The sequence below is a fragment of the Siphateles boraxobius genome, unplaced genomic scaffold (assembly GCF_051911475.1).
Source record: "Siphateles boraxobius isolate OS27281-9 unplaced genomic scaffold, OSU_SipBor_1 2, whole genome shotgun sequence".
In the NCBI taxonomy this organism is placed as follows: domain Eukaryota; kingdom Metazoa; phylum Chordata; class Actinopteri; order Cypriniformes; family Leuciscidae; genus Siphateles; species Siphateles boraxobius.
In genome coordinates, this window is record NW_027508810.1 from 16871153 (window position 1) to 17078038 (window position 206886).

Genomic DNA, 206886 nt, shown 5'->3' on the forward strand with positions numbered 1-206886 from the left:
TAGTGTCGCGCGGTGTTGCGTTGCTGCTGTTTGCGTTGCAGCGCGAGAGCAGCTCCTCGGCTATCATGGCAGCGGATGAGCTCCTCTGTTGTGCGAAGGCGGGTAAAGCCATCGCGACTCTAAACAACACGCCATTCTTCTCAAAACACGATACGAATAAAGGATAAACATTCGTGCCAGCGAAATCTCTATATTTTTTTCAGTTTTGGGTGAAACTGACGAGTTAGGCGTCTCGCGCTGGGGCTGTTTTGGGACTCGGTCAGAGCTGCCTATTGGCAATGCAGTGTTTCGAATACGCCACCCATGTACTTTTCCTACATTATTGTAATGACAATAAAATGGTGTAGTCAACACACGGTTGCATTAAAATGGTGTAGTCAACACAAGGTTGCATTAACAGGTTTTGTGTGTTGTATGCTCGGTTTGTCTTTCATAGATAGATTTGTTTTCCACAAGGGATAAACTTGTTGAAATATGTACTTAAACCATACAGTTTATACTACACCATTTTTTATAGTAAGATCTCAGTTCATTGGGTTTTGAGTAGTTAAATAAGGGGGTTTCAAACTTTTTGGACCCCCAAATACAATTATCCCCATTGCGAGGGGACCCCTCCTAAAATATAAAGGCAACTGTCCTCATAAACAAATGTATTTAACACAATTTTAAGCATAGCATTATATAGACATGTTGTTTTATATTTCCAATAATATGAAAATGTATTAATGTGAGCTTTGATATTCACTTTTAAAACAGATTTGCTTTTTGTTTTGTTTAGAAGTGACTTTTACCAGTAATTTCTGTAGAAAGCAGAATGAAACAATTATATACATTTTGCTAAATGTGTGAAATTCTTAAACGTTTAATTAGTACAGCACTAAAAATACGTTTTGTGTGTATTTTTTTCTTTTCTTTTATACTTTCTATTTAAAGTTCTAAATTGAATTTTTTTTGGAAAACTGTTTTATTTCTTCAAGTGTTTTTTGATGTAGAAGTGATATTTAAATGAGTATTCGTGAGAATATTAGCAACATACCTTTTTATATTATCAAACATTTTCATACTAGACTGTTGCAATAAAGACATTTGGAGGAAATTTAAGTCATTCTGGTGATGTATTTCCATTTTGGGGAAATTTCAAACCAAACAAATTAGTTTAATTACCGAGTTGCATAAGCAAACTAACTACAACCATCTGTGTAAACTATATTTTTCTCTCATATAGTGTGATTCAGTAAACGATGTAGGAGTTTCAAAAATCACCAAAAAAACAAACAACCAACCAAACATGCATTTTAACCATCTGTTGCTCTATATACTTACATTAAGCATAGAAAGTTATTTCTTCAGATCTGAACCACAAAAATGATATTTTGCTCTTCCTACCTGTACACTGTACACAATTGCAATGTTGTTTTTTGTCTTCAAAACAGAGGAGAGGTGGAGTGTGTGAAAACTGGTCATGTCAGGACAGAGAAAAGGAGCTTCAGCACGTCTTCGAAAATGTGCCTTCTGCAGAACCAACCGAGACAAAGAGTGTGGACAGTTACTGGTGTCAGAGAACCACAGGGTGGCAGCTCACCACAAGTGCATGGTATGTTAGCTGTCCACTAGCTTAGCTTTCTTCTATATTTGTAAAAAGGGATGGAAACAGGTCTTATTCATATTCATCTCAGAGATTATGAATATTGAGCATCACATGTGTTGTGACAATAACATTTGTTATATATATACAAAGAAATATAAAAAGTATATATTTTGACACATTGTATGTCTAACATTTGACTTGTGATTGTTTTGCTCAGCTTTTCTCATCGGCATTGGTCACATCTCACTCGGAGAGTGAAAACATTGGAGGCTTTTCTGTTGAAGATGTGAAGAAGGAGATAAAAAGAGGAAATAAACTAGTAAGCTCTTGTAAAATTCAGTTGTTCCTTTAGGCTGAAAGTAGAAAATAAACTTGCAGCTTTTCTATCTCACCTGCTGATTTCCTGTTCAGATGTGCACTTCCTGTCATCGGCCCGGGGCGACCATCGGCTGTGATGTAAAGACATGTAGACGGACGTACCACTATTATTGCGCTCTATGGGACAAGGCACAGACCAAGGAGAATCCCTCTCAAGGCATCTACCTGTAAGCATATTGATGATGCTGCTTATCGCAGAACTGCATATGTTTTATAACTATGTGAGACTAAATTTTTTTTTTTTTTTTTTCCTCAAAAATTAGTGTTTACTGTCGCAAACACAGAGATGCCTCTCAAGATGGCAGTGATGGTAACTAGTTGTCTCCACGTCCTTTAATGTTGGGCACTAACCTGCTTGTGGACTATTGCGTTTATCAGTGATTTTGCTCTAATTCCAGATGAACAGGAAGTTCCAGCCAATGACTCGGATTCATCTCCACCGAGGAGCAGGGGAAGGGGGCGTTTTGAGAAAAGCAGAATCAGAGGTGTGTCGCGCGGACAGTCAGATGACACTCGATCCACCTCGTCACAAGGCAATGATGATACAGAGAGCTCCTCGCATGTAAGCCACTTGATCTACTTTTTTTTTTCCTTAAATAACCCATATTTATTCCAAAAGTGATTACAGGTGACTTAATACAAGCTTCAGAATATCAATGGTTAGCATATGTTAATTGTGTGTGTGTGTGTGTGTGTGTGTGGCACAGCGAGACCGGTCCCCTCTGAGAGGCAGCCCCAGTGAATCAGGCTTTCGCTGTGGCTTCTGTCATGCCGGTGAAGAAGAGAACGAAACGCGGGGTGTGCTCCACTCGGACAATGCCAAGAAGGTGGCTGCCCACTACAAATGCATGGTGAGGCTTCTTCAATCCTGAAAAACAATGGATCATATTTAAATTGCTCCTTTTATGCTTTTTCGAATATTAACTTTCATGCAGTGTGTAATATAGCTGCTTGTGAATGTAAAAGATCTGCAAAGATTTAAAGATCAAAGTACACAGCAAATAAAGTTATTGCTAGGGTTGTGCCGATAGTCGCTCGTATCGTGTATTGACAATAGTCAGAGATATTGCCGATGCCTTTGACGATATCAAGGCGATAATTGGCTGGTTTTCCCATTAATGTATTAAATTATTATTATCAATAGTAGAAGTAATATTAGTGTTGTTATTATTATTATCATCAGGCTAGTATTATCAAATTAATATTAGGATGTACAATTCATTCCCTAAGTTCATAACGACATCAGCACATAACCATATTGCGAAACCGACAGGCGCATATGAGGATTAAGGACTCCTCAATGAACGTTCACAAATTGTCAAGAGTACTTGTTATAAAAGAAGACGCATCATATGTATAAAGTCGTTGTTTGAGCCAAAGCAAAAAAGGCATCGTTGTTCATCAGCATTTTGTTTTGTTTCCATAGGACATTAACAAATATTTTAATGCCACAAATTACAATACAAATTATTATTACTAATAATAAAATTATTATTACTAAAATTATATAGGCCTAATAACAGTCTTTATGTCCAAACACAGAACAATAATCAGTCATCGATGAAAATAAAAAGCAGCTTCAAACACAGACTTAAAACAAAAATATTCAGCCAGTAAATTAAGATAATTAATGTACCGTTATCAGCACTGAGGAAGATTCAGCTTTCGGCGTGACTGTGAGAATTAATGCGACGTGCTGCATCAGATGCCAAAACCTCGGTTTTGCTTTCACTTTAACTTTCAGGGAAAAATTGACTGGTTAGACTACATGACTCTCGTGCGATGTATGCAAATTGCATGCGTGATATCCACGGGCTCGCCTTTTGGGTGAAAATTTAACGCGACGTGAGAAAGATGACCATTTCACGCAATAATAAAACGATGTAAATAATTAAATAAATGAGTGAATGATCAAATAAGTAAAGTATTGCACCCCGGTCAAACAAACCATTTTCAGACTCAAATGAGGGGATGTGCAATGTATATTCTAAGAAAAAGGTTTGTGTTTTTTTTAGCTTTGATGCATGTAAACCTGTTGTAGGAGAGCTCAAAAACAAAATTAGAAACCTTTAAACAACACCTTTTTTTTTATAAAAAATTTATCTTTGTGTTTTTAAACAAAAAATACTCAAGATATTTAGTTTTTGAAAAAGTATTTTACTCCATGTTATTTTTAGATTCATTCTAGGTTTTGAAAAGTTTGATTCAGCCTGTTCCGTTAAAACGTCTTTTATTTTCTCTGTTTTTGTCACAGCTTTTTTCTTCGGGTACCGTCCAGCTAACTACCACCTCGCGTGCCGAATTTGGGAACTTTGACATTAAAACGGTTATCCAGGAAATCAAAAGAGGAAAAAGAATGGTGAAATTTTCTAAATATAATTCAATATAGAATTGCTAAACTATATTGCTGACATAAGAATGTGAACTAAATATAGGTTTACTCCATGGTCAGAAGAAAATATACCCTTTTTTTTAATTTGGTTATTATATTAATTCAAAGTCACCTAATGTATTTTTGGTCATTTCAGAAATGCACACTTTGTACCCAGCTTGGAGCCACCATTGGATGTGAGATAAAAGCCTGCGTCAAAACCTACCATTATCACTGTGGCCTGGAAGACAAGGCCAAATACATAGAGAATATGGCTAGAGGAATTTACAAGTATGTTCTAACTATCGACTGCTTGTTTTCCTTATTATACAAATTTAAATAGCCTGATAAGATAATTTTGGTCAGAATACGATTTGACTCTTGTTCCAAATGGTTCTTACATTCTGTATACACAATGAAACCATCAGGACAGTGAACAAAGGCTGGGTGTTATGGGAAAAAAAATCATATCTTTGTATTTTTTGTTGTTGTTGTTGAATGTCTATTTACAATATACTATATCTTCTACTTTTTTTCACTTCTTTTTGGGTTTAATTTTATTTTTTATTTTTTATATTTATTTTAAGAAATGCTGTTTCACATCCTGCCCAATGTTGTCCTACAAACAATATTCATATTGAAGTCTATGAAAACAAATCTAGTGAATGTAACTATGTAGGCTATGCTATATGTATTATGTGCCAAAAGGGTTTAAATCACAATACATTGTAACAACATTAAAATCTTAAAACAAAAATTAATGCTCTTTAAAACAGATATTAAAATCACTAAATTAAAAATGAAAATAAAATCAAAAGCACAGACTAAATGCAATGCTCATCTGAGCTTTTTAATTATATTAGCCTACATTTGATTACCCCATTGATTACAGTTACAGTACTGCTATCATAAAAAATACACTTGTAGGTTTAAAATTCTACATATGGCACATTTAATGTCCAATAACAAATATTTGAGCAAAATGCACATTTTAGTCAGAATCATTGTGCTCCATCTGTTAGGTGAGCATTCGTGCGGCGGCTTTATTTCACTGAAGTCTGTGAAGTTTAGCAGAGACTTGCTTGCATAACACCAGTCCACTTCCGACAGCAAAAAAGAGAAATTTGCTTGTCATTCTAGCATTTACAGATGGAGAATATACCTGTGAAATGTAAGTTATGCACTGAGGAAAACGCCCCATCTCGAACGCAATAAACAGCAGAGGTATATGTCAAAGCATCAAGCCGATTTAAACTATACGTGTTAACTATAGTTCATTTAAAGCCCTTGATATAAGCATTTCACGTTTAGGACAAATTGGATTATGCACTTTCCCCACATCAGCTCCCTCTGTTGTCTGCTATTTTTTCAATACGCTCTTAATATCAAACTACTGTATGTCGATATAAACTGAATTGCCTCCGTCTATATAATTTCTTAAAAATATATTAATATACCACCCAGCCCTAAAGTGATCACGTGTGCTGTTGTATGGCAGTATAACAGGAACTTATGTTGTTTTCACCAGGCTTTATTGTAAGAATCACAGTGGAAATGAGGAAAGGGATGAGGAAGATGAAGAGAGGGAGAGTCGCAGTAGAGAGAAAGCTGCTATTGACAACAGAGCAGATCCTCCATCACAGGTTAATGGCAACTAGGTGAGACTCTTTGTTTTGTTACAGTGTGATTTGTTCAGTCTGACATGACAGAATTTGTGTTCGATAATTATTCAGGACTGGCAATGTAGTATTTTAAAATCATAGAACATGTGATCGGTGGACATGACAAAGATTGAAGTACTGTCTTTTTTCAGGAGGTGAATGAAGATGGAAGACATGATACGATGGGGGATAAAAGAAAATATTTTTGTATAATGCTCAATTAGAAACTAGGGGCCAGCTCACAATAGTTTTCGTCTCTTTGACAGTATTTCATGGACATTGAGAATGTAAGTTCAATATCAAATGATATCGATATGTTACTGCAGTGTAAAGCATACCTTAGCTATCTTTATTTAAACATGGTATATTAATGCTTAAAACCATATGATTGGATGGCTGGAACAGTGTCATCTGTTTGTGCTTGCACCTCCAGTTTCCTCTTTGGACCCACTCTGAAAACGACTCCCCCTGTCGACTGTTTATAGTGCATCTCCAAACCATGATGTTTAATAAGCCTTTCAAAGTAATTTTCCTTCATGAAACTGTCTTTACCTCTTTTTTCTCTCTTGCAACATGTATTATATTTTATTACTGTATTATACTCATGAGTAATATTGGATATCTGTGGTTTCTTTATAGTATAGGTCAGGATTAAAGAACATTGACTAGCATGCACTTTTCTTTACTCCGTCTCACATGGTGGTCTTTCTTTTTTCTGTATATGCACACATTCCACATGTATCTCTAAATAATTAGGCACTGAATGCTTTGCGTTTTCTGTTGTCTATTTGGTGGCAACAATTCAAAATAAGAGTCCTTCTGAAAGGCAGATGCTTTCAAGCACACTTGAAGATATTGTTTGGAGGTTGAAATGTGAATCCTGAAAATTAAATGTTTATACTTTTATTTAATACAAAATGTATTATATATTATAAAAATTAGTTTTAGGTGCTTTAATGAGTTGGATGGATGCAGTAGTCACACGTATTACTCCAGTGTGTGTGTGGCCTGGTAAACCCTACATTATGGAGATTAAATGTCCCCACAAAGATAGCAATATCCAAAATCCTTGTCCTTGTGGGGACATTTTTTTGGTCCCCTTGAGGAAGAGAGTTTATAAGTCATACAAAGTGATGTTTTTTGAACATGTAAAACTGCATAAAGTTTTCTGTGATGGGAAGGTTTAGGGGATGGACTACAGTTTTTACATATATATATATATATATATATATATACAATATCATTGTCTATGGAAAGTCGTGTGTGTGTGTGCGTGTAAGAGAGAGAGAGAGAGAGGAAGTGAGAGAGAAGGTCTTCTGTGATGCAAAGTCTTTACAACATAATTAAACTATTCAGCATTTCCACTGCTAATGATCAGAAAGAAAACACAGTTCATTGAACAGTCATTAAACAGCCCATGGATATATATTTTTTGTTTACTTTATTTTGAGAAATCCCTGTTAAAGCGTTATTACATTTAAGTACTGAGTACTGTTAATTACCATGTACTAACTATAGGGTTAGGATTAGGGTTTGGATTATGGTTAGTTGGGAATTAGGGAATACTTACTGTTTACTACCAATTATACTTGCTTTTTTTCGTCACACTTAACTACACTTTCGGCCCAATAATACTATTAAATGAACGATCACGTGTTAGGCGGCCTATGCGGATCAATGTAATGTATTTATAGCTGGATAATAAATAAATTAATAAAATAAACATTTACATAGTTGTAATCATCCCACCCTGCAAAAACTCATTTCCGGACGAAATGCCATCGCCCGTAAATGAGTTTTTGCATGTTTACAACTATGTTAATGTTTATTTCACTGTATTATCCAGGTATTCATTTTGACCATGATTTTGACGCACAAAAGTCATTTGGTGGTTCTGTCACTTTAAGGTGTTCTGTGCGCGTTCTCACTGCTGAACGCTGATTGGTCGACAGGCTCCATTCCCCCTCTAATGTTAGGTTAAAACACCCACAGTGTGCGGAAGATAGAAATTGTGTTCTTTCAGTCCTTTAAAGGCGAAAGTGAGAATAGGAAGATAAACAATTACTCCCGCCATTTATCATCGGAATCGAGGACGTTTACTACTTCTCAGTCGGGACGGACATGGCGTCTGCCAGCTCCTGTATCGTGGTAAGTGTTACTGTACACAAGTGTCTTCAATCATTTACACCGTAAGTTAGCGCAACGCTTGATTAGTCACTGTAGACAAGTAAATAATTCAGAAGTGTGTTTTGGCGATAAAACTATATTCTACTCCAAGAAATTATCCTGATTGCATACACAAAAGTATTTCGTGATTTATAAATATTTCCCTTAGGTCTAAGGTTAGGGGCCTGGGAGGAAAGCACGCGTTTCACGCATGGCACATGTGATGCAGCCATATAGGATGCAGTCATTTGTGCACGTATGACCAGTTAACGTTAAATGAACAGGAATTTTGCTCGATAAAACGCTGCATGTGCTCGGTTGTAGTTTGGTTTCAGGGTTTATCAAATGCCTTGATAATGATTAAATCTGTTAATGTAGCCTACGTTCAGCGCGTTGTGTGTCAAAATGTCAAAATCTTTGAGATATAAGTACAAAATAAGTACCTAACGTTACTCATGTATATGATTCTTTACGCAGCCAAGGAGACTGAATGAAAATGCACATCTCTCTGACACTTGATGGCACTTATGGCAAAGACGCGTATGCTTATGGAACAGCATAAATTCAGCCGTTACCCCGGTAACTCCGTAAACAAAGCAGCCGTGATACTTTCTTTTTCTGAACATTTAAATATTTCAAACAGCCATTCAGTTTCTTGTATTTGCTTCAGTGTTCATCACAACACCAAATACTTAAAGTATAGGCTACTCAAAGACTTAATCGACTATTTATTTTTAAACATTTGATTACACTTAAAACATTTTTACTTTTGGACCAAACCATGCTCCTGATATTGATTTGAAAATGTTCTTGGTTGATTGAAAATGTTCTAACATTAACTAATGAGACCTTATTGTAAAGTGTTACTAATTGGTCCTGTTACGACTGTTACCAATTGCCCCTGAATGTTGCTTTGGTCTTTGGGTGCAGTGGGCTGATTTGTGACATAGTGTAATAATAGGAATGACCCAGGGGAATTATTCATCCTCTGCCCTAAATTAAGATATTATCTTGAGGATATAATTTTAGACAGACCCATCCTGTGCTTTGTAAATTGTGACTGGGTTTTATTAATTAGACAAAAGGTGTGGTTAAACTCATAAAGGGACAGTTCACAGACTTTTATTTTTTATCTCGGTCAGTTTTGACATCACGCTTATGTCGTTTCAATCCCCGTACACCTTTCCATTCTTGTGCAGAACACAATGACAATTTAAGACGGTCCTGGTCTGTCATTTCCATGAAATGACAATGAAAGGGGAGTGAAGGTGTCAAGCCTAAAAAAGGACACAACGTCACCAAAACTGTTGAAAGACTTGTTCTTTATTACAGGTCTTCTGAAACCGTATGAGGAACACACCAAAGCCGATGTCATTATTTGCTGAAAAGTGGCACCCGAAGGTTAGCGTTTAACAACTGCGAATGAGTTGAACATTAGAACCGAACCAGACCAGACTCTGGCAAATTTCGTTTAGAGCTACTTTTCCTAAAGTATTGTAAGCTTAAGGTCATGGAAAACATCGCCACAAAAGGTCTCTACCATTAGCTTTTAGGAAACATAACCCAGATCAGTTTTGTGAACTGGAGCAATGCTTTAGTTAAAATATCCAACGAACTGTTATGATAAGGGCTTTGCTTTTCTTGCATACTGTCATGAATGCTAAGGTGAGCTTGGGTGGATTTCAGGATTTTCAGTGAATAATGATTTCAATTTCGCTCTTTTCCTCATAGAATCACTGTTGTATGACATCAGAAGGCATGTACTATAGTGCACAAGTCATGTGGACCATATTTATGATTAGTTTGATAGTCAGTACCCAAGATGTTAGATAAATATACCCAGGGAATTCTGTCACCTGAAGGGCTGAAATAATTTTTGCCAATTTTTTTGCCCTAGGCAGCATTTCTTAATTGGGCTCAATATTCTGATAGAGCTGAGGAAAGACATGTGACATGCATGTGAGTCTAAAGCAGGAATTTTACTGGTGTGAAATATGGCTCACTAGATCTGATAGCACACCGACTTACATAATGTGCGCTACTGCAGCAGCAGCATGAGAAACTAAACTTTGGCTTGCAGCCATTGCATACTAGGCTTTAAAATCCATGTTTTATTATGGCTGTCTATTGATGTGGATTGTGGTTTGGGGTTTAAATCTCAAGGTATACTGGCACCAGCAGTAAGCAGAGACGGGGAAGCTCCCAGAGGAGCCTCTGCTGACAGCTGCACATTGTTTGTCTCAACCTCCTTCAAGGACAGTGTGATAACACTTATTGGAAAAACAAACAAAGAACAGGCTAATCTACTTCTGCTTCTCTGGAATTCTCGAATGGATACATTTTTTTCATTGGTTTTTGCGTTAAATCTTACCCAGATACAATAGTGCCATTTTCTGATTGGCTATTGTGTAGCTCGACGAACAACACCAGAGGGGACGCGCTTGATTCCTAGTGGTTCCACAGTGAGAGCGGCGCGGCCAGAGTTTTGGGCGCTGCGGCATATTAAATATATTACAAATAGTTTTTCAGCGTGAGAAACATTTTTTCAATGCGTGACACTTGAGAGCTGTCTTCTTTTATATAAACATATGCACAAAAAGCAGTAGATGGGAGATTAGTCGTATGATCTTAGCTTGTCTATCGGTATGAAATGGGATTCTGTGCATGCTAGTTCTGACATATTGAGTAAAATCTGCCCCCGGTTTAACAGACCAGGCTTAATCTAGTCCCAGACTAAAAAGCATGTTTGAGCTGTTTTAACTGAAAGCAACTTGCAGTGACATATCTTAATGTTTAAGTTAATATTTTTGTAAACTGCAACTCCACACACACGATTGAACAACATACTAGAGTTACAATTACATGTGCTTTCGTATGTTAGAGAACATGAAAATAAGTGTATTTAAGAGTTTATAACATGTTTTGACTATTACGTTTAGTCTAGGAACGTCACTTGGGTATCTGCTTAACTTTTAAAATCACTCTGCTGAGAACATAATCTCAAATGTTACAGACAAATGCCATCATGTTATCGCCAGATCTCTTGAGAGGAGGCGAGTTAGGCAATGACTAACCTACTAACTTATTTAAGGTTTGTCCTGCTGTCTGCTAGATAAAGATGTTATCTATCAAACAGACTGCTCACTGTTCTTTGCCCTATCAGGTATATGATATGATCGAATGATGTAATTTGTGTATTTTAGATCAGTGATGAAGAGCAAGGTTATGACCTGGACCTCTTCTGTATACCAAAACATTATGCTTCTGACCTGGAGCGAGTGTATATTCCACATGGACTCATCATGGACAGGTACGAGGCACATCAAACAAAGTTACTTCTTAGCCAGGAAGTCTTGCCTAATGAACCTGCAAATTACAAATAATATGCAACCTGAAGACTGTTAACATTGCATGTTGGCGGAGCTGACTAGTCACTCTGGACTCCTACAGAACTGAACGTCTGGCCAGAGATATCTTGAAGGACATGGGTGGCCACCATATCGTTGCTCTGTGTGTGCTCAAAGGGGGCTACAAGTTTTTTGCTGACCTGCTAGATTACATCAAAGCCCTCAATCGCAACAGCGATCGTTCCATTCCGATGACAGTGGACTTCATCCGCCTCAAGAGTTACCAAGTACGGCTTTTAATCATTCATCCTTCTTATTGAATGCAGATTCAACCAGGCCTGTCTATGTTACTTACTCCCTTTTGTTTAATGACAACATGAATGAAATTTGACCCTTTGCAATACAAACTTGTTTCAAAGTTGAGTGTTTATGTTACTTTAGAAACTAGAACACATACATGACTTGACTGAACTCTGCTTTCCCCTTTTTCAAATATTACAGAATGACCAATCTACAGGTGACATCAAAGTAATTGGCGGCGATGATCTGTCCACACTCACAGGAAAGGCAAGCATCTTCCTGTGAATAAAAATAATCCTCGCAATATCAAGATAATTGTTATGATAATGTCTAAAATCTTATCCTGTGACTTTCTGGTGATATTTCTCTATACCAGGAAAACATTTTGACCTCAGTTTGTAAAAACTAAAATTTAACTACATCACTGTCAACATTTTATTTGTTACGTTTCTAAATTAATTTCTGTGGTGACCGGCAGCATGCTACAGATGCTGTCCATAAAATACATAAATATGTTTATTCAGAAAGGATGCATTAAATTGATTAAGTGACATTTATAATATTACAAAAGATGTTTCCTCAAAAATGTTAAGCAGCAAAACTGTTTCCAACACTTATGATTATAAGAAATGTTTCTTGAGCACTAAATCAGCATATTAGAATGATTTCTGAAGGATCATGTGACACTGAAGACTGGAGTAAAGATGCTGAAAATTCAGCTTTGCTATCACAGGAATAAATGAAATTTTAAAACATATTTACAGTGATGGTCAGAATTAATGGCACCCCTGGTAAATATGATCAAAAATGCTTGTAAAAATAAATCTGCAGAATTGAAAGTGGGGGGTAAATCACATTATGAAATGAATGCTCTTCTCCAAAACACGCTGGCCATAATTATTGGCTCCCTGTTATTAAATGCTTTATGCAATCTTTTGCCAAGATAAGAGCTCTGAGTTTTCTTCTATAATGCCTAATGAGTTTGGAGAACACCGGACAAGAGATCAGAGACCATTCGTCCACATAGAATCTCTCCAGATCCTTCAGATTCACAAGTTCATGTCGGTGCTTCTTCTCTTCAGTTCACCCCACTCATTTTCTATAGGGTTCAGTTTAGGGGACTGGGACGGTCACGGCAGAAGCTTCATTTTGTGCTTAGTTACCCATTTTTGTGTTGATTTTGATGTTTGTTTTGGACCACTGTCCTGATGGAAGATCAAACCACGGCCCATTATAAGATTTCTAGCAGTCAGGTTTAGATTTTTAGGCTTTGCTGCCAAAAAGCCCTTTTTATGTTTCTTCTGACCACACAATCAGGTCCCTTTTGAAGTTTCAGTCCTGTCTGACAACTGAATATGCTGGAGTTTATTTTTGGAGGAGCGAGGAGTATTTTTCTTGAAACCCTCCCAAATGTGGTGATGTAGGGGTTGTTTGATATATTTTTTTGTTTTCTGACCCCCAAGACTCAAGTAATCTCTGCAATTCTCCATCTTTGATCCCTTGAGTCTTTAGCCACTCAAACTTTCCTCCTCACCGTGCATTAAGACAATATAGACACACGTCCTCGTCCTGGCAGATTCGTTAAATCTTTCGTTGATTGGAACTTCTTAATTATTGCCCTGATGGTCAAACTGGGGATTTTCAATTCTTTAGCTATTTTTTACAGTCACTTTCTATTTTGTGAAGCTCAACAATCTTTTGATGCACATCAGAATATTCTTTGGTTTTGCTCATTGTGATGGATGACTAAGGGAATTTGGCCTTTGTGTTTCCTCATATTTAAACTCCTGTGAAACAAGAAGTCATAGCTAGACAATTTCATGTTTCTAGTCACCCTGGTGTGCTAAAAAAAAGGTAATATTAATGGGAATATACTTCAGAGATATTTTACCTGTAAAAAATTCTAGGGGTTACTTCAATGGAAGGTTAGATTTTTGCAAAAAAAATTAATGAAAGATCAAAAGGATAAACAATGCAGATTTATTTTTTACAGGCATTTTTGATCATGTTTACCATGGGTGCCATTAATTCTGACCACCACTATATATACATTTTATTATTTTAAATTGTAATTATATTTCAAAATATTACTGTATTTTGATGAAGGAAATGCAGCCTTGGTGATCATCAGACACTTCTTTCAAAAACATAAATTCTTACCGGCCCGTTGGTGTATGATCAATAAACAAAAAATGCATGTCTTTGACAGAGGCAAAATACATGAGTTACTGTCAGTGGGTGATGAAATTGTTTTTGCAGTCTTAAACATCAAAATTAAAACTCTTTCTCCTTTTCTCTTGACATTCTTTTTGACACCAAAAGAACGTCTTGATTGTAGAGGTATTTGTGAATTTTTTTTTTAACATATATATTTAAATAGCTTGTATTATCTAGCAAATGTTAAAAGTGTTTGTTGTAATCTTTACTCCGTTCATCAGGACATCATTGATACTGGGAAGACGATGAAGACCCTGCTCGAACTTCTCAAGCAGTATAATCCAAAAATGGTCAAAGTGGCAAGGTACAAATGAATATAATGAATTAAAAATGCAATGAGTCTCAGATTGTTTGTCTTGTAGGTATGGATCTTATTCACAGCAGTGCCATCTTTGATTTTTAATAGGAATGAAAGCGAGGCTGTGAGGGATAGTCATACATCTCTTCAGTGGGTTGTACTATTATTTAATGTGTTTTTGGATTGTTTTTCTGACGAAACACTGCAAAAAAAATAATATCTTCAAGAAATTTCAGTAGACAAAAACATGAGCTGTGGAAAATTATAAGTGATCCAGGAGCTTTACACAGCCTCTTACAGCGGATGCCATTGAAAACACTGTTAAATCTATCCTTCACAGCCTTGCTTTCATACTTATTTCTTGGCGCTGCTCTGAATAAGATCTTTTTTTATCAGTCTTTGTTAGCTGTAGATAAATATTGCTGGGCTCTGTGTAGTAACTCACTCGTCTATTATTGATCACGAGTCCAACAAATGCCAGATACTACTACCTACTTTTGAGTTAATAAGCTTTACGGTCTCATATACTTCACATATTTCCATCATTCGTTTTCTTTGCAGTTTGCTGGTGAAGAGGACACCAAGGAGTGTTGGCTATAGACCAGACTGTGAGTGGATTACTGAAAAAGCTTTCCAGACTTTTTTGGCATGCAATTTTAAATGGCTTTGATATAGTTAGGACTCAGTTCACTTCTCACAAGTCATGTTTATATATGGATACATGCAAGGATATGGATACATGCATATTAGGCTTGCACAAATGGCCTCAAAAGACTAAAGTTCATTGATTTCAAGTCAATTATTTTGACTACTAAAATAATTCCTATTGATCCTTTAAAGCAGGGGTGTCAAACTCAGTTCCTGGAGGGCCACAACCCTGCAGAGTTTAGCTTCAACCCTAATTAAACACACCGGATCCAGCTAATCAAGGTCTTCAGGATTACTAGAAACTTCCAGGCAGGTGTTTTTGGAGCTGGTTGGAGATAAACTCTGCAGGACAGTGGCCCTCCAGGAACTGAGTTTGACACCCCTGCTTTAAAGGGATAGTTCACCCAAAAATGAAAATACTGTCACTTACTCACTCTCAAGTTGTTCCAAACCTGTATGAGTGTGTTTCCTCTGTTGAACACAAAAGAAGATATTTTGAAGAATGTGGGCAACCAAACAGGCTCAAGGCCCCATTGACTCCCATAGTATGAAAAAAAAATTACCAACATTTTTCAAAATATCTTTTGTTCAACAGAGGAAAGAAACTCGTACAGGTTTGGAACAACTTGAGAGTGAGTGAATGATGACAGAATTTAAATTTTTGGGTGAATTATCCCTTTAAAGGAACACGCCACCTTTTTTTGAAATGGGTAAAAAGCGAGTAAGAGTGATTAAAAAAAAACTACAACTAATTACTTCTTGAGGCCTGCGTATTCACAATGAGTACAAATAGCAATGCAGATTAAGACTAGGTGATTTCCTTGGCGGATATTGACTCGGGACTATATGGGGGCGAAGCACTGCTACTTAGGCGCAAAAAACTGTGGCGTGTTCCTTTAAGGTCATTATAGTGCAATGCTGTCTGTTGACCACAAGGATGCACACTTTTCTGCATCGAAGTACAAGTTGCCACTTCAACAGACTTTTTCATTAACCTCCAGTTTTTTTTCCCCCCCTTTATCCTCTAGTTGTAGGATTTGAGGTCCCTGACAAATTTGTGGTTGGATATGCACTTGACTACAATGAGTACTTTAGGGATTTAAATGTAAGTACCGTTAATTTAACCATAGTCTTTCTACATTCAGATTACATGCTTAATTCAATGTGTTACTCCCCGTTTCTTTGTAATTATTTGTGAAATTTACCAGCAATTTCTAATTTAAAATTGTGTCTACACCATTTTAGTCGATTTAGCATCATTTTGAATATCTTTATCATTTAAATTGCAAATAGTAGCCCATTATAACACGTCTGTTGCAATTCCTGCTAACTACTTCTCTCATTTTGACTTGCAGCACATCTGTGTCATCAGTGAAACAGGAAAGGAAAAGTACAAAGCATGAGAAGCCCTGAACTTCCCCCTTTAGCTGTGGATCATTTGGTTATTTTTTTAAATACGGTTTTCATTTTATATCCATTTTGTATTTTTTCAGCAGCGCAGCTCACCGCAGGTTAGCAGGTCCTGCACTCAGGGTCTCTGGTGAGGTGTGTGCTGTCAATGCACCTTACATTTAGTTTAGCTTATACCTCCACTGGCAGCCCCACACACATTATCAACCACAAACACTTGCAGTTCAGTCTCTGAGAATAGAGGTCCTTTAGACTGCTGCTCTTAGTTACAATGGTGGTTTTAAACAACCATTTGTGTAAGGATTCCCTTTAATTTATTATAATGACTTGTACAAGTTATTATAGGTAGGTTTTTATGTTTAAAGACTAGATAGATTAAACAGAATATTGATTTGCTATTCAATAATGAACATGCATTTGATTTGCTCAGATGGCAAAAGGAGAACATTCATGTTTCCCAAAGACTATTTGCAGTGTAAAACTGTAATTAAAAAAAAAATCAAGAGTATTGAGACTCCATAAAATGAATGCTTTTACATTTGGATGTACTTTGGAATCAAAGCAACCTGATTTCTCAATCACATTTTACATTTATTGACATTTTAAAGCCAAATATCACCTCCTTGTTATTTGTAACTGTTTAATGTTGCCTGTCAAGATATTTATTTGTCTACTTACTGTAGTCTTGCTTCTTAATTATAATAATGGGATTAAAATGAAATGTTGAAAAAAATCTTATGGTGCCTTAGATGGTAAATTTGTACGACCAGTTATGCTACCATATAAATACAGTATAAAAATGAAAACCTCACTATTGTTCAGCCACCTGTCAATCTTAAACTTTCTAATTAAATTATTCAAAGAGTTTTGAGTGTTCTCCTAACTTTACTTATCTCGCCAACATTGTTGAACAGGTCACATTATAATGTAGTACACTGTTGTTTTAGGAATAACTAGTAGCATAAAATTGTTCTGCATTTAATGAATGCCATCAAATAATATTAAAATGGTGTTCCACTGTGTTATAGTAATACTAGGCCTATTCCCTACTTTTCTATCTTGTTCTGGTCAAAACTCCATTTTAACATTTACATTTATGCCTTTCTAGATGCTTTTATCCAAAGCAACTTTCCACAGAGGAACATAAGCAATTCATCACAGAGCCAACAGTATTCATAGTATACAATGCAAGGTTTATTAGACAACTAGATTAAGAAACAAAAGCAGATATTACAGATCACAAAATCGAGACTACATAAATCTTGCTCTTAAAATATTTTCTGAATTAACAAGTGAATAACCAGGTACACATAAGGAAATGTATTTATTTTATTTAACAGCATTGTTTATCTACAGTACAGACATGTAGTGTTTTTCCATCACATAAATGCATGGGTATGTTGAGCTCTCGGGCAAGGATCTGCTGTGGCTCTTTGGAGTCTGTAAGTGCTGACAGGTCTTACTAAAGCAGAACAGTAATACTGGATAACACCACATTCACCTCCAGTATTTATGTGCTGCTATAGTACATTCTGCTGGTCTCTTGCGCTGGGTGGAGGGTGGAACCGAGAAACAGTCCTCAAGCAGCTCTTGATGATCACCAAAAAAAGACATGACGTACTGCTAGTGTTGTGACAGTCAGAGCATTTGACTTGTTCATTCTCTTCCTCTCAGTGTGGCTTCAACTTGCTATTCTGGTAATTAACCAGTGATGACCATGTTATTTCTAAAAGCAACTTCCAATTCTTGCATTTCATTAAACACTAATATTAAGATATATTTTTTATAATTAAATGTTCACCTATCCGTTATCATAATATATATGTCTGTATAATTATGGAATATTCTAACTAAGGAGATATTGGTGTTATCGATAGTTCCAAATCTCATTAAGAGGGATCGCCCCCTGGTGGGTCTGAGAGGAATAACAGGGTGGTAAAATAGGCCTCAAGTTTAAATCCAATGTTCTTTGAAAATAAATTCAAAATACTATTTTTGCGTAAGGTAATTACAAAAAAGAGATCTATACACCACGATAAATTTGAAAATGCAACTTGCAAATGCATACTAGATAAAATATTTTAGAGTTTATGTCAGTTGCGTATTAATATGGGTAAATCTGTATTTAAATGATAGGAAATTATAATTTTAAGAGCTGCTGTTTGTATACATGGCTGTTGATTAGCAACTAATAAAGTACAAAAATAAGAGCCCTCGCCAGGCAGACATGACCAGACATATCCTCAATACTGCATGTCACGGTCTGGTGTGCAGAGGGCCTTACTTGCTCTTAAAATAAAATATACATATATGTATATTAAAATGTAAAACAAAAAAACAAAAAAAAACATTACAACATGAAAGGGGATTTATAGAAAACCAATTAAATTAAAACGTCATTTGTTGCCTACATTAAAAAAAGGAAGAAGAAGCTGAATACATGCATGCTTAAACTGAATCATAAGCATATATAAGGCAAGTAAAAATAATAATATAATATGTACATATTATTTGTAGCTACAGGCCATGCTGGGGTTGTAAGAAAAGCTCCATACACGCACATTCAGCTGGATGCCACATACAGGGTGTAGTTCACTACTGCCTACTCAGCATTTTTACAATTGTATAAAACAACAGAAATAGCCTCATGTTGAAGTGAGCGGAATCAAACAATTAAAAAGTACAACTATATATTTCGTTTAGTTGCCAGCTATATTCAAAAACTGTATATCAACACACCGTGGGGTGTTTCCTCATCTTCCGATTACACAGGTTCCCTAAATAGGCAACTTCGTACTAATAATAAAAGAGGATGTTGGTTATAAAGCTATAGTGAGAAATAGTTAAATATTTACGACCGATAAAAAGGCGAACTTTTCATTGACACGCGTCAAAATGAAACAACTTTCCGATTATGATCGTGTAAGTTACTAGACAAAGTGACATTAAAGTGGACAGTTTTTCTCCGCGCGCGCACAACTACAGCACCGTTTTCAAACAAAGGCTCAAAAGTAGTGAAGGCGACTCAACGCCAGCAGGCGCGTTAAACACCCCCGTCTCTTTAGGAAGGTCAGACGCCTCAGGAATTAATGAACAGCACACAACTTGACAGCGTGAGAACGAGGAGGGAAAAATCCAGAAAATAATTCCCCCAAAAATCCAAACTTACCTCGGGTCCAATCGAAAATGGCGCCGAAATGTAAAAAAAACGCACCAAATTTCATTGTACGGTCTCCTGCAAAGCTTTGTGGGAGCGTGAGCTGTACAACATCCCCCGTAGAGTAACGGAGGAGGAGTGCAACTGCAGTGTCGTGGCACGTTTACTACTTAGGCAGCACACTATATCCCCTCAGGATGTTGTCATGCCTTTTGGAGTAGCCAACTTGTTCTCTCAACAAACAAAGTTTCTGGTTTTAATGGAGTATTCTAATAAAACACATTACAATCTTATAATTCAACCTCTTAATTGTTTCCATAAACGTTTGATACAGGCTTAAATCAACCATTATTGTCTCCTTCCTGCTTATTTGTTCTGTAAGCTCTTGATCAATCTAAATCTTGAAACAAATAACTATCTTCCTAATAGTTTTATTATTTTAATAGAGGTGATTTATTTCTACAAAAGTCAGCTGAAGTTACCATCACCTGACCTGCGTAATGACCTTGCAGTCACCTGGCTGAAAATCTTGTGTCTCTCATTAAAAGAAGAGAAAAGAAAGATTGTCTGCTGCCAGACAGAGGCCTTGCAGTGAGCTGTAAAGAGACATGTGACTCTGGTGTTGCTCATTCCTGGTGTGTTCTGTGTAAAGCTATTTTATGCAAAATTGGGTTTAGGGTGGAGAGTATGTCGTCACACGGTGAAGTGTAATGTGTAGGACATGTTTTGACAGAACTCAAAGTCATGTAGAAAATAATTAAGTAAAACCTTGGTAAAACAATGTCCTTAAAACTTCACTTAATGTTCTTTACCTTTAGCTTAAATTAAAGGACATTATTTTTTAGGATTTTTTTCTTGACAACTCATGTTATTCCATCTGTGCTATGTTTGTGGGTAAGATTAAGGCCTGGTTTCACAGACAGGGCTTAGATTAAGCTGTGATTAGGCCTTAGTTAAATTAGGGCATTTAAGTAGCTTTTTATAAATGTGCATTAGAAAAAGCATTACTGGTGAGACAAAACAATGGCACTGACATATTTTAAGATATGTCAGTGCAAGTTGCTTTCAGACAAACAGCTCAGACATGCATTTTAGTCTGGGGCTAGCTTAAACCTTGTCTGTGAAACCAGGGGTAAAAGTTTATTCTCTTGTTTATTCTCAGTATTTTGATGACATTCAAGAAAGTAAAAGTAACTCTTTTTCTCAGAAGCATCACATCTCTGAGAAATCCAATATAAACTTCTACAAAGGAGATAAAATGTTGGTAGTAATGGGTAACTATTTTGGTAGTAGGGGTACACAAACAATACACAAAGGGCAACAGCGATGCACTGGTGTAAATCATACTGAGGCAAGTATGGTGAGGAGTCAAGTCACTGCAATTTATTATTTTAAAAACGCCAAAGGCTATTTTGAAGCATTTTAGCTATAGCCTAGATAGTAAACAGAATTTGGCTGACAACCTGAAAGTAGTAGACACATTTTATACACTGCAATTAATGGCATATTTACTATATAATTGTACATTTGAAATATCCAATATGTTACATATTCATAATGTTAAACTGTGATATATAAGTATTTCACAAAATCTAAAGTAGCCTATCTCTCTTAATTTAAAAAAGTTTTTTAAAGCAACAAAGAGAATGCGCATGCGTTCAACAGCGTGCGCAGGGAAACGTTTCCAGGAAATGTGATTTCATTGGCTGTTTACCTGAACGGTTGCCATTCAAAAAGGCACGCCGGTGGCCATTGAGTTTCTGATTGGTTCACGATGCCGTCGGTCAGTCCGGTAGGCACAGAAGGGGCGGGACTCTTATCTGAGCTGTGGGTACACGGCGGCGTCCAGAAAATAGATAAACAGCATGCTAACCTATGATTGACGCAACTAAGTTACAAACTTATCCAACTAGAAACTGACACGCCAAATTGTCAAAGAGAAGATGTCAGAGAGGAGCAGCGCGCTTGTCTAGTGATTTACATGCGTTTGCCCAGCAACCCATCACGGACAGCAAGCTAGTTAGCAACATGATGATGGCCAGCTGAACATGGTTGTGCCTTCAACTTTTGGTATTATTGCGCTCACTGTTTAATGACTTAACCTTCATACTTTACTGCTTTGAATGTTGCTTTTTCGACATCCTTTCCACATGCACTCCAAAACTTGACTAGAGCTGTTTAGATTGTGGTGCTTGTCCGCCATCAAGCTAAGCTAACAGCACAGGAATAGTGTGCATGGGCCAACCCCCTTTCACACATTAGCTCGCAGCTAACCAGCCGCTGGATCTACAAGTTTGGACCAGAACGTGGAGAGTTTTCTAGGAAGATACTCGGTGCACGTCGAACAAGCAGAATGTTGGTTTGCCGAAATTCACGGATCATTTCCTTAGACATTGATCGAGACCTACATTGACCCTAACAACGACACGAACCCCAATCTTTCTAAATTGGCTATAAAATGCACATCGTAAACTGAGGCCTTGATCCGCTTTGTCCGTTTCAACGATGTAGCTTCGCAACCTATGTGCTTTTTTGTGGCATACGTACAAGGACAATAACGATGAACAATCAAGGAACCATGTCGCAAGAGAAGATGGAGCTCGACCTGGACATCCAATCGACACTTGTTCAGAGTGATGGCCAATTAAGACGATCTAACAGCGAACCCATGATAAACGGCCTAAGGTGAGGTTTGATTGCACTTCTCGTTGTGTTTAGAGCACAGTCTTATTTTGGTATGTTATGTTCATCTGGACCTTATGAACATTTCGGACGTTTCTCTCAACCTGGTGAGGGTTGACCGGCCTACTTAACCATGCTGAAAAATCCAGCTTACTGGCTTGGCTGGTTTTTAATTAGTCCAAACTGTTTATGCCAGTTTAAAGTGGTCAAGCTGGTTTTTGAAACCTGGTAGCTGGAAATCACAAGTTCCAGTTTAAGATGTGTTTGCAAACAGGGATGCACGTAATTTTGGGGCATTAAGGGTATGTTCCCAGCCTTGATGGGGATTTCCCACACAGTTAGTCAGAACTCTGTCCACCAATGTGAATATTCTCATTTGGCTTCACATATAAACACAATTATACACATACATAAAGTTATTCTCACAAAGAGTTGCTTACCCTTTTTTAACAGAGTTAAATATACCCCATTTTTAAGAAAAGTCGGCACCTTATAACTTCCATATTGTAGCATTACAAATGCCTAAAATGTTTTTGAGAGATGCCATGCATGGCTGTTGTGGCTGCTTTCTCACTGGTAGAGAGTAAAGACATGCATTCATGCTAGATGAACATGCTTTGAGTCATCAGGGCTGCCACTCTCTGGAGAAGACCATGTTGGTGGTATAAAACTCAAACAATAGTATTGTGATTAGTGTTAAAGTTGGCATGAAATAAATTTACAGTTTATATAAATGCATGTTTTAGATCTTAGCAATTCATCTGTGCATGACATTAAATCAGAATGGACCAATCTTTTTTATTTTTTTAATGGAATATTGCAGATTTATTAATATTTTTAATTTTAATTAATGTGCCCTCGTAATCCTAAGTCAAAATAACTTCTCCCTCTTGCAGCGTCTTCTCTTCTCCAATGACATGTTTACTGGCATGAGGAAAACCTGTTACTCGCATGACATCACTGCAATAATAAACCACAACGATCCAATCAATTCCCAATGGACAAAAAGTCCCACCCTACTTTTTGTTTTTCTTGTTTGAAAAGTTGTTTCACTCGGATGTCTTAATGGGGAAGAAAGGATGCAATTTCCTTTTCATGCTGACTTGATTAAACATTACAAGGTTAAAACCTTTTCAATTTCATAATTAGACCTTCCAGTGAAACAACAGACTTTTTTCTGGTGACCTATGCAGGACTCCTCCAATCATTTAGTGCGTCTAAATTCCGCCCCCCGCATTCATCTGCATCTGTTTTTGAGTGCAGAGCTTGCATCTCAATCCAGTCAACAGTTGATGCGTAGAACCAAGTCTCTGCCCTACATTTTCTTGATATTACACCGAAGTACGTTACTATATGGAAGAAAATCTTTTATTACTTTAATTTCATTGTGACTTCAATGTTTAAATATTTTTTTTAGTACATGAAAAGTTGAAAGTTCTTTCTCTTTCTCCAGTGATGCTTCACATGTGTTCCAGAGAGAGGTTCTCCGCAGCAGAAGAAACAGTACAACTGTTGTTCGACCTAATGTGGTACGTAGCAAGTTTCAGAATGCTGTGAATGTTTTGTTTAAGGCAACTTGCTTATTGGATGATTTATGCTTTTTAGGTTCCATCTTCGCCAGTACGTGTTCCTAGCACAAGACTACAGAGAATCAAACAGGTACAAAGTTTGCATCAACATACCATAAAAAATGACTTGAACATATTTCATAGTCTATGATCTTAATAGCATGTCAGACTCCCCACTCTTTATGTGCGCATATGGGAGTGTGTCTCTAAAAGTACATGCTAAAATTAGATTTTGGAGTTTTCGAAAACCACCAGTCTTTCAGAATTAGACTGGTTGGTAGTACTGCAGTCCTACATATAGGTTTATAGATGTGTAGAAAGTCACAGTAGCTACGTTTACATGGACACCTTTTGGTTCAATCAGAACGAAATCAATCCGATTGATGAATCCGAACACGGGTTTACATGAACGATAAAGTAATCTGGTTGATGTGTGCGTTTATGTCACAAGCTTCAAATTGGAATTTATTTTTTGACATGCGCACACTGCACGAATATACTGCCGCTGTTCGCGCATAACTATTCTCCTCTATTGGTTCTTTATTGTTTTAAAAAGCAGACTTAATTATCCGTCTCTGGTCATGATTTGGAGACTGAGCAAATGAACCGTTTTTCCGCCTGTGGATGAGAGTCTGAAACAAGGACTGGTGGGACGATGTCCTGTTCCACTTCACAGACGCTGAGTAAAATGAGAATTTAGGATAACGGGACACTCATTTAGATGACACTTTATTCAACTGGAAGAACAGCTCGTTCTGTGCGTCATACATCGTTACGCTATTTCAACGCCATTGCACATGCGCAATCCTTTTAGTTTCGGTTTTCAATCCGATCAGGTGTTTACATGTTCTCTCGGTCAGATTACAAAAGGAATAAACCACCCCTTTCAATCCGATCGAAATTCCAATCCGATCGAGCTCAATCAGATCAAGGTGTTTACATGAAGGTTCTTTAGTCTGATTGAGGCATCCATCCAATTATAAGGGTCCATGTAAACGCAGCTAGTGTTGGTGATGTTTCCTCATATGAGGTTTCTTATATACTTACTTGTTTGTAGGAAGAGGGTGTTGATGTGATGAACCGTGAAACTGCCCATGAACGGTAAGAGCTCACATGTGTTGAACCCCCAAGGCATTGGTTTCTCATTTATCAGTTGTTGACTGCAGGTTTTGTCGGTTTCTATAGTGTTCATAACATTCATTATCCTGTGTACAATCAAATAAGGGCTTTTATTAAACTGCTCGCTCTGCTCATTGGTTGGAGGGAAAATTGTCAGTATTCAGTGACAGCTCTTCATTCCTTCCTCTCTGTATTTCCCTCTATAATGTTGATTGATGTAGAGAGGTGCAGGCAGCCATGCAGATGAGCCAGTCTTGGGAGGAGAGTCTTAGTCTGGTAAGGTTTTTTTTTGCACCAAGGCTGCATTTAATGTTAAAAAAGTAATATTTTTAACTTCTATTTTAATGTTTTCAAATGTAGTTCATTCCTATGATGGCGCAACTGAATTTTCAGCAGTCATTAATCTTAAGGACTTCAAACTATTAAACGGTTGTGTGTATAGCAATGCTATTTTTGCAAAGTACATCAATTTAGGTTAAACATGAATCTACGTAAACCGTTACAACAATTTTGCTGAAAAATTGAGACTGCGTTATGCAGATAATATAGATGCATGCAGTAGCAATTGTTGCTACACTTCCTCTTTCCCTTATTGATGGGATTGTGGAAGAGAAAATGGAAGCATGCTAGAGAAAAGCTCATGGAGTCAACAGGGCCACCGGTCTCTCAAGATCAGACTGGATTGGTAGTATAAAACTCCAACACTGCATTAGTAACGAAGTGGTTAATTTGCAGTAATGCTGTCATGTCGTGTAAGTGTACTAAGTGATTTATATTGTGTTTTGATTCAATAGAGTGATAATGATCTTGAGAAATCTTCATCGTCATCTCCAAAGAGGATTGATTTTGTGCCCGTGTCTCCTGCTCCTTCACCCACCAGAGGGATTGGAAAGAAGGTATTTCTTTTCTTCTGAAAGATGCTAGTGTCTTAATTAAAGGCTATATGCTTTGATTTACTTCTCTCTCTCTTTCTCTCTCTCTCTCTCTCTCCCCAATGAGCAGCAGTGTTTCTCTCCATCTCTTCAAATTCTGGTGAGCAGTAACGGTCTGACGCCCAGCCCTGTTCCCAGCCCAACACGCCGCTTCAGGTGCGTTATGCTTCAATCAACCCGCTGATATTAGGCATAATATTATAGAATACTTAAAGCCGAGAAGCTGATATCACACTCATCAAAAAGTTTACCCAGCAGGAGGAGTCAGAGCCCGATCAACTGCATCAGGCCCAGCATTATGGGCAACCTCAAACGCAAAGGTAAGGGAGCGTTCACACCACATTTGTTTTTGTGATGTCATTAAACATGGTGGGAAACCTATAAACCTCACTTTCTCTGTATGCTCAGGTGAAATGGAGACAGAAAGCCAACCCAAGAGACTATTTCAGGGAACCACCAACATGCTGTCCACAGAGGTGTCCCACTTGCCTGAACTTAACACTTGGTGAGTTCTCTCAGTTGGATTTTATTTTAATTGAGTATCTTTATATAAGGAGTATGTGTATTTGGATGTTAAGTTGTGAACCAGGGTTTTTCCTGCATTAAAATTAAGCGGCCACCAGAATGAATCCTTTTTCCTGCCAAATATTTTTTATCATGTAATATGACCTGCTGTTCTGCAGTATCGGTACCAGCTAATAGCTCGCTGCTTTGAAACTCTCCCGTGAGTATTTGTTCAACCGATCTGAAGAGTGTCAAAGGATTCCATGTATGTGCTTTTGCAGCATTGAGCTTTGTAGCCAATTACAGACATATCTGTTGAACGTGTGAACAAAATGGCCAATTAGATGTTTTTGCAACAATGAGCTTTGTGGCAAAGTACAGACATGTTGTGTGTGAACAAAGTGGCCAATCAGATGTTTGTTAATCAGAATCCACTCAAAACTGCAAAGTTTGTTCAGTGCAATGCTTGAGAATCCTTTTTTTTTTTACCAACAAAGTATAAACGCTGTCGATATGAGATTCATTGCACAGCATTGACCGCTTCAGTGATTAAAATGCAGTGATCTTTGCTCGCTTTCTGTATATAACATATTTTTTTCATGCTGCTACCTACACATTGCAGAGTTTCTGGATTGACTACCATACAGGTGCTGGTCAACGAATTAGAATTATTTTAAATAGTGCAATCATGAAATTCTTTGAATGCATTTTTTGTGCAGAAAGCAAATCAGGTGTTCACCGCACCTGTCCTACTCGTTAGACTAATCACAGAACTCGTTATCTGGAAAAAAATTTGCTCAGCTGAGCTTTCCAAAAGGCCCATTTAGGCCATTTAACTGTGACACTGTTGTTTTATTGAATTAGAATAATGGTGAAAGCGTTTCATTGAATTAGAATAAATGCTCAAATTTTTGTTTTCTGTGAAGAGTGTTCACTGTGCAGTATAAAGTCAGGGTTGAGTAGAATTTCTAAGTTGTAAAATCAATCATGGGTAAGCAGCGCGACCTCTCAACCGGAATAGTGGCTCAAATTCAAGCCCTTCGCCAACAAGGCTTGACCCAAACTAAAATTGCTGAGCAGCTCGGCATCAGCCAGTCTTCCGTCTGCAAAGCTCTCAAGAAAAACTGCAGCAAGCGCACCAACTGTTCCGGCGTCCGAAAAACTTCTGCTCGCGACAACAAGCAGCTGAGAAAGATCGCAGTCAGCAACCGGTTCAAGTCCACTTCCGAGCTCACCGACTTGTGGAACAAGCAGACCGGCGCTGACGTCTCCAGATCAACCACTTACCGTCGTCTGCGCGAACTCGGCTTCAAATCTCGCGTTCCAGCAGTAAAACCGATGCTGAACAAGAAACAAATGGTGAAACGGCTGAAGTGGGCCAAAGAACACGGCGAGTGGACTGCTGAAGACTGGCAGAAAGTGGTCTTCAGTGACGAATCACGCTTCTGCATCTCCTTCGGTGACCAAGGTCCTCGTGTCTGGCGTCGTGGTGGCGAAACCTACAACCACGAGTGCGTGAAAAGATCCGTCAAGTTTCCCCAGAGCGTTATGGTCTGGGGATGCATGTCCGCTCGAGGTGTAGGGAAACTCTGCTTCCTCAAGAAGACTGTCAATGCTGCCGTATATCAAGATGTTCTGGAAACGTTCCTGATTCCGACTGTTGAGGAACAGTTCGGCGAAGAAGACTTCATATTTCAACAGGATCTTGCACCGGCTCATGCGGCAAAGTCGACCAAAGATTGGTTCACTAAAAAACAGCTTGAAGTTTTGGCATGGCCGGCCAACTCGCCTGACCTCAATGTCATTGAAAGCCTTTGGGCCATCGTCAAGCCGAAAATTCGCGACAGAAAGCCTACTACGCTGGACCAACTGAAGCAGAACATCGCCACTGCCTGGGAAGCTGTGAGTGCGGAAACTTGCGACAAGCTGGTCAAATCGATGCCGCGGAGACTTCAGGCAGTCATACAAGCCAAAGGGGCAGCCACAAAATACTGAGAAAGTGATGATTGTAATTATAATAAAAATTATTGCAATTCAATGAAACGCTTTCACCATTATTCTAATTCAATAAAACAACAGTGTCACAGTTAAATGGCCTAAATGGGCCTTTTGGAAAGCTCAGCTGAGCAAATTTTTTTCCAGATAACGAGTTCTGTGATTAGTCTAACGAGTAGGACAGGTGCGGTGAACACCTGATTTGCTTTCTGCACAAAAAATGCATTCAAAGAATTTCATGATTGCACTATTTAAAATAATTCTAATTCGTTGACCAGCACCTGTATTTAAATGCTCGATTTGAATCGACTGACAGTGATAACCAATAGCAATAGACGGAACAATCTGAGACTGTCAAATGATCTGTGCATAAAGTCTTGAAGTGTTAATGCAAAATAAAAGACCTGCCACCTTTTCCATGTAATGCTACTTTGTTGTTCATTTTATTACTAAATTAAATATAAAATAGTTCTAAGCACTTTGTTTTATGATCTGTCCTGACACAGATTAAATTTTTATTTCATGAATAAATAGTTTGTATATCGTTTTATTGTATATTAACTCATCCTGTTTATTTGCATTTATTTTTTGTCCATCCTGGCCTTACAGTTAAAGGAACACTCCACCATTTTTTGAAATAGGGCTTATTCACCGTCTCCCTTACATTAAGATGGGCAAAAGCATTTTTGTCTCAGTGCATGCATTGTCTTAGTTTGGCAGCGCCGACGCTAGCTTAGCTTTGCATAATGAAATGGAATCCTATGTTGTCAGGTAGCATGTCATGAGTAAAAGTGATTAAAAAAAACCCCAAAAAAACCTAAGTACTCATGTGGCCTGCGTATTCACAAGACTAGGCGATTTCCTAGGCAGATATTGACTTGTGGCTATATTAGGGTGAATCACAGGCGAAGCACTGCTACTTGGGCGTAGTCATATCACGCAACACCTGAAATCCCCCAACTTCTGTCAACATACCGGCGTGACCTGACCTGCACCGAGTATCTTCACTTTTGGATTGTTTAGTTTGAGAAGTTACAGCAAACATGGTAATTACCTGCATAGTAAAATGTTGTGAGAACGGGCAAAGGACATGCACGAATGTAATGTTTCACAGAATTCCACCGAATGTGGAACTGAGAAATCGATGGCTAGTTGCTCTGAATATTTGTACTTCAACACCTCACTACAAAATTAGCCAGTATCGTGTTTGCGAAGAGCATTTTGCACGAGAGGACTATGTTGGAAAAATGCTATATAGGACCAGAAAGACTGTACTACGTCTGAAGGATACGGCCGTTCCATCCATTTTCTAACTACAGGGAGAAAAAAGTGCACATGCAAGTCGTCTTTTATTACTCTTATTTACGTGAATCTATGTCTTTATTCAGTTGTAAGATAGATGATGAGAAGCTGTAGAGTATGGTTCAAATTACCTCATCTATTATAACCTCATGTTGAGCTCAACCTGTTTAGCATGAACAACATGATTGAAAAAATATTCGCTGTTATCGTTACCTGTGAAAAAATTAGCTCTCATCCTCACGTCCTCAGGCTGTTGAGCGATCGCAACCTCCTCCTGTAGTTCTATTCCCAAAGCACGCAGCTCCTCTTCTGAAAACTGTTTGTAGAGGTATGGTCCTGGATCTTGACTGTCTGAGAAGTCACCCTCTTCATCTCGCACAAAATCCCCCATGTCCATCGCCATTCACTGTCTAGTGTAGTAAAAATAGCCAGCTAATATTCACGCCGGTATGTTGACAGAAGTTGAGAGATTTCAGGTGTTGCGTGATATGACTGCGCCCAAGTAGCAGTGCTTCGCCTGTGATTCACCCCAATATAGCCCCAAGTCAATATCTGCATAGGAAATCGCCTAGTCTTAATCTGAATTGCTATTTGTACTCGTTGTGAATACGCAGACCACAAGAAGTAATAAGGTTGTTTATTTTGTTGTTTTTGTGGATCACTTTTACTCACAACATGCTACCCGACAACATAGGATTCCATTCATTATGCTAGCGTCGGCGCTGCCAAACTAAGACAATGCATGCACTGAGACAAAAATGCTTTTGCCCACCTATCTTAATGTAGGGGAGACGGTGAATAAGCCCTATTTCAAAAAACGGTGGAGTGTTCCTTTAACGTGTAGAATTTGTGTATGGCCAAGTTCGTCCATTTTTGACTCCGGAAAAATCCTGTAAACTCTCCATCTATCTATGAACTCTGCTGTCTACTATTTCGATCTATTAATGTATAGTAGTACTAGTATATTTGGATTCATTACTAGTTTTTACCTGTATGGATGCAACTATACCAGCTCCACTTTCTAGCTCTTTCTTTTCTCCTTGAAATGCACACTGCGGTGTCAATTCACTGAAGTATATTGTCCGTTGCGCATTTCAGAACGAAGCGCGGCACACTCATGATCCAGTGTTTTCAGCTTCTCGTAATTCACAGTAAATGCTTTTAACTCCATCCTGCATGTTTAACTTGCATTTGTAAATGCAACTGGTACCAGTTAGGGGTGGTAGAAAATTCTCTCTCCAACGACTCGGAATAGATTCTACAATTCCCAGAATCGATCCAGAGCTTAATTTTTAACCGCAGGTGCACGCCTTGCTTGATGTTACGCTTGCAGTGTGCAGTCTCGCCCACCGGTCTTCTCGTTACAAATGCTCTATGAAAGCATAATTTGTCATTTGGAATGCAGTGGGGTTATATATTAAAAATATGAAACTCACTGACAAAAGGCTGCTTTCAATTTCAAAGGCTCAAGTGTGCTTCGTGAAAAGTGCTCGTGCATGTGGCTGTGCGAGTCCAAGTGGTTAAATGTACTTTCATCTCTCTTTTATGACGTGAAATTAATGTAAACAGTCAGTTATCTCTTAAAGCTGCAGTAGGGAGTTTTGAGAAAATGTTGACTTAGCCTGAAAATTTGAACAAGCACAACTTACAGGTCCAACCCCCTTACTCTCTGCTGCGCTACAGCCCTCCCTCCACAGCTCCTCCCCCACAGCGGAGCCTGCCGTGAACGCGAATGGAACATTCACTAATAGGGACGAAACATTAACAATATGCTTTACATTGACTATGGGCCTGCTCATACTTTGACTACAAACTTGGTCCTCAAATCATTATGTATTTTGCAATACATGTAACTTTATAAGGTTGCACTCTTTCTATAAGTTATATATAGCTACTAAGATAACGTTAAAGGATTAGTTCACTTTTTAAAAAAACTTTTGCTGATAAATTACTCACCCCCATGTCATCCAAGATGTCCGTGTCTTTCTTTCTTCAGTCGAAAAGAAATTAAGGTTTTTGATAAACATTCCAGGCTTTTTCTCCAAATAATGGACTTCAATAGGACACAAACGTTTCAAGGACCAAATGACAGTTCCAGCGCAGCTTCAAAGGGCTTTAAACGATACCAGACGATGAATAAGGGTCTTATCTAGCAAAACAATCGGCCATTTAAAAAATAAATTAAAAAAAATGTAAGTTTAAGCACAAATGCTCGCCTTGCTCTGTTCTGTGATGCACGTTCGTGATCCTGTTCGAACTCGTTCATCCAAATGAACGAATCTTTTTTCGAGTCATTTCGTTCGTTGAATGAACGAAATGACCCGAAAAAAGATTTGTTCATTTGGATGAACAGGAGAGTCACGAACGACGGTACGCGCTCGCGCTGTGCAAGAGAGGGGTGATCAGCCCGTACACGAGCGTGATTGACACTGCTAAGGCATTCCTCCTGGCTCTGATTGGTTCTTTCTGACCGGGAGCGGTGTATTTCTGCAAATGGCGGTAGGACCACAGGGAGGAGCCAGAGGAGCTTGATTTTTTTTTCACAGATTATCTGTCTCATATTCTACTTTCAGGACATAATGACAGTTTTAACATATGTTTACAAAAGCTACCTACTGGAGCTTTAAGGAATTAGACAGGACAAAGAAATCTTGTATTTCAAAAGACATCTGTGCATTTGTGTGAATGCAGCTAATTAGATCATTTGTGTGAATGCAGCTTATTAGATCACCCGCTGTCTATGATGTCATCAGTAATAATCAAAACCGTAAAGCTGAGAGAGAATCACTCACCGCTCTTGAATGGAAACTGTTCAGGTACTTTTTTGTATCACTTTGCCTGTGTTAATGCTAACTGCATAAAATTTAAAAAAATTTATTGTAATTTTACTATTTCACCGCTATTTCCTAGCACTAGGTACACAAAATGCTCCCTCTCAGTGCCTTTTGGACAAAAATGGCCCCATTAAAACTGCAATTTTATTTTTTATCCCTGGGCCATTTAACTAAAATGATGCAATCTTTGACAAGAGGCTTTCATTATGTTGGCAAGGCTTCAAATATTTTTTTTTTTTTAACCAGATGGTGCCTTTTTTTCAGGTTTGGTCTATAAAGCAGATACTCGCTTTATTCCCGTTTTCTGCTTCGGCATATTATAGAGCCAATTGGATAAATTATGCCCCGATATTTGTGTGTGTGTTGGTATAGATGTCAGAGTGTGGTTGGTGTGTGATTTAAAAAAAAAAAAAAAAAATTTTTTTTTGTAATTGGGGGTGGCACTGATCGCCTTTTTTGCCACCGACACCTGGGACTCAGTATTGGCTGGAGTACCGATCCAATACTAAAATAATAATTAAAAAAACAGTGCCGAATTACCTAATAAACTATCTGTATGCCTCACTGTGGGGAAGAGACTGTGATTTTTTTTTTTTGTTAAAGGCATCAAAGCTTGACTTAAACATTATTTTCCTTACTTTGTAAAACAATATACAGACAAAATATATACTAAAAATTGTAAATGAAATGTCTTTTAATTATGAAGCGCAACTTTTTAATGAAGCAGCAACATATGATAGATTAGACAGAACAACTAAGGCTATCAATAAACAGCCATTGCGCAAAAGTTTTGTAATATGAAAGGCTCCAATTCAGAGCGGCACAAAACACTTATGCGCATCCCGTGCGCAGAATGATGTGTTTGAAGCAACATGGAGTCACGGCGCGCAGCACTTCGCATTGAAAAGTTCAAAGCACAAAAGTAAGATATATATTTATTTATTCAGAAGTTTGAGCCTTTTAACAGTTTTAAGTTTCAGTTAATGTGCGCGTGATGAACAATTATATCGCTCTCTACTCCAGTGTTATGTTACTTTCTACCGGGTGTCTGTTAGATCACGTGAAACTCCAAGTTAAAAGTCCTTTTATGCAAACCATAGACCTTTATATACAGTATAATAGTAGGAACATTGACTCGTCTTGGAGAGCGTTTCATGGTGTTGACTGTCCTACCAGAGCGTGATGCGCTGTTTGAATGCTGAATGGAGAATGACTGACAGCCGCCGCAGAGGGAAGCACTTAGGTGAACTTGAGTTTAACGACTTAAAGGGTTAGTTCACCCAAAAATGAAAATTAAGTCATTAATTACTCACCCCCATGCTGTACCAACCCCGTAAGACCTTCGTTCATCTTCGAAACACAAATGAAGATATTTTTGATTAAATCTGAGAGGTGGATCACTGCTACATAGGCTGCCAGAGGGAATGAAACTTGACGGCCCAGAAAGTCATTAAAGAACATGTTTAAATATTCCATGTGCCTACAGTGGCTCAACTATAAGTTTATCAAGCGACGAGAATACTTTTTTTCCGAAAAAAAACAACATAAATAACGACTTTATTCGACTACTCCTTTTCATTCCTTGTGGGCCTGAGACGAGAGTTCAAGAGATTTCCACGACGCATGCGCGAGAACTGAACAAGAAGTATTAGAAGAAGAACGTCCTCTTCTCAGTTCTCGCGCATGCGTCGTGGAAATCTCTTGAACTCTCGTCTCAGGCCCACAAGGAAGAAAAGGAATAGTCGAATAAAGTCGTTATTTATGGGTTTTTTTTTCGGGAAAAAAGTATTCTCGTCGCTTGATAAACTTATAGTTGAGCCACTGTAGGCACATGGAATATTTAAACATGTTCTTTAATGACTTTCTGGGCCGTCAAGTTTCATTCCCTCTGGCAGCCTATGTAGCAGTGATCCACCTCTCAGATTTAATCAAAAATATCTTCATTTGTGTTTCGAAGATGAACGAAGGTCTTACGGGGTTGGTACAGCATGGGGGTGAGTAATTAATGACTTAATTTTCATTTTTGGGTGAACTAACCCTTTAAATCTGTACCTCAAATTAAACTATATGTAATGGCTTCAGAAAACTTGTAATATAGCACACAAAAACATTATGGTGCTTTTATAATGTTTTTGTGCCTTGTGTGTTGTATAACAATAACATAATGGACAATATCGGATTTGGATGGTCTCGTCTGGTCGATACCCGATCCGGCAAATATTGGTAGTATCGGAGCATTACCGATACTGAGTATCGAATCGGCTCACCCCTATTTGTAATATTGAGAGAGAGAAAACTCAATTGCAAATCTAAAATCCAATCACTGTGCACCAGTGGAGTTTTGCTGGCAACCAATGGGGAAAATCTGTTACTGCGCCCAAACAAAATCTTACCGAAAGCTTTTTTTTTTTTTTTTTTTGTGATATCAACCTCAAATTTGGGACACAATTTATTAGATTATTTAGATTTATGGCTTTGATTATCTAGCCATTTTAGAGTTCAAATTGTTTTATAAAATATATATTTTATATAAAATAATGTTCATAAATTAATAAACCTAAACCTATATAACTTTTTTGGATTTACTTATTCTTTTTTTTTAATTAAATAATTTTTTCCACTTGAGAGCAGAAGATGAAGCTTGGGAGCACAGACTTAAGTGTGGTATCATTTTAATGACAGTTTTTTTTAGATTTTTGTCCTCTATGGACCTAATGTGTAACCTTTTTTTACAATAGGTTAAATACTGAAAGCATTCTTTATTGCTTGTAATGTTTCTTAATTATTATTAATTTATTCTTTATTACTATTATAGGCTACTACTTGCTTTTATGTTTTAAAGCTATATTAGTTTATACATTTTAAGATTCTTAACATACAATTAAAAATTAATTTTTAAAAAGTACATATTACTTAAGTAATTTTAAAGAATTGCTTTGGAATCGAATCTTGACTTACGATCTGATTCTGGGAGGTGCTTAAAGATTTCCACCTCTTGTACCAGTTAGGCTTTTTCGTATTGGACCGATGACTACAGCTTTTCCTTAGATTTGTAATAAGTGTTTAAGCTGTGGTCACAGAAACATAAAGGTCTCCCCCTACACTTTTCAGCCAAAAAGCTTGAGGGTTTAATAGTAATGTTTCTAAGTATAATAGTTTATTAGCAATAATAGTAAGTTGAACAAAGTAAATGCAATAATTTAGAAATAATTTAGATGCTGTTCAATTTTTATGCCCTTTATTTTTCCCAGTGGTATTGAAGATTCTTATTTTTCAAGGTTTTGTATCAGTTAAAACTTCCAGTGTTGTGACAAGACTAGTTAACTGTTAATTATTAAATTACAAGATAAAGAGAATACACACCATTTTCATTAGTTTCATTTCTTTAAAGGGACATTGTGTAGGAATTTCTCCCATCTAGCGGTGAAATTGTATTTTGCATTCAAACGAATTGTGCTCTCCAGCGCCTCGCTTTTTCAAATGCATGTTGCATTTACGGTAGCAGTTATGTACCAAAGAGCTATGACAGGATGTCTTCTAACAGCACTTTGTCGAGTTTTCCTTCGGGTGAACAGGGTTGTTATTTCAATCAAACTGCAACTTGACACAACGAACAAACTACTGTTACAGTATGAAATATAACAGTGCAATGCAGCCTTTTAAATTTGCTGGGGCAGTGACAAGCGCCTCTCACTGCTCCTCCGTTTCTGCTGCTTTCAGTTACGTGAAACTGGCTCTGAACGAAAACGCGTCGGCCTAGTACTTTTTGACCCTCTCTGCTATTATAGTTTTTCAAGATGGCGGAACGACATGGAAGCCTCCGTGGACCTACCAAACATGTGTATATAAAGATAATAAATTCTTCGTTTACGAGGATAAGTCAGATAATTAGCAGAGGTATTTGTACACCATTGAGGACATATTTATGAATAGAAATATTGATTTTAGATAATAAAATACCTAAAACTACACAGTCCCTTTAATACAGTCTGTTTTTGGAAACTTGAATTTACTTAAAATATTGTAAAATGTTATTGTTTTAATCATTGTTTATATTGCTAATTCTTCATTTAAATTATTCATTGAAATAACGGTCACATGTCAACTACTGTTAACCCTATCAGTGCTCAAATCAGTGTTATTTAACATTGTCACTGGAGTCATTTCAGACATTACCTTTAGTCTTTTCGTTTTCTGCTCTGTCTATTCACGTATTTGAGGCTTAAATGGAAAACACACAGAAGTGTCTGGTGTACAATTTACAGTAAATGTATTTTTGTACTGCTTGATTTTAAATGTGAATGGATTCCAGCTCTGAATAATGGGCCGTCTGTAACGCGCTCCATATCTGTGTTTCTCCACCAGTCTGTCTCCTGATCTTCTGGATGGGAGTCTCAGTAGCGTCGGCTCCTCCTCAGATTCGCCCGCCAAGATGGAAGGAGTGTCGCCCTCCTCCAGTAACTCTCCCCTCACACCCCTTCAGGACCTTTCCCCTAAGTGATCCGCCGAGCGTCACAGACATCAGAGAAGGATTGGGGCCGCTTATCTTCCACTTATTTTTTTCAATGCCTTCCCAAAATGGCTTTTCTTTCCCTGAATTGTCCTGTTACATTTAAAGGAAAGTGGCCCAGGAGTGTATTCGGTATGGGACAGACCCTGGAGAGGGCACGGAGAGACTGTGGATGCTTTTTGCATCAGCTGCTATAAGTAGATGTGAGACGTGGTGTATAGATCTGCATCAAAGCGAACAACATCACAGAGGAGGATCTCTGAATTTTTTTTTGCTTTTTTTTTTTCTCAATTTGGCAATTATCTTTTTGATAAGGCTTCGAAAAGAAAACCGCTGTAAACAGGAGAAAAACTATAGGTGTGTTTGATTTACAATCTGAGCTTGCCAGTTGCCAACAAGTATTGTGTGTGAGGATTTAATTTATTTTTTTGGCTTTTGTTTTATTTGTATGTAAGTATGTACATAAGATTTGTGGCAAAACGTGCAGAGGCAAAAAGCTTGACCGGCAAACTGACAGCCGCCTCTTCTGGAGTTTTAATAGCGGTGCAACTGCACTTTAAAGGGGCGGAATATCATTTTGGGCTTTGTTCTGAATCTGCATATTTAATTTTTCAGGAATTGCCTTTTATTGATTCTTCAAATAGGTGGAGGAAATGTATTTTTCAAAGAGCTTGGCACTTCGTTCTGTTAAAACGGTTTATGGTTGCTGTACATAATTAATGCAGAAGGGATTTAATATTGCATCTGTTAGTAACCACTATAAATCCTTGATTTGAACACTAGAGAACTAAAATGCCTGTTTGTCAACCTAAATATGTGCGTACAACTGTTGCTTTCAGAGAATGGAGCAAATCATCCAGGCTGGGTTGAGTGATTGTAATCAAGCAAATGGAAGCATTTGGAGAATGCAGGGTTTTTTTTTCCTCCAGTGTTTTGTACAATATTACTTTTTGAGGCTGTTAACAGTGACCCATTTGGCAGTTTAATAGTTCAGCAGAAGTGCACAAAGATGAAACCCTTCCCATCGAGAGTTATCTGTGGAATTTAAGTTTTAAATGTAATCTACTGATACTGAAATGGTGTGCCATTAAATTTGTATATAAGAGAAATTGTAGAAGTTATCATTTGGGGTTTTAGTTACTTTAGGAAATAGTATTTTCTTTTTGTAAATTTGTTTTTCAAAATTTCATTGAAAGAATGCTTTATTTCCTCAAGCATGAGATAATGTATCATAAATTAATTTTTGTGTGCAAGAAAGTGATTGTAAAATATTTTTCATTCAAGTGGATTGAAAGTTTTTCACATAAGAAAAGCTGAAACTGCAGTGTAAATCTTTTTTCTGAATGTCTTTGCAAACAAAAAGTGGGTCATGTAGATCCAGATTCTGTCCTGTAGTAATGGGTGAAATATATTTGTATTTTGGTTTGTTTTTGTCCTGTGGATATGTCAAATTCTTTATTTAATGATTTTACTCTGTCCTGTTGACTTGTACAGTACTTTTAAAGCCTGTGCATGTGAACCCTGTTTAGGAGGACCTGAGAGCTGTTGTGAGTGTGTAGTTCTCTACTCTTCCTAAACAATTCTTGTTCCCATCATATCAGAGACTTTCAGATCCCAGAAATAAATTATTTGTCCAGCTATTTTATTGCCTTGTCTCGTGATATCAAACTTGTTCAGTGTTTTCTGTGTGGTTATCTTGTCTTTAAAAACACAATTGTCATAACAGAGTTGTTGACTGGTATTATTCTTTTATAAAGAATTTTATAAAATTCTTTATTCTCCCTTCATTTTCATCCCTAATGAAATTATCTGCTTGACCATGATGACGATGGACCCTTTACTCAGACTGTGCTAATACATTTCCACAATTAACTTTGTAAATCTATCAACTATCCCTAAGGTTTCTGAAAGCTTTGATTTTATTTGATCAAATACAGTAAAAACAACCAAGTTTTACGATTTAAAACAACTATTTTCTGTTATTTTAAAATGGAACTTCCTGTGATCAAAGCTGAATTTTCAGCATCATTACTCCAGTCTTCAGTGTCGCATGATCCTTCAGAAATTATTCTAATATGCTGATTTGCTACTCAAGACATGTCTTATCAATGTTGAAAATAGTAGTTTGTGGAAATGATTTTTTCCCAACATTTTCTTTCAGGATTCTTTGAGTAGCAAGTACAAAATAACATTTATTTGGATGAGAATCTTTTGCAACATTGTGAATGTCTTTACTGTCACTTTTGATGCTTCCTTGCTGAATAAAATGACTAAATGCATTTTTTTTCCCTGAATGGTAGTATACATCATGTCTTGCATTATAGTACAGTGGGATTAAATTATATAAACTAATTAAAATTGCTGTAAAACTGTTTCTGATATGAGTCACTGATAATGTGAAAATGGTATAAAGAGGAATTCATGTTCTATCTTGTTGTTCAAACTGTTTTGTAGTAACTAACTGCCCAAAGTAAAACATTGCATTACTACCTGCCTACGGAGTTTCTAATCCTGTTTCCTCTACAGTCCGAACATTACACTAAATTAGTTGGAAGACAAGTCCGATTTCAGGAGTGCAGAAGTAAATGCTCTATTTCACCCATGTTATTAATCGGCTTATTTCTAAACAAACATTTTTACTGCAATTTTGCTTCTTAAGCTACAAGAACTATGATCCCGAAACTAGAGAATAATTGATGTTATTACAATTACTTTTCAATAAAACCTTCAAGTAAATGCCTTTAAAAATCACTTTATTTTATGTGGTATAAGGTTTTATGTGGTATAAGGTTTAAGCAGTGGACAAACACCATAACATTTTCAGTCTTGAAATAAACAACAGAAATCCACAGACACTGAATATGAATATGACGTATAACAAGACATTTCATTTCATGTTTTCATGTTCCTCAACGCCCCCTCCCATTTAACATAATAGTTAGCCGGATCTAATGCCAGCTCAGTCAGTGTTGGGCCTGTAAACACAGAACGCTCCCCTCCCCTTGCCCATGGATCTTTGCGTCTTCATTGTGTTTGTGACGATCATTTAAGAAGTTAGTTCCTGTTTATAGGAAGTTTCCCAGACGTACTCCCTCCATCCTCACAACCCTCCTGGCTGTTAATGTCCATATCTCGCCTCATCATCTTAATAGTTCCTTTCGGCAAGATTGTTTCCAAGAGCACTTCAAGTGCGCAGAATAACCATTGTAAGAAGACCTGTGCGACATGGAAAAGTACCATGAAAACATGCAGAATACAATCAAACTGGGAATATAATGCATCTTTGCGACTTACCTAAAACATAAGCAGCTACGAGTTTCTTGTTAACACTTAAGTGGAGGTAGACAGGCACTGTGGATTCCTGTTCTCCCAGAGTTGGGAGCATAAGGGCTGCCATACACACCAGGCCTAAAAGGACAGTAAGGAGGCTGGGACCCCCAGATGCTGTACGGCTCTCTGTGCAAATACAAGAAGGAAGAATCAGACGGTTATAAAATGAAAGAAAACCACCAAACAATAAAACATAATACATTTCTCTGACGCCACCCAGTGGGAAATGTTGTTAACAACTAGAGCTTTACGTTAAAACTGACTAGTAAGGCCCACTAGCCAGTCAGTGCTTTGCATTGTGTGCTACTGTTTTCAAGCAAAAGTGAATTTTGAATAATTGAGAAAATTATTTTGAAACCAGAAAAAGAAAAAAGTATGTAAAAACTTACCGTTTAATGAAAAAAGTTTAGCAAATATAAAAATAGATTGGTAAATTTCTTTAAGCAAAAGAGAAAACAATTATAAAGAAATTGTAATTCTGTGTAGAAGATTCTAAGACTTAAAAAATGTACATATAATTTCCAGCAAATATAAAAACCCACTGCTCAAAAAATATGAAAAAATAATAAAAAACTAGGACATGATTTCATTCTAATGCAGGGGCCACACCACAAGATATTCAGACATATTTCTCCCCTTCCGACAATCCTAAATGAAGTTCTTTTTATCTTGATGTTTCTTCAGATTATCTTATCAGATTTTCCTGTGGTGTGAGGCGTGTTAAGACTGTGTCCGAACCTGCTCGGAAGAACGCCGGAGCCGTCCCGATCTCGAATTGTAAATATTCAAGATGTTGAATATTTACGATCAGAAATCCTGATATGTGGGGGGAACCCCGAGGACAAACGCGCACGCACTCTGTTGATTGTCAGGTGGAACGAAACGATACCCAATCAGAAAGTGAGCTGACAGAAGGAGGAAGCATAACACCCGCATCACGGCGCAGCACAGAGTAAAATGGATTCAGACATCAGAGATGGAGGATCAGTTGTCGATTTGTGGCAATGTTCAGTCAAAAGCATTCCAAACACTATCATAGCAATTTCTTCCTTCCTATCGTACTAAACAGTTTATTTTGAAGTCTCAAAAAAAATTTAAAAAAATTGACGTCTCGAGGGATTTTGCGTTTTCACAGTCGTTGGTTGAAAATTTGTACGCGTGTTGTCTTCTTCCCATCGCAGCACACCACACACTATAGGTGCAAAACTGTTAAATCTAGGACTATTTGTCCTCATGTTTGTGGTCTCTCACATTTTGAAAATCTTATAAGATTTTAAATATCTTTTGGTGTGGCCCCAGCATTAGTGAATTGCTTGGATTTGGAAAATTGGTTGCTGGAAGGGTATGATTTTTAAATAATTGAGAGAGCTTAAAAGACGGGGAAAGTCACATTCCACATTGCCTTTTTCTTCGGAAATGCAAGCGCCTGTGAATCATTCACAGTAAGAACCAGTGATGTGTGTCAAGAACGTGAATTCATGTCGACTGTAAAATGCACCTGTCTGGAATGCAGTCTGCTCAAAGAACACTCTGTCGGCAAGCTGCTCCTTCATCCTGCGCTCCTCCTCCTGGGGCCGGACCTGAGGCTGCTCTTGAGCGGCGGAGGGCAGCAGAGTGGCCATTACTTCCTTCCTCCCCAGTGCCTTCCTCTGACTCTGCTCAGACACCTGCAGCCGGAACTTATCAATCACACCGTAATGACAGGCCCGCACGTCCCTATGGCGGATCACGCTGTTTGGTGAAAATCGAGAAATGAATGGTTGTGAAAGGCTCAGTGAAATCAGATTGATATTTTTCTGTTAAAATATTTAGTGTAAGACTCGGAAACGTACATATCCACGCAACATTGCGGTTTAACAGCACCGGTGGCATCCACCACGGCATACTTGTTTGGAGCTGTGCACAGAACTGGTGAAACAACAAGCAGTGAGAAAGGAACCACTACAGCACACTAAGGAAGGTTCTCGTGGGTACTACCGTCGCAAATGTACGACTTACCTTTGAATTTAAGAGCAAACTCATAAGGGTTGTAGAGGGTGAGCACCTGCTTATGTGAAGCCTGCTCATCTGCGTAGAACACCAACTCAGTGGGGAACACAAACACTGGAAGGCTTCCCTCCACTAGGTCAGGCTGCCGACTCTGCTTCTGCATTGGCTCAAACTGAGCTCACTTCCTCCGCCCTTTATCGTATTCCCACTCCCTCTCCGGGCTGTAGCGGTGCAGAGATCCAGATCTAAATGAAGCCAGTTCAGCTCTTTGGCAGCATGACGTTCACCTCTGAAATTACAGAAATTGGGCCATTTCATCATGAACAGCAGTAGAAGGCAGGATTACAATTCATTTGAATATAAATAACAAAGCGTGTCATAATAATAAAAAAAAGAATATGATACACACAAGAACTCAAGTTCAGTGTGAATTGAAAGGCTTGAGTCACTGACTCCGTGACTCCACTAAAGCCGTGGCCAAACGTTTTGGCAGTGAGAAATTTTACGTTTTGCAAAGTTTGCTACTTCAGTATTTGTAGATTTTTTGCAAGTTTCTATGATATACTGAAAAACAATGACACGTATTTCATAAGTTTAAAAGGCTTTTATCTTGCTAATATATTCAGCCAATGCAAAGAGTCAATATTTACAGCTTTGATCCTTCCTCTTCATAACAATTCGCTCTGGCATGCTGGATATCAGATTCTAGGTCAAATCCTGGCTGATGGCGATCCATTCTTGCATATAGGCCTGTTCAACCAAGAACGATAACTATAACGGTACGGCAACTATATTAGAGTCCACAACAGCGGTGTCCAAACTGTCCTGCAGAGTTTAGCTCCAACTTGCCTGGAAGTTTCTAGCATGCCTAGTAAGACCTTGGTTAGCTTGTTCAGGTTAAATTGGTGTTGGAGCTGAACTTTACAGGACAGTGGCCCTCCAGGAGCAGGATTGGACACCCCTGGTCCACAACAACGCACAACATCGTTGTTTATTCTAAGCAAGCGCTGCAGTTTTGTCATCTGCTACATTGAATGCTTGAGCTATTTAAAGCAGGATGGATTCTGATTGGCTCTGTGCTGTTCTCGTTATAGTTGTGGTGTGAAGTCTGCTATTCTTTTATATTTAGGATCACATCTTTATCGTTATAGTTATCATCCTTGGTGTGAGCGGGGCCTTTAGTAGTGCTCAGAGTTGATCACAATATGTGGGCTTCTGCTTGTCCACTCGCCTTTTGAGGACTGACCACAGGTTCTCTATGGGATTAAGATCCGGGGAGTAGTCTGGCCAAGGATCCAAAATTTCATTGTAAAGAATCTCAGAGCCACTTTATTATGACACTTGCCTTGTGACATGGTGCGCCATCATGCTGGAAAATGCACGGATCATCACCAAATTGCTCCTGGATCGTTGGCAGAAGTTGCTCCTGCAGGATGTTTGATACCATTCTTTATTCATGGCAGTGTTTTAGGGCAGAATTGAGAGAGCCACCCTTGGATGAAAAGCAACCCCACACATGGATGGTTTCAAGATGCTTCACTATTGGCACAACACAGAAATGATTCTAGGCGTTCACCTTTTCATCTCCAAACAATAGATTTTCCAGATGTCCCAAACAGTCAGAACATCAGACAAAATAACTTTGCACTAGTCTTCTGCTGTTCAATCCTTGCACATCCTGTCTTTGATGTTTTTCTTGAAGAGAAGTGGCTTCCCTTCTGCCCTTCTTGACACCAGGCCATTGTCCAAAAGTCCTGGCACTTGCTGGACATCATGAAGCCTTCTTCACTGCAGTTGAGCCTCTCTCCTTGAAGTTCTTGATGAACTGTTAAAATGATTCTTTCAGGTGCAATATCCTTTGCAGCAATTTCCTTGCGTGTGAGGCCATTTTGATACAAAGCGACGATGGCTGCACGTCTTTCTTTGGAGCTAACCGAGAATTATAGAGTGGTTTTAACTTGCTAGTACTCCTCACTTTCCCATGTGCTGATGATTTGTTTAGTGAAATGATTTCGGGGTCATTTCAAATGATGAAAGAAGCTTTAAATTGATCAAAAGTGACAGTAAAGACATTTATAATGTTAAAAAATATTTATTTTAAACTTTCATGTTCTTTTGAACTTTCTATTCATCAAAGAATCCTGACAAAAATGCATCACGGTTTCTACAAAAATAATATCAGCACAACTGTTTTCAACAGTGATTCTTTGTCATCTAAAGAGTAAATTACATTTTAAAATAGAAAACAGTAAATAAAATGGTAATAATATTTCACATTATTGCTGTTTTTACTGTATTTTTGATCAAATAAATGCATGCAGCCTTTGTGAGCAGAAGAGCCGTCTTTCAAAACATTAAATATATATATATATATATATATATATATATATATATATATATATATATTACTGACCCGGACTTTTGAACAGGACTGTAACCAACACAGTTGTCCTTGAATGGTGGATCGTGACCCAAAAATGAAGTTGTGGATGGCTAAATAATGAACCATAACTAACTACGTTAAGCTAACTAACTTAGCTATGCAAACTGCATAGCTAAGATAACAAAATCAACTTTCAATAGGAGAAACATCCTATATCAGCCTTGACGTCAAAAGCTGCACATTCCATCAAAATAAAAAGGTATTATGGCACAGATTCGTCTGTCACTCATGCCGAAAACCATAAAAAAAAACAAGACTACAGGGTGCAATCGCAAAAAGTATACACTTTTTTTTAACAGTGGATTATCAGCCTCTATTTTAATTATCAGAAAGTTCATATGCATTTACTAAACCAAAATAATAAACTTTCCTATTCAATGTGTCACGTTAATAATGTATCATATAGTTAGGCCTTTGTATTTCATAGTTATATTAGTAAATGTCAATATTTGATATGAAGGACATTTTTGTACAATAAAACAACCTTAGTACAGTGCTGAGCAACTTGACAAAATCTGTGTAATAAAACAAAATAAGCTGAAAACTACTGCAACAGGAGGTAGGCTAAAAATAAATGACAGATTACATGAATAAGTCTAATAGAAGTAACAACTTTTCCTCTCAGACTTATTTGTGGCATGAGGATAATCAAGGGATGCCTCAGAAAAGTGATGTAAATGCAATCATGAATTGATTAAATAAAATGAAGGCCAAACGAAACTGAAAGTCATGTGTCAATATAATCTGATAATAGTGTCAATGTAATAAAAGACTAATGGATCATGGCCATGATATCTGTACAAAAACAAGGTCCCGCCTCCACGTGGGTAGTCATGTGACCATGTTTACTGAATTCGTCTGAAACGCAAGGATTTCGCAATACGATCTACAGCAATAAATAAATAACGTCAAACTTAACCGACTAACATCATACCAATGAGGTCAAAAACACAGCAAGACAGCTGGCAGATTCAAGGATGTCTGCTCTCATATATCAGTTTAGAGCTCAATTTAACAGGGCTTTCCCAAAGACTATGGACTTTGGTTTTACTAATATCGAAATAAATACACCCATCAGACACGTAAGAAAATACTGCCCGACTAAATGCTAAAAATCCTCTTTAAATGTCTTCTGTATAATATTAAAATCCCCATCAAATGACTGACATATTGCTTAACGTTACAGAATGTGTCCAGGACATCGGATAACGACGTGACAGACCTTTTGTCCTCTTGAAGGCTAACTTATTGAGTTTTGCTGACTATTAGCAGATATATATGTAACAGGACATTCATATTTGATTAAACCTCTACATTAAAGCGTAGATTTCCGACCTCAAATGTGATGTTAAATATTTCTTAACTACAATACATTTGCATGTCTAAGTAAATGTTAAACTAAATACAAGAAAGATGTAACGTTAGAGTATCTGCCTAAATATGATTAGCAAACTCTGCCATTTAAATTCTTCAATAGTAATCAAGCACTTAAAAAGAGGTTCGTTTTGAAAGTTGTTACTGGTTAAAGTAATTTCACATAAAGTAAGACATAATATTCAGTATTGTTCACTGGATGTTGACGTATTGTTGGTATGGTTAACCTACAATCATGCTAGCATAACAATATTGCAACATCCAGATGACAGAATGTTTAATATTACGTTATTTAATGTAGCTATTGAAAGAGTAAATACACCGAAAACAATTAAAAAAACATATGTTTACCTCACTCCCGTTTACCGATATTTATTTCAAATCCCACCCCGTTTCCTTTATCTTTGTCAACAATACGCTGCAAGGGCGCGTTGAATGCTGGGATATTGGAGGTCTTCAGGAATTCCGCCAACGTCTTTTATGACGTCATTCACATTATAGTTTCACAAATGTACTGTCTGTTATTTATGGAGTTTTTCTCGATAAATTCATTCGCAGATAAATTACGTGTATCGGTCGTTGTATGCTTATAAAGCTACTACTCTCTGGTTTACCGTTTACCCGTTGGGAAAAGTCTTAAAGGGACAGTTCACCCTAAAATAAAAAGTCTATCATTAGCTCACGTACTCGTTCTGTGTCTTCATATCTCCAGCAGAACACTGAAATAGATGTTGAGCAGAATGACCCAGTCATCCTTCCCTTTCATTGCATCGTTTTTTTCATATAACTGAATGGTGACTAAAGCTGTCATTCTTCTGAATAGCATCTCGTTTTGTGTGACAGAATTTATTTAGTTTTGGTGAACTGTACCTTAAAGGTTTGGCAAAGCTCAAATTATGCATTTCGTTAACACACACAAAAAAAATCATGTTAACAAATTAAATTTGAAAACCGCCATAACAATTTCAGTTACAAAAATTTTCAATTTCAATTTTTTAATACCCCCAGAGTGAATTGATCTTGGCATTTGACAACACAACATACAGCATTTATGTCGTCTCTTTAGTTTATTAAAGTAAAAAGAAAAAAAGTAATTCTAAAGAAACCCACACGCCCTTTAAAATGAATGCTCATTCAGACGACAACTACCACCGCCTTCTTAGGGCACAAGTAGAACCAGACAGTAAAAAAGGGCACAACCCATAATCAAAACATTTGTGACCGCTTGGACACATTTGCACACTGAGCAAATTTAAAGATTTTTTTATTTTTGGTGCATTAACAGAATATCAGACTACAGAGAAATGAAACAGGAAGAAGAATAGGACGACCTTTATAAAGCCCCTCGCTGGAGACATAGGCTGCAGTTAATGAATGAACAACACTGACAGTTTCGCATTAAAAATATGTCCTTGTTGTGAATCAGGATACGAATATAACAAACAGAAACCGTGCACAATACAGCAGAATGTGCTCTAAAATAGGTGACATTATGTTAGTGATAGATCTCTCCAATGGGTTTTCCCCCTGAGCAAGCTACTGAATTGTAGTTATGTAAAAATGCGGCTGTACGATCATAAGGTAGCCTTAGCCTACTGTATCATCGACACTTGTTCACAGATTATTCCCTGCAGAGATTAAAGCATATTATATACTGCAGAGTAAATAAACCATCTTTGTGAACACCGCAAATGTATGTACATTTATGAGGTAACAGTTACCGCCGCACGATCAATGTCTGTGATTATGGTGAACAGATTGCCTAGCCTCCTTCCCTTTGTCACATTCACAAAATCAAATGGCATGTGCAGTGAGGCTCCACGGAAACAGAGGAGCACGATTTAGGAGGAGCCAGTCACTGACAACGCTGCTTTTCCTCCCGCTTCTGTGCCGCCGTTCGTTGTCACGGTCTAGGTCGGTTAGGTGTATTAATGGCGCTTGCCTATGTGCTCTCAAATGAGATAAATAAGAGGAGGGGAAAGCGGGCGAGGATGCATTTCTCGATAGTCAGGGGGAGGCACAATTATTATAGATATTGACGGAACCCAAGCTACTCCCCACCCCCAAGACAGCTAGACGAGATCAGAAAGGAGGGGGTTGGCCTTTCTATGAGACAAAATTACACTATATGTTTTAAGTGAACTTGTTAAATCTGTCAAACACACAATAGAATAGCAGTAATGCCCTTTAAAAGGAAACACTTAGATTGCAGATTACACAAATGACACACATCCCCGTCCTACCGCTCGAGCTCCGTCCGCACCAACGAGCGCGGAGAACTGAGGAGATATGAGGCATTCCACGACCTCATTGCATATTTATACTGGAGTGGGCGTGGCTTCGCGTCTCAGCTTAGCCAATGGCGTAGCAGCGGCGGGGCGAAGGCGTTTCGGTCTGTTCGGAAGAGAAGTTCTCTAACAGCGCGAGCCCAGCACTGCTCAGAAAAGACAGATAGAGAATCAGGCGGCTGCAAAGGGTGGCAGTACGACCCTCTTTTGGGGGGGTCTGATTATAACAAAATATATACACACATATATGCATGCCCAGGGCCGCAAGATCGGTCATATGCCGATTATAGATATTTTAGCAAACATCTAGACTTAAATCTATACATTTTAAAATGCCTATTTTACTTTTCTTGATAGACACGTCCGCTTCTATGAATCAGCGCACTTATTTGGGTACGACGTATCTGGACATTGCTAAAGGCGCGGTTGAGATCTTTATGAAGGTAAAGCATAATTTTACCCCGACTTTTTCAGCATACTGTTGTACCTTGTTAAAGTAAAGGATCCCTATGACAGGATCAGTTTGAATGAATGTTTATTGTTTCGTTTTCTTTAACAGCTGCGTGCCCGAGACCCGGCTAGTAGAGGCGACAGGTACATGCTAGTTACATTCGATGATCCACCATACGGCGTAAAGGTAAATAAATACTACTAAATTGTGCTTATATGTGGTTAAAGCGGAGATATTTTCTGACAGTGAGACTCTACTGTCCCTCTGGTTTGTAGCATCGGGTCGAGCGGCCTCCCGGTGACGAAAACGGCTAATTTTTGTTAAAATATCCGCAGACCCGGAGCAGCGCAGCCTCTGAACATGGCGGACATTTTGCTTTTGTGTTGGGAATGCTCTCGAGCGCTGAGATGGAGGCGGAGAGATTTATTATCCACTGTGACGTAGTGCATGACGCGTGCGTGGGCCAACTCGGCCCGGATTGGACAAGCATCCTGCCCTCTAGCACGTGTCCTCCTCTTGCATACTGATTGGTCGCTGTAGCCTGAACAAATCAACATGATTTGATTTGTGCAACAGCCATCAATAACCAAATGAGGCAGGAGATGCTTTGCAGTTTTACATTGCTCTTGACTAGAGAGACAAGTTTGTAAGTTACCTTTGAAAACAAGCATACACTTCCTTCCCTCTCCATTCGCAAGTACAATCACCTCCTTCCCATTCATATTTCAAATTCCCAAACACCAAACAGCCAGGTGAAAGGTGAAAGGAGATTAAGCATGCTGTCCTGTTACATTTGGTCACTGAAACTTTAAAGTTGAACATCAGATATTTCTATACAAGCATTTTTGCTAATTGCTCACTTTAAGACATCTTTTTCATATAAGGCATTAATAGTGACTTAAACTTGCATCACATATGAGACCATTTTGCACAACAGATGGCAAGCATGTAATCTAGAATACTAACAACTAGGAAATAAATGCTTCCTGTGGAAATACAAGCAATTTCTACTAGTACAATAAGCCTAATACTGACACAAAAAAACCCACTGTAGAGATAATGAGGCATTTTGCATTAGGAGGCATAGTTTCCATATGTACGGGAAGTTGATTCCAACATGTGAGGGTATGGACAGCATAGGTAATGGATGGTCTACAAGTTGTTGGTGGGGTGAACGGTCAGGCATCTGCGTTAATTGTACGCAAACAAATCTATTTATTCAGAATACTAACTAAATGTCATGGTCGTCATGAGAAGGTTATCTTGTAGTCGTACTTGCTTAGTGAATTACTTGATCATTCTAAGACACAAGGGCATGACTAGACTTGCATGTATTACATTCAGGGGCGTCATGCACCTAATTTTTTGAGAGGGCAACAGTGACAGTTTTGGCACTTCTTCCTAAGACTGTGAGTCGTGACAGTCTAGTGGTGTGATTTTGTAGTACGCAAGGGCCCAGGTTCAAATCCTTATATAATAACAAAAATCATAATGAGCTAAGCAAATGTGCAACTGAACTCCCTTGCCAGTGATGTTTCATGTGGAAAACAGCAGTACTGATCAGTTTGGGTTTCAAAATTATGATTATTATTAAATGATAATTATTATTTATGTATATAAAAACTTTATTTTAAGATGTCTTTGTTAAACTGTAATTATGCATTTAAGTACTGAGTAATATTAAGTAACTACATGTACTTGTAGGATCCCTAACCCTATAGTAAGTACATAGTTACTAGGATTAGGGTTTACTTTGATTTAGGGTTAGTAGCATGTAATTATCCATAATTTATAGTTATTACTACCATAACTACATGTAACATATGTAACAGTAACATTGTAAAATAAAGTGTTACCAAAACTTTATAATATACTATTATGTAATAAAACTTATGTTCTCACAGTATAATTACTGTGACCTAGTTATATACTTTTGATTTATGAACCAAAGCGAGAACATGCATTATTAACGCCTTTGCTGTCACATATCCAGAATATTAAAAACATTATAAGTCCTGCATTTATTCAGTCTTCCACGGATTCTGTATCTAATAGAAACAAATGATTTTAAACCAGTGCATTTTGTGAATTATAGGCTGTTCTCTGTAATCCTTCAGAGAAACACACCACACCTGCGACAAAGATTCTCTAACATACACTTCAGAGTTCAACCATTTCTCATGAGTTATTCTCATAAAAGCTGACATTTAAATGTACAGGCTATATAATACACGTCTCATTAAATGCTAACACTCTTAGGTTGTGATTGCAAATTAATATTTTGTCAACAAAATTTAAAAAAAAAAAAACAGCAAGTAAAAACTCCTTGGTTCTGCAAAATTCACCAAAATGTGACATAGAGTGCATAGTGTTTACCAGCGTGCTTAAAACCCACACACCCGTCAAAACCAGTCCAATAAGCAAAAAAAAAAAAAAAAAAACTCCTTAATCATTTTTCAGACCTTTCTCACCCCCACATTCAGCCATCATCCTCTGCTGTGCCAGTTCTCTTATATTGGATATGGGAATTGTGGTTATAGTCACTTTGCCCAGCCTAATTTCAAAGTATCGTCCACTCTTTCTCCCAGCATGTACTTGAATCGAGGTCTGCACTTTCTGACATGTACATGTGACATGGTGCTCCCTGGGTTCCTGTCTTCTTTGTTTGTGGTTTGACATTGACAATGAAAGTAGCTTTGCGCTTTAGCAGTTCATTAGTATGGACTATCTGGCAAGTAGCCAGACACTCTCTTGGGGGGTTTTCTTACTTCACTGCTTGTCATGCAGTTTTCCCGCCCTGTTTCAATTTATCCAAGATAATCTGAGGCTGTCTTCCAAGTGACACTTAACTCTTTAACTAAAGTACTACATTTCCTGCTTATAGCCAGGTAATATGCACTAATGATTCGTAGTAGATGATACGGCGTGTTTTAGCCGCGTTGTTGATGAAAATGTAAATGTGCATTGTTATCTTACTATGTCTTTGTTTGAGATGCTAAAGTGTAAAGAGATGTTATAACCACCCTCTTACATTAGCTCTTAGCCCTCTCTAAACTATTCGTAGCCAGCATCCTGTTTAAAAAAATACTTCTCAGCCAAGCAGTGCCTCTTCAGAATTAGCGTCCAGGCTTACCCAGTTCTCGACAAGAATACACTGGGCAAATACCAGCCTAGCAAGAATCTAGCCTCTGTGTCTGACAGAGTGCCTTTTTTATTTCCTGTCAATTATTCATGAGATTTTCAGCAGCTAAACAGTGAAGAGCTCCAGTGAGCCTCCAGTCTTCACAAAGCTCTCTTTTCCTGTTTGTGTGCCTTTCTTGTTGTCTGAGCCCTGGCCAAGCAGAACATTATTCTTAGCCATGTGTATTTTCTGAAGTTGACAAAGTTTTTGCCCTTTGCAATTTTCTTAATCAATTGTCCATTAGATTGCTTATCATTAAAGCAAAAGGTTGAAGAATGAAATGAATTTGTTTTGTTGTAAACTTTGTGTTGTTTCTGTCTTTGGTTAATGGAGGAAAAGTGCAAAATGCATACGACTGCATTTGTGGTTTACTTGACGAGGCCCTGGTCAACATGTTATTTTTGCTTGATACAAACAATGCAAAAACCGCCAAATTAAAGGGATAGTTCACCCAAAAATGAAAATTCTGTCGTTAATTACTCACCCTCATGTAGTTTCAAACCCGTAAGACATTCGGTCATCTTCAGAACACAAATGAAGATCTTTTTAATAAAATCTGAGCGCTTTCCCTCCATTGACAGCATACACAACTACCAATTTCAAGCACCAGAAAGATAGTAAAGAAATCATTAAAGTAATCCGTGTGACTCCAGTGGTTAAAACTCACTTTTATGAAGTGACTCGAGTCTTTGTTTGCGCATCCTCTATTTTTTTATATTTTCTCTCCATTTTTGTCCATCCATTTGAAAGTCCACACAACCAACACTTTCAAACCTCATTGACTTTTGATCGTCAAGCAAGTATATATTTTTACCGTATTTGATGGGCTCGTATGTACATCAATCAATGTTTATATGTTTTTAAAAGCCTAAATTAAATCTTGAGTTAAACTGCTTGATTTATAAGGATTACAATGTCTTTTTGTACTTTTTAAATTGTGAAAGTTTTGGTTGTGTAGACTTGCATGGACAAAAATGATGAGAGAATTTCAAAAATATCTTAATTTGTGTTGTGAAGATAAACAAAAGTCTAATGGGTTTGGAGCGACAGGATGGTGAGTAATTTTAGTTTTTAGGTGAACTATCCTTTTAAGACAAAGTGTATTTGGACATTAATGGTAAGTGGATCATGTTCATAGTTAATGTGATGAGCTACACCTGTTTCCGCCTGTGTAAACTTGAGCGGAATTGACTTAATGCGTCCACCAAAATGACCCAGTTGGTTAAAAGTAAATGCAAAAATGAGTACAAAGAAAATCATTTGTTTGCAGAACCCAGTTGATTTTTGAAAATTTGTAATTCAATGAAATTCATACATTTTTACATTACAATTCATACATTACAAATTCATACATTACAAGTGACTTAAATTTCCAAATAGTTTTCACAGTCATTGAACATTTCCATACATAATACATACATCAAATATTTTGGTGTAGCCCAGAAATATCTAGTCTGTGAGTCCGGTGACCTTATCATTCTGCCATGTTTATCCTGTACACTGCCTCATGCTTTATCTTGCTCTGAATCTTGTGAAGTGGGAGTGGTTGTTGTCCTTTCTTCATGACAGATAGGCAGGCCAAATATTTCTTCAGATATCCACAGTTGCTCCTCCTCCTTAAACCTTATTCACAACAGATACTGTAACTGAACATATAATCAAGCATTTCTTCACCATACATGTCGATGATAAAGGATGGTAATCACCAAGAAAAATCTTGTCCCGGGTTAGGATGTTGTTCGCTTAAATTCAAAATGGAGATCTATTTGAGCTTGTCATGAGCATGATGGTCCATCTGATCAGTTCTTTGCCTGGTTAACCAGCTCTCATTCCATTAGAGTGACAATTTTATTTCCTGCCTGGCCTTTATCATCACACATGACAAGCACCACCCTTCAGACGGCAGAAGTGTCCCTCCTGCAAAACTGGGTGGATGTGTGTAACCGAGCTCAATAGTTATCCTCGATCAGTTCAACCTTTAGGCAGTAGAAGAGATTAAAACCTGGGACAAGGGAACCTGATCCTGGAATAATACTCAAGCCATAAGGGCAGTCGCTTAACCCGTGTGAATCCACTCACGTCACATGCCCTTTCTGTTGTGATGATCCTCCTCAGATCACAAGAGCTGCATTTATATGACTGCCGGTTTCCTCAGAACATGAGCCTAACAAGAAATACGTCCTTATCTGTCAGTTTATGTAAAACTGCTCATTTGTCTTGTCATCTGTCCTGCTTTTGGAGAGGAAAAACAGTGCCAGGTTTGTTTTATGGTATGCTAATTCTGAAAGCAGAAAAAAGAAAACGCTTATGCTGTCTGTAACTGAACAACAGCTTTATGTTTATCTAATATTATCACTCTCTCCATTCTGCTCCGGAGGGACATATATGGGCGAATCGCACGGAACTTCTCAAGATGATACCTGGGCCATATTTCACCTCAAAATCAATATAAGAAATTATGTTTTTGCCTAAAGCAAAATGGGGACAACTGAGGTGTCTTTATTGTGACATAAGTTTTTTTGACAATAATCACATTTTCTTCCTAAAAGTATTTATACATTATGAAAGTATTTGTTGTACTGCCTTAATTTATGCATAATGTAGGTACATTATTACAGTAATAAAAATCTACTGAGAATCACAATTGTCAAAAGCAAAACATCTGATACATTGAAATAATGAGAACATTTGGGGCAGAGTGTGCTTAACTGACAAAAATGATGGCACAATGTAAAAAAAAAAACTAAAATTATTCCTAATTTTATTTATTTAAAACATAGCTAATTTTACTATATTTTCCCCTTATTAGTTTTGGGTTGAATATGATTTGTAATAATATATTATTTAAATTGTAAAGTAGTTATACATCATGGACATGGTATATTTGATGTAATGCCTTCAGTTCATTTTTATTTAAATAAAAAAAAGATTGTATTACAGTAATAAAAAAGGAAAATGAGTATCACCACTGAAAATAAATGAAAATCCCAAATATAAAAATGAAACATATGGTACATGCCTTTAATTCTTTAAATAAAATATAACTGCAATTTTTTTTCCGTTTAATTTTGGGATGAAATGTGGTCTGGATATGCTTCCGTGAGAATTACTCAAATGTGGATTACATTGTTTGTTCTTTCCTCCGTTGGATCGCCGTCAGGTTTTCACTCTCTAAAGAAGGGTTTGAGTTTACATTTCCTCTGTTAAAGCTACAATTAGGGTATTATCCTTTTCCCTGGCTTATTCAGTGTTCACATTCCTTATTCTCTCCCATCTTCTTCTGCCTAGCTGGACAAGCGTGTGATTAAAGGAGAGTCTGATTGCAGTCACACTTCTTCAGAGCCAATAAATTGTTAATGCAGAAGGAAAGAAAGACGGATGGGGAAAAAAAATAGAATTACTCTGTTGCTTGAATTATTGAGTGCCAGTTAGAAGAGCTACTGCTTGAACGGTTTCTTTTTTGTTCCTACTGACAAATCTCTGCCTGCTTTGTTTTTTTTAAATTATTATTAATGAATGATATTCTTTAATGTTCCCCAATGAACATAAATCTACACACATACACGCACACATCTGAAGCTCAACCACCTCGGGATCTGACCTGTTAAGTCTTCACTCCCTTGTGGGGATTTACAATGTATACAGGTTTATGTAATGTGTTGATTTATTCACACTGAGTAAATTTATGTGGAGCAGGAATCATTTTGTAAAAGCAGATTTAGTGAACTATTCAACTCGGTTCTTTTCTCAGCATCTAACATATTATATTGATATTGTTTTGTTTAGGTTTTGGGTGAGTAGTAAAGTAATGACTATTCTTCTACTGCCAGGGGTAATGTGAGTCAGGGACCGACACAATAATGTCTTTTAAAGATAGTAAAACAAGTCAAGCCTTATGTAGAGGATCTTTGTGGCTTCTCTTCTACATGCACACATGTACTAGAAGACACAAACATACTTGTTCATTCAGATACTCTGCAAAGCTTGTCATGTGGACTTTTTGGGTCCTGAGTGTCTGACTTTATTTCCACCCTTCTTTGGTGTCTCTCTCTGCTGACGTTTAGGTGTAGTTGTGCTTGGCTGATCATGGCTGTAATAGTAAGGTGTTTCATTTCGCTAGGCGAAAGAGTGAGAAAAGCTACCAGTGATTGACAGATACTAGGACGGAAACCTCCGTTTACTGTGTAATAGTTTGCATAAGATTTGATTATGTTTTTAATAATCCATACAGAGGCTTAAAAGGTATTTGGACATATAAGGAGAATTTAAAATATATGAATGTAGATTAAAAAAAATCTAAGTGGCATTTGCAAATAAATGATGCTTTTCACACACGTGTAGTTTGTCACATTACTATGAACATGTTCCAGTAACTTTTGACAACTTGAAAAAGAGTCCAATACTGTTTGGTCTTGATTTCAAACTGTAGATCTATATTCTTATATTCTCATCATTGAAAACCTTGCAAGCAGTTATTTTCAATTGTAATAATATTTTAAAATGTTAATGTTTTACTGTATTATTCATCAAATAAATGCAGCCTTGGTGAGCAGAAGAGACTTTAGAAAATCTTACTGACCCCAAACGTTTGAACAGTAGTGTACATTTTGGGTTCATTTTAGAAATGTCACTGTTGGAATGATTGATATTCCCAAGACTATTTTTCACATAATGTGTGTGTGTTTGTGTGTGTATGGTAGGCGGGTTGGAAAGAGAATCATGCCACATTCATGAGTGAGCTGAAGAACCTGCAGGCATCTGGACTGACTTCACTGGGACACGCTCTGCGCGCTGCCTTCGACCTGCTTAATCTCAACAGACTAGTCTCTGGCATCGACAACTATGGTCAGGTAAATGCGATCTCCCTTCAGTATTCAGAAGGCCAAAACAATCTTTATTCAATGAAGAACAAATTACTCCTGTGTATTCTGCATGCAGCATAATAAGAACTCTCTCCTCACGTAACGAGAATACTAACCACCACAGACACTGAGAAGAACACATCCTCACAGTAATCAGATCAATCAATATTTTAAGAAAATGTACCTTTAGTCCCATCCAGCCTTGAATGTTTTGTTACTTGTAAATGTAATTTAGCAGAACTCATTCAGTGTGTGTATCAACATGTTCCTTCTCTGGAAAGAAGCCATTACACAAAAAATAACCATTTCACAGCACATCTAAAGTTTTCCAGAAGGCATGAGAGTGACCCAGCTAACATATGGGAAAATGTTCTGTAGTCCAAAGCTTTAAAAGCTTCAAGCAGCACCATCCATTCAGCGAGGCTTTGTAGTGTAGATGCTTTCATCGGCAGTAACAGGAGGGCTCTTTACCCGGGAGGAGGAATGGATGTAGCAACATGCAGAGATTACAGAGACAGTTTTGTATCAGTATCACCTCACAGGAGTATCACCTTCATTTAGTTTGATTTGTGTGTGTTTTTTATACATCATGCAGTTGGATTATTTGTTATTCAGAATATTCAGATACATTATAGGCACACATTAAGACGCTGGATTAGCTAAAACAGAAGACATGCATTTTGAGAGGTAACCCTCAGGCAGTGTGCTAATCTACATGCTGAGTATGTACTGCGAGGGTGAGTAACTAAGTGCTGACCCCTGCAGTACGGACAGAGAGAATGCATCTTGTATTCACTCACCGACCGTTTACTGTATTAACTACAATTAGCAACATCTGTCAAGTTTTAATGTTACTACCTCATTTCATTGAACCGTGTAGGAAAGCAGCAAGTTTTAGTATTTTGTAACATTTTAAACAAAGATAAGTTCTGATTTTAACTTTCCGTTGAAATACCATTTTTTAGTTAATGGTTCACTTACACCACTGTTCAAAAAGTTGTGGTTAGTAAGATTTTTGTTTTTTAAGAAAGACTTTTATTTATCATGAATGCGTTAAATTGAGCAAAAGGGACAGTAAAGACATTTATACTCTTTACAGTGAGGTCTCATTTGTTAAGATTAATGCATAAACTAACAATGAGCAATATATTTTTACAGCATTTATTAACATTTGTGTCAGTAAATACATTTTTTTGTTAATAGTTCACAGAATGATTTCTGAAAGGACCATGTGACACTGAAGACTGGACTAATGATGCTGAAAATTCAGCTTTGCATCACAGGGATACTTTTTTAAAGTAAATTTAATTGGAAAACAGTTATTTTAAATTGTAATAATATTTCACAATATTACTGATGATCCCCACAAGCACAACCATATACTGTATAAGACAAGCAGTTTGGTAAATGTATGGAAGGAAAGATCAGATTTTTGGGCATCTTATAGAAGATCACAGAAATAAGAAAACAACAAAAATCTCTTTTTCTTTGCCTTTTGGGTTTTTTAAGAGATAATGTCCTCTCTTCTAGGGTCGGAACCCATTCTTTCTGGAGCCATCGGTCATTATTACGATTACAGATGGTAACAAACTGACGCACAGCTCTGGGGTGGCTGAGGAGGTGAGGGACAAATACTCTTAACCATTATTTGACTTGTTTGTCCATTTATATCATGTATAATGTTAAGTTTTTCAGGCTGTGTGTCTTTTCATTAACCCCGATTTCATCTCACTTCTCGTTTTATCTTCCTCCTTAAGCTACATCTGCCGCTGAATTCCCCGCTGCCGGGTAGTGAGCTGACAAAGGAGCCGTTCCGCTGGGACCAGCGACTCTTCGCCCTGGTCCTGCGTCTGCCAGGAATGGCCGTGCCCGATGGCGAGCAGCTAGGCAGTGTGCCCACTGATGAGTCTGCTATCACCCAGATGTGTGAGGTCACTGGAGGTACATCCATCGGCTTAACAATCTCACTTTTCAGTACCAAACTGTTTTAGAATTTAAACGTGTATATTTAAACCAGGTCTGATGAGAAAATACAGGTTCAAATATTTATCTAATCAACCGTTAAGTTTGATTTATGAGGCCTGGATTCCACGAAAGTGCTTTAAATGGTCCTTTTGATATAAGTGGTTCTAGACCCTATTTAAGGGGTCTTCAGCCCTGTTTTTCATCTCAGCCCCTGTAAAACTCTGCAATTAATCTGTCAGCCCCCTTACAAGTCTGTTATTATGTGATTTCTCTTCAATGCAGCGCTCAGATACAAGCATCTCGCCTCGATCTCACATGTGAACTGTACGCCCTTTCTTCCTGTGAAGACTTGATTGCTTGATTCAAAACCAATTGTCTGTCTTTTCAGAAAATGAAGCAACTTGTGATTTTTTTCCAACCTATGCACTGAAGTTCCCATAAGCACAGGGTTATTTCAGGTTGATTATGCAGATTTTGCTTGTTTAGCTCTTTTTTTTCCCTCTCTTTTTCTCACCCACTCTCTATAAGGGCGCTCTTACTGCGTGAAGACGCAAAGGATGCTGAACCAGTGTCTCGAGTCTCTCGTCCAAAAGGTTTGGAGTGGAGTTGTAATACACTTTGAGAAGAGCGGTCCAGATCCACCTGTGATAGGTGAAGGTCAGTGCTGATAATGTGATTACATGTTAGTTTTGTGCTTATTGGGAAAATAATTAAAGGAATAGTTCACCAAGAATGTTTTAATTCTGTGATCGTTTACTCACCCTCATGTCGTTCCAAACCCATGAGACTTTCATTCATCTTTGGAACACAAATTAAGATATTTTAGTCCAATTTAGTCTGATTTAGTCCACATTTTCTGAAGACACACCGTCGCTTTATATGATGAACAGATTTAATTTTGACTTTTAGTCACATATAAACATTCATCCACTCACACATAAGTTGTGGTTAATGGAAGCTCAAGCATGTTTGCTTGACGTGTGAGAACCAATGAGGTTCATTCTTGTGTTACGCAGCACGTTTGAGCTTCCACAAGAGGTTTGTTCTTGCGCGTCAAGCAGGTTTGGTGGAGCTTCTGATTATGTTTACTGATCAGTGTTTATATGTGAATAAAAGCCTAAATTAAATCTGTTAAGCGTCATATCAACCATCATATAAAGCGATCGAGTCTCTACAGACAATTTGGACTAAACCGCTCAATTCATATGGATTAGTTTTATGATCTTCTTGAAGCGTCAAAGTGGCAGTTGCTTAGACTGTCAAAGGAGGGACAGAAAGCTCTCAGATTTCATTAAAAAGATCTTCATTTGTGTTTCAAAGATGAACAAAAGTCTTACTGGTTTGGAACGACATGAGGGTGAGTAATTGATAATTTTTTTTTTAATTTTTGGGTTAACTTCTCCTTAAATAGACATTGATTGTCTTCTCTATGTGCAGATGGTCTTGTGGATCCAGCTCGTCCTTCGTTGTCCTTCAGTCCGCAGCCCTGGCACAGCTGCCACAAGCTCATTTACGTCCGGCCCAACCCCAAGACAGGCGTACCTGTGGGTCACTGGCCAATCCCAGAATCCTTCTGGCCTGACCAGAACTCCCCCACTTTGGTAAATTTTAAAACCTGCAAAATAGAGTTTATATGTGCAGAATTAAGAAATTACTTCTTTTATTTTTAATCTCTGACATATGCACATTTATTTTCATATTAATGAGCCCAGACCAGCGTTTTTGTTGTCAACTAAACCTATTAAAAACTTTTTTGTTAACTGAAATGAAACTGAAATTTTATTAAATATACTAGATTTCTAGATATACACTAGATATACACTTTCTCCATGTTACCTGCACCCAGATATCCCCGTTCACTTGTCAGCAAAAACTACAGATCGTACTTCAGCTTTTTTGTATTCCCTCTCATGGACAGTCAGATCGAACCCAGTGCATTATGGGTGTTGCATTTTTCCTACCTTTGGCATTAAGGGACATTTTTGGGCCACAGCGCTTTTTCTCCTATTTTCTCCAGTCATGTAGCACAAATTTTTTATTTTTTTATTTTATAATTTGCCTGCATAGGCAGCCATGTTTCATTAAAAGCAGAGTATTGCCCCTTTAAACTAAATTAAAACTAAAAATGTTCCCTAGGCTACAGACTGAACTATGTTTAAGCTTAAGCATAGTACAATTACTAAATGAAAACCAAAATAAAAAATAATGAAAAAAAAAACAAAATCACATAAAATGGAAACTGAAAATATAAAAATGAAAGCTAATTCAAAATATGAATAAAATCTATAAATAACACTCGCCCAGTCTGACTTTTCTCGCATTTTCTGCACTGATTTGGTGGAGAACATTGTAAAATGTGTTAAATCTTGCTGAAAACACTATAAATTTGGCTAAAACATTTAATGAGTGATCACAGAAGGGCTTTCTGCTGAGCTTTGGGACCTGACAGACAGTCAGCCATTTCTTTTTTCAGTCAGCTTCTTTCTGCTTATTAAAATGGAAACGTACTAGGTTTGCAAAAGGAGTTTTGATAGGTGTATAAGTATTGGCTCATCCAAGCCGAGTGGCTGACGCAATTTTCTAGCCAAAGGTAATGACCTCTGCAAACTAAAGGTTAGCTTTCATCTTGCTCAAACAGTGCTAATGAATGTGGATGAAGATAAGAGAGCTGAAAAGAGTGGTAACATGAGGAAAGGCTTCACTGTCCTGAGGTTTCCCACCCCCTCACTGTCTATTCTCTCTTAGACAGACAACAGCTGGTACCATGCCAAAGTGCCACAGCTCAGCTCTGACCGTGGGCACTGTGAAAGACATTGCCAGCAGAATAAGACTGCTGTTCAGTAGCTCACCAGAGATTTAGTGCTAGTTTAACTGCTAACTGCTAGCTTAACATGAGGTCATTTCCTTCCTGACATCTCAGCTGTCATGTCTGCAATATTGTGAATCAGTAGCACAATGGGTTTGGGTGCAGTTACTATCATTAGCCTCGAAAGATGCCAAATTAAGCTTTGTCTGAGTGATTAAAAGGCTCTTTTTTAATATTTCATTTTTTTCCAAAATGCTTCCTTTGGTTTATTAAGTGTTCAGTCAGGGTGTTGTGAGAGTATCTGCTCAGGGAATAAACAGCTAGTATTGTCACGTGCCTGTAAACCATGGGTCATTAGTACCCCATTACCCACTGGTGCTGTAATTACAGGATGAATTGGCCATCTAACAGACATATCTAATAAAAATAATAAAATTTTTGGAGAATGTTTTACAGAGGATTTCTGTTTAACAGTTGTTTTTTTTCTCTTTAGCCTCCTCGATCTTCCCATCCTATGGTGAGATTTTCATGTGTTGACTGTGAACCGATGGTTATTGAAAAGCTGCCTTTTGACAAATATGAGCTGGAGCCGTCCCCGCTCACCCAGTACATCTTGGAGAGGAAATCTCCGCACATGTGCTGGCAGGTGGGACATCTTTTCACACAAATATTTAATCTTTTTGCATTTCATCTTTCACAGCCCTCAGACTGCTGTATGGGTAGAGCTGAGTTTCATGGTGAATAGATATTATGGTGTTAAAAGAGCAGAAAGAAGTGGGTGTTTAGCTTTCCCATATTTACTGGAATGTATAAAGCACAACACAAATTACATGTCAAGTCCTGCATTTAATAACTGGTTTAGCAGCAGTTTGAATGAGATATTGTTGAGGAGTTTTTGGGGATTCAAAAGTTTTGGGTCCGTAAGATTTATTTTTTGTAAAGATATTAATTCCTTTTTTCAGCAAGGATGCATTAATTGATCATATGTGACAGTATTTATAATGTTACAAAATATTTCTATTTCGAATGTTTTCAACTTTGATAATAATAATAATAATATTAAATGTTTCTTGTGCATCAAATCAGCATATTAGAATGATTTCTGAAGGATCATGTGACACTGAAGACTGGAGTAATGATGCTGAAAATTCAGCTTTGCATCACAGGAATAAATTACATTTTAAAATATATTAAAATAGAAAACAGTAATTTTAAATTGTAATACAATTTCACAATATTACTGTTTGTATTGTATTTTTTATTAAATAAATGCAGCCTTGGTCAGCAAAAGAGATTTTAAAAATAATTTCAGACCCCAAACTTTTGAACAATACATTTATTGTCTGCCAACTTTTGAAGTAATCTTTGACATTAAACGGAATGCAATATTTCCTTCCTGATTTCCGTCCATTAATACAGATTGTGCAGGGTTTCTTACAATATTTCAGTCAGCAGATGCTTATCTAAAGTGACTTACACTAGAGGAAACCTGATTATAGAGGAGCAAAGAATATTATCAATACCACCATATGAGATTATTCCAAATACAGTGCAGTAGAGTAGAATTAAACCCTAATATAGATGGTTATGAGTTTGAAAGTGCTCACAGAAAAGTTCTCACTCAGCCATGCAGATTGTGAACATTTGTACGAGGTTGCTGATTCAGAGGCAGTTCTGAATGCAAACATCAGATGTAGCATTTTATTCATGATTGACTCGAGTCATATCAAGGAGCTAAAATATCATAGAGATTTAGAGGTGGGCTCTTTTGGCCTGCAGCAGTTCTCAACCACCGTTCAAAGCCATAGCAACTGCACTAAAAACACTCAGATTTTGCTCAGAAAATCTAAAAACCAGTTAATTTGTTTATTATTCAAACAAATCAGATTGCATTTATGTATGTAATTCTGAAATATTTTTGTTGTTTCTGTATTTGCTGTTAAATTATGAACAGTTGAATGGTTGTAATCTTTTTAACATAAAATCACATACATTTTTTTTTTACTTTTATTTTCTATTTGACTAATCAAAATGTTCTTACGGCCCAAACAATTTGAAAAATATGAACTTTGACGCTGGGCCATGAGAAGGGCATGATTACTTTTGGAGATGGAATAATGTTATACACTTGTTTTGGTTCATTTTGGTCTTCTATGAAATGATGATCAACGGTCTCTCAAGAGCTATTACCTCCTAGACCATTTAGTTTCTTGAAAGAACTTGCACAAAGGGAGGTGACTGTACAGTGGTAAAATTGAAGTGTTTTTCCATGCTTATTTATACACATTCTATAAATACCTAGGTCAATACCTGGAAAGGTTTTTTGTAAGTCCGTTCCTTTGATATGTTGCTCCTTCTTGCATCATACAGTGAGCACATCTAAAAAAAAAATATATAATGACCATTTGTGTTTGTCTTTTGGCATGGTTACAATGTTACATTATCACTTGCCTCACTATATAGCATATAAAGAAAACAAGGTAAATCGTAGATCAATTAGATAGAGCACATCCATTTATAAGCATATTTAGAGGCATTTATAGCACACTAGGCTCTAAGGAACCCTTTTAGCTAATGACCTGTTGATAAATGGGTTTTGTCTCTGAGAAACAGCTTCATGTGAGAGCTGAGCTCTCAGGAGACACTATACAATGCTAACTCCTCTCCCCCGTCACCCAGGTGTTTGTGAACTGCAGCGGCAAACACAGCGATCTAGCACACCCGTTCGGATACCTAAAGGCCAGCACTACACTCACCTGTGTCAACCTCTTCGTTATGCCTTACAACTATCCCGTCCTGTTGCCACTCCTCGGTACGTGTTTTCTCATTGACATTTTGTGCTATACATTACCTTATTCATACACTTTTTTTCTATAGCACATTTCATACACAGCAGTGGTGCTTTGTTTAGCCATGAAAAGAGACATAAAAATAAAAGACAATTCTCAATTATAAAATCATTTAACGAATAAAATAATAATAACTTAAAAATTAAAATAAATGAATGAATGACAAAAAAGAACACAGAAACACACACACACACATAATACACTTTAACATTTATACACTTTTAAGTGTCCACTTGGGGTTGCACAGACAAGTTGACTTTAAAAGGATAGTTCACCCAAAAATGAAAATTCTGTCATCACTTATTCACCCTCAAGTTGTTCCAAATCTGGAGGAGTTTCTTTCTTCTGTTGAACACAAAAGAAGATATTTTAAAGAATGTTGGTAACCAGACAGTCGACGGCAGCCATTGACTTCCATAGTGTTTTTCCTACTATGGAAGTTAATGGTTACAGTCAGCTGTTTGATTGTTACTTGCGTAACTAAAACCCACAGCTCCACTATTAGTAGAGAGACGTTGCCAGGTACAATTAATTAATTACACGCAATTGCTCTCTCATTAATGCATTCATATATCTGATAAGAACTGAGGAAAATAAGCTGTTATGTATGAACAATAGCCTTGTGGGCAGCGCTGTGTCGTTTTCCATAGTTGTGCTCAAGACCAGTTCGAGTCTCAGGCTTATTTGTCATCAGCGACAAGTCGACTACTTTAATCACATAAATGTCGTTCAACTCCGAGTGTCCACATGTTGTTGTTTTTTTGTATGTTGCTGCATAAATTGTGTAAAATTTCTGTGCCTCTTTCATTTCCTCCTGAGAATTACATAAAGGAAGCATTTCAGCTCTGTAATGTAATGTGATGGCTTTCTACAGCAAGCTTACCAACTCTTATTCTCCTTACAGATGATTTGTTTAAAGTACACAAACTTAAGCCAAACCTCAAGTGGCGTCAGGCCTTTGAAATGTACCTGAAGTCCATGCCTCCTTACTTTCTCTTGGTAAGATGCTCTTCTTTCCTACTTTGAAAAAAACCATCCCAATAGAGCACAGAAGTGTCCTGCTTAGAAAATAAGACACCTCCTTTGTGTATATAAATCTATGCAATGTTCAATTGATGGGCTGTTAGATGTTCTTAAGGGTCACTTGTAATCTGACCTCTTTCATGAGTTGTATTTGTTCTGTAGTCTGTTAACAGCTGTAATGAGGTCAAGGATATGTGCTCTGAGTGCAGTGTTCTCATTTTCACTTCCTTTGTATCTGCTTCTCCACTCTTCTCTCTTTTTTTACTGAATGCAGCCTCTCAAGAAGGCACTAAGGATGATGGGAATCCCAAATCTCATCTCTGACAACATGGATTGTGGCTTGAGCTACAGTGTCATTTCCTACCTAAAAAAACTCAGTCAGCAGGTGAGTGTGATTCGCAGTTTTTAGTTGAAATTATGTTCAATGGTATTCAAACTCATATCATTCCTTGGATTATTCTATATTACATGTCAACGTATTATATTAATTCAGTAATAAATCTTGTTTGTATGAGGTCTGAGTGATTCAGCTTTTTAAATCGAGTTGTACTTGATTTTGTAGGCAAAGATTGAGTCAGACCGTCTGATTGTGTCTGTCGGGAAGAAGCCTTCTCATGAGATGGGCATCAAGGTGAAGAACCACTCAAGCGCCCTGTCTTTGGCTCACCGCCGTGATTTCAAGCAGCTCCTGCAGGGCATCATGGGAGAGGTACCCCTCCGACTCATCGACATGAACTTCAAAGAGTTTGCTGGATTCCAGATCGCACTTCTCAACAAGGTACAGACAGTTTGAGTGGAGCTGAATTACATTACAGGGTCTATTCGAAATGAATCATGTCTCAGTTCATGTTCGGTGTTTAGAATGTAGTTATGCTAACATGGACAGATCTCTAAAATCGTATTTTCTTCCTGATGCTGGTTAATTCTGATGAATTCTTACGACTGGACATCTTAATATAAGTCTAAGTGACTTGAAAACTTATGCAATTTTTATTGGGTTAGAGACTAATATTTAACTTCTATAATCATTTACTAACCTTCTCTTCAAGGATTTGAAGCCCCAGGCCTATAGGAACGCTTATGATATTCCGCGACGGAACCTTCTAGATCAAGTGACTCGGATGCGTTCTAACCTTTTGAGGACAACGCAGAAGCTGATCAGAGGCCAGGATGATGGTAAATGTACCAAAGAGACAAAATCCATTTTGCTAAGTTTAGTGAACCTTTCGATTTTCACAGTCAAAAAAGATAATTGACTGTTGTCAGTAGTGTAGCAATGCATGAAGCCCAGCTCACACAGAAGTCACTTTCAAACCAAACAGCTTTCCGAAAAAGAAAGTAAGCCATAGTTTTTTTTGTTTGTTTTTTTGCCGTCCACGCAGAATGCGTTTTTCCACTTCACTGTTTTTTTCATTGTTTTTCTAGGTAAACAGGCGCTTGACAGATGCTGGCATTTCACATCTTTTGCAGTGTCTCACGCATGACACATGCATTCTAAAAACATGGCGCTCTGGTTCAACTTCAAGTTTAATTCAACTTAATCCGAATATTACTTTTTTTCCATTCCACTGACCTTTGTATCGCATTTTTCCACAAAAACGTGTCCTGTTGGAGCCGGCCCTAACAATGACCATATGCATTTAGCATAACAACAAGAGACACTGTTTCTTTTCACTACAAAAATTACATTTCTAATGCTGACATTCCATCAAAAATGTTCATGAATGGATAGTTAATTTTTTTTTCCATGATTCTGTAGACTCCTTGCACAGTATTCCAGTTGGGCAGATGGGAAATTATCAAGAGTTTCTTAAGATGATGCCATCTCCTCTGCGTGAGATTGATCCAGACCAGCCCAAACGACTGCACACATTCGGCAACCCATTCAAACAGGACAAGAAGGTGCTTGCACAGTTAAACCTATTGCTAAATAATCACAGGTCAAAACGGAAATTTTTACATACCAAGTTTTTTTGTTTTCCCTCTTCCTCCTCTCCCAACAACAGGGAATGATGATAGATGAAGCAGATGAGTTTGTGACAGGGCCACAAAATAAGAAGCGAAGTAACACGGGGGATCTAAACTCGGGCACTGCCCTGAAGAGGCGGAGGAGTATGTCCCCACTGTTGCGCCGGCCCCAAACCCCTCCAATAATAACCAATCATGTACTGGGCAAGGGCCCCGCAGGGACTCAAGGCCAGCAAGGAATCATTAAACCCATCCCACTACACAAAGGTAAAGTTCTCTGAGTCAAAGCTGACTGAATCTTAGCTTACTGTGTACCGTATACCGTTTTTATTTTATTTTAAGTGAAACAGTAGACATTAGGGGTGGGCGATATGACCAAAATCTTAAGTAATAACAAATCGAGTAATTTTTTTTCACGATAACTATATATATCAGAATATAGTTATTTTTGCTTTATATAAGCTCTATATGATATCAAAATATTTGATACGATTCTTTTCACAATTTTCAATATTGTTAAAAATCTAATACTATCCTAAAAAAAACCTCTCAAGCTTACTGAAGACAAGTAAACTGAAGAAAGAGCAAAGAAAACAAACTACAATTGAACAGACACAAATTAATTAGACCTACCTGAAAACTGAAGACTAAGTTATTCAGTTACTCAGGCGCCTCCTGAGTAAAACGCCCGTTACAATAATTTGTCAAAAAAAGATCAGAGTTGTAATTACTTCTGGTTGAGAGTGCATTGCATTGTGGGACTGTTTAGTGTGCAGTGTGCTTTGCTGAATACTTCATTTTTTGTTTGTGGTCAGTAAAATGTTTTAATGTTTAGAAAGCCATTTCTTATACTCATCAAGGCTGCATTTATTTAACTCATTTAAGTACAGTAAAAACAGTAATTTTTGGAAAAATGATTACCATTCATGATAACAGTTTTCTATTGTAATATACTTTAAAATGTAAATTATTTCCGTGATGGCAAATTATCATTACTCCAGTCTTCCATGTCACATGATCCTTCTATGGATCATTCTGGTGATTTACTGCTCAAGAAACATTTGTAATTACTGTCTTTACTGTCATTTAGATCAATTTAATGCATCCTTGCTGAGTAAAATTATAAACAAAGCTAAACAAAGTTAAAAAAAACTAAAAAACAAGTTTACCGTCCCCAAACTTTTGGTAGCATATATACTATATACTGCTATTCCACTGAAAAAGTAACTATGAATTAAAGCAATAATATGTCATCAACTGTTTTCTCCTACAGGAGCCGAAGAGAACAGTATAGGGGGCACAGAAAGCAATGGGGAGCGGGAGCCAGGCGATGATGCTGGAGACGAGTGGCCTGGAGGAGTGGATGGAGAGGGAGAAGGAGAAGGAGAAGGACCTGCACCTGCGGAGGACAGAGGAGAGGTGGAGGCACCAGATGGCGAGGAGGAGAGAATAGGACTGGAGAACTGTCTGGATGAAAGACTCTCTGATCACACACAGAACTGTGAGGACCTGAGTCCTCCAAGCCAGGAGGAGGCGATGGAGGGCAATGGAGAAGACACTCCAGACCAGGGCACAATCGTTATGATTCCCCTGGAAGGGAGTAACGCGGAGCTGCGCACTCGAGTCATCAAAGAGGTCCGCAAGCCTGGCCGTAGTGAGTATCTAATTATAATGCCAAATTAATTCTTTAAGCCCATTCATTTTTTTATTCGCTCTGAATTATTGTCTAGGTTTAATCAAGTGGACTTGCACTATTAAAGAGAGTGTATATTATAGAATTTAATAAAGCCATTGCTCATTCTTTTGTGCAGATTATGAGGCAGTATTCAGGTTACTGGAGGAGGTGAAGGGGCCAGTGTCGGTGCAGAGGTACTTTATTCATCATGCCATCAAAGAGGCAGCCAGGTAAGAGCTTTCTGTAAACCTCTCATGCCTTTCATGGTCCTCTCACCTATGACACCATAGAGGATGTCAGTATGTTGTACTTAATCATTTTTTATGTGCTTCTGTCATTTTTATTAATACAAAATTCTGTCATGAAACTCTAGATGGCACAGGCTTATAAGTCGTTTACTGAATCTGGTTGCAATTACATAATTCTCTGTACAGTACAGCTGACTTCTGCTGTATCAGTTGCCAATGAGCAACTATAAGCGTTCATCTATTATTTCAGTTTTATTTTTAGTAATCGTAGTAAATCCACAAACTTATTTTATTTCACTAATTTACTTTTTAAGTTTATTTTTTCATGTAATACTTTTATTTTATTTAGCTTTATTTCAATTAACAAAAAATATATTTTTTATAAGTTTAGTTAACAATAACAGCACTGATCCTCTGCCTCTTGCATGTTCACTTTATATCATTATAATTCAATTCTAATTATTATAATGATTTATTTTAATTTTTAGTCACAGACATGTACAATCGAATCAAAATCAAAAGCCCCAAAAATAAGACAAATAAAATAAATTTTGGATCACAAACATTTTTTGGATTAAGGCTATGGGTTTTATAACAAACAGTATAAGACGTTGAGCTCTGTTTAGTGTATCACAATTCATTGCATAAAATAACACAGCATTCTCTCCAAAGTTAGTGCAGAAGCTCACTGACAAACAAAACAAATTTACGTTAGAAGTAAAAATTCCATTTAAGCAAAATATTATTTATTGTTTTAAGCATAACCCCCCTAAATTCATTACTTTTTCTTATATTCATACTTCAAACAAGTACATGTATCAATGAAAAAAAAACGTATAGGATATATTCACTGAACGCTCGTCTTAATATGCACGTTTTTTTTCTTTATATTATTTAGATATTATCCTATTTTCAGTAAAGTAATATACATATATATTAATATAATGTAAATAAATGCAGCTAAATATCTCCGTCTCTTTCAGGTTTAAGAAGCGTGTGCTGATCCAGCAGCTGGAGACCGCTCTGGAGGAGATTGAAGACAAACAGATGCTGCCCGCACAACTCAACAATATCCACAGCAGATAGTGGGACGTCCCATCTCACCGCTGAGAGACACGCGAGACGATGGAGAAGTGGCAGAGCATGCCGACTGAGCACACGGGTTTGAGACTGACCCATCAGCCTCAGTACGTAGTGACGGAGAGAGAACATTAAGGAGGATGGAGGCCTGTCTGGCTCACGCTTTGGTCCAGGCGCTTCCAGTCACTGAATTGTGTCATAACTCTGAAAGAGTGCTCACAATGGAGAGAGGCGTTCCAGGTTTGACAGGGGCTTTCTGTCCACATGTAGGCTTTGCGGACCTGAAAATGATGTAATTTAACCATAAAGTAATGAATAATGAACAAGCACACTCCAGAAAAGCCAAGTCTCACCCACTATGTGATATTACAGGGTCATCTGAGGCAGAGGTCAGCGTCTGTCACGTGATTACTGTATGTCTATATATTATGTCTGTCCACTGGTATTTGACATCAATGGATTGTTCAAAGCAGATAATAGATGGATTTGTGTTTGCATGAAATGCCCACAAGTCAAACAACTCAGTTGGACCTTTAAAGCAGTCTGGATCAGGAACTACACTAATGTAGACCTCTCAAAAGCAATAACCCTACAATCATCAGTATGCCAAGCTCAATTTTACTCCCTATAACTGTGGAAAAATAATGAAGTTTTCAGAAGAATGTCCTTGAGACTTTCGAGATTTGGTAGCTGGGCTGTTGTTGTATTTGTGGTGATATGTAATGTCACATAGATTAGCATCATTCAGTGTCCTATAAGCAATAGCGTCCAATGAAAATATGAACACCTTGTCCACACTTGGGAAATGCCAACTATTGTGTGAAACACAGCAGAGTTTTGATTGTGTCCGGTATGTGGTCACCTGACATGTTTGGTCATCCTACGCTTCTCATCAGGGGAGAAGTCGCGGACTCCTAAGTTTCATTTCACAGATGCGAGTTACATTAGTGACCACATTCTTGTTGGTTCTGTTCATTTTTAAAAACAGAGGTGTACTACTTTTTAATGTTCATAAATACTAAAGATTATTTTTGGATGGTATTCCTACAAGAACATAAAAAATATTTTAAGAATTGTATAAAGCATTTTGTAAACTGATATTATATAGACAAAGTTTTATGATTTTTTTTATAAAAACAATGAAAATGGAAAATAAAAACAAACATTGCAAAGGAAAATGTGTGCATTATTGCATAATTTTATATATTCACTACCGTTCAAAAGTTTGGGGTCAATACGATTATTTTAAAGGAATTAACACTTTTGTTTAGCAAGGATGCATTAAATTGATCAAAAGTGACAGTAAAATATGTTTACAATGTTAAATGAATTATAATAGATGCTGTTTCTATTCCACAGAATTTCTATTCTATTCTTTCTATTCCACAGAAATATCAAGTGGTTTTCAAACTGTTTTTAACATTGATAATAATAATAAATGGTTCTTTCAGAAATATAAAAAAAATATTACTGAGCCTAAACTTTTGAACAGTAATGTACATATATATTATAAAGTGGTTGTCTTTTGCACAGAATCCACTGAATTTGAAATTATTAATGCATTGGTTGAAGTATATATAATCTGCTTTAACTTACAAAACTTACAAGATTTATACAGTTTTGAATTTTTGTATGCTTTTGTCTTTTAATCTTTTAATAGGCCTCTTAACCATTTATTTAACCCCACACTAGAAGCAGGGTTTTTGCAGATTTAATAAAGGTAGATTTAAGACCTTTTTGAGACCAAGTACAGAAAATTTAAGGAATAATTCATGATCATACTGCAAAAAATAACAAAAGAAAAGTTCTTGTTCCCTTTCGTTGTCACTCCGAGTTACGTCGGATGACGACGAATGGGGTTTCGCTTAGAAAGCCTATCAACTTCGAGTATTACAAAACGAGCCAATGGCAAAGAAATGCCATGGGTCTGCGGAATTTGCATGACGTAACTCCGCCCCACCTCGTGGGTATAAAAGGAGGACGCCAGCAACAGGCAGATATGTTTTCGCTTCGGAGCCAAGTGTAATTCTTCACTCCTTAAGCTATCTCTGATTGTCAGCTTCTTACGAGACGAGCAACTCTCCAGTGTTGGTGTGACGGCGATCTCCCGGCGAGTGCACACTTCCTGCTTATCTGAGCGTGGTTTGCCAGCGAGTGTGTTCTCCGCGGGCGCTTCAGCACTGAGTTTCTCTCACAAAAAGAGCTTGCACGCGGCACATCTTTTTAAAGATGCCTCGCCCGTGCACTTCTGGTTGCGGTCGACTGGTGTCTGACTCTGATGGGCACGAGCGCTGCTTGGTGTGTTTGGGCTTTGATCACGCTAAAGCAGCGCTCGTGGATGAGTCATGTTCTTTCTGTGGGAACATGACCATCGCAACACTTAGATCGAGACTCAAGGATCTCGCAAGAGTGAGAGTCCCCTCATCCACACCCCGATCTAGCGCCTCCTCGAGAGGCTCTACTTCGGCTGGTGGCCAGGGTGATCTGAGGGTGACTGTGTGGAACAAAGCGCCGACTATGTGTCCGTGCCCCGCAGCACCTTCTCCAGTGTTGCAACCCGCGAGTGTTCAGGGGATCATCGCGGGACCGTCCTTTGAGGTCCCGCGAGTGTCCTTTGGCGCTCCAGAGGAAGATGCGATGTCGATCGCAGCATCACTAGGCGGGTCTGATTCGTCTGGAAGTGACGACTCGTCACAGCTGCCACCCTCGGGTGTGAATACGGCTGTGGCTCAGTCTGATCCAGAGATGACGGCCATGCTTTCCCGGGCGGCCGCGAGCATTGGTTTGGAGTGGAACCCTCCACCCTGTCCTGAGCGCTCGCGGCTGGACGATTGGTTTTTGGGTGCAGCTGCGGCTTCCCGTCCTCAGCCTGCCCCAATACCTTTCTTCCCGGACGTGCATGATGAAATCTCGAAGTCCTGGAAGACTCCCATGTCTTCCCGCGACCGCTCGTTGATTTCATCCGCCTTTCCTCCCCTCGATGGGGCAGCTGCCCGTGGGTACACTGGGCTCCCCCCGGTTGAGCGTTCTGTTGCGATGCAGTTGTGTCCTCAGAGTGCCTCTTCTCGCGGCGAGCCTAAGCACCCATCCAAGGCCTGTAGGTTCTCGTCTACCCTAGTGGCGAAGTCCTACAGAGCGGCGGGACAGGCGGCTGCCTCTTTGCATGCCATGGCCACTCTGCAGGTCTATCAGGCGCAGATGCTAAGGGACATGCACGAGGGTAGGACGGACCCAGGGCTCTTCGATGAGCTGCGCGCCGCCACCGACCTCGCCCTCCGGGCGACGAAGGTGACCGCACGCTCCCTGGGTCTGGTGATGTCCACAGCTGTGGTCCAGGAGAGACACTTGTGGCTGAACCTGGCTGACATGCGGGACGCTGAGCGCTCTCGCCTGCTCGACTCCCCCATGTCCCAGGCCGGCCTATTCGGCGGTGCGGTGGAGGATTTCGCCCAACAGTTCTCCACCGCCCAGAAACAGACTGAGGCCATTAGGCACATTCTGCCCCGACGGCCCGCTGCTGCCTCCACCCAGCCGACCGGGCAGATCCCTCAGTCTGTTCGCCGCCGAGGGCGCCCTCCTGCGGCTCCCGCCCCTCCCGCCCGGCCAAAGCAGCAGCCTCCACCCAGGCCCGGTCGCGGAGGAAGCCGTAAGAAGGCGCCCCAGCCCTCTCCAGCCCCGCCCCCCGCTAAACGCCGGGCCAAGCGGCGCTCCTGAGACGGGCTGCTCAGGGATGTTGAAAATTACTTCTCAGGAGATGGTAGCAGGACCACTCCTTCCCCCGGTGGAGGGCCGGGGGAGAATCTTTTGTTCTCCACTCCCCGCTGCTCACCCACGGGTGGGCAGCACCCTAATGTGGTTAAAGAAAGAAGTAACATTTCCATCCCTGAGCACACAGAGTTCTCGGACGACACGGTGCGCCGCCTCCGAGCCGTGCACCCCTCGTCCCCCTCTGTCCCAGAGCCGGCTGGCAGTGCGCGCCGTCCCCGGACCGTGCCGCTCCCTTCCGCCTCTGTCGCCAGCCCCCTGGCAGAGCAGACCCCCGTGGAACGTTCTTCCTTCCCTGGTCTCCTCTGTCAGGGCGCGGTTAATGACTGTGCCCCCACACCGGGCCGCTATGCCGTCCACGTCCGGGCCAGTCATTCCGCCCTGCTGCACCATCGGTGGGAAGTCTGTGGTCCGTATGACCCCGCTGGTACAGTTTTTGGGAGCCTGGCTAGAGCTCCCCCTCCTGTCCCGCTGGGTCGCACGGACGATCAGGCTCGGCTACGCGATTCAGTTCGCGCGGTCTCCTCCCCGCTTCAGGGGAGTCCGCTCCACTTTGGTCGGTGGCAACGCCCCTATCATGAGAGCCGAGATCGCCACCCTGCTGGCGAAGGGTGCGATCGAGACCGTCCCTCCGGCCGAGATGAGGACCGGCTTCTACAGCCCGTACTTCATTGTCCCCAAGAAAACCGGTGGGTTACGACCAATCCTGGACCTGCGTGTGCTGAACCGTTCCCTTCACAGGCTGCCGTTCAAGATGCTCACTGCCAAACACATTCTCGGATGTGTGCGGCCCCAGGATTGGTTTGCAGCAATCGACCTGAAGGACGCCTACTTTCATGTCTCCATTCTCCCTCGACACAGACCGTTCCTTCGGTTTGCCTTCGAGGGGCAGGCATACCAGTACGCGGTTCTCCCTTTCGGGCTAGCCCTGTCTCCTCGCGTCTTCACGAAGGTCGTCGAGGCTGCCCTTGTTCCCCTTCGGGAACACGGGGTTCGTATCCTGAACTACATCGACGACTGGCTGATCCTAGCTCACTCTCGAGACCAGGTATGCGAACACAGGGACCTAGTGCTCCGGCACCTAGCTCGTCTGGGCCTTCGGGTCAACTGGGAAAAGAGCAAACTTTGCCCAGTGCAGAGGATCTCTTTTCTCGGTATGGACATCGACTCGGTCGCCATGTCCGCGCAGCTTACGAGCGAGCGCGCGCAGTCACTGCTGACTTGCCTGAGACAGTTCAAGGGCAAGAGTGCGGTTCCACTGAAACTCTTTCAGAGGCTCCTGGGGCATATGGCATCTGCAGCCGTGGCAACACCGCTCGGATTGCTTCATATGAGACCGCTTCAGCTTTGGCTTCGCGACCGAGTCCCGAGGTGGGCATGGCAACACGGCACCTTCCGAGTAACTGTTACTCCGTCCTGCCGTCAGACCTTCACCCCGTGGTCGGACCTCAGTTTTCTACGGGCCGGAGTGCCCCTGGAACGAGCTTCGCGGCATGTTGTTGTAACGACAGATGCCTCCTCCACGGGCTGGGGTGCCATGTGCAATGGACGTGCTGCCGCGGGCTCCTGGACAGGACCCCGCCGCCTCTGGCACATCAATTGCCTCGAGTTGCTGGCCGTACGTCTTGCTCTGCGCCGCTTCCGGGCCGTGCTCAAGAACCAACACGTACTAGTCCGTTCAGACAATACCGCCACTGTAGCGTACATCAACCATCAAGGTGGTCTACGCTCCCGCCGTATGTCGCAACTCGCCCGCCACCTCCTCATATGGAGTCAGAAGCATCTGAGGTCGCTTCATGCCATTTACATCCCCGGAGCCCTGAACTGTGCAGCCGACGAGCTCTCACGGCTTCAGCCCCTCCCGGGAGATTGGCGACTCCATCCCCAGTCGGTTCAGCTGATTTGGGACCAGTTCGGGGACGCACAGATAGATCTGTTTGCCTCTCACGACTCGACCCATCAGCTAAAATATGCGTTTCCCCCAGTGAGCCTTCTTGCGCAGACCCTGCGCAAGGTCAGGGAGGACGAGGAGCAGGTCATTCTGGTCGCGCCATACTGGCCCGCCCGGACCTGGTTCTCCGAACTAGTACTCCTCGCGACAGCACCTCCCTGGCCGATTCCCCTGAGGAAGGACCTCCTTTCTCAGGGACGGGGCACCCTATGGCACCCTCGTCCCGATCTTTGGAACCTCCACGTGTGGCTCCTGGACGGGACGAAGCAGGTTTGAGTACCCTTCCACCTACGGTGGCGGCTACCATCACTTCCGCTAGAGCGTCGTCCACGAGACACGTCTACGCGTTGAAGTGGAACCTCTTCGTCAACTGGTGCTCTTCTCTTCAAGAAGACCCCCGGAGATGTTCGATTAGTGTCGTGCTTTCCTTCCTTCAAGATAGGCTGGAGCGAAGGCTGTCTCCCTCCACCCTGAAAGTCTATGTTGCCGCCATTGCCGCACACCATGACCCAGTCGAAGGTAAGTCTGTTGGAAGGCACGACCTGATCATCAGGTTCCTGAGAGGAGCGAGGAGACTGAATCCTCCTCGTCCTCCTCTCGTTCCCTCTTGGGACCTCTCAGTGGTTCTAACTGCCCTGCGGAGTGCTCCCTTTGAGCCTTTGCAATCAGTGGAGCTTAAGTTCCTGTCTATGAAGACAGCGCTCCTGGTTGCATTGGCCTCCATCAAGAGGGTGGGGGACTTGCATGCATTCTCCGTTGACGAAGCGTGCCTGGAATTTGGGCCGGCTTACTCTCACGTGATCCTGAGACCCCGGCCTGGATATGTGCCCAAGGTTCCTACCACTCCCTTCCGGGACCAGGTGGTGAACCTGCAAGCGCTGCCCCCGGAGGAGGCAGACCCAGCCTTGGCACTGCTCTGTCCAGTACGCGCCCTCCGCGCCTATGTAGACAGGACGCAGTGTTTCAGGACCTCAGACCAGCTCTTTGTCTGTTATGGTGGGAAGCTGAAGGGAAAGGCTCTCTCCAAGCAAAGGTTGTCTCACTGGATAGTGGACGCCATTGCCTTGGCATACCAGCAGCAAGGTCGACCGTGCCCCCTTGGTGTGACCGCCCACTCCACCCGGAGTGTGGCATCCTCTTGGGCTCTAGCGCATGGCGCCTCGCTAACAGACATTTGCAGAGCTGCAGGCTGGGCGACACCTAACACATTCGCCAGATTCTACAATCTCCGAGTGGAGCCAGTGTCCTCTCATGTACTCGCTTCAACCAGCTAGTACTGGACCCGCTCAGGTGTCTTCGCTTGCTCGCCATTCCACTCCACGGACTGGATACGTGCGATATTCTCCTCAGGTGAGCTTCCCCAAAAAGCCCTGAGTTCCTCCAGCACTCCTGACGTTGGCGCCAGTGTCTATTGCCTGTGCGTCGGCTAGGTGCCTCCCGTGTGCATGGTCCCTCCTCTGAGCTACCCCCACATGTGTATTTCCACTGTAAGCCTCTCTGAGCGTGTGTCTTTCCCTTGGCAAGCCACCTTGCCACCCCTGGGGTTGAAATATTCCACCTGCGGCTGGACACCCCAGTGTTCTCCATATGTCTCCTTCGGGTCATATGTGTATTCTCTAAGTCCCCCCCCCCTCTGGGTTGGCAGTAATTGCATATTTCCCCTGAACTTTGGGATATGCTCCCCAGTGTACCTTGGTATTCCTGTGCTAAATAGGAGTCCTTCGTCCGTGCCAGTCTCACGACAGGGATCTCAGATTTACGCAGGGCACTGGAAGACAGCTGAGAAGGTGGCGTGATTAGACTGGTAACCCCATTCGTCGTCATCCGACGTAACTCGGAGTGACAACGAAAGGGAACGTCTCGGTTACGTATGTAACCCTCGTTCCCTGAGTAGGGAACGGAGACGTTACGTCTGCCTGCCACTTTCCGCTGTACCGCGGGGATCGCCTGAGCTCAGTCTTGGCTCCTCAGCGAAGAAACATATCTGCCTGTTGCTGGCGTCCTCCTTTTATACCCACGAGGTGGGGCGGAGTTACGTCATGCAAATTCCGCAGACCCATGGCATTTCTTTGCCATTGGCTCGTTTTGTAATACTCGAAGTTGATAGGCTTTCTAAGCGAAACCCCATTCGTCGTCATCCGACGTAACGTCTCCGTTCCCTACTCAGGGAACGAGGGTTACATACGTAACCGAGACGTTTTCCAGTGCAAATATCTAAAAGATTCATTTACTTGAGAAGCAAAATTATACTAAATAAAAAGTCATGTTTTCTGTGAAAATGATCAAAATGAAGTATGATCACAACAAGAAAAAATATCTGCCAATGGGCTCAATACCCAATGGGATATTTTTCTTCATTTCTCAGAAAACAATAATATATACCTTCATTTTGATTCTCCAAATTTTTTTGTTTTGTTTTTTGATTTCAGAATATTTAGATATTTGTACTGGAAAACAAGACAACAGACTGAACATTTAATGCCATGACTTTATGAATTTAACTCTTAAGGCCCAAATTTAGAAATTTTCATACCAGCAGAAACCCCCTGTACGTAGCTATAGTCATTTTGAAATGGTTTGATTTAAATCATGGCTTCTTATGCTACTTTCCTGCATTTGTTTTATTTTTCTCTTTCAACACCTGGGCCTGTTTCAATAAGGAGGTTCAACCAACTCTGAGTTAAAACTTGAACTCTGAGTTGACTTACCCTGAGATGGGAAACTCTGAGTTTTCGGTTTCAGAACAGCTGAAATGAGTAAGTTCAATCAACTCTAAGTTGACTGACTCTGAGTTAAGCGCGTGCACCACAACTATAAAAAGCCATTATCAATGGAACGCAGATATTATGAGTCACCATGGTAACAGCACCAGACAAAAAGAGGTCTGCATATTTCTCACCAGCAGTACACAAACATTTTTTTAAGCAACAGGGCAGCAGCGGCGATCGAGAGAGTTAGTTTGGGAGAAAATAATTGCTCGAGTCAATGCGTAAGTTTACATTTTAATTACTGTTATACAGTGTTCGGTGTAATTACCAAGTAATCTAAATACTGTAATTTAATTAAAGGGATTACTCTTAATTCTTCTGTAATATAAAGTAAAATATGATGTCATTGCATTAAATACTGCATAGATTATAGAACAATTCTGTATAAAACAATAGTGGATTTAACATTTTTAAAAGGTATATTTTTTATGTAACCTTCTCTCTCTACACACTTTGGTCAATTAAGAATAATTCATGTAACTGTATATTGTTCATTTGAAAGCATTAAATGTGCAGTTTATGGTCTCTTTTTGTATTGTTCAAGTGGTTGAGGTTGATATGGGATTTATAAAGTAATTAGTAATAAGTAGACCAATACTTTCTAGAGATAGTAATTGTTACATTAATCTAATTACACTGTTGAAGATGTCATTTGTAGTTAGTAATTAATAACTATTTTAGAGTAACTTCCCCAACTGTTATAATATCAGAGGTGAAACTGGAAGAACAGTATGTTATTCAACCTAATTTTAATTTTCATGTAGGTGCAATCTTGCAGGCATTAAAAGAACATGGCAGCAGCTGAAAATGAAATATAAAAACATAATTCAGTCAGGTAAGGCTTGAGCATATCATGGATGTAGGCTACTTGACTTTACCAACATTTGACATATTAAATAACTAAATAGCATCCAGTGTCTAGCAGTGCAGCAGCATTTTTGACATAGCTCTAATTAACACAATAAAATGTTCAATCTCATTTGACTTCTACTCAGCCAACAGAAAGAAGGAAGAGGCTCGCAAAGATGGAGATGGAAATGAAGATGCCGAGGAGATGGAGATGGAGAGGAGATGGAGATGCAGAGGAGATGCAGATGCAGAGGAGATAGAGATGCAGAGAAGATGGAGATGAAGATACAGAGGAGATGGAGATGCAGATGCAGAGGAGATGGAGATGCAGAGGAGATGGAGATGCAGAGGAGATGGAGATGCAGATGCAGAGGAGATGGAGATGCAGAGGAGATGGAGATGAAGATACAGAGGAGATGGAGATGCAGATACAGAGGAGATGGAGATGAAGATACAGAGGAGATGGAGATGGAGATACAGAGGAGATGGAGATGCAGAGGAGATGGAGATGCAGATACAGAGGAGATGGAGATGAAGATACAGAGGAGATGGAGATGCAGAGGAGATGGAGATGCAGAGGAGATGGAGATGCAGAGGAGATGGAGATGAAGATACAGAGGAGATGGAGATGCAGGGGAGATGAAGATACAGAGGAGATGGAGATGCAGATGCAGAGGAGATGGAGATGCAGAGGAGATGGAGATGAAGATACAGAGGAGATGGAGATGCAGATACAGAGGAGATGGAGATGAAGATACAGAGGAGATGGAGATGGAGAGGAGATGGAGATGAAGATACAGAGGAGATGGAGATGCAGAGGAGATGGAGATGCAGATACAGAGGAGATGGAGATGAAGATACAGAGGAGATGGAGATGCAGAGGAGATGGAGATGCAGAGGAGATGGAGATGAAGATACAGAGGAGATGGAGATGCAGGGGAGATGAAGATACAGAGGAGATGGAGATGCAGAGGAGATGGAGATGAAGATACAGAGGAGATGGAGATGGAGAGGAGATGGAGATGGAGATGCAGAGGAGATGGAGATGCAGATACAGAGGAGATGGAGATGCAGATGCAGAGGAGATGGAGATGCAGAGGAGATGGAGATGAAGATACAGAGGAGATGGAGATGCAGATACAGAGGAGATGGAGATGAAGATACAGAGGAGATGGAGATGAAGATACAGAGGAGATGGAGATGCAGAGGAGATGGAGATGCAGATACAGAGGAGATGGAGATGAAGATACAGAGGAGATGGAGATGCAGAGGAGATGGAGATGCAGAGGAGATGGAGATGCAGAGGAGATGGAGATGAAGATACAGAGGAGATGGAGATGCAGAGGAGATGGAGATGCAGAGGAGATGGAGATGCAGAGGAGATGGAGATGCAGAGGAGATGGAGATGCAGAGGAGATGGAGATGAAGATACAGAGGAGAAGGAGATGGAGATGCAGATGCAGAGGAGATGGAGATGCAGAGGAGATGGAGATGCAGATGCAGAGGAGATGGAGATGCAGAGGAGATGGAGATGCAGATGCAGAGGAGATGGAGATGCAGAGGAGATGGAGATGAAGATACAGAGGAGATGGAGATGCAGATACAGAGGAGATGGAGATGAAGATACAGAGGAGATGGAGATGGAGAGGAGATGGAAATGAAGATACAGAGGAGATGGAGATGCAGAGGAGATGCAGATACAGAGGAGATGGAGATGAAGATACAGAGGAGATGGAGATGCAGAGGAGATGGAGATGCAGAGGAGATGGAGATGAAGATACAGAGGAGATGGAGATGCAGGGGAGATGAAGATACAGAGGAGATGGAGATGCAGAGGAGATGGAGATGCAGAGGAGATGGAGATGGAGATGGAGAGGAGATGGAGATGAAGATACAGAGGAGATGGAGATGCAGAGGAGATGGAGATGCAGATACAGAGGAGATGGAGATGAAGATACAGAGGAGATGGAGATGAAGATACAGAGAAGATGGAGATGCAGATACAGAGGAGATGGAGATGCAGAGGAGATGGAGATGCAGATACAGAGGAGATGGAGATGCAGATACAGAGGAGATGGAGATGAAGATACAGAGAAGATGGAGATGCAGATACAGAGGAGATGGAGATGAAGATACAGAGGAGATGGAGATGAAGATACAGAGGAGATGAAGATGCAGATACAGAGGAGATGGAGATGAAGATACAGAGGAGATGAAGATGCAGATACAGAGGAGATGGAGATGCAGAGGAGATGGAGATGAAGATACAGAGGAGATGGAGATGCAGAGGAGATGGAGATGCAGATACAGAGGAGATGGAGATGCAGATACAGAGGAGATGGAGATGAAGATACAGAGAAGATGGAGATGCAGATACAGAGGAGATGGAGATGAAGATACAGAGGAGATGGAGATGAAGATACAGAGGAGATGAAGATGCAGAGGAGATGGAGATGCAGATACAGAGGAGATGGAGATGAAGATACAGAGGAGATGAAGATGCAGATACAGAGGAGATGGAGATGAAGATACAGAGGAGATGGAGATGAAGATACAGAGGAGATGGAGATGAAGATACAGAGGAGATGGAGATGCAGATACAGAGGAGATGGAGATGAAGATACAGAGGAGATGAAGATGCAGATACAGAGGAGATGGAGATGAAGATACAGAGGAGATGGAGATGAAGATACAGAGGAGATGAAGATGCAGATACAGAGGAGATGGAGATGAAGATACAGAGGAGAAGGAGATGGAGATGCAGATGCAGAGGAGATGGAGATGCAGAGGAGATGGAGATGCAGATGCAGATGCAGAGGAGATGGAGATGCAGAGGAGATGGAGATGAAGATACAGAGGAGATGGAGATGCAGATACAGAGGAGATGGAGATGAAGATACAGAGGAGATGGAGATGGAGAGGAGATGGAGATGAAGATACAGAGGAGATGGAGATGCAGAGGAGATGGAGATGCAGATACAGAGGAGATGGAGATGAAGATACAGAGGAGATGGAGATGCAGAGGAGATGGAGATGCAGAGGAGATGGAGATGAAGATACAGAGGAGATGGAGATGCAGGGGAGATGAAGATACAGAGGAGATGGAGATGCAGAGGAGATGGAGATGCAGATACAGAGGAGATGGCGATGAAGATACAGAGGAGATGGAGATGGAGAGGAGATGGAGATGAAGATACAGAGGAGATGGAGATGCAGAGGAGATGGAGATGCAGATACAGAGGAGATGGAGATGAAGATACAGAGGAGATGGAGATGAAGATACAGAGAAGATGGAGATGCAGATACAGAGGAGATGGAGATGCAGAGGAGATGGAGATGCAGATACAGAGGAGATGGAGATGCAGATACAGAGGAGATGGAGATGAAGATACAGAGAAGATGGAGATGCAGATACAGAGGAGATGGAGATGAAGATACAGAGGAGATGGAGATGAAGATACAGAGGAGATGAAGATGCAGATACAGAGGAGATGGAGATGAAGATACAGAGGAGATGAAGATGCAGATACAGAGGAGATGGAGATGCAGAGGAGATGGAGATGAAGATACAGAGGAGATGGAGATGCAGAGGAGATGGAGATGCAGATACAGAGGAGATGGAGATGCAGATACAGAGAAGATGGAGATGCAGATACAGAGGAGATGGAGATGAAGATACAGAGGAGATGGAGATGAAGATACAGAGGAGATGAAGATGCAGATACAGAGGAGATGGAGATGAAGATACAGAGGAGATGAAGATGCAGATATAGAGGAGATGGAGATGCAGAGGAGATGGAGATGAAGATACAGAGGAGATGGAGATGCAGAGGAGATGGAGATGCAGAGGAGATGGAGATGCAGAGGAGATGGAGATCCAGAGGAGATGGAGATGCAGAGGAGATGGAGATGCAGAGGAGATGGAGATGCAGAGGAGATGGAGATGCAGAGGAGATGGAGATGCAGAGGAGATGGAGATACAGAGGAGATGGAGATGCAGAGGAGATGGAGATCCAGAGGAGATGGAGATGCAGAGGAGATGGAGATACAGAGGAGATGGAGATGCAGAAGAGATGGAGATGAAGATACAGAGGAGATGGAGATGCAGAGGAGATGGAGATGCAGAGGAGATGGAGATCCAGAGGAGATGGAGATGTAGAGGAGATGGAGATGAAGATACAGAGGAGATGGAGATGCAGGGGAGATGGAGATGCAGAGGAGATGGAGATACAGAGGAGATGGAGATGCAGGGGAGATGGAGATGCAGAGGAGATGGAGATACAGAGGAGATGGAGATGGAGATGCAGAGGAGATGGAGATGCAGAGGAGATGGAGAGGAGATGGAGATGCAGATGCAGAGGAGATGCAGAGGAGATGGAGATGGAGAGGAGATGGAGATGCAGAGGAGATGGAGAGGAGATGGAGATGCAGGGGAGATGGAGATGCAGAGGAGATGGAGATACAGAGGAGATGGAGATGCAGAGGAGATGGAGATGCAGAGGAGATGGAGATGGAGAGGAGATGGAGATGGAGAGGAGATGCAGAGGAGAAGGAGATGCAGAGGAGATGGAGATGGAGAGGAGATGAAGATGCAGAGGAGATGGAGATGGAGAGGAGATGGAGAGGAGAAGGAGATGCAGAGAAGATGGAGATGGAGATACAGAGGAGATGGAGATGCAGAGGAGATGGAGATGCAGAGGAGATGGAGATGGAAATACAGAGGAGATGGAGATGGAGATGCAGAGGAGATGGAGATGCAGAGGAGATGGAGATGGAGAGGAGATGCAGAGGAGATGGAGATGCAGAGGAGATTGAGATGCAGAGCAGATGGAGATGGAGAGGAGATGGAAATGCAGAGGAGATGGAGATGCAGAGGAGATGGAGATGCAGAGGAGATGCAAACGCAGAGGAGATGGAGATGCAAATGCAGAGGAGATGGAGATGCAGAGGAGATGGAGATGGAGATGCAGAGGAGATGGAGATGCAAATGCAGAGGAGATGGAGATGCAGAGGAGATGGAGATGCAGAGGAGATGGAGATGGAGATGCAGAGGAGATGGAGATGCAAATGCAGAGGAGATGGAGATGCAAATGCAGAGGAGATGGAGATGCAGATGCAGAGGAGATGGAGATGCAGAGGAGATGGAGATGCAAATGCAGAGGAGATGGAGATGCAGAGGAGATGGAGATGCAAATGCAGAGGAGATGGAGATGCAGAGGAGATGGAGATGCAAATGCAGAGGAGATGGAGATGGCCCTGACCCTGAATGGTGGAAGGCAAGTGGCTGAGGGAATTCCTGGAGGGACTTCATCAGAGCCAGTCACTCCCGAAGATTCAAGTGCCTTCATAAAATGTAAGATGTCTACATATGTGTTATTTTTTATATAGGCTGTTTTTGATATTTCCATATATTTTACTTTGGGTTGGGTTTTTTGTTGCTCCCAACAGATTCTGATGGTAATATCTGTCTTTTGGAGCCTCCTGTCCCAACAGAACTCCAGACAGTTGTAAGTAGCCTACTCAATACACCAAAATTATGACAAATAGTATTATAAAATGTGCTCAACCAAATGCTCATCTTCACTGGACGATGGGATGAAGAAACAGTTTCTGCTGCCACAGAGGCCTACAGAGGAAATGTTAATATTATGTGTATACACATCAAACAATCTACACATCCACATTTCTTCACATTATTTATGTGGAGTAGCCTATAGAATCTAAGTTTATATCTAAGTATAAACAGATATTCTTATCTCTCCCCCGTCCCCAGAGTGTGGAAGAACAGCAGGAGGAAGGTCCATCAACTTCTGGTGCACAGATGAACACAGTTCAGTGATTTTGAGTGAATGCCACAGTTTAATTCTGTAGAATTTGTTTAGAACTACATGATGTAACTCTAATCTACTGTATTTTCAGTTGCCAGTTAAGAAGTTATATAGACTTCATCTTATTAAAAAACTTGGGGGGAAAAAACAGCAATAAATAAATGTACCAAAAGAATGAATGAGGTGTTAAAACACCGCTTCCTCTTTAAAAAAGGGGAGGAGACTGAAATAAACTCTGGGTTTACGGAAGTAAACCTGCTCCCGACCAGGTTAGGTTCACAGAGTAAGTTACCATGGTAACTGACTCTGAGTATATGTTACCTCTCTTTCAGAAACAGGCTTGACTTACCCTGCTTTCTCAGGTTTGACTTACCTCCCATTCTGAAACAGAAAACCCAGAGTTTCCCTCATTTCAGGGTTAACATACTCAAGAGTTTTCACTTAACCTCCTTTCTGAAACAGGCCCCTGTCCCTCTCATCTCATTTATAGACCGGATTTTATATTATGGTGTCACTGTTTGCATGATTAGTGCTAGTTAGTTTTGCAATGCGAGGGCATCACTATGAGGCTGATAAAAACTGAGCACTCAGTACTATGGCATTATGATACCAAAATACACCATCTGTTGTGATGGGGAAATGAGCAAGCTGAGCAACTAGCAAATAACAGTAGAAATGGTGGACGTAAATGTTTTTTTATCATTCATCCTTTCAAAAAAATCCTTCTGAAAGTGATTCCAACGGTATCGTTTCTCTGTGCCTGCTGTTATAGTTGTGGTGGGGACTCCGCTAATTTTTTATAATCAAAACAATTTTTAGAACTATATATTTATCGTTATAGTCCTTGGTGTGATCGGGCCTTAAATATTTGATTTATGATGTCAAAGCAAAACTACAGCAGTAGAAATACTCCGTATAAAGTTGTACTAATAACAAGTATTATCTCACAAAAGGTAATATGATCTTTATCAGTGTTTAAATCAATGTCACATAAGCTATTAATACCAGAAGAGACTAAATAGTGTTGGGATAAGTGGGTTCCCATTGCAGGTACTTAGCAGGTCTCCTCTAACAAAAAAAAGGGGCTTAGTGAAGGATTAGTATAATTACAGGCTTAAACTGGACCAACTGCCCATTCTTTACTTGCATGGAAAATAATGCTTAACCAGGTTGATTCACCACAACCATATATGTCGTGGAATTCTCCAGGTCCAAGCACAAAATTAATTATTGCATGACAAAAACATTTTGGGCCGGTACGCAGGTCTTGACATTGCATAATCTTTATAGCGTAAAACGAACATGCTTAATCATAATATTATCTCTTTTAGTCTCATACACATTCAGGATAAACCAGACTTATAAAATGAAGGGGCAAAAATAAGTGGTTTTAATCCAAGTTGCAAATTCATCAATAAATTTTAGAATTTATTAAGGTGTAAAAAAAAAGGTAAAAATAAGGAGTTGTCTCAAAACATTAAATAACTCAGAGAACATTGCCCTCCCCCTCCCCCCTTTAAAAAAAAGTACCATTCGTTCCCTCTGAGTGTTCACAGTATTGTTAGAATTGCTATTATTCTACATCTATTGTGGCCCTGCTCAGACATGTTTTAATAGTTTCAATCATTCCCAGTATTATTTAAATAAGTTCAAATTTGAATTTCATCAATCAGAGCTACTGCTTCTGAACACAAAAACAATTTATGGTCCACAATATCGACCTCACTTAAGAAGGGTACAGGGAAGAACCTGATGCAGTTGGGGGTTCAGTTTAGCCAAAAAACATGGCAAACCAACATTGTACATGGTAGGATTCGTGCCCTGTGCGCGACAGCTAGACGGAGGGCTACAGCCGTAACCTACAGACTTAAGACTCCCAAGCAATAAGTATTTACAAACATTTCAGCTGGAAAAGGAGTTGGCACAGTCCATTGACAAGAGATGCGTGTTTGTACAGCATATTCACATATACATTAAGACAGGAAAATATGCTTATTTTCCCTTCCAACCGAGGAACTAACTAATAAATTTAAGAAAGAAAAACCAAATGAAACCGGGCAGGGCAGCCCACAGAAGGCCAGTCTCAATGAAAGTTTTCCAGCTTGCGTAACCGCAGGGGATTGGAGGGCAAGGCCTGGGGGCTTGGAGTGGAGGGCTCCTGCTCCGGAGCGCAGAAGAGTACTCTGCCTCGGTGATTGAACATATAGAACGACGGGTGATTTCTCAATGTGTCAAATGTCCTGTTAGAGCAAACAATAAAGAGACATAAGTGAGCTCGATGCAAGTTTCATTAGTTACAGCCTGCTTATGATATAGCCAGGCATTACTTTATGGTCTATGAGCTTACTTGTTTTTGAGCTCTGAAGAAGCATCCATGTCTTTGAACTCGCCTGAGATGTGTACTATGCCATAACATGTGATCACAAACGACAGCAAAGTCTGTAACACTATCTGAAATCACAACACAAGAGAAGCTGTATTGAGGAAAACAAATGCATGCGATTCAATATGATCAATGACTGGTATTTGATTGCAACTTACATCTATAGGTAATGTTTCGTTCTCTTTTTCTGTCAGTCGCATGTAGGATCGGTCTAGAAAAAGAAAAATCTTTTTAGGATGTATGAGAGTGAATGTATTAAGACATTCCCTCTAAACAAAGGGGTATAACAAGCAATTTTGCAGAGCTACAGAGTCGGAAGTAGCACAACACCACCATTCTTGCAAATTAAAAGCTCTAGTATTTAAGTTTACAACTGGATTTTTTTTGGCATATAATGCAAAGCTTTTTTTTCTCCAAGTGATAGTACATGCAAAAAGAACAGTGCTAACTGTTTATCTAGTTATAGGAAGCTCGTGTTTGCACAAATGGGTTCTTTCGAACAGTAATTTTTTTCTTTTTTTAACTACTTTATCCTATGGTCTCTGCCATCCCACTCACATTAAGTACCCTTATTATGCTTTTTAAATATTACCTTTCTTGCAGTGTAATATAGATGCAGGGGGTTTGGACGGGTTGCGGGAATGGGGTTGTTTCATGACAATTTTCATTAGTTGTTGCGTTAAGTCTTACCCAGATACAATAGTGCTATTTTCTGATTGGCAATTGTGTAGCTCGACTAAGAACACCAGAGGAGACGCGCTTGATTCCTGCCGCGGCCAGAGAAATTTTGGGAGCTGCGGCATACTAAATATATTATAAACAGTTTTTCCGTGTGAGAAACACAATGTGTGGCGGGAGAGCGTGACAAAAGACCAAAATGAGTGACTGTCACGCTCAATGCGTGACACTTGAGAGCCATGTAGTTGTTTGAGAGTTTAAGGCCTGGTTTCACAGACAGGGCTTAGATTAAGCCAGGATTAGGCTGTAGTTCAATTAGGACATTTAAGTAGCTTTTATAAACTTAAACATTACTGATGTGCCTATTTAGACAAAACAACCATATTTTATGATATGTCAGTACAAGTTGCTTTCAGTTAAAACAGCTCAAACATATATCAAAATGTTAAAGATCCAAGTGCATAACAAACAAGCTTATTGTCTCCTAAAGAAAGGATAAATTCTGAACTGCCAAAACGAGTCGTCAGCAATTTCAGTCTCACTTCCGCAACATATCTACAAATATTTGCATAAAGCCAATAGGGGTGTGTGCACGAAGTGTCAAATATTTGATCTGTAATTATGATTTTTCGAAAAATAAGAACACTTCGAATTGCTACATGTGTTGCTTTGCTGGCCATAAATACAGTGAAACTGTAACTAAAACTCAGTTATAACTAGGCCGCCGCCTAAGTGGCAGTTTAAGCGACACCATTTCAAATAAATAACAGAAAACTTTATATGCGTTTTGGATGTTTATTTAAACGACAACAGAAAAACAGGTACGGGTTTTAAAAGGGTTTAATTGGAAATCAAAATCTCTTATCTCCATAATTATTTATGTGGCAAAATGCTGTGTAATAAGTCCTATGACTGTACCGTATCCGTCTAGTTTAACCCCTTAATTGTCAAAATAATTTTACAAAATATTTTTTACTATAAAATGAAAGCTATATATCTAACCAAGTTGTGTTCCAAATTTAAAGTCGATATCACAAAAATTGAAGTTTCCATGAGTTCCATGATTTTGTTTAAGCGTTATACCAAAAATAGCCACCGGGTGCCATTGAATTTAATTGTATGCATTCTGCCATAAATTAATAAATTTCTATCCAAATACCACTTCTGTCACTAAATATGGAACCTTGAGACTCAGACCTTTCTGACAATATGCGTTTTGTCAAGATTAGAAAAGGTTTTGATAATAAATTATTAAAGATGATGCCTAAAAGGGAATAAAAAATACCGTTTCTATGATAACGGACCGTCCAATTTCAAAACGGTTTTCACTTCATTTTCAATTCTGAGTTCGTAAGCTTTCAAATGATACCTAATTCATATTAACTACTAAAATATGTGATTATATATATATATATATTATACTTTTTAGAGGACTTCTTACTTTACATTTTAAAACATAATTTTATCTTTTTTTATTGACAAATACTAGATTGTTTTCTTATGAACTTTTAGCATTAAAAACCAAAGTTTCAATAATTAAAAGTGTTTAAAAGTGTTTTTTTTGTGACAAAGGTCAGAACCTCCTGTAATGACGTCAATTTTTTGAGGCGCACTCTAGTCATACATTCATATTACTGTTCATAGATATTTTAGTGCCGTTTTTTTCTTACAAATTATGTATTTAGGAGTCTTAGACCTTTCCAACGATATACAGTTTGTCATGATTAAATTAGGATTTAATAGTAATATTTTGAAGTAAATGTATTTGTCCCGCTGTGACAGTGACAGTTAAACTTGCCGCGCTGCAACTGCTCTCCTTGGAAGCTTTGCGTTTAGAGACTTAATAAAATATTTTAACTCAGATGAATATTTTGTGTCTAATTATTTACTTATATTTAAAATATCTTTCCATGTATGGTTGGTGATTAGATTTATTGTGTTTTGAAGTGATAATATCGTTGTGTTATTTTAAGAGGTTTAATAAAGGTTTTTATTTAATTATTTTTTAAATAAAAGTTGATTCGTCTATTCGTGATTCGTCGGCTCACAAGTCGGGCATGCTAGAATGAGACAGTTCTCAGTTCAATGAGTCGAAACCTGCCGGATCAATTCAGTTGAACCGAGTTGAACATGTGCTCAATGTGAATCGTGAACGAATCTATTCAATGAAAAGATCCGACTCAAACGAGAGATTCTGACATCACTACTGCAGAAATAGCAGGTGAAATTGCATTATTTGGAAAGGAAACAAATTCTGGTTGCGAGTTATTATTCATTTAACGTCGTTTAGTTCCTTAGTGAAGGTTAATCAACAAATTGCCTTTTTAGGGAAGGTTTGAATAATGTAAGTTTACATAGTAAAGATAACTACTTCTGAAATACCAATCATACTGCATCATATAAACGCCCCGATAAAACCCACAACACGCACCGCACAAACACTGATCTTGCATAAGTCTCAGTCAGACTGCATGATAAGTGATTTATAGAAGAAAATAACTTCTTCACGTGTATCGTGTTGTTTTAAATGTTGAGTGTCAAAAACGAGTGAGCTGCCGACCAAGACAGCATTTTTTGACATAATAATATGCGTGTTCCCACACTCTCTAAAATGCTCTCTACATAGAAAGCTCACTCGGGTTCGAGTCCTGCTGAAGCTGTCATGCACACTGAGCTCTGTCTGCAGAGAGGCCGCACTCACCGCCGGACCACAATCAGCTAACGTTAACGTTACAGCTTAAAACAACTAACTGCTCGATTCTCTCTCGTTTCTGGACGAATAATACTTACGCTGTGCCGCTGAAAAAGCTGCGTGTGCCAAGGCGAAAAGGCCTACACCGACAACACCTTTCCAAAAGGACGAAGCCATTTTAACTCCAGCACAACCGATCGAGCCAATGCTGGGCGCGTGAAGCACTCCTCAATGAGCACTGCGTCATCACCGCCGCACTTCCGGTTGACCTCTGGCACTTTAAACGTGCATTTAAAGAGACATACGCAGCGAACGTTGGGGAACAAAACAAAATAATTACAGAAATAACTATGTACAATATTTACACACAAATTCCAATATTAATTTTAACTCAAAAGTCTCCACAGTAAAAAATAAAACATAACTGAATAAAACCACACAGCTCTGCATTGACCCAGAATCTTAAAATTTGAACTGTACAGAATGTATTATCTTTTTTATCTACATTTATGAATGTACTACTTACCTAAATATATTCGTTTCATGAACGATTAAAAAATTGTTGTCTTCAAAAGTAATATAATCACCTATAGTCTACCTAAAATCAACATTTGTTTCTCAATAAAATATAAAACTACTGCTTTAAACCTATTAGGTTAACATATTTATTTATTTATTTATTAATGTATTTATTTATTATACTTTATAATTACTTTATTATTTCACTGCCACTACAGTTGTACACACAATTAACTAGTGAATATAATTATCAAAACAGTAGCTGGTTTTCTGAGGGTATGAGCCTCAAATATAAATTTGGCAGTTTAGGAAAATGTTTAAAGATGAGGGTTTTATACAAAAAAGTTGGAGTGCATGGGCAATTGAACTTGTCACTGCAGGAATATTGCATCATGCATGTAGCTTTAATATTCTAATTTAAAATTCTAAACCATTTGAAATATGTTAGTTATTAGTGCTGTCAAATCGATTAATCTTAGCATCTAAGCAGAAACGTTTTTGTTTATATAGTATATTTGTGTGTGTGTGTGTGTGTGTGTGTGTGTGTGTGTGTGTGTGTGTGTGTGTGTGTGTGTGTGTGTGTGAGTGAGTGCGCGCACATATATTAAATAAACAAAAAACTTTTATGCTAGATGCGATTAATGGATTTGACAGCCCTAATAGTTATATAGATTGTTCTACAATGACGATGCAGAATAAAAGGGGACGACCCTCATGCGCAGCGTTTGCCCACTATGACTTGCTCGAACGCATTGTTGGGTTGTCATGTGACGTCACGTGCAGTGGGCGGGACGTCGCTGGGAATCAGGAACAATTTACAGCAGCCTATGATTGTATCGGCTAATACTCCTGCCTGTGTTCAGCGATCTTGAGAATAGTGCATTCTTCTTATATCTTTTGCATCTAAAATAAATGCCAACATGGGCTCTACATGTGAAATGAACGCCGCGATGAGTGTTTGGAGAAGACTGCCTCTGTTTGTTTTGGCGAGCTCCCTCTGCTTGTGCCTGAGCAGAGCTGAAGACAGTGCGATGGAGAACATTGTGACAGAGAAGAAAGCTGAAGAAAGCCACAGACAAGACAGTGCCGACCTGCTGATCTTTATCCTGCTCCTTACCCTGACAATCTTGACCATATGGTTGTTCAAACACCGCCGGTTCAGGTTTCTGCACGAGACCGGACTGGCTATGATATATGGTGAGAACAGGCGTAAATGATACCAGATCATTTGACTGATCGCACATATGAACCGTGAAGTCACATGCTTACCGCGATAAAGTGGGATCTGTTCATTTAAGTACGCCATGTATGAATGACTGTTCAAAGGGCAGTGTGGGAGTTTTAGCACAGGGCCTGTAAGGTGTAGCTGTCCAGCAGGAGTTAATCTACCTGCCTGCGTTCCTGCATATAATATAAACCAATGCAGCCAATTTGAAGTTTTAGTTTTTACTAATTTCCAATTGTAATTTTAATGCTTCAACTTCAACTTATATCAGTTTGCTGCAAAGGCAATGTTTCTCATTTTAATATAAAGGTTTTTATATTAATACTATTATTTTATTTTATAATATAAGTATTTATATATTCATTTATTTTTATTTTAGTTAAACAACGTGTTTTAATAGTTTTACTTTTAGTATAAGTTAACGATAATAGCCCTGGTACACAAAACAGATTAGTACACAAAACAAATCTTGTAAGTTGCCCACAGGACACAGACAGCATTTTTGGACATCGTGGGTGTCAATTCTATGGAAGCTTGTTTCCGCCACAGAATAAAAAAATGTAAAAGATAATTGCGAGTTTACATCTTGCAATTCTGACTTTTTTTTCTCAGAATTGCTAGATTAAAAGCCGCAATTACTTTTTATTATTTAGTGGAAGTAACAAGCTTCCATACAGTTCAGGCCCTGTGATGCTGGGAAAAGTCTTGGTAGGCCGCTTACTGCGGTTTGACTTTGAATTTTTTGCCATAGAATTACAATTGAATACATAAAAACAGAATCATTTTAATAAAATGCAATGTTTCTGTCTCTCATCAGGGTTGCTTGTGGGTGTCGTACTGCGTTATGCTATTCATGTGCCCAGTAACATGAACAATGTTACATTGAGCTGTAATGTCAATGCCAGTCCAGCTACACTGCTGATGAATGTCAGTGGTAAGTTCTACGAGTACACACTGAAAGGAGAGATCGGTGCCAATGAAGTCAATGACATTCAGGACAACGAGATGCTCCGCAAGGTAAAATATCACATCACAACAATCATAGAGGAGCCGTTTGACCTACAACACATATTCAGATGAATTTGAATCGAACGCTTGACTTCAACCACAAATGCTATGAGGAATTTATTTGAATATGACTCATACTTGCATCTGTATTTTTAGATGGATATCCAGTCTGTTTTGCAGAACTCATTTGTGTTTTCCCAGATGCTTCAGGCAAATTCCTGATTTAACTTTGAACCAATAATTAAATTTTCTCACACATAGTAATTCAGGGCCTGACAGAAGTAATCTGTGGTTGGTTCAGTCTCAAAACTAAAATTCTCTGTTAGAAAATGTCCCTCAGGTGACAGCTGCATGAAACTGCTTCTATATCGGTTAAAACATGGGGTTTAAGAGTTGCATAATTTAGTTGTTGAAATGTATAATAATTACATTAGATATTTGAATTGTCACATATTGTGAATGAAATGCCTATATCTGTATCTTTAAAATGAACAACGCTTCAACCCAAAGGGTCTTCATCAGGCAAGCACCAATCATAGAAAGGCACAATTTATATTAGTGTGAACCATCACATCTGACATGAGGTCCTTTTAAGACAATTTCTTCCTTTTATATCTGTATCTTTCTAACTCTATTTCAGGTGACTTTTGACCCAGAGGTTTTCTTTAATATTCTCTTGCCCCCCATCATTTTCCATGCTGGATACAGTTTAAAACGAGTAAGGGCTGTTTTTTATTTATTAATACAGATAATTGTTGTTAGCACAAGATCATATAGTGTTCAACGTAGAGAAATCAAAGGCCATTATTCAATTAATTTCTTCTCTCTATCTGTTTCTCAGAGACATTTCTTCAGGAACTTGGGCTCCATTCTTGTCTATGCATTTGTGGGAACGGTGGTGTCTTGCTTCATCATTGGGTCAGTCTTTTTTCAGTACTTTTTTGAGTGGATGAGGGTGAGAACCAGCTCTCAGAGGTGTGCGGTTTGTTTTTCAGGTTGTTAATGTACGGCTGTGTGACGCTGATGAAGCAAATTGGTCAGCTGGGTGGTGACTTCTTCTTCACTGATTGCCTTTTCTTTGGTGCCATTGTCTCAGCCACTGACCCAGGTATTACAGTCAAGACTCTCTGTAACAGTGCCTAAATGCAGTCATGAGTGTTTAGGTGTGTATTAATCAAATCCCTTTATGTAAAAAATGTTTGCAAGAGGGATGTGTCATGTAACTCCTAGAAACCAAGCCTTGCTGTGTAGCAGAATTTACCTGCACTATGCTATTTCTTGTTATGAAATGATTATAATTAAGTTGCATATGAGAGCAATTTGACCCATCTTTAAAACTGACCATTTTCGAAGCTCGGCCCCCCTCGGTTACTGTTGCTCACTAAGACAAGCTGCACAGAACATCCCATAGAAATGAATGTGAGAATGCTATTTAAAGTGCAATCTTCAGTAAAATATGCACCTAAATTGAATGGATGTTATTCTTACTTTAAAAAACAACATTTTATTTACTATCAATACACTCAGGACTTCATTAGAAATTGCATTAAAATAGAGAAAAAGCATGTCTGATGACAGCAACAGTTGCTAAAGCAGGATCGGTCAGTAATGTTGTTAACGCAGGGCTTGGTGAAGGCATTGATTCATTCTTTGTTTTGTAGTGACAGTTCTGGCCATCTTCAATGAGCTGCATGTGGATTCTGACCTGTACGCTCTGCTGTTTGGAGAAAGTGTCCTGAATGATGCCGTCGCTGTCGTACTGTCCTCGTAAGTCCTCTACTGCCTGTGATCACACACTGCTATGTATAAACAAACTGCTTTTGTTGGTTCATTCATTAATATTATTAAAAATGTTGAGAAATTACTGTTTTGGGTTATTATAAACTCAATGCAGAATGAATAATTAACACTTTTCATTTAACACCTGATTTTTCTTCTGCTGGACCTTTCATCTGCTCCAGTATGCTGCTTTATTACGGGAGGCAAAGTGGGGCGGGGCGTCACAGCCCTGGAGGTGTGGCTTATGCAGAGAGCGGGAACCAGACACTGAGAACGCCCCTCAATGGGTGTGCCACACATGTATAGCTTTGAGCCTTCCGAGTGGATTTTTAGTGTGTGCATTGGCTGGTCTTTACCAGAACATGCAGAGTGAATGACCCACAGACATGCTTCACACCAGCACCTGTAGTGAACTCATCCCTCAAGGAAGTAGAATTCCTCTTTCCTTCTATATTAACCGCCTGTAGAAGACTTGTGAAGTCCATTGGTTATAGATGGTGTGTAGATGATGAGGCAGAGCTGTGGGTATTTGCTGATTTTATGATAGTCCTTTGCTTCTTAGTTTGAAGTGATCCTGTGTTGCTCTAGAGTTGACTTTTGTTCCTACCTATCCTCTGTACTAAAAATTTAGCATGCAAGTACATCTCTCTAAAAAGCTATTCAGTTTCATGAGGATTCAAAACTTCCTTGTTCCAATTAATTAATATAGATTAAAGTAACTGCTATTCTAACTTCTACCCTAATCCAAAGAAAAGAGTGTAATTTAAATTAAGCCTCAAAACCCCTCTTCCACAGCTATACGAGAAAAATATGGAAAAGTTCATCAAAACCAGCACTCTTCCAGGTGGTGTGTATCACCTGCTGCTGTGCATTTATTAACTTTATTCTCAGTAAGGTTCCCAGTAATTTCAGTCTGGTCTTAACCTTTTATGTGGAGTGTTTTAGCAGCGATTGTTTTATGATTTAGGTCGTGATTGAGTTAAAAACGACATCAAGCACAATAGAAGACTCACCTGTGCCTTAGTAAACAAAAGTGCTCATTTCACATTTCTCATTCTAAGGATCAGAGATGCGTTGAAAAACGAAATTACACAGAAACATTATTTACATTATGTACCTCAGGCAACAAAATTGATGATAGAAAATATATAATATGACCTCTTGAAGAAAACTGTCCAGAGAATTGGAAATAGAATATAAATTGAATATCTCTGATGAGCACACTTATCTGATACTAATGAGTTCAGATTTTGCCAAAACTTTAGCACACTTTGCCAGCCCTGCTCATAGTGCTAATATTTGTTATGATTTTCCAATTGCAAATGGATCTTTATCCTTTTTGATTTTTGCAGGTTTGACATTGGAATTACTTGAATGTGTCTGTGTCCTTTTTCCAGGTCAATTGTAGCATATCAGCCTGAGGGAGACAACAGTCACACGTTTGAAGCCATGGCCATGCTGAAGTCCTTTGGCATCTTCCTGGGGGTCTTCAGTGGTTCTTTTGCTCTTGGAATGGCGACTGGAGTCGTAACTGCATTGATATCCTTTACTGGTTCAATATTGTATGCCACTTTTTTTTTAGGTATGAACCATGGTGCTTATGAAAAAGAAATGGGTTCAAATCTCATCTGCGTCCTTTCTTCTCTCAATGTTATTGTCACAATTAATGTAAAAAAAAAATATTTCGTGGTTTCTTCATCCTGAAGTTACTTTCATTGACTCCCTTCCACGTTACAAAGTTCACTAAGCTCAGAGACTTACCATTGCTGGAGACGGCACTGTTCTTCCTCATGTCCTGGAGCACATTCCTACTGGCTGAGGCCTGTGGATTTACAGGTGAGCTTGAGTTCCCCATAGAATCTTCTAGAAATATATTGCATACTTCTATATTTGAATGCTTGTTCCTGCTCATCCTGTTGTGTTCCTCAGGTGTGGTGGCGGTTCTGTTCTGTGGAATGACACAGGCCCATTACACCTTTAACAACCTCTCTCCTGAATCTCAGGACAGGACGAAACAAGTAAGATTAAAAAGTTACTTTTATTTTAGGCTTTCTCTCAGTCCACTCCCTAGTTTGCACGATGTACACTCAAAAGTTTCTTTATTCAAATGTTTTTTTTTTTTTTTAGTTTTAGAAAGAAGTCTCATCCTCATCCAAGGCTGCATTCATTTGATCAAAATACAGTAAAACAGTAATATTGTGAAATATTATTACAATTTAAAATAATTGTTTTCTATTATAATCTATTTTAAAATGTAATTTATTAGTGCGATGGCATAGCTGAATTTTCAGCATAATTTCTTCAGTCTTCAGTGGCACATGATCCTTCAGAAAATATATACTGATTTGATGCAAGAAACGTTTATCATTATTATTATTATCAATATTGAAAACAATTGCGCTGCTTAATATTTATTTAAAACAATGATGCATCTTTTCACGGTCATTTGATGAATATAAGGTTCAAAAGATCTCTGTTTATTTGAAGTACAAATCTTTACATTATAAATGTCTTTACTGTCATTTTTGGTTTTTTAAATTTTTTTCTTTGCTGAAAAGTATTAATAATAATAAACAAACAAATCTTACTGACCCCCTACTTTTTTAAGGTAGTTTATACCTTGAAAACAAATTTAGGCAGTAGCAAGGGCCTTGATCCAGTAAACACTGGGACACTGGTTACTCGGTTACATCATGTGACGTGATTATGACATTGTACATTAAACCATACAGTAGCTAATATTTATCAGCAAGTTATCATTGTTGTGTAATGTCATTGTGCATCGTCATTATAGCAGCTAAAAAGTACAGTGCCATCATAAAATATATGCTTGTCCTGCATTGATTCTTCATAAGCAAATAATAAGATAATAATGACATTCAGACTTATAATACATACTATAATACAACAGGGCTTAATGTTATTACAATATAAACATAAGCACAAAGTTGCAGAAAATTAATACATTAACAAATACCTAAAACTATGTAGCTGTTTTTGCAATGTAGCTGAATTGTAGCCACAAATCTTTTCTTTTTACCCTAGAAATGCTTTTACTTCAAAATTTGCTAAGGCAGGTCTGTTGAACTTGTCAGAGGTTAATATTTCTCTTTGGTCTATGAAATATGAAATTTATAATATAAACATCTCACTATGATTTCATGTCACTGTGCTCTCTTTCAGCTATTCGAGCTACTGAATTTCCTAGCTGAGAACTTCATATTTTCCTACATGGGCTTGACATTGTTTACCTTCCAGAACCACGTCTTCAATCCAATCTTCATAGTGGGTGCATTCGTATCCTAAGACTTCAGCTTTGTGCCTATGGACTAAATGAGCAGACAAAGTGATATAATAGTCAAAATGCTCTCAGCAAATGCAAAACAAGTGGAAAATCTGATGGATCACTATTATTTAAAGGCTAGTGTTTGCTCATTCATGTTAGACGGCAGTACTTTGCTTAATGTCATCAAGGAAGTGGCTGGCTGTTGTTGTTGAGTTATATGTCCAGGGTGTTACAGCTCATTGTGTTTCCCAGAAATCAATGGCCCAGAGCCACTTTTTCATTAACAAAGCCCTCAGAAAGACTCATGATAATGAGGGCAACATGTCATGATTTTGATTAGGGTGTAGATGCTGTCAGTTCAGCATTAGCTCCATTTTTACAGCTACACCTTGACGCTACTCCACCCAGCTTGCCGTGTTTCTGGGCAGAGCGGCAAACATCTACCCCCTATCCTTCCTGCTTAACTTGGGCCGCAAAAACAAGATCACCCCCAACTTCCAGCACATGATGATGTTTGCAGGTTTGTGCGAAGAACTGCAACGGATTCCTTTGGTTAGCCAAGATTTAAACTATGAAGAACATGCCAAAACCAAAAGTCTTATTGAGGTTAAATTGTTTAGTCTTTCAAAATCATGTTTTTTTAATTCATTTAGTTGGTTTAAAGTCTGAACAGCAAAAAAAAAAAATCCATATGAGCTTTGAAATGTATTGACAATTTTTGGAAATTTTCAGTTATAATGGACAGATTTGATTTAAGATTTTCATTCTTTTCCCATTAAATCGCACATGTGGCATTTACTGTGTACTGAGCGAACAAGTGAACAATTTTCAGATACTGCACATGCATGAATGTGTAAACGGTAAAGTAATGCACCTGACGCTTACGTTGTGTGATGCATTCAGCACAGCAGCAAGATTTCAATCTGTACATGAGGAAAGACTCTCTTACTCACTGACTCTCAAAGGAAAGCTGACTCTCTAAATCTGATTTGAAAAACAAATCAGATTTATGGCCAGTGTGAACCAATTCTTGGTATTTTCTTGCCCCACTGCTCACTAGGTCTTCGTGGCGCCATGACTTTTGCCCTGTCAATCAGGGACACGGCCACATATGCACGGCAGATGATGTTCTCCACCACGCTGCTGGTGGTTTTCTTCACCGTTTGGATCTGTGGTGGAGGCACAACTCAGATGCTGTCCTGCCAGAATATCCGGTCAGTTCTAACCTCTTCTTTAGTCTAAATGATCTTTTCCTCTCAGACAAGTAGACTATGAGCACGGGTAACTCCTTAGACATGGTTTTTGTTCTTATTTTTGTCCTTTTCCATGTGGAAGTAATATGTAAACACTACGAGCCATATAAAACTCTTTACCAAACGTATTTAGCAGTTAAAATTCACTTTTGAGTGGATGAAATTGCAACAAACTTTTTTGTTCTGTAAGTGTTTTATTACTTTTGCTGTAATACTGTTTTGTGTTTGACAGTGTTGGAGTGGACGCAGATCAGGAGAACTTTGTAAGTGTTTTTGGTCTGCTGTAGTCAGACGTAGCATTGTATATCAGAGCAGAGCTGTTTAATGATGGTTTTCCTCTGTGTCCACATGCAGATCGGCCCTGATGGAGTGGAAAGGAGCACCACTAAACATGAGAGTGCCTGGCCCTTCAGGATCTGGTATAACTTTGATCACAAGTATCCTTTGCTGTGTAGCTCTTATTAGTAACCTACAAAAAGAACATAAAAGAAATAATCTCTCTCAAATTTCTACACTGGATCTTCAAATCCATTTAGTCGGTTTATAGTCTGTACAGAAAAAAAAAAAAAAAAAAAAAAATCTAAACCAATTCCATATGAGGTTTGACACATATTGATGTGATGATTTTCATTAATAATGGTCAGGTGGGATTTCAGTTTTTCATATGTTCAAGGACATGCATGAATGTGTAACTGGTAAAGTTTTATATCTGACACTTACGTTGTGTGATGAGTTCAGCACAGCAGCGTTTAAAAATTGCTGCTGTAACCCCTGTACCAAACAAAAAACGAACATGGGATGGAAATTGTTAAGGTTATCTAAGTCCACTTCCAATCTTCCCTTTGCAAAAATTTTATAGCGAACTGTTGCTTCTCAATTCCACACACATCTTGCTGTAAACAATCTCTTTGAGTCCCGTTAATCCGGCTTTGATAAAGTCCATAGCACTGAAACAATGTTAGTTAAGGTCACAAATGACTTGTTAATTGCTTTGGACTCTTTCTTGACCTCAGTGTCGCTTTTGACACTGTAGATCTTTCTTTTTTCACCTGTTTAGAGACTGTCTTTGGTGTTTCTGATACTGCACTAAACTGGTGTAAGGCCCACCTCTCAGATTGTAAGCAATTTGTTACTCTGGGTGGATGCAGGTCTGAGATTTGTTTGGTGCAATCTTGCGTTGCTCAGAGATCAGTCTTTGGCCCTTTATTCTTTAGCATTTACATTTTTCCCCTTTGGTCATCCCTTAAGATCAATCTGTCTTAACCTTCATTTTTATGCAGATGACACCCAGATTTACATGCATTCATATCCTGTTGATAATGTGGCTGTGGCCTTTCTCTATGTATTTCTGAGATTAAAAAAATGGCTGTCTCAATTTTCTTTGTCTTAACAGTGGCAAGACTGAGGTTATGCTCATTGGCTCGCCATACCAGCTACGTAAAGCTGGGCCTTTAACCTTATATTTGGATGGTTCTATTCTGGAGTTTCAAACAAAACTAAAAAGATTAGCGAATATGTTTGATTCTGATTTAACATTTGATCCTCTCGTCCAGAATACGTCCCATGTTCTCGTTCACTGTGTCTGAAATGTTGATCAACGTTTTTGTATTTTCCTGCATTGATTATTGCAATGCTCTACTGCCTGGGGTTTCAAAAGGTACCCTAAATATGTAAGTGACATGAGAAGGCCAAGTATGGTAACCCATCCAAGTTAGTGCACACACATTAGGAGCAGTCAGTAGTGAAAATGTAGTATGTCATCTGGTATTCTATGCATGAATGTAAACTTCAGATTTAGTACAAATAGCATTTTATTTTTCTATTCTGAACACAGCCTGACACTGCTAATGGTCAACTGGGAAGTTCAATCATGGTCCTGTTTACTGGACAGAGTTGCTTTGGATAAAAGTGTCTGGTATGTGATTGTTTGTGTTTTTATTCCGAAAAGCCTTCCTTAACCCTGTTGACTTGCAGTTATCTGAAGCCCCTTCTGACCCACAGTGGACCACCGCTCACTGCCACACTTCCTACGTGCTGTGGTCCTCTGGCACGCTGCCTCACCAGCCAACAGGCGTATGAGGTTTGTACTTTACCTGCATGCTGTGGACTAAAAATTATATGCAGTTCTGTCTGGATTTTCCCGTATTTTAGCTAGAAAGAAGGTCTTGATTTGGCTGAAACTAGTTGTTTTGGAAGAAACTAGTCGTTTATGTACTACCAGATTGCGAAAGACCAAATCTGTGTTTAAGGGACGGACCCCTTAAAATCTTAAGCTCTCTTACAAAACTCGTTCCTCAACCACCAATAAATCGCCATCCGGATGCATGAGTTTTATCACTGAGGTAGCTACAGCTGACACAAATTACCCCCGCCTAGAGCTGATTATCCAGTGAGGTGTGAACAGAATGTGAATTTGGATTTATAAAGACCGATTTGCTGTTGCGCTGTTATTAGGATAATTATCATTATTATTATTATTATTGTTGTTAAATTTTTAAATGTTCGTTGTTTAAAAACCTAATGCTACATGAGACACTAAAGCACAGAAAGCTCTTTGAATTCATCATCCAAATTCATCCCCTTTGTTTTACTTACATAGAAAAAATATTGGTTAAATAAAAAACTAAGATAACTAAAATAATTCTACTATTCGACCTCATTAATTAACTTTACTTTCCTGAGCTGCTGTATAGTTATTGGTGACTGATCCTGATTCACTGTCCACTCTTTATGAACCATATTTTATTGGACCACGATGGTTTTAATTTCTAGTTCAAATTGTTTTATTTGGCTGACATGAAAGTTATAAAGACATTTTTAATCACAGTTTTTATCTGAGATATTATATTACATATAAAAGATTATAAGGTAATAAAAAAGGTATATGATTATTAAATAACCTTTATGTACAGTACCGTTCAAATGTTTATAGTTCAGTGAGATTTTCTATTTTAAAGAAGTCTCTTATGCTTACAAAGGATGCATTTATTTGATCAAAAATACAATAACAGAATTGTGAAATATTACAATTTAAAATAACTGTTTTCTACTTTCATGTATTTTAATTTATTTCTTTATTTAAAGCTTATTTTTTTATTGCATTATTTAAACCTGAATGCTCCTTCAGAAATCATTCTAATATGCTAATTTCCTGCTCACGAAACATTTCTAATTATTATCAATGTTGAAAACAGTTGTGCTGCTTTTCTTTATATATATATATATTTGGTTTATAAATGTTTTTACTGTCTCTTTTTTATCCATTCAATGTATCCTCTTTAAAAAAAAAAAATTCTTAATGACCCCAAACTTTTGAATAGTAGTTTAATCACTCTAACTTTTATTACATTTTACCTGGTGTTATTTATTTAACCTCATTTGGCTCCAGGATGATGATAAGTAATAATCTTTAATTGTTATGTTGTAAGTCTTTTTGCTGAATGACTACTCACAAACTGCTAAAATTCAAGTGATGAATTTGATGAATGAAGAATCACCATTGTGTTTTCTTTAAGAATGAGGAGCAGCTGAAAGACGACGACTCCGACCTGATCCTGAATGACGGTGACATCACGCTGACGTACGGTGACATCACCGTGAGCACAGATGCTACAGGTGCTCACACGAGCGGTACGGCCGTCGGAGGAGTGGCCGTGAACTCTGACGAGGCTCTGGATCGAGAGCTGGCGTTCGGTGACCATGAGCTGGTGATCCGAGGCACCCGATTGGTCCTGCCCATGGATGATTCGGAGCCCCCGCTGCCTCTTGACTCCCACCGCCACCGGCACAAGTATGAAACGATGAGTTGAACGGGGCAAGTGGTGACCGAACGAGTCTCTCTTCTCTCTATCATCTCTCATCCGGAGCGATCTCTCTCAGCACCTCTCCCGTCTCTGAAGCGGCTGGTTTGATGTCTCTACCTCATTCATCACTCTTTCTTTTACATCATTACAGAAATGTAAATTATTTATTCACTTCTCTTCTGCAAAGCATTATGGGCTTTTTTTCTGTTTCCGGCGACTCTGCCGCTAACATGACCGCTTAGCACCTGACATCACGGATCGGAAGCATGCTCTGGTTTATTATGACAACAGAATAAGCATACTTTTATCGTCTGTATAGCAAGGAGTAAAATTGCCGTGACCCGGCCTGCATGTTTATTTGTGTCCTCTCTTGTCGTGCGAGCGCTTGTTTAGGAGATGTGAAAAGAGTCTGTGGCACATTCCTGTGGGTCTGAAGCTTTTTACTGCCTTCTCTTGTGACAGTCTGACAGAGGCGTGCTGACCGGTGGCTCTGCGTTTGCTCTGCAGTTTCAATCAAGTGCCTGTCGAATGTAGTTTTCCCCCCTTTGAGCAAAATGACACTCTTTGCCGTCCACTAGAGGGAGGCCTTGTGTTTTCATACCGTTTTGTTTGTATGAGCTGTGCCGGCGGACGCCATTCTCTCAGAACTCAGAGTAACTTGTGATTGGCTGTAGAGACATGCTTGGATCTCATATTGTGACCTTTGACTGTGAATCTATGGAGGTTTTTGCACCTTGTTGATCATGTTATTGTTCTGCCCAGTCAGAAGATAGAGGGCCATTCATATAGTGCAATTTCTTTTCTTTTTCTTTTTTTGTTGTAACATTTTTCTAAGACAACTAATTGCATATAGCTTTAAGATATTTGTTCTTCTTTTTTGACATGGATTTGAGATTATGCATTGGTATTACAAAACTATATTATAATTTTAAAAAATTGCCCTTATCTTTTATAGTCGGCAGAATTGGGCGATCAGTTTTAGAAAAAAATGTCAGTGGCACTTAGCCTTTTTTCTTTTCTTTTATTCCTAATTTTTGACATGTAATGTTGAGAAGCATAACGCTCCACGTTTTCTTCCCAAAGTCCTTTTCTTGTGTTCATGTTTTCTTACAAATTAAAAAAACACTTCATCTGTCTTGATCAGTGTAGAACAAAATCTTCAAATTTTAGAATCATTTTAAAACGGTTGAATGAATAAAAGAAGTTTTAACGTTCACACCTACAGGAAAAAAAAAAAATACACTGTACGAGGCATCATGTACTGTCTAATAGTTTCAGGCTTGACCACGTGACCAATTGACAGGCATCTGAAAACATGGTTAGAATTGTATGCAGTTATGAACGCAGTGAAATCAATGTGCATTAACGGTATTATAGTAAGATCTTTACATTTAGACCTGCATCCCAATTTTCATACTTTCCATCCCAAATAGTGTGTGAGTAACTGAGGATTAGAATTAGTGCAAAAAACTTTACATGCTTCTTGCAGAATTCGAAAGATATGAGCTTCTTTTTAATTTATTAGTATTTTTTAATATGGCCAATAAGAACCGATAAAAAGCAAATGGTACTTCAACGGGGGTCTATGGTGTTAACTCAAAAAATCATTATGTCCAAAAACTGTTGTACTGTTTTACTACATACTTCCTGATGTCTTTCCCATCATCAGTGAAGTATATACATTGTGTGCTCTAGAAGTATGTAAACTGGGATGCTGTTAATGATTAAGAGTTATAATTGATTGCAAGATGATGCAAGAAGGCATGACCCAACACGATCAGAAAATGAAGGCACACTAGTAGAGAAGCAAACAGATCTTTTGTTAAATTCAGTCTGTGTTTTTGTAGTTTCTCTTTTGCTTTCTGGCAGTTAGTGGATTGTGTAAAAACCGCTTTTGTTTGGACGAGGGCCAGGGTGGCATCATTAACTTTGGAGCAGGAAGTGTTGATAACACACCACCCTGCCAACAATGTCTGTGTGCTGGAAAGTTGTACACGCTCTGGAACAAGAGGATGACGGCTGGTCGTCATAGTGGCACTACACCGATATCTCCTGCTGTGCAGGATCATGTGATGAGAGGCCACAGTATTATAATACACAGGAACAGTGTGTGTGTGTGTGTGTGTGTGTGTGATTGAATAGACGCGGTAGAGCATTATTAGCAGATTTTGCACTTTTCATTTTTAATTTGCATTAAAGAGATAACGGAGAAATGCCTACTGATACATATTTGTTTGTCAGAGCTTCATAAGATGAGTAAATGTACTCCAATACAGATCATGTCACTGCTTTTTGTCCTTTGAATGAGAAATTCAGAAAAAATGATGTCAAGAGAGAAAGTGTTCAGTATCTGTAAGCAGCAGCAGCAGGATTTCTTAAATGTTTATATTAGTAGTTCTGGAGAATGAAGCTTGTTCCTTTCAGACAGCAAATGACCTTATGAGTATGTGAATCATGAAATTCAGTGTAAGAATGGACAGAACTGTGCATCCCAGCTAGTCCAAAGTAGCAGAAGCCAGTTGAGTGGGCTTTAATGATGGTAAATGTGCTGTTTGTACTGGTACGTAGTTGTGTGTTTGTCACACTATGTGCAGATCTACTCTAATGTGTTGCAGGTACTGACTGTTTACATCTGTGTAAATATTCTCATCTGTTCATGTGCGTGCAATGGTCAATAAACAGAAGCCTGTGCTTTCAATGAAATGATCATGTGTAAATTTTTATTTACAATCACAAACTCTGACATTTCAAAACTGAAACACTGCTAAAACTCTTCTTAGGTGCTGACATCATTCTTAAAGCAGCTGTTTGGAAGCGGTGTAAATGAAATATGTCTGATACAATGGGGGTAATAATGGCCTCTAGTTAAAAGGCACAAAATAGCAACAAGCATCATCACAATCCTTTCCTTAACATGTTTTTATTTGATTAAAATACAGTACCTAACAGTAATATTATGAAATATTTTACATTTTAAAATATTATTTTAATAGTATTAGTGACTTGTTTAAATTGAATGATTGTGTATTTAGAGACAAAATGCTTGTTAATGATTTTCCAATTTGTTTTTACTCCAGGCGCATCTTGGCTATGCTAGCTGACTATTTGTTGTATAGGGGAATCACATTTTCCTCTATGGTCTTTTAGCATGTACCATTTACTTTAATGTCTGTTGACTATTTTATCACCATAGACCCAGAACAGCCAGCTCTCTCTTGTTACCTGATCCTTCTTCAGACTGACCTCTCCTCTTCTCTCATCAGAACATGTTCCTCATATGGTCAGAACTCTTAACAAGAGCACATCCTTACTGGAATCACACCCAGTCCAACATTTACATCATAGTCTGACAACAATGCAGAAAAAGTGATTTGTGTCAGTTTAATGGGGAAAACACCGCAACACCTTTACCCAATCACATTGTAACGAACCAGACATGCAACGTCTAAAAACTAAAGACAATTTTTTAGTAGATTCAACTCATTTCTATTTCAGTAAATGAGATGTATCTTGTATTTTCGGTTTCAGTGTGTCATTGAGATCATCATCTTTTCTCTTCTGTTGTATGTGACCGATTTTGGCCATGACTGTTGTAAAGGAGACCTGTACAGTTGAAACTAACATAATGGTCAAATGATATTGGAAATGTGGGCTTGTTTTGAGATGAAATAAAAGATAAAAGGCTGTCTGCTTCACAAGCACTATCAGTACTTTATTTCCAAAGACATTAACAACAGATACAAATATTATGACCGAGTAAAGTGAACGCTAATGGATGGAAAAAAAATCCATACTCAGAGTCAGCCCAGATTTAAACATTTCATTCTTTAAATGGAGGCATGTCTGTTAATTAGGGACATGGCATTACACTTCACTCCAGTTCATGTTTCTCAGGTGGGTTTATTTTTTAAAGTCAGTTTCTATTTTTACAATAAACTATACTCTATACTAGTAGTTGTAAAATAAGGTTCACAATTTTTTTGCTGCACTAATTATAAACCATTTATCTGTGCACATCTTTTTTTAATTCATGTGCCCTCATAATCTTTAATCAAGATAACTTCCCTTCCTATTGCAATGGCATCTGTTCTCTGAAGATGTGTTCACCTGTGTGGGGGCGGAACAACCTGTCACTCGCATGACATCACAACAATAGCAAACAAACAACCATCAAATCAATTCCTGATGGACAAATCAAGTCCTGTCCAACATTTTATCTTGTTCAAGAAGCCGTTTAACTCGGGTCTACGTCCCAATTGGGGAGAAACGACTGACAACTTATGACTGTCTATTGAACATTTACTATTGAACATTTAGGGGCCATTCACACACAGAAAGCAATGTGCTACTTTTCCATTGTTTTCCATGTATACGCACTACACAGACGTGTATAATCGCTCACGTCGTGAGTCTTTTGCATCGTCTCGTGCATGACAGTTCAGCCTTTAAAATAATGTAATTATGTAGATGACTACATGCCTAAATCCAATAAAAAAAATAGACCACTAAGATGATTTGATAGCTTTCAGAGATGATGCAGTTTTTACTGCTGTAAGACCTTGACAACAGAACAACATTCTTGTATGACACTATTGACATATACGGGTCAATCACCATAGAGTGCCTTTCAACCCTCACAATACTCACACATTTTAATTTACCATTCACTTTATGTCATGTCATAATAGTAGACACTCAAATACTATAATAAATATATTATCCGAGCTCCCACAAATGTCTTTTTTTTTAAATTATGGGCCATTTTTTAGAGCATAAAGCATAGCTATGTCTACTCTGTCGTGGACATATAAATTACTGTTAAATATGTTTTCATTGCATTATTAAGATACAAATGATACTTTCTGAAAGGTATGATGTCCCTTTCCTAAACAGGGTTATTTGTTTGCTTTAAAATTATAAATACATAAAAGATTTTATGTAAATCACGTGTTTTTAAAGAAACTCATACAATTCGCACATGTATTTTTTCTTATTTGGAGAAATATTTGATTATTTGGATGCAGTTTTTTGTTTGCATGTTATTGCCCCCACACCAAGCACAATGGATTATATAGGTATGATTAAATTATTATTTTAAATATTATTTAAAAATACCAAGATGACATGATGGACGAGCCCACGACATGGTGGACAATCACACGATGGAGTGGACACAAAGCAGAACACAAAGAGCATGACAAAATATGACAATGAAACATTTATTCAACTTATATATATATATATATATATATATATATATATATGTATGTATATATATGTATATATAATTACATTCTCAATCACATTGATATAACTGAGAATTTAGAATGGCCTCTCTGGTTGAGATGAAAAAGGCAGGGAGTTCAAAAACCTGGCCATCTTTTCAGAAAATGTAAACATAAGGAAAATTATAATAACAGAACATGACAAGGCAAGTACATTAAATGTAACAATTAGTTTTTTATTTGTGGCCAATAAATATTGTAGTAAATAAATTCTGTCAATTTGTAACATTTACAACACGTGGAACAACTTGCCCCAAACTGGTATTTCTGGGCACTTTCTGCCGCACTTAGAGGCATGTCCTGAGAACAGCAATGATTTTATGTTTTTTTATATCAAAATATTATCTTGTTATATTATATTATATTATATGTTTCCATAAAATGTAATATAACATTTCTATAAATTGCAATATTAACTACAAATGAATGCTATGTCCACCCTGTCATGTGTATGTCACCCAAGTGGCCGACAGGGTGGACATTTTGAGCTTTGATTAGCATATTAGCTTACAACAAACTGTGACTAGGTAAGTCTGGTTGTTGAAGAGAATTTGGTATATTAAAACGTACATATTACGAAATTATTGTATTTGAATCACTTCCAGTATATTTTATGCCGACTGGGTGGACATGTTAAGCTTTGGCAAAACAAGTAAGCAAACTCATATGAACAAAATTTGTTAGTTTTAAAATTAGCCGCTACTCACCTCAGCAGTTGAATTTCCCGCTACTGTAGAGAAACAAAAATCTGTTGTCCTGATGTTACTAATGGGGGTGGCCTATTCTTAAAGGGGCAGTTTTCACAATACGACAGGGTGGACAACCATTTAAGGGACATGGACAAACTCTTCTTTTTTATTAAATAAAAATATTGTTTTTATTATTAACTGGTCAATACACTCAATTTGAGTAATATCTTATTAAACAAAATATTAATAGTAAAAAAGAAAAAAAATATGATTTGACTATTTTACTCTCATTCAAATTTGATGAGCAGTGCCTGGGACATAAAAAAATAACATACATCCTCTTATACAAAACTATAGAAAATCTTGAAAATGTATCTAAAGAGCCAAATAATGCTACTGCTATGAATAAAACAACTTAGCCTTATATAACACACCCTTTCATAGTCATTTGTATGTTAAGTTATAATGGAAAATTAGTTATGTTCAGGACACCAAAAGGCACCCTACAGTGATATTGACCCATACAGTGTTGTGGAATTAACAGAGTGCACCCATATCATCACCTTTAAACAACCTCGAGCCTGTCATCAGTCCCTGGAGAGCCTCCAAACAGTTAAAGACATCAGTGACATGAAGATCAGACGCTGTGAAGGGCATGGCAGCAGCCGCAGGCTCATAATGCTGGCACCACCTGTGACGGAGCCAATGAATTCACTTCTGCCACAAACTCATATTTTATTATTGCTAGAAAGATGGGGGCCAGTTGTCACAAATAAGGCTATATCTCAGTAAGTTGCTTAGATATTTGGGAATTCGACCCTCCAAACTTTTTATAACAGCTTTTGAGTAAAGAAATAAACAATACAAATACATTCAATCATGTAGAGAATATGTTCTAGCATAAAGCGTCTGAAATGACGCATTAGAAGTCTGAGCTGTATCAAATGAAAGACTTTAAACATGTTCATGTTTCTTCTGAACAGATGATTATTTATCACTACTCACTTCAATATGTCTACTTTCTCTGTATGGCTTTTATACACATTTGGTTAAGCACAAAGAGTGAATTCCAGTCTGATGTCATTGTTGATATGATCTCAAAGTATTTGGATCATATCCTGATTATTTTCCCCACTCCCCCTTGTGGATCTTTTTAAGCCCAGTGATCCTGCAGACCATCTCTCATCACCACTGCAGACAGCTGCGATCCACACTGCTCACTGCAAACTGGTAAGTGTGATCTAGGGATTATAATATAAATGCATATATCGCTTTTTGAGGGATTCTTTAATAGAAATATTTAGTAAGTGATCATATGAAAGACTAAATTCACATGTAGAATTTTTCTCTTGAAACTATGAAACAGATAGATTAATCTAACTTTAGAATATGTCACATTTCTTTTTTTTATGAATGATGCAAATTGTGTTTTATAACATAGTATCTTATATTGTCTACTAAATCTATAAATCTTTTTGTTATTGCAAATGTGCAAGGGTCGACTTATGTTACTTATATCCAAAAAATTCTAAAGTTAAGCATTGTCCTTAACTAAACTTTTTTCCATGGGCCACATGTATAATTGTTCTTTATATTAGCCAATTTGGGTAATGGTGGGACGTTTAACGCAGCTTGTCCCATGTGGAGAGTTTTGAGTGCCAGGAATGCTAATGGAATTCTTATTGGGAACAAATTCCTTTAGAGACAGATAAGATCCTGCATACAGAAGAGAAAAAAAATACTGTTTTCCCGTTTTTTTGGTCAGAAATTTATTTAATCCAGTAGGAGATTATTTTATCTTTAAAGGATTGTTATTTGCATTATAATATCATTACGATATTTTAATATTGGTTATGATTAAATTAAATGACTGTTCTTTAAGTTTCTACAAATGTTTATTTATTGTTTAATTATATTACACTGTAAAAATGTATATTATCAATAAGTTATGACTTAAGATGTTTTTTGCATTGCTTTAACTCATCAAAATAAGTGAAGCCATTTTAAACTGTTTTATGTTATACAAGATTCAACTAATTTTTTTAAAAGTCAGTTTAATGTAATAAAGTTGAAATGATTTAAACATCCAAGTTGATTAAACTTAAAATTTAAGGCAGCAACTTTTTTTTTACAATGTAGTTTTTTTCATTTGGAAACATTTCTAATTTTCCATCTGACTCATGCTGTACAACTTATCCACTGCATGCACATTATATCATATGTTTTGTTTTTAACCTGAAAGCATCAGAAGTAAAGTACCATTGCAGAATGTTAGTGTTATTAGAAATCATTCTCCCATATAAGGACAAAGACTTTTGGATGTGGCACACCATATAATCAGTTAGTGAAACACTTCAGCTGAACAGCCTCGGCCTCAACACCTCTGCTGTAAACCACTAGGTGGTGTTTATGTGTCTAAAACAACATAAGCAGAACACAGCTTTGGAGGTCCTAATTAGGAAATGTGTTGCTCTGGAGAGTGTGTGACCTCATTCTGTCCACTGAGAGCGCAGTTGAACCGCTTCAGCTCTTCCTCTCTTCAGTTGTGACTGGTGACAGTTCCACTGTGATTCTGTGAACATATATTAACCATATGAAGCCTATGTATGTGATGCATTTTCAGATTTCTAAGGCCTAAGATTTACATTACGAGCTATTATATTAGGCCGATAGGTTTAGGTTAGTAACAAGTGATCAGCATTACTATTCTCTTGAGACTTTTTTCAGTTTTTTTATCAATTCAACTTATCAGTTCTCGTTCTTGATAACAGAGCATGATAAATTAAAAATGTTGACCATGACGAAATGTGCTTTCACATTTTCTTCAGTATGCGTGTTCATTTTTAATGATATTTTAAAAAATCTGATTCTTTGACTTCTCACAACTGGCTCTTACATTTACATTTATTCATTTAGCTGACGCTTTTATCCAAAGCGACTTACAATTGCTATATATGTCAGAGGTCGCACGCCTCTGGAGCAAGTAGTGGTTAAGTGTCTTGCTCAGGGACACATTGGTGTCTCACAGTGGATTCGAACCCGGGTCTCTCACACCAAAGGCATGTGTCTTATCCACTGCGCCGACACCACCCCTGGCTCTTTTGTTTAGACTTGCAGGAATATATATATAGTGTAGTGTATTCCAGCCTTTATTTAGATTTTAGGAAACCATGGCAGTCAGGTTTATACATTTACATTAAACACATAAACAGAATATGAGCAATTCTGCTGTTAATCAGAATTTTTATGCTCAGTAAACATAGTCAAATTCTACGCCGGTTACAGCTCTGAGGTGGACTGTTTCACAACTCCTCATCACAGAGCCATGAATGTGGAAATCTCTGTCTATCTCAACATTCTCAATAACAATGGTTTCTTATGGTAACTTAACTGAGTGAAGTGGATGTCTTCTCCAGAACCATAGGGTGAAGAGGAAAAAACATTGTGACCTGAAACAGGGTTTTGGCTTGACCTGTCTGTCAACAGTCAAAAATTACATTTATTAACACGTAAGAAGAGTTGAAAATCCTCCGATGAGCTTTACTAAGGACTGTGTACATGTTGTTGGTCGATGAGATGGAAAACACTGGTATGCTGACCTTCACATCGCTGACCGCACACGTTGTCGTGTTCCCTAACTGTGTACGCTTGCACGGTCATCAGACGAGTCACTAGTCTGTTAATAGTATTTTGATAAATTGAGTGGATTTATCTTGGTAACTGAGAGGCTTTTAAGAAATATTCCTGGAAAATCTGAGAGCGGAGCTGCCCATTTAGGTTGCTTACTGAATCGAAGTAAACTGAATAGCACAAGATCTCTGGTGGGAGATTAACTTAATTGCTTGCATGTTTAGGAAAACTGGTCCATTCACTTTTATGAGCCATAATAGTGCTGTTGTTTTCCAGACTACCACAGACATCCTATTACACCTTGTTACCTCACATTCTTCAATGAATGGATCATAGTTGGTGCTTCAATCCAGATGACCGAAAGATTTGACTGCAAATGTTTGCGCAACTATCTCTTTACATCGACACTGACCCATTCTTGGATCAATCACACGTACATCGACTAATACCTTAACTAGTACTAATCTTCAGATCGTAGGTCCTGCCAACAGTCTGCAGATTCCTGTGGCAGGCCTTCAGCTGTGATCTGCTCTCTAGCAGGGTTTAGATAAGAGATGAGAGGGGGTTTTGTTAGTGTATGATGCCAGCTTGTTTAAGCAGGGCTATTTCAGGCCTCCCACAAGGCAGGATCTTAGTATAGGACAGGTGGATCTGTTTCCATTGTCAACTCTGACCACCAGTGAGTTTTTTTATTTTTTATCCAGACACAAAAACACTTTTTCTCAACACCATCATACATATTATAAAAGATAAAGTGGTCCCACAAAAAAGTGCAGATGCCACTTATTTCACATCACATTTATAAATGTCTGGATGTAACATAAAACATCAAACCAAGTGGCATTGGCAAGAAAAACAATTACTACTTTTCTGAGATGTTTTAAGTGGAACATTGAAGTCTGTTATGAGAGCCAGTCATAAAAAAATGCTTTAGTAATGTTTAGAAGTCGTGCAGTGTTGATCTTCCAGTTGAGATGTTTGTGGATGAGTTCAGACTGCTTCGGACTTCAGTCCTTTCATGGAAATCATTTGATCTAGCCTTTGCTCAACTCTGCAAAATGAAGTGTCTGTAATCGTTAGTATGTTTTTGTATTATGTCATACATATTCATGAGTTACTACAGGAATGTTGGCTGGATCCAAATGAAGCATAGTTTTCTTCATACATCACAACCAGCAAACTTCAGAACTTTCAGAAATAAGTTGATAAATGAGAACAGAGATCAGTTTTATTACAAACATGGTCTAGCTGAGATGGTCAAAAGTCCACGTTTATTTTTGAGGGTCAAATTGAGAATCAAAGGTATCCGAGGACAGTGACTCTTTCATGCGATAGGGTCATCCAAAAACTCTTCAAACGCAGCATTTGAGAAGCAATGAATCTTTTAATGTCCACTTTTCCCAGTTTTGTTTAAAAAGAACAGCCAAATGCAATAGGGAATTTACTTCACAATATAAACACTAATAAACAAAGTGGTTGCTGGAGAACTCATTAAGTTTAGCCCTCTGATTTCTGCACTGGACTTAAACTAATTTGTTTCAGAACGGGCACAAAACCGCAAGATACACGCGATACACCAGATCCCAATGAAAAGCTGTGAAAATGCCTTTATTCTGATCACTGATGTCACAAGCAAGGAATTCAGATGAATTCAGTTCCCTCTCTCTGGCTCCCTCCCCTTCACTTATCTTTTGCCGCATAACCTAACATGGAGAGGGCAGCTGATGCTTTGTTTGGGATTACTTGGGTTTGTGATTTGGGAGCACAGGCCATGGGTGTGGTGGGCAACAGGGGGGGCAGGGTGTAGACTTTAAGGGGCAGCTGGGGTCGTATATATGACAAATGCCTAAAAGAGAAGAGTGGAGTTCCCCTGTAACTCTTTGGCTGTTTGGTTCTCTCCATCCATCCTTCCATCTCTTTCATTTCCTCAAGGCTTTCCTGAATATACTAAAGCAGACATGACTTTCCACAGGCACTCAGGTAAAGATGCAGTGTGTGATGTAAAGATGTAGTGTGTGATGTTCAGGCAGCGATGAAAAACTTTTGGTGGACCGGCCTGAGGATTCTCCTCATTGCTTTACTTATTATGGGACCTTTTGTTGCTGGATAAGATTTATAGCTGAGCTCACGCAACTATTCAAAAGTTTAGGTTAAGTACGATTTTTTTTAAAATCGATAATAATAATAAATGTTTCTTAAGCAGCTAATCCGCATATTACAATGATTTCTGAAGGATCATGCGACACTGAAGACTGGAGTAAAATCACAGGAAAAAATTACATTTTAAAATATATTAAAACATTTAATATTGACATTTAGTATTTTTGATCAAATAAATGCAGCTTTGGTGCGCATAAGAGACTTCATCAAGAACATTAAAAAATCTTATCGGTCATGTATATGTTTTGATCTGGCGGCATTGGTTTAGCATGGCTTTTGGAGTTTTCTGTAAAGTTTGCCTTTCCAGTATGTATAGTTCAATATTAATCTTAAGACCTGTGCAAATCAGATAATACTAGCTAGCCCAGTATAACCCAATGTATCAAAGGCAAGTATTTCTTTATCTGTGTAGTTATGATGGTGAGCTCAGTGTACCTCTGTGTAAATGAATGTGAACTTACTCAGGTCTAGACCACTTTAGTCAAGATAGTGCTCAAGCTAATTCGCTGATTTAAGTTAACAGAGTGGTACAGACATTCTTTACTCATGACTTTTTTTAGACTACATTTGTTAGTGTCAAATTTAGGTGCCTCAATCAATGTTTGTTTTAATGTGGATCTCTTTGGTTACTGTTGTCTGAATTTGATCTTGTGTTGACCTTTCAAAACAGCATTTGCTCTTTGCTTTGGGACAAAGCGGTCCATTTGATAACACTCTGACAGAGCTAGCTAAAAATGAACAGCTGATGGACGGTATCCCAAAAGGCTTAGGGATTGAGCATACTGCACAGGTCAGAAGGATGTTTCAGTTCAAAGAAGCCACAACACTACTGTATGCATCTGAGGGGAGAATTTGGGAAAAGGACACTTAAAAGACTTAGACCCTAGATATATTTGGTTCCGGATTTTTCACAAATTTGGTCAAATTTGTTGGAAGTTTCACCTAAATTATTTTATCTCCCTGGTACACTAAAAACAAATTATTTCATTTAATGAATGTAACCATATACATAGCTATTTGCTTAAAGGCTAACAATATGATGTTGACAGAGACAAACCCCACTGGGAAGAATGAGTCAGTACTTCTAAAAATACTTGTTTTACTTGTCAACGTCCAGAAAATGCAGCTCTGGCTGGAAGTGTTAGTGGCCACATCTGTAGGGTGATTTGGCATCTGTCTTTTCAAGCGGACTTTCCTAAGTTGTTTGGCATGCGGTTGCTAGGCTGTCTTTACAACAGATGCTGAGGTGCAGACAAAACATTTATCCCAACACTATTTTACAGCCCAAGGGATAAAGCAAATATCAATACAGAGCAGAAATAGGCTATAGACGTGCTGAATCTGATCTGTGCTAAGTGCAACACTTTTTATGGCCTGCTATTGAAGAGTAGCTGTCCACGCCTTAAAGGAATAGTTCACCCAAAAATGAAAATTAGCCCATGATTTACTCACCCTGAAGCCATCCGGGGTGTATGACATTCTTCTTTCAGACGAATACATCGGACTTGAGGCACAAGAATGCGGTTGCCCTGTCCTGTTTCTTTGAACCGCGAGAGGCGTCAATTGCTGTCATTAAGTTGTGCGTCAAGTTCAAGGCTCTTTTGGTGTAAATCAATGCGTAGGCCGTCTACCGGAGGCTAGTTATTTCAGTCGATAAAGTTTTAAATATGGAAATTTTTCTTACGCTTCACTTCAGAGGGGCTTTATTAACTGACGCATGGAGCACTTTAATCATGAATAGATGCGATGGACTTCCAACTTTGATGGACTTCCAAAGACATGCAGCCATTCACCCCCATTATCAAGCTTGGAAGAGCCAGTACGTTTTTTTAATATAACTCCGATTGTATTCGTCTGAAAGAAGAATGTCATACACACTGAGGACGCCTTCAGGGTGAGTAAATCATGGGCTAATATTTGGGTGAACTATCACTTTAAGTGTATCCCTCAAATCAGTCCCACACAGATTCTTGTAATTATGCTGGCCCCTTGTGGTGACTTGAGGTATTGCATTGATCAGGAGACATGCATGTTCACAGCAACACTATAAAAACATTATGAATGTTGAAGTGTTGTATCACAAATATAAAACCCTGCTTTAGTATGGATCAGTTCTCATCACAGGTTTCATTATGTGATTCATACACTGTAAAAAAATCTGTAGAAATTACGGTATTACTGGCAGCTGCTTGCCAGTAACTTACTGTAGATTTAAATTGATGTTATTTACTGGCAACAGTTTGTTCAAAGTTAAATGAACTTTAAACATTAACAAGCCTTTATCTTTACAGAATAAAACTAAAATAACAGCCTCATGCAAAGCATTCTGGGAACCAAAATCTGAAGGAAATAAAACAGAAAAAGGTTGATGAAAATTTCTGGTTCCCAGAATGCTTTGCATTAGATTGTTATGTTTTTTATTCTGTAAAGACAAAGACTTGTTAATGTTTAATGTTCATTTAACTTTGAACAAACTGTTGACAGTAAATATACATCAATTTAAATCTACAGTAAGTTACATGCAAACAGCTGCATAACTACAGCAATTGATTTACAGTGTATGTGTGAAATAGTGGGGGACTAAGACCACAAATGTGATCCATTCAGTTTAATGTCTCGTTAATGTAGTTAAACAGTAACAACAATTCTCACAATTGCTGTAAGCTCATAACAAACCCCATTATATCTGCTATTTAATCCACAAATATATAGGCCTAGGTTACCGAGCCGTTCGCATAGCCTAGGGTAGCCTACTCCATCGAATCCGGCCGGCTTCTGAAGTGAAAACAACATAAACATAAGGAAATTTATTTTTTATTGAAATAAGTTACTGCACAATTTTGTGAAATCCTGGCAATATTGCAGTGCAATAGATATATATTTTTAAAAACATCTCACACTCTTTGTAGTTTATATAATTTGTCTACTAACAATGTCCAACACTAGACAATTGTCAAACTTGTCAGGTTTTTTGAAAGTCATGCACATTTTATTTGGTGGAAATTACAAATTTCAAGCAATATTAGTAGTGGTGCAATAGTCAATTTAGGGAGTAAAGCAGAACACAGTACAGTACTGATGGACTGTCTGGTAGGCTGACAGTCTTCACAATGTTAAACTAGAGATGGCGTTTAGTTATCAGACAAATGTCTCAAATTCAGGCAGAGAGACTATACTTAGACGATGCAGAGAGAGAGAGAGAGGTCTACTGTATGTGGGATTGGAATGGAGAGGTGAAGACTAACATCTCCAATGGGGCTTATAGAAAAACAACAGTCCAGCAAAAAAGCCAACACAATTGCACAACATCCAACACAACATCCAACAAAGATTCAGATTCATTTATAAATACATTTGCCATTAAAAAGTATTTTGCCAGACATCATTTACTGATAAATGAAAGTCGTGTCTGGGTTTCTGGCAATTTCTTTACTGCATTTTGACAAAAAATTATATATGAAATGTAGGTCTTAATATATTTAGATGAACAAATTGGTAATTAAATGATCATTCAAACTGTTTAGCGGAAAGTAAAAAAAGATTAAAAAAAGTTTTGACCCTTTTAACCCTTAAATACATGAATGTTTTGCCAATCATTATTACATATTTGGGTCTTTAGCGACCTGGATCTATATCTTTCACGGATGGATCTCTACCTGTTGCGATAATATAAAACTATATTAGAGTAATAATTACAGAATAATAAAAATAAAGCATATTTTGTAGCTTGGAAGGGTTCAGTTTGAGCAGATGTTTTATACCATCACCACTGTCCTCGTCAGAGCTCATTTCCCAGTACATTCAGGATCTGGCTCATACTCACAGTCTCAAACATATTCTCAAAAACGATCATTTTCAACATCTTTAAAATCTATATTTTGATCGCCGACAGCTTTTTCACCAGATCCACCATCCAGTGACAGTGACAATAATATTTGATTGCATTCAGTACTTGCTCTGCTGTAAATCTCTGAGCCATTTCAAGTTTTGCTGATGATATTTTTCTGCCTGCGGTATCTATGAGTGAAACTTCACTTCATCATTGTGTATCAGACATTGACACCTTGTGGAATAAATTTAATTGCATTTATTCAGTCATCAAAGATTCAATAATTGTTGTGCAGAAAAAATACTTTACACTGTTATAGGCTACACCTCGGGTGTATACAATTTTTACATTTTTATAATACAAAACTATATTTTTACAAAAAATTATTGGGAAAACTGGCAGTCTTTTTTATATATATATATATATATATATATATATATATATATATATATATATATATATATATATATATATATATATATAATCGTGTTATATTGATTATAATGAATTGGTTGAGATATACTAAGAAGGTTTATGTCTAACCTTAAAAATGAATGAGGAGGGTAGTGAATGAGTCCCGGGTCACTAAAGACCTGAGGTATGCGTTTAAGGGTTCATCTGTTTTCATTGTTTAAAATCCACATAGCACATTAAAATAACAGTTTGGCAGTCATTTTTATAGTTTGTTTTGTCCCTGCAGGCCCTCGCAGCTATCTGAGCTCCACAATGACTGAGCGTTTTGACTGCTTCTACTGCAGAGAAAACCTGCATGGAAAGAAGTACGCCAACAAAGATGACAAGCACGTGTGTGTGCGCTGCTTCGACAAGCTCTGCGCCAACACTTGTGCTGAGTGTCGCAAACCTATAGGCGCTGATGCAAAGGTGGGGGTGAAATAAAGTCATTTAAAGTGAGTTTTACATTGTGCAGTGCTCACAGGGCTTTCTCATCCAGGAGCTGAACCATAAGAACCGCCACTGGCACGAGGGCTGCTTCCGCTGTGCCAAGTGCTACAAGCCGCTGGCCAATGAGCCTTTTGCTGCCAAGGACGATGGCAAGATCATGTGTGGGAAGTGTGGAGACCGTGATGGATCGCCTCGCTGCCAGGCCTGCTACAAAGTGATTCCGTCAGGTTTGTGTGTACAGTTGTCACAGCACATAACACCATTTGTCGACACAAAATATCTCGGCCACACGTGTTGTAAATGATAGCCAAGTTTTTGTGTTGCACTTTTAGGATCTAAGAATGTGGAGTACAAGCATAAAGTCTGGCATGAAGAGTGTTTCACCTGCTTTGAGTGCAAGCAGCCCATCTGTAACCAGAGCTTCCTGACCAAGGGTGAGGATATGTACTGCACTTCCTGCCATGAGAAGAAGTTCGCCAAGCACTGTGTCCGGTGTAAAGAGGTCAGTTAGGATTGGACACTGTAAAAAATTATGATGTTATGACAAAATGTTTTTAAATTGCTTTAACTCTTTTTAATGTTGTTCAAGATTCAACTCGTTTTTTTATGTCAGTTTAATGTAGGCTAATTTATGTAAAAAAATTTAAACATCCAAATTGATACTTAAAAATTTAAGGCAGCAACTTTAGTGTCAAAAAGCTTCATAGATGGTACAGAAACATGACCTGAACTCTATGTGTGCGGTTATTAAAGTGCTGTACAAAGTCCAGGCATAATGTACAGCTAGCCAGTCTTTATTACAAAATTAACCATTATATGTGTGCTTATCAAACAAATTAATGAACACACTTAAGTTTGAGTCAGTAAGATTATTCACACTATTGTGAAATAGTATTACACTATTAAATAACAGTGTTCTATTTGTTTTATTGAATAGATTTTCAAATTTATCCCTGTGATTACAAAACTATATTTCACCAGTCTTCAGTGTCACATGGTCTTTCAGAAATCATTCAGGATTCTTTGATGAATAGAACAGCATTTATTTGAAATAGCAACTTTTGTAACATTGTAAATTGCTTTGTCACTTTTGATTATTTTAATGCATCCTCTCTGAATAGAAATATTAATTTCTTATAAAAAAACAAACTTTGCCTAAACTTTTGAAAGGTAGTGCACACATGTTACTTCAGTAAATAAAGTCAGTGCAAAATTAATTATTTTAAAAGAAATTGGTTGAATGCTTCATTAACTCACTCATAAAGAGTCACTTGTCGCCACCTGGTGTAATGATGCAACTGCAGTCACTGAAAAATCTCACACTAAGGGCCTGTCCCAAATGACAGGCTTCATGTGCACTTGCGGACTTCACAATGGTTGCCGCATGCACCAACTCCACAAGACCATAGAGTGTTCCATTTGTCATTTTAGGTTTCAGTTTCGGTTTTGTGACATATATGCGCTTTATGCACTTTAGCCAAGCCAGCAAGCCCACGAGCACAGCAAACTTCCACTCGACAATCAAAGCAGCATTAATTCACGGAAGTGTGAACTTGGTGGAAGATTGCGAGGACTTAGGGTTCCATTTGGGACAGGGCCTAATTGCATAATTAAATAACCAGAAATAACAGTTCTCCTATCAGGCATATTCTGAATCATCTGTTCTTCTGTCTAAACTCTTATTAATCAGGCCATTACCAGTGGTGGGATCACCTATCAGGACCAGCCATGGCACTCGGAGTGCTTTGTGTGTCACACGTGCAAGAAGCCACTGGCTGGAGGGCGTTTCACGGCCCATGAAGATCAGTTCTACTGTGTGGACTGCTATAAGACTGATGTGGCCAAAAAGTGCTCTGGGTGCCAGAATCCTATTACAGGTAGGGTATAAATGTGCAAATACACATGTTGCGGTAAACGTACACACTTTTAAATGTGCACTATATATTGATTCATAAGAATAGAAAGCACCACTAATAATTGCAATTTTAATGGAAAAAGGTCCGTATTTACACCTGATGTCTTTCTGCATCCCAGGGTTTGGCAGAGGGACCAATGTGGTGAACTACGAGAATAAATCCTGGCATGAATATTGCTTTAACTGCAAAAAATGCTCACTCTCCATGGCCCACAAGCGTTTTGTCATCAACGGAGAGGACATCTACTGCTCTGACTGTGCCAAAAAGCTGTGAGGGCTGATGGGATGTGATGAGTCTGATTAACAAAAGCAATTAGGATTGATGAAATAATGTCATACTAGCAAAGCTTTGAGTGCTCAACTAAAGAGAAACCAGTGATGGTGTTTGTGCTGATAAATCATTGGAAGTTTGATAACATTTGATGAAGTTCTTGGAACAAATAGTGAGTGCTATGTGAAGGGTTTTTATTATGCAAAACATGTAACTGCAATCATAAATGTAATCGCTGGATTTGCAAACCTAACAATGCATTTTAATGAGCTTCAGTTATTGCAAAGCTATGGTAAAACAGTGTGATGTCACAATAGAAATACAACATACCTACATTGCTGTGAGATTTAATGTGTTGAAATAATTTAGTAAATTAATTTTGCTTTGTGGAAAAATGTTTTATTAACAACTGTTAGAAAGGGAAACAAATCTAACAAATTAAAAAAAGAAACTGTAATGAACATTACATTTGAGATGTATTAAGCATGAGATAATAAATGACTCCAAAGAACATTTTATTTTATCTTCCAAAACTTTATTTTAACAATTTATACTTTTTCCAGTACACTAGATATATTTACAAATATAATTTGTGGTCAGGGTTATTTCAAGACAAGAAACTGCTCTAATTAAAGCAGATCCTATTCATGACCCTGGTCGAGTAGAATGATTGTCATGGCCGAGGTAAGCTCACGTGACGCGTTAAGATATTAATATATGAAAATAAAATACAGCCCATTCTGCATCTAAGGCACCATCCTATTCTACCCCTGTATTGAGTACAATCGACATTTAAAGAACAGTTTTAGTTCTGATGTATACAGCACGAAGGGCTCGAAAGGTCCAGTTAGTGGAAAAAACATCTGCATTGGAGTGAACTCGTCTGAAAGTGGCTGTGCTAGCGTATTACAAAAGCAAATGCAACTAAAACGTACACACATGCCTCAATGATCGGGTCTTCAGCAGATACACCACAACTTGAAGCAATTTTGGAAATTTAACGTGTTAAGAGTACATATTAAGGGCCGAACCAAGGGGTCACAATGATATCAAACCCATTTCTGAATAGCACTGAACCTGTACACGTCTCACGCCAAGCGTGTGTCACATAACCTCTGCAAACACTTTTCCACTGAAGTCTAAGAGCCTGAGTCAAAAAGCAATCCTATACAACAAAAGATTAAAAACAACAAAGTGGATGCATATAAAACAACAGAAGAAACGTTAAACACATATTGAGGGACTACAGTAATCCTAAACACAGATGGAATGATACAAATAAGGAAATGTACTTATGGATTGACCAGCTATGGCCTGAGAAAGATAAAAATAGTCTGTGAATAATATTTTAAAGGAAACTCCTCAACAATTTACACAACTACAGTACACAAAGCCAACTGAACTCTTCAAGCATTTAGAGACCAATCATTCATTACAACCGTCTGGACATTTAAATCAACAGTCAAAAGCTCAATGGTCAAATGCCATATCCTTGTTATAAAATACAGGAAAAGTCTAGTGCATTCTTCACTTAAACTTCCCTGAATCCTCCAGCTGGAAATGTAAATCACTAGAGGCGACATGCTCATCGGTTGCTCTGCAAACATCCCTGTTCAACCGCACAGCATCCTCCGAACTAAAAAGCCCTCCTGACTTTGCTTGCGCCCTTCAGTCCACATTCCTTTTCCCTACTCGCGTCACTTCACACTCTGTAACTTGCTGTGTATAGTTAGTTACACCAGGTCTGTGAGTGTGGAACAGCATTTCCTCTTTTAGTATAGAGCAGTACCACACTATACGGTCCACCAAACTGCTGCGTAGTTCTTATTCACAACCACAAGTATGGCTAGACAGCCTAATACTGATTTACATAATACTTAGAAGAGTTTTAAATATATATTTCTGCATTTTCAAAGAGAGAACCAAATTTAGTGAGGTTATTTAATCCATTAATGGATGGTGAGAAGTAAACGAACAGTAACTAGTATACAAAAGAAAACATCAGGACTTGATACAGTACAACCCTGAGGGGGACTTTGGGAATTTGAGAATATTAAATCATTCAAGTTTAGTTACTGAAACATGTTTCTTCAAACTCCAGGGAACAGACACCAGAAACATGCAAAAAGTGTGCAAGTTAGAGTTACAGTAATTCTCTGTTATATTATGCAATATCGTAGCACATAGATTCAAGCAGACATCCAGAATTATTGAGGGTGCACTTAAATTAGATATTTGATAACTAGTCATACTTATGTACACGTACAGGTTTATTTGCTACAAAACAGGAACGTACAACATAAAAACCTCATTAAACAAAAGCCACAAGTGTTATGCCAGTCCGCATTGAGCTCTATCATCCTTCAATCTCAGAGCTCAAGGCAGTACGAATATGTTTGCACTCTATTTGAATTATAAACAGTCTGGTAAACGTTTTTAATGAAACATCTTGAGAAGGATTTGCTATCAACGAGTGTTACACAGTAGAGCGGAGAAACAACAAATATACTGAGGTCGCATTAAAATCACTCGAGAGTTGCTGCACCATCAGCCCGTCTTGGGTCACATTCCTGAGCTCCGCTCACAGTTTAGACAGAGGGTTTTAATTAGTACGGATTGGAAATTAGACTGGATTGGAACCACCATGTCAGCTGAAGATATTCGAGAGGTTTCCTCTCTCAAAATGCTCTGCGCTGACTCCATAACTAATCAGATCCTTCTACAAAAGGCTTAAGTTGATATTATAATGAATTGGTATGTGCCACGTGAACACCTGAACTGGAACTTAGCAGAAAAAAAGTGCACGTGGTAACCGTCATGAGACAGCAGCCGTTTAAATGTGGAGAAGCCACATGAATAAATAAAGTTGACTCCACGTTTAAAAGACAAAAAAAAGAAACCCAAAAACATTTGTTATGAAAAATAAATCCTGATAACAATATTATAAAGGTGAAGAGCTGCTAAACAAAGAAGCAAGCACACAATGAAACTATCACTTCTCCTGAAGCATTTCTTCAGCTCATTTCTTCCAACTTGTGTTTATTTTCTCTTGCTTTATCCATCTATTATCTGCAGAGGCTGTGCAGCACTGTGCGCTTTCTGTGCGACGAGTCTGAGCGCTGACACTCTGAGGCTCAGCTGGACGTGACTCGTGGAGTGCAATAATCAGCAGGCCTTAAACAGACCTGCGCATTCACATCTCTGAGAGAACAAGAGAAACAAGGTCAATTCTGTGAGCTCAAATTGATATAAACGAATACAATCTTAATCAGACTAAATAGAGAAAAAAGCTCTTACCGGACAGGGTTTCAATAGACTGGGCTGGATGAACTGAGCTGGTTTTCTCTTCAAAGGCCACTCTAGGCCCCTCAGGGCCCCCGTCATCCATCAGGGGTTTGCTCTTCGCATGAACACCCAGATCGATCAGCTCCTCAAAGCTCCAGGGTCCTCCTTTACCATTCAACCCAGGGACCAGGCTCACTTTAGAGTCCTCGTTCACAAACTCAGAGCCCTCCATCAGACAGGACTTGGGAGGGGGGCTGCTGGAGATTAAAGCACAAATATAAAAGTTGAAGTTGTTTTATGCACCACTAAACCAGATAAAACTAGAGTAAAAGAGGTTGTTTTTTTACCTGTCCACTGAGGGATCTTCTGTGCTTGGTCCATTGCTGTTCTCCTTATTATCCACATCTGTTTGTCTGTTCATACTAACATCTGGCTCCTCCACAGGCATGTAATGCTCCTGAGAGTCTGACGGCTCTGTCTCATTGGCACTCTGCTCTGACTCAACAGCCTGATTCTCTGAAATGTAATGAGGCAGATGAGCTATTCCATCCTACATTAGAGCTACACAATATATCGATCGTGAGTGTAATAAGGCCTAGTGAGATTATCAAAATGCGAATGCTGTAATTGCGTGTTTCAGAGTGAAGCGCATTTACAAGCATTCAGCTCATCATTTTGTTTGCGATAAATGCGGCTTCATATGAACTTCATCTCTTCGTGCCGAGAGGTTGGGACAATTAAAATATGCATTTTGGAACGCATAATTCGCCACCCCTTCCAGCAAATCTGTATTGAGAAGTGTTCATAAATGTGTTGCAAACAAAAGTTTTTTTTTAATAACAATATAGATATAATTATGATTATCAATATAGAAAAACCAAATAAAGCAATAGCAATTTTGTCCTATATAATGAAGCTCTATCCTCCAAATTGTGACCGATTAACCTGGCCAAAATTTCGAGATTTTAAACACTTGGCTGCCTTGTTGAATTTGCTTATTTAGTAAATATTGTGTAAAATAAGCGTTCAATTTAATTTCAGCAATTCGCCTGTCACTTCTCACTTGCTTGTTTGCGAAACATCATTCATCCGCTACAAATAAACTCACTGTTGTTGCCAATAAAGCAATATTCTGCCAGTTCTGGCATAAAGATACTGACCCTTATCTTCACAGTTTATTTGGTCCTCAGTCTCCTCTCCATTTTCATCAGGAATGTCTCTCTCATCATCATTACTCTGAGAGAACACACACAAAACATAAGTAACTTTTTGGGAATGGAAATGATGCAGACAGAGACATCATGCCTCAACACTAAATAATAATGAGCCGTGTGCTATGAAATAAAAGCTGTTAAACTTGCCTTATAATCCATTTGGTCTGTTTTTCTGGTTCTCTTCATAATTTCTTCAATTCTCTGCAGATTGAGACAAAATATTCAAGCAACTTGTATGATTCTTTAATCTACAGCTGCTACCATTAATGCGTACTGTGTAAATGTCAGAGTCATGTGATAGTGTCCACCTTCTTTCTCTCCATGCGCTCCTGTTGGTTCTTTTGCATAATGAGTGCTCTCTCTATACGCTGCTTTTCTGCCTCCACTAGGGCCTTTGCTTCAGCCTCCTCACGCTGCCATTGGATGAGCAAGAAATCAATTATTCAAATGAAAAATCAACATCTCTATCATGGATTCTGTGCAATGGGAGAGTCAACTAACCTCTTTCTGTTCCTCAACCTGTCTTTGCTGCTCCTCTAGCTCTGTCTGCTGTCTCTCCTCCTCTGCTATACGAGCCTGCTCCTCCTCTTCTCGCTTCCTCTCCTCCGCAAGCCTCTTCTCCTCCTCTGCGCGCCTCAAGCGCTCCTCCTCTGCCAGACGCTTCTCCTCCTCTTTCCTCAGCCTGTTGAGACACGATACCTCAGGGCCTTTGGCACTTCAAAGGTAAATAGTTTTAACTGATGCAGTGTTCGCTTCAGCTTAATGACTGCATAACAAACCTGCTCTTACAAACAAGAAAAACAAGAATATGACTACAAACATATGCCAGTGTGTTTGTTCTGGTTTTTCGGATTAAACGGGGGTTCAAGATAATAATATTATATTATTAGGCCAGTATATTTGGAAGCCGTTAAGAAACACACCGCTCCTCTTCTTCTTTCTGTATGCGGAGTTGCTCTTCTTTCTCCTTCTGTTCGCGTGCCAGACGACGGTTCTCCGCCAGGATCTTGGAAGCCTCAGCGGCTGAGTTGGTTCCTGCGTTGGCCTTGGAATTGGATTCTGAAAACACACACATATATTATACATATTAACATCCAGAATGCAACATGACCTCAGCTGTTTTAGTAATACACAATAAAATGAACTGAAAGAGAGGCGAAGTGCCTCTTAAAGACATGATTAGTCATATGTTTCCAGCAGAGGGCGCTGTGTCTCATGGATGAACTAGCTTGGCACTGTCTACAAACTCAGTAATCCCAGCAGAACTTGACCTTGATAGTACGTATCTAAGAATACAATTCATCAAACAAACTGTGCTGGTTTGCTGCTGTAATAACTCAAAGGCTTTGTTTTAGCCAGACATTTGGCAAGACAGGAAGTGGTTAAACTGAAGCTTTTTCAAAGCTATTGAACAGTATATAATGAAACAAATCTCTTTTAAAGTCATTCCTACAACACTTGGCAGAGGATCTAGTATTGAAATATGTATTGAAAGGAACATGAATTGCAGAGCTTGAAAAGCAGTACTGTACTGAAATACTTCACACTGACTTTTTACAATTAATAATTAACTCTAAATGCTTCATTCAAACTTTGTTTAGCAGATATTTTAGCCTTACATGATGTCACACATTACACATTGTTGATAAACTTTACACGTTTTAAATTTATCATCAAAGTTTAAAAATCTCCCATTGATCCTAAAAGAAATGTTACTGCAACTATTTCTATTGAGTTCTAAAAGTAAAAATCCCATTCATTTACTCCATATCTATAGGGGAATTGATTTTTAACAATAACTTAAGCATTTAAAGACAGACGTACTGTGAGCTACATGGTTGTTAATCAATGGTAAATGCTTTAATTAAATCCATCAGTTCTCATTATTTCAGCTTCTTTAAAAAAAACAGCAAAAAAACAACAACACGGTTAACAGCAAAATTCATGAAAGGAAACGGCATTAACCATGATTCTGCTAAGACATATCCACCAATCAGAGAATTGAAACAAGAAATTTGTGCTAAAAGAACTCTGTAGTGGCCGCCCACAACCAAGTTTTTAGATTTAATTTAACATTTCAATGAAATCTCCAGACATGGAAATCACAATTTTAAAATTCCCCTTACATTTTCATCTCTCTCTTTCTCAATACTTGGGTATTTGAGTTCACTCACCCTCTTTGGTCTTGGGTGTTGGTATGGGTGTGGGTGTGGGTGTTGTGCTGGTTTCTGGAGACTGTGGGGCGACAGGCATAATGGGAGACATATCTTTTGGCTTGGAATCCCTCCTGCGAAGGGTGGGCGGGCCGGTGGGGGTTAGAGCAGGTTTCTGGATGGGTGGAGGTTTGGATGCGGCAGAGGGCTGAGGGGATGGAGGACGCTGTTTCAAGCCACTGGGGGAAGGAGGGCGGAAGCGTGGACTCTGCCTGAAGGAGACAAATTCAAAGAGAAATTAAAAATATGGGCTTGTACTATAGACAATGGGAGATTCAATTTGAGCAGCAGACTGAACAGGTCTGAAATCAGTTTAGAGTGAAACCAATGCAGGCTAAAACTGATCTCAGGGGTCTTACTTGGCTGCTCCAGGTGAGGGCGCTCTTGAGGTGGTGTTAGCAGCGGGAGCAGGAGACGGGGATCGGTGACGACTGGAGGGCGAGGCAGGGCGTTTTCCTACTGGTGACGTGAAACGCTTCTCCTCACCTTTCAGCTTTTACAAATGCAAAAACAGGACAAAATGAGCAAAACCCTAAAACAAATTTTACAATTGAAATGTTGTGGTATGAGACTATTGAAAGGCACTTTGCTCACTATAGTGATCATCAATCACTGTTCAGCCTAAATCAAAGCATGGTGTATATATCACTCAATTGCAGCTAGGATTTCACTGCTATCATCAATCTGAACAAGACCGGAGTAAACATGTCCTTTCGATCTATTTTTAATCTTCTGTCCACGTGCTCAGGCTGTCAATGTGACAAATGCACTAAATGTGGGACAGGCTCATATATGAAGATGTCTTTTACTGGAAAACCTTCCACATGAACAACGTATAGCAGCTAGGAGTGAGTCACCATGTTTCAAACTCTGACTCTAGACAAACTCTTCAAATGACTATCAAGCAAATCAGATTTAGTGAGCTATAAGGCCAAGCCATTGGAGAAGTTACAGCACGGCATGACCATCAGAGGGAAACATGTCAGTTTCAATTTACATTTCTCCAGTTAATATGCCAATGCAAGCCCTCCTTTCTCTCTGGGACACACACACTCAAGCTCGCTTAGCGTTCATTATATGCAGGGCAGCGCTACAAATTAACTGTCTGAATGAATCACTGATGTGGGCATTTCTAAACCTCTATATGAGGGATCAGACGGTCACATGTAGTTCATATCTGAATGTAGGGTATCCGCCAGTCTCGGGAGACCATGGATCACGTCGGAGGGTCACCTGTGCAGCGTAGTGTCAACTTCGCTCATAATGAACCAGCAGTTTGAAGACAACCCTGATGAGGCTGAGTAAGTTACTTAAATGTTTGACAAATTTATAACATGCTACCTAAATAACTCATTGGTTATATGGCAAAAACATTAGGTTACTCTTTTGAGGAGCGTTTCAGACAGTGTTCGGACACCGAATTGATTCCTCTTTTGCGTTTCCTTGCCCTTGAACAGACACATACACACAAAATAGTCAAAATACCCATCTAAATGGCTGTCTCGACAAGTATTCTCTTGTTAATGTCATGTGAACAGTTGAGAAAGAAACGGATGTTGATTAGTTTTTTCGGTCTTTGCAGCCGGTCTTAAAGTGACAGCACACACCTAATATATATATATATATATATACTGTTGTCTGTGTCATTAATATTAATAAAACAAAGTACAGCTTTAACAAAGATGAAACTATATTTAAAACTTTATTTAATTTATAATACAGTGAACAAATAGTGTTAATTTACATTTAGGCATAATTATTAATTTCTGTACCTGAATACTACTGTTAGACTTTGTAACTTTGTTATTTAGTATTCATCTCTGCTTGTAATTTGTGTATTTGTTCTTATTTTATTACTGACTGTTCACTTGTTTTAAATAATGATTTACTTGTTCACTTGTTTTAAATATTGTGTCAACTTTATCAGTTAGGCTATTAGTTTTTGATGTAGTAGCTATCGAAAAAAGTGAGCAATAAGTAATAAATTAAAAGCAAAGTTTTCTTTAATTGTCTTTGTGTGGTCTAAATATTTGAAACACTAGTGAAAATGCATCAATTTAGTATTTTTCTAATTTGATAAAATTATTCATTGCAAAGTACACTACTGTTCAAAAGTTTGGGGTCAGTAAGATTTAAAATAAACTAAAATAAATTAATCCTTTATTCAGTGAGGATGCGTTAAATTGATCAAAAGTGTCAGCAAGACATTTACAAAGTAAAAAGCAAAATTACATATTAATATATACTTACATAGAAAACGGTTCTTTTCTTTTAAATTGTAAATATATTTCACAGTATCACTGTTTTGAAAACAATTTTTTTTTATTAAATAAATGCAGCCATGGTGAGTATAAGAGACTTCTTTCAAAAACATTTTTTTAAATGAAAATGTAACAATTTCTTACGATTTGCTAGGACCAACTCTACAAACACATTTCCATTTGAGATGAAAAAAAAAGAAAAAGTATTTCAAAGTAGAAGTTTGAATCATCTGCTCACCTGTGTCATACTGGAGATGGCATCCGCAGACACAGAAGTAGGCGGGCCTTTCTTTCGGTCGCTGCTGCGACTGCGTAGGGCTCCGTGGGCCGGGGGCTGCATGGGGCTGGCAGATGCTGAACGAGGACACAGGTGAGACTCTGGTAAAGGACACAGTCAGTGGTGCACAGCCAGGAACAGCAGGGAAGGGACGTCACAAGCAGCCGAGTGGGTGAGCAAAGCAAAGGTAGAGGTAGGGACAGAAAGAGGGAGATATAAAGAGAACGAGAAAAGGGGAGAGGGATGATACAAGCAGAAAACATTGGTGTATGTTAGATCAGCCATACTGGTTGATGGGGAACTGATAAGCACTGATGGCCTCAGGAAGACTGGTGGATTGGTGGATGTGAGAGAAAGAAACATGGCAGGGGACAGACATCATCTTGGACAGACAACACACTGGTCACCAATACGCTAAAGCACACCTCCGTCTACACCAAGCAAGCATTTTATGCTGCAGTTTTAGTCAGCTTAAAAATATCGTAAATTGAACAACATTCACTCACTCATTCTCCCCTTATAGCCACATATAGGACATCACACAGCATAACATCTACATAATTCCAAATCTAATGTTAAAACACCTTTTCAACATCTACAACATTCACATACAACTGTTGAAATTCACCTCCCTAGTGACAGTCCTAGGAGCACATCCCACGGTCGGTTCCCAAAGTAAAAATCCCATTACTTTCTCCATAGAGAAATTGTCAATAACATATCTCTCAACACAGACCTATGATGAGCTTTGAGGTTGCCAAGCAATCGCATGTTTCTGCAGAAAAGTCAGAGTGATTTTGAATATTTAAAAAAAAGAAAAGTTTATTAGCTAAATTCTCAATGAACAACACTACTCATGAGTCCTAAACAGACAACCAGAGAAGTCACTGTTACTATGGAAATGTAAATTGTACCAAATACACTAGAGCATTATAGTTATAAATGACTGATAATAAGTAAATGGTTTCATATTAAACCATAATTCTGGCACGATTGCTTGTACCTTTGTTTTTTCAGTCTTCAAATACTTTTTTCCTTCAAATCCAAGTTTTTAAAAGTTGTGCTTCATCTTTAAACTGGTTGATTTAGTTAATGGCTTAGAATAAAAAAAAATCCCCGTCAAGAAAACAAATGGGAAAAATACTTTTGAAATCAAAGCCATGAAAATGCGGTTGGCCCTCGTTGTGCTCTATAGAGATGGTAACTGATCAAGGGATGCCCAGTATCTGTTGGTGAAGCCGAGGTGAAGTGAGGTGAGCAGTAAGGACTGACCTGGGTCTGCTGTGACAGTGAGATTTCTGGGATAATCTCCACCCATTGTAATTAACTCTGACTGTTAGCATCATGGAAAGCCTTCAAAGTTAATTGATCCATAAGCTGCTGATTCATAATCATCTCTTGGTCTATATTAAGAAACCAATAATGCAGTTCAGATACTATCAGACTCAGCAATGCTGATAGCATCTTGTCAACATCAAACCCTGTCAAACAAGTTACATATATGAACTTCAGCCTTTACAGGTTGCTGGGAACCTGTAGGGTGATGCTGCTGGTCTGCAGGGACCGTGTGTGGATCAGCGGGGGATTGAAGTAGCAACAGCAGGGCGCAGATTCACTCCACTCATTCCCTCTCACACACAGAACCGCTCGGCTAATCGGCTTACAAAAGATCCCTCAGCAATAGCCCTGGAACACCTTGCAAATGTTGACGTGTGCATGTGTGTGTCTTTTAGAGATTGAGACAAGGGTAAAGACTAGTGATGCACCGAAATGAAAACTTTCGTGTGACTTCAGACATCGAATGCTTGAACTAATATATAATAGAGTATTTTGTTCATCTGTATACATTATGGCATTGTTGTGCAGATATGCTTATCTGTCTGGATTTCTCTATGTGAATCACGCAAAGAAGGTGCACGTGCCTCGTCAACTGTAAATGCTATCTTATTTCCGATAGTCAGATGGTATCCACATTCAATTCTCGTGCACACTGCTTTGGTTAACATAACAGTTACATGTTCCAGTACATTTATCCTTTCGACGGACATAAAACAATTAAATGGCATTTTGGTAAAAAAGTGCAATGATAAAACATTTCTGTGCATCTCTAGAAAAGACTGCTAAGCCTGTAAATTTAACATTGCCAAATTTGTTTATGTGTGTGTAAAACTTGATGCATGTGATTCAAGCCACATTAAAAAACTGCAGCATGCCCAATATAACACGCCAACCAAGCACCCCTGCAGAGCGTCTTATATCTACACACAAGTGGAGGTTTCTGGTACGAGCTGGGTCTCCCTTTCTCTCTAGTGTTACCTTGGGTATCGCCTCCTTCGGCAGACAGGGCCACGGCACTCTTGCTTCTAGCTAGTGAGGCCTGGGTGGGTGTGAGCAGCCGACTGAGGACACCGCTGTCCACGGGGGCAGCCAACGAGCGGCGAGCTATAGACACGATGTGCCCAAACAGACACGGAAAACAGAGCAGACAAAAGGGAAAAGAAAAAAAGAGGTTGAGAAATAAACACAAAGAAGGAAGGAGAGAGGAATGACACCAATGTGATTTAAAATGCAAGAATTAACACAAAAACCAAAGAGAAAAGTGATTGTGGTTCAAACGTAAACAGTGGACGGCTGATGCAATCAAGGTGAGACTCTCAATGCTGGAGAGACAAAAATAATATTAGTGGGATATGGGTGAGGTGATTGGGAGCAGGACCAGGGCTGTGGAAGTGGAGGTGAAAACAAAAAAAAGGGGGACATAAAGCCAGGACTAAAGAGTAACTTGAAGAGCTTTTTGAGATCCATCAGACGAGTCAAATGCTTGCAGTCAGGCTTTTTAAATTTGAGGTATACATCAAAATTTAGTATTAAGAAAAGGTCAGCATTTGATTTCAGTCTGGTCTCCATTGCAGTTTTACAGAATGTAGGGAAAACAAATATTTAACTAATTTGATACAGTTTGTACACTGCAAAACTGTGGCAGAACATGCTAAAAGGCTCAAAAAGCTCTTGCTGTCATGAAATCTGTTTGTAACTCGAGTTACAAATTCAGTTGGGAAAAACAGAAATATGAAGGAGTAATATACAAAATAGACAATATGTGTATGTACAGTGTTTGTTAGACTGTAACAATTGTCTATTATCTATTTTGTATATTGTGTAGTTTTATATTTCTATATATTTTTATTATATGTGTCTTGTCGCTGTCATTCTGTATGTGCAGTAGAAGCTTCTGACACCAAGACAACTTCCTTGTATGTGTAAACATACCTGGCAATAAAGGTCAAATCATTCTGATTCTGATTCTAAAAGCTTAGGCCTGGTTTCACAGACAGGGCTTAGATTAAACCAGAATTAGGCCATACTCCAATTAGGACATTTAAGTAGATTTTATAAACATGCCATAGAAAAAAAATAGCATTACAGTTGTGCATCTTGAGACAAAACAATGGGCCTGACTTATTTTAAGATATGTCAGTGCTATTTCATTTCAGTTAAAACAGCTCAAACATTCGTTTTAGTCTGGGACTAGCTTACCCTGGTTTTTGAAACCGGGGGCTTATGTCTCTTTTAAATGATCCATTAATTCTCTTTTCCCCATGGCACTGTTATGATTCACTATTAGTTATGGAGAGAGCTTGAGGCTCTGAAGCTTTTGATGATGTGGCTAAGTGAACTCAGAAATGAGGAAGTGCTTTCAGAATAGAGAAAGCCGGTGTCCACCTAAACAAGTATGCACTGGTTGGCAAACTCTAAAATGGTCCTTAACAACACAATACAAGTCATTGAGTTTTCAAGAATTGCTATATAACCAGGAGTTTAAAAATGTCCTGCAAACATGATATCTAGAAATAAATATAGCACAAGAAAAAGCCTTCCTGTAAAACCAGTCAACACTCTGCAACAGACACTCTCACACACACTGAAAACAGACATGGCACCAGTGGCCAAACTCATTGATTGAAGTCATATGGGAAGAAAAACAACACAATGTTCACATGAACAAAAACACATTGTATTAACATACACAAAGAGCGCATTCCTGGTGAGTAGGTCAGTTAGCGCGAACTCCCTGAGAGAACGAAGCAATAAGGAAATGTTAAGCTCAAGGCAGCAGCAAGCACAAACCGATCTATGGACAAAAGAGCATCAACATTTGCGGATGGTTATGTTCTGGATGCATGATGATTTAATGCACGAGTAGAAGGGCAAATCAAGCAAAGAACGAAGAGAGAGTGACGGAGCACGTTTATGACCACAAACTAATGCTTTAAACCCCATGCCCCCCCCCCACCCCCAAACAAACTTTTTAACACAATGTCATGGTTTGCTGGCTGCAGATCAAACAAGAGCAAGATGGACCATAGAAGCGAAAAAGGTTTGCGCTTATTTATTAGTAAACGGCGAACAGGCACATGTGAAATGTCCCGGTTGGGACTTAAGCACCTGATTCATCTGCAGTGGATATGTCTGGTTTGGTGACGGGCTTTGTTTTAGCCCCCACTCGAGAGAGGGAGGAGCTTCGCTTCTTCGGGATTGGGCCTACAGACAGAGTGGACAGGGCAGCGTTAGAATCAACCAGGAAGCAGGGCCTCTTCTGTCTCAGCTTTCAAGTGCCATTTGCGGTGAATGAGGAAATGCGTATTTGATGAGGACAATGCAGCTAGAATCTGCTTTATAATTGTGATTCTATTTACAGTAGGTTTCAGTGGATTTAGAGAATAGTGACTGTAAATGTTTAAGAGGTGCATGCTTACGAATGTCTGTGCAAGCTCATTGACTATGCCTCCTTAAATGCATATTTGCATAGAAAATAGATTTTCAGAATGACAATGTGCAAACTGCCGAGCTAAAGTAAGCAGATAAAGGCTAACACCCTTTATTTCATAAAAAAAAAATGATGTAGGAGATCCTGAGATTGTTCATTGTTCTCTGGGCTGTGTGCAGAAATATGTTAAAGGGATAGTTCACCCATCATATTATCATCATATTACTCACCGCTTCAAACCCATATTACTTTCTTTCTTCTTTGGAAAACAAAAGAAGAAATTAAAAGAAATTACTGATACTTTCATGGTGCTAATGTTCCTTTCTTTAAGCTTGAAAGCTCCAGCCCACATTCAAATAATTGAATGGGGCAAAAAAACGTGTAAATTATTTCTTTTGTATTTCACAGAAGAAAATAATAAAGGTTGAGCAAGACATGAGGGTGAGTAAATAAAGTAAATTTTAATTTCCGTCTAATCCTTTAAAAGCACTGGTAGTTTGGCACCTGTCTTTTCCACCTGAGGCTGCTTATGAGCTTCTTTACAGGCCTGAGGACCATTGCTAGGCAACCGGTTCAAAGAGGAACTTCTCCGCTTCGCACCTGAGAGACAAAAAAGAGCTCAGCTCCTGAATCGAGAACATAGGTTTCACTCTGGAGGGACTGAAGACAGACTTCATAGATAAAACACACACATACACACAAATCTAAAATCAACACAAAAGTGATCTAAAACCTTAAACTTTTTTTGGCACCACACTAAAATGTGCCAGCACAGAAGGAAATGAAGAGGTGACTCCAACATAAACAGTGTCTGTTTTGAAACCGCCTGAGACATGGCTGGCTGCTCCTGTTAGAGGAAAAGGAAACTGTGGGGAGAAACAGCATGTCGGCAAGAATCATAAGCTGCCGAGATGGCAAAAAGACTTATGGCCCATTCAAACACAAACAATGCTGTATTTGCATTTAAATAACATTATAAAATGAAAATCACCAAGTGAACCACAGGGAGAGGCACCTGTGTGAGACATGACTTGTCATTAAATCTGCTTAGTACACATGACCAGCATTAACGAGCATGTACTCATGCTCATGTATCAAAAGGATAAGGAAAAGGCAGGAGAGGGCAGGGAGGACACTTACTTTTATCAGGAGAATTAATGAGGGTGGCTGAGGATGAGGAGAGACGCTTGCTGATGACTGAGTCAGTATGTTTCAGGTTCGTAGTAGAGGAAGAGCGCTTATCTACAGGGGAGGGTAATTACACACACAGACAGAGACAGACAGGGACTGGAATTAGAGTTACAGGGGTTTGCACGTGCTAAGCTATTGTTAATTACTCTAATACAAGCTGGTTCATCTACATTTTAAGGATGGGGTAACACCTGGACAGACAAAATTAGAGTATGCAAATTTAAGAACAGCTATACCTGTAGTCATAACATGCACATAAATAACATTTTAGAATGTATATGTGTATATATGTATATATATATATATATATATATAAATAATGGGATCAATTATAAATGATAAGTATTGTGCAAAATTTCTAACTGCAGCGAACCTTAAAAGGCAGACATAACACAATGTTAGTAAACATTCAAACAGTCATTACAACAAAAAGGGGGAAAATCCGATAAAACTTGAAGTGACATGCATCCCAGGAACCAAAGGTGCTTTGGAGAAAACACTCTTTGTTACAATCCCTGGCAAGTGAAGAAAAGTGAGTGAATGAAAAAACAGCAAGTACAGCCCCAGTCAGATTAGTGCACATATGAGCAAAGAGGATGAGTGGGCAAGTTTTTTTTGTCAAGTCACGCCATGGGCAGGCAAACAGTATAAACCACCTTGTGACGTCTGATTCCTGGGTGGCTTGGAGGCTGGAGAAGCAGGGGAGATTACTATAGCAATCAGGGAGGAGCTGGAGCCACTGTCACTCTGTCCTGTGGGAGGGGCAGGGACAGACAGGTCGCTATTGGAAACGGACTCTCTCTCCATGGAGAGAGTGAGAGAAGTGGAAAAACGCAGCTGACAACATGAGATTTCCCCAAGTAGTGTTGCGTAAAATCACAGATCAACAAACAAACATGACTTGTAAAAGGTGAAGTGTGTAATTTGACCAATGACATATGTGCGTTTGAGGCATTATTTTTTGCAAATTTGATGTAGCTAGTGATGCAAAAATTTCACACTTTACCTTTAACATCAATTCAGAGCAATAAAGATTGTCAAAAGATGATTTTTCATAGATTTAGAAGTCATAGATTTATAGATTTCATAGATTTATAAACCCACTTGGGCAGACTGTGGGACAATCAGTGAACAAAGGCTCTTAAATGTATTATCAGGTGCTTCTGATGTTTTCACATTTAGGAAAAGCACTCGTACCATTTTTGTTGTCAGAGTCTGAAAGTCCACCCCAGGACCATCTCTTCTGTCTCTGTTCTACTCGCTGGCTGCGCTCCAGGGTACGTCTCATCACAGCCTCATAGTGTTCCTACGCACACAACACACACACACACACTTTGTTAGACAAATGGAGCCATGCTACGTCCTCTGAGCTGTGCAGCAGTGGCCCGTGGCAAAGGTGTGGGTGTCAATGCTAAAATAAAAAGTCCATGATTCCAGGCTCTTTTGCATGTCAGATACTGAATAGTGCACACGGCTCCTGCTGTGTGACTGCAAGGCTAACAAAATCACCGGTTTCATTTCATTCATTTAAGAGTGTTAATGATGCAATCACACCAACAAATAACAAGCAGGGCATTAAAATCACTGACATTTCCAATCTTAAGGGTGTCCTGTATAATTAGGCAGTTTTGGGTTCAAACTTGGCATTTAGCATGGCTTTAAAATATTACACTGTGTATAGGATTATACAGCCTTTAGGAAAAGCCTCTTTGGCATTGTGATATTGCAGTAGGAGGTTCATGTATACCACCCATTCAAAAGTTTGGATTTCCATGTTTTTGTGGCGCTCACTGTGTTTTCAGTATCTGAGTCCCAATATATGAAGGCATGAACACATGAACTTCATCTCCAGAGCTGCTTCTAAGACTGAACTCACAAACTTTTTACCTTTTCATTTGAGAAAAACTACGGTCAAATACACGCTGAAACTGAAAGATTTTCACGACAAAATGTCAAAATAAAAGTCTGGTTTAACTCGAAGAAATTATTAAATATATTACTATTGTATACTAAAATGTAATTAAGTATTGTTAGTAATATACTTATTTTTTAAATATACAATGATATTTTTCACCCATGTTTTAATGTATACAATTCTGTTGTGCAGCATCTTATTTGATAAAAAAGCAATGTTTTGTTGTAAATTAATTGTTATATTTTCATTTGATTACATTTTAAAAGATTGATTATATTGTTAAAGTTTTATTAATTAATTTAATTACACACCATTTTTGATGATTAAATCATAAAACTTTATGGAATCCAGAAAACAAAACAAATGAAAAACAGAATTTAGGGAAAAATAAAATGGATTTCAAGGGGCCCTAAATTTAAAGGTAGCTTACTCTGGTAAATAAATATTGATATCAACTGATATGGAAATATGACATAAATTACTATTTATATGAAGATACTCACAATAATGCGGTCAAAAGATCTCAGTTAAGTACTCACACGTTTTATGAGCAACAGTTTAATGTGCGCGCGTCTCTCAGACAGCACTCAGAAACACTCTCTCAGACAGCGTGCGCATGAACCAAAATGAGTTCTCTTTCCTTACTTATTTAGCTTCTATGGTTTAAAATCATTTATTTTTAAACTGCAATGCTTACTGCCAGAGACGATAGTCTCTACTGGTTGACAAATGTCTACCAGTTTATCGTGTCTACCAGTATATCACCCACCCCTACTGAATACAATTATTCAATTCTTTCAAAAAACACAAAACGTGGGCAACAAACAGACAGTTTACCTTTTCTTCCTCTAATTTCTGTTTTCTTTTCTCCTCTACTGCAGCTCTCCTTTGTTCCTCCTTCCTGCGCTGCTCTTCAAGCTTCTTTTGTCTCTCCTCCATCTGACGCTCCACCTGCAGCCGGGTCTTGCGCTCTCGCTCCAGGAGCTGAGTCTCACGGGCCGCTGAACAGACCAAACAGGGTGTGTTACAGCGATTTGTTAAAATGTAAGAGTTAATTATGTCTAACTATGTAAAGGATTTGGCAATCTTGTTGACGTGGAGGGCCTTTTTTATTTTTAATCACTGTGCATCACACCATGCAAAATAAATGTTGTATGTACTGTGTTTTTCTTTGGATGCTTCCATCTCACCATGAATAAATTATGCAAATGACCACCTCACTGTTTGTAAACACAATGTTTCGTGTTGTCATTGTGTTATATGTGCCAATGATGGAATGCACGTCTAAGGTTGCCAACACCTGTAGTGTGAAATATTTTGCTTTGTCACCATGTTGCTTTTCCTGCTCTTCTCTCCTCTCTTTGGCCACTCGAAGTTTGTCGTCTATTCTCAGAGCTGCTCCATCAATGACTGAAAAAACATAACAGAACACAACGTTACACAACTAGAGTATCAAGTGAAATCTGAATACTTCCTGGGCCATGAAAAGCTCTCGGCAGATTGCAATAGTATCCGATGCGCAGATAATCCACTGGCATGGTCTTACATGAGGCTCAGGTTACAGATTTAGCTATGAGCTCACCGCACCTGATATAGTATTGACACAGAGACATGGGCGTGTGTGAGGACATGCTACAGTGGTGTAATGGCCTTAATAAGTGTAGAGTCATGTGACAACACATTGAAGTCACAAAGCAAGAGTGCGAAAAAACAAAACAAAAAACTCTTACACAAATAAAGATTGTTTCAGTGGAAACCTATTGTGTTTTATTCCCCATAATGTCTTTCTTGAAAGACGGAAAAATAAGATGCTATACGCTATAAATTCAAGTGAATAAAAATTACTTTATTTTACTAAGTAAATACTAAGTAATACTTAGATTTTCAGTGTCATCAAGAGAAGTAATATTCTGGGTCTGCAGAAAACAAACCCTTGTGGATCCCTGCAGCGACAGACAGAGATGTGAGATCATGTTTGTTACCCGGCTTGGTCTGGCTCTTCGTTGTGATGGCCGGAGCTGCTGGTGTTGGGCTGTTCCCTGCCTGGCTGCGCCGTTCCTCTGCTTGTGCCTGCGCAGCTGCAGCTGGAAATGCAATGAGACAAAACGCATTTGAAATCTACTAGGTAGCACTACTAGGGCTGCACGATTCGGGGGATAAAAAAAACAAAACATTTGATAAAAATTGGGATTGTGGTATGAAATGTGATTTAAAAAATAATTCAGGTTTGCTGTGCTTGTTTGTGGAGCTGCACAATTTGCCCAAAATTGTAAATATGGTTATATAATAATATGGCTATATAATAATAATAAGGAATATTACTATTGTAATATTTAACCGTAAAATAATAAAATAGATTATTTCCGAAAAATATTATAATAATTTCATTTTTTAAATACAACTGTACAATTACAATAATAATATTTATAGCTGTCTGAATTTCTTCATTTTCAAATCATGAGTCATCAAGCTTTTATTTGACAAAAACCACAGGGAGCCCTTAAAGATTCTCTTTTGTTGATAAGCACTTCTCATTACAAGTATGTGAAGAAGGCTCCCTCAGCTCAAAGTCTACGGCAATGTGGTTTCTATTTAAATAGACTTGCCAAAGGAATTTTTGATTCTGTGAAAATGATTTTAAATTCCATCAGATGGCTTGAGGTGTTATGTTATTGTACAATCAGGCATAATGTACAGTCAGTCAGGTAAACAGTGTTTGAGTCAAAGTAACAGAAAATACTACTATCACTGCTCAACACAAAACACCTTTTAAATGCTCTTCAGCAGTCTTGCAGCAGGCAGGAGAGGAGGAAGGATGAGATAAGATAAGGGGAGGATAGGATAAGGAGGATATGGAAAAGTGATCAAGTCTGTGTGCCTTTGTTCTCTACCTTCACAGAGAGCGTCAGAGAGAGAGCGTCAGAGAGAGAGAAAGAAAAAGAGGGTGTTTGTTAAGCTGGCAGTGAAGGAGCATGTGATGTCTGTATGGTGAAAATCAAGATGCTGCTGATAGACTGTGAGCCGAAGAAAGGGCATCATTGCACACATTTCACTGACTGAGAATAAGCCATCTCTTTAGTTAAAAATTCTGCTTAAGCCCACTGGCTTATGCTTATTATTAGTAATATGTTTTGATTCGTTGTTGATCATGATGTCCTCTGTGCATAAAAAGCAGTTGACCAAGCGTTTTTTTCTTTTCTTTTACTATTCTGACGGATTCTGACTTAAAAGTATCTGATTGGCCACTGCGTTCACGCTCAACAGATCTGTAATTGGCTACAAAGCTCAACGCTGCAAAAACACGTAAAAAGAAACCTTTGATGCTCTTCACAGAGCACTTACACAAACAAGGGGGGGGGGGGGGGGGTATTATTTTATATAAAATAGAGGATTTATTATGAATATAATCACACCATCATATGCATATAGAAGGGCAAAAATCTGTGGCAGGTCAAACTTGGCCTAATGAACACTGCAGTATTGTGAATATTGATTCAGTGAGTGATGCCTCAACACGACATATCTGCTGGTAAATTTAATTTTGTGTGCACTTTTTTGCGCTTTTAAAACTTAAAAAAAAATGTGTGAAATGTCTTCATCCCAGGTACAGTGGCATATATTTCAGCATGTCATATGAATATAATTTCATGGGTTTTATTTCTTTTCTAACGACAAATGATCGCGATGATCACGTTTACAAGCCAGTGTCATTATAGTAGCCTAGTCTATTGGTTACCGTTTTACTGAATCTATATGATACTTCAATGCAATGTTTGAGTGGTAGATAATAACCATATATCGTCGATATATATATATATATATATATATATATATATATTATAATATCAAGCTACCATAAATAAATCTGCAAATTTTACAAATCGATTTGCATTATAGCTTGAGGCAAGACAAATAATCATTACCTGATTCATGAAGATAAACGGAGGATAAGATAGCTTCCGTAACATAGTCAGGCAGACAAAAAAACACCCCAGACTACGGGGTGTCATTGGTTGTTGCGTTAAATGTTACCCAGATACAATAGTGCTATTTTCTGATTGGCGAACAACACCAGAGGAGACGCGCTTGAATTCATGCCTGTTCCACAGTGAGAGCAGCGCGGCCAGAGTTTTGGGCGCTGCGGCATATTAAATATATATCAAATAGTTTTTCAGCGTTTGAAATACAATGTGTGGCGGGAGAGCGTGACAAAAGACCGAAATGAGTGACTGTCACGCTCAATGTGTGACACTTGACAGCCCTGCGATTTTAAGGAAGTGGGGGTGGTGGTGGAAGTGACGTATATGCCGTAAAGCAGTCGAGTTTTGTAGTTCTCTTTGTTCGCTGGTTACTACCCGAAACCAGAAGTTTAAAAGTACGATTAAAAACGCTAAAGACCCCGTCAGGCTATGGCAGACGTGTCATTCAACCTATTGTAAGTCGATGTACCATCACAAGAGACTTGGAAATATATTAAGAAGGTTGAAAAGTTACCTGGTGTTACTTTAATGCTGTTGTCATAGCCTAAATAAAAAGATGCAACTGGGATTATTAAGCTACACTAAAGTATTAATGTTATTTTTAATTAAGGCAGTTTAGAATGTTTTATGATTTTTAATTTGTAAGAATAATTTGTACATGCTATATTTGTTTTTTTTGCACTCTCACTCACTGACTATTTTTTAATATAGAAGTGAGTTTTGTTTTGTATGCAAGTAGGGATTGATATTAAAGAAATTAATGTATTTAAAAAGTGCTAAATAAAACGGTTTGTTCAGTTCAGTGCTGTTGTTATAATTGTCAAAATAGAAAAAATAAATAAATAAATATTGATTTATATTGGTTATCTAGCACATAAACACACAAATAATAAATAGGCTAATTGTAATTGGTAATAAAAAAATCAATATTGGTCGATCTCTAGTTGCACACATCTTTTTTTAGTCACAAATATGAGTGAAACGCTCACTCTGTCGAGCCCTGCTTATTCATATAGCAAATAACATTAATAATAATAATAAAAATTACGATAATATCGTAAATAAATTCATTTATCGCCACCGCCCTAAATGTAAGTGCCTGCCTCAGCTTGTTTGAATCCTCCCCACATGAATTGCATAGCAACTGTTGCTGTGTCACACTCACGCCAAGTTGGGAACAGAGTAGATGGTGCAATCATCAGATGAAGGACAAAACCTGCATCTCTGGGCTGTATTGCTACAACAACAATCTGAGAATCATTCAGCTACATTTGCACAGGCTATAAAAGAAAATGACTCGTGTGATCAACTCATATTGCTTTTGTCCGATAACTGACATGCAAAATTACTTTATATTTAATAATTTTTTTATATTATTATATTTAATGATGACTGTTATTTTACAAATATCATGAACTCTGGTAGATGGATTAGTAAGATTGGCAAGTTCTTTTTTTACTGTTTACTTTAGCTTTATTATTTTGGACAAACGACAACGTGTTAACAATATTATAATAAAAATCATCTCAATTATTTTTTTTTCAATTATTACTATTATGACACAATTGGCTAGTTGTTCAGACAGCCAACCAACAAGCCAATATGAAAAAGTGCAGTTTTGCACATCCCTAGATTAAAATAGATGGAGCTTTAATACTGCATATAATGCCATCCAAAATAACAGCAGGCTGGGTAATTCCCACTGAAGTGAAAGTACCATGATACACCTGCACTAAATGCTTTATTAAAGTACATGCTTACATTTTAAGCAAGCTGCTCTGAAATCAATTATCTCAACTGAAGCTCAGGACGATCTACAAGGAGGAGGGATGTATGTGTAGAGCACTCAGGCCATAGTCCGTCAGACTCACTGAATATGCAAACGCCATCCGAGTCATACTCTGAACCTCACACTGTGGGCTTTGCGACACGCGGCATGCAAATGAACACCGGCTCAACAATGGACAAACACAATGGAGAACATTATCTAGGTCTTGCACATACATTCATGATGTAAAGACAATGAAGGCAAGCCCAAGCTGACCTCAAACTGTTCCTTAGAGCAACTCCAATTAGTCTGCATGTTCTTTATGGGCCACTAAACAATGTGCTAATGTTTAAAAACATTAGACAAACATACATATGTGGATAGCTAACAGCTGCTGTTAAGACTTTATTATTACCTTACAGAGGAAATTAGACCGGTATCATTGAGTGAGCACACAGCAAACAGTTGCTTTGGTGGCTGAGTAGGCTACATGTTTAAATTAGTTTGCATATCCTGAAAACACACAGCATGACCAAAAAGGATTTTTTTTCAGCAGACCGTCTCAAATTACTATACATAAGTAAAATCTGTTATTTAAGCATGCAAATACAACAAGCATTTGGTCTTAATCTGTACCAGACTGAACGACAATGCATCGATGTGATTAAGATACTCAGTTATCTAGTGTCAAAACTGTTGTCAGTCACATCAACTATCAGATCCTGCACTATTGCCTTATATCGCTGCCACAGACACAATCAAAAGCCAATCGGCATTGTTCTCAATATTTAAACTGTGATTGCTGATCATTGGGCTTTAAATTATATTTTGAGTGAAAACACTAAAACAGACATGGGTTGCATCATCCCTTCTGACAACAGCTGCCCCGTTTAAACAGTCAGATGACTAGATGGGCTGTTCAACAAACCTTCCTTCACTCAGTCTGACAGAACACAAAGAACGGTTATACAAATAGCAACACTATGCTCTCTATGTCCTGCCACGCACATCCAAGGAGATCCAGCAGTCAGAGAGAGTCAGCGCTCAGTGGGTCAGTGGGGTCCTGTTACCGCTCGCTGTTTGCCTCACTCTTTTTTCTTTTCGCTGCAGTAGCAGCCTGTTATTGGGACAACAGGAAGTGCTCTAGGGCAGAGGCCTGGGGAGGAACGTGCCTGCACTTTTCAATTATTCAGGCCTGAGCAGAAGGTGCAGCTGTGATTGTACATACACGTATTTAAACAAACACGTACCAGCATTGTACAAAAATGCATATCAAAATTAACTAGTTGGTGAGTTGCCTTAAAGACTATTTAACTAATTGATCTAAAGTAAGTCATTTGTAATAAGTTGGTTTCAGGTTCACCTGACATATTTAACACGTTCTGGCAATCTGGTGAAAAACAGAACAATGAAGCATAACAAGTTAAACAAAATGCAAGGGTCGTAAAACATGTTGATTTTTTTAAAAGCACAAAGCTCATGGCGGAATGTTTAAAAAAAGCAGTGCCTTTAATATATAAAGGGGGTTCTTAACTCTGGCCCTCAAGGTCCACTTTCCAGCAGAGTTTAGCTCCAAACCTATTTGAACAAATCAAACACACCCCTAAACATCACGGTCTTCAAGCCTAGTAGGCTGCGTTTACCTCCACTTTTTTGCGTTTTTCACATACTGACGACAATGTTGTCAAAACGATCCCCTTCCATATGGATCCACAAAAACTATCAAAAACTCTGTATTATGCATGCCAGGCCAGTAGTTGGCAATGTCACTTTGTAAAGAAAAACTATGTGCTTCTAGAATCAACACATAATACGCATGACGTCACTGTTTTCACAAATTCGTAGTTTTGCAGTTTACACAGAGACGATAACGGTATCGTTTTCAAAAAATTGCATTTTGAATCCCGTTTTCAAAAGTTTGTATTTCAGGCCCCCGAAATGCGGTTGTCGTGCAAATGAATGGCCAAAATGCATAAAAAGTGTTCCGTTTTTTGATTGAAAATGGTGTTGTGTAAACGATCCCTTAGACATAAGATGTTTCTCAATTCCAAGTAGTGGTCGACCGATATATCGCCACGTCGGCCGATATTTGGCTTTTTTAAAATATCGGCATCGGCCGATTAGTTTTTCTGATTGGCAGATGTGTTGGAAGCAGGACTTTTATTTTGACGGCCGGCACTGAGAACACAAGCAACTGAGAAGTGAACGCCAGCGCCTGAATCTGATCCACAGCGCTCACTCACGTTCTCCGTCTCTCTGTCAGTCATATCTAATACTTTGTTAGACAGAACCGGTGGCTACAGAACTGGTAATCAAAGAAAGTAAATGGTATGCGAAAAAGTAATGCATTTGCTTTTATATTATTTGTAACCGAAAAGGCAAACAATCAGGCTAAAATACTTTCTCATTTACCGTCAACATTCAGCAAATGCGCATCTACATAATTTAACAAATCTCTGAATATCTAATAAAGATTTAATTTCACAAACCTTGCAGATTTAATCGAATCCAGCTGTGATATCTTGTGAAGTGTGCATTTGTAGCCTGCATAAAAGTGTTCCTGCAATTGACGGTCTGTGCGAAGTGAGTAAATGCGGACAGAAGACGAATCAGCTTCATAGGAGACGCGATCGAAAAACTTTAAATCCTTCATTTTAAAATATGCTGTGCTATATCCAGTAGCCCACTGTCTCATATTCATGTCGTTTTCACTGTGTGCTGTATGTAAAATTAGCGTTACCATGTCAAAAGTCAAAGTAAAAAAAATATGATTATCAGTGCGCATGAAATTACCAGATTACTGAGTGCCCTGTTACAGTGTTTACTTCCTTTTTATTCACATATTCATATATTTTTAAACAATTACTTTATTTGTGAAAAATACTGTAATTGCAGATTCAAGAAGTTGCCATCTACAGTATAGGGCCTAAGCATGTTTATTTGAAATATTTTTCGACATATTTATTAAATTTATCTAATTTATTAAATATTGATTTATATCAATATAAAGTGTGTGTATATATATATATATATATATATATATATATATATATATACACACACACACTTTGTATATATATTATTTCTTGTGGAGAATGGTCTTGTGTGCTGAGCGTCACCCACGCGCCACACTGGCCTCGAGTCTCTCACGGAGGAGCTCCAGAAGGATAAAAGGAGTAGTAATGACAGTGAAGGATGAGAGGACCAGGACTGAGACTTTACGTTACGTTATATTTATGTTTGTGTGGCAGTGTGAGGAGCTGCCACTTTACTTTCATTTTGTGTTGGTTTATTTTGATATTAAAGTTTCATTGAACGTTTGCTGGTTCCCGCCTCCATCCCTGAGCTTTAACTTTGTTACATTGGTCCCAAAACCTGGGAGGAAGGAAGTGTAAAGTCCCAGGCCTGCTACCAGGGATGTAACGGTATGAAAATTTCATATCGCGATTATAGTGACCAAAATTATCAATATTATCACGGTTTTGTTTAATATTTGGAAATCAACATACAAAAAATAAAATTAGCAGCTCTATGCACTTTTTTTAAGCATACACATTAAAATTATATGACCGTAGTCAATAGCATTATAACGCAACGCACATCTCTGCTATCACCGCGGACTCGCTCTCTTGTTTCATTAAAATGCTATTATAAATGAGGTTAGTGGATAATTTATCAGCAAATGTTATTATAGTGGGGGAAATAACATTTAGTTACAAATAAAAGGTAAAATGTTCCATTGATGAAAAACAAATAAATGTATTTACATATACTATAAGATGAATAGACATTTATTTTAAATATTGCGCAGCTTTTTCATGAGGCAACAACATTTGATAGATAGGACAGAACAAGAAAGACCATTAATAATCTTAATTTTTAATTGGGCAAAAATATTACAGGGCTAATATGAAAGGCTTCGATATAGAGCGCAATGATGTGCTTGAAGCAACATTGAGTCATTACGCGCAGGGCTTCGCATTGAAAAGTTCAGAAAACAAGGGTAAGAGAATAGATATTGATGCTTAGTGTATCATATCCATGCAACAGTTTATTAAAACCTTTTCTTTTAACAATTGTACATTTCAGTTACTGTGCGCGTGAAGCACAATTCATAGTGCTCTCTACTCAAGTGTGATCTGACACCCGGGAAAAAGATTTACAAACAGAAATAAACTGTTAAAGTATAATACAAATAAAGTATAATAAAATAACCGAACGCGACGCGCTGTTTGAATGCTGAATGGACAGAGAATGACTGAGGAGAGATGAGTTTCCATTAAAACTTTTACGACTTAAATGTTCATTTGTACCTCACATTAAGCTATCGAATGGCTTCGATATGCGATTAATTCATTAATCTGGTTTTAATCGATTGACAGCACTAAAACTCAGTCATCATTTACTCACTCTCATGTTGTTTCAAACAAGTTTCTTTTTCTGTTAAACACAAAAGATGATATTTTAAAGAATGTTGGTAACCAGACAGTTGATGTTAGCCCTTCACTTCCAAACGTATTTTTTTCCTACTATGGAAGTTAATGTAAACGTTCAACTGTTTGATTACCAACATTCTTTAAAATATATTTTTTTGTGTTCAACAGAAGAAAGAAACTCATACAGGTTTGGAACAACTTGAGGGTGTATAAGTGATGACAAAAAATATCTATTTTCGGGTTAACTATACCATTAAGTAGGCATATTGAGAAACGTTCATACACTCTCGAACTTCCCTAAGCACTTCCCAGCAGGGGAATCCTCGCCGCAATTTGGAAGTGTGTTCAACTTCGTCAAGTAGGTATTTGGACAGACCATCGACCCCTCGATTTTGACTGAGGGATTGAGTCTACTCATTTGTACACTTCAGGCAGGTCCATAGACCACAGTGCAACACAATTGTGACGTCCCAACATCAACTCGCAGTGCGTGCAGCCGTGCACTTCATTTACCTACAAGTGATCAAGGGCTTAGGGCATTCCATTTAAACCCATTGCAAGGGTTCTTCTAGTAGTGGACACTCATGCAATGTTAGCAATGACTTACATCTGAGTGAATGAGACAGAGGGAAGTTAGTGAGGGAAGGGCAAAAAAGAGTTACAGACAGGTGAGTTTAATAAAGGTTAGAGCTCAACTCTGCAGGAAAGTGGACCCTTAAGGTGCAGAGTTGAGAACCCCAGACCTAAAGAGATCCATGTGAACATGTATGGCTGGTGCTAAAAGGCGATGAATTTAAAAGATAGGCTACAACTTTTACAAGAAGGTTTTTCAAAACAAATTGTCACAGCTAAATCATAGCACTCTAATTAAAGCAAACACACAGCTGCTTAAAATATCAAAAAGAAAAAAAAAGACAGAAGTCTAGATGAACTAGTTGACGCAACCCCATCCACAAATGTAGTTCTTGTCCGGGAATAGTGGGGACACCTGGGCTACGTAAGCTTGGGCTATTTCAAGAGGTAGAGCGATGACGAAGTGTGGGCAGTAGGTCATGCTTGCTTCCGGGTGGCTAAAGACAATGTTATCATCAGCTATGGATCTTTAAACAAGTGTGATGTGCACCAACATGGTCTTATTGGAAACATGTGCCTCTCCCTAAATTTTTGCAAAATGCTTAAATCTTACTTATACGACCTCAAAATACTTTTACTATTGTCCATGATTTGTAAACTAATCCATTTTGATGTTTACATCACATTGTCAGCTCCATATGTAGTGTATGAAGTTTGTGAAGCAGTAAAAAGGATGCACCGATTCCACTCTTTCCAGAACGAGGCCGATACTTATACTTTTATTTTTAGTACTTTCCAATACAGAGTACCGATACCTGTATTTTCATAGCATTTTTAATTTATTTTTTATATTGGGCAGAAAAACCAATAGAATATTAATCAAATTAGCAAATTGACATTGCCAAGAGGCCTAATTTTGCCTGTTAAAATGTATTGTAGGAACTACTGTTACTTTCAATGTTCATATTATTGCTCTATCATATTTTACTTTTAATTTAATAGCACAGTGAATATTTAGAGCTGCTCCAGCAGGGCTCAACCATTCAAAAGCATTGAGTGATTTTCTCTGTCTTTTGTTGTTAGATTATCGTTGAGGACAAAGACAGCAGTAGGTTTATTAGGCCGCGGTCACTTTAAGAGCTACTGTCACTGATCGGCCTTTATAGAGACCCCCGATCAAATTATTTAAGGCTATTATCGGCCAATATCGATCAGCGCCCGATCAATCAGAGCACCCTTAACATTATATTTTGGTTAAAACTGAATGACATTTATGAAGACTCACTTGACATTTTACTTAAAAGCAACATAAACATAATTTTGCAGAAATGTTCCCACAGGCAGAATGGGTTCCAATGAGACTGGGTTGCACATTTGAATGCTGCAGCACTTAAACAAATGTCTCTACTAGAAAAGACAAAAAACTCAGCAGGGCAATGTACAGCGCCTGTAGGACTAAAATACAATAAGACATTCTGCTTCACAAACGTGTTCTATAGCCTACTGGTTTCACTAAAACTACTGACTTCAAAATAACTCAGAGAGAGGAGATTCGCTGACTATTTAACGATGAAAATTACAGTCCTCATTCTGACAGACAAGATTGAGGAGTACGCTTGATAAACAAAGGTGCTACCAGTTTAATATTGACTTAAAACCTGGTGGATTATGATATCAAAACAGCTCAAGATTACATGGCTCTAACTGGCCATGTTATTTTTCATGCTCTTCAATAATAGAAATAAAACTCAAAAATGCAAAGGGGACAAATTAATAAATAAAAAAAACACATATATGTGCTTTTTTATACCACTGGACTCTGTCTTCATTATGCTTGCAGTCAGACCAGGGTTTACTCTGGCAGGATGCAGATCTTGATGTGAACTCACTTTGAGGTTTCTAACCACACTGTGACCCGCTTCTAACAATTGAATGAATTGAATTCAAGCTCTACAACAGTAAAAGAAGCTAAATGACATACAAAAGCAGAGGCCTTTCAGGCCTGTTATGTACAGTACCTTACACAACAAGGCCTAGGAACTTTTACAACTCCATGAGCTTAACCACAGGCTACAGTGAAAGCTAAACCTTCTCGTCTATTAGTGGCATAGGCTAAACACAATACATCAAAAGTGCAAATCATTCCTCATTAGCAAGGCAGAAGAGCATGCAAAACAAGCAACCCATACATGTTTTCATAAGAGGCACTAGTAAAACTAGCTAATAGAATTTGAGGGTTTGCTGCTAAATGCAACATCAATGATGTTGATAGTGAGAAAATGACAGTTTATATTAAACCTGAACCATCATATGGTAAACGATCTAGTTAAGGGTCCATATTAAAGTGTAATGAGAGTCATACGTGACATCCTGTTTAGCAATTACTGACCAAGATGGCAACAGCATCTGCAAGAAGACAGAAACTCACACACTCAACATAATAAGATGATAAAGCGACAGATACTGATAAACATTCAACGGTCAGTAAACTGTAGTTCGGTGCTGCAGCCTGCATGTTCAATTCCACATGCAATGATAAATTTCACTTATATAGCTCAACTCAACTCAACACAAAATAGTCAAAAATGCAGTTCTCCAATAATAAACTACACATTGATGGTTTCACTTATATAGCTCAACTCAATACAAAATAATCACCGTTATCAAACATGCAGTTCTCCAATTGATTCTGGAGTTTATACGTGAACTATTTCGACATAAATTTCAGTGTCTCTTTTTGCTAGTCAGATAGGAAGCGCATAAAGAAGTCAACTTAGGAGACTGCAGAGGGTTTATACACATTTAAAAGCACATTTTTAGAGACTATTTTGTGTGATGCTAAAATTACATTAACTTCAGAATAATAAACATCTGTCACAAAGGTTAGGTTGGTTCGTACAGATGAGAGCGCCATACAAAGATGTGATGATGTATCCCTGTCAAACAAGACACTTCTCAAACCTCCCAACAGATCCGGCGAACAACAACATTGAAAACCCTTAGGACTTCATACATTCATCCAATCTAAACATTAAACTCCACAGGAACATACTAGTGAACAAACACAAACTTGTTGTCTGGTGCTGGAGTAAGTTTAGCAGTTAGCTGGCCGTTATCCGTCCATCTGAGCCCGCTAACTCTCCCCTCTCAAAAGCGCCTCAATGAAAGTAATGGATTTAAGTCCTCAGTCGTCCAAACAACATCCAAACAAAGCCACGGTACTACATATATGTCATATGATTGATTTAAGCAACGAGAACTTGTCAAAAGAGCTTGTAAATCAATAAATGTTTACCCATTTGAGCCCGCAACCCTTTGAGAGACGTTGCACCCTCCGCCATTTTTGCCGAAGTTTTTTTTCCTGCTGTTTGGCGCTGACACATTAGAGGCGCGGGAGGACGCTCTGCTCAACAAGCCATGCGCTCCACACGGTGACAGCGACATCTAGCGTTAGACAGCACACACTGCACGACGCAGCATGAGTGGTTGGACTCGGAGCGACTCGGAGTCGGTTATTTTCAAACTGGTGTCCGTGACCACAAGAGGGAGCCACCGAGTCCGTGGAAAACTTGTGAAAGAAAACATTTTTTTTTTTAAAAATGTTTTAGGGCTGACAAAGTTACATTACTCAAATAGTAAGTAAAAGTTCTAAAGTAAATCTTAATGCAAACTAAACATTTTCCAGATAGATATGTATGTTAATACGTGTTGCTTTGACTTGACAATATAAAAGCCAATTATTTGGTTTGTAATATCACACTTCTCACACAATTTAAAAAATATTACTCATGAAAATATGTAATTGTCCTTATATTTTAGGTAGGAAGTCCTTTAGTGTAAAAAAATATATGATGAGGTTATGAAAACATCTTTTCACGTTGCGTTAACTCGTCAAAATAAGTTAAGCAATTTTCCAAAAAAAAATCAAAAATTTCAACTCATTTTTGAAGTCAGATTAATGTAATTTAAGTTGAAATGACTTAAACATCCATGTACAGTATATATATATATATTGTTATAAAATGTAAATAATTTGCATTTAGGGTGAAATCAGGCAAATGGGGCCACCTTTTTGTTAATCGCTTGGGACACTAGTCAACATTTGAAGTGGATAAAAAAAAATCAAAATTGTCCCAAGACAAGAACGCTCATGAATACCTTTGATGAAAGGTTTTTATCCACTTCAAAATGTTGACTACTGTAAAAACCTATGTATGACATTTAACTGTGTTCTAATGATTAATAAGGACTGTTTTTAATATTTTTGTGCTCAATTTATGTAATAAAATATAATTGTTCAGGCCCTAGGTGTTGAAACATTAGCTGTCCCACATTTTTTGAGATGAGCAGTGTTCTGTAAAAGGATTATTTAATCAAAGATTTTGAGAAATTAATGAATATTTGTTTTCAAGTGTTTCAAATCAATAAATCATTAAAAAGGGTTCAATGTACAGGCTTTGTATATTATTCCCACTACTGTATAAGCTTTGACAGTATGTTGAACGAGAAACTGGCAGGATCAGCAAACTGTGGTCAACCCCTCCCTTTAAGAAAATACCTTTTCCCTTTCCAAGCATCTCTGCTTGCTTTCATTTTAGCCATAGCTTGCAGGCCTCTCATTAATTTTTTTTAGGTTGAGGTTTGTATCAGTTACACTTATTAAATAATTGTAATGCCTATGGATGTACCTGTGAGGGAATGTCATGTGTTCAGATATGGAGAACTGAGTAGCCTATATGAAGCAGCCCATACATCCCTTTGAGAGACAAGAGATATACAACAGAATCTCAGGGTCTTATAACAATAGCTGCTATAACTTATTCAGTAACCAGCACAGGGCAAAACAAAACTGGTTTTATAAACTTGTGTGACCTGAAATAACTGATACAGTTGAAGAATATCCTATAATGTCTTTATGTTTAGCATTTTGCAAAAGGTGAGAAATTATTTGAAGTCAGTTTTACATTATGAAGCACAATTCAACGAACATTAACTTGCACATTTACTTTTGTGCTTTAACCACTATTATTAAAAAATTTTCATGGATTTTGATTATTTTAATTGATCATTGATCATATCAAAGATAAACTAAAGCACTGATCAAAGATATCTGTCACACCTTATTGTCAAGGCTTTTAAAATTTCTTTCTACAAGCGTGAAGTCAGGGACTCTAACATCCTACAAGCTTTATATCAGTTACACGTTACACATATGACATCTAGTCGAGAAGACTGTCAGGAAAAAAGATACGGTACAGGTAAAATTTTGTTCATAGGGGTACAAAATATATAACTGTACCTTTAAAGGTCCACAATATGTACCCAAAACGGCTTATGCATTTTAGGTTTAGATGTGAAAGATCCATTTTTGTACCTTTTGAAACTATTTTTTTTATTTTTAGTTTTTTAAACCACCATTTTAAGTTGTTTTAAATGTTAAAAATATATTTTGTAGGCCTATAGGCTACATAAGATTATGGATCACCACCACTTCATGTCTGTAAAATACGACACATGTTATTTCCAAACCTGTTAAAGTAACACTATGTAGTTTTTCAACCTTCATTATATATTTCCAAGACCCTTGTGATGGTACATCGACTTACAATAGGTTGAATGACACGTCTGCCATAGCCTGACAGTGTCTGTATCGCTTTTACTGGCACTATGTAACTTCGGGTTTCGGGTAGGAACCCGAGCACAAAAAAAAAAGACTACAAAATTCGACTGCTTTACGGCATACGTCACTTCCCCCACTTCCTCAGATTCTGACGTGAGAGCCCAACTAAGCGTTTGATACCCGTCTGTATGTTGTTGTCATGACCGAAGCAACAACTAAAAGGAAGAAGGCAAAGGTTTTGTCAGAGGAGACTAAAAGAAGAAAAAGGGAGAGAGACAAATTAAAAGACCGGACGAGGATCACTATTGGAGGGAGAGCAAGACAGTTTGAAGACGGTGAGAGTGTGCGCGCACGCGACCGGCTCTCTCTCTATGCTCGTTCTTTCAGTAACATGCACAGCAGTCAGTCATCTGTAAAGTGTTTATACATTTATAAATAAATCAGGGAGTCAGGGAGCTGACTATCGCGCAAAATGTAAAAGGCTGAATAACATGGCAAGGCCATGTTACGGAATCTATCTGGTCCTCCATTTATCTTCATGAATCAAGTAACGTTGCTAGTAGAGTAGCGAATTATCAATCTGGTAGCTACAGTAACATGCTAGTTTACGATGGTTATAATAAATAATCTTTCAGGATAACTATCCTAATGTCTGAAGGCTGATATGTTTGTGTATTTATTTTTCTGGTGAAAGTAGTGTCTTGCCTCTTGCTATAATGCAAATCGATTTTCAAATTTTTAAATTCATCTATGGTAGCTTGATATTATAATATTGACGAGATATGGCTATTAGCTACCGCACAAACATTGAATTGAATTAGCATATCCGTTATGTAAAAGAGTAGACAATATGCTACTATAATGACGCTGTCTTGTAAACGTGAGCAACGCGATCTTTTGACGTTTGAAAAAAATAAAACCCATGAAATTGTATTCATATGACATGCTGAAATATATGCCAATGTACCTGGGATGAAGACATTTCACACGCAACGCTGGCAGTCTGCCCGCGAGAACTCAAGACAGTATCGGCTTGTCAACAAATGCACGCGTGTATCGCCTGGTGTAACCATGACAGATTTTACGACAGTAGTAGAAGACAATACTGTTTCCTAACTGTAGGGGGACCCCACACGGGCTCATATGAATACAGAAAACAGCCCTGAGTTCTCGTTGCATTCTCCTTATATAGCCAGACCTTATTTGATATGTAAAACTTGATTTTAGTGGGAATTTACTGTATTCCCCCACCATTACTGGGGGTAGAAGTTGACCATCTGCTAAGAATAGTGGAAATTAGCATTCATGAATTTACACCTTTGGGAGTGCCTGGAGACCACATTCCTTTGTGTGCCAGTTATTTCTAAACTCTTAAAAACCTTATTACCTTTTCTTTTACTTCTTTGGGAATGAGACATTATGTTCCAGTCACCCTGAGACCTTCAAAATGCTACTAAACAATCCTTAAAGATAATCACATTCACATTAAAACCATATTCTTGTGTGAGTTTTTAGTGTTACTGACTGAGAGAGAGAGAGAAAAGATAAGGTGCTCAGAGGAAGGGGGGTGCGGGGTGTGTGTATGTGAGATGTTCAAATGTTAATGTGCAAGCAAGGTTAGGGCTGCACAATTAATCAAATTTCTAATTGCGATTACGTTATGGATGCCACAATTACGTAATCGTTCAAACCCGCGATTACAAAAGAAAATCCACTCTGCGTGTGTGTGTTTAGAGCATAATTATGTTATGAGAGGCGAATCACGACTACTTCAGAAAACCCAGCACAATATGACATACCAGGCAGTGACGTAAGTGTACGCTGAAATAAAAAGTCTTTCACCTCATATAAACGGACTTTACTGTCCTGTCAGCCGTTATACTGTGCTAGCGCACTCTTCAATTGCACGCGCAAATGAGGCGGCGCGCGCTGTGTATCGCTTCACTGTATAAAGTGCAAAAGAAACTACGTGCATGCAACGTTGTTACAATGTAAATTATTAAGTCACGAAATAAAAGTAAAATACCAATAAATCACGTGTTAGCTGAGAAGGATTTGCATGCAGGTATGATTTTCATTCTTTAAACAGTTTTTGTTAGTATTGTGTATTTACCATGGTAACTGTCGTTTCCATAACCCAAAAATGACACTTTATTTTTTATATTATTAAATGACTGTGGTGGCTCATATCAACATTCTATTAACAAAAACTAGTTTGGGACTGCTATTTAATTGCTTTAGCATAGTCCTAATGTTTTTCTAGTCTTTACCATGAGTCATTCTTACAATTTATGTGTATGTTAAGTAAAGGGGGACAGTACTTGTGTGTGTTAACAATTTTTGTGTACAAACATGTATTATAATATGCCTATATATATTCAATGTAAATTGTGATAATCGTAATTAATAATCGCAATTACAATTTCAAGGGAATAATCGTCAATTATGATTTTTGTCATAATCGTGCAGCTCTAAACAAGGTCCTTTGTCTTATAGACCTGTGGTGAGGTTGATTCCATCAACCAGTTCTTCCAGTCTTACAGATCCCTCCTTGACCCCGTGGGTTACATTCAGACACTTAAGGGGTCATAGTAAGACGTTTGTCGTAATCCTTGGTGTAACTCAAAAATTGTCTTTGCAATGTTAGCATCTGTAGAAGCTCAGAGAGCTTTGTTCACCTGCAGAACACCTGGCCTCACCAGGTGTAGCTTGAGTCCAGCAGGTGGAAGAAGGCGTTCAGGCTTTCTTCCGGTGATTCAGTGGGTGAAGCGCTCTCCTTGGCTTCACACTGTCTTGTGTGAGACATCTGAAAAGCATCTTAAATGTCCGCTTCACGATTGAACACATATGAACTTGAACTTGTGAAGAAATGCATAGAAACGCATAATGCAACAAAACAAAATCATCTCATGTTCAATGTAAAATACCATGTTCTTGTCAGCAAGTGTGAATGGTACATCGGCCTCATATGTTTCTCAAGGTCCTGAAAGGTAAGGATGTCTCATATTAAATATCCAATTCTTAAATATATATATTTTTTGGTCTGAATTATACAAAGGAAATGCAGCAAGAGGTCAGTGTAATCAAAGCAATCAAATAGATTATATGAATCAAGAAGTCATGTAATAACAACAATACTATTCAATAAATGCATATGTATATAATAATCAGTGTTTGTTCAGGAATCTTCCAATGCCAGCCACTTATGCAAATCTAAGAAGTGACTGGAACATGCTTAAATGTATTCAAGAATGGAGATTGTTCATTCCTTGCAACAGGTGTGAGAGTGTTTGTTTGTGTGAGGGTGTGTGTGTGCGTCTGTGTGTGAGTGTGAGAGTTTGTGTGAGAGAAAGAGAGAGAGAGAGTGTGTGTGTGTGTGTGTGTGTGTGTGTGTGTGTGTGTGTGTGTGTTGTTGGCTAAGTCACAGTCAATGACAGGGTTGAATTGTAAATTCTGTAATTGATTGAAGCGTTCACACAAAGCGATCTACTTAGTTATGATGTTTCTGTTATTAGTGGTTTGTTGAGAAATCAGGGGCCCTCTGATTTTCCAACCACCCTAATAACAATCAGAAAGTTTAAACATTTTGAAATTTAATAGCGGGTCTGCCTCTGCTTTTTGATGCGTTGCATTGATTTGAGACTGTAGCCATTAATATGTATATTCCATTGTTTTCCCATGAGTTGGCAGAGTGTTGTGAATAGCGTATGCTATGTCATGGGATCAGCTTTCCCATCCTATGTGTGTGAAGCTATCTGGTTCTGTTAGTGTGAAGATGCACAATAGACCTTTAGTGAAGTGACACTTTTGGATTCTATGTCATGTAGTGTTCAGTCTGGATAGACTTGATCTATTCCAGGTGATGATGCTCTGAGGGTGTAGTGATGGAGGTGTGTGTTCAGTGCTCATGTCTAGGAGATGGGTGGAATCTACTCTATAACAATTGTGTTGCAATTTTAGTTCCAGTTCTATACTGGGAGGCCATGCTTATATAGTGATGTGCTATTGAGAGATGTAAATGGCCTCTTGAATTGTCTTTTCACCCATCTCCCGAAGGTTATGTTCTAACAATCGTGAGGTCCGGCCCGTCCTGGCATCCGTCCTCCGAGGAATTGCAGATGTAAACCTGAAGGAAACAAATGCAGAGAGAACCACAGTTAATTCTGAGGTTTTCAAACAGTTTCAAATTCAGACATGTGGAATTCTTAGCTTGCTCCATTATCATGTCCATTGCAATTTTAATTCCAGTTGTCACATGAAACCGAGTTTCATTGACAAGGTCTGAATTATTGCTGTTGCTTCGGTGCAGTATGTGACACCTTAAAGCTGTTCTTGCAGTCGAGCCTTCACAGTCTGCTGTGTCACAGCATTAGAGATCCCAGTTTTCGGGTTTTACAAGTTGCTTTCATTACAGCCAGATCTGTGGGCATGAATTAATTCATGGTGTCGTTCACACGTTTGTTTAGTGCAGGTCTCTAGTTACCTGCAAAAGGCTGAATGGTAACCGAGCTACATTCAGTTACCGTTAGAGGACGCCGAATGGTTGACTCTGTGCCATTTGGGTGCCGTATCACCTTTAAGGCTGAAACAGGCACTCTGTTCAAAACTTTATCACATGCTTCACCTGTCTGAAAAAATACAGGATTGTTAGAGCAGGCTGCCTCATTTAAGAAGTGCACATTTTTAGTCCCATCGCTGTTGAGCGTTTTGGGAGACATGGACTTTTTAGCATTTAGTTTAGTCTTAAGTTTAGTCTTAAGATCTGCAATGGTGTATTTATGATTTTTACACTTTTCAGTCAGGGCTAACTGCTCAGCTAGTAATTTATCTAGCTGTGTTTGGAGATATTGAATCTTTGCCTCAGACATTTTTGCCTCTGCATTTTTAGAATGTTGTTGACTTATCTAGCCGTTTATAACTCATGAAGTTTAAAGCCTCAATTATTTCACCATGTTTTGATTTCTTCTGCTTACTACCCACTGTTTTCCACCGCGTGGAAATTTCATTGTCAATATTAAGACCTTGTTTTGAATATTAAGACCATGTTAAGACCTTTTTTACTGAGTTTGTACAGTGTAGGCTCGACCTTTTCGGCCCATAATGTAAACAGGACAGGATCATTATACATGTTCCAATTCAGACTAATACAAAAATTCAGACTAAATGAAGGCAAAGTCATTTTAACGTTTGATAATTCTTTTCATTCTTTACTTATACTTTCCCCGTTTTTAGATTAGGAAACTATATCACTCTGCGGTCCTTCTCTAAAGTCCGCACGACACACTCTCGCCAGGTCCGGTCATCAAATCAGAGGTAATTTGACTAAATATCTAGGATTTTCCGTATCCACACGTATACAATCAAAGACATATATGTACGTCTCCTTAAACGCCTCCTCATTCAAGTACACGTAAAATGATACTGGATGTTAGCCATCGCCAGACTGACGCAAAAGATGTGGAAATATACGAATCCAATAATCTACTCGGGAAAATAATTGTAGAGCAATTCAGAATCAGTTCAAAAGTGACAATATTTCGTTTTTCTAATATGCAAAGTATTTCTGTCTCGGAACTTTCAAGAATTAATGAGATGCGCGTTTGTTGTTTCTGACTTTCAAATTCATTGTGAATCACATTATAACCACATTCAGCATAGACACACACTTGTTTAATTCAGTTCACACAGGATACATCGCCTAGAATACAACATCAACAGCCTTTACCTAAGTGTTCCAAACACACCCACAATATAGCAATCCTGTGTTTAAAGAATAAACTTACAATTAGCCTATGTGCACATATAGTAGCACAAACAACTATAAAGTGTGTTCTATGAGTGCATTACAATGTGTGAAGCACAACTCCAAATTTGAAAATACAAATTATTGCATTATTGCCTTTTAATCCCATCTGTGTTAAAGTGGGAGCTTTCAAATGCAATATAGAGTTTGGAAAGATTAGTTTAGCTTTATTATAGAATATTATTCAATGTGGCCTAGGGCCCATGGTGGGCTGGTCACACAAAGGGTTAAGCGTTTTTTGAATGCATGGACAATAGCATTTAGCTTAGCCTTGTTTTGGAAACAGCATGGGCAATAGCATTTAGCTTAGCCTTGAGATCCGATTTTAGCCTGTAAATCATATCATCCTGTTTTTCCAAAATTAGCTTTTTTATAAACAATGCATCATCGACCTGCCTTTTATTTATAAAATCATGTGTTTTCCGATCGTTTACTTAGATTTTTCTTTCTGTTGTTTGCTGATTCTTTTCATATGTTGCTGGTTTGTTTCAACAAAGCCAATACAACAATGGCGACAAACATGCGGCTGATTTGAAAACTTTTAGGGTTTGTTTTACAGCTCCTCATCAAGTAACGTTACACGAAAAACATTTGGAAGATGTTATTCCGATTTTAGGTTTCGTTTTTTGTTGCTTAGGCAAACAAGGATATCTTTAATCTATTAACAAGGGTTTTCATTCTTCATCTGTGCTGCCGCTATCACGTCCTCACGTATTTCAGTTCCGGACTAAACAAAGGGCTCTCCGACCCATAACAATGCAAACAACATTTTCTCAACACTTCTCAAAAGGGAAGAAAAAGTTGACTTACCACAGCGGCAGAAGAAAGAGAAGATGTTCAAACCTCGTGTTGATTTTAAAATCCCCATACTTTGCTGGAAAAGTTGCTCGCGAAATTCATTTGTTGCGACATCACGTCGGGGTCACCAATTTGTAAGGCCATCTAATTCAATCCAATGGCGGTAGGGCTGGGCGATATGGCCAAAAAATCATATCTCGGTATTTTTTGGTTAAATGGCGATATACGATATATATCTCGGTACTTTTTTCTACGTTTTTCTATTTGGATAAAGAAAATTTATTTATTTAAAAAAAAATGTTATTTCACATCCTGCTCAATGATATCCAAACAATGATATTGACGGATATGGAAACAAATAGGGAATGTAATGTAGGCTATGCAATATATTATGTGCAAAAAGGTGGTTAAAATCACATTACATTCTAACTTTGTAACATTACAAACTAAAAACAAAAATAATGCTTTTGTTTTTAAAAATGACTAAAGGCTAAACTAAAAATGAAAATAAAAACAAAAGCACAAACTAATTATATTAGCCTGCATTTGATTACCCCATTATAATGGTCACTTTCATAAAAATATACTTGTAGGTTTAAAATTCCACATATGGCACATTTATTGTCTCCAACAACAAATATTTTAGTAATATGTATTTTAGTCAGAATTATTGCGCTACTATTCTATTGTGCTCGTCTGTTTGGCGCGCATGCGCGCGGCGGCGCTCATTCACGGAAGCTTGAATTTTAGCGGAGATTCATTTGCAGAAGCTCGTACTCTCTTGACAGTGAAATGGACATATTTGTTTGAACATTTACAGATGGAGAATATACCTGTGAAATGTAAGTTAAGCACTGAGGAAAGCACCACGTCTCAAACGCATTAAAAAGCGCCAGTATTTATCTTTCAGTCACTAACAGTAGGCTATCTGTCCGAGCATCTGATAGGGCAAGGTGCTTTAAACTTGTTAACTATCTTACCAGTTATTCTGAAGCGCTTAATAAGCTTGTGTCATGTTTAGGACAAATTGTACTGTTCTTTCACTGCAGGAGCTCACACTGCGTACTCCGCTATTTTTCAGATGTGCTCGTATCAAACTACTGTATCGATATAAGCGGTATTGCCTCATTCCATATCGTGGGGAAAAAAATATCGATATATTGTACAAACTCGATATACCGCCCAGCCCTAAATGGCGGTACTCGATTAGAGGTGAAGGTCTCACGCGTGTTCCGTCTGTTCCCATGGCAAAGGGATTTTTAATTAAATGCAATACATTTTATCTTATGTATTAACTCGTTTCATCTTACTCCATAAGATGAAAAGGTTTTTCAATGATATCTGTGCATCATTAAATATACGTTAATGTTTGACTATTCCTTTTAACTCCAATGAAAATAAAGTCAAAGTCTGTTAGAATAATCAAATATAACAATTTATTATGTCAGGTAAATGTAATGTCAGGTAAATGTATTATTACAATTCCATAATCAATTGAAAGATAATCAATGCAAACCATCAAATGTTCTAGAACAAAGAGGTAAATCCTTTACCCGACACTGTATGGCTACGTGAGCTGAGAGTCGCGAGACCCTCAACCCCACGGGCTCATCTGAATACAGAAAACAGGCTGTACATTTACTGTATTCCCCCACCATTACTGGGGGTAGAAGTTGACCATCTGCTAAGAATAGTGGAAATTAGCATTCATGAATTTACACCTTTGGGAGTGCCTGGAGACCACATTCCTTTGTGTGCCAGTTATTTCTAAACTCTTCAAAACCTTATTACCTTTTGTTTTACTTCTTTGGGAATGAGACATTATGTTCCAGTCACCCTGAGACCTTTAAAATGCTACTAAACAATCCTTAAAGATAATCACATTCACATTAAAACCATATATATTCTTGTCTGAGTTTTTAGTGTTACTGACTGAGGCCACGTCCACACGAAGCCAGAGCTTTCCCTATCCGATATTTTTTTTCCTCGCTCTAAAAAAAAATTCCGTAAACACGGCGCCGTCTCAAGAAATATCTGCGTACACACGAAACCACTGAAACCGATTCAAACCGATGTAGTATACATTGCGCATAAACCTTGCGCGCTGTATACAATATACAGTATGTGATATTAGTAATATGTGATATTACTTATTTTCTTTTTTACCAAGAACTTTATTGAACAATATGAAAAACCATAAATGGCCTGGTACAAAATAGGGTTGAGTCACGATATTCGAGCTAAAGCATAAAGCTTGCCACAAAGAACCGGCAAATAGCCTAATCATTATGAATGTGTCAAATATAGCAAGGAGACATTTTAATTGTTTATTAATAAACTAGTGTTTTCTGTGACGATGCTGACTCGCCACCTTCGCAGTAGGTGAAGGTGCCTAGAGAGAAATGCGCACTTCATACGGATTATTAGAGTCTGTTTCTTTTCGTTTTGAATTGTTTTTGTGATGTAACTCAGGGTTCGTGTGTGGGTGATGGAAGGAGACTCGGGGTCGGCAAGTAGTGGAGCTCGTGCACTTTATTAAAGGTCCTCTTTGCACAGCGCTTTCTTGCGCTCTCAAAATTAACTCAAAACAAAAACAGTCAATTTGCACATGTAAGGCAATACTCTTCCCGCTGTTCACAGCTTCATAAACATCCAACGAGGCAGCACTCTTTCCACTGTTAACAGCTTAATAGACGTTTCGTCCCGACCGTCAGCGTGCACGAGCTTCCAGTCTCTCTCTCTCCTCCGTTATCAGCACAGCCCGCTTATATGCGGTCTCCTCACGCCAATTACTGAAATCACAAACAGGTGTTCGTCATTTGAACTTGACCCACTTACTCACCGCTCGGCTCCGCCCTCGCTCTCCTGCTACAGAGTCCGCTGAACCACGCCCCCCTCGCCACATACCCCCACCGCCCGTCTCAGGCCGGGGAGCCGTCCGGCCTGCAGCCTCCCCCCCCCCCCTGCGGGAGAGGAAGTCGGCCACAGCCATCTGTGCACCCGGCCTGTGGATCACCTTGAATTTAAAAGGCTGTAAAGCTAGATACCAACGGGTGATCCGCGCGTTGGTATCTTTCATGCGGTGGAGCCACTGCAGAGGAGCGTGGTCCGAACAGAGGGTGAACTCTCGCCCCAGGAGATAATAGCGGAGAGTGAGGACGGCCCATTTGATGGCCAGGGCTTCTTTCTCAATGGTGCTGTACATAGTCTCTCTCTTTGAGAGCTTACGACTGATGTACAGCACCGGCCGTTCCTCACCCTCCATCTCCTGGGACAAGACGGCGCCCAGCCCCCTGTCCGACGCGTCAGTCTGCAGGGAAAAAGGGAGAGAAAAGTTAGGAGCCTGTAATAGCGGCCCGCCACACAGGGCAGCCTTTATCTGGGTGAAAGCCTGCTGACACTGCTCCGTCCACTGGACGGTATCTGGTGCCTCCTTTTTAGTTAGATCAGTCAGCGGGCTAGCAAGGTCCGAATAATTAGGTACAAACCTTCTGTAATATCCTGCTAGCCCCAGGAACTGTCTAACCTCCTTTTTGGTCTTAGGTCTTGGACAGGTCGCAACTGCTGCCGTCTTATCAATTTGGGGACGCACCTGCCCATGACCCAAGTGAAAGCCCAGATACCTGACTTCCACGCGCCCAATCGCACACTTCTTTGGGTTGGCCGTGAGCCCCGCCCCTCGCAGCGTCCTGAGGATAGCTCGCAAGTGCTGCATATGCCGCTGCCAGTCATTACTATAGATGATAATATCATCCAAGTATGCCGCGGCATATGCAGCATGCGGCCGGAGGATTCTATCCATCAGGCGCTGAAAGGTGGCAGGTGCCCCGAACAAGCCGAAAGGAAGGGTAACAAATTGGTGTAATCCAAACGGCGTCGTGAAAGCGGTTTTTTCTTTAGTCATTGGAGACAAGGGGATCTGCCAATAACCCTTTGTTAAATCCAGTGTCGAGTAAAATCGAGCCGTGCCGAGCCGATCAAGCAATTCGTCCACCCGTGGCATTGGATATGCATCGAACTTCGATACAGCATTCACCTTACGATAATCCACACAGAACCGCACTGAGCCGTCAGTTTTAGGCACTAAAACTATCGGGCTCGCCCAGTCACTGTTGGATTCTTCTATTACTCCCATATCCAGCATAGCCTCTAATTCAGCCTGAACTACTTTCTTTTTATGCTCAGGCAATCTATATGGCCGGCTGCGTACCACCACACCCGGTTCGGTCTCAACATGGTGCTGTATGAGGTTTGTTCGACCAGGGAGGGGCGAGAACACATCAGCAAACTCTGTTTGTAAGTTTCGAATGTCAGCGATCTGGGACGGTGAGAGGTGATCTCCGCAAATGGCCAGAGCGGAGGATTGAGACTTTAAATTCGCCTCTGGCCCGAGATCCTCCTCCCCACTCACTACCGTCGCCAGCAACGCTGACTCCGCCTCATTCCACTTTTTTAACAGGTTGAGGTGGTAAATCTGATGTGCTCCGTCCCTATCTGATCGAAGGACCTCATAGTTGAGATCCCCGACTCGCCGTGTGACCACAAACGGTCCTTGCCACTTAGCGAGTAATTTAGAGCTGGAAGTGGGAAGCAATACAAGCACTTTATCTCCCGGTGCAAATTTACGTAGTTTAGCCCCCCTGTTGTACAGCCGACTTTGTTTGTCCTGGGCCTGTAACAAATTCTCCATAGAGAGCCGCCCCAACGTGTGGAGTTTTGTTCTCAGGTCCAGGACGTATTGAATTTCGTTTTTGCTATCCGAAGGTCCGTCCTCCCAAGCTTCCCTAAGTACATCCAGCACCCCGCGGGGCTGGCGACCAAAGAGCAACTCGAAAGGGGAAAACCCCGTGGAGGCTTGGGGGACCTCGCGTACAGCGAACAAGAGGGGTTCTAACCACTTATCCCAATTTTTGGCGTCTTCCTGTACGAACTTACGAATCATGGACTTCAACGTGCGATTAAATCGTTCTACCAAGCCGTCCGTTTGTGGGTGATAGACGCTGGTACGAATCGATTTAATACCCAATAATTCGTACAGTTCGCGAATTGTGCGTGACATAAACGCCGTGCCCTGATCGGTGAGAATCTCTTTCGGGATTCCCACCCGGGAGATTAACTGAAACAGTGCACTCGCAACACTTTTAGCAGAAATGTTGCGCAGCGGCACTGCTTCGGGGTATCGCGTTGCATAATCCACCAGAACCAATGCAAAGCGATGCCCCCGTGCGGATCGTTCTAACGGCCCGATGAGGTCCATGGCAATTCTCTCAAAGGGGACCTCTATTAATGGAAGGGGGCACAAAGGTGCTTTTCGGTTGGCCGGTGGATTCACCAACTGACATTCACGACAAGACGCGCACCACCTGCGCACATTCTCGTGAATGCCTGGCCAGAAAAATCGGGTCATTAGACGATTCAGTGTAGCTGCTTGCCCTAAATGCCCAGCCATCGGATTACAGTGAGCCGCCTGAAAAAGCATTTCCCGGCGGCTCTTTGGAACTAACAACTGAGTTGTATCTTGTTTTGTCTGGGTATCCTGGGTCACCCGATACAACTTATCTTTTATCACGGCAAAATAAGGATACGAGAGCGGTTGGTCTGGGTGGACAGGTTGTCCGTCGATCACGCGGACCTGATCAAACGCATTTTTGAGCGTATCATCTCGGGACTGTTCCAGAGGAAAATCATCGCGTTCAAAAAGGATTTCCCTTTCTGAAGCGCTCCGTTCCTCTGAGACAGACCCCGAGGGTCCCGGCACAGCCTCTCCAACCTGAACCACCGCTCTCTTCTCCTGCCTTCTTTTAATCCCAGAAGCACCCGTACATAAATAAGCCAATAGTGTTTTAAACCCCGGCCAATTGGTTCCCAAAATCAACGGGTGCTGGAGGTGCTGGTTAACTGCCACCTCTACACTATGCTTTTTCCCCCGAAATTGGATAGTGACTGGCACTAAGGGGTAACCCACCACCTCACCGTGCACACACCGCACCTTAACCACGCGGCTCCTTTCCAATGCCACTGGATGAATCAAACTTTGATGGATGGAGGTCTGGTTACAACCTGAATCCACCAAAGCTTGATAGGTACCCCCCTTTACACTTACTGGTATCTGGTACAACCCAGCTTGATCGGGGGCAACCTGTGGCGCGTCGGGGACCCTGACCAGCGTTCCGACCTCCATCACCGGGCACCTATCCACGAAGTGCCCAGGGTCCCCGCAACGCCAGCAGGCCGGCCCAGGCCTCCCCGCCATCCCAGTGGCGGGAAGTGGGTCAGGTGATTGACGTGAGGAGACTGCAGGGGCCGGGGTTGGCGGACCGCCAACCATCGATGGGGTTCCCCGGGGCGGCGCACGTGATGCAGGGGCCGGATCAGCTGCAGGGCTGGTCCTCCAGCGGGGCGCCGGGCGTGGTGGAAAGCCACCTCGGGACCTGGGAGCAGGGACAGGGCGAGAGAGAGAGAGAGAGGGAGAAGGGAGAGAGAGAGAGAGAGATGTCGGTAGGGGTTCGCCGACCCCTGGGCACGCCACCAGCTGGTCCTCTGCCAATTGGATGGCCTGGTCCAGCGACGTCGGGCGGTGGCACTGGACCCACTGTGCGGTCTTCTTTGGCAGACGGGCGATGAACTGTTCCAGTACCACCACCTCGATGACTCCATCGACGTCGCGGGCCTCGGCCATCAGCCATCTGCGGCACGCGTCCCGGAGCTGTTGCGCAAAGATAAAGGGCCGGCCGGATTCCCCGAACTCCATGGAGCGGAACTGCTGACGACTCTGCTCCGGGGACCGGCCGACCCGCTGAAGAATGGCGCGTTTCAGGTCTTCATAGACCAGGAGGTTGCGGACTGGCAGCTGCTGGGCGGCGATCTGCGCCTCGCCCGAGAGCAGCGGGATCAGACGCATGGGCCAGTCCGCGGGCGGCCAGCGCCCGGCCTCGGCCGACTTCTCAAAGAGGTCCAGGAACGCCTCCGGGTCGTCCTGTGGACCCATCTTGTGGAGGGGAAGGGCCGTGGCCGGGGCCGACAAAGGAGACGCCCGAGCCTCCTGGTCTAGCCAGCTCCGGAACTGCTCGCGGTCCTCATGCTGGGTCTGGAGGAGTGCCTCCTGGTGTTGTTGGTGGAGTCCCGCGAGCGCGTTGATGATGTCCGCAAATGGCGTTGACAGAGTGGTTCTGGCGGCGGCCTCTCCTTCCATCCCGGGTTTCGGCACCAGTGTGATGTAACTCAGGGTTCGTGTGTGGGTGATGGAAGGAGACTCGGGGTCGGCAAGTAGTGGAGCTCGTGCACTTTATTAAAGGTCCTCTTTGCACAGCGCTTTCTTGCGCTCTCAAAATTAACTCAAAACAAAAACAGTCAATTTGCACATGTAAGGCAATACTCTTCCCGCTGTTCACAGCTTCATAAACATCCAACGAGGCAGCACTCTTTCCACTGTTAACAGCTTAATAGACGTTTCGTCCCGACCGTCAGCGTGCACGAGCTTCCAGTCTCTCTCTCTCCTCCGTTATCAGCACAGCCCGCTTATATGCGGTCTCCTCACGCCAATTACTGAAATCACAAACAGGTGTTCGTCATTTGAACTTGACCCACTTACTCACCGCTCGGCTCCGCCCTCGCTCTCCTGCTACAGAGTCCGCTGAACCACGCCCCCCTCGCCACAGTTTTGTTTAAAAGTAGACATTTCAAGCTTAGATATTTCTGAGTTTCTGTTCATTTATGAGACAAGCTCCAGTTCACGTGCGATGCAAGTTATATTGCGTCGGTGCCTCTGTGTCCTGATTATAGGCTATTGTCTGCTATATTTGCTTCTTATTTATTAAATCCAGAAAATTGGTTGATGAAACATTGATTCAAATTAAGATACAATTTATACAAAACGAAATTCACTTTAAAGAAAGGCTTTATACAAAACAAAACTTAATGAAGTAGTCAAAATGATGTGTCTCGATATTGCCCATCATATGATTAGGCTACTCAGGCTGTTCACTTTTCATATAATCAACACATATGAAATGGAAAAAAATAACATAATATTTAAACATAAATATGAAACTAACTTTTCTTTAATGGCTACAACATGTAGGCCTACTACAGTACAGAGAAATTTAATGTCGGAGCGAACGCCGTACCGGTGAGCATGAGGGGGCAGAGGTGCGTTTTTTAAATAATAATAAAATAATTCCCAGCGATCGTCGAATATTATTTTTGCTTGAAATGCCCATCCCTACAAAATGCGAAATGTCTTAATCAGATAAAATACAAGCATCATAGCATAAGAAAGAAATATAAACAAATAAAGAAGTAAAATAAGGAAATAAAATAAAAAATACATTAAAGTAGGCCTAAATAATAAATAAAGAAATAAAAGAGGCTCAGTATAGCTTCTGAAGCATGAACTCAAGCATGTCGTCGCAGTTGTTGTTACTGATTTAGAGTGTCTGACTAGTCGACACGTGGGGTGATGACATCATCGTTTCACAAAATATACGGATTGGCCGTACACACGAAAACGCAAGGGTGTCGTTTTCAGATTTATCCACCCTGGGACCCGGTTTCAAAAAATAGCGTTTTCAGTCTCCCAAAACGCTGGATCCGTCTGGACGAAACGCCGATCCGATAAAACATTTGTAGGTATACAGTTAAACGCGTCTCCGTGTGGACAGGGCTTGAGAGAGAGAGAGAAAATGTAGATAAGGTGCTCAGAGGAAGGGGGGTGCGGGGTGTGTGTGTGTGTGAGATGTTCAAATGTTAATGTGCAAGCAAGGTCCTTTGTCTTATAGACCTGTGGTGAGGTTGATTCCATCCACCAGTTCTTCCAGTCTTACAATTGTTAATGTTTGTTGTAATGTAATATAGGCCTAGTATTCATTCTTTGTTAAATAAATGTATTAATCAAATGTATTAATACACTTTAATAAAAGTTAATTAACTTTTGAATGTTGAATCAAAAACAGAGTGATTGATGCTGAATTAAATTTGGAATACAGACAATGATGAATGGCAAAAAAAAATATTATATTCAAGTAATTATATATAGCCTACCTATAGCTTATGTAGACGTTACGGTTGTTGTCGCTTTAAGAAAAGTTTGGCTTGAGTCGTTCGGTTCTGACTGAGAACAGTGTGTGTGACTGTGAATATGCGGTCCTGTTCTGAAAGAACTTCTCACGATTTCCAGCGGCTAGTATATTTTGGAGGACAAATTTTTCTGGTAAATGCGGATAATGTTATAATATATTCTTATTTTTTTCACGTATGATTGCATGTTCTGTTGATTTTGCCAATTTGATGTTCTTTTCTTTAAGCCCGCGAAAAGTAGGCCTACTTGAGTTACACTGGCCGGTGTACGTTACTGACTAATTTGGGACAAGCCTTAAATGGAGTTTAATTAATTAGTTAATAAATTAGCTAATGCAGTTTGGTATGGAACTCACTGAAGAGGAGATGGGAAAAAATGAGGGTGAGTTTATATCGCATGTTGGGATATTTTAAGAAAATCAAGGTTTTTTCGAGGATTATTCTCTGTGTGACAACGCCATTGTCCATGATTAAACTTTCATGATTTAGCCTCTCATACTTTATTTCCTTAATAAAAACGGTGGCTACCGTGTCCTCCGAGTCCAAAAGGCTAAGGTCAACACATTGGGTTGCGGCAATTTAAGGCAGCGTCGCAGGAGTTTTTCGGCAGCATCAGGCAATGACTGCAGGGAAAGTGAAACAGATGAGAAGATGCGAGAGCGTGGGCGGCTCAAAAGCAAATGCAGCTAACTGGTAGAAACACACTGTCTAGCGGAGGCTGATCTGGCGATTTTTTCCTCCTGCAGACCAACCTCCCTGTCTCTCTCTTGAAACCAACACGGAATTCATCGCCTGTCCGCTTGAGGCTGGCAGCAAAAGTGAGTCAAATCTGTATCTCCCCTATGTTAAAATGCCCAACTTTACAGCAGAAAAAAATTTGTTTACAGCCTGGTGTCTTAAGTTGTTTTGGTCTATACAGCTAATTTTGCCCTTCATGACAACTGTGAGGGGGCAAATTCTTTTAGAACTCATCCATTTAAATTATATTAAGCCTTAAAATGCTGCATAATCAAGGGCGTGGCCACTTGAGTGACAGGTGGATTGCCGCTGCTGTCACTAGCCGTTTGTCTGCTCTCTGTTAGCCATCACGTCACCTCAGCTGATCCAGCTGCTGAACTTGTCATCTCTGCCGTGTTTGAAATTTGTTCTGGATTATTTCATACAATTTATTACACGCCGCCCTTATACCTTCGCCCACGCCATTGGATTCCATCGTTGTCGAGTATCGAGAGAACAACCAACGCTGTTCTTCAGTTGTTTTCCTCTGTGAACATGCACTCATGTCTGACAATATCGTTGCTTTTTGGAGTTCAAATTTAAAAACGTCTAAGATATAGAGGCCACACTCGTTCTGCGGTGTCATTGATCTTACGGAACAGATAGACTATTATATGCTTATTTAACTTTTTAGTGTTCAATAAAAAGTACCGTCAGATTAAATCCTGCAGGTGTCAGTGCTTTCTCTTCGTCCCTTAAATGATTCGTCCCTTGAACGGATTTCTAGTGCATTACTTGAACTTCTTAGGTAATATCTATCAGAATTTGAAATGGACTGAATAAAGCTCTCTACGAACTTGACGTGCGATGCCGCGCTGACTGACATGTATGCGCATGAATCACTGTCACACACGCGCTCAGAGCAAATATTGTTAGTTACTGCATGAGAATAATAATGCATCACAATAAACATAGTCTCACGGATAGTTATGTCTTTTAACTATTATAGTATTTCAAAGGGCAAAAACATGAACTTTAACTATTGGCTTTAGGTCTACATCTTCAAGTCATCTGTCACTTTAGCGCGAGGCCAGTAGCACATTAGCTCCTTAGCCTGAGCAAACTCGATCACGTCGAGCTAGGCGGGCGTAGTTTCAGCATCCAGGCACCTCAACTCAACCCACGTCCCGCCTTTTTGCCCATTTTCATTTATCCGGGAGTGACGCGCTTCCAAGATGGCGACGGCCGACTCCGCCCACTTTAGGCTTCAAAAATGCTCTTCAGAAACCTACGGGTTACATCATGGACACTACGTCCATATTTTTTACAGGGCTCTCAAGTGTCACGCATTGAGCGTGACAGTCACTCATTTCGGTCTTTTGTCACGCTCTCCCGCCACACATTGTATTTCTCACACTGAAAAACTATTTGTAATATATTTAATATGCCGCACTCACTGTGGAACCGGCAGGAATCAAGCACGTCTCCTCTGGTGTTGTTCGTCGAGCTACAATATCCAATCAGAAAATAGCACTATTGTATCTATAAATAGCACTATTGGTAAGATTTAACACAACAACCAATGAAAAAAAATTACCCACCCACGGCACCCCCCCCCCCCCCCCCCCCGCCCCACATCGGCTGGGTGTCACTCTTGCCTGTCTTCAAAACTTGAGAGCCCTGTTTTTACAGTCTATGCTGCAGACACGTAAAGTGAGGTATTCGACATAAAGAGTATGTTAGAGCTAAGGCCCTGACTCTGAAGGACCCCATTTTGAAGGACTAAGAAGGCAATGGATATGTAAGTAGATGATTAAATCTTAATATGACTACTCTTGGTTCTGTTCATACAGTTTCTTATTTTGTGTAAAAAAAAACTGACCAAATATGATTTTAAATAGCACATATGGCCCATGAAACGCAGGTTTATATTTGAGCGGACACCTTTGGCTGATGTTGAAGGAGTGAAAAGACTTTGGTCGTTCAAAAAAGTCTCTGCAACCTGAAAAAAGCCTGGCCTCAGGTGAGAACATATATTTAGATTTTGTTCTACAATGTTACCACTGTATTGTTCTCAAATCTAGCATTATAATGAGTGACAAGATGCAAACATTTTCTTTTTCTTGTGTAGCGGGACCTTAAGAGGAGTAAACTACCTCTACATGTGCACGACTACGCCACCCTGTTTAACCAGGGAAATATTTATACTAGTGAATTTAACCACCTACATAGGAACACGCAGGAGCGTGATTTTCCAAAAGGAGACAGAGGCTTAACAATGGCAGATACACTATTTTAGCGAGCACAAGGCTCCTACAGTCACTCTTACCACCCTGTGCACAGGTATCAACACACGCACTCCAATAAAGCCAAGCATGAACGCACAGCACTCCGTGACAAAACCCTCCACTACCGCACTTGAGGGCCTACTAGCGGCCTGCCTTGAAGCCTCGGCTCCTGAAAAGAAAACAAAAATTACCACACTGGTATCAACATTCAACAAAGACGCTAAATAAAAAAAAAAAACAATAACATTTAAATTATTAAACCAGAAAATCATGAAACAATATTATAATGATGGAAGTCAGAATGGGCATCAAAGCTGATTGAATTTCACTCGCTGTCCTTCTAACACCCGTAAAGCAAAACAGAGATGAAACAAAAACACAAGAAACAGTCACAAACAAACCAAATAAAGCAAAACAACATTCACAAAAGAATACACTCAGAAAATAAGTAATATACCAAAAGTAAATAAAGCAAATCACAACAAATTGAAAGACTTACAGAAAAATAAAAGAAGCCCGGTGATCACGAGGACAAATGTTGGAGAGCAGGTATCACCCGACACCTAGCTCGACCCCGCACGCGTTGACGCGAAAGTTTGTCACAAGAGAGAATCCGTATACACAAAACAGCAGCATCAAACAGCGTTTCCCCACAGGCCCCGCAGAACAGTCTTTATTTCATAACCAGGCGCACGTCCACATCGTACTCACAGGAAGATATCGTACCACCATGTACAAAGCACGGGAATGCGAGAGAGGCACGTGAAGGGGAAGTGGCAGCCACCAACAGCCCACAGCAGCGAACTGTCCTCACAACTACAAACCAATAATTATTAAAAAAAGAACAAGATTCCACATCTGGTGCTAACTATTCAGCCATGCCACACATACCTCCAAGCGGAAACGGATGAGGAACCAGGTGCCCGGGCAATGACGCACCACGCAGACGACACCCACACGTAAACAGTGACTCGAAACCCTTAATTTATATGATCCCACATCGTTATGATTGAACTCACGCCCGAACGCATTAGGTTAATTGGACACAGCAGTACGTCCCGCTACAATCTACCCCATGCTTTTGCTTCGCCGACCCGACGATGGACCACTTATTACAAGTTTCCAGCCTTGACGGCTACATCACGAGTGGTAAACAGTTTCTCAACCTTGACGGCTACAACACGAGATCACAGAGGCACTCGACACACAAGGCCTCTGCCTTGACGGCTACATAACGAGAACGAGTGATACACACGTTCTCTAACACGACTGCTAAAAACACGAGTAAGGCACTGGTTACAGGTCCTCTGCCTTTACGGCTACTCAACGAGAAACAAGTGATACACCAATCCTCGAACCTGACGGCTAAAAACATGAGTAAGGCACTGGTTACAGGTCCTCTGCTTTTACGGCTACTCAACGAGAACGTGTAATACACACGTTCTCTAACACGACTGCTAAAAACACGAGTAAGGCCATGGTTACAGGTCCTCTGCCTTTATGGCTACTCACCGAGATCACGCAGGCACTCGACCCACAAGGCCTCTGCCTTTACGGCTACATAACGAGAACGAGTGATACACGAGTTCTGACATAACGGCTAAACAATGAGAAACAACTGATACACGAGTCCTCGGACATGACAGCTAAAAACATGAGTGAGGCACTGGTTACAGATCCTCTGCCTTTACGTCTACTCAACGAGAACAGGTGATGCACGAGTTCTGACATAACGGTTAAACAACTAGAACCAAGTGATACACGAGTCATCGGACATGACGGCTAAAAACATGAGTGAGGCACTGGTTACAAATCCTCTGCCTTTACGGCTACTCAACGAGAACAGGTGATGCAAGAGTTCTGACATAACGGTTAAACAACTAGAACCAAGTTATACACGAGTCCTCGGACATGACGGCTAAAAACATGAGTGAGGCACTGGTTACAGATCCTCTGCCTTTTACGGCGACTCAACGAGAACAGGTGATACACGAGTTCTGACATAACGGTTAAACAACTAGAATCAAGTGATACACGAGTCCTCGGACATGACGGCTAAAAACATGAGTGAGGCACTGGTTACAGGTCCTCTGCCTTTACGGCTACTCAACGAGAGCAGGTGATACACAAGTTCTCTTGCCAGGTTTTTTACCCATTCTACTGTCTCCTAAAAAACTTCCTTCACTCTAAGCATGGCGAGTCTACTTTTAGCTACTATGCCAGCCGCAGCTGGAACCAGCTTCCAGAAGAGATCAGATGTGCTCCTACAGTAGTCACATTCAAATCCAGACTCAAAACACATCTGTTTAGCTGTGCATTTACTGAATGAGCACTGTGCCACTATTCATCCGACTGTTTACACTGTATTTTATTTTGTTTTAATTACTCTGATTTCATTTGATTATTTCTGTATTTTATCTTTTATTCTAAACCGTTTTCATTATTCTGATTTCTTTTGATTATTTTAATTTCTTCTATGTAAAGCACTTTGAATTACCATTGTGTATGAAATGTGCTGTATAAATAAACTTGCCTTGCCTTGCCTTGCCTTGCCTTGCCTTGCAGGGCAACATAAGACTGGGAGCAACCATACAACTCTTGCAAAATAAAATAAAAAATGTATCTGGGTCTCCACGTTCAACCACAAGGCGGTGCTAAAATGTTATCCTTTTATATAAACGACTTACCAGAGCAACCTCTGTAAGTGAATGACACAGATAAGGAAAACAGCTGCTAAAATGATCCAAATCTACTAAAAATTACGCTGCTGCTTTCTCTCCAACACTAGACTTGAAACAGAAAAAGACACCAAAAACAAAATACTACTGCTCTCCAATATTTGTCCTCGTAATCGCCGGGATTCTTTTATTTTTCTGTAAGTCTTTCAATTTGTTGTGATTTGCTTTATTTACTTTTGGTATATTACACTACTAGTTCACATGTAAGGGCCCTGTTCATGTTGGACAGACATTTTAATTGCATTTTGTGTCTGTTAAGAGGCACAAAGACACTCTTTATGTATATGCCCCCATTACTGCCTTTTTAGCTGAGGGGGAGCTCTGGGCATTTGCGGGAACAGCTCCGTGTTGCAATCACCAATCCAGTTCATTTTTTTTTTCTATAGACATTACTCACAAAGGTATAACGATCAAGATTAACTTAAAAATTGCCCGGAGTTCTCCTTTAAGCCATATCGTCCAGCTCTATCAAGATGGGATAGAGATCTGCTGGGCTAGCTGTGTGGATTGAGGGGCTCTTTCTGTATTTTGTGCCTATTTCATCTTCAATTTGACACTTGAAGAACACCCTGATGTTTCTTCAGCGGTATGTTTTGAAACTTTCTGTGGATGGTGACAAGCCTTTTCCTACCCTGGTTACCAGAGTAATCAACCTCTTACAGTAACATCTGCAAAAAACCATTGCCTGTTCTCTTGTCTAAATGCTCTCGGAGAACATATTCACAATTGTCAAAGAAATCCAGCATATTGGTCTCATTCATGCACATGAGGCAAATTTTTCCACAACTTTAACTTCGGCTCTACATGCATTCAAGAAGTACAGCCATGTCAATTTTGAAGACAAACTTCAGCGAGTAATAAGATTAATGATGTTATAAATGGTGTTAAAGATCCCTACAATGTTGAGGAACAATTATATTATTAGCACAAGGTATTCTTGCTGAAGAACAACTGCCCAATGCTATAGCCTGTTTAATTTGCTGTATATCAATATATATATATATATATATATATATATATATATATATATATATAATATAACTGTTCTTTTATTTTTTTATTTGATTTTTAAGTATTCAACAGTATAGACAATTTCTTGAACTCCTGTTACTGTTATGCTGAGGTTGAAACAAGGAGGAAGCAGGATCCAAATGCAGCACACTTTATTCCATAAACTTAAAACTAGACAAAGACTCAGACTAGGAACAGGATTCGGGAACAGAATAACCAACCTCGACATTACAAAATCAGTTTTTGTTTGTTGGCAGCTACGGGTTCATAGTGAACAAGAACGTGACAAGAACAGTCTTTGGCCCGGCAGACGAGACGCGAACGGTCTCTGGCAGGGCAAATGAGACGCGAACGGTCTCTGGCCGGGCAGACGAGACGCGAACGGTCTCTGGCCGGGCAGACGAGACGCGAACAGTCTGCGGTGAAGGCTCTGGGCTGGACGGGACCAGCAGTGAAGGCTCGGGGCTGGACGGGACCAGCGGGACCAATGGTCCTCTTGGCAGCACGAGCAGACATCAGCGGGGAATCAGCCACGCTGGAAACCAGTCCTGGACGGCCATAGACCAATCCGGTGGCTGGCTTGATGGTTGGTGTGACGTGGAGATTCTCAGCCTGGGCAAGGCTTATGTGAAGGAACTCATGCTGGACGGGCGAGACGTGAACTGACTCAGGCTCAGGTGATACTGTGAGCTTGCGGGGTGTTTCATCAGCCAAGGCCACAGTAAATGCCGAACCGCTCAAGGAAAGGGCCAGGTCGATATATCCTTCCAGGGTCCAGCCGGTATTGTCCTCCGGCATCAATTGAGCAATGTCCTCATCCAGCCCACTCCAAAACAGGTCCATGAGCTGGGTGTCATCAAACGATCCTGAATGACAGCAAGGCAAGAAGTCCTTCACATACCTCTTGATGGGCTGGCCATCCTGGAACATAGAAGAAAGAAATCTCCATAGCACCGGGATACGGCATACTGGCAGCTGCTGGATCCATTTTTCGGTGAGTTCTTTCTATATGCTGAAGTTGAAACAAGGAGGAAGTAGGATCCAAATGCAGCACACTTTATCCCATAAACTGAAAACTAAACAAAGACTCAGACTAGGAACAGGATTCAAGAACAGAACAACCAACCTCAAAATTACAACATCAGCTCCAAACAAAACCAAGAACTCAAAATGACTGAACTAAAACACAGGGCTTAAATACAAGGGCAAACAAGCTAAACAGGGAACTGCTAAACATGAAAAGACAAGGGAGCACAGACTGACATCACAACAGTTACCTTTTTTTGAACGTGTTACAGTTTAAAATAATTGCTTTATACTTCTGATTATATTTGTTGAGTAATGTCCGATTCATTTTTATGTGGGATTAACAATTAATTGTCTTGACTCCCACCCGCTTCTGTGAGAAAATGTAATACATTTAAAGTAATTCTCTTTGTAAAAGAAGGTTAATAAATAAAATTGAATATATATAAAATCTAAGCCAGTTTCTTTAAGATATTTTGTTTTTGAGCACCATATGATTAAAACTGTATTGTCATTAGGGCATATCCTGGGGATCCTTTTAATAAGGTACAATTTTGTACCTCTCATTAAAGGTACAAAAAGGTTCCCTTCAGGGTTCCACCCCAGTGACGTCCACTTGTACCCTAATAGGTACCATTTTGTACTTTTCACTCTGACAATATTCACATTAATCAGATATTGTTTGTCTGAAATCACCCATTTACCCTCATATCAATATCAAATTTATTTCTGGAACACAGTTCCAGTAGTGGGATTGAATGTGAGATTGAATAAGTGCACTCAATAACATCCACAATGGTTTCAGACACCCAAATGGCTGTTCCCTCAAATAGTGCCCTATTTAAATTTTTTTTTTTTTTTTTGCTTTTAGTATAAATATGTTAGCCTTACTGTTATCTATAAGCTAGTGTGCTCCAAAACAATGACAAAATTCCCCAATCGGTTCTGACGTCAACCTGAATGATTTCCAACCAAAATGCAACCCCTGCAACCAAAATCATCCCCTGACTGACGTTACTACTTTCTACTCAAGGACCTTGACATAAATGTAAAGGAGTAAAAATTATGATATTTGTCTTTCAAATGGAGTGAAGTTAAAAAAGTTTACAGAAAAAATAATACTCAAGTAAATACAGATACTCAAAAAGTGTACTTAAGTACAGTACTAAAGTAAATGTACTTTGTAACTGTCCTGATCATAATATTGGTTTCAAATGTGGAAGAAAGAGGTGTAGGCCTAAAAGTATGTGTGAAACCTCATACACAGGAACACTTTGTAATTTTTCACAGTCTTGTGGTAAATTCTTTCAAGCTTCTTGCAGTAATACCCTGAATGGGACATTTAGAGGAAATGGTGAGGTGGAGGCTGAAACCTTCCTTTCCTCTTCTGTTAAAATGATCTCTCATACAGACGTAAAACCAGAAGATGATTAATGTTTTCATTGAAAAAACAATAGTAACACTCCCTCTATTTGGGAACATCACACAATTTTAATCATTGGAACTAAAGAAATTAGAGCAGTCAGTGATTTTGATTTCTTATCTTTCTAATTCTGTAATTTTGCAAAATAGCTTTGTATTTCCCCTCACTAATTCTTGAAACATGGAATAAACACATCCCACAACTTTACCTGCCACTACTGTTTAAAATAACAGCATTTCCACTTTGAAAATAATCAGAGAACGTCTATAATTTACTTTTAGTCAAGTCCAATATGTATAGATTAAAACATGTACAGAACTTAATAAAATATAAAAATATACTGTATTTTGTAGCCTACAGGAAAAATATTCAAAAAATCCTCTTAATGTTTCACAGCGTTGTCCCTATACTCTGCAGTGTCTGGAATTGAATTGAATTAAAATATTTTTTCATAAAATAAGATAGGAAAAATCCCATTGAACCAAACCTTAAACTTGATTTTTACCCTAATTTTTAGATATTAGATATTATTAATAGGCTTCTTCTAAGAAACGCCCTCATGTGGTATTTCAGAATAAAGACCTGGATGTTATAGCGCAGAATGTAATACCCACATAAAATCAGCCACTGTCAATGGTATCAGTAGGAAGGTTAAAAAAAATCCAAACTGTTTTGTAAGTAAAAAAATGGTAAAATATACAAATTATAATCACCATTTTTTTAGTTAGATAAAAAAAAATATGATATGCCTATTAATTATAAAATATGTTCCATGTGGTTTCATACACTAAGAAATGCTAACAAATGCTGGGTTTGGTTGTTTCAACCCATGTTTGGATCAAATATAGACAATACAAAGGGCTTAAGAATTAAATAATAATAATAATAATAAAATGTTTAACCAATGGTTGATTTCATCAACATTTGACCCAAACATGGGTTGAAACAACCCAGCATTTTTTAGAGTGAATGTATATCACAATGTCAGGCATATTTTATTTGGAACGAATAAAAGGATTAATAAAATATACACAAAATATGTACAGTATACAAATGAATAAATGCAAATATCTGTCCAAATGAGAATTTTGTAATTGAGCTCAGCGAATGGGTTCCAGATAGACACCTACTATAAAATCTAATTAAATTTGTTTGGTTAGAGCTATCTGGAAGAACTGAGGCCACGTCCACACGAAGCCATAGCTTTCCCTATCCGATCTTTTTTTTTCCTCGCTCTAAAAAAAAAATTCCGTAAATACGGCGCCGTCTCAAGAAATATCTGCGTACACACGGAACCGCTGAAACCGATTCAAACCGATGTAGTATACATGCCAGATCAGTATGAGGCGCTGTATTTCTGACACGGATACACTAAAAACAGAGAAGAAGACTTGCGCATAAACCTTGCGCGCTGTATACAATAATATTAGGAACAGTAGCTTCTTTTTTCTTTCTTTCTTTTTAACCAAGAACTTTATTGAACAATATTCGATTAGTTAGCAGACGCATAAAGCTTGCCACAAAGAACCGGCAAATAGCCTAATCATTATGAATGTGTCAAATATAGCAAGGAGACATTTTAATTATTTATTAATAAACTAGTGTTTTCTGTGACGATGCTGACTCGCCACCTTCACAGTAGGTGAAGGTGCTTATAGAGATAAATGCACACTTCATACGGATTATAAGAGAGTTGTCTGTTTCTTTTCGTTTTGAATTGTTTTGTTTAAAAGTAGACATTTCAAGCTTAGATATATTTCTGAGTTTCTGTTCATTTATGAGACAAGCTCCAGTCCACGTGCGATGCAAGTTATATTGCGTCGGCGCCTCCGTGTCCTTATGGCTATTGTCTGCTATATTTGCTTCTTATTTATTAAATCCAGGCAATTGGTTGATGAAACATTGATTAAAATTAAGATACAATTTATACAAAACGAAATTCACTTTAAAGAAAGGCTTTATATAAAACAAAACTTAATGAAGTGGTCAAAATGATGCGTCTCGATATTGCGCATCTTATGATTAGGCTACTAAGGCTGTTCACTTTTCATATAATCAACACATATGAAATGGAAAAAATAACATATTATTTAAACATAAATATGAAACTAACTTTTCTTTAATGGCTACAACATGTAGGCCTACTACAGTACAGAGAAATGTAATGTCGGAGCGAACGCCGTTTCACCGGTGAGCATGAGGGGGCAGAGGTGCGTTTTTTGAATAGGCTAATAATCAAATAATTCCCAGCGATCGTCGAATATTATTTTTGCTTGAAATGCCCATCCTTACAAAATACGAAATGTCTTAATCAGACAAAATACAAGCATCATAGCATAAGAAAGAAATATAAACAAATAAAGAAGTAAAATAAAGAAATAAAATAAAAATACATTAAAGCAGGCCTAAATAATAAATAAAGAAATAAAAGAGGCTCAGTATAGCTTCTGAAGCATGAACTCAAGCATGTAGTCGCAGTTGTTGATGCTGCTAGCCTACTGATTTAGCACTTCTGACTAGTCGACACGTGGGGTGATGACATCATCGTTTCACAAAATATACGGATTGGCCGTACACACGAAGACGCAAGGGTGTCGTTTTCAGATTTATCCACCCTGGGACCCAGTTTCCAAAAATAGCGTTTTCAGTCTCCCAAAACGCCGGATCCGTCTGGACGAAACGCCGATCCGATAAAAAATGTGTCCGTATACAGCTAAACGCGTCTCCGTGTGGACAGGGCCTGATTCTGATCTTAACACCTAAGGAGGAACATTACCTGAACTGTTTGCTTAAAACAACTTCCTGTTAAGATGGTAGACTCATTCTGCCCACACAGATATATGCAGAACTGTTTGTATAATGAAAACATGAACAGTTCCTTATATGCACTGTCATGCACTGTTTTTTTAATGACATTATCAATATTTCATTTTCAAATACAGCATAAATCAATTGTTAAAAAATATTTTGTGGATGTTTCAGTGATTAACCCTTACAGCTTCAATCATGTTCTGTTTTTGCTATTACAGAATTATCTGACACAAATGCATTATACGCCCACCACTTACCCTATATCAGAAACATTCTTCCCATTTAGCAAGAGTCAGTATTTCATCACACAACTTGAACTATTAATCTTTAACTATAAATGAGGTGTGTCCTCTCCCACATTCATGAGTAATAATTGTAAACAGAGTCTCAAAATAAGCAAACTTCACAATCAAAATAAGCATGCTGGGTCTCAGTTATGTGAAAGTGTAACATTCACTGATTTATAAAACAAAGGTTTAAACTAACTGGTTCATCATAAGATTAACTGGTTCCGGAAACTGTTCCTTATTGACCCATGTACGGATCCTTTTATGTTTATTACTGTCTTTATGATTAATAAATAACTTATCAACAAGAGATTGGGCGTGTATTTTGTCTCCTGGGGAGAGGTCTGGGTATATTTAGAGGACAAAATACCCTCAAGTCATATGGTTTTCTAGGTTGAATTTGTTGGTTTACTTTTACCATTTACTTTGTTTTGTTAATACTGAACTGTTTTCCCATTCTAGAGACATGTCATAACACAGTAAGTATGATTATTTTTTATGACGATATTTTTTTTTATCTTATAAGTTATATAAGATGATAACTTAATAAGTTTTGCTCTTTATGGATGGTTTGACTCTGTAACATTTCTTAAATATAGAGGTTTCTTGCTTTAAATCGTTTTTTGACCGTTTTTTTTAAGTGTGGACACTGTAGAAATGTATATTTTTTTTCTCTCTCTCTCTCTTATCATGCATATAGATATACAGATATCATGCATACATTTAAGAAATGCCTGCCTGTGATTATTTACACATGGATTTTGGGCTCCTCTCTTATATGTTCAGGTATGATATTTCACATTATCAAAAAATCTTCCTTGCATTATGTAAATATTTTTTTTCTCCTCTATTCCTTGAAAAAAATTACTTTTGTGAAGTTTTTATATTGCTAAAGAGGATATTATTTGTTGATTATTAATGTACAAACTTAGGATATAGTTTACTCAAACTCTTATAAGAACTTAGGTAACACTTTATTTCGATAGTCCTCTTTAGACATTCTACTAACTATAAGTAACTTTGCAGCTACATGTCAACTAACTGTCATTAAAGTGTTAGTAGACTGTCTACTTAATATCTGCTAACACTTTATTTTGTTGGTCCCCCAACAGACATTCTACTGACTATAAATAACTAGGCAACTAAAAGTCAACTTATTCTCCTAACCCGAACCCCAACACCTAACCATAACCTAACAGTCTGGCAGTCTACTACACTCTATTAATACTCTAATGAGAGTTAGTTGACACGTAATTGAAAAGTTACTTATAGTTAGTAGAATTTCTAAAGTGGACTATCGAATTAACGTAAAAAAATAGATGCTTAATCCGTATTGTATCTTTTAGGCTCGAGCCTATGGGGGAACAAGATGGCCTTTACAACCCGATCCTGTGTTTGGCAGCTGTATAATAATGTTATCATTCCACCTTTAGAGGAACTGAGTGTTTGTGTCGACCTCATGAAAAAGATTATTTCTCCTGAATGGACTGCTTTTGACTACAAAGGTCCAGGGCAACAGCACGTGGAGCTTGGCTTGGCTGGAGATGGGGGGAATTTAAAAGCCTACCTTTTTGGGGAAGAATGGATAGTTGCATATGACCTTCCCACATACAAGTGGCACACAGTTTGTCTGACATGGTCAAGTCACACTAGGCTTTTCCAAATAATCGTTAATAAACCCATATTCGAAATTCATTTGAATGAAACTTCACCCAGGTTCCTTGCCGCAAATGGTACCCTGACTTTAGGGATGTCACACAGTTTTGTTGGAGGTGCTATTGATTTTGAGACCGGGAAAAACTTCCTTGGAGATATGTCCTTGTTCCGAATGTGGGGAGTGCAGTTGAGTCCAATGCAGCTGGATGCAAACAAATGTGTAGATGGGAACATTATAACTTGGAGAACTCAGGACTGGGATTATCTGAAGTGTCCACCAACACAGGATGGCTTGAAGTGTGGTGAGAGAAAATGCTAGAAAAACTTCTGTTGTATAATGTTATACGTTAATGAAATTGCACTCTAATGAACTGTATCTTTAAAAAATTTCAGAATCGTCAAAATATAAAATTCAAATGAACACATCTATTACGCAAAACAACAATGATGGCAACACTGAGAATGAAATCCAGGAGATTGTTCTACACTGGGTAAGATTAGATTTGCATATATATATATATAATGTTATAATATATATAACAATTCACATTTTCACTTGCATAGCATTTCTATACTGGATTTATTTATACACACATTTCTAATTATGTGTAAATGTTTGTATGAACATAAAATGATTTAAACTAGAACTGATAAGCTGAAAGAATTTCACGTACATTTGATGAACAGATGGTGATTGCGAGTTATTGCGACCTTATATAATATACAAGTATTATATTATATAATAAAATATAACTGCGACCTTAACTGTCTACCACCTGTAAACTGTTGGTGTATTAAGGACTGTTCCACAGATGCATATGCAATAATTGTTTATGGTCCATTGAAAAAGCATGAAAAACTTTGTTTAAACCCTTTCCAATAAAGATCTGTATAACGTCGTTGGTTGTAAAGGGATTGCCCACCCAAAAATGAAAAATTCTGTCATAATTACTCACCCTCATGTCGTTCCAACCCTGTAATACTTTAGTTTATCTTCAGAACACAAATGAAGATCTTTTTAATGAAATCTGAGAGCTTTTTGTCCCTTCATTGACAGCATATGCAACTACCACTTTCAAGCCCAAGAAAGTTAGCAAAGACATAATTTAAGTAATCCACATGACTCCAGTGGTTTAAACTTAATTTTATGAAGCTACACACAGGGTCTTTGTTTGCGCAAAAAAAAAAACCATAATTGACCAGTTTATTTACAAAATATTAATCTCCAATACATGTAAATTTGAGGTTAAAACTTTACTTTAATGATCTCTTTAGATTTCTGTCACAAACACAAAGGAGGATTCAGTAGCGAGTGTGAAATATAAGCTAATTTATTTTGAAGAGTGCCGACAAGAGGGAAGGTAGGAGTCAGGTGAAGCATGTGCAGATGAAAATTCACTATTGGTAGCGCAGGGACTCAATGTGCAACAGTGTCCTCCAAGATGACCCTGATGAACAATCCACAGAGACAGGAACAGAAAAAGCAGGGCTGATGAGCCTCAAAGTCAGATGGCGTTGATTAGCTCATCAGCAGCATTAGCAATCAACAGGCACACCCACACACACTGAGATAATGAGTCAGTGAATCCATGAATCGTGACAATTTCACTTAATTTTACATTTAATTTTTACTGTGTTCATATTAAGATGTTTTTATATATTTTTTTATTATTTCAGCTCAAGCACATTTTCCCTCAGAAAATATCAGTGCATTCTGTGTCCCTGTCAAACTTAAGGTAATTGTTTCATTTGGAGGTTTCAGAGGTTTTCAACCCTGCTCCTGTGGCCTGTTGCATAAAGCTGGTTTAACAAACTCATAGTTTCAGTGTTGGTTTAAAGTTGACAAAACCACACAGCGGGCTCACACTGCTCGGTAAACGTTGTCAATTCACGGTTTGATCATAAGTTTGTCTGATGTGCAACGAACAGCTAATCATATGGTACACGGAGAGCATTTATAAACAGAGAGCATCAGTTTGATTGACTAGACGCCACAAGATATCATGAATATGTATTTACAAGGCAGCAATGGTAAATGGACTGCATTTATATAGCGCTTTCACAGACCGAATGGCCACCAAAGCGCTTTACATAGTTGCCTCACATTCACCCATTCATACACACATTCATACACCGACGGCGGTGTCAGCCATGCAAGGCGCCACCCAGCTCGTCGGGAGCAGTTGGGGTTAGGTGTCTTGCTCATGGACACCTCGACACTTGGTCAGGTGGAACCGGGGATTGAACCACCTACCTTTCGGTTTGTAGATAACCTACATGAACCACTGAGCCACTGCCGCCCCCACTTTTCTAAAGCTGATTGGTCCAGTTTTGGTTTGGGATCTCAACCCCAGAATATAACCTGCTCAAGAACAGGTTAGCCGTGTATAAAACCCACTCAAAAACAATCCACCTTCTTGATCCCAAAAAACTCAACTCAGTTTGCTCAAACTAAATGCGAACTTATCTGGCTAAAACCCGAAACCAGCTTTGTGCAACAGGCCTCTAGAGACCCACTGCCCTGCAAAGTTTATTGCTTTAGCTTGTGATTTTCCAGAGAAGCGCTTGATTAGCTGGTTCAGATGTGTTTGATTAGGGTTGCAGTTAAACTCTGCAGGAGAAGGGTTGAAGACCTCTGAACTTACTAACTAACTAAATTAAACATTTTTGCATTAATTTGTTAAAGTAAGCATATGATCTTATAGGGTGTCCATGTCATTTTTATTTCAAGTGGCAAATTTATTTTTATTATAATTTTTTTTTTTCATTTAACTGCACAGTTACTTAGACTGTCTAAGAAAGGTGCAATATTTTTCTCATCTGTGCTCCAATTTAGCACTCAAAAAGGAGCTGGGTTAACTGGACAAAATAAGGGGAAAATTCAGGTACAATATTTTTATAACTGATTATTAAGTGGACATATGTACTGTATATATATATATAATTTATATTCTAATGTTATAACATTATGTGTTTTGCTCAAATGTTGTTATGCTTTTTTGCAGGGTAGTGGAAAGCCACGAATCAAGACACAATGGTAAAAAAAATCCTCATATACCTGCAATAGCTTAAATGTGTGTCACAGAAATTCAGTAAAATAAGAAGTTTATGCTTTGTGTATGAGTCAAATCGTCTCATGACTCTATTGTGGTCTTAGGTTTGATTGTGTGGTGTTTGTGAGAGTGATACCTGGAGCTGATGTGAGTGAAACAGTGTCTAAGATACAGACGTTGTTAATAACCGCCTATAACTACAGCGAAAACGTCTTCCTGATAACAAATTCAGATTCTATAAACATCCTCTCAGTAGGTATGTAGTTATGTTTGATGGGTGGGGAGAGGATCGATCAAATTCAGCCAATCAAAACACTGTTTCAAATTTTACAGGTGTCTTACCAAATGTGACTTTGAATCCTGCTGTGACCACTGCTGCACCAGTCTTGTCTCAAACCACAAAGAGTCCCGGCAGCACAAATTTCACAACATCAGGTTTGTGCCATCCAGAGCATCATAACTCAACTGAAGTAAATGCTTTTATCAATGCAGAAGCACAATGCACCTTAACTTTATCTAAAGGTACAGAAGGATCACGTTCCCTTTTAAGAACTCATATGTAAAATATTCTGTTCTTCAGTAACTAGCACATCATTACGAACACTTGCCATGGACAATATCTGCTCAACCACTTCAAGATTAACTTCGTACAGGGGTGAGTTATAAACCATAACAGAACATAATGTTTGTATGGTTTGTTCATTGTGGATATTACTCTCACAGAACCTGTATTCAAATATGTTTTAGTGGTCAATTTATTGGCTTTCTGGATGAGATGGTTTCTGAGCAAATTTGCCTGTGTCTTATACTTTTCATTATTTGTTCTGCACAACAACATTGACAAAATTGTGCAAACATATTTAATTAATTATCATTATTGTATGTTTATTTTAAAGGATATATATATCCTAACTAATGTTTCACCAGAGTTTGGAGACATTTTTTATAGAGTCTACGTCAACCTAACAATGAGTGGCAGTATCACAAACCCTAAACACACTATACAGCAATGGGTAAGTAAAGACACATATTATAAAAAGTCCATTTAGAGCAGACTTTTGTATTTTATGTACTTCTCTTCAGCTTCAGGAAACACTGAGAAAATGCAAAATGGACATTTTGAATCTTGTGCTAAAAGGAGCACCTAAGTAAGTGTCCCAACACTAAACACATGGAACATTCAAATGCAGATTAAATAGATGCTGTATCATTAATCAAATGAAATTTTTTTCAGGTACATCACTACTTTTCAGGTTCAGACATTGACACCTGTGAATGTCACGGCGACAGAGAGGCTGATTTTTGAACTCTTAACAAAAGGATACACCAGTGCTACCATCAATATCAGTGTCCCAACTGGAGAAGTCAAAGTCAATCATATAGGTCTGATTTTGGCCTTTTACTGGTGACCAAGCATAAAATGAAGGAGACAAATGTTGAATATTACAAGAAAAAAAATATTCCAAACACTGTTGTTAATGTCTAACGGAGTTCAAATGTGCTGTTTCTCAAGCTGTTTATTGTTACAGATCCCGGTCTCTGTCCAGACGAGACCATGCTCACGGTGTATGGTATATACATATGGCCCAGCATGCCTGCTCAAAGCCAATATGACATGGGGTGTGAGCGAGGGAATGAAAGTGCTACAAGGTTTTGGTAAATACTACACATTGTGCAGCATTTGATACTGATGTAAACAACACAGATTGATTTAGTTATTTCAGAAATGACTTTTTTCTTGTCTTAATTAATATATCAGCTTCAATCATTTAAACTTTTGATGTATTAAAAAAATTAGATCTCCAGTTTGTTTTATGGAAGTTATAATTTCCATTATCAAATCTCCATTGTGTACTTTAAAGTGAAATGCTTTGTTTCCATAGAAACAGTTCAATGGCCCTGAATAAACATTCAGATAACACTAATTTGCCATGTGTTTATATTGCGTCATTTAGCACACAACCTTTACACACAATCCTGTGCAGCTTTACTGATTAATATATCTTATCTTTTTCTTGTGGAAAGCAATATCCTTTAATTGAATAATTAGCTTCACTCCTGACAGTGCAAATATTAACTCTTAAACTGACCAGGATAGCAATTAACTCCAGTCACCATTACATACAATTTATGTTTTTATAAGAGTACAAGAAAAAAGCTGTACTCAATTGTTTCAGGTCTAAAACGCTGCTGTGCATAATATTTCCCTCATTTGCATGGTAAAGTCAGGAGAATGCATTTTTAAACGGCTGAATGAGAATGACATCTCTTTCCATTTTATTCAGTAAATTAAACAGGACAACTGACAGAGCAGTTTGGGATCCCCCAGACATGAGCAAGTGTGTAAGGACGGTAGATTTTGATGATTTGGAAAATATCACAGTTACAGTTGGTAAGTTATCAATATGGGTTTTTGTTTGGGTTTTATTTGTCAGAGAAGACAAAAGCACACTTAAATCAACCACTTTAATGGCATCTGTCCCCAGACAACTCAGCGGACATTGTGGACATGATTGAGGATCTGTTAAGGGAACAAAACAGTCTGAATGATGCTCAGATGGACATTGTGCTTGAAAAGCTGTCTAGGGTCACTGAGGTTGGAACCTTGACCACAGATCTGTCCAGCAGCATTATTAACATTGTTTCAGATATCTGTTATATCACAACTAATCCCACCCAAGTCACTAACAAGTAAGTGTTTAAGCAGGCATTTTGTGCATGCTTGTATTATGATACAGTTGGTTTTGATTGGGGATAATTAGCTCAAAATTGAAATTTTCTGTCATTATTTACACACCCTCATGTGGTTCCAAACCTATATAGGCCTAAATTTTCATTTGTGGATACAAAATTTTTAAATTAAAATATAATGCCCAAGGTCCTATAATATGGCTTTAGAAGACACAAGAATATTTAGCGAAAGAGTTGTATGGACTATTTCAAATCGATAATGCCTTTTTGTCTGTTTGGAGAAGGACAGCCCATGGTCGCCATCCACTTTCATTGTATAGAAGAATAAACATTTTGCTAAACTTCACATTTTGGGTTCCACAGAAAGAACTCATTTGGGTTTGAAACAACATGAGGATAGGTAAATGATGACAGATTATTTTTATTTGCTCTTTAACTATTTAGATAACAAATAAAGCCTGGGTGAACCCTTAAAGGGTAAACATTTCTCCAATGAAACGTTTTAATACCCCAAACAATTGGGGTGTAGATGTTTATATATATGTCCAATATCTTATTTTCCTGCTGTCTTCACTTCATTGTGGCTTTCTGTCTTTGTGTGTGGTAGAGTTCTTTCTATTACAGACCTTATGGGAGACAGGACGGTTTTCACAGGAGATGCTCATAACATGACAGCACCTTCATTAGCACTGCAGCTGATCAACCCTGACACCTCTCAGTTCCATGGCCTCACATTTGAGGTGTCCTCCTTACAGAATGATAGCACCCCTGAGGTGAGAGAGAGATTGTATATCTAACACTGCATGAGACTAAGATCATTATGGAAACTTTAGTCTCTTAGCGAAAATAGAAGTGTGATATTAAAATATCACAGTACCTTTGCAAACGTGTTTTCACACTATTGTGACCACAAGGTTTCTGTGTCCTTGTGTGCCTTAATGGATCGTGTGATTCAAGTGGTTATTTTAGCACCATTTACATGTCAGGTGTGATATTAAGCCTGACCACTGAATGACTTTTTACATCTAGTGATGTAACCCCACCTCACCTCTTCCCAATATAATATGCAGAGACTAATATAAATAAGCCTCTTATTAATGACTCTGTTGACTACATGAGCAAAGCATAGCAGAAGAAGCCTCCTTTTTTTATACCAAAGTCTTTTAAATCTCCCTGTCAATATGTTGTTTTAGTATGTGTAAACAAATACATTATGGAAGTTTTTGGGTTGATTGATTTATGGTTAATCAACCTTTAGGAGCTTTAAGCAATCAGACTCTATCACATTCGTTCCCAATGGATACAAAACATCCCAAAGCGGACTGATCACAGCTCTTTCTTGTGGTCTGCGCATGTGATGTGTTTTTGGAGTCTTTTGAGCTTGCTGAACAAAGTTTCTGCATTTTTAGAAATGTTTAGGAAGAACTAAATATAAAACGCACAATTAAAATGAATAATTAGGGAATATCACACCAGTAAGAGTGCCTTTTAAAAAAAATATCAGCTGACAACCAACAGCACAATGCACAACAGTTAAATGCACCAGCAGTTATTGTTGAATAGACTTTACACTACACAGTATATTAGTTACTTTGTCCATTTTTGCTTGAAGAAAAAAAAGTCACAAAATCAAAGCAGAATCAACCACGCACACCCCCTCTTACTAACAAACCAGTATTTTAAAATAGTTTAATAATAAAATAAACATAAAACCATAGAGACCAGAGAACCAGGGAACAGATAACAGAATGAACATCACCAAACATACATCCATGTAGGACAAGACCTGACAAAGAACACAGGAAACACAGGGGTTTAAATACACACCTAGGGAAGACTAATCAACAGGGAAAACTACAAAACTACAAACACAGCCACATGACACAGGAACGAACACAGAAAGAAGGAGAAAGAGAACACTGCAACTTAAAAGTCCTTAAGACAGGGTAACACAAGACAGGAATCATGACAGATGCCACCTACAGTACTGGCATAACAATGTAGGCAGGCATTTTCAGCCGTCAATATTTATAAAAAGTGTGACCTTGAATGGCTTATTGTTTTTGCAGTAATATTTTCTTCCCATCCTTTTTGTAGATATTTTATGATGAGAACTTTACAGAGCATCCAAACTCAGGAACTGTAGCTTTCATTTCCTTACCTAAGGCAATTGAAAGCTTTTTCCCAAACAATGAAGCCAGGCCTCGTGTTCAGTTCCATTTTTACGCCAAAGAAAATTTCTTTAAGGTAACATACACTCCTTGAACTAGTGGTCAGATTATGTATTTCCTCACTTTCAGCCGAAGAATAAACCACTTGAAGTCAGTTTAATGTAAATAACAGCATAACTATATAATTGTATTCTATAATGAGTAATGTATTATTATTTATTTATATGAAGCCGTTTTATGAGAATCAGTACTTCTGATGGCAATTTTTTTTTATCTAGGATCCTGCAATCAACATGACGCTGAACTCTTATGTGGTGTCTGCCAGTGTAACCAATGCCACAGTGAGCGACCTTGAGATCCCAGTGATGGTCACTCTCCGCCATCTCCAAACTAAAGAGGTCTGTGTGGATACAATCAACCAGCCACCAAAACAAACCACAAATCAACAGTTCAACAACATTATTGCCCAATTATGCAACTGTTTGAACACACTTTAGTAAACAGTTAAAATAACATGCTACCAGTACCACTAAATCCATGATATCTTTTGTCAACAAATATCTTGATAAATATAGCTTCTAAGGCAGTTGTAATTAACCCACTATGATAACCCCTGACATTATCACAGATGTATAGTCTGATCATTAAAGTAATATTTCACCACACTGTCTTTTTGTCCTCTATAGGCCTTGGACAGTGTCAGGTGTGTCTACTGGGACTTCAACAAAAACAGTGAGCTTTGTGTAACACATTTAATAAATTCAACATTTAGGACTATCTATAGTAAGAGAGCTCTTGATTTTGGTCGATGTCCCCATGACAGTTCAATGGTTTTTTGAATGTCTCATAGATAAGAAAGGTGGATGGAACGATACAGGATGTGAGACAGTGAAGTCTAATGCCACACATACGTCCTGTTCCTGTGATCACCTCACGCATTTTGGAGTTCTTCTTGTGAGTTCAGTTTTGTGTGCACAAGACAAAGACAGTCAATTTAAGTCAATTTTACATTATAATTTTGGTTGTGTGAAAATAAATTTGCCTTTGCAACAGCACAAGGTCAGTGAATTAAAACGGTAAATTTATGTAGCAATGTAATAATTAACAGTATAGCTTTTATAAAAACAGTTTGAAACTATAGGTCGGTGTTCATTTATCCTTCACAAACGATGGAAATGTGCACAACATTTGCATAATTCAGGCAAAGATTTTGATTATTGTAACCATTTTATCTTCCAGGATATCTCTAAAACTCCAATAAACCCGAAAGATGAAAAGATTCTGACTGTCATCTCATTCCTGGGCAGTGGCATATCCTGCATCTTTCTTGGAGTCACACTTTTGACCTATTTGGCCTTTGAGTGAGTTCATAGACTCTTTTGCATTATGTGTTCAGCATCCTATGTCTTACATGTGTTTTCTTACCACAGGAAACTGAGGCGAGACTACCCTTCAAAGATCCTTATTAACCTCTCCGTGGCCTTGCTAGGGTTGAACATGTTGTTCCTGGTGAACTCCTGGTTTGCCTCTTTTAACATCAATGCCCTCTGCATTACTGTAGCTGCCCTTCTACATTTCTTCTTCCTGGCTACCTTTACTTGGATGGGACTGGGTGCAATCAACATGTATCTGGCCTTGGTCAAGGTCTTTAATTCATATGTGCCATCTTACATGCTCAAATTCAGTGCTCTTGGATGGGGTAAGACAGACAGTGGAGTATATAGCAATTGAATATAACAATAAAAAAACATTGTTTCTGCTTGTTCATTTTTAACCTGAATTTTTTTTTTTTGCAGGTTTACCTCTTTTGGTTGTAAGTTTAGTGCTTGCCATTGATGTAAATTCATATGGCGCTGGCCTCTCTAAAGCACTTCCCCAAGATGACTCCACTGCATTGTAGGTGCCAAACAACCAATCGTCTATATTGGTGCCAAGAACAATAACCATAAAGCAACCTGATCTCACAAGAAGCTGGTTTTCAAAAAAATCTAAACATTTCTGATCGTACAAAAACTAATGAATGAGATTGCACAAATTCACCAATTTGCTAAGTCATATAGTTAGGAATTGTCATGAGACTGTGTTGGAGGAACAATGTTGTTGAAATCACATTCACTGTGATGCTTGTCCAGCTAATAAACGAACAATAACAATATTGAAAGCCAGTGTGACAGCCTTCCTAAAGCACGTGATTATATTCACAGAACATAACTGAATGGTGCTCTTATTAAATATGACGTTATCATCCATTGGTGTGCACTCTAACATAGTTATCATTGGTTATTTTTACAGTTTTTGTTCTTGGTGCAAAGAGTACTTTATGGTCATACTATCTCTCTTCATCCTTTTCAGCTGCTGGGTAAAGAATGACGTGACCTTTTATGTGACGGTGGTGTCGTTTGTGACCGTGATCATGGTGTGTAATATCTGCGTGTTTACCGTGGTGCTGGTACAGATCCGCAAGATGCGGGTCAATAAGCTTGCCAGCAACAGAAAAGGGTTCCTGCATGACCTGCGAGTGGTGGCCAGCCTCACCTTCCTCCTGGGACTTACCTGGATGCTAGCCTTCATCGCCTGGGGCCCAGCCAAAACACCCCTGCTGTACCTGTTCTCCCTCCTTAACAGTCTTCAAGGTAACTGCAAGGTCTGCTTATGCCTATGGAGAGAAAGTTAAAGCTAATGCATTCAAAGTATGTCTAACACTGTGCACATAGGGTAGATGCTGTGGTACTTGATTGATCATCAGGCAGATAAGCAAGAATGCATTATTGTAGAGTTTAACAAAAGATGAAATGTTGTTTTTGGATTGTAATCTTCACATACAAAGGACAAGTGTTTTGTTTTTTGCTGTATTGCAGGCTTCTTTATCTTCCTGTTTTATTGTCTGATGAAAGACAACGTAAGGAAGCAGTGGAAGATACATCTCTGCTGTGGAAGATTCAGACAGACTGAATACTCAGGTTTGGCTCACATAAACAATAGTTAAACTCATACTTAACATAGTCAAACTATACTACACCGAAGAGAAAGTAGGCTATTCTAAATTATAATAATATTGTATAATTTTTCTGTATTATACAAAACTATATCAAACAAGCAAATATAATAATGAAGAAGTAGTTTTCTAGATTAAAATTTACTTAAAAAGGAAATAGTTTCCCATCTACACCATTTATAAAACACAACCATTATCAATTCGAATTCCTTGGAAAAACGGAAAAAGAATAATATAATTTTAATTTTAACCAGACTGGAGTCATCCTGTGACACTGGGCGCCAAAGCGAAAACTGGTCAACATGTCTCCTCACCATCCATGACTACCAGTGAAAGGAAGATCTCTCATACCTCAAACTCGGGGGCCAGCCATCATGCGTCTTCCTGACACAGGACAGAAAACAATAAAAAAAAAAGGGAAGATGAATTCTGTGTATTCCTTTTCTCTCTTTTTTATGTTGAATGACGACTTTGGAAATTTCCAGCAGAAATTCATGAAGAACCTCTTTTTTTAACTTCAATTAATTGTAATAATTTCATTGATAGAATTAAATTGTTTGTTTCAATGATTTTCAATGATTCTTTAATGAATGTTTGTTTCAATGATTCTTCCAGAGAGATGAATTAATGAGGCCATGTGTTTAAAGGAGTAGTTCACTTTTTAAAAAACTTTTGCTGATAATTTACTCACCCCCATGTCATCCAAGATGTCCATGTCTTTCTTTCTTCAGTCGAAAAGAAATTAAGGTTTTTGATGAAAACATTCCAGGATTTTTTTCCATATAATGGACTTCAATGGGACCCAAACGGTTCAAGGTCCAAATGACAGTTTCAGTGCAGCTTCAAAGGCCTTTAAACGACACCAGACGATGAATAAGGGTCTTATCTAGTGAAACGATCAGTCATTTCAAAAATAAATAAAAAAGTTTAGGTTTTATAAGCACAAATGCTCACCTTGCTCTGTTCTGTGATGCACGTTTGTGACTCTCCTGTTCGAACTCGTTCATCAAAATGAACGAATCTTTTTTCGAGCCATTTCGTTCATTCAACGAACGAAATGACTCGAAAAAAGATTTGTTAATTTTGAACGAGTCTTTTTTCGAGTCACTTCGTCGAGAAAACGAGAATGTTTTCATCAAAAACCTTAATTTATTTTCGACTGAAGAAAGAAAGACATGGTGAGTAAATTATCAGCAAAAGTTTTTTAAAAATTTAACTACTCCTTTAAACTGTTATTTTAGTAATCATTTATAATGTTTGTTTATAATACTAACTGGGTTTTGGTAAACATAACCATGTTTAAACTATGTTGCATTCACAATATTTGTTAAGATAAATTGTGACATTATTTATGAAATGAGAAATAAAATGGTGGCACTTTATATTAGCCTACTGATTCGCATAGCCTATACAAATGCTACTTATAGCAATTTCAGTAACTGGGTTATAATAACTAGGTACTAACCCTGAACCTAAACGTAACCTAATAAGGTTATTATAACCCATGTAGTTAGGATACCTTATGTTAAACTTTCTTGGGTACGTAAACTGTAATTGGCCTACACGTAAAAGAACATGTTCTAAAAAAAGAAAATAAAAATAATCTGTCAGTGTCTTTTTTTCCCGGTGGTGACAGTTAAATGGTCTGACTTGTTCAGTCACATTCTACGAATACTGGTTAAAGTTCACAGATTGACGCCCCACATTTAAGGGCAAAAACTGAAGTAGTTTCTCTTAGTCGAACTTTTCCTCGTAGAGAAACGATTTAACTGATTCAACTGCAGCATGTTTTAATCACGTGCAATGACGGATATCACCTTTACTTTAGCAATGTAATTGTTCGTGTTGCAGCGTCTGATTAACTCGATATTTCACGACTTTTGCACGGTGAGTAAAAGCTCTATGGTGGTTATTTCCATGACAGTAGTATTTTATTTTTTACAATAACTGTAACATAAGCGTAACGTTAATTTACAAAACTTTCTTTATACTGTAAATCTGGAGATAATCAAGGGCTGTCCGTGATTGAACGTAGTGAAATAAGAAGAGAGCAGGATATGATAGCTTATTGTTAAGTGTAGGCTATAGGCTACAGTACCTGTCAAAAGATTGGAAACATTACAATATGGTAACAATTTACAATAAGGTTTATTAGTTAACATTAGTTAATGTATTAACTAACATGAACTATCTATGAGCAATACATTTGTTACAGTATTTATTTATATTTGTTAATGTTAGTTAAAAATCTAGCTGTTCATTGTTTGTTCATGTTAACAAATACAACCTTTGATTTTAATAATGTATTAGTAAATGTTGAAATTAATAATAAAAACCCAGCTGTTCATTCTTAGTTCATGTTAACTAAATTAGTTTGTTAATGTTAATTAACGAACTTTATTGTAAAGCGTTATCCAATTTATTAATGCAAAATCTTATTGTTATGTGACACGGAAGACTGTAGTAATGATGCTGAAAATTCAACTTTGCATCACAGAAATAAATTACTTTTGAAAATGTATTCAAATAGAAAACTTTAAATTTGTAATAATATTTTCCCATTATTACTGTTTTTACTGTGTTTTTGATTTTAAATAAATGAAGCCTTGGTGAACACTTCTTTCAAAAACACAAACATTTTATGTATTTATGTATATATATATATTAGAGCTGTTTTATTTTACATTTTTAAATTAGCCCTGTTACCAAAATTTGATTTTTTTAAACATTTTTTTAAAAAGATTTATTTTATTATATACATTTTACATTATTTAATGAACAACATGAAAAATATCTGACATATAGTTATATATATTGACGAAGTATGATGTGTTCAATACGACCTATTTTAACTTTTTAGTTCTCATAACAAAAACATTGAATTTGTTGCTCTGATGCTTTTTTTTTAAAATAAACATTTTTGTTGAAACTGCTGTAATGGTCAGATTTGGTTGTTTAGCAGAACAGTGCTCATGAAGATAAGCTGTCAAAAAATTATAAAATAAATAAATATTTCTTTCTTTCTCATACATGGCAGACCTACATCATTTATCTTATTGGCACCTTAAAACACATAAACACTTGAATAATTGATCAATTCAGCTAAAATACAATTTGCAAATGTAGAACATTTAGATATAGTTGGGCTTTGAAATATACCATCCATATATATCTCAAAGAACATCATAAAGTGATGGGATTTTATTGCAATTTTACATTAGAACGAGAAAACATGACACCATGAGCATACAATAATATGTCACCGCTGCAGGATAGATTGATAAATGATGCATTGCACACCATTTCTGCAGATCAGTGATGGAGGAGGATCTAGGAAACCCAGTGGCTAAGATTAAGGAGGAGTACGGTAGTGTCCTTCTCACCTACTTCCAAGGAGACATCAACAGCATGGTGGATGAACATTTCTCCCGTGCTCTAAGTAAAGCAACTAAACCGAAGGGAGAGCACTCCAAAATTAAAAGAAACCGCAGATCTGCTCAAACAAGTAAACAAGTCCTCTCAAATTTCCTTTTACATGAAATATCTGATTTGTTGAATGAGTTTAAACATTGAATTCTTTTTTTAGAAGAACTTGGTTCAAGTCAATGGGAAGCACAGTCACAAACCAGGTTTCAGACCATGTTTCCTCCAGAACATCTCCGGCTAGGAACAAGCAGCGAGTCTCAATCAAACCATCATATGTTACCAAATCTCCCTGCAAACAACGCTGTTCTGTGGTCAGGGGATTCTAGGCATGGTATGAGTCTCGCTCTGCCCCCCATGATGTACCCCTCGGCTGTATCCTCTGATGGTTTGGTGGTAGCCGAACAACAGTACTCTAATTCTCTGTTAAACTTGCTCCACAACGATCATCCTGACATGAGCACAGTGATGGGACCCTCCTCCAAACAAGAACTCATGTCTGGATGGACAAAGTACCCTGGATTTGGCGACCAGATGGCTTGTGATATCAATCTAAATTCTGGTAAATGACCTTATTTTGTACCATCCTATTTTAATCACACCCACGTTACCATACAGTACCGTTCAAAGGATTTCTTTATGTTTTTGAAAGAAGTCTTTTACTCTTACCAAAGCTGCATTTATTTGATCAAAAGACAACAATTGTTAAAACAACACTATTGTCTAATATGTTTTAAAAATTTAAAAATAACTATTCTATCTCAATGTATTTTAAAATGTAATTTATTAAGATTGCAAACCAGAATTTTCAGCAGCCATTACTTTAGTGTTTTTACTGTCATTTTTGACCAATTTAATGCTTCCTTACTGAATAAATGTATTCATTTCTTTCAAAACAACAACAAAAACACACTGACCTCAAGCAATTCAACGGTAGTGTATAGGCTACATAAATATTTTGAAGTCATTACATTAAAAGTTTACATTTTAGTCATTCTAATATGCATTTTCAATCCTCAGTATTTTAATGAAGTCACTTTTGATTGCCTTTTAGGTGTTCAGGTGATTGAGAAAAAAGATCTTTATTGGTATTAACTCAAAAGGTTTGAGATTTTAAAAGCAAGAACGAAGAAGTCTTTCATCGCTCTTTCATTTAACTGAACGACTAATGGACCTTGCAATTTTTCACCTGGCTTCTGCACATCCAACCTGTTCAGAAACAAGCTCTTCGTGTACCACAGCACAGAGGATTGTACAAGAGATTGGCCTCAGGCTATATGGTTAAAGACGATCACACGCACACAGAAGGAAACACACACAAAATGAGTAATCTGTGTTTTTACAGATTTTTTGTGTCAGAGTTCATTTGTTGCAAACGTTTTGAATTTAATCGATTTTATAGCAAATATGTGTTGTTTTTGTTGCATTTAATTTGTCTGATAGGCTGCTCTGGGTATAAATAACTTTGATTTGAAAAATGATTACAATCATGATGCATTGATCACACACAAATGTATAAATGCACAAAGGCTAAAAGTAGCTTTAAAGAGATTGGGCTTGAGTATACAGTAATTTAGTAAAATGCAGATGTTTCAATTTGTGCAAACTATATTTATTCCCATTTCATTATTGGTTTTCAAGGATGTTACACAACTGGTCTATACTGGCATTTGTCTAATTTGGCTGTTTAAATTGCAGTACTTTGATTGGATGCACTGCCTTTGGTGTCAACAACAAAAATAAGACTTTTCTCCCTTTCAGAAAAAGTCTATTTATTTTGCTGTCCTAACACATGCACAATTATACTTTTATTCACATTTTGATTATTGGCATCTATCATTGGTTTTATACTATCTGTGATGTTGTCAGATTTTTTTTTTCATGTCACAAACCACCAGTTGAAACCACTTTGGTTTTGTATTTTATTGGCTTTAAATAAAATAAATGGCACATTACAACATTTCTTCAGTGATATTGAAATACATTTTATTTAAGACAGATTTGGTTTTTAAGACATTGAAATGGCAGGCATAGTCTTCTAATGAAAACACCGACACTGCACCCTAGTGGTGGAGAACAACACTGCACTGCATCTCACTGTAAAAATACATTACTTATAGCAGCATGATGTAAAGTCGGTATGTTTTGGAGTCAATCTTAATCTCACACTATGATGTAGCTATCAAACTTAACTCCCCCGCCATGAATCCAACTCATGGACGCAGATGGAGGAACAGCCACCTCCACACCCCTGCTTGAGGATTATTGATGTCTTTGTACTATATTTAGCAGTAACCCATCCGGTTCCACACATGTTCCTTTCCAAATAAAATGGACCAAAGCCCAGGCGAAGCTCAGATCTGCGCTCAGACTCTCTGGCTAGAAACATTCACACAATGATCTCGTCACATTTCATTGAAATATGGGAGTAAAGGACTCCTACTGGACAGAAAAGTTCAGAGTGACTGATTTATGCTTTATAATTTGCCCACACAATATTACTCTATTCTTATTTGTCAGTTGCACCATCTGATATTGTCTAAGGTCACTGTTATCCATGGCAATCAGATCATCTGGGTCACTAAGTTTTCTATCATATTACTTGGCGGACTCACGTCTGAATACTTCTCTATATATTTTCAGTAAAAGCAATACGTGAAATATGTGAGAGTTAGTATGTATTTATAAAACGCTAGGTGAAATTCAATGGACACTTTACTAACTATCACAAGAGGCCACATGACGAGAATGAAAGGAAAGCACCGCAACTGACTCCATAGATCACATGACAGTGGCAACATCGTGGATGTAGTATGTCCATATTTTATTCACACTACACACATAAATAGGCCCACTAAAGTTTAGATGTTTTAAAGTTCTTCACCAAAGTAGTACCTACACTGACAGTATACCTGATTTCGCACGCAGCTCATTCATAAAAACTCAACTGCTGCCATCTTGCACTTTTATTTCGATTATAGTGAAACATCAGAAGATTTCTACATTAGGTAACATGTTATTTCAATTGTCCACTTTAGACATTCTACTAACTATAAGTAACTTTGCAATAAGGCCGACATGACAACCTATTCTTCTAAACCTAACCCAACAGTTTACTAATACTCAATGAGAGTCAGTCGAAATGTAGTTGCAAAGTTACTTATAGTTTGTAGAATGTCTTCTAAGTAGAATAGTTTGTAGTGTAACCTGGTTTTAATATTAGCCTACTTTAATATTATTGCAATGCTCATTTTGCTGTTTGGGTGATTGCGTTGTACATTGCAATTGCCTATTATTTTTAACAGAAGATTTAAAATAATATACAGGTACAGTTATAAAATATTTTCAACTGAAATCAGTATTTTGTGCCGCAGTGTTTATTAATTTGCCGAGCCGCTGTTTAATCAGCAGGTTAATGTACAGTCAAGCCGTTTGTTCCCCATACCAGATTTCATCACATGTTTTCATATTTCATCTTACTCTGCTTAGCTCAAAAAGTCATGGGGTTTGATCTGCATCTCTGTTTAATGAGAAATGGTCTTTGTTTAGGACATTGTTTAAAAAAAGTAATTATTGTGCTTCATGATATTGTGCTGCACAAGGCAAATTGGATGCATTTCACAACTCTGGCATTTCAGTCTGCCTTTGTTATTGACACTCTTTCCTGTCAAGCCTCCTCTCTCCTCTTCACTCACACTTAATCTGTTATTCTAATATAGTCTGCAGAGATACCTCAGAGAATCCACAACACAGAACTCAATTAGTGTGCTGACCTACAGAGTTGTCACCTTTAAATAGGACAGGTTTCATTTCTGCCACTATAATATTATTATCTTACCTCTGTTGTCAGTGTAGCTCAGCCAATTTCTATGATATGTCACATCTAAAACAATGTCCTGACATTAGAGACTAAATAGCTTCGGTTAACTATTTTTGAGCTATAACTGTTAACACTGACCTACGAGTATCTGGATTCTGGCATTATGTTAATGCTGATATCTGTTTTTTTAACCATCTTGTAACTTCAGTGTCTCTCTGACAGCATTGTAACAATATACCTTAGTTTAATTGAGACATGTGGTTTCAGGAAGAGAGAAGAATCAAGTTCCAACATGACGTTTAATGCTAAATATCCACAAGTAAGGCAAACAGACAGGGTTACGGTGATCGGACAGAGAATGTTTGAGTGAGGGACCAACTTATATAGCAAACACAAATTAGGATGATTAATAGAACACAGCTGACACATATGAACTAATAATGAGGAGTGGGAGAACTGAACAAAAGGAACACATGGTGAACATGAAAACAAACTAAAAAGTCCATAATGAAACTGAACATGTGACATATCCTGGCAGGGCATCCCCAGAGACGGCGCAGGGCTGCAGACATCTAATAGCGATGGGGCTGGAGGACTGGCTGAGCATTGTGGTGATGGAGAGAGGAGACTTGCTAAAGCCACAGTCACAATGACACAGTCTATGCAGGTAAATGGAAATAAAAGCTCCCAGTCCAAAAACAGTGGTTCTTCTGAACAAACTATAGCAGATTATTGTCCAGACAATTCTCATGGTCCACAGGATTCAGGTTCCGGGTGGGAACCGACAAGTCTCCATAAAAATCCATAAGCCAGTCCTCACATTCCGTTCCCTCGATCCCTTGTGTCGTCGACTGTGTGAGTCCACTGAGGCTCCACTAGGGCGATGGCTATCTCTGGCCTCTTATCCTCAAGCTCTGGCTCATTCATCATGGCGTGTGGTTTTGCTCGATCTGCGGGGTGCTCTCATGACTTCATGATCGTTTGGGCCGAAGTTTGCTTTGGGTCTGGCTGGGTTCCGAATCGGGACGTGATGCTCTCCAGACACTGAATGAAGTTTTCCTCCAGGCCAGCCCTGTGGTGTCTGGCAGGTCAATATGCTGGTGGCCCGATGCGGAATAGGGTCTTTAGGGTCTCGTCGTCCGGGCAGTTGGTGATGGCTGGACGTCGAACTCAGCCCGTTTGTCCATTTTGGGCAGTCCAATCATCTGTCACATGAGGGTTCAGGAAGACAGAAGAATCAAGTTCCAACACAACATTTAATTACAGTATAACTATCCACAAGGAAGGCAAACAAGCAGGGTAACACACATAGGATACCGGTGATCAGACAGAGAATGTATGTGAGTGACCAACTTAAATAGCAAACACAAATTAGGATGATTAATAGAACACAGCTGACACATATGAACTAATAATGAGGAAAAGGAAAACTGAACAACAGAATACATGATGAACATGAAAACAAACTAAAAGTCCATGATAGTGAAACTAACTGAACATAATGTGACATTAATAAGGTAGGCCTACTGCTGTTTTAGGAATGTGTTTTTAGTGAGAATCATACTAGACTGTCATTTAGCAATCAACATGAATGACTAAGGAATTCCATGTAAACTAACAGGAACAGGGAGTTAGGCTACTTACACAGAGGACTAAACTAGACAGGTAGGATTATTCAGTAGCCTACACTGTAAAATATTAATGTTGGTTAAATTTGAGTTAACACAATGAAGGAGATTGGTTTAATACATATAAACTCAAAATATTTGATCTGAACCACATTAATTATCTAAGCTGATTTGACAAAAGAGAAAAAGTTGTGATAACAAATCATGAAAATATTTTTTCTAATTTAACTACAGGAGTGAAGTCACCAATCTTATTTGACATTCATTTTCAATCAAGCTGTAATTTGTCCCAGCTATAGCACAGTTAGTTATAGCACACCAAGGTTACACTTTATTTTGATGGTCCACTTTAGACATTCTTATACTAAAGGCCTGTTCACACCGGGACGAATTTCGCGCGCAATATTTAACGCCTTGTGATCAGTGTTGTGTGTAACGCGTTACAAAGTAACCCGTTACAGTAACGTAACTACTTTTCCGGGCCAAAAGTAGTGTAACTTGTTACTACTGAAAATTTGGTAATGAAACGCAGTTCCTTTTTTAAACATCACATATTAAGGATTGGCATATCAAGCAAAATAATATTCGATGATTGCTCGAAAATCGTACCTCTCCCCCCACATGCTTGCCATAACACGGCGTTCTCTCAAATCGCGCTCCGATATTAAATTTCTCTGTATAGGCCTACGTTTTGTAGCCAAGTCATTAAAGAAAACGATTTAGTTTCATATTTATGATTAAATAAAATAATCTATTTTTTATTTAATCTATATTGATTATATGAAAAGTGAAAAGCATGAGTAAGAACATAAGATGCGCAATCGGGAGACAAATGGAGTGGACAGACATGATTTTGACCACTTCATTAAGTTTGTTTTTGTAGAAAGCCTTTCTTTAAAGTGAATTTCGTTTTGTATTAATTGTATCTTAATTTTAATCAATGTTTCATTAATCAATTTTCTGGATTTAATAAATGAGAAGTA

General features: G+C 38.7%; 12 protein-coding genes and 1 non-coding gene across 43 annotated transcripts in view; 10 read left to right on the plus strand and 3 right to left on the minus strand.

Annotated features, from left to right (window-relative positions):
* The window catches only part of phf6 (PHD finger protein 6), a 7426-nt gene extending 743 nt beyond the window's left edge, over positions 1-6683 (plus strand). The window contains exons 2-12 of one of the 3 annotated variants that reach the window (XR_013205856.1): positions 1434-1594; positions 1806-1907; positions 2000-2133; positions 2230-2276; positions 2365-2528; positions 2674-2817; positions 4221-4325; positions 4495-4628; positions 5866-5995; positions 6151-6285; positions 6432-6683. Coding sequence is in view for 2 of the 3 variants with exons in the window: in XM_077236168.1 (XP_077092283.1) it covers positions 1463-1594; positions 1806-1907; positions 2000-2133; positions 2230-2276; positions 2365-2528; positions 2674-2817; positions 4221-4325; positions 4495-4628; positions 5866-5995 (1092 nt within the window). In the remaining variant the exon portion in view is untranslated. Of the gene's footprint in view, positions 1-1433; positions 1595-1805; positions 1908-1999; positions 2134-2229; positions 2277-2364; positions 2529-2673; positions 2818-4220; positions 4326-4494; positions 4629-5865; positions 5996-6150 lie in introns of all 3 variants that reach the window. The other 2 variants (XM_077236168.1, XM_077236169.1) reach the window with 2 other exon arrangements.
* A 1296-nt stretch (positions 6684-7979) lies between these two features.
* Positions 7980-17249, plus strand: hprt1 (hypoxanthine phosphoribosyltransferase 1). The gene is made up of 9 exons (XM_077236174.1): positions 7980-8146; positions 11368-11474; positions 11615-11798; positions 12013-12078; positions 14134-14151; positions 14250-14332; positions 14888-14934; positions 16003-16079; positions 16330-17249. Exons 1-9 carry the CDS (start codon positions 8120-8122, stop codon positions 16375-16377), a joined length of 657 nt encoding a protein of 218 aa, XP_077092289.1. The 5' UTR covers positions 7980-8119; the 3' UTR covers positions 16378-17249.
* Positions 17250-21312: 4063 nt separating this feature from the next.
* Positions 21313-38627, plus strand: pabir2 (PABIR family member 2). 2 transcript variants are annotated; one of them, XM_077236173.1, is made up of 10 exons: positions 21313-22226; positions 23677-23752; positions 23829-23882; positions 24849-24892; positions 25132-25186; positions 25705-25806; positions 25913-25998; positions 26101-26162; positions 26251-26347; positions 36843-38627. In XM_077236173.1, the coding sequence occupies exons 1-10, from the start codon at positions 22102-22104 to the stop codon at positions 36976-36978; spliced, it is 837 nt and encodes a 278-aa protein (XP_077092288.1). In that variant the 5' UTR covers positions 21313-22101; the 3' UTR covers positions 36979-38627. The 2 variants fall into 2 exon arrangements, with proteins under 2 accessions (XP_077092288.1, XP_077092287.1); XM_077236172.1 differs by having other exon boundaries at positions 21327-22226; positions 26098-26162.
* LOC143744648 (small nucleolar RNA U109) lies at positions 25460-25617 on the plus strand. The gene has a single exon (XR_013205865.1). It is a non-coding gene; the product is annotated as a small nucleolar RNA U109 (small nucleolar RNA).
* Positions 38628-39723: 1096 nt separating the features above from the next.
* mospd1 (motile sperm domain containing 1) lies at positions 39724-46749 on the minus strand. Its single transcript, XM_077236175.1, has 6 exons — positions 46475-46749; positions 42316-42595; positions 42150-42225; positions 41816-42048; positions 40282-40443; positions 39724-40203 (listed from the first exon to the last, which is right to left on the minus strand). The coding sequence occupies exons 2-6, from the start codon at positions 42467-42469 to the stop codon at positions 40172-40174; spliced, it is 657 nt and encodes a 218-aa protein (XP_077092290.1). The 5' UTR covers positions 42470-42595; positions 46475-46749; the 3' UTR covers positions 39724-40171.
* Positions 46750-47663: 914 nt separating this feature from the next.
* ints6l (integrator complex subunit 6 like) lies at positions 47664-71697 on the plus strand. 2 transcript variants are annotated; one of them, XM_077236165.1, is made up of 19 exons: positions 47664-47704; positions 48769-48854; positions 48971-49048; positions 56744-56893; positions 58436-58525; positions 58663-58846; positions 59399-59527; positions 60308-60471; positions 62170-62322; positions 64356-64488; positions 65430-65524; positions 65823-65933; positions 66111-66326; positions 66598-66724; positions 67308-67450; positions 67555-67783; positions 68790-69170; positions 69328-69421; positions 70423-71697. In XM_077236165.1, exons 2-19 carry the CDS (start codon positions 48783-48785, stop codon positions 70523-70525), a joined length of 2652 nt encoding a protein of 883 aa, XP_077092280.1. In that variant the 5' UTR covers positions 47664-47704; positions 48769-48782; the 3' UTR covers positions 70526-71697. The 2 variants fall into 2 exon arrangements, with proteins under 2 accessions (XP_077092280.1, XP_077092279.1); XM_077236164.1 differs by lacking the exon at positions 47664-47704 and having other exon boundaries at positions 48543-48854.
* Positions 71698-83763: 12066 nt separating this feature from the next.
* Positions 83764-85360, plus strand: LOC143744565 (uncharacterized). The gene is made up of 2 exons (XM_077236166.1): positions 83764-85205; positions 85301-85360. The coding sequence occupies exon 1, from the start codon at positions 83773-83775 to the stop codon at positions 85138-85140; it is 1368 nt and encodes a 455-aa protein (XP_077092281.1). The 5' UTR covers positions 83764-83772; the 3' UTR covers positions 85141-85205; positions 85301-85360.
* Positions 85361-87047: 1687 nt separating this feature from the next.
* Positions 87048-91689, minus strand: mmgt1 (membrane magnesium transporter 1). Its single transcript, XM_077236176.1, has 4 exons — positions 91532-91689; positions 88222-88274; positions 88028-88131; positions 87048-87920 (listed from the first exon to the last, which is right to left on the minus strand). The coding sequence occupies exons 1-4, from the start codon at positions 91608-91610 to the stop codon at positions 87764-87766; spliced, it is 393 nt and encodes a 130-aa protein (XP_077092291.1). The 5' UTR covers positions 91611-91689; the 3' UTR covers positions 87048-87763.
* Positions 91690-92729: 1040 nt separating this feature from the next.
* slc9a6a (solute carrier family 9 member A6a) lies at positions 92730-107009 on the plus strand. Of its 3 annotated transcripts, none has more exons than XM_077236177.1 (17): positions 92745-93149; positions 93995-94194; positions 94826-94903; positions 95027-95103; positions 95181-95293; positions 95847-95952; positions 96147-96251; positions 97362-97508; positions 97700-97800; positions 97894-97982; positions 99148-99261; positions 99659-99770; positions 100311-100464; positions 100736-100766; positions 100858-100940; positions 102478-102583; positions 104019-107009. In XM_077236177.1, the coding sequence occupies exons 1-17, from the start codon at positions 92873-92875 to the stop codon at positions 104310-104312; spliced, it is 2187 nt and encodes a 728-aa protein (XP_077092292.1). In that variant the 5' UTR covers positions 92745-92872; the 3' UTR covers positions 104313-107009. The 3 variants fall into 3 exon arrangements, with proteins under 3 accessions (XP_077092294.1, XP_077092292.1, XP_077092293.1); XM_077236178.1 differs by having other exon boundaries at positions 97362-97503; positions 97695-97800; XM_077236179.1 differs by lacking the exon at positions 96147-96251 and having other exon boundaries at positions 92730-93149; positions 97362-97503; positions 97695-97800.
* A 4419-nt stretch (positions 107010-111428) lies between these two features.
* On the plus strand, positions 111429-123501 carry fhl1a (four and a half LIM domains 1a). 2 transcript variants are annotated; one of them, XM_077236205.1, is made up of 6 exons: positions 111429-111510; positions 120600-120781; positions 120852-121029; positions 121135-121304; positions 122493-122679; positions 122837-123501. In XM_077236205.1, exons 2-6 carry the CDS (start codon positions 120626-120628, stop codon positions 122989-122991), a joined length of 846 nt encoding a protein of 281 aa, XP_077092320.1. In that variant the 5' UTR covers positions 111429-111510; positions 120600-120625; the 3' UTR covers positions 122992-123501. The 2 variants fall into 2 exon arrangements, with proteins under 2 accessions (XP_077092320.1, XP_077092319.1); XM_077236204.1 differs by lacking the exon at positions 111429-111510 and adding an exon at positions 115646-115890.
* On the minus strand, positions 123502-154290 carry map7d3 (MAP7 domain containing 3). Of its 24 annotated transcripts, none has more exons than XM_077236184.1 (21): positions 154165-154290; positions 142095-142196; positions 141442-141522; positions 140950-141113; positions 139395-139503; positions 138854-138949; positions 138147-138248; positions 137511-137606; positions 136685-136780; positions 134555-134680; positions 132200-132315; positions 130060-130190; positions 129662-129912; positions 128411-128546; positions 127989-128169; positions 127796-127900; positions 127635-127688; positions 127434-127509; positions 126621-126789; positions 126286-126530; positions 123502-126189 (listed from the first exon to the last, which is right to left on the minus strand). In XM_077236184.1, exons 1-21 carry the CDS (start codon positions 154250-154252, stop codon positions 126182-126184), a joined length of 2532 nt encoding a protein of 843 aa, XP_077092299.1. In that variant the 5' UTR covers positions 154253-154290; the 3' UTR covers positions 123502-126181. The 24 variants fall into 24 exon arrangements, with proteins under 24 accessions (XP_077092299.1, XP_077092300.1, XP_077092298.1 ...); XM_077236185.1 differs by having other exon boundaries at positions 126286-126527; positions 130060-130193; XM_077236183.1 differs by having other exon boundaries at positions 130060-130193.
* Positions 154291-184858: 30568 nt separating this feature from the next.
* Positions 184859-197640, plus strand: adgrg4a (adhesion G protein-coupled receptor G4a). The gene is made up of 27 exons (XM_077236206.1): positions 184859-184945; positions 185167-185252; positions 185813-186424; positions 186516-186613; positions 187800-187858; positions 188959-189007; positions 189128-189159; positions 189280-189431; positions 189509-189610; positions 189756-189830; positions 190103-190188; positions 190259-190323; positions 190410-190558; positions 190705-190831; positions 191461-191567; positions 191662-191866; positions 192474-192639; positions 193964-194113; positions 194316-194435; positions 194724-194769; positions 194888-194991; positions 195277-195398; positions 195468-195736; positions 195834-195933; positions 196390-196670; positions 196896-196997; positions 197287-197640. The coding sequence occupies exons 2-27, from the start codon at positions 185180-185182 to the stop codon at positions 197418-197420; spliced, it is 3585 nt and encodes a 1194-aa protein (XP_077092321.1). The 5' UTR covers positions 184859-184945; positions 185167-185179; the 3' UTR covers positions 197421-197640.
* A 1079-nt stretch (positions 197641-198719) lies between these two features.
* Positions 198720-202415, plus strand: vgll1 (vestigial like family member 1). Its single transcript, XM_077236207.1, has 4 exons — positions 198720-198919; positions 200344-200537; positions 200619-201017; positions 201510-202415. The coding sequence occupies exons 2-4, from the start codon at positions 200351-200353 to the stop codon at positions 201548-201550; spliced, it is 627 nt and encodes a 208-aa protein (XP_077092322.1). The 5' UTR covers positions 198720-198919; positions 200344-200350; the 3' UTR covers positions 201551-202415.
* Positions 202416-206886: the final 4471 nt, after the last annotated feature.

Coding starts and splice junctions, on each gene's coding strand:
- hprt1 (XM_077236174.1), top strand. CDS start 8,120: ATGGCGTCTGCCAGCTCCTGTATCGTG. Junction 8,147..11,367: donor CTGCCAGCTCCTGTATCGTG/GTAAGTGTTACT, acceptor TGTGTATTTTAG/ATCAGTGATGAAGAGCAAGG. Junction 11,799..12,012: donor TCCGCCTCAAGAGTTACCAA/GTACGGCTTTTA, acceptor CAAATATTACAG/AATGACCAATCTACAGGTGA.
- pabir2 (XM_077236172.1), top strand. CDS start 22,102: ATGAACAATCAAGGAACCATGTCGCAAGAGAAGATGGAGCTCGACCTG. Junction 25,187..25,704: donor GGGAGGAGAGTCTTAGTCTG/GTAAGGTTTTTT, acceptor TTGATTCAATAG/AGTGATAATGATCTTGAGAA. Junction 25,807..25,912: donor CCAGAGGGATTGGAAAGAAG/GTATTTCTTTTC, acceptor CCCAATGAGCAG/CAGTGTTTCTCTCCATCTCT.
- mospd1 (XM_077236175.1), bottom strand. CDS start 42,469: ATGCAGAAGCAGAGTCGGCAGCCTGACCTAGTGGAGGGAAGCCTTCCA. Junction 40,444..41,815: donor GCAGACTGCATTCCAGACAG/GTGCATTTTACA, acceptor GTATTTGCACAG/AGAGCCGTACAGCATCTGGG. Junction 40,204..40,281: donor CGTAGCTGCTTATGTTTTAG/GTAAGTCGCAAA, acceptor CATGTCGCACAG/GTCTTCTTACAATGGTTATT.
- ints6l (XM_077236164.1), top strand. CDS start 48,744: ATGCCTATTTTACTTTTCTTGATAGACACGTCCGCTTCTATGAATCAG. Junction 58,526..58,662: donor GCTCTGGGGTGGCTGAGGAG/GTGAGGGACAAA, acceptor TTCCTCCTTAAG/CTACATCTGCCGCTGAATTC. Junction 65,525..65,822: donor TGCCTCCTTACTTTCTCTTG/GTAAGATGCTCT, acceptor TACTGAATGCAG/CCTCTCAAGAAGGCACTAAG.
- LOC143744565 (XM_077236166.1), top strand. CDS start 83,773: ATGGAGATGCAGAGGAGATGGAGATGCAGAGGAGATGGAGATGCAGAG.
- mmgt1 (XM_077236176.1), bottom strand. CDS start 91,610: ATGGCTTCGTCCTTTTGGAAAGGTGTTGTCGGTGTAGGCCTTTTCGCC. Junction 88,275..91,531: donor AGCTTTTTCAGCGGCACAGC/GTAAGTATTATT, acceptor TTCTTTTTCTAG/ACCGATCCTACATGCGACTG. Junction 88,132..88,221: donor ACGAAACATTACCTATAGAT/GTAAGTTGCAAT, acceptor TTGTGATTTCAG/ATAGTGTTACAGACTTTGCT.
- slc9a6a (XM_077236177.1), top strand. CDS start 92,873: ATGGGCTCTACATGTGAAATGAACGCCGCGATGAGTGTTTGGAGAAGA. Junction 95,953..96,146: donor GTCGCTGTCGTACTGTCCTC/GTAAGTCCTCTA, acceptor CATCTGCTCCAG/TATGCTGCTTTATTACGGGA. Junction 99,262..99,658: donor TCTTCATAGTGGGTGCATTC/GTATCCTAAGAC, acceptor TACTCCACCCAG/CTTGCCGTGTTTCTGGGCAG.
- fhl1a (XM_077236204.1), top strand. CDS start 115,869: ATGACTTTCCACAGGCACTCAG. Junction 121,030..121,134: donor CTACAAAGTGATTCCGTCAG/GTTTGTGTGTAC, acceptor TTGCACTTTTAG/GATCTAAGAATGTGGAGTAC. Junction 122,680..122,836: donor GTGCCAGAATCCTATTACAG/GTAGGGTATAAA, acceptor TCTGCATCCCAG/GGTTTGGCAGAGGGACCAAT.
- map7d3 (XM_077236180.1), bottom strand. CDS start 154,252: ATGTGTCAGCGCCAAACAGCAGGAAAAAAAACTTCGGCAAAAATGGCG. Junction 139,504..140,949: donor AGAAATTAGAGGAAGAAAAG/GTAAACTGTCTG, acceptor TTGTGTGCGTAG/GAACACTATGAGGCTGTGAT. Junction 138,249..138,853: donor CAGGAATCAGACGTCACAAG/GTGGTTTATACT, acceptor CCTCCCCTGTAG/ATAAGCGCTCTTCCTCTACT.
- adgrg4a (XM_077236206.1), top strand. CDS start 185,180: ATGCATACATTTAAGAAATGCCTGCCTGTGATTATTTACACATGGATT. Junction 190,324..190,409: donor GTGCTAAAAGGAGCACCTAA/GTAAGTGTCCCA, acceptor AATTTTTTTCAG/GTACATCACTACTTTTCAGG. Junction 194,436..194,723: donor GCCATCTCCAAACTAAAGAG/GTCTGTGTGGAT, acceptor TGTCCTCTATAG/GCCTTGGACAGTGTCAGGTG.
- vgll1 (XM_077236207.1), top strand. CDS start 200,351: ATGGAGGAGGATCTAGGAAACCCAGTGGCTAAGATTAAGGAGGAGTAC. Junction 200,538..200,618: donor CCGCAGATCTGCTCAAACAA/GTAAACAAGTCC, acceptor TTCTTTTTTTAG/AAGAACTTGGTTCAAGTCAA. Junction 201,018..201,509: donor TGATATCAATCTAAATTCTG/GTAAATGACCTT, acceptor ATTGCCTTTTAG/GTGTTCAGGTGATTGAGAAA.